This window comes from Panicum virgatum, chromosome 9K (genome assembly GCF_016808335.1).
Source record: "Panicum virgatum strain AP13 chromosome 9K, P.virgatum_v5, whole genome shotgun sequence".
In the NCBI taxonomy this organism is placed as follows: domain Eukaryota; kingdom Viridiplantae; phylum Streptophyta; class Magnoliopsida; order Poales; family Poaceae; genus Panicum; species Panicum virgatum.
Genome location: NC_053144.1, coordinates 67,766,466 through 68,029,790, shown reverse-complemented (window position 1 = coordinate 68,029,790; position 263,325 = coordinate 67,766,466). Strand labels below are relative to the sequence as shown.

The 263,325-nt window shown below is 49.1% G+C and overlaps 18 protein-coding genes, 5 long non-coding RNA genes and 1 pseudogene across 39 annotated transcripts; 15 read left to right on the top strand and 9 right to left on the bottom strand.

The window, feature by feature from the left end:
• The first annotated feature begins 21,169 nt into the window (after positions 1 to 21,169).
• Positions 21,170 to 23,783, top strand: LOC120648907. The gene is made up of 3 exons (XM_039925539.1): positions 21,170 to 21,691; positions 22,297 to 22,383; positions 22,486 to 23,783. The coding sequence occupies exons 1-3, from the start codon at positions 21,275 to 21,277 to the stop codon at positions 22,936 to 22,938; spliced, it is 957 nt and encodes a 318-aa protein (XP_039781473.1). The 5' UTR covers positions 21,170 to 21,274; the 3' UTR covers positions 22,939 to 23,783.
• Positions 23,784 to 25,330: 1,547 nt separating this feature from the next.
• Positions 25,331 to 27,014, top strand: LOC120647353 (60S ribosomal protein L21-2-like). The gene is made up of 2 exons (XM_039924117.1): positions 25,331 to 25,671; positions 26,587 to 27,014. Exons 1-2 carry the CDS (start codon positions 25,435 to 25,437, stop codon positions 26,842 to 26,844), a joined length of 495 nt encoding a protein of 164 aa, XP_039780051.1. The 5' UTR covers positions 25,331 to 25,434; the 3' UTR covers positions 26,845 to 27,014.
• Positions 27,015 to 29,347: 2,333 nt separating this feature from the next.
• On the top strand, positions 29,348 to 32,560 carry LOC120647352 (beta-amylase 2, chloroplastic-like). The gene is made up of 3 exons (XM_039924116.1): positions 29,348 to 30,186; positions 31,010 to 31,331; positions 31,437 to 32,560. Exons 1-3 carry the CDS (start codon positions 29,612 to 29,614, stop codon positions 32,229 to 32,231), a joined length of 1,692 nt encoding a protein of 563 aa, XP_039780050.1. The 5' UTR covers positions 29,348 to 29,611; the 3' UTR covers positions 32,232 to 32,560.
• Positions 32,561 to 54,827: 22,267 nt separating this feature from the next.
• On the top strand, positions 54,828 to 59,408 carry LOC120647351. Its single transcript, XM_039924115.1, has 2 exons — positions 54,828 to 56,229; positions 57,980 to 59,408. Exons 1-2 carry the CDS (start codon positions 54,952 to 54,954, stop codon positions 59,117 to 59,119), a joined length of 2,418 nt encoding a protein of 805 aa, XP_039780049.1. The 5' UTR covers positions 54,828 to 54,951; the 3' UTR covers positions 59,120 to 59,408.
• A 2,209-nt stretch (positions 59,409 to 61,617) lies between these two features.
• Positions 61,618 to 63,946, top strand: LOC120647350 (E3 ubiquitin-protein ligase WAV3-like). The gene is made up of 2 exons (XM_039924114.1): positions 61,618 to 61,702; positions 61,825 to 63,946. The coding sequence occupies exons 1-2, from the start codon at positions 61,685 to 61,687 to the stop codon at positions 63,859 to 63,861; spliced, it is 2,055 nt and encodes a 684-aa protein (XP_039780048.1). The 5' UTR covers positions 61,618 to 61,684; the 3' UTR covers positions 63,862 to 63,946.
• A 23,067-nt stretch (positions 63,947 to 87,013) lies between these two features.
• On the top strand, positions 87,014 to 89,556 carry LOC120647349 (E3 ubiquitin-protein ligase WAV3-like). The gene is made up of 2 exons (XM_039924113.1): positions 87,014 to 87,091; positions 87,319 to 89,556. Exons 1-2 carry the CDS (start codon positions 87,074 to 87,076, stop codon positions 89,341 to 89,343), a joined length of 2,043 nt encoding a protein of 680 aa, XP_039780047.1. The 5' UTR covers positions 87,014 to 87,073; the 3' UTR covers positions 89,344 to 89,556.
• A 5,331-nt stretch (positions 89,557 to 94,887) lies between these two features.
• Positions 94,888 to 99,451, top strand: LOC120647347 (E3 ubiquitin-protein ligase WAV3-like). 2 transcript variants are annotated; one of them, XM_039924110.1, is made up of 2 exons: positions 94,888 to 95,364; positions 97,219 to 99,451. In XM_039924110.1, the coding sequence occupies exons 1-2, from the start codon at positions 95,164 to 95,166 to the stop codon at positions 99,103 to 99,105; spliced, it is 2,088 nt and encodes a 695-aa protein (XP_039780044.1). In that variant the 5' UTR covers positions 94,888 to 95,163; the 3' UTR covers positions 99,106 to 99,451. The 2 variants fall into 2 exon arrangements, with proteins under 2 accessions (XP_039780044.1, XP_039780043.1); XM_039924109.1 differs by having other exon boundaries at positions 97,216 to 99,451.
• Positions 99,452 to 100,045: 594 nt separating this feature from the next.
• On the bottom strand, positions 100,046 to 101,650 carry LOC120647348 (transcription factor MYB106-like). Its single transcript, XM_039924112.1, has 3 exons — positions 101,392 to 101,650; positions 101,090 to 101,219; positions 100,046 to 100,777 (listed from the first exon to the last, which is right to left on the bottom strand). The coding sequence occupies exons 1-3, from the start codon at positions 101,525 to 101,527 to the stop codon at positions 100,309 to 100,311; spliced, it is 735 nt and encodes a 244-aa protein (XP_039780046.1). The 5' UTR covers positions 101,528 to 101,650; the 3' UTR covers positions 100,046 to 100,308.
• Positions 101,651 to 140,640: 38,990 nt separating this feature from the next.
• Positions 140,641 to 147,728, top strand: LOC120647344 (ABC transporter C family MRP4). Its single transcript, XM_039924107.1, has 11 exons — positions 140,641 to 143,300; positions 143,384 to 143,704; positions 143,783 to 143,869; positions 144,137 to 144,814; positions 144,894 to 145,058; positions 145,470 to 145,764; positions 145,900 to 146,114; positions 146,295 to 146,600; positions 146,678 to 146,741; positions 146,844 to 147,083; positions 147,231 to 147,728. Exons 1-11 carry the CDS (start codon positions 141,255 to 141,257, stop codon positions 147,332 to 147,334), a joined length of 4,521 nt encoding a protein of 1,506 aa, XP_039780041.1. The 5' UTR covers positions 140,641 to 141,254; the 3' UTR covers positions 147,335 to 147,728.
• A 797-nt stretch (positions 147,729 to 148,525) lies between these two features.
• On the bottom strand, positions 148,526 to 159,810 carry LOC120647346. Its single transcript, XM_039924108.1, has 2 exons — positions 159,360 to 159,810; positions 148,526 to 150,399 (listed from the first exon to the last, which is right to left on the bottom strand). Exons 1-2 carry the CDS (start codon positions 159,463 to 159,465, stop codon positions 148,853 to 148,855), a joined length of 1,653 nt encoding a protein of 550 aa, XP_039780042.1. The 5' UTR covers positions 159,466 to 159,810; the 3' UTR covers positions 148,526 to 148,852.
• Positions 159,811 to 161,859: 2,049 nt separating this feature from the next.
• On the bottom strand, positions 161,860 to 163,722 carry LOC120647342. Its single transcript, XR_005664758.1, has 3 exons — positions 163,173 to 163,722; positions 162,171 to 163,083; positions 161,860 to 162,036 (listed from the first exon to the last, which is right to left on the bottom strand). It is a non-coding gene; the product is annotated as an uncharacterized LOC120647342 (long non-coding RNA).
• Positions 163,723 to 164,212: 490 nt separating this feature from the next.
• On the bottom strand, positions 164,213 to 165,178 carry LOC120647343. Its single transcript, XR_005664759.1, has 2 exons — positions 165,120 to 165,178; positions 164,213 to 164,539 (listed from the first exon to the last, which is right to left on the bottom strand). It is a non-coding gene; the product is annotated as an uncharacterized LOC120647343 (long non-coding RNA).
• Positions 165,179 to 165,583: 405 nt separating this feature from the next.
• Positions 165,584 to 166,839, bottom strand: LOC120648906. Of its 2 annotated transcripts, none has more exons than XR_005665116.1 (3): positions 166,567 to 166,839; positions 166,268 to 166,453; positions 165,584 to 166,192 (listed from the first exon to the last, which is right to left on the bottom strand). It is a non-coding gene; the product is annotated as an uncharacterized LOC120648906 (long non-coding RNA). The 2 variants fall into 2 exon arrangements; XR_005665115.1 differs by having other exon boundaries at positions 165,584 to 166,158; positions 166,567 to 166,838.
• Positions 166,840 to 168,180: 1,341 nt separating this feature from the next.
• On the top strand, positions 168,181 to 181,238 carry LOC120647341. 7 transcript variants are annotated; one of them, XR_005664752.1, is made up of 12 exons: positions 168,181 to 168,307; positions 171,903 to 172,024; positions 172,163 to 172,482; positions 172,560 to 172,678; positions 172,885 to 172,992; positions 178,402 to 178,602; positions 178,680 to 178,733; positions 178,828 to 178,916; positions 179,006 to 179,261; positions 179,519 to 179,606; positions 179,708 to 180,697; positions 180,786 to 181,238. It is a non-coding gene; the product is annotated as an uncharacterized LOC120647341 (long non-coding RNA). The 7 variants fall into 7 exon arrangements; XR_005664753.1 differs by having other exon boundaries at positions 172,163 to 172,678; positions 179,708 to 179,788; positions 180,594 to 180,697; XR_005664757.1 differs by having other exon boundaries at positions 172,163 to 172,678; positions 179,519 to 179,621; positions 179,708 to 179,788; positions 180,594 to 180,697.
• LOC120647340 lies at positions 168,541 to 171,366 on the bottom strand. Of its 2 annotated transcripts, XR_005664750.1 has the most exons (3): positions 171,256 to 171,366; positions 169,472 to 171,044; positions 168,541 to 169,400 (listed from the first exon to the last, which is right to left on the bottom strand). XR_005664750.1 is itself a non-coding variant. In XM_039924106.1 (2 exons), the coding sequence occupies exons 1-2, from the start codon at positions 169,870 to 169,872 to the stop codon at positions 168,854 to 168,856; spliced, it is 948 nt and encodes a 315-aa protein (XP_039780040.1). In that variant the 5' UTR covers positions 169,873 to 171,018; the 3' UTR covers positions 168,563 to 168,853. The 2 variants fall into 2 exon arrangements, 1 of the variants encoding a protein (XP_039780040.1); XM_039924106.1 differs by lacking the exon at positions 171,256 to 171,366 and having other exon boundaries at positions 168,563 to 169,400; positions 169,472 to 171,018.
• A 2,381-nt stretch (positions 181,239 to 183,619) lies between the features above and the next one.
• On the top strand, positions 183,620 to 186,104 carry LOC120648269 (cell division cycle protein 48 homolog). The gene has a single exon (XM_039924994.1). It carries the CDS (start codon positions 183,620 to 183,622, stop codon positions 186,017 to 186,019), a length of 2,400 nt encoding a protein of 799 aa, XP_039780928.1. The 3' UTR covers positions 186,020 to 186,104.
• Positions 186,105 to 186,593: 489 nt separating this feature from the next.
• Positions 186,594 to 191,821, bottom strand: LOC120647339 (the record flags this gene model as incomplete). Its single annotated transcript, XM_039924105.1, has 12 exons — positions 186,594 to 187,443; positions 188,090 to 188,285; positions 188,839 to 188,963; positions 189,084 to 189,146; positions 189,696 to 189,746; positions 189,838 to 189,909; positions 190,031 to 190,138; positions 190,253 to 190,357; positions 190,656 to 190,688; positions 190,770 to 190,820; positions 191,466 to 191,527; positions 191,629 to 191,821. Coding segments are annotated over 12 exons (1,770 nt in total), but the record flags the coding sequence as incomplete, so codon positions are not given.
• A 1,657-nt stretch (positions 191,822 to 193,478) lies between these two features.
• Positions 193,479 to 196,173, top strand: LOC120647338 (subtilisin-like protease SBT1.2). The gene has a single exon (XM_039924103.1). The coding sequence runs from the start codon at positions 193,598 to 193,600 to the stop codon at positions 195,935 to 195,937; it is 2,340 nt and encodes a 779-aa protein (XP_039780037.1). The 5' UTR covers positions 193,479 to 193,597; the 3' UTR covers positions 195,938 to 196,173.
• A 1,089-nt stretch (positions 196,174 to 197,262) lies between these two features.
• LOC120647337 lies at positions 197,263 to 199,369 on the top strand. Its single transcript, XR_005664749.1, has 2 exons — positions 197,263 to 197,519; positions 199,044 to 199,369. It is a non-coding gene; the product is annotated as an uncharacterized LOC120647337 (long non-coding RNA).
• A 4,313-nt stretch (positions 199,370 to 203,682) lies between these two features.
• LOC120648268 lies at positions 203,683 to 217,602 on the bottom strand (annotated as a pseudogene).
• A 2,637-nt stretch (positions 217,603 to 220,239) lies between these two features.
• LOC120647334 (chaperonin CPN60-1, mitochondrial-like) lies at positions 220,240 to 225,692 on the bottom strand. 2 transcript variants are annotated; one of them, XM_039924097.1, is made up of 18 exons: positions 225,515 to 225,692; positions 225,360 to 225,387; positions 224,947 to 225,138; positions 224,420 to 224,579; positions 223,766 to 223,941; positions 223,576 to 223,671; positions 223,140 to 223,244; positions 222,971 to 223,057; positions 222,734 to 222,823; positions 222,584 to 222,664; positions 222,420 to 222,488; positions 222,115 to 222,192; positions 221,883 to 221,978; positions 221,491 to 221,590; positions 221,285 to 221,388; positions 221,108 to 221,213; positions 220,941 to 221,019; positions 220,240 to 220,634 (listed from the first exon to the last, which is right to left on the bottom strand). In XM_039924097.1, exons 3-18 carry the CDS (start codon positions 224,971 to 224,973, stop codon positions 220,550 to 220,552), a joined length of 1,539 nt encoding a protein of 512 aa, XP_039780031.1. In that variant the 5' UTR covers positions 224,974 to 225,138; positions 225,360 to 225,387; positions 225,515 to 225,692; the 3' UTR covers positions 220,240 to 220,549. The 2 variants fall into 2 exon arrangements, with proteins under 2 accessions (XP_039780031.1, XP_039780029.1); XM_039924095.1 differs by having other exon boundaries at positions 225,007 to 225,138.
• A 177-nt stretch (positions 225,693 to 225,869) lies between these two features.
• Positions 225,870 to 229,051, top strand: LOC120647336 (PHD finger protein ING1-like). Its single transcript, XM_039924102.1, has 7 exons — positions 225,870 to 226,039; positions 226,685 to 226,756; positions 227,249 to 227,436; positions 227,918 to 227,978; positions 228,121 to 228,268; positions 228,344 to 228,473; positions 228,585 to 229,051. The coding sequence occupies exons 1-7, from the start codon at positions 226,012 to 226,014 to the stop codon at positions 228,693 to 228,695; spliced, it is 738 nt and encodes a 245-aa protein (XP_039780036.1). The 5' UTR covers positions 225,870 to 226,011; the 3' UTR covers positions 228,696 to 229,051.
• Positions 229,052 to 231,522: 2,471 nt separating this feature from the next.
• Positions 231,523 to 240,033, top strand: LOC120647335. 4 transcript variants are annotated; one of them, XM_039924100.1, is made up of 16 exons: positions 231,523 to 232,111; positions 232,188 to 232,717; positions 232,852 to 232,902; positions 232,990 to 233,097; positions 233,733 to 233,828; positions 233,921 to 234,022; positions 234,110 to 234,169; positions 234,287 to 234,374; positions 235,008 to 236,446; positions 237,034 to 237,131; positions 237,696 to 237,767; positions 238,254 to 238,441; positions 238,929 to 238,989; positions 239,149 to 239,290; positions 239,363 to 239,492; positions 239,585 to 240,024. In XM_039924100.1, the coding sequence occupies exons 1-8, from the start codon at positions 231,592 to 231,594 to the stop codon at positions 234,350 to 234,352; spliced, it is 1,533 nt and encodes a 510-aa protein (XP_039780034.1). In that variant the 5' UTR covers positions 231,523 to 231,591; the 3' UTR covers positions 234,353 to 234,374; positions 235,008 to 236,446; positions 237,034 to 237,131; positions 237,696 to 237,767; positions 238,254 to 238,441; positions 238,929 to 238,989; positions 239,149 to 239,290; positions 239,363 to 239,492; positions 239,585 to 240,024. The 4 variants fall into 4 exon arrangements, with proteins under 4 accessions (XP_039780034.1, XP_039780032.1, XP_039780033.1 ...); XM_039924098.1 differs by having other exon boundaries at positions 237,034 to 238,989; positions 239,585 to 240,033; XM_039924099.1 differs by having other exon boundaries at positions 237,034 to 238,441; positions 238,929 to 239,290.
• Positions 240,034 to 254,417: 14,384 nt separating this feature from the next.
• Positions 254,418 to 259,561, top strand: LOC120647333. 4 transcript variants are annotated; one of them, XR_005664747.1, is made up of 9 exons: positions 254,421 to 254,574; positions 255,015 to 255,145; positions 255,281 to 255,336; positions 255,446 to 257,197; positions 257,290 to 257,440; positions 257,617 to 258,403; positions 258,520 to 258,636; positions 258,769 to 258,866; positions 259,055 to 259,561. XR_005664747.1 is itself a non-coding variant. In XM_039924094.1 (6 exons), exons 2-6 carry the CDS (start codon positions 255,088 to 255,090, stop codon positions 258,270 to 258,272), a joined length of 2,673 nt encoding a protein of 890 aa, XP_039780028.1. In that variant the 5' UTR covers positions 254,418 to 254,574; positions 255,015 to 255,087; the 3' UTR covers positions 258,273 to 258,485. The 4 variants fall into 4 exon arrangements, 1 of the variants encoding a protein (XP_039780028.1); XR_005664746.1 differs by having other exon boundaries at positions 258,520 to 258,866; XR_005664748.1 differs by having other exon boundaries at positions 254,448 to 254,574; positions 255,054 to 255,145; positions 258,520 to 258,866.
• Positions 259,562 to 263,325: the final 3,764 nt, after the last annotated feature.

The following is a 263,325-nucleotide window of genomic DNA, read 5'->3' as shown; positions in this document are numbered from 1 at the left end:
GAGCCCGTCGAGCCTGAACCCGGAGCCCCGTTCGTGGTCGAGTCGGAAGTTAACCCAGGCAAGCAGCTAAGCATGATTCCTTGCTCCTACTTAATCTGAGTTAGTTATCCCACCGGGTAATGTTGGGTTATTTATAGTATGTATGTATTGCATTCTTATACCTAATTTCCTGCATTATCTTCCTTGAATTGTTAACCATGTCCTTGTCACTAGTTAGTCAGTAATAACTTAATCTGACTAGATGCTTAGCCCGGCTTAGAGTACTTCTTTTGCTCGCTAGACAGGAATAGTCTGGAGGATCACACTTACTGGTTACCCTTGATCGCACTGGTTTGGTTTAGTGGTATGAGTTTGGTAGTATCGAGATTCGAGCGGAATAGTAGGGCCTAGAGAATGAAGTCACATGGGCATAGTCCGCTTGAATCGATTAAGGACCGAGTTGATGCCATCGGCCTTGAGCACCTTTCCGTGCTACCACATATCCAATATAATGGAACGGATGAGCCAAATACCTTCTTCGACTTGATCATTGGGGCCCGGTCCCAGATGCGTGGCCATCGGGCTATGCAGGGAGGCTTAGCAGGTCCCCGAGTGGAGCTATGTGTAGGAAAATTTAGAGATGTCCTCGGTGGAACTAAGTCTCCATGCGCAAGCTGGGCGTACCCTCAACGGTTGAGCCTGGTTGGGAACGGTTGACGTGAGTACCCCCTTGCCCGGCGTGATCGGTTGGGTGAGTCGCATGGTTCTCGCGTCGTGTGGGTAAAGTAGTACACCCTTGCAAGGTTATAACCAATTCGAATTGCCGCGCTCTCGGATATGAGCAAGCTCTTGGTTCGTCGAATTCTTCATAGAGAGTTTCGGTTTTGTTGGCTTTAGTTTCATGTCATGTTGAGGATCTGTTATGTATATTGTGTTACTCTCTTAATCAACTAAAATTCTGGGGGTTGGGCAAGATTAATTAAGTTTGCTAGGTGATAGTCTAGGCAGCTTATGCTTATGCAATAAATACTTAAACTTAAAGCTTTTCCTTGAGCCTTTGCATGATCCTTGTTTATTTAATCGCGTAAGTCTTGCGGAGTACCTTTTGTACTCAGGGTGCTTTCTAAACCTAGTTGCAGGTGAGCCAGAAGTGGTGTTCGGCCATTTCTACCCCGCTGATCCAAATGCGGGGGAAGAGTAGGCTGTGCTGCTGTGGTGATGTCCTTGAGCAAGGCATCATCATCTTAAGTAAGTTTTATCGTAGCTGAGCTTCGGGAGAGCATGTATTTTCAATAAGCTCTAAATCTCTGTTTAATATGACTCGCGTGAGCCCAAGGCTTGTAAAGTGAAGCTTGAAACCCACCTATATTGAACTTGTAATATTAAGTCTCGAACTCTGGTTTTATATAACTGCTCTTTGTGGATTGTTGGCTATGTATTCGATTGTATACGGTATGTGCATAAGCTGATCCTGGGCGTATGTTGGAGCACATACCGGGACTACCAGATTTGGTATTATTTTGAATGAATGAAGTGTCGGTTATTCGTGTCTCTAGATGTGGGATAACACGTGGCTTGCTCTACGGCAAGCACGTGTTAACTCTCATCTGGGTGATAATGACCGGCGGTTCGTTTAAAATAGTATCAAATTGGGCGGTTCTCACAATGGGTATCAGAGCTGAGTTTCCATGAAGTGAACCTAAAATTTGCTTAGTGGGTTGAGAGTAAAATAAAATTTGACTACTTGCACTAATGTTTACTTTTGCTAAAACTTTGAACTTAAGGCTGGTTGCTACCTTTCTTCCTTGGTCTTAGAACTAATTCCTTCTTATTGCTTCATCTGCTTAATTAAGATATGCTTAACCTCTCTTGTCTGAATGAGTAGCGGGAGCGTAGGAAACCCTTTTACCCTCTGGAAACCTTTTGAGCCTTTTACCGGAGTTGAGAGGGTGGGAATCACCCATTGTCCTAAATGCTATTAGGAGGGTTGTAGCGCTGTTGGACAATGCGGTTGTTGCGGATCGTAAGTGAGTGCTAGAACGTTAAGGCGTGCTCACGCTGTGAGGAGACGTCATGTTGCATTCATACCTCGCATGCATGCATATTCTCTTGTGGTTTTCAAACCTGCATCTAACTGATTTAGTGTGTCGTGGTCTAGTTTTCGCTGATCTCGTTCTTGCTAATCTTAGTGGACCAAATCTGCTCTATCTCTTAGAGTTGCTACTCTGGTGTTGATCATGTGTTAGATTTTTATCTACACATTGTCTTTCCACCTTTCCTTTGTGCATCCTCTATCTTTCATTCCTGACCGCTAACCGTTTTGTTTGTTAACAGGATGGTGTTGCGTTCAGGAAATGAAAGGGATGGTGCCAGTGGTTCGGGTGGCAATAACCACCGCAACAACGAGGATCCCCTTCCTAATCCTCCAGTTCACCCAAATCTCGCGGACGTCCTGGCCCGGCAAACTGAACTCATGGCGCACTTAGTCAATCAGTTGGGCAATGCCGGCAATAATGGTCCAAGAGCTGAGCCTCAAGTGAACAGGTTCGGGGATTTCTTCCGCACCAATCCTCCCATCTTCCGTGGTTCCAAGGATCCTCTGGATGCGGATTTCTGGCTCAATGTCATTGAAGAGAAGCTTGGTCTTATTGAATGTGAGCCACATGAGAAGGTACTCTTTGCTGCTCATCAACTGCATGATGCCCCTGGGGCTTGGTGGCGGAATTTCAAGGCATCTCACCCTGCCAACTACCGCTTCACATGGGAGGAGTTCCGCACAGCTTTTCGCTCCTTCCATATTCCCAAGGGTATCATGGACATCAAGAAAAAGGAATTTCTGAATCTTACTCAAGGAAGTCGTGATGTGATGGCATATGTGAATATCTTCAATACCCTTTCCCAGTATGCACCTGAAGAAGTGGCCACCGATGCCAAGAAGCAAGAACGCCTGTACGATGGGCTCTCTGCAGAGTTGCAAGACAAGCTCTCTACTACCAAGTTTGAAGACTTCAATGACTTGGTGAATATTGCCATTAGAGCCGAGCACAAGATGAAGAATCTGGAAGCAAAGAACAAGCGCCCCGCTCCTACCTCAGCAGGCGGTAGCTCCTCACGTCCACGTCTGGGGCCTTCTCCTTTTCCACCTCGGGCGCCGGGTGCTCAAGCTCCACGTCCTATGTGGATTGTGCGTCACCCTCAACCTCCTCAAGGACAAGCTTCTAGGCCGGTCAGTGCCTATTGGAACAACCCAGGTGTGACCGCAAAGGGTCCGTGCTTCAATTGTGGTGGCTTAGGCCACATCTCTAGGGATTGCCCCTCTCCGAGGCGTGGCGGTGCCTTCAATGCACCCAGGCCTAACACTCCTCTGCCTCAAGCACAGCGTCAAGAAGCTAAGCCACAACAAGCTCCTAAACGTGGCCGTCTCAACTACACCACCGCTGAAGAAATTCCGGAAAATGCCGAAGTTCTTATGGGTACGCTCCTAATCAAATCTCACCCTGCTATGGTTCTTTTTTATTCTGGAGCAACTTTTTCTTTCATCAGCAAGAAATTTGTGCTGCATATAAGCTTGAAATGCAAAATCTACCAATGCCATACCATATAGAATCACCGGGTGGAGAGATCATTTCTAGAAACTTTGTGGATAGGGTTCCAATTCTCATCGAGGGAGCTATTTTCCAAGCTAATCTTCTTGTCCTAGATCAGATGGGTTTAGATGTGATTCTTGGGATGAATTGGTTGGGTAAGCATGACGGAGTTATCAAATGTGGGCCCCGCACCATTGATCTTTTGCACCCTTCTGGGAGTAGAGTTCTACTCTCTCTTGCCAAGATGGAATCTTGTATATATGCCTTGGCGGGTACCAAAACCACGGCGTTGGAAGATATTCCCGTGATTTGTGAGTATCCGGATGTCTTCCCAGAAGAATTACCGGGTATGCCTCCTGATCGTGAGGTGGAGTTCGTCATAGAGCTCAAGCCCGGAACTGCTCCTATCTCTAGACAGCCTTACCGAATGCCTCCCAATGAGTTGAAAGAATTAAAGAAACAACTCAAGACTTTATTGGACAAGGGTTTCATTCGTCCGAGCTCCTCTCCATGGGGATGCCCGGCTCTTTTTGTCAAGAAGAAAGATGATAGTTTACGGTTGTGTGTTGATTACCGTCCGTTAAACGAAGTCACTGTCAAGAACAAATATCCTCTTCCACGGATTGATATCTTGTTTGATCAACTCTTTGGAGCTCGTTATTTCTCTAAGATTGATTTAAGGTTGGGTTATCATCAAATCAAGATTCGAACTGAAGACATTCCGAAAACGGCTTTCTCTACTAGATATGGTCTTTATGAATTCACTGTCATATCTTTCGGCCTCACCAATGCACCGGCCTATTTCATGTATCTGATGAATAGCATCTTCATGGAGGAACTTGATGTCTTTGTGATCATCTTCATTGATGATATCCTCATTTATTCCAAGACCAAAGAAGATCATGCTCGTCATATTCATATTGTCCTTCAAAAACTTAGGGAGCATCGTCTTTATGCTAAGTTTAGCAAATGTGAGTTTTGGCTTGAAGAAGTATCTTTTCTTGGTCATGTCCTCTCCAAGGATGGTATTGCTGTAGATCCTAGTAAGGTGCAAGATGTTCTGGATTGGAAGCAACCTCAGAATGTCCATGAGGTTCGGAGTTTTCTGGGACTTGCGGGATATTACCGCCGGTTCATAGAGAATTTCTCTAAAATTGCAAAGCCTATGACCGAGTTACTAAAGAATGGGGTCAAGTTTGAGTGGTCCCCAGCCTGTGAAGAAGCCTTTCAAACCTTCAAGGATCGTCTCACTACTGCTCCAGTTCTTGCTCAGCCAGATATTTCCAAGAGTTTCGATGTTTATTGCGATGCTTCTCGCATCGGTCTTGGCTGTGTTCTTATGCAAGAAGGCCGAGTGGTGGCCTATGCTTCTCGTCAACTCAAGCGTCATGAAGAAAATTATCCTACCCATGATTTAGAGCTTGCGGCGGTTGTCCATGCTCTAAAGATATGGCGTCATTATCTGCTCGGTAATCATTGCAACATCTATACTGATCACAAGAGCCTCAAGTATATTTTCACTCAATCTGATCTCAATATGAGGCAACGTCGATGGCTTGAGTTAATCAAGGATTATGACATCGAAGTACACTATCATCCTGGTAAGGCGAATGTCGTCGCCGATGCACTAAGCCGAAAGGCTCAATGCAACTGCTTGACCATAGCTCCTCCTGTGCACACTCTTTGTGATGATCTTCGGAAACTTGGAATTTCTATGGTCAAAGAAGGCTATCTTGCTACTCTTACAGTCAGATCTGATCTTTATGATCAAATTAAGGAAGTCCAAAAGAAGAATAAGGGTATGGCTCGAATTCGGGAGCTAATGAATGAGGGCAAAGCTCGGTGTTTCTCTACGGATGATCAAGGGGTTCTATTCTTTGGGAAGCGAATTGTGGTGCCAAAGGATCATAAGCTCAGGTGAATTATCCTTGATGAAGCCCACAATTCTCAATTTTCCATTCACCCAGGTAGTACAAAAATGTATCAAGATCTCAAGCTAAGATTTTGGTGGACTCGCATGAAGCGAGAAATTGCTCGGTACGTCTCTGAGTGCGATGTTTGCCAAAGGGTTAAAGCCGAGCATCTTAAACCAGCTGGTACTCTTCAGCCCTTGCCTATCCCATCATGGAAGTGGGAAGAAATTGGAATGGATTTTCATCACTGGGTTACCCAGGTCTTCTCAAGGATATGATTCTATATGGGTAATTGTGGATCGATTGACAAAGTCGGCTCATTTCTTTCCAGTGAAGACTACTTATCATGCCAAGCAGTATGCGGAGTTGTATCTCACTTGCATTGTCTGTCTTCATGGTGTTCCTAAGAAAATTGTCTCGGATCGCGGCCCTCAATTTGTTGCTGACTTTTGGAGAAGTCTGCATGAAGCCATGGGAACCGATCTCACCTACAGTACTGCTTATCATCCTCAAACCGACGGTCAAGCCGAGAGAGTCAATCAAGTCTTAGAAGACATGCTGCGAGCCTGTGCTCTTATATATGAGAAGAAATGGGTTACATGCTTGCCATTCGCAGAGTTTTCTTACAACAATAGTTATCAAGCAAGTATCAAGATGTCTCCTTTTGAAGCCCTTTATGGAAGACGGTGCAGAACTCCGATCAACTGGTCCGAATCGGGAGAAAGGCCTTTCTATGGTCCAGATTTAGTGAAAGATGCCGAGGATCAAGTCAGGATTATTCGTGAGAATCTTCGTATTGCTCAATCTCGTCAAAAGACTTATGCTGATCGTTGTCGCCGAGAACTCCATCTCAAGATTGGTGATTATGTCTATCTCAAGGTTTCTCCATTTAAGGGCACTCGCCGTTTTCAAGTCAGAGGAAAATTAGCGCCACGCTATGTCGGACCTTTCCGGATCATCAAGAAAGTTGGAGCAGTGGCTTATCAATTGGAACTTCCTCAATCACTCTCCGCAGTTCATAATGTCTTTCATATCTCTCAATTGAAGCAGTGCCATCGTGTTCCAGCTGACGCCGTCGACATTGAGTCACTTGATCTTCAACCGGGCCTTACCTACGAGGAACACCCAATTGCCATTCTTGATCGAGATGAAAGAAAGGTGAAGCGTAACATGGTGAAGTTTATAAAGGTCCAATGGAGCAATCATTCCGAAGATGAAGCCACGTGGGAGCGTGAGGATCGGTTACGTCAAGAATATCCGGAATTCTTTTCCGATGAGTAAGTTTTCTCCCTACCTCACTCCACTTTCTTGATGAAGTTCAGTTTCCTAGATACTGTTATATGTGGACACAGTCACCATCAAGAAAACCCTAGGAATGTCTCACACCACATCATCCCTGCCTTTGTGCATCATCTCTTAGATGTTTATCCTGTCTAGGTGAATATGGCCTCAACCTAGTCCGAGTTTTATCCTTCCCCTCTTGTCTACCTAAATCTCGGGACGAGATTTTCTTAAGGGGGGGAGATTGTCACAACCCAGAAAAAAAATGAAAATGAAAATGAAAATCGCGCCCGGGCCCACCTGTCAGCCTCCTCTCTCCCTCCTCTCTGTTTTCTCCCGCGCGCCGCGGCACGCGTCGCCGCCGCCGGCCATCCTCGTGAGCCGCGCCACGTGCCGTTCATCGTCGTGTGCCGTGCCGCCCTTCGCTCCTCCCTCGCCCCTCTCCCTATCCACGCCCGGCCCGTCCCCGTTCCCCGCCTCAAACCCTAGCCCCCCTCCATTGCCGCCGCCGCCCCCGAGCTCCCGTCGCCGCCCGCCGCCGCGATTCGTCGCCGCCGGTGAGGTTCTCCCCGATCTAGCACGCGCATCACGTAGCTCTCCTCCTCCTCCTCCGATTTTGGCCCTCACCCGGCCTTCTCTCCCTTCCTGCAGCGCCGGCGACGAGCGCCTCCGCCCGCCGCCGCCTCTGCTCGTCACGCCGCCGGTCCGCCGCTGCTCCTCGCCCGCACCACCTCCGGTGAGCCTCGCCGCCACCTCCGCCTCACCGTGCGCGCCTCCACTTTCCCTCTCTGGCCCCGCCCCGTTGCGCCGCTTCGCGCCGCCGCTCGCCGCCGCCGCGCACGCGCGTGCGCGCCGCGCGACGCGCGCGACGCCGTGGCCGCGCCCACGCCGTGGTCAAGGCCGGCCTCGCCTTGACCCGGCTGGGCGGCCCGCTGGCCCGTGGGCCCCGCCTGTCGGCTTCTGGGCTGGCCGGCTGGGGGTGCACCTAGCGTTTTAGCTAGGGTTTTATTAGGTTTAGTTTTTCTGCAAACTTGCAAAATCCATAGAAAATCATGTGTAGCTCCAAAAATTGTGAGACTTGTTTTGTTAGATTCCTCTAGCTTAGATCTACTTAGGAAAAATATTGTTTTGCATGTTACTTTGCTGTAGATTTATCTATTGTTTTATCTTGCAAAAGTGAGTTTATTGCTTGGTTATTTGTGTACTGCTAGAAAAATGCTAAACCAAATTTTGTTAGACTCCTTGTGAGGTGTAGTTTTCAGTGGTTCAGCTTGTTCGTGTGTTTCCTTGCTGTTGGTTAGGGTTTCATTTCGATTTCGTGCTTGCTGTCCAAAATATAGTTTATTGTGGAACTTTTTGCAGGAAAGTGATAAAATGGCAAAACCAGTTTTGTTAGCCTTGTGTTCCTGCCTAGTTCCTAGGATAATTTTTCTTGGATTTGTTTAGTTTAGGTTGCATGTCTTTCCTGATTTATCTTGTTTTGATTAGCTGAAAATTGTTCTATTTATGATTTCTTATAGGAAAATGCTTTTGCTGTGCAACCAATTTTCATGGGTTCTTTGCATAGTCCTCTGCATGCTCAAATTGTTTCATGATTTATCCTTGTTGTTTAGTTCATTTCTTAACTCTTGCATCGCATTCATGCATTTTAGTGACCGGACCGTCGGAGAACGAACCCGTGGAACCCGCCGAGCCCGTCGAGCCTGAACCCGGAGCCCCGTTCGTGGTCGAGTCGGAAGTTAACCCAGGCAAGCAGCTAAGCATGATTCCTTGCTCCTACTTAATCTGAGTTAGTTATCCCACCGGGTAATGTTGGGTTATTTATAGTATGTATGTATTGCATTCTTATACCTAATTTCCTGCATTATCTTCCTTGAATTGTTAACCATGTCCTTGTCACTAGTTAGTCAGTAATAACTTAATCTGACTAGATGCTTAGCCCGGCTTAGAGTACTTCTTTTGCTCGCTAGACAGGAATAGTCTGGAGGATCACACTTACTGGTTACCCTTGATCGCACTGGTTTGGTTTAGTGGTATGAGTTTGGTAGTATCGAGATTCGAGCGGAATAGTAGGGCCTAGAGAATGAAGTCACATGGGCATAGTCCGCTTGAATCGATTAAGGACCGAGTTGATGCCATCGGCCTTGAGCACCTTTCCGTGCTACCACATATCCAATATAATGGAACGGATGAGCCAAATACCTTCTTCGACTTGATCATTGGGGCCCGGTCCCAGATGCGTAGCCATCGGGCTATGCAGGGAGGCTTAGCAGGTCCCCGAGTGGAGCTATGTGTAGGAAAATTTAGAGATGTCCTCGGTGGAACTAAGTCTCCACGCGCAAGCTGGGCGTACCCTCAACGGTTGAGCCTGGTTGGGAACGGTTGACGTGAGTACCCCCTTGCCCGGCGTGATCGGTTGGGTGAGTCGCATGGTTCTCGCGTCGTGTGGGTAAAGTAGTACACCCTTGCAAGGTTATAACCAATTCGAATTGCCGCGCTCTCGGATATGAGCAAGCTCTTGGTTCGTCGAATTCTTCATAGAGAGTTTCGGTTTTGTTGGCTTTAGTTTCATGTCATGTTGAGGATCTGTTATGTATATTGTGTTACTCTCTTAATCAACTAAAATTCTGGGGGTTGGGCAAGATTAATTAAGTTTGCTAGGTGATAGTCTAGGCAGCTTATGCTTATGCAATAAATACTTAAACTTAAAGCTTTTCCTTGAGCCTTTGCATGATCCTTGTTTATTTAATCGCGTAAGTCTTGCGGAGTACCTTTTGTACTCAGGGTGCTTTCTAAACCTAGTTGCAGGTGAGCCAGAAGTGGTGTTCGGCCATTTCTACCCCGCTGATCCAAATGCGGGGGAAGAGTAGGCTGTGCTGCTGTGGTGATGTCCTTGAGCAAGGCATCATCATCTTAAGTAAGTTTTATCGTAGCTGAGCTTCGGGAGAGCATGTATTTTCAATAAGCTCTAAATCTCTGTTTAATATGACTCGCGTGAGCCCAAGGCTTGTAAAGTGAAGCTTGAAACCCACCTATATTGAACTTGTAATATTAAGTCTCGAACTCTGGTTTTATATAACTGCTCTTTGTGGATTGTTGGCTATGTATTCGATTGTATACGGTATGTGCATAAGCTGATCCTGGGCGTATGTTGGAGCACATACCGGGACTACCGGATTTGGTATTATTTTGAATGAATGAAGTGTCGGTTATTCGTGTCTCTAGATGTGGGATAACACGTGGCTTGCTCTACGGCAAGCACGTGTTAACTCTCATCTGGGTGATAATGACCGGCGGTTCGTTTAAAATAGTATCAAATTGGGCGGTTCTCACAACGGGTATCAGAGCTGAGTTTCCATGAAGTGAACCTAAAATTTGCTTAGTGGGTTGAGAGTAAAATAAAATTTGACTACTTGCACTAATGTTTACTTTTGCTAAAACTTTGAACTTAAGGCTGGTTGCTACCTTTCTTCCTTGGTCTTAGAACTAATTCCTTCTTATTGCTTCATCTGCTTAATTAAGATATGCTTAACCTCTCTTGTCTGAATGAGTAGCGGGAGCGTAGGAAACCCTTTTACCCTCTGGAAACCTTTTGAGCCTTTTACCGGAGTTGAGAGGGTGGGAATCACCCATTGTCCTAAATGCTATTAGGAGGGTTGTAGCGCTGTTGGACAATGCGGTTGTTGCGGATCGTAAGTGAGTGCTAGAACGTTAAGGCGTGCTCACGCTGTGAGGAGACGTCATGTTGCATTCATACCTCGCATGCATGCATATTCTCTTGTGGTTTTCAAACCTGCATCTAACTGATTTAGTGTGTCGTGGTCTAGTTTTCGCTGATCTCGTTCTTGCTAATCTTAGTGGACCAAATCTGCTCTATCTCTTAGAGTTGCTACTCTGGTGTTGATCATGTGTTAGATTTTTATCTACACATTGTCTTTCCACCTTTCCTTTGTGCATCCTCTATCTTTCATTCCTGACCGCTAACCGTTTTGTTTGTTAACAGGATGGTGTTGCGTTCAGGAAATGAAAGGGATGGTGCCAGTGGTTCGGGTGGCAATAACCACCGCAACAACGAGGATCCCCTTCCTAATCCTCCAGTTCACCCAAATCTCGCGGACGTCCTGGCCCGGCAAACTGAACTCATGGCGCACTTAGTCAATCAGTTGGGCAATGCCGGCAATAATGGTCCAAGAGCTGAGCCTCAAGTGAACAGGTTCGGGGATTTCTTCCGCACCAATCCTCCCATCTTCCGTGGTTCCAAGGATCCTCTGGATGCGGATTTCTGGCTCAATGTCATTGAAGAGAAGCTTGGTCTTATTGAATGTGAGCCACATGAGAAGGTACTCTTTGCTGCTCATCAACTGCATGATGCCCCTGGGGCTTGGTGGCGGAATTTCAAGGCATCTCACCTTGCCAACTACCGCTTCACATGGGAGGAGTTCCGCACAGCTTTTCGCTCCTTCCATATTCCCAAGGGTATCATGGACATCAAGAAAAAGGAATTTCTGAATCTTACTCAAGGAAGTCGTGATGTGATGGCATATGTGAATATCTTCAATACCCTTTCCCAGTATGCACCTGAAGAAGTGGCCACCGATGCCAAGAAGCAAGAACGCCTGTACGATGGGCTCTCTGCAGAGTTGCAAGACAAGCTCTCTACTACCAAGTTTGAAGACTTCAATGACTTGGTGAATATTGCCATTAGAGCCGAGCACAAGATGAAGAATCTGGAAGCAAAGAACAAGCGCCCCGCTCCTACCTCAGCAGGCGGTAGCTCCTCACGTCCACGTCTGGGGCCTTCTCCTTTTCCACCTCGGGCGCCGGGTGCTCAAGCTCCACGTCCTATGTGGATTGTGCGTCACCCTCAACCTCCTCAAGGACAAGCTTCTAGGCCGGTCAGTGCCTATTGGAACAACCCAGGTGTGACCGCAAAGGGTCCGTGCTTCAATTGTGGTGGCTTAGGCCACATCTCTAGGGATTGCCCCTCTCCGAGGCGTGGCGGTGCCTTCAATGCACCCAGGCCTAACACTCCTCTGCCTCAAGCACAGCGTCAAGAAGCTAAGCCACAACAAGCTCCTAAACGTGGCCGTCTCAACTACACCACCGCTGAAGAAATTCCGGAAAATGCCGAAGTTCTTATGGGTACGCTCCTAATCAAATCTCACCCTGCTATGGTTCTTTTTTATTCTGGAGCAACTTTTTCTTTCATCAGCAAGAAATTTGTGCTGCATAGTAAGCTTGAAATGCAAAATCTACCAATGCCATACCATATAGAATCACCGGGTGGAGAGATCATTTCTAGAAACTTTGTGGATAGGGTTCCAATTCTCATCGAGGGAGCTATTTTCCAAGCTAATCTTCTTGTCCTAGATCAGATGGGTTTAGATGTGATTCTTGGGATGAATTGGTTGGGTAAGCATGACGGAGTTATCAAATGTGGGCCCCGCACCATTGATCTTTTGCACCCTTCTGGGAGTAGAGTTCTACTCTCTCTTGCCAAGATGGAATCTTGTATATATGCCTTGGCGGGTACCAAAACCACGGCGTTGGAAGATATTCCCGTGGTTTGTGAGTATCCGGATGTCTTCCCAGAAGAATTACCGGGTATGCCTCCTGATCGTGAGGTGGAGTTCGTCATAGAGCTCAAGCCCGGAACTGCTCCTATCTCTAGACAGCCTTACCGAATGCCTCCCAATGAGTTGAAAGAATTAAAGAAACAACTCAAGACTTTATTGGACAAGCATATAAGAAACATACAAAATAGTACATCTAGATCATACTACACGTACTCAGCTTATTATCTAACAAAAACCACATCAATCCGCTATCAATAACCTTCTTATCCCAATTAAATCTGCTAGCAATGGGGCTACGACCCCTCTCAAACCGGGACGCGATCCAACCTTGAATGGGACACTGACCCTCTTTGACTCCGACCCTCGAATCGGAACGGCGTTCCCGGGTCGTAGGACGAGGCGTCGACCCCGAATTCTGTGACTATGGTCTAACTACTGCTCGAATATCATCTACATTCACTATTTGTGGAACTGAATATTATTTGACATTATCCGGATATTATTTGTACTATAAAAGATTGGGATGAATATTTGGACATCGTAGACGTGTCCTTATCATCTACGGCTTTTGCTTTACTAGACTATAAATATCATCATGAAAGATGGTTTGAACGCTATAAAGTGACGGATGACGTTGGTTAGTAAGATATCATGATGATATTTAGATCCAAATGCTAACATCTGAAAAGTGCTAAAGTGTAGCATTAATCTCTTTCTTACGATTCTTGCACCAAAAGATGGCTAACTAACGTGGCCACGTCGCCGCCCGATCTCAGCCGTCGGATCGAGCGCGTGGATGGCCCAGAGCAAGCGAAGCGTGGCTTTTTTGCAAAAAAGCTCAGATACTTAAGCGAAATCAATCCGCAGTTCTACTTCCTCTCTCGGTTTATTTAAAAAAATCCTTGACTTTTACCAAAATCAACCCGCAGTCCGTGCCTTCTTATGAGCTTATCTTTTGTCTTGCTGGGCCGGCCTGCCTGGAATGGGCAAAAAATGGCCCGTGAGACTCTTATCCTTTAATACGATTTTATTTTTCCTTTTTAAATTAGATATCTTTCAAAATTCATACAAAATCATAGAAAAATCATAAAAATACAAAAACAATTTTGATGAGTTTCTAATGACTAGATCTATGCATTAAACTTAAAATATCATATGATTTAGTGTACTTTATTTCGCATATGAACTAAAAAATATCTCTTCCATCTTAACAAAAAAAAAATTCTAAAATCAAATCCTATAAATCCATACCCTTTTTCTTACTCTTTGTTTCCTGACTCTTTTATTTAATGCTAACCTATAGTACAAATACTTGAACATAAATAATCACATATATACATATAAATAGCATAGTACTTCACTATATATATGGTACATGATATTCCGTACATTCGCACATACAAGTACATCATGTCACACATATAAATACTTGAAATGAAAATACACAAATAACATAACATACTTGCAATATATGCCTTAGATACAAATATACAAACACGCATAGATATATATAGCGACAGCTACATCGACGCATAGCTAACCTACATACTCATCCAATCACCCTAACCCTAAAACACACACTGGCCATACGCGGCAATGCCGCGATTATTTATAGTTCATCCGAATAGAAATGCTAATGGGATGGGCTAAATTTTAATCAAAATTTAAAAACTTTAGTAAGAGCATGAGTATTGATAGATGCTAATGGGATGGAATGCTGCGTGCGGCACAGGATATTAGCCGGCTACTAGACCATACCATGGCCCCGTTTGGTTGCGCGGTGTAAAAATTTTGAAAAGGTATCTTTCTACATTTGAAGTACTAAATATAGACTAATCATAAAAATAATTACAGAACTCGTTTGTAAATCGCGAGACGAATCTAATGAGTATAATTAATATGTCATTAGAGGTTGTTTACTGTAGCATCACTATAGCAATTTAGCGTCTGATTACAGCCTAGTTAGGTTCATTAGATTCGTCTCGCCATTTATAGACAGCAGTCGCAATGCGTTTTTTATTTCGTCTAGATTTAAGTCTCTATGCGGGTGCCGGAAAAAAATTTGGAATTTTGGTTTTTGGAACTGAACACGGGCATGTGTCACATTGAAAGAATCATACCTGCCCGTGCATGGGCGCACGGTGGATTTGGAGATCGATCGGTGCTGTGGACTCTGCAGGGGCGGATTCGTGTTCACACGCTACAGGTGAGTAGTAAATGAACGGTCTGACCAGACGTCCAGACTAGGGCCGTGTTTAGTTACCTCCTGTAAAATTTTTGAAAAAACATCTTTTTATATTTAAAGTACTAAATATAGACTAATTATAAAAATAATTATAGAACTCGTCTGTAAATCACGAGACGAATCTAATGAGCCTAATTAGGTTTATTAGATTCGTCTCGCTATTTACAGACAACAGTCGCAATGCGTTTTTTATTTCGTCTAGATTTAAGTCTCCATGTAGGTGCCGGAAAAATAATTTGGAATTTGGAATTTTGAAACCAAATGCGGCCCTGAGTGTATCTGTTCAGAGTGAACTGTAGAGGAATTCCCTCAAGTCGAGGAGGCGATGGAGGACGAGGCGTACCGTCATCCTTTCGGCAGCCTGTGCTGTTGGGTAGTGCTAGAGTTGTACGAGAGAAAAACACTGTTGTTTAGTTGATATTTGGAGGTTGGTACTGAAACAGTGTGAGAAGAAAATATTATTGGAATATTATTGGACTGGAGGCTGGTGCACAGCCAAACAGAGGGCATGTCTCGGCAATCTGACAATGTGAGCTGGCCTGGCCTAGTTCTTGGCCATGTTTGATTTCCACCTTTAAATTTTTTCGTAAAAAGACGAATGTATGTATGGAGTACTAAATAAAATTTATTTGCGAAATCTTTTCACGGATAGATGTAATTTTTCAAGACGAATCTAATGAGCTAAGTTCCACCATAATTGGTTATAGTGATGCTACAGTAACCACCTCTAATCATTTTTCTAATTATGCGGTCAAAGACCTTATTAGCTACATCACATACTACAGTATCATAATTATAAATATTATTTTGTAATTAAATTTTATTTAATACCTCTAAATAGTGGTCAAAAGTATCATCCCTAACCAAACAAGGCCCTAGCTGCGAAGTACTGGGACTACTACCACAAGGACTCAAGGAGCACTCTCCTGGATCGATCGGTCAAACTGCCGCGTCTCCTGCCTTCAATTCGCCTTTGCTCTTCTCTGGAGCCGGCCGGGAGCTAGCCTACTTGCTCCCTTTCGATGCCGCTGTGTGCCTGTGTCTGCCTTCAAGTCTTGAACGTTGCCACGCACGGAAAGGCCGGCCGGCCCTCCCGTCGCGACGGCTGGGTGCCACAGCCTCACGACGGGCGCACGCGGCTGGCCCCGGCGGCCCTCCGCTGTTCAGCCTTGCCGTGAAACTTCGCGCGCATCCAAGTTCGGACAGTCACGCGCCCCGCCCGTCGTCCCGCGGCGGAAGGAGAAGGTACGGTGCGCGTCGCGTACCGGCAGCTAGCTAGCGTATGGAGGGAGGAAACCTTCCCCTCGGGACACGTCGTTTTCCATGGTTTGCTGGCACTTGCAGAGAATCTCTCCTGTTCCAGCGGGCAACGATGCGCCCGCGCCGTGTCGTGCCCGTGTCAACGAGCAATCCTGCTAAATTTAGTCCTTTTCTTTATAGTTGCTAAGAGGGTGTTTTGGAATAAGAATTAAAAAAAAGTCCCAGAGATTTTTTTAGTATTTAGGCCCCGTTTAGTTGCGCGATGTAAAAATTTTGAAAAGGCATCTTTCTACATTTGAAGTACTAAATATAGACTAATTAAAAAAAATTACAGAATTCGTCTGTAAATCGCGAGACGAATCTAATGAGCCTAATTAATCCGTCATTAGAGGTTATTTACTGTAGCATTACTGTAGCAATTTAACATCTAATTACAGCCTAATTAGGTTCATTAGATTCGTCTCGCTATTTACAGACAGCAGTCGCAATGCGTTTTTTATTTCGTCTAGATTTAAGTCTCCATGCAGGTGTCGGAAATTTTTTTTGGAATTTTGGTTTTTGCATCTAAACACGGGCTTAGAAGTATTAAATAAATGTTAATTATAAAATTAATTGCAGAACCCTGGGGCTAAACTGCGAGACGAATCTAATGAGGTATCTTAATCCATAATTAGCGAATGGTTACGTTAGCATCACTGTAGCAAATTATGAATTAATTAGGCTCATTAGATTCGTCTCGCGAAAAAACACTCAGCTGTCAAAAAATATTTATAAACAGATTTTATTTAATATTATAAAATAGTAAGATTTCTTTTGATATGATAGGGACTTCTGAAAAAAAATTTGGAACCAAATAGTGCCTAAATTTAGTCCTGACGACTACCTCTTTGGTGGATATTCATAAGAGCAGATGTTCATCGGATGAATGTGCATTCTTATGATCATTTATAATGTGTGGATGTGGAATTGCGGATTGCAAGAAATTTAGTACGAAAATGTAACGGGAAATAGTACTATTGTTTCTGTATTTTATTTTTGTTTTTGCGAGATATATGAGTATATTTTTTGGATAAAAAGTAGGAGTATAGAAGAATAAAATGCTGCGAGGATGCAGTTTAATTGCAACACGATAGTACCCGCCTGTGCTGCTATGCAATGCAAATCTCCTTTTATCTTCTCCTAGAAGGAAAACATAAGCCAACGTATGTTATGCAAACCATCTTCATATGCAAAATTATGGAAACTTCAATCTGGACTACTGAATCAAGATCCAAGGAGCATGAGAAGGGGGTAATTTTATAATTAACCGCCCGGCCTTGAATTAGGTAATCTCACTTTTGCAAATCCCCCCTCCCACTCCTCCTGCGCCCCCTTGGATCTTGATCCGGTGGTCCAAATTGGAATTTCCATAGTTTGTATACGAAAGTGATTTACATGGCATACTTTGTCGAACATCAAAGATTGCCAACCGGTCAATAGGAGCGAGCATAAACAACCCCTCCCCACACACACACACAAAAAAATGACTAGGAGCAAGGAATGTACAGGTCCCTGACCAGTTACGGATACGACGACACGCGACTCCAGTAGGATTCTCAAATCCCAAACCCTATTCCACGTCTGCCGCGGCCACCGCCGGTCCGCCACCACGCCCTCCGCAGTAGGGTTGAAAACGGGACCGGAAAATCCCGTCCCGACCGCCACTGAATCCCATAAAAACCGACCGTATACTGTTTCGGTAAAAAAACAGGAACAAGAAAAAAACAGGAAAAAACCGGCAGGAACAGGAACGGAAACAGGAGGGGTTGTTTCTTGACCGTTTTCGCGGTTACCGTATTTTAGATAGGAATTCCCGTCAGTTGTTCCCGTTTTTGACCAATTGAGCCCACGGCCCAGGCGCCTCCCGCGGTCCCGCCCTCCCCGCGATTCCTTCTCTGCCCGGCCCAAAATCGGCAAACCCTAATCCCCCCAACCCACCTACCCCGTCTGTCCCCCCGAGTCCCAGCCTCCCAGCCGCCACTCGCAGTCTCATTCGCATCCGTCATCTCATCTCTCGGTTTCGAACTCCCTCAGTCCCTCGCCAGCCGCCACCGCCACTCGCCACCCGCCAGTGCCAGGCTCCCCGCCCCGCTCCCCTCCTACCAGGACCCAGGCTCCCAGCGCCGGCGCATCCTCTCCGGCTCTCCGCACGGGCGACGACCGACCTAGGCACCTGGCGACCTCTGCCTCTCACCTCTGCAGTCTGCACCAGCCGCCAGCCGCCAGCGCTGGTGGTGCCCCTGCGTGCTGCGAACCTGCGACGCCCCGAACTCCACAACGCCTCGGACGGCCGGACCACAGCAAGGCTGAACGAGTCTGCGACTGCGAGACTACGACGCCCCGACCCCGCCGGCATGGAATCCACGGGCGTCGGCGCACCAGGATCAAAGTCACCACCGACCGGAGGTGTTTCTGCTTCAGCTGCAGGTTCGTCGGCATCCCAGCGCCGGCGCATCCTAGAGCCGCCATTGCCATTGGTGGTGCATACCACCAAACTTGCTGCTCCTACTCCGACATCAGGTAATTGGTGATTAGAAAGTTTATGTTCTCTGTGAACTAGTTAATTAGTTATTGCTTGTAATAGAAAGCTTCTGGATGGATACTTTCTGTATTGTACTTTGCTCAGCCATCAATCTTAAATACTCTCTGCTCTGTTGGCGAAATGCAAATTATTGGCTTCATCATATAGTCTTTTGCACAGAACATGATAAGACCTAAAAGTGGGTCAAATGAGCCTGGAGATACTGATACAGCAGACCTATTAGTGGATAATAGAGATGAGGAACTAGAGAGCTCTTTGTATGATAATGATGGAGCTAATGGTGATGATATGAATGAGTTGGAAAAGTATATGGCAGATCCACCTCTGAGGCTCAGTGGTCTGTTTGATATCTTGGCATGGTGGAAAAACCAGACTGATGAATATCCTGTTCTTGCAAAAATAGCTCGTGATTTGCTGGCTGTACAAGTCTCAATTGTAGCTTCTGAATCTGCTTTTAGTGCTGGTGGACGTGTAGTTGATCCTTTTCGAAGTCGCCTTGACCCTGAAATGGTTGAAGCATTAATATGCATGAAAGATTGGGTTGCTGCAGAAAAAAGAGGTTAGAAAAGCTCCTTAATTTGCTCTTTGCTGTATACAATTATCATGAGTCTATGACCAATGTTTGCTGATTTATGTGTCTTGGTTTAACTTTGATTTTCAGATAAGAAGGTTGGTTCAATTATTGGTGATCTTGAAGTCATTGAGGCTCTTGCTTTAAAGCTTAATTTGCAGGTATTGTGCCCGCCAAGTTCCTTTAGAAATTTGCCTAAACTGATCTATTGTCCATCAAAGTTTGTGTTCTATACTTTTTCCCAATGATGCCTTCATGAGATATCATTTCATCTTCTGTACTTAATTTGCTAGCTCTGAACTTAAAATGTACTTGATTCATAGCTATCTGACATGTCTCTAATCTGCTATCTATATATTAGAAACTTTATATAGAAAAATAAGATGGTTGGCTGTGCTCCATGTGATATATAACTTTATATATAAACTTTATATTACAAAGGCTTGGTGCAAATATATGACTGCTCTCCTGTTCTAGGACGACAATGTCGCAGACAGTGATGGAGAGGTTGATGGGCCACTACCTAATGATGGGGAGTTCTACGATTACTAGGGAAGTAGTGAGGCTGCCAGTGCCAGCTACTTTTGCCCAATGTGGCATGTAATTTTTTTTTAATTTAGACCTTTGAAGATTGAACTATGTCTGTGGCGTGGCCGGGTGACTGTCTAATGGAGACAGTGACAGTATGTTGCATCTGCATGCATCATGCATGTGTCGTTTGGGTGCTGCCGTGCTGGAGACAATCCGCTACTTGATGCTTATTTATCAAATCGATTATCTCATCTATTCTATGTATTGTTTGCAAGTGAATGATGTATGGTTGTAATTATTGTGCCGAGCTAAATATTTTGAGTGCTACATGTGTTGTTCCCGATTTAAGTTACCGCTTCCCAATCGTAATCGACATGTTCCTGACCGATATGTTCCGTTCCCGATATCTCGTAATATCGCTTTCATTTTCTCGTCCGCCTATCCCGTTTCCGTTCCCGGTAAAAAAAACAGGAACATAAATGGTTTGGTTGTTTTCCCGACCGTTTCCGACTATTTTCATCCCTACTCTGCAGCCCCGCTGCGCCGCGCGCCTGCGCTGGGGCAAAAAAAAGAAAAGAAAAGGCAATGTTGACTAGGACTTCTGCAGGCCCCACCCCACGCACGGCTCGTAGGCTGCGTAGGCCGAGGAGAGAGGAGAGAGCAGCAGCGCACAGGCAGGGGGCGTGGGGACCCACAAAACCCTGATGAAGGCCGCGTTTGGTTAACACCATGAATTTTTTTCCAAAAAAAAAACGAATGTATACATGGGGTACTAAACGAAATTTATTTGCGAAATCTTTTTACGGATGGGTATAATTTTTCGAGACGACTCTAATAATGGTAATTAATTCATGATTTACTACAGTGATGCTATAGTAATCATCTTCTAATCGTGCGGTCAAAGATCTCATTAGATTGATCTCGCGAATTTACCAGAAGTCCTCCAGATGATTTTGTAATTAGACTTTATTTAATACTCTAAATTAATTATTAAAAATAAAAAAATTCAGCCCTAACCAAACACGGCCGAAAGCTAGCCCCGGGCGGTGCAGGGCAGTTGCTCCCCCCGCCTCCTCAAGTCCCATCATATTTCCTCCCTGCCTCCCTCCCTCCCACCAAACAACGGAGAAGCAAAGCAAAGCCATCATCTCGCCCCGGGCGTCGTCTCCTCCGCTCGCCTGCTGCTCGGCCTCGCCCGTCACGGACACGCCGGAGGAGCCCCCGAGGTAATAACGGCTCGCTCCTCACGCCCCCGCTCCGTCCTACTGTTTTTCTCTATCAATCTACTACTAGTACTAGTCATACTCGCACGTTTTCTGTTTCGTTTCTTGATCTAGAACTAGTAAGTATATATGTTGGTATTCTGTTCCGGCCAAGGTTTCCGGGTCATGGAAATCGTAGAGTCCGGCGAAATTTCCAATCTTGTGACTTTTATCCCCGCCTTTGGGTTTATCTTTACCCGCATTATTTGATTCTCCTCCCAGGCGCCGCCGCCGCTATCCCCCGGTCGCAGCAGAACCCTGGTGTTTTCTGTCTCGGATAGCGAGGTTCCGTCGGTCGGGGCTCTCGGCATCCTCCATGACGCATCCGTCTCCGTCTCCGCGCCCGGCGTCCAGGCTTCCCCGGTGATCGGCTGGTGCAGCGTCCGCCGTCCGGGTCCGTGCTCGTTGCGTTTCTTGGGGGCGGTTCTGCGGCTGCGGTTGTGGTTTTCCCCTGCTCGGACCGCGCTCTGCCGAGGGTTCTGTGCGTGATGGGGTCGGCGGCGGCGGCGGCGCCTATTGAGATCAGTTCCGACGAGGAGGACGAAGTGATGGTGCCCGCCGCCGCAGCCGGCAAGCGCAAGTCACCGGAAGGCGCCCTCGACTGGGCCGAGAAAATGCTGGCCGAAGAGGACTTCGGCGCACTTGGGGAGGGCTTGGTTGACTCGGCGGCCATGCAGGAGTTTCTGGATTCTCTGATAGACGCGACGGGCATTGTGGTGGGTGACAAGGAAGGTGTGGTGGAGGACAAGAACACCGTTCGTGATGCTTGTGTTGGTAGCGGTGACGATGACGATTGCGTCATCCTGGACGGCGACCCTGATAAGCCGGTTGCTGTTGCCAAGGAGGAGGGACCCCGGCGAGATGCCGCTGAGGATGAACTGCAGATAGTTGCGGAGAAAGGAGAGGTATTGCACGCCTGCTCACTTCCTTACTTTGTCGGCTTCCATTACGGTTTGCACATTGTCGTCATTCTGAGTCACTAGAGATTGAATCCAAAGTCATACGCATACGCCATCGTCATTTTAATGCTGAAACAGATTTGGACTGGGTTGGTGCATCTTTACACATTGTATTCTTGTTATGTAATTAATGTATATGAGATCTATATCTCACTAGCGATGGATTTGTTTTAGGAATGCAGCCGTTGAGCCAAAGTTTAATATTGTATCTCTTTTGTTCACATCACCTTATATTTTGGCAAAAATTTAACATTTGCATGGGCGCATATGCTGTTAATGATGGCTAGTGTTCCTTATCAGGAACTCTTTAAAAATTATCACCATTGCAAGACTCTGCCTAGTCTAATGTATCACCATTGCAAGACTCTTTAATAAGTTAACATTTGTATGTTTGAGTCTCATGTTGCCTCCTTGTTATGCTGCACATTATGGCTGTCCTTAGTGAGTTCCCTCCTATGATCTTCTAATGAATTGCTACGAAGCATTCAGGAGCTATCTCAGAGCTCCACCTTCAATAGAGTGGTCTAACCAGTTGCTTATTCTTTTTTCAGTTAGCATGCAGGGATTTCCCTCATCCACGCCATCTATGTGCTGCCTTGCCCTTCAGCACCAGTTCTCATGCAAGCCATTGCACTATGGTCAGTAGTTAACTCCCATTCCTCTGTTTGTATTACATAATCTATAGTCAATTCCTGCAACATGGACACATTTTCATACATGTGCTTATTTCTTAAATGCAGTGCCACTGTTATGTCTGTGATTCTCCTGCCCCCTGTACCTTCTGGGGCAAAGGCACAGCACATACTGATCATTGTCATGCCACGCATAAGGATGCTAAGTGGAAGAAACTTAGGCAATCATCCAAGAACAAAAGCCAGCCGCTGCCTAAACGAAGAAGTACTCAGAATTTATCTCACTCAACCGCAACAGGACTATCCTTACAGTCTTCTGTAAATGTGAACAGTTCTACTGGAAGATTGTCCGTTTCAACTATTCTGGCCCAAAATCAACGGGTGGATCCCTGCATTATGTCTCCACGGAAAATGATGAAGGATATTGCTCGAATAAAAAAACGGAATATGATGCAGGGTGTTAGCCTGCTGAGAGCATCATCTCCTATGCCAAGAGCTACAATCTCGAGCTGCAGGTCCAAAACTGCTCCCTCCTGCAGTTTTTGCACCCTCAAATGCTAACACTTCGCAGCCTTCTGTTCCTAGCTATGTCCCAATGCAACCAGCACAAGCATTTCAGAGAGCACAAGTTCCCTCAGGAGGTCGCGTTAGTGCTGAAACTTCTCAGAGTTACAACCCTCAACGTTCTGGTGCACCATTTGGATCTCAGGGACATCGATATCGACCACCATCATACACTCAGCTTGCTCCAAACTTGGTAGTTGGTACTGGAATGCCGCTCTCACGGTTTACCTCTGTGGCTACTCAGGGAACACGATACCAGCAAGTCCCATTGGCAGATGCAAGACTTAAGGAAAAGGAAGCAATTGCTAGTTTGGCACGTGAAATGGGAGTTCCTGATTATAATTCCGACCAACCACTAGGTCAGCAGTCAGTGAGCACACCTCAATCTCTGCATCCAAATCTGCTACTTGCTCAAGCTGCTCAAGGTAAGGCTAGCCAATGGGCTCAAGTTAATAAAAGATATGTTGGAGTAACTTCACAAATGAGGCCTTCCAGTGGGCATAATTTGTCCAATCATGCAACAGGGAGTACTGTTCTTCCATCTGGTTCAGTTCCGGTCCAGCAGCCTTTGTGTCAATTGAATTCTCAGAGCAGTGGTACTCCGAGTAATTTGCTTGATGGGAAGTGATCACCGCCTTGTTCTCATCATTAGATTATTATCCTTTTTAACTATGCTTGTAGTCTTTTATATTATAATAGATAGGTTATCAGACAAACTTCCTGGTAGGCTTAGGAGAGCACAAAGGTCGCTCCTGTAGTAGAGAGCTTGGACCTGACATTTCAATGTAATGGCTTGGTTAAAGCTGTGGGTTAATAGTCAAAACTTGCATTGCAATGATGGAAAGAAACAAAAGGGAAAAGAGAAGAAACAGAAAAAAAAACAACTTACCTTGTTTTCGCGTTTTACTAACGTCCCCTTTGCTGTATTGCTCTGTTCATCGCAGAACTGCAGTCTCAAAAGTTAAAATTTTGCATCTTTATGTCAGCTGGATATATATTTTCTGGCAAAGTGGCAAGACATCTTTGTTTGACGTAAAAATACTAAAATCTGGTGGTACTAAAAAGTAAAAAGTTGCTAGTTTCTGGAAGTCACGCTTTGCATAGAAGTTGGAGCACCACTTGTAAAATTGTAAAACAGTTGCTCGTTGAATCGAGATGACCCCTGTGTGGCCTCCCTACAGTTCATATGAACTTTATCAGTAATAATGCTTGCTCGGTTGATGCTTTTACATGCTTGTAACAGTACTATTGAATGATCCCCGCGGATCGGTTGGAATGAGATGTTTGCACATTTGCACCAGCGCTCAGTCTTCGTGCCTACCAGCACACAGAGAGGAAGAAACACATGGAGCCGTTGATGTTTCATACTTCACAAGCTTTATTTCATACAAGGAAAATCATAACATCGAAAAGAAATACACCGAGTTTCTTCGGAAAAAGAAAGAATGAAATACACCGAGATAACGAACAGGTTGAAACGGACGACACTGAAATCTACATCTGTGCTAATCGGATCAGTCTGAAAGATCATCATCTTCGTCTGGGTTTGGCCGTCGCAGCGGGTTCATCCTTGGGACTGCTTGGAGAAGTGGAACTCACAGCCCAGGTCTTGAAACTTTAGATTTCATCCTAGTACTAGTAGTTCCAAAATTGTACATGGTTAACCTCCTTAAGCTTGGTTGGTGACTCTATTTTACACTTCGATTTCACCACACCAAACAATAAAAAAGCAATCAAACTTGATTTGAATTCCGAACATCTTGTTCATATTGACTCGCAATCGAAGTCACAGATGTGGCGATACTTATAATCTGGAACACGAATCGTGAGGTGCGCCACGAAGCCGGCACGGCGCGCCAGGAGGCCCCCGGAGGGGGCCGCCGGCTCGTCGGTCTTAACCTTTTTCTCTTCGCGCTCCTCGCCCGGCATGGACACGCAGGCTTCGTCGTGTTGGCGTTTTCCGTTGAGCGGGACGTCGCCGCCGCCCGAGGTCGAGGTGGCCGGGTGGAGGTTAGGCTTGCCGTCGATGATCTCCTTCACGGCGGCGGTAGCAGGGCAGGACGCAGCTGCGTCGCCGGCCATCGCTCTCTTCGCCGAAACTCGGAAACAGGTGGGGGGGTTTGCTGCGATCGCCTTCGGCTTCCTCGCCGCTGCTGGTTTCGGCAGTTGAGTTCGTCGTGGTTTGGTGAGGAGAGTGGCGAACGAGTCGGACTCGCACGCTCGAGTCCGAGGAGGAAAGAAGGCAGGTTTGAGTCCGATTCGTTCGCTGCTACCGAAAGCCCAGCCCAATAACGCAGAAGGCCCAGTGTCGGCCCACGAAGGCCCATCTTAAAAAATACTAGCAGAGAGTAATTTCTACCAGGCTACGGCCCAAGGAGCACCTATAAATGGGTGTCGCCTCCAACCCTCGCGAACCCTAGCGCCGCACCCGCACACTCCCGCCGCCGCGCAGCCGCAGGAAGGAGGAGGAGGAGAAGGAGCAGGAGGAGGAAGATGCCGGCGGGGCACGGGCTGCGGTCGCGGACCCGCGACCTGTTCGCGCGGCCGTTCCGCAAGAAGGGGTACATCCCGCTCACGACCTACCTCCGCACCTTCAAGATCGGCGACTACGTCGACGTCAAGGTGAACGGCGCCGTGCACAAGGGCATGCCGCACAAGTTCTACCACGGCCGCACAGGGCGCGTCTGGAACGTCACAAAGCGCGCCATCGGCGTCGAGATCAACAAGCAGGTATGACGCCCGCAGCAGATGCGCTGTTATCATTTGTTCTGTATCCGCGGCCGGTTCGTTAGATCTGTGTTGGTGTCGTTGTAGTGTAAAGCTCGGTAGTCCGTTAGTCAATGTTTAGCCCAATGGTGTTTCCACATGCTGGAAATTTTACTCTTACAGAGTCCTTGGACTGTTCATTAACGCTGATTGAATAAGGAATTTTGAACTACATTTTAATAGGATCAAACGTCTTTTATCTCGTGATGTCTGTCAAGTGAAAAATGTTTTGAGCGTGCTATACTTGCTCTCATTGCCAGTCGTATTGATTAACACATCAGCTTACTGTAATTGCCCTTTGCATTTGTTACTAGTGGTTTCTTCAAAGCTATTGGAAGGTCAGAACATGTGCTTGGTCGAGTTTATTGTGGTGAAAATTTGTTCATCAATTGTTTTCTTACTTAACATCAAATGTTTGTCTAAGGACTGTCTTATTCTCCTTGATTTGTCTGCCCTAGGCCGAGCGCTTACCTCTTGAGCCATGGGGTGGCGTGGTATTCCACGAGAAAAGGTTGTTGTGGCGCACGTTATACGTGTGATGGGCATACATCAAACATACCATTCTGGCTTCCATTCTGTACTAGTATCTGCAGTTAGGGAAGCCTGTTTGGATGACACATACAAAAATACTTTTACGTAGTGCAAATTGGTTCGTTGTCTTGTATTGAACAAGTGCGCTTCACAAGTAAGACATCACACCTTTTAACTCGTGATTTGTAGCCTGATTCCTGTATGCTCACACACATGTATATGTACAATGCTATGGTTTATTGTTTTCAAATTTGTATAGAGGTATCATTGTTTTGACTAGACACAGACGCATCTAATTGGAGTGATCTGGCATGGTAGTACTTGATAACTTTTGTTGGTTGATGATAGGTTAATGGCCGCATCATCAGCAAGCGGATCCATGTCCGTGTGGAGCATGTGCAGCCATCACGTTGCACGGAAGAGTTCCGCCTGCGGAAAGCCAAGAACGACCAGCTCAAGGCTGATGCCAAGGCCCGTGGTGAGGTGATCAGCACCAAGAGGCAGCCCTTGGGTCCGAAGCCTGGCTTCATGGTCGAGGGTGCTACAATTGAGACAGTCACTCCTATTCCATATGATGTGGTCAATGACCTCAAGGGTGGTTACTAGAGAGAATGTTTGTATCTTGATCAGTTAAAGCGACCTAGCATCAATGCTTATCTGAATCTTTTTTAGTACTGGCTAGTTCTTTTTTTGTTTGCTGGTGTTAGGAACCTATGTGGTTATTACTGGTTAACATTAAAGATTTTGCTATGGTTGATTGCGTCCGGTTACCACAAGCTCCCCTGATTGCATCGTCTGTATTTTTTATATAGTCTACATATTTGTATGATCTCAAATGCTCGCCTCTGCATAGTGTTACAGAGTATGCTACTAGCCTCGTACAGAGGTACTGGTTAAATCAATGGTTTATCATGGCTGTTTTCTTAGTGTAATTGTGCGTCTTGATAGTCTTGTCTATATCTCTGTAGACTGTAGTATAGTTCTGGAAATGTCGTGCTGCATTTCCAGGCACCTTCATATTGTGACTATCCCTGAAGTATTTTGCTCCATGCATCTTGTTTTCTGTTTGGTTTGAACGTTATTTGGTTCAAAGATTATTTGTCCCTCTTAACTGTTTGAATTCCGTTTGGGTATTGAAGTTGAGCGCCGAAAAGTAGCACTTGGTGATGAACTTGGTTTTAGGCGTATATAAATCTGCACTTTGGCGCACTGTTAGAAGAGACGGCCATTCCGACATATCGCTGTCGCTCAGAGTAAGCGAAACTTGCAGGCTGCAGCTGCGCAACTGCGTAGGATTATCATTGTTGGGTCCATATCTAGCTTTGAAAGGTGAAAGTGTACGCCTTGCTTCCAATTCAAACGAAAGGAACAGCGGCTACGAAATACAACGACGTTTTGAATATCGTACGTACACCTGGAACCAGCGATTTGTTCTCACTCGACGCACTGAGCCTGTGAATGGAATTAAAAAACCTCAGTCTGGAACACAGACAAGTAGGCACATCCAGTTTGGGTTGGGGCCAAGCCCAAATGGCCAAATCCTTTGAGATTGAGGGCGCCGTTTGGTAAAACGTCACGTCAAGATTACACAACAAGACGAATGTCCACATGGAGTACTAAATGTAGTCTATTTATAAAACTTTTTCAGGGATGGGTGTAATTTTTCGCGATGAATCTAATGACGGTAATTAATTGATGATTTGCTACAGTGATGCTACAGTAATCATTCTCTAATCACACGGTCAAATGCCTCATTAGATTCGTCTCGCGATTTACACGGAGGATTGTGGAGGTGGTTTTGTAATTAGACTTTGTTTAATATTCTAAATTAGTAGTCAAAAGGCCAAAAAAATTTCGCGAATTTTTTTCCACCTCAACCAAACACGGCCGAGGACGCGATAGCACCAGGTGGGTGGATGGATGGCGAGGAGGCGACAGGGACGCCTGGGATATTTTTCCACCGGGGTTGCTCTCCCAGGCTCCCACGCTTAGTGGCAAGAGCCAGGCGAGGCCGCCCAATTTAGCCGTGCTCCGTTTTCTTTTCTACGCTTTTTCGGCTGCGTTTGCTTGCATCTCTTGCCTATTTTCAGGGTCGCCATTGCAGTTGCAGCAGGCGGTGGGTGTTGGTTCCAGAGCGTAGGGCGCACATCTCGCACGAGCCAAAGGGAAATTGACAGACAAAATTTCTGGTTATTTTTAGGGAGCCATGAAAATTCCAGTTCTAACGTCCGCCACAGACCGAGCCTTATCCTCTTTCCCGAGTCCTGACCCGAGGAAGATAACGTAGGAGAAAAACAAAGGACGAAAATCGACTGAAGTAGTTTTCCAAAAAAAAAAACGACTGAAGTGTGTGGAACTTTCATTTGAGCTCCGTGGCCCGTGGCTGCTTGCTACCACTACGATGAACCTGTCAAATGTCATGTGATCACTTTGCCAGTTCCGTCCATCTGCCACACATCCGTCGAGCTTGTGTCCATGCTTTTTTTTTTGTAAAGATTTACTCCGTGCAAGTAGTAATCCATCGCAGTCATGGTCCGGTGTTGCTCCTTATACCACGGGACGCAACAGGCCCCAGTTGCAAAAAGACCAGTGCTTCAGATTTCAGAGTGAATTGATCACCGTCCGCGTTCAGAATTGCAGGCATGTGACACCGCGTCGTGAGAGTTTCAGAAAGCTAATCGGCCCAGCCGACTAGCCATGGTCCATGGCGAGCCATCCGTGATCGAGGAGACCACATGAATGTACTACGGAGTAGCAAGTACTACAGGCGTTGGGCGGGGTCGCACGAGCACGGCCAGAAAAACCGTCCATGTCCTGTTTCGCTGGGCACGTGTCGCTCATCCGGGCGCCCTATCTCCACGCCGACCCGCAACGTGGCCCGGCGCGCCGCCCGCGCCAGAACACGTCGCCGTCCTCCCCACACCCGCCACACGGACGACGACGCTTCGAGCCTTCGAGGCCGGTTCACGCGTCCGCGGGAGCCCCACCGCCCATCGCCCATTTGCAGGCAGCGCCCTCTCTCGCCTCACGTTCCGCTCACCGGCGCACCGCGCGCCACGTCGCCCCGCTCCCCCGCGGCCGCCCCCGCCCTATTTAACCCCGCGGCGCCGGGGATCCCCTCCGCTCCCCGGAACAATAATAAGACTCGATCCCATTCCAGATCGTCGCGGCAGCGGAACCCCGGGGTCCCGGACCGACTCCATTTCCGGCCAAGAGGCCAAGATCCATTTCGTTCCGCCATTCTTTTTTTTTTCCTTCTTGGTGATCTGATCTAGTCGCGCCCGTTCGCGTCCATTAATCCTAGCAGCGGCGGACCTCAGCGAGCGAGCCTGTTGTCATCTCCTCGTACTACCGCCAGCCGTTACAGCGTGCAATGGCGCTCAACCTCGCGCACCAGCCCGGCGCGGCGGCGGCCGTGACGGCGGCACCGGCGGCGCCGCGCTCGGCGGTTGTCGCGGCGGCCTCCACCGTGGCGCCGTCCGCGACGGCGCCCTCGTCGGCGCCCGCGCTCCAGGCGCAGACGGTGACGGTGGACCCGGCGCCGGCGCAGGCGGCGGCGGACTCGGTGAAGCCGGACCTCGCCATGGTGTGCCAGGCGCTTGTGGACGGCGGCAAGCCGGAGGCGGAGCACGCGGACGTGGCCGCCGAGGTGAAGAGCAAGGAGGGCGTGCCGGTGTTCGTGATGATGCCGCTCGACACGGTGCGCAAGGACGGCAACAGCCTGAACCGGCGGAGGGCGGTGGAGGCCAGCCTGGCGGCGCTCAAGAGCGCCGGCGTCGAGGGCATCATGGTGGACGTGTGGTGGGGTATCGCCGAGGCCGAGGGCCCCGGCCAGTACAACTTCAACGGCTACATGGAGCTCATGGAGATGGCCAGGAAGAACGGGCTCAAGGTGCAGGCCGTCATGTCCTTCCACCAGTGCGGCGGCAACGTCGGCGACTCAGTCACGTACGTTTCCCCGTCCATCCATCTCTTTGCCTGCTTGCTTTACCAGCCAGTATATACTCCTACTGTTGCTCTTCTCTAGATTAAACGACATTAATTAATCTTCTAGACACGTTTAGGCAAATATATACTCCTCCTAGAGCTGATCAGATCACTGGCAATATCAGAAATCTGAAGCTCCGCTGTTGGGTGGCTCAACTGTTCAGTTCTTCACGTTTCACGCATTCACGGATCTCCTGGCTGCCGTTGGTGTTTTGACCGTCCATTAGGTTTGGATTTTAGGAAGCTAACAACGGACATCCCGTGTTTGGAGCTGTCCAAATCGCCAAGCCCTTTACTACGTCTGCACTTTTTTTAACTGAACTTTGCACTGAGAGCCTGAAAAATTGCATCGATTTTGAGACTTGAAAAAAAAAGTCACAAGTGTAGAACCGCAAGTTGACCTTTCATCATATCCCTAGATAACCTAAAAGAAATCGTCCTTTTTCTCTTTGGACGGTGGCGTTCCCCCCCATCTTCCTGCCGGCCCTGCATGTGACTTGCCGCGAGATCTGAGGTCAGAAGTTCAGGACCCAGAGCCCATAGCCTGAAGCAATGCTCTTTTTTTATTAGTTCCCTGCCATGTGATCCTGCCTTGTAGATAGTTGATACTGACAACGAAATTAGCATTATGCAGATCCTTGATGCCGTTTTAAGTAAGTTATTAGGTGCTTTAATTAGTTCGTGGCCGCCGACATTCAGGCAGGGATGTGTGAACTGAAGTTTTAGGCAGGCGATCTGTGAATAATGATGATACTGACGAGGTTGTACATACATGTTTCATCAGCATACCACTTCCGAAATGGGTTTTGGAGGAGATGGACAAGGACCAGGACCTGGCCTACACCGACCGGAGCGGGCGGCGGAACTACGAGTACGTCTCGCTGGGGTGCGACGCGCTGCCCGTGCTCAAGGGGCGCACCCCCATCCAGTGCTACGCCGACTTCATGCGCGCCTTCCGCGACCACTTCGCCACCTACATGGGCAACACCATCGTGGAGATCCAGGTCGGCATGGGCCCCGCCGGCGAGCTCCGCTACCCGTCCTACCCGGAGAGCAACGGCACCTGGTGCTTCCCGGGCATCGGCGAGTTCCAGTGCTACGACAGGGTACGCATCACTTGTGCATGCTCGTCCTTTCGGTCTCGTCTTCTTGGTTCAGCACACAACAGCTGCTTTGATGACGTTACTGACATGGTCGATCGATGTGTGCAGTACATGCTTAGCAGCTTGAAGGCGGCGGCTGAGGCCGTGGGCAAGCCGGAGTGGGGCAACGCCGGGCCGAGCGACTCCGGCAGCTACAAGAACTGGCCCGAGGACACCCCCTTCTTCCGGCGCGAGGGCGGGTGGAACACCGAGTACGGGCAGTTCTTCATGAGCTGGTACTCGCAGATGCTCCTGGAGCACGGCGAGCGCATCCTGTCGGCGGCCACCGGCGTGTTCACGGCCTCCCCGGGCGTCAAGATCTCCGTCAAGGTGGCCGGCATCCACTGGCACTACGGCACCCGCTCCCACGCGGCGGAGCTGACGGCGGGGTACTACAACACCCGGCACCACGACGGGTACCAGCCGATCGCGCGCATGCTGGGGCGCCACGGCGCCGTGCTCAACTTCACGTGCGTGGAGATGCGCGACCACGAGCAGCCGCAGGACGCGCAGTGCCGGCCCGAGGGGCTGGTGCAGCAGGTGGCCGCGGCGGCGCGGGAGGCCGGCATCGGGCTCGCCGGCGAGAACGCGCTGCCCCGCTACGACGAGACGGCGCACGACCAGGTGGTGGCCACGGCGGCCGAGAAGGCCGAGGAGGACCGGATGGTGGCCTTCACCTACCTCCGCATGGGCCCCGACCTGTTCCAGCCCGACAACTGGCGCCGCTTCGCCGCCTTCGTCAAGCGCATGTCCGGCGCCGGCAAGCGGGACATGTGCCGGGAGCAGGTGGAGCGGGAGGCCTCCGGAGTCGCGCACGCCACCCAGCCGCTCGTGCACGAGGCCGCCGTCGCGCTCACCAACTAGTGGATCCATCATCCATCCACTACTGGATACGCTACTACTACTATGTACGATCGAGTCGTAGGCTGCTGCGGCGCCGGCCGTGCCGTGTGCCCGTGCCGGCGCGTGTACCGCTCACAAGGGTGAAGAAGCTGCGAGGTTAGGGGTGGGGTGACTGGGTAATGCTTGTACGTAGTTGCCACGTTTCAAGCTTGGTGGCAGGGAGATGCGATCGAGTCTGAAGCTCTGCTGCTGCATGCTACAGTTGATATCCTACTAAAAAGTGTATGGATATACTACTCATGATTTGTACTGCTACGATTTCACGAAGAAAGAAACAATACTTTCTGCAAGTCTGCTGCTGCTCCGGTGCTGGGTGCTCTACTTCAGGATGCAAGTGGGTTGGCTCTAGGTCAACCGGTGCTCAATCCGCTCAACCCAATTTAAAAAATCTAAGTAATGGGTTGACCCAAAAACAAACTTAACATTACTCAAAAAAACTAATGGGTACCCAAAAAGCATGTTCCTAAACCCGCCGGACATGTTGAAGCAGAGCTTCTCCTCAAGCCGGAAGAAACAGCTTCCCAGACATATCATCTTAGACTAACTCCAATCGGCATCTTAGACTAACTCCAATCGGCGCGAGGCATATCGGCCATGCATTTCGCCATTTGCATGGCTGGGCCATTTTGCCGGCCCGCTTTGCACTGCCGGTCCTCCAATCGTGAGAGGCAAAAAACATTGTCTGGCCCACCGAAACCTGTTGGCGGCAAAGCAGGGACAGAAACCTGTTGGCGGCAAAGCAGGGACATTTCCCTCCGCCCCAAATTGACGCGCGCAGGTAGGGCAACGCGTTGGTGGCGGAGGTGGCGGAGCGCAGCGCCGCACGCTCCAGGCGCGCTCTCCATCACTCCGGGAACGAAGGTACTCCTTCCGTCGCTCCATTGCTGTAGCCGGTGTGATTGTATTACACTAGTTCACTCGCATTTCGGTTTGCATTGTCAGGTTCTTCCCCCAATTGACATCTTTAAAAATGAAGGGACATATGGTGTAACTTATCATGCATTTTCTGGTATTACAATTATTATTTAAGATAGTACAAAGTTTTGTGTGCAGCAGTTGTCACTACCTGAATTACCTAAAGAAATTGTATTTATATATGTCTTTGTTCTTTACAGTTGCCATAATTAAGATTGAAGAAATCTGCTGTTGTTGCAGTACTCTGCATATTAGCAGTTCACAGTAATTGTTCGGCTGGCCTTTTTCCTCCACATTCAGGTAAGCCTTCCTGTGGCTGTTTAACGAGCTTGCTCTTTCTTGTTTGTGCTTGCCGCATGTGAATCTGCAAGATTTGGTTGCTTTAATAGATTAATTTATATGACATCCTAAACCTCGGTTCAATGTGATAAAATTCTATGCTAATAAACATCCAAAATGTCTAGCTGAAATTTCTTTAGTGGATACAGTTTGGTCCCTTATGTTTGTAATACCTGAAGCTTCATGAAATGTTCATGACAATGGAACAACAAGGGACTCATAGGGAGGAAATACGTACATGCTTCAATTTGAGCTAAATAAAAGCAATTATTCCGCAGATACTCTGTTACTAAGAATACATAGTTGTTCATTGAAAATATTCAGCACAAGTCGGATTAGTTAATGTAACATTCCAAAAATTCACCAAATTAAATCACACTAAATTTTTCAAAAGTTTTTCGTCATTGAGCTCAAATCATTTTTTCCCGCCCGATCTCCCGATCTTCCGAAAAACCCGATCCCGACATCCGAATCCAAAGCCGTCCCGTCTCCCTGTTCGCTCTTGTCCCGCGCGTCACGCCCGACCGGCGCGCGTGCGCGTCCGGCCGCGGTCACCGCCGCGAATATCTCTCTCTTTCTCTCTCTCTTTTCTCTCTCTCTTTCTATTTTTCCTTTTCCATTTCTCTTTTCTTTTTCCTCCCTCTCTCTCCTCCCTCCCTCTCCTCTGCCACGCGCCCCCGAGTGCCGCTCGGCTCGCCGGCCGCCTGCCCACGCGCGCACGCCCCCCGACCGAGCGCTGGCCCACGCCACGCGTGTGTGCACGCGCCAGGCTGAGCCGCCGCGACGCCCGTCGCTGGCCGCGCCGAGCCGCCGCGCCGCGAGTGCACGCGCGCCCCGCGTCATGCCGCGACAAGCCACCGCGCGCATGCGTGTCGTGTTGACCGTCACTGCGCACGCACGCAGCGCTGCCCCGCCAAGCCGCACCGCACACCGCCCGCCTCGCCACGCCGCCCGCACGCGCGCCGCGCCACCCACGCGTGCCGCAAGCCCCGCTGCTGCCCGTGCACGAGCGACGCTGCGCTGCCGCGCGCGCACGCGCCCGCGTTCTGCCCCGCGACGCCCGCATCGCGCCAAGCAGCTCGACCCCGCCACCAGTCCCTCGCCACGCCACCGCCGCTGCCACTTCCCTGTGCTCGCCACTGCCACCGCCCGCGCCTTGTCCCCGAGCATCCCGCGCACAGCGTCGCCCAAGCTCGCCTCTGTGCTGCGGCCTCGCCGCTCGCGCCCTGATCGGCCGAGCCGTCCCGTCACCACCAACCGCCATTAATGGTGGAGCTCCCTGGCAGCCCATGACGCCGCCCCCTCCCCTCTGCTCCGGCCTATAAAAGGGGCCCTAGACGCCCTCCGCCTTGCCACAAGCCACTGCCGGCCATCCCCTCTCCACCCCGAGCTCCACTGCGCCGCCGCCCAGAGCTCCACCGCCGGCCTGCGCCTGCGCCCGTGGAGCCGCCATGTAACACCCCTGTGTTAATCGTCCTGCTAATCACGATTTATCTCGCTAATCGTGGACTCAATTTCGTCGTTAACGCTAATCGCGTTCGCTTAGTAAACATCTACTTAGCTGTGTTCGATCTCGTTTTTGTCCTTGATCTGAGCTCCAAATCAACTTCCGCCCAAAACGAAAGTTGTAGATCTTTTTTTTCTCTACAACTTTTATTTTGACCAAATTTCAAGTTCCTATATGAAAAATTGAGTTTCAACTTGTCAAACTCGGGCTAAAATCATTAAACGAACAAACAGTGCCCCTCCTGTGCTCGGCACTGTGCCCCGACGCCCATACCGCTGCCGTGGTCGCCGGCGAGCGCGTCCACGCGTCGGCAATCGCGCCCGACGCCGCTCTTCTCCTCTCACGGTCGCCTCGAAGCTTCCCGTGCCGTCCCAATCCTCCTTCCTCCTTCCTCTGAGCTAGGTCGAGCTCGAGCGAGTGGCGCGCGCGGCGCGCGTGAAACAGAGGAGGTGGGGGGCGGGCCTGGGTCCCTGGCAAGTGGGCCCGGCTGTCAGCCCCCCTTTTTATTGTTTTCCATTTCTTATTTTAGCTGAAACTTTAAAAATCCGTGTAAATTCACAGAAAAATGCGAAAAATGCCAAATAAATTTTGTTAGGTTTCTAAAATAATGATCTTCAGAGGAAAAATACTGGTTCATGTGAATTGTCACTTCTTCTCTGATGAAAAATTCAATTTGTGTTTAACCTAGTTTATTTTGTACCACTTGTTTTGTTGCTCTAAAAATTATGAAAAATTTGCAGTGGCCTTATCCTTGCATGTGTAATCCACTGTAAAATTTTTAGATGCTTAGTCTTTATGCTTGGTTGTGCATCTGTTAGTGTTTGCTTTCCTTTTCTAGGGCTAAAAGAAATGTGTTTCTATATCTTTAATTGCTGGAAAAATTCTTTGGCATGCTTTACTGTCTTCGCGTTACGCTGGTTAATTGTGTTGCTAGATAATGTTTGCAAGATAGGGTTTTGCTTATAGTTTGCCCTAGCCGTGCTCTTTTCGTTATTTAGGTGTTGTTAGTTGTTTTTGGAAGGAAACACTTCAGGCTAAAATATTTTAACTTTTGGAATCGCATCAGTAGCATTCATGTATTGCTGGGTTCTAATCTGTTGCATGGCATATTTTATTCGTGTAGACGCCGCGAACGAAGCTGTCCACGAGCTGATCGTTGAGCCGGTCCAGGAGCCACGAGCAGAGGAGCAGCAGCAGGTCACCGTTGAGCACGCTCCAGCAGACTTTATTAATCCCGCTGACCTGCAAGGCAAGCCCCGGAGCATAACCATAATTTAAATTATTCAATGTTTATTTAAGTATTGTGCATTTATGCTCTAGGAGTTGAATGGAACCATAGTATGCATGTTTTCCCTAGGTACCGTGGGCCTATACTAGTATGCGGGTGTCGATAGAAATGCTTTGCTAATTAGGATTTCGGTAGAAGTCAAGTGATTCTGTCACTCGCGAGTTTAGGGTCTTGATCCCTTAGTTTTGGCTTGGAATTAATTGTTGAGTAAAGAGAAATGGAGACCGGGCGGAAATGAGTTGGTTTTGGTATGGAATAGATGGAAAGTAAGTTCCGCCTGTGTCGATTGAGGACCGTTCCGTTGTTGGCAGTGCTGATCGAGGATTGAACAGTACTAACCACATACCGGAAGTAGGAGGTAGTCGAAACCGGTAAGCTGTGTACCACCTTACAGCGGTGATTTGAATTCCGCCATGCTACGCTGGGCGTGGGAGTTGGCGGGTGTTGGATAGGATGCCGCCTTCGGGTTCTCCGGGAGTTCACTGCGAGGGGCCCATCACCTGGGTTTTAGCAGGCGTAGTTCAGATGCCGTGGTAATGTGGAAACAGTTGACGCGCGAGGCCCGACGGGGCTTACATGTGTCGTGTGAGTTAGGTCCACCTTGCAAGGTTAAATCGGATCGATTCGCCGTGACTCGCGGTTATGAGAGCCTTGATCTCTTTGTCACATCGTAGTAAGAAGTGGAATAAGTATTGAAAAGTAATGATGGAATGCTATATCTGTTGTTCTGAAGATTAATCTGATCTACCATGTGTGCTCTAGATGATTAGGCGAACTTAGTTAATACTTGATGTACTAACCGGAGCTAAAACATTGAAAGTAAGGATTCACTTCTAGCGGCTTTTCAGCAAAAGAACTCCAGAACCAAAAAGCCTTGCATGTCTAGGTAATGGGCTAAGTATACCCAGAGTCGGGTAAGCCTTGCTGAGTATTAGTATACTCAGGGTTGTTGTTGTAACCCTTTTGAGCAGGTTGTGTCCCGGCGGACTTCGAGGAGATCTGTGCGTCCTGGATTGGACAGCCGCTTCCTCCAGGTTGGACCGTCGAGTGGGCCCCGTCTTCCCCGTGAAGATTGGGCAGGTTGGCATCACATCGGTGGGCAGGATGTGGAGCTCACCTTTTATCGTCGTCGTAGCTATCGTATTGTATTTCGAACTCAGTTTTAAACTTCCGCTGTGCGTTTGAACTCTGTTGTTTGTATTTAAACCTTTTATGTAAAACCTGTGTTGTAAATTAATTTGAAGATTTCTGTTGCTGGTAACACCTGTGCTCGTCTTCGTACGGGTCTAAGTGCAATTGTGATCCTGGAGTACAGTAGTTTAATCGGGATTTTACCCGACAGCCTGTCAGGTTACACCGTTTTAAGTGCACAGTAACTTGATTAAGTATTAAGATGATGGTTAGTGCATTTAAGCCGGTTTAATTTGGACGGTGCTGCTACAGCTGGCATCAGAGCTCTAAATTGCACTGGGGTGACTACCTTGCAACGATTTCGGGTTTTCGAAAAGTTGACGCTAGATGCGCTAAGGAATAGAATAGATAGTTCGTATGCCCTAATTATGTTTTATATAAGTTAGGTGGCAACTAAGTATCTATTTTATTCCAGCACTTCCAGCTTTTCCTTTTTGTTAAACCTTATTTCGGTAACGACGCACCTACGCTGAGGTAAGCAAGGTAAGCATTCTGGTAGTCCTTAGAATAGCCCACGTGTTTCATATGTGCGCGGGTCCCGTATGTTGAGCATACGAGGAGGTGATAAGGCTCAATTCAAACGAGTCTGTCGCTATCTGCCGCCTGATATGGAGTGCGGATTTCATGCCGTGTGATTGTGATCACGGCCATTTCGTAAGGCAATGTTACGAGATGTAAACCTGTCATGCGGTTGGCCATGACCGTGACCCTTGGGACACGTCTACCCTTGGATGTCCCGTAAGGCGAGTGTACGGGAAGTGAATACGTTGTTGTGACGTATGCAGCGCTGCCCATTCAGCGTCGAACGTCTGGGTGCCATCTCTATAGTGGATGGTAATGTATGTGTGAATATGTGGGAAACTGCATATGCGTTACCCGTGTGGCGTAGGACACATGGGGGCCGTTCGTGTGTGCTGGCACGAAGGGTCCAGAAATGGATATTTATATCTGTCTCTATGTTCTTCTGCAGGAAACTAACTCCGTAAGCGCGTTATAAAATCCTTGATCGTAGGAACGACTAGTCTATATATAGGGAGAGAACGTAATTGTGCCACCGATTGCTCTCGTATACCATATTTTGGTACTTGTTTGGGTGAGAAACGCTAGAACGTGGCATGCATCTTGTATTCCTGAGTTGTGTGTTTGTTTTGTTACCTTCGGTTGCGCTTCACAAAAATTTATTTGGATCACCATGTTTTTACTATGTGTTCTTAAAAATTTATTTGTGTTGCGTTGCCAAGTTTAAACCTGTTTCTTTTGAAAACTGTGACTTACGTTAGTGCTATGTGTTCTTACAGATGGCTAGCTTCACGCACGTGATCGTGGACGCTGAGGGTTGGGCGCACTCCAATGCCCTCCACACCGGCCACTTTCCTCGTCTGCTGTGGCAGATGCTCAGGGCGTTTGACTACACTGAGCCCCCACAGTACTCCGGACACGAGTCTAGCTTGCTGGGCACCGAGCGCTGTCAGATGATTGTGAAGATTCCTGCTTGCCCCGCTCGCTTGGATTGGGACTCGTGGCAGCTCATTGTTTATGGTAGGAAGCTGGCAGACTCCTGGGAGATTGCAGCTAGGAGGGCTATTGAGGAGTTCTCAGAGAAGCATAATGCAGAGGTGATAGATACTCCTTACAGTGTGTTTCCTCTGAGGGATGAGACCACTCAGGCCTATGCAGATCGGGTTAACCGCAACCTGAACATCATGATGCCCGACTACAGCGTCAGGACAGCACTCTCGTTCAGCTACTCCTCAGCCTTGAGCAACATGTATGAGCAGCTTCGCGAGGAAAATGCGATATGCAGGAGCAAGGCTCGAGAGGCTCACCTCCATGAGCAGCACATGATCGGTACTCAGGATAAGATCAAGACCCTGAAGGCCAAGTCCAGAGCGAGGAAGATCAGGATTCAGGAGTTGCAGGAGGAGCTGGAGAACAGGACTCAGATGGTGCAGCACCTTGAGGGGCAGCTTCAGCAGGCACAGGAGTGGATTGAGGACGCCCAGGCTCAGGTGCAGGCAGCAGCAGAGATGGAGGCTGATGCAGCAGAGGAGGAGCCAGAAGAAGAAGAAGAGGAAGAGGACCCTGAGGAGATCGAGGGAGTGTCTGGAGTCGAGTCGGGACCAGGGACTCCGTGAGGACGCAGCGGGATAGTGTTGATTCTCCCCTTGCAGTGTAGCCTTACTGTAGGATAGTTGGGTAGGATGACCAACATAGATCTTTAGGCTAACCTTGGGTTGAGAATTCTTTTGTGGCTCAGTAGTTCGAGTCATGTAGGATAACCCTCCTAGTGTGGTGTGTAGCTGGGTCGTGTAAGACCCCGTAGTGGTGTGTTGTAGGGTCGTTTGTGAACCCTTCTCCCATGTTAGTTTGTTGCCGTAGCACGGCTTGGTTTGTACTGAACCTTGTTCCAGCTGAAGCAGCGTGGCTGCTTATTGTAAATTTTACTTCGTGGTGATCTTTTCTGTCAGTGTGTGAATTTTCAGATTTGAGTTGTGTTTGATCGTCTTCGAATCTGAAACATTGTTGAGCGAGGTTCAGTTTTGCATACGTTAGAGCTGCTCTGGACGAAAACTTGTTGTGTTGATACATTTTCAACCAAAGCAAGTTAGTTTATCTTCCCTTGGTGAACCATATCGCGAGGGGAAGGATTCATGCTGTGTGTTCATATTATATATGCACATTCTTTATATTGCATGAATTAGTCCTGATAGCGAAATGGCTAACCAGGGGAATGATTATTTTTGCAGATGGGTGATAATCATGACAATGACAATCACGAGGCACTGCCCCAACAACCTCCCTCTTTGGCTCAAGCCGTTGCAGCTCTTATCGCTGACCGCAACGAGCAGACGGAGTTAATAAGGCAACTGGTGCAAGCCCAAGTCAATGCCGGCAGAGGTCGACATGCTCCCCCGCTAGCACCAGCAGAAACTGACTATGTCGGTTTTCTGGCCACCCAGCCACCCCTGTTCCACAAGGCCGATGATCCCCTTGAGGCTGATGCCTGGATTCGCACCATTGAGGATAAGTTCAGCATCCTCAATTGCACAGAGATGGACAAAGCCGCCTTTGCAGCGCAACAGCTGCGAGGACCTGCGAAAATATGGTGGGTCAATCATAAGGCTCTACTTCCCGCTGGTACACGTCTCACTTGGGATGAGTTTGTGGCAGCGTTTAAAGCTCACCACATCCCTACGAGCTTAATGAGGCGAAAGATGGCAGAGTTCCTAGCCCTGAAACAAGGGACTATCACCGTGCTGCAATATGCTCAAACCTTCAATCAGCTATCTCAGTACGGCAGTTTTCATGTGGATACTGATGAGAAGAAGCAGGATTGCTTCAGAAGGGGACTCAGCACAAAGCTTCAAGACAAGCTAGCTCTCACCACGTGCAATAACTTTACTGATCTGGTTAATAAGGCCATCACGCAGGAAGATGCCACGCTGGCACACAAAGCTGACAAGAAGACAAAGGCACCTGCTGGATCCTCCAGCAATGCACCCCAGAGATACAAGCTGGTTCAGACAGGGAATCAGCAGGCTTCAAACCGTCCTCCACAGCAGGGCCGTTGGGTCGCTAGGCCACCCCAGCAACAGCAGCAATGGGCACCTCGTTTTACGACACAGCAGCAGAGGCCCCTAATGCTACAAGATCCACGCCCCAACAACTACCCATGTTATAATTGTGGTAATCTGGGGCACTTTGCACGTGACTGCCGTCTGCCACCTCGGCAGAATAACTACAAGACTCCCGCGCTGAGTCAAGGTTCCAGCCAGAAGGATCAGAAAAAGAAGGTTGTACCTGCCAAGACTGGTCGTGTGAACTACACTACTCTGGAGGAAGTTCCGGAGGGCACTCAAGTGATGGCGGGTACGTTCTCCGTTAATCACTGCCCCGTTACTGTGTTATTTGATTCAGGAGCATCTCATAACTTTATCAGTGAAGCATGTGTGGCACGACTTCACTTACAAGTAACATGCTTAGAGAGACCATACATTATTCAGACACCTGGCACCCGATTAAATGCTGGCCAAGTAGTTCGAAATGTTCCCCTTAACTTGGGTAGGAAAATTTTTCCACTTACTCCCATTGTTCTTCCAAGTCAAGGGATAGATATCATACTTGGAATGAATTGGATGAAGAAGCATGGCGTTATCATCAAAACCTCTTCTCGTATCCTTCAGTTCAACTCTTCCATGTATGGTTCTATGGAAATTCATCTTTCCCAGCATGCAATTCCAGCCACTGTCATATACCATCTTGAGGGGAAAATCCTAGGGGTAATTCCAGTGGTTTGTGAATACCCCGATGTGTTTCCGGAGGACTTGCCAGGTATGCCTCCCGATCGGGATATTGAGTTTGTCATTGAGTTACAACCTGGCACAGCGCCTATATCTCGAAGGCCATATCGAATGACTCCGAATGAGTTAGCTGAATTAAAAATCCAGTTACAAGAGTTGCTGGATAAAGGCTATATCCGACCGAGCACCTCACCTTGGGGTTGCCCGGCTCTGTTCGTGAAGAAGAAAGATCACGGACTGAGGTTATGTGTGGATTATCGACCTCTAAATGCAGTCACCATCAAAAACAAATATCCACTTCCTCGTATTGATATTCTTTTTGATCAATTAGCTGGAGCTAAGGTATTCTCAAAAATAGATCTTCGATCTGGCTATCATCAGATAAAAATCAGACCGGTGGATATACCAAAAACAGCATTCTCTACTCGTTATGGGTTATACGAGTATTTGGTGATGTCCTTTGGATTAACAAATGCTCCAGCCTATTTCATGTACCTCATGAATTCGGTATTCATGCCAGAGTTAGACAAGTTCGTCGTGGTCTTCATTGATGACATCTTGATCTACTCCAAGAATGAGGAAGAACATGCCCAGCATCTTCATATAGTACTTCAGCGTCTGAGAGAGCACCAGCTTTATGCCAAATTCAGCAAGTGTGACTTCTGGCTGAAGGAAGTACCATTCCTCGGTCACGTCATATCTGCTGAGGGCATCTCTGTGGATCCCAGTAAAGTACAGGATGTACTCGATTGGGAAGCTCCCACTTCAGTTCCTGAAATCCGCAGTTTCTTGGGTTTAGCTGGGTATTATCGACGATTTATTCCAGAATTCTCCCGAATTGCGAAGCCGATGACTGAACTTCTGAAAAAGGGTGTCAAGTTCTATTGGAGTAATCAATGTGAGGAAGCTTTCCAGAAATTGAAAACACTTCTCACTTCTGCTCCAATTTTGGCCCAGCCTGATACTACAAAACCATTCGATGTCTACTGTGATGCCTCGGGCACAGGACTTGGCTGTGTTCTGATGCAGGAGAACCGAGTGATTGCTTATGCATCTCGATCACTCAAGCGTCATGAAGAAAACTATCCCACTCATGATCTTGAATTAGCAGCTGTGGTCCATTCACTGAAGATCTGGCGACACTATCTTTTAGGTTCATTGTGCAACATCTATACCGATCACAAGAGCCTCAAATATCTATTCACTCAAGCTGATTTGAACATGCGTCAAAGAAGATGGCTTGAGTTGATTAAAGATTATGAGCTCGAAGTGCATTATCATCCTGGCAAGGCAAATGTAGTTGCCGATGCGCTGAGTCGCAAAGCTCACTGTCATTGCATCTCAGCTATACCATTAAGCGAATCTCTTTGCTTTGAAATGGAAAAGCTGAATTTAAGTATTGTACCACATGGCACATTGGCTCATCTAGAGCTTACTCCTACTCTTTGCGATCTCATCATAGTGGCACAAAAGCAAGATAAGGGGGTTAAGGAAATTCAGAGAAGACTATCAGAAGGAGACCCTAAAGTGAATTGCTTCCACCAGGATAATGAGATTGTGTTGTGGTTCAAGGACCGGTTAGTGGTGCCTAAGAATATTGAGCTCAGAAAACAAATTCTTGGCGAAGCTCATACTTCACGACTATCAATTCATCCGGGTAGCAACAAGATGTACCAAGACCTGAAGCAACGATTTTGGTGGACTCGGATGAAAAGAGAAATAGCCAAGTATGTGTCAGAGTGTGATATCTGTCGAAGGGTTAAAGCCAGTCATCTCAGACCAGCTGGGACTCTTCAGCCCTTGAGTATTCCAGAATGGAAATGGGAAGATATAAGTATGGATTTCATCGTCGGCTTACCTCGAACTCAAAAGGGGTACGACTCTATTTGGGTTATAGTGGATAGATTGACCAAGTCGGCACATTTCCTCCCAGTTAAGACGACGTACTTGACTAAGCAATATGCGGAATTGTACATGGATCGCATACTATGTTTACATGGTGTGCCAAAGACTATCATTTCTGATCGTGGAACTTAGTTCGTTGCTCGTTTTTTGGAGCAATTACATGCTTGCTTGGGAACACATCTTATTCGCAGCTCTGCATATCACCCTCAAACAGACGGCCAAACCGAGAGGATAAATCAAATTTTGGAAGATATGCTCCGTGCTTGCGTCTTGACCTATCCACAGAAATGGGATCAATGTTTGCCGTTAGCTGAATTTTCTTATAACAATAGTTATCAAGAAAGCATCAAAATGGCTCCATTTGAAGCATTGTATGGTCGTCGCTGCCGTACACCTCTCAATTGGTCTGAAACCGGAGAAAGAACAATCTTTGGGCCCGACATGGTTCAAGAGGCCGAAGAACAAGTCCGCCTTATCCAAGCCAACTTAAAGATTGCACAGTCCCGACAGAAGAGCTATGCGGATAAAAGAAGAGATCCACTCGTCTTTAAAGTCGGTGACTATGTCTATTTAAAAGTATCACCTTGGAAAGGCGTGCAAAGGTTTGGAATAAAGGGAAAGCTAGCTCCCCGCTACATCGGTCCATATCCAATTGTGGAACGATGCGGTCCTGTGGCTTATCGGTTGGATCTTCCAGCGAATCTTTCTGCAGTTCATAACATCTTCCATGTATCGCAACTCAGAATGTGCCTTAGAGTTCCGACTGAAGCTGTAGCAAGTGACTCGATTCAATTAGAGTCTGATCTCACCTATCCTGAGCATCCTATCAAGATCATTGATCGCAAGGATCGAGTTACTCGTCGCACAACCAACCGATTCTACAAAGTTCAATGGAGTAATCACTCCGAAGATGAAGCGACTTGGGAGAAGGAGGAATTTCTGAAATCCAAGTATCCGGAATTTTTGAACACTCATCCAGGTACTACAACTTCGAACCCCTTCTGCCTGTCTTTATTCCTTTGTGCCTAAATCTCGGGACGAGATTCTTTTAAGGGGGGAAGGCTGTAACACCCCTGTGTTAATCGTCCTGCTAATCACGATTTATCTCGCTAATCGTGGACTCAAATTCGTCGTTAACGCTAATCGCGTTCGCTTAGTAAACATCTACTTAGCTGTGTTCGATCTCGTTTTTGTCCTTGATCTGAGCTCCAAATCAACTTCCGCCCAAAACGAAAGTTGTAGATCTTCTTTTTCTCTACAACTTTTATTTTGGCCAAATTTCAAGTTCCTATATGAAAAATTGAGTTTCAACTTGTCAAACTCGGGCTAAAATCATTAAACGAACAAACAGTGCCCCTCCTGTGCTCGGCACTGTGCCCCGACGCCCATACCGCCGCCGTGGTCGCCGGCGAGCGCGTCCACGCGTCGGCAATCGCGCCCGACGCCGCTCTTCTCCTCTCACGGTCGCCTCGAAGCTTCCCGTGCCGTCCCAATCCTCCTTCCTCCTTCCTCTGAGCTAGGTCGAGCTCGAGCGAGCGAGCAGAACCGAGCGACATCGCCGTCGTTCGTCGCTCCGGCCAACCCTCGCCGCCCCGCCTCGATTCGTCGCACTCCGAGCGGCGCAACCTCGCGCCGAAGCTCGTCCATCCCTCCACGAGCGCGGCCGTGCCCTACCCCGGCCGAATCGACCTAGCACCGAGCTCAGACCGCCGCTCGCCATCGTCGTTCCCGCCGAGCTCCGCCCCTCTTCGTCGAGCTCCCTCTCCGAGGTCTCCTCCGCCCAAAATCGACCCACGGTGAGCTCAATCGCGACCTCCCCTCGCTCACCGGCCTTTTCCCCCACCCGATTCCGCGGCCGCCGCTGTCGAATCCCCGCCGCGCCGCCGCGAACGCGCCGCCACCGCGCGCGCACGCCGCCAGCCGCCCCTGCGCCTCCCCGTGCGCCGCTGTCGCGCGCCGCACCGCCGCCAGCCGCCGCAGACCGCCACCCCCGCCGCCTAGCGCCGCCTCCGCCGCCGGCCGGGCCGGAACGGCCGCGCGCCGTCGCCGCCCAGCCCCTGCCCCGCCGCTAGCGCGCTGCGCGCGCCCCCCCCCCCCTGCGCCGCCGCGGGCGCCGGCTCCGCCGAGCTGCCTGGGCCGCGGGCGGGACGCGCCGCGCCGCCGGCGAGCAGCGGGCGGGCCGGGACGCCGCCGCCGCCGCGGTGCTGGCCGCCCCGCCGGCCACGGCCGTGGCGCGCGCGGCGCGCGTGAAACAGAGGAGGTGGGGGGCGGGCCTGGGTCCCTGGCAAGTGGGCCCGGCTGTCAGCCCCCCCCTTTTTATTGTTTTCCATTTCTTATTTTAGCTGAAACTTTAAAAATCTGTGTAAATTCACAGAAAAATGCGAAAAATGCCAAACAAATTTTGTTAGGTTTCTAAAATAATGATCTTCAGAGGAAAAATACTGGTTCATGTGAATTGTCACTTCTTCTCTGATGAAAAATTCAATTTGTGTTTAACCTAGTTTATTTTGTACCACTTGTTTTGTTGCTCTAAAAATTATGAAAAATTTGCAGTGGCCTTATCCTTGCATGTGTAATCCACTGTAAAATTTTTAGATGCTTAGTCTTTATGCTTGGTTGTGCATCTGTTAGTGTTTGCTTTCCTTTTCTAGGGCTAAAAGAAATGTGTTTCTATATCTTTAATTGCTGGAAAAATTCTTTGGCAAGCTTTACTGTCTTCGCGTTACGCTGGTTAATTGTGTTGCTAGATAATGTTTGCAAGATAGGGTTTTGCTTATAGTTTGCCCTAGCCGTGCTCTTTTCGTTATTTAGGTGTTGTTAGTTGTTTTTGGAAGGAAACACTTCAGGCTAAAATATTTTAACTTTTGGAATCGCATCAGTAGCATTCATGTATTGCTGGGTTCTAATCTGTTGCATGGCATATTTTATTCGTGTAGACGCCGCGAACGAAGCTGTCCACGAGCTGATCGTTGAGCCGGTCCAGGAGCCACGAGCAGAGGAGCAGCAGCAGGTCACCGTTGAGCACGCTCCAGCAGACTTTATTAACCCCGCTGACCTGCAAGGCAAGCCCCGGAGCATAACCATAATTTAAATTATTCAATGTTTATTTAAGTATTGTGCATTTATGCTCTAGGAGTTGAATGGAACCATAGTATGCATGTTTTCCCTAGGTACCGTGGGCCTATACTAGTATGCGGGTGTCGATAGAAATGCTTTGCTAATTAGGATTTCGGTAGAAGTCAAGTGATTCTGTCACTCGCGAGTTTAGGGTCTTGATCCCTTAGTTTTGGCTTGGAATTAATTGTTGAGTAAAGAGAAATGGAGACCGGGCGGAAATGAGTTGGTTTTGGTATGGAATAGATGGAAAGTAAGTTCCGCCTGTGTCGATTGAGGACCGTTCCGTTGTTGGCAGTGCTAATCGAGGATTGAACAGTACTAACCACATACCGGAAGTAGGAGGTAGTCGAAACCGGTAAGCTGTGTACCACCTTACAGCGGTGATTTGAATTCCGCCATGCTACGCTGGGCGTGGGAGTTGGCGGGTGTTGGATAGGATGCCGCCTCCGGGTTCTCCGGGAGTTCACTGCGAGGGGCCCATCACCTGGGTTTTAGCAGGCGTAGTTCAGATGCCGTGGTAATGTGGAAACAGTTGACGCGCGAGGCCCGACGGGGCTTACATGTGTCGTGTGAGTTAGGTCCACCTTGCAAGGTTAAATCGGATCGATTCGCCGTGACTCGCGGTTATGAGAGCCTTGATCTCTTTGTCACATCGTAGTAAGAAGTGGAATAAGTATTGAAAAGTAATGATGGAATGCTATATCTGTTGTTCTGAAGATTAATCTGATCTACCATGTGTGCTCTAGATGATTAGGCGAACTTAGTTAATACTTGATGTACTAACCGGAGCTAAAACATTGAAAGTAAGGATTCACTTCTAGCGGCTTTTCAGCAAAAGAACTCCAGAACCAAAAAGCCTTGCATGTCTAGGTAATGGGCTAAGTATACCCAGAGTCGGGTAAGCCTTGCTGAGTATTAGTATACTCAGGGTTGTTGTTGTAACCCTTTTGAGCAGGTTGTGTCCCGGCGGACTTCGAGGAGATCTGTGCGTCCTGGATTGGACAGCCGCTTCCTCCAGGTTGGACCGTCGAGTGGGCCCCGTCTTCCCCGTGAAGATTGGGCAGGTTGGCATCACATCGGTGGGCAGGATGTGGAGCTCACCTTTTATCGTCGTCGTAGCTATCGTATTGTATTTCGAACTCAGTTTTAAACTTCCGCTGTGCGTTTGAACTCTGTTGTTTATATTTAAACCTTTTATGTAAAACCTGTGTTGTAAATTAATTTGAAGATTTCTGTTGCTGGTAACACCTGTGCTCGTCTTCGTACGGGTCTAAGTGCAATTGTGATCCTGGAGTACAGTAGTTTAATCGGGATTTTACCCGACAGCCTGTCAGGTTACACCGTTTTAAGTGCACAGTAACTTGATTAAGTATTAAGATGATGGTTAGTGCATTTAAGCCGGTTTAATTTGGACGGTGCTGCTACACGCCACCACACGCCACCTCAACCCAAGGTGAGGACGGGATTGGAACCCCCTCGTCCCCCTCCCTCTTTTGCCCCCAACCCCGGCCGCCGCCGTGCCCCAGGGCGCCGGAATCGGCCGCCAGCGCCGAGCACCCCCCCTCTCCTCTGTTCTGCGCGAGGGAGAGGAAGGAGAAGGGCGTTTTGCCCAAGAACCCCCTGCCCTTCCCTCTATTTCCTAAAGAAGCCCCCCTTATATGTCACTTTTGTATAAAGGCCCTTCCACTCTTATTTATTTAGGGAACTAGCCTTCCATCATATAAGTTTAATTCTAAATAAACCCATGACCTTTTTTAGAATAGCCCGGATATTTTCTAAAACACCAATCAAGCCCTTTCCCCTCAAAAATATTTGCAAATAGATCCCTGAATCCTTATTTAATCCTAGTTTATCTCCTAAACCTTTATAAAACATATCATTTCATGCGCCAAACAACCTCCGATCGACCTGAAACTTTACCACGCCAATCCTGACATAGTTTTGGCCATGCCATTAGGAAACCGTCCAAAAATATTACTCCTATCTCCATATCTTAATTGTTTCCGATTCGAGCTCAACGATAAAACTTTTATTTCTTTTTCTTGATTGTGTGATTGTTTGTACGCGTCGTAGATCACGGTGTGAACGAGGGAGAACCCGTCGACGAGCAGTACTACGAGCAAGCGAACGAGAACCAGTTCCGCGACCCCGAACCCGAAGGACAGTGCCTCGATCAGAACCTCCCGGAAGGCTTCGAAGACGGCAAGTTCAATTCCACCCTTTGATGCATGTTTTGTCCTAGTTTTTATAAACACAACCTATTGGTCTTATTTATAAAATTGCATATGTTCTGCCTGCTGAAAACATGGTTGGATAGCCACCCCTTAATTTGTTATAACCATTCCTTGACCACCTAGATTAATGTCTAAATGTGTTTGGACGTTAATCGCTGCTAGAACGTTTAGGACCTTAAACTCGGTACAACTTGTTTTATAAAAAGAAAATGTGTGAGTGTGTGTGGGAAGGGTAAATGTGGAATTTTTGAAGGATAAGTCTAGACAGGATGGATGACATTTCTGTGTGAATTGCCGAATGGTGTGCTCGTGCCTGTGTGGCAGAGCAAGGAAGGGAGATATCCATCTTGTCACCACTAAGGACTGAGTTGGTGTGTCATCTCACCTAACTCCATTATCGTACAAACCACTCGACCGTTGAATGGGCAACGGCTTAGCATAAACCCCACTAGATAGTTTGATAGCCATCAGGAGAGCTGAGAGCAACGGGTGATCAAGGAGAAGGGATTAGCTCTGTGTGACTTATGCCCCGGTTAAAACCTCTGTGATAGGTTAATGACCCCTTGGTGGATCCCGTGATGGATAGTCAGGTCTATTCGAATAGCCGTGCCCACGGTACTGGGCGAGTTACGGTGTGGTCACATAACTAGTGTTTCTTCTGGGATTGGATGGGTTGGCGTGAGTTGTTTTGGAAAAGTGTCCGGCAGCTGTGCCGTGTGCTACGGTGGACGAGGAGTCCGGTAGCAACTTAAAACTGGGATCCTGTGTGGATCAACCCGACGTGTTACTCAGTGCAAGACAATTGCTTTTGAAAACCCCTTTCTTTCAAATAAACCCCTGCATAAAAATTAGCTTTCCGCAAACTAAATTCTAGCATTATCCTTGACTTACCCTGTGCATTATATTCTGTTTATACCCCCTCCGTGGGTGTGGTTGGACTTGGTGAGTACGTTTGTACTCACCCCATTCTTAATTTTTACAGAGGAAGATCCGGACTTCGTTCCCGAAGACGTTGAGTAGAGGTTCCGTCCTGCACCCAACCTTGCCTGTGGATAGGGTCACCCGCAGGAAGTTCCGTATGGCGCAAGACTCTGATGACCCCCTCTTCGTAGTTAATATCGTTGTGTGGGTGTTAGTTGTTATCCTCGCGATAGTGGCGCTTCACTGCCCACTTCCGCGTAGAGTTGTACGGTGATGTATCATCTGATGTAATAAAAGTGTTATCAGCCTCCTGGGACTGATATTGTATCACTTTTAAGTCCTCTCACGAGGGGACGCTTTAGGTAATGTCCTTGTTTGCTTTTGTTAGGTGTTTGCATCCGTTGGTACCGAGGAGAAGGCTTGATAATGGCTTCCATTTGTATTATATTTTAGTCACAACAATCATATTATTCACGACCAGCTGCTCCTGCAATTATTTGTTTTTGGTATTAATCGTAATTAGTAACAAATCTCAGCGATATTCAGACTATAAAACTTAAGCGTTTATTTGCTCCCTTTAGTTTTATGTCATTGATTCTTAGCGCTTCTCCCTAATTTATCCTACATATTTTAAGGAGCTGCTAACAATGGATGTTTTTTTACTATCCATGATTTCGTAAAAATTGTTTCACCCCTCATGTCTAGAGATATGACTTTGTAAATGATATTATGATTATAAAATAACTGCAAACGTCATACCCAACAAATGACATTCAGGAAGAAAATGGCCCATCTCCTACATATTTTCCTATAGAGGTTATTGGCCACCTTGATTTCACCAACAGCAAGATGGACTACCATACTTTGGTTGTCTGTACCAAGCCTATGAGGATTTTTTAGTTTAAGGGACCAAAAGTCCTTTATACTGCGCTTGCTAATACCCTATGCATTGTATTGTGCTTAGATGGTTTACAAGGCTTGGAATGCTGGCAAGAAAAGAAAATTTCAGCAGAGCAAAGTACACTTCTTACCATTCAGATCAAGGAGCAATGTGCTTCCACTATTTGTTGCACAAAACAGAAGCAGAATCATGTGACATCCTAGAATATTATTAGAATTAAATCTACCAAAGCTAAGCACTAAATTTATTCTAGTTCCTATTTCGTAAACATCAGCTGAACTGTATGCATTCATAGTTCATCTTCTATTTTCAAGGAAAAACAAAAGGTACTACAGATTTACCTGTTTAGTATAAATAAATATACCTCTTGAATTTGGTTATCTTTTTGGCAAAAGATGAGGGCGCGCACGCAAAGTACTTGTTTTTTTATTTTGAGCATACTGTCCTACAAAATTATGAAGAAAACCAACACTGTATCTGTACTGTTGTATTTGTCCTACAAAAGGGAACTTGTAGCACCTGTTGCACGCACTCGGCTGTACTAGAAGTCTAGTGCGTGCGTAAGTGCATTTCAACTGCTGGAAGGGGGCAGGAGGCGGCGTTGCACTCCAACAGGACGCCGATCGCTGGAGGAAGAGACGACCGCGTACGCGTTGTCGCCGCGGCTGCGTTTTGCCCCGCACTTAAAAAAAAAAGTGCGGAGCAAAACGCAGACCTTTCCTTCACCACCGCAAAGTAAGCCCAAATAAATGGCATGGCCCATTAACACCTAAGTGGGCTCTTTCTCTGAAATCTCGTCTCTCTGTCTCGCGCCGCATGGGCCGAGCTTATATTCAGAGTTTTTTTTCCTTGCGCAGTATTCGGAGTTTTGCTAGTCCCGTTTTTTTTTTGCCATTTGTACGGTGAATGAACTCCATCTGCCAAGCACAGGGTCGCACTGTTGCAGCCAAGCCCCAACGAATATGAATCAGCTTGTGTGAAACTGTGAATGCTCCATATGCTGTGAAACTAGTCCCTCGTGTTCGTGTAGGAGTAGTGACAGGTGCATATACATTCTGTTCAACTATGATTGGTGGCTGGTACTGATTTGATATAAGAGAAAAATATTATTGCTAGTTGCCACCAGAATAGAGTTGATAGACTGCTGCAAAATAATTAAACCCGGCAGCCTGCAGGTTAGTGGGTCCGGAGACTAGCAATTGACCAACCTGCAGTCATGAGTAATTACTATGAACAGAACGAATTTGTCGTGGATGCGGCAACGCATGACACGACCGTTGTTTTCGTTCGTCAGACAGTGTCATGTTAGTGGCGTCACTACACACGCCACAATGGCTGTCTCTACGCTCTATCGGGGGGTGCGTTCATAAATCATAACGTGTAGGACCTCGAGGACGACGAGTCTCATTGCGACAGCTCTTAGTCAAAGGAGTAGGGAGAGATCATAGATAGAACAATTCCGTGCTTCCAATCTCCTTTGCTAGTTGTAGCCAATAGGTCCTGTGATTTTCTAAAGGTGAAAGAAGAAATATGGCAAATCACATCATATTGAAAAAAAAGAAAACTTGCACTTTTCTTCTGCTAATTCTTGAGAAGCCGTTTTCTTGTCGCCGGCGGACGGCGAAATCATAAACACTCAGTTCTGCTGGTTCTGGCAGATGCTGATTTGCTGTGAGAGAAAAAGTACTGTTGGTTAACTGGTGGTTGATACTGATTTGATATGAGAGAAAAGTACTGTTACTGGCAACGAGCAGAACAGAGTGAAAACTTACTCTAACGTAAAGGACTCGAGGTCGATGAGACTCATTGCGTCAGCTCTTAGTCAAAGGAGTATGGAGAGATCGGAGAGAACAATTCCGTGCTTCCAATCTCTTTTCCTAGTTGTAGCCAATAGGTCCTGTGATTTTCTAAAGGTGAAGGAAGAAATATGACAGATCACATCAAATTGAATAAAGAAAACTTGCACTTCTGCTAATTCTTGAGAAGCTCAGAGAACTCGACAAAAAAGAAGTATGAAGACCTCTCAAAGTCTCTCGTAACATTCAGTACTTCGAAGCTTCCTTTACACCACAACCAAAATTAAGAAGGCAGTACCTGGCTTAGTCATATTCACACGATCGACTCGAGCGGGTCCGTAAACGACAGGCTCTTAGCATCTGAGGCAGTTTACAGGCTGAGCATTTTTTTATTTCCATTTATAAGAACGGAAATACTGTGGATCATACAACAGTCTTCAAATGGTAGAAGAGAGAACAGAAGAGGTAGATTGATCAGCAACAGGAAAGGAAACACCACCGCCGCCGACCTTTTCTTTCTCTCTAGAGTCCTCGGCCATTGGAAGTTCGGCAACCCTAACCCTGTCACCTCGACCACCACAACAGGCTACCTCGCCGGCGGCTGCTCCCCCACCTCCGATCCCCGGCGGCCACTCCACCCCCTCCTCTACCTCGGTGGTGCGGCGAGCGGCGACCCACGACGGTGGCGGTGGGCCGTTGATAAGCCTCGTGCGACCTGTCGACTGTCACATGTGTGCGGATGTGCCAAGCACAGATCACAGTGTTGCAGCCAAGCTCCAGTGAATATGGATCAGCTTGTGTGAATGCTTATGGATCAGCTCATATGGACAAGGCAAATTCTTGACTAGTCCCTCGTGTTTATGGATCAGTTGCTAGTCTCCGGACCCACTAACCTGCATTCACTAGTCCATACGGAAAACTACTCATGATTGCAGGTTGGTCAATTTCTAGTCTCCGGACCCACTAACCTGCAGCCTGCCGGGTTTATTTTCAAACAGTCTAAATGCACCTGTCATAGTTGTACACAACGTGCCACTGGCTCCAATGAATAAGGATCAGCTTGCACTTCAAAGATTCCATACAACACAACTAAAATTAAGAAGGCAATACCTGGCTTTGTCATATTCACACGACTCGAGCAGGTCTGTAAACGACAGGCTCTCAGCATCTGAGGGAGTTTACAGGCTGAGGCATTCTGAGCTGAAGCCTCATACAAACGCCTTGAGCTAGCATGACACCATCACAGGCTCACGGTTGGGCCGTCTCCGTCTAGCTGGTAGGTTCCAACCAACCTCCTTGCAGTTCCAATTTCCAAGCGAACGTTGGAACGAGGATCTGATGGTGCGAGTGCGAGTGATCCTACCCAGATTTGCTCATACAAGAAAAAAAAATCATAGTCAACGTGCATGTTTCTCACTGACAGCTTGGAGTCTGCAGTTTGTTCCTTCTCATTTGTTGCGCTCCAATCCTGAATGAATTGTCGAAGCTGCTGCAGCCTACAGTTGGGGCCTGTGTTTTTTTTTTTGAAAAGAAATGGGGCCTGTGTTTGGCGTGCCTCATTATGTTGTGTCGCCTGGCTCTGGCTCGAACTGTTTTTATTTTGCCCTCGTTTTAATCCTCCTACTATAATTCGGCTGCCCTCCTGTCAGTTCAAAAAAAAAAACAAAGGTGAAGATGCGATGTCAGAACATGTTGGAGCCAACAGCAATCGTGAATACATCTGTCTGATGAGATTACGTTGCAGACAACCCGTAATTTTTCCATCCGCCCCGAGATAACATGATGAGAAGCTCACAGGCTTCAGAGCTGAGAGAGAGAGAGAGAGAGAGAAAGTATGAAGACTTGAAGACCTCAGGTCTTCATAAACTATCCAGTGCTAGCTTAGCAGAACGTTGCCTGAAGCTTCTGTGCACTCAAGACCGAGCCGGTCGCATTCACACAAGTCGACCTGCCTGCAGCCGCGTGGTTAAAACACGAACAGGAAGGAGTTGGGCACAGTGCTCACCGTTGACTCGTGTTAAACGTTGGTGATAACTGAGGTTAACCTTTTGTTCGGAGAGCTCAGAGCTCCACTTTCACGAATCCTAAAGAGATTTGGATGGTGTATATATAGGCGCGCGCGCACACGGTCTGCTCGCGCCGCAATTGCTTCAATTCCTCACACTCAGCCGCTTAATTATCTGAGCTGAAGCCCCTCTCTCGATAGTCGTCGATACACACACAAACAGTCTCCTTGAGCTGATCGATCGGTCCCGACAAGGCGACAATGGCAGCAGCCATGGCGCCGCCGCCGCTCAAGTACCGGCCGTGCCACAACCCCGACGGGCTGGTCTCGGAGGAGGCGCTGCGCATCATCGTGGAGGCCAAGGCGTGCTTCGTGGCGCTGGCGCTGGCGCTGGCCTACTTCCTGACGGCGTCGCAGCACCGGCTGTGGAGCTCCAGCCACCTGGTCAAGGGCTTCCTCTTCGCCGTCACGCAGCCCGTCACGCGCTTCCTGGTCAGCATGTTCACCATGCTGCTCTCCATGCCCTTCCGCAACGACCTCTACCTCCTCTGGGGCATCCTCCTCCTCGCCGGCTACGAGGGCGTCTACACCATCTCCGGCTACTGCGTCTCCACGCGCCGCTCCGACCTCGCCGTCCACGAGTTCGCGCGCGCCTACAACATCGTCACCCTCGGCATCTACGTCCGCTACTACTCGCGCGCCTCCCAGTTCCGCTACCCGCTCTGGGCGCTCTGGGCGCTCATGGTCGCCAAGTTCCTGGAGCGCGTCGTCCGCTTCAAGATCGCCAACGCCACGCACGGCGACGCCAACACCAGCTTCGTCGCCGAGTACATGAAGCACGAGGACAAGGTCGCCGAGGCGACGACGACGACGACTGATGAGAAATCCACAGCCGGAGCCGGTTTCTCCATGGAAGATTGCAACTACCTCGTCGTCGGCGACTCCATGTCCAAGGCGAAACCAGAGAGGGTCGGCAAGGAGTACGACGCCAGGTACAAGCCGGCGGACGGCACCGTCACCGTCGCCAAGGTCTGGAGGTGCCACGGGAAGCTCCTGACTACACCGAATTCTTCGAATGCACCGGCCGGCGACGAGGACGAGCTCAAGGATGTGTGCCTCTCCTTCGCGCTGTGCAAGCTGCTGAGGCGCAAGTTCGCCGGCGTCGCGACGGCGGAGAGCGAGAGGCCAAAGGCGCAGAGGCTGGTCTTCGACAACCTCGTCCGCAGCGGCTGGCGACGGACGTTCCGGGTGGTCAGGACGGAGCTCGGCTTCGCGAGGGACCTGCTCTACACCAAGTACCCCATCCTGTTCAGCTCCGGCTTCCCAGTGGTGAGCACCGTGCTGTTCGCCGTGACCGTCGGCGTGTCCGTGTGGATCACCGTGTCGGCGGTCCGGCATTACCGGGTTCCCCACGGGAGCACGTCCAATGTCGTCCATGGCAGGAACGTGGACTTGCTCATCACCTTCGTCATCGTGGGCATGGTGACGGGGATGGAGATCTGCGAGTTCTTCATCCACCTCTTCTCCGACTGGACTAAGGTACGGACGCGTCAAACCAAATAAGCTTCTGCTTCTGCTAAGAAAACCACTCTTTCGTTTTTTTTAAAAAAAAATACACTCGTTTCGATTCCGTCTCCTCGGTCGTCAAGTCAACCAATAATTAGTCTACCACCAATAAGGCTGTGTTTAGTTTGCGAAAATATTTAGATTTTGATAATGTAGCATATTTCGTTGTTACTTGACAAATAATATCTAATTATGGACTAATTAGTCTCGTGCTAATCAGTTAGACTGTGTAATTAATTATTTTTTCAACTGCATTTAATACTCCATATATGTATCTAAAAATTCGATGTGATAAGTACTGTAGGAAATTTTTTTGAAACTAAACAGGGCCTAATTTGTTTGATCAGTGAATTCTGCAGCTCTCACTGTCAAAAAAATTCATATCTGTGGGTCCATGTTGTTACTAAATTCTGACACTACGGTTGACTGACCAAATATATGGTTCTCGTTTGTGTTGTTGGGTTTAACTACAATTATCACGTAGTACTACGTGGTCCGCCAAGTAGCAAGCCGGTGACGTATCTGCGTTCTGCGAGTATTGAATTGGCAATAAGGTCCTGTTTGGATCTCAACTTTTTTCAGAAATCCCTATCACATCAAAAGAAATCTTACTATTTTATATAATTAAATAAAATCTGTTTATAAATGTTTTTTGACAGTTGAGTGTTTTTTCGCGAGACGAATCTAATGAGCTTAATTAAATCTAATGTTTTTTCGCGAGACGAATCTAATGATGCTAATTAATCCATGATTAATCAATAATTAGCGGATAGTTACTGTAGCATTACTGTTGCAAATCATGGATTAAGTAGGCTCATTAGATTCGTCTCGCGATTTACAGACCATCTATGTAAAAAGTTTTGTAAATAGACTTCATTTAATACTCCATGCATGTGTCGAAATATTCGATGTGACGGATTTTTTTTGCGTTTACGGAGTTTACAGATAAAGATCTAAACAGGGCCTTCATATCCTTATATATGAACACCAATTGAACACTAGGCGAGTCCCTTCAAACGGGGACGGCGTTAGTTACAATATGATTGTTCACATATTCTAAGCCATTTTTTTGAACTTTGACTAAATAAAGATTGTCAACGTATATAATGCAACAAACTACAATGACATACAATTTTTTCTATTTAAAATAAATTAATTGTAGAGACATAGAATCGAAACATTTTTTTAAGAAAAAAGAACGTCTTCGGCCTCTCTGCAACCGCACGCAATTTAATTTTTACAAAATTCTCGGCACAAGCTGATAAAATAAAGTGTGCCTTGCCAATCAAGTGTCCCTTTGAAGTTAGGCCCCGTTTAGTTGCGCTCCGTAAAATTTTTGAAAAGTCATCTTTTTATATTTGAAATACTAAACATAAATTAATCACAAAATAAATTACAGAACTCGTCTGTAAATCGCGAGACGAATGTAATGAGCCTAATTAATCCGTCATTAGAGATTGTTTACTGTAGCATTATTATAGCAATTTAGCGTCTGATTACGGCCTAATTAGGTTCATTAGATTCGTCTCGCGATTTATAGGCAGCAGTCACAATACGTTTTTATTTCGTCAAGATTTAACTCTCCATGCAGGTGCCGGAATTTTTTTTTGGAATTTTGATTTTTGCAACTAAACGGGGCCTTAATATGCCATAAGTACCTGAAGATTTACTTGTATCTGTTGCATTTGAATGAATGGGTCTCCTTTCCTGGATCTGTTTTCAGGTTATGGTGATCTCTGAATATGTCCAGAAACCGTGGCTCGACCGCCGTTTCCTTAACTGCATACTGCGCTTCATCTGCTGCGGCAAGATCGCGGAGCCCATCGGCAGCTCTCTGGGGCAGTTCGATCTTCTCAAAGCGACCAAGCAGCACAGTTGCCTCCCGGAGATCACCATCAAGTGGTTCCACGCCGTGAGGTCGTTCGTCCTGCTGACCGGCGACGAGGGTTTCCGCACCTACAAGTGCAAGACTCTCCGGCCGGTCCCCGACGCCGTCATGGACATGATGTGCCGGACGCTCCGGGGCAACAGGGACCGTTTCACGGCGGGTCAGGAGAGGAGAACCGATCTGGAACAACCCTGCAGCTACGGAGCGATCCTGTCAGATTACTGCAAGGCGCCGATCGACATCCAGGCGATCATGGTGTGTCACGTCGCGACTAGCAAACTGGAGGAGGAGGACGACACGCGCATCGGCGGATCGGGCGGTGTGGCGAACGGCGATGTCCGGAACAGTGAAGGAAGCCGCGATCTTGAGGAGGGCCGGAGCGCTGACGGATCGAAATCGAGCGATTTGGACTACAAACTTGTGGCCACCACATTGTCCAAGTACTGCGCCTACCTGCTGTTCTACAAGCCGAAGCTGCTCCCCGTCGCCAGCAACTCCGTGCGGTTCATGTGCAAGATCCTCGTCGACGAGGCAAAAGCGATCGACGGAGAAGAGATCGTCGTAGCCAACGGCGGCGGCAGCGACAAGGAAGTCAACGGCAAGCAGGAGAGAAGTGGCAGCCACCAAGAGGCAGCAGACATAGTTTCGAGAGGCCAGGCGCTCGCGAGAGATCTTCTGCGGCGCGTGCCGGTGCAGGGCGACGAGCTCTGGAAGGCGCTGGCGGAGCTGTGGTGCGAGCTGATCATATCGGCGGCGCCGCACGGGAACATCGGCGCGCACCAGAAGGAGCTCGGCAAGGGCGGCGAGTTCATCACGCACCTGTGGGCGCTCCTCTACCACGCGGGCATTGACGACAAGTTCTCCGGTGCGTCAGCCGCCGCCGATGCCGCCGCGCCTAACGGAGAAGACAGCAACGGGCAAGGGGGCGGCGGCGGCATGTGTACCGCCGGGTCTGGTGGGATGACGGCGCAGTAAACGTTGGCGTTGTGGGCCCTGCGTGGGCCCTCTGTGCGTGGCGGTTTTTTCTTTTTTATATTTTTTTAAAAATAAAAATTTTAAAAATATATGTCCGTTTTGAAATATTTCAAAAATACCATCGGTCGCCCTCCCAAAAGGCGACAGGTCCTAAGTGTAATTTTTTTTAAATTTGCAACGAGGTCTCTGGAAAAAAAGGGGGGCCTGTCGCCCCCAACGGGAGACAGGGAGGCCCGTCGCCCCCCCTCGGGCGACCGCTGGGCCCAGCCCACGGGCGCGGCAGGGGGCCTGTCGCCCCCCTCCCCCCCTCCCGCGGGCGACAGGGGGGGCCTGTCGCCCCCCCTCGGGCGACCGGGGTACACCCCTTTACGATTGTGCTAGTTTACTTGTCATTTGTTTCTATACATACTATTGATGTGAACTTATTATGTTTGTGGGTTCCATAATGCTCGTGAAATAAGGAAAGTTCTTGCGATTTTTTCCCGTGATTTAATGAAGGACAAGTTAGGTGCGGTAGGAGTTAGCGGCCGAGATCCTGCCGACGATGATGACGACTACACGCTCGAATAGCTCAAAATAGGAACCATAGTGTATCTAACTGCGAGTACAAGATCACAGGTTGTCACTGCTCAGCACAGCGATCACGGGTTTCGCAAATGTGGCATTCTTTGCCCAGACATACGTGACCCAATAGCAGTGCCCTTCCACCATTTCAAAAAGTACGCAATTCGGCAGAGCTTCACCGTTTTTCTTCTTCTCACCCCTCTTTTTTTCCTGAATTTTTAGGCTCAAATGACAAAGGTAATGGCGGCATATGGCAGGCTCAAATGACAAAGGGAATGGCGGCTAGAGAATATATAGGCCCCTGTCGCCTCAGGGGTGGGCGACAGGCCCCTGTCGCCCGTTGGGAGGCGACAGGGCTTTTTTTTCCAGGGACCTCATTGCGAATTTGAAGAAAAAAAATACAGTTAAGGCCTGTCGCCCTATGGGAGGCGATCGGGGGTATTTTTAAAACATTTCAAAACAGACATATATTTTTGAAATTTTTATTTTTAAAAAATATAAAAAAGAAAAAAGCGCCTGTGCGTGTTGCTGTGGATTCTATGCGCGCGAAGAGAATGGTTGTGGGCTCTCTATTCTATATAAGGAGACTCTTACATCAACAGGATGATTCGGCCTGCAAGCACGTTAGTACCAGCAATCCTATACATTTTCCGGAAGATTTTTTCTTCCTCACTTTTCAGTGTTTGAGATTCGTACAGACTATTTCATCCGTTGGATTCTCTCAATCCTAATCTTCTTCCTCCTCCCGCCCCCCTTTCTCACCATGCGCGCCGCCGCCGCCCCCTAAGCCCTCGTCGCGAGCGCCCGCATGTCCGCCCTGCCTGCCGCGCGCTGCGCTGCTGCTGCTTGTTGTTGCTGCGCGCGGCTGCTACAAGCCGCTGCTTGCTGCTTGCTGCATGCTGCATGCTGCGACTACTGCGCGCCACCGCTGCTGCGCTGCTGTCTGAGCGCGCCGCGCCGCCGGCCGCCGGAGCCGGAGAAGATGAAGGAAAATGTTGTGTTCAATATTTTTAAAATATCGATTCAATATTTTCGAAACACTGGTTCAATATTTTTCAATTGTTAAATCAACATATATTAGTTCAACATTTTTCAATAAATAGGTCTTATTGTAACTTGCTTAACTATCTTCCACAAGATGTATAGGAGCCCCTCGTCAGGGCTTAAGCCGGTTCCCTTCCCTAAGTTCGACCAAAGAGTAGCAGTAGAATCTCGCAAATTTATAAGATCATCTATCAAAATTATCGCAAATCCACGTACTAATAACTTGTATTGAATTTGTTGTACCATAAAACTAGTATTTATTTATCGTGCCATCGTATCAAAACTCCACATATTTTTAAGAAGTGCCAGGGTCCATAACATCACGAAAATTACAGAGTTCGTGTGCACTGTGTCAGAAAACTACATGTTCCACTCATGTAGTTCTGTTATACATCAACTCTACAATTTTGTGAGATATGCAGTCCGGACCACTCTGGCGTGTTATACAGGTGGTTTTGTCATACGAGTTCTTAAATATGCAGTTTACGATGATTTTTGATGGTATTATTTTTTTAGCATTTCACGGAATACGTGTAGAAGTTTTTGTAATGCTAAAAGTGAATCAAACAAACTAATTGTTGCATTACATAATATAAGTTGTACTTGAGCTGTGCTGTGCTGTGCACAAATAATTGTACACAAAGCATTTCTATTTACAAAGATCCTTGTTTACTCCTCTGTCCAAAGACCGCAAAAAGGTACAAACAAAAACTTAATCCTCAAGCTGACTTGCACAAAAAGGAAATGGACCGTGCCGGGTCTGAACCCACCGTTTCTGTTCCAGGATTCATGTAGGTATCAGCATAGCTTAGGCAGCCTTTCCGGCCAAGCAACCGCGTAGACGTTGGATATATAGATATATATCCTCACAACATTCTTGCTACCATATCAGCATCCATAGCAGCTCGACAGATACTCTCTAGGTGAAGAAACTCTCTACAGCTATCACGCAAACCCATGGAAGGTTCCGACCAGGTGAAGAAATTCTCCTCTGAATTTGGCGCATATATTTCTCTATCAAAAATTCCATATGCAGTTTGTGTTCAGCACGGTTGTTGATCGACTAAATCTGACGTTGTTTGTTGCGTTGGGTGCAGAGCAATCCTTGCGCCATATGCCTCGGCGGCATGGGCGCCGGCGGTGGGCAGGCCATCTTCACGGCCGAGTGCTCCCACACGTTCCACTTCCACTGCATCTCCACCAGCGTCGCGCACGGCCACCTCGTCTGCCCGCTCTGCAACTCGCAGTGGCGCGAGCTCCCGTTCGTCCGGCCGGAACAGCCGGCGCCGGCGCCGCCGATGCCACTGCATGAGCCCATCCACCACGTGCAGCCGCCGCCGATCAGGCGTCGCCCGATGCACGGTGTGCAGCCACCGCTCCAGCCTGCGGAGCCAGAAGTGTTCGACGACGACGAGCAGGTGGAGGTGGAGCCGCCCCCTGGCGCCGACGGCCAGCGACAGGCATCGGCCGCATCCGGTGGACGTGGATCTATGGTCGTCGAGACGCACACCGAGTACTCCGCCGTCGCAAGGGGCTCGTCTCGCGACAATTTTGCCGTCCTCGTGCACATCAAGGCTCCGGGGATGATTGACGGGGAAGGGTCGGCCGGCGACGCGAGCGCGACACGCGCGCCTCTCGACCTCGTGACGGTGCTCGACGTCAGCGGCAGCATGAGCGGGGAAAAGCTTGCGCTCCTGAAGCAGGCCATGGGGTTCGTCATCGACAACCTCGGGCCCCACGACCGCCTCAGCGTCGTGTCCTTCTCCAACGGGGCGCACCGCGTGACCAGGCTCCTGCGGATGTCGGACGCCGGCAAGGGTCTCGCCATGAGCGCCGTGGCGTCCCTCGCCGCGCGCGGCGGCACGAACATCGCCGAGGGGCTCCGGAAGGCCGGCAAGGTGCTCGACGACCGCCGGCACAGGAACCCCGTCTCCAGCGTCATACTCCTCTCCGACGGCCAGGACAACTACACCATGACGCGACGGGGGCAGGGCAGCATCCCCAACTACGAGGACCTCGTGCCGCCGTCGTTCATGCGTGCTGGCACGGGCGACGGGTCCGCGCCCATCCACACCTTTGGCTTCGGCAACGACCACGACGCGGCGGCGATGCACGTCGTCGCCGAGGCCACCGGCGGGACGTTCTCGTTCATCGAGAACGAGGCCGTCATCCAGGACGCGTTCGCGCAGTGCATCGGCGGGCTGCTCACCGTCGTGGTCCAGGAGGCGCGCGTTGCCATCGCTTGCGGGCACCCTGGAGTGCGCATCAGTTCGATCAAGTCCGGCCGTTACGAGAGCCGCGTCGGCGAGGATGGCCGCTCCGCCTCGATCTCCGTCGGCGAGCTCTACGCGGACGAGGAGAGGCGCTTCTTGCTATTCCTAGTCGTTCCAGCAGCGGACGGCGACGCCGAGACTACTCTAATCAAGGTGAGTTGCAGCTACCGAGACGCGTCTGGTGGCGCCGGCGTCGACGTGACGGCGGAGGACACGGTGGTGGCGAGACCGGAGCAAGTGGAGGACGCGGCGGAACGCTCGATAGAGGTGGAGCGGGAGCGCGTCCGGGTTGAGGCGAGCGAGGACATCGCGGCGGCGAGGGCTGCCGCGGAGCGTGGAGCGCACCAGGAAGCGGTGGGGATACTCGAGAACAGGCAGCGAGCGGTAGAGCAGTCGGCGGCGGCGCGGGGCGGCGACCCCACGAGCGCGGCGCTCGGGGCCGAGCTGCGCGAGATGCGCATGCGCATGGCGAGCCGGGCGAGCTACAACCGGTCGGGGCGCGCGTACGTGCTCGCCGGCATCAGCTTCCACGCGCACCAGCGCGCAAACTTTAGGCCGGTGGAGCATCAGAATGCAGCAACGGACGGCATGCAGATGCTGTCCGCGGTGGTTGGTCGTGGCGCCGGTGGAGCGTCGGTGAACTCGATAGCAGGCGGGTCAAGGCTGTCTTCTTTTGCGGCGGCGGCGGAAGGGACGGCGAGCGATGCGAATGAGATGTCGTCGTTCGCGACGCCGGCCATGCGCGCCATGCTGCTGCGGTCGCGGATGGCGCGGGAGGCGTCGGCCGGGCAGCAGCAGCATCATCCCGAGGAAGGAGAAGGAACAGCAAGCTCTGCACCAATGGAAGAAGTAACCAAGTAGACTTGTTGCATTGTGCTAGTTATCTAGATCCACTGAATCATGTTATGGAACATAAGTTTGGTTTTATATGTTCAAATTTGTGAGAGGACTGAATGATTTCTGTCGTGGGGTGTTGCAAATCACAGCCGGGTGGCGGAATGCAGCCGCCTAAACCCAGAGGGTGTGTACTCGGGGGTTAGCTAGTCCTAGTTCGATCTCGCTCAAGAACACGATGAACACTAAGGATTTAGAGTGGTTCGGGCCGCCGAAACGTAATACCCTACGTCCATTATGTGTTGTATTGCCTTGCCTCGAGAGAGTCTGCGAGTGCTTGGGCGAGCCCCCTGTGTGTGTTCTCTTGTTCTGTACAACGAGCGCTTCCCTTTTATATTTCAAGGGAGACGCGTACATGGCTGCTGTGACCCCGACAGGTGGGCACAGCGTTATAGTATAAAATAACGTACTGTTCATACATTATGGCGTCGCAGGCAAAGGAGATCTTTCTCCGGATATCTTTGCCTGCTCCTGGAGTCCCCCGTTCAGCATGTCCAGGCGCTGTCTTGTCGGAACGGCGCCAGGTGTAGCCAGCGGCGTCGCCTGCCACGTAGCTGAACGGGTCGTGTAGCTTGCGGCGTAGGTGGCATGATGGAAAAGTGCCGTGCCGTCGTATCCAATTAATGCGGCAGACGGGCTCTGCGCGGGTGCGGCTGCACTGAGTACCTTGGGAATACGCGATGCACAGTGGGGCCTGACAAAGGCTGCCCCGCGTGCTGTGGTGGCAGAGCACGCCTCAACCACCAGCATTGAATGCGGTACGCGGGCGAGTCTTCTAGCAGAAGGCTCGCGCTCGAACCCGTGCCTCCGGGACACGTGGCGGCTCCGGACCCCCACGCAGTATGAGAGGTCCGGATGGACGCAGGAGGTCCCGGACCCCCACGGGGGTCCGAGGCCTCGGCTGTCAGCTCGGGGCTTCCCTTTCTTAGGGACACGTGGCGTCTCCGGACCCATCCCCGGACGGGGAACGGGTCCGGTGCCGTTGGTCTGGTGAGGAAAAGGCCTGACCCGTGGGGCCTGGCTGTTCCGTCCTTTGCGCGTAGTTACGGATAACTACATGGGTCCTGCCCTGCTGCAGTAGGAGTGGGTATCCCTACTACAGGGTGCCGACAGTGGCCCCCGGGCCCACCTCGGGGGAGGTACGGACCAGCAGGTGGGGCCACTACTGCGATTTGGCTCTGCATAGCTTGAAGCTTCCTACTGCAGGGGACTTGACTGGCTTTGACCATCCATCGGGTCGGTTACTGCCTCATCACATCTCAACGGCTTACTGACTCATGGTCCCCACGCACAGTGGTTCACCTAGTCACGCGCGCGACGCTCGGCATTGTTGCGGCCGGAGTAAATAGAATATTTACCACCGGCGCAGTTCCCGAAAAGCTCGGCCACGCCAGCGCTTAATACGCGCACGTCAGCTCAGCTTCCGCCTCGCTTCGCGCGCGGGCGACGGTTCAGATCCCGCCTTTTCACACCTTTGCTGGTTACCTGCTCTCCCTGACAGGTGGGCCTGGGCCCCCTTGTCATGGACTGCGCGGTTAACACCAAGTGCGAGCGCCGCTTGGGTTCCAGCGACGGTTCCGGGGCACGCCGGTTGAGTCAGGCTTTATAATGGGACGAACCGCATACCGTGGTTACTTTCCCGCATTCGCCTTCTTCCTTCCAAACTTTGCGCCCCTTTGCCTTCGAGGTTTCCTTGCCCCTTGTTCCCCCACGCAGATTGCTCCTCACCTCCACAGAGAGATGGCATCCCTTGTTCATCCCCGCCGCTTCCAGACCGAGGAAGAGTTGAACACGGTGCGCCGCCTGCTTGGGTGGAGTGCACAGGAGACCGGCTGGGGGGTCCGAGCAGGCTCAGTCCCCCTCAGCAACCTCTGCGCCGTGGAGTTTGTGCTATTCACCTCGCACATCTCCACCGGCGTGGGACTGCCGATCTCTTCGTTCCTGCTGCTGCTGCTTAAAGACTTCGGCCTCCAACTTCAGCACCTGACGCCCCACTCCCTCCTCCTGATGTCCATCTTCGTGCATTTGTGCGAGATGGTCGTGGGAGTGCGGCCCTGCGTCATGCTCTTCCGCTACTTCTTCATTCTGGTGAAGTCCGGGAGGGCGAAGGATGAGGTGGGGGCGTATTACTTCCAGACGAGGAGCGACCTGCCGACGCCTTATATTCCCGGCCTCTCTGGTGGAAAGTGGGACGATTGGTGCAGGGATTGGGTGATCGCCACCACCGAAGCCAACGAGCGCCTGGCCCTGCCGACCGGGGGACCCGCCACCGACCGAGCATCCTGGAGGGCCAAGCCATCCCTGCAGCCGGAATTCGACTCCGTGCTGGACAAGATCAGGTCACTGGCGGAGAGCGGCCTCACCTCGTGGCACGTGCTTGGAGATTTTGTGAAGCACCGGATCGCCCCCCTGAAGCTGCGGCCGCGCCCTGCTTGGAGCTTCACCGGCCTCAACGACTGCAGCAGAACCCACCGCGGAGAGGGGAGCGACCTGACCCAGGAAGCCCTGGAGGTCCTGGTGCGGGCGGTGACGGGGGACGCCTTCATCCCGGAGAACCTGATCCTTCCCAGGGCATTGTCCCCCTCTGCGAGGACTCTGCGAGGGTGGCAGTGCTGGCTACCCTGCCAACTCTTGACGACGGGGGGCTGGCCCCACGCCAAACCGGGGGCGATCCGAACCGTGTGCTCCGGATCCCTGGCGCGTCTGGGGATCAAGCTACGCTGAGCACCGCGGGGTCCGGCGCCACTACGAAGGGGAAGCAGACCGTGGCCAGTAGCGCTGCCACAGCCGGTTCCAGCCAGGTATTGGGCGGCTCCGGTGCGTCATCGGGGGATGCAAGCCGGCGCAGGCTGCTCAGGGGCGACGGGACCCCAGTCACGGAGCCCACCACGAAGCGTCAGAGGACCGCTGAGGGCGCGGGCCAGGGTAGCTCCCGAGCCACCGGGCCCCCCGGGTCCTCCGGAGCGACTGAGCCGCCACCATTGCCGCCGAGAGATACCTCCCGCCGGCAGCAACAGCAGCAGCAGCAACCGTGAGAGCAGCTGCAGCAGGCACGAGGGCGGCAACAACAGCAACAGGAGCAGCCCTGAGTTGCGCCCACGCCGCAGCCACGGGAGCAGCAGCAGCAGGAGCAGCCCCGGGTTGCGCCTGCATCGCAGCCGCGGGAGCAGCAGCAGCAGGTGCGGCCCCAGGTTGCGCCTGCATCGCAACCGCGGGAGTAGCAGCAGGAGGAGGAGCGGAGGTCGGGCTTCCGAGGACGCTGGGTACCCGGCACTTCTGGGTTAGTGTCACTCTGTTCTCTTCCCTTGTGCCAGGTGCTCTGCTTTTTGCTGAAGGCTTCTCCACTTTGTTGCCAGGGCTCCTCGCCCCAGCAGTTCTTCTACCATCGCCGGCTCGTCAGCTGGTGTCCAGGCGACCGCGGCCTTGGCGGCGACAGCGGCGGCGACGGCGGGTGCAGGATCCTCAGGTACAGCGACCTCTGCCAGCCCGGTGGTGCCCGATGCTGTGCTGACAGGCGCGTCATTACCAGACTCAGCAGCACCTAATGCAGCAGCGGCGGGGGCACCTGTGGCATGCGCGACAGACGCAGCGGCGGTGGAGGCACCGGTGCTGGGCGCAGCCGCACCCGACGCAGCGACGGCGGAGGCGCCGGTGTTGGGCGCCGCCGCATCCGACGCGGCGGCAGCGGAGGCGCCGACGCTGGACGCAGGTGCACCCGACGCGGCGGCGGTGGAGGCGCCGGCGCTGGGCGCAGCCGCACCCGACGCGGCGGCGGCGGAGGCGGAGGCGCCGGTGCTGGGCGCAGCCGCTCCCGACGTGGCGGCGGCGGAGGCGCCGGTGCTGGGCGCTCCCGACGCAGCGGAGGCAGAGACGCCGATGCCCGGAGCAGCCGTTCCCGACGCAGCGGCGGCGGAGGTGCCGGCGCTGGGTTGTAACGAACATGGCACCATTTATGCCATTTCGAGTGATTTTGGTGATCGAATGACAACACAACACTTGGACTAATATGATTGTTAAGATGATCATTCTCAGGCTTTTAGGTTCAAGTGATGACAAAGAGAAAGAGAAGATAGGCATAGCAAGGCCCGAAGGACCGCCCCTATGGGGGTTCCGCTACCCGGTTAGCGGACGGGGGTCGAGGGGGAGCCGCCCCTCGCGGGTCTCAGGGCAGCGCTGATGGGGACGTGGGTTCCCGATCTTCCGTCAGGTTCTGGATAACTCTCGTTGTAGGCGGAGCGAGACACACCGATCCGGCTTCAGATCCTAAGACCCGAATCCAGCAATCTTAGCACCACAACTCCTCTGGTTATCAACCGTGTCACAACCCGGTTGACCTCGCCAAGAAGGGTAATCCCTGCAAGCGCAACGAAGAACACAAGCAAGAACTCGAAAGAACGCAGCTCAATTGAAGTGACTCTGCAGATGAAAGATTAATCTCGAAGTTGGGGTCTCACAAACCGACACGGCGGCGAAACTGTTCTCGATAGAATAATCTAAGCAAAACCCAAGTAACCTAATGGCGGCTGCTGTGTATATAGAAGAGAGAGGCTAGGGGCGGCCAAGGGGGTGGCCGGGCAACCCTAGGGAGTACAAGGCCTTCGGGCCCAAAAACTGGCGTCGCTGCATCCAGGCAGATTCTGATCATCATGTTGTTTCGACGATTCCCATCGGCTCCGAGCGTATTTTGATATGGGATCAGTTGGGTTGGAAATCTTATCTCCTTAGCTTTCCAACGATATATGGAACGCCCAAAACAGAGCCCGTATGTGGCCTGGGCGTCTGTTTTCGTGAGGCCTGCTCCTGCAGTCCGAACCGGACTCGCGAATAAATCGGACTTCAATGTGGATTGGGCTTTGAACTCTATCTTCGCTTGGGCCTTGGTCATATGTGTATTGGTCATGTCCTCATCATACTCCCCTTCTTGGTTTTGAGTCGTCCTCGACTCAAAGTCGCTGATGCTTGCGGAAGTAGTTGTTCCCATTCTTAACATGATCCTGCGTTGCTCCCCTTCTTGAAATTGAACCTGTTGTGACAAAACAAATAAAGAAGAACAAGAGGAACTCTGCGTGATAGGATTAGTCTTAAAATAGCCCTCTTTTTCATCAAATTATTGCACAGCAAAAGGAGATTTCAGATTTGAACACATATAAACACGATGCACCATGTACTCTCCTTTACAATTATAATTGCCAATAAAGTGATATGTACATCGAGATAACCATGGCAATCCAACACATTTAAATTTCTCCTCCAAACTACTAAGTGCACACAAAGTATCAAACTCTATATAACCCAAAGTATTTAAAGAAGACAACAATTTCCTTTCATCATTTTCTGTAGCAATTGGAATCAAATGTTTATTTTTAGCATAAGTCTTTGGTTCCAAAACAAAAGGATCAGTTTCCTTCACAAGTTGTGGCACAGAGATAAACATAGAACTATCACACAACTCTTCTTTATCACAAAAATCAGTAGAATATTTATCATGTGACAAAGTCAATTCAGATTTGGTGTCCACTAAATGTTGCTCTATTATAGCATGAGTGGTGGACAATTTTAGCACATCAAGAGAGCTCTTACCTGAGACAATTACCTGTTCATTCTCTATCACCTTGTCTTCTGTTTTAGATACATGCTGCAAAATATTAGGTCCAACAGAAGACAAAGCGATATCTTTAATTTGTACAAAATCAGATTTAGAGGAAGGCACTGTAACATCTGAAATAATCCATTCTTTTCTAAAAGGCTCATTCTTTCTTCTCTCTGCTCTTTCAAGATCGGCTTCTAAAATTTCAGTTGCGGTCATAGATTTAAGTGTAATTTTTCTACCCATGGCGTTCAGTTGAAAGAATATCTATTTACAACCTTTTTATGTACCACATCATTTATATTAATCCATGGCGTTCCTAGCAATAAATGACATGCTTGCATGGGTACTATATCAAAATCAGCACTACTCTTGTAAAAACCAATGCTAAATTCAATATGTGCAAATTCAGTTACCTTAATCTTATCGTAAGAATTTACCCATTGCATGTAGTATGGATGTGGATGTGGCTTTGTGGTCAGACCAAGCTTCTCGACCAGCTCTAAACTTGCAAGGTTGGTGTAAGTCTCACCATCAATGATGACTCGGCAACATCGTTCCATCACGGCAAAGAAAGTCTGGAACAAATTGTTGAATTGATTTTGCTCCACTTTCTCCATTTGAGAACTCAACACTCGTTGAGCAATCTCAGTGTTTCCTGACATTGTTAGTAAGTAGACAAGAGAAAACACAAAAGGTTATCCCTATCAACTACTATATGTGTATGTGGATGGTGGAAACACAATCTCGCACGTCTTACCAAGCTCTTACAAGTGTTCTTAACAATGCAAAGCAGAGGATGGTACAACCGGTGGCTGGTTCGTGATACCTGTGAGGAAGTGGTACCAAGATTGCAAGATCCTCCGGGTGTACTGATCTGAAGTAATATGTGGAGCTTCGGGGGGCTTTATTTAGTAGCAAGGATTAGCACAATTGAAAATCAGATAGCAAAAATTGAATAAATATCCAAAGTACTTATCAATGTTGCTGGCCTAAACGTGTTCCTAGAACTAGTTCAAGCAAGCAAGCGACATATACCAAGCACAAAGGACACAAAAGGATGCAAGCACTTCTGATTTTTTTTTGTGCGGCTCTTTTTTATGCACTTGCCTTTTTCTTGCTTTCTTTTTCTATTCAACAGTGCCATAAGAGTAAGGGACAACTCCACACTATCACAAAATTGTTGTCTGTAAATTACAGATTTGCTACACAAACTTATACAGGCTGTTTGACAAATTTAGATACCTCAAACACAAAAACTTACAACACGAAAGTTGTAGATCCTCCTTTTCTCTTTCTTTGCAATATATGGAAAGTCTCTTTTGGATAAAGGAAGTAGAAGATATTGACCCCGAAATACAGACTACTCAGAAATTTCTGGGTCACCAACAGATTGACTTCCAATATAGATTAGGCACAGATAACTACGTTTTCTGGAATTCTCACAATTGATAAAGTTGTAGATAATTTCATAAGCTTTCCAGAAAGTACTAGAACACAAAAATCTGAGTTCGTATGCAAGAGATATCAACAAAATACCGAACTGGACAGAGACAAGTCCGAACTGGACGTGATGACGGGATGGAAAAGGACACGGTGACACGATGCAAAACTCAAACCAATCTAAGAACTCGATCTAAACTAGCAACAAGACCACGACTATGGACGCAAACTCAATGATGCGGACTCTAATATCAAAATATGCAATGGCTTAAAAGGGCTAATGGGATGGGAAAACAGCACGAACACAAAATTTTCTAGGGCTTTTTGGTGGACTGTGGGACAATGGCGAAATTGATGAAACTAAAGATAGATGTGAAACCTGACAGTAAACCTGAGTCTCTGAATACCAAATGATGGGGACGTGGGTTCCCGATCTTCCGTCAGGTTCTGGATAACTCTCGTTATAAGCGGAGCGAGACACACCGATCCGGCTTCAGATCCTATGACCCGAATCCAGCAATCTTAGCACCACAACTCCTCTGGTTATCAACCGTGTCACAACCCAGTTGACCTCGCCAAGAAGGCTAATCCCTGCAAGCGCAACGAAGAACACAAGCAAGAACTCGAAAGAACGCAGCTCAATTGAAGTGACTCTGCAGATGAAAGATTAATCTCGAAGTTGGGGTCTCACAAACCGACACGGCGGTGAAACTGTTCTCGACAGAATAATCTAAGCAAAACCCAAGTAACCTAATGGCGGCTGCTATGTATATAGAAGAGAGAGGCTAGGGGGCGGCCAAGGGGGTGGCCGGGCAACCCTAGGGAGTACAAGGCCTTCGGGCCCAAAAACTGGCGTCGCTGCATCCAGGCAGATTCTAGTCGTCATGTTGTTTTGACAATTCCCATCGACTCCGAGCGTATTTTGATATGGGATCACTTGGGTTGGAAAGCTTATCTCCTTAGCTTTCCAATGATATATAGAACGCCCAAAACAGAGCCCGTATGTGGCCTGGGCGTCCGTTTTCGTGAGGCCTGCTCCTGCAGTCCGAACCGGACTCGCGAATAAATTGGACTTCAATGTGGATTGGGCTTTGAAATCTATCTTCGCTTGGGCCTTGGACATATGCGTATTGGTCATGTCCTCATCAAGCGCCCTGAAAGCTCTTCGGATCAGGAGCACCGGAAGAACCGATGCCTAAGCATCGGTGCATCCGACGCTTGTCGGAAGAACCGACGCTATTTAGTTTGGTGCAGAAGGGAACTGAACCCAAGTCAGCCTATAGGCACCGGTTGAACCGACGGTCCAAGAAAAGGCAACGGTGCATTGGGCGTCCTATGTTCCAGAGACGATGCCAAGTGCCCAGGAGAAGTTTCTTCAGCACCGGTTGAACCGACGGTGCATCGGAGTATTGCGTCGGTGCAATGACGTCAGCGCCCAGGAGAAGATTCTTAAACACCGGATGAACCGGTGATGCATCAGTATAAAGCATCGGTTCAACCGGTGGTCACTGCGTTAGCTGTCAAGAGTTCAACGGCTACTTCGGTTTGTGAGTGACCGGAAGAACCGACGCTACCCCTGCCAGAGGCATCGGTTCTTCCGGTGGTACGCAGATTTTCAGCTGGCCGTTGGAGCAACGGCTACAAGACTTGGTGGCTTATATATACGCCTCACCCCGGCCATTTGAAGATTGCTGGAGTTGCTGGACATCCCACACACACCCAAGAACATCTCCAACCACCATAGAGCTTCATTGTATATCATATAGGCTTAAGCACACTTGTGAGAGTGTTTAGTGCTTATAATAAGGATTAGTTCTTACGAGAGCTCCCTTGAGAGAAGTCTTGCTGCGGCAAGCAATCCTTGTGATCCGTCGTGTGACCCTCCGGCTTGGTGTGGAGTGGCAACGACATTTTGTGCGGGGGAAGAGGAGGCCCCCTCCTTGGTGGAGAAGCTCCGTAGTGGATTTCGGCCGAGTGACCGAGAGAGACGGTGGTGGTGCACGAGACTCAGGGTCTTGTGGGCACTTGCCTTTGCTTGCCAGCATCGCCTTGGTGGCGTAGTGCAAGACGGTGATCGGAAGAGCCTCGGTGTCCCGTGGACGTAGGCGTTTGTGCCGAACCACGTTTCATGACCGTGTCTACTCGGGAGTTTGCATCCCTCTTGCACTTACCTCTTTACTTACCATATTACGTTTCCGCATTTACTCTACCTTGCATACCTTTACTTTCCTAGTTAGTTTGATTAGGATTGGCTATAGGTTGCAAGTCTTTTAGGGGTAAGTAGAGAGTAGCATAGATAAACCTTAGTCATAACTAGCATGTGTAGGACGTGTTAGGTTTATCTTATGCAAGTAGTTTGAGCCCTAGGTTAAAAAGCGTTTAGCGACCCTATTCACCCCCTCCCCCTCTAGGATCGGACACCCCGGTGATCCTTACATGGGCGCCGCCGCACCCGACACAGCGGCGGCGGAGACGCCGGAGACAAGTGCTGCAGCGGAAGCTGCCACCTCCAGCTCCGATCCTGTTGCAGAGGAGGAGTTGGAGGTGGTCTTTGGCAGGCAGCTCCTGCAGCTCCAACTCCCGGAGGAGGAAGCGACTCCCCTTCCCCAGGTGCTGACCCAGGTCCGGCGGTCGATAGTGGAAGCAACTTCCTCCGCCGAGGCGGCCTTCCGGCGGGAGTGGTCTGCCCTGGAGAGCGAACGCCAGCGCCTCTCCGACTGGCACACCCGCCTGGAGACGCACACGAAGGCGGAAGCTTCCCGTGCTGCGGAAACCCGGTCAAAGCTCAAAGCCGACCAGGAGGCCTATCGAGCCAACCTTCTGAAGGTGTTCAACCGGGAGCTTGCAGTATCGAGCCGGGAGAAGGCCCTGGTCCAGCGGGAGGAAACTTTTGCCTTGGAGGTGGTTAGCTTCGCGGCTCAGCGGTCCGACTTCGAGACTCGCCTCGCGGCCCAGCAGTCCGAGCTAGAGACTCGCAGCCAGGGTCTCGAGGTCCGGAGGCAGGAGCTCGACGTCCTCACTGCGACTCTGCAGGGATGGCGCGAGCAACTGCAGGAGAGAGCAGGCAAGCTGACTGTTGCCGAGGCGGAGCTGGAGGAGGACCGGAAATGCCTCACCAAGCGGGAGGCCCACGCCACCGGCATAGAGAAGGAACTTGGGCGCCAGCGAGACTCGCTCAAGAAGCTGAAGGAGTGGGCGGAGCAGAGGGAGGCCAAGCTCGAGGAGAGGTCCCGCGAGGTGGAGGTGGCCAAGGTGGCTCTAGATACTCGGGTGCAGGAGGCGGTCCAGGAGGCGGTCCGGAAGCACCAGGAGGACCAGCGCGTCGGGGCCCAGCAGATTGCTGACTGGGCGACCGAAGCGAGCCTAGCACTGGTGGCACTTGGAATGAGCCCAATCCAAGTGGCGGAGCCACCAGCTTCGATAGCTGACGCCCTCCCAGTGCTGAACTCTGCTTCGGATAGGCTCCGGCGTCCGGAGCCGGTCCTTGCTGGCCAGCTCGAAGTCGAGGGCCGTGAGCTGATCCGGATGGTGGCGGAGCACATCCTGACCTGCCTCCGGAGCCACGACCCGACCATCTCGCTGATGCCCGTGATCGATGGCCCGGTAGCGGAGACGGAGGCCGCCGCTCGGGACAGCGTGCGGGAGGTCGTCGACTTCGTTGCTGCCTACTTCAAACGGGAGCCTGCAGACCCTTGAGCTAGGCATTGTATCTTTTTCCTTTTGCGTTATGTAACAAACATTGTACTAGTTGAAAATATGAAATGGAAGAAAACTTCAACTTAGCTGTTTGTCAGTTGCAATTGCTGTTTTGCAATATACAGCACCCCGGCGCCCTGGCCCCCTGGCGAATAGGTTCAGTTGTTTGGACCTGTCTGCCACCTGAGCCATAGAGATACCTTGGGCATAGGTGCCGCATAGTTTGCAAGCTGAGCGAGCGTCTTATGCCCTTCCCTGCGTAGCAGAAAAAACTACAGAGAGAAGAAACAACTCGTTCGCATGGTAGTAATGATACCGCGACTTAGCTGTTTGATGTATATAGATGCCGTGGCTCAAAGCGAACGCCCCGGCCCCATGGGAGACAGTCTCAGATGTTTTTGAGTATGTCTACCACCGAGATTGGACCTCGATCTGCATGAAGCTTTAAAGCAGATGTCGGGACCCCCTGGTAGGTAGGCTCAATGGTTGAGGCAGGCTACCACCATTCAAGGTTTAGCCTGTGTACCACTTCAAAGTTACAGCTTAGTAGCAGGCCTGTGCGACCTATTCTAGACCGGCCCCAGACTAGTACAAGGTCCGGAGCTCTAGACATACAGGTCCGGGCAATTCAGTGTTTGTTACAGAGTGGTGGAGTGTGTAGGCTTAGGGTGCGAGACCAGGCTAAGGCGCTGCACAGGGCTCCGGACCACTCCAGGAAATAACACGAGTTCTCCGGACCTGGGTCTGATGCTCCAGACCCTTCCTAGCAGTGGGTGAGGTCACTCTATCGTATTCTCTTAGGAAGCCAACTCTTGAGCTAGAAGGAGGTCCGAGCCCCTAACTACCCGGCTCCAGGTACTAGAGCACTTGTTACAGGGCGGTGGAGTGTGTAGGCTTTTGGGTGCGGAACCGGCTAAGCGGCTACACAGGACCCCGTGCCACCCCAGGAAACGAGCACCCCCTCTCCAGAGCAGGTCCCTAGGGGTTCGGACCCCTCCCCAGTAGCAAGATGGTCCGGTACCTGTACGGCAGTCCAGCAACTCAATACAGGTCTTAGCTGTAGCGACAAGAGTGGAAGTCCGCACAGGGGTTAGAAAAGTAAAATTTCGAGAATCAGAATGCGAAATTAAATTTTGACACAAAGACAGAACTGGGAGAAAATCTTTCCTTTGCAATCTTGATGTACATGGCTTTGAGCGATGGATGCCAGAGGCCGGGTTCACGAGGTCGGACCTCTACCGCTCTGAGCCGCGCGTTAGCCGACGGTGCGTTGGATGCCAGAGGTCGGGTTTACGAGGGTGGCCCCCAACCACTCTGGGCCGCACGTTAACTCTATCTTATTACAAAGGAAAAGTTTATTTCCCTGCTCTGCCTAGGTGTAAAACTTACGCAGATGCTCTATGTTCCATGGGTTGGGCAGCGGCACTCCATCTTCTGTGGCGAGGTGAACGCATCCGGGCCGGCATACCTCTGTGACCTTGAAGGGCCCCTCCCAGCTGGGGGAGAGTTTATGGAGCCCTGCTCGATTCAGGATCCGTCTGAGGATGAGGTCGCCAGCCCGGAGCTCCCTACTGTGCACGAATCGTTGATGATAGCGCCGGAGCGCCTGGTTGTAGCATGCATTTCGGATTGCTGCTCGCCACCTTCGCTCGTCAACGAAGTCCACGTCGTCACGCCGCAGCTGCTCCTGCATGGGTTCGTCAAAAGCCTGGACCCTTGGCGAGCCCAGGTGAATTTCTGGGGGAAGACATGCTTCAGCCCCATAGACCAGGAAGAATGGAGTCTCCCCGGTGGCACGGCTGGGTGTGGTCCGGTTGCCCCATAGCACAATGGTTGCCCCATAGACCATGCTTCTTCAAGCAGTTGTAGGTGCGGGTCTTGAGTCCCCTGAGGATCTTTGCATTCGCTCTCTCAACTTGTCCATTGCTGCGGGGATGTGCAACGGACGCAAAGCATAGCTGGATGCCGATGTCCTCGCAGTACTCCTGGAAGAGTCTACTTTTGAATTGGGTCACGTTGTCTGCAATGATGCGGTTTGGGATGCCAAATCTGCACACAATGGACTTGAGGAATGCGACTGCTGACTTTTTAGTGATATTCACCACAGGGGTAACCTCCGGCCACTTTGTGAACTTGTCGATGGCGACGTAGAGGAACCGGTACCCGCCGACGGCCCGGGGGAACGGCCCCAGGATGTCCACACCCCACACGGCGAATGGCCATGAGGGTGGAATCATCTGTAGAGCTTGAGCCAGTGTGTGTATTTGCTTTGCATGGAACTAGCATGCTTTGCAGGATTTTACCAGCTCAGCCGCATCCTGGAGTGCTGTTGGCCAGTAGAAACCGTGCCGAAAGACCTTGCCAACAAGCGTGCGGGATGAGGAATGGCTTCCACACTCGCCTCCATGGATCTCCGCGAGCAGCTCGTGGCCCTCTTCTTGGGAAATGCACCGCATGAGGACACCATTGGCGCCACGGCGGTAGAGATCCCCTTCTACCACCGTGTAGCGTTTAGCCAATCGGATTATGCGCTCAGCGGACACATCGTCATCAGGAAGGATGTTATCTTTCAGGTAGCCCCGGATCTCGGAGATCCATGCATCAGGAGCTCCCCGAGTAGGTGGAGGTGGCTCTATGAGGTCTCCAGGATCCTCAACAGAGCACACACCCCAGGCTGGACACCATAGGTGGAATGCCGCCGGGACTGCTAGCTTCGAGGTGCTAGCTTGATCCCCTTCACCCAGTTCGGCAGGCTGGGCGGTAGGTCTCAGCAGCCGTCTTTCGAAGACGCCCTCGGGCAAGGGTGCCCAGGTAGATGCTCTCGCGGAGAGATCATCTGCTGCTGAGTTGAGTTCGTGGGGAACATGTTGCAGTTCCAAGGCGTCGAAGTCCTTCTCGAGCTTCCTCACGTGGATGAGGTATGCCGTGAGCTGGGGATTATTACAGCTGCAATCCCCCCAGACCTGCTTGATGATTAGCTGAGAATCGCCCTTCACCAGAAGCTGCCGGACCCCCAGGGTGAGGGCTTGCGTCAGGCCGAAGATCAGGGCCTCGTACTCCGCCATGTTGTTGGTGGCCTTGAACTCAAGGTGCACCATGTACTTCAGTTGATCTACGTTTGGGTCGATGAGGACCACACCAGCTTCGGCCCACTTCTCGCGGGCGGACCCGTCGAAGAAGAGTGTCCAGTGGGGCTCGGTGAAGACTGGTGTCCTAATTTCCGGCTCCGGGGGTCCGGCGTTGAAGTCCGGACCCCCAGAATTGCTTGGGGAAGGAGTCCACTCCGCTATGAAATCAGCCAGGATCTGGCTCTTGACCGCATGGCGAGGCTGAAAGTCCAGCTGGAACTCAGCCAGCTCTGCCGCCCACTTGGCGATGTTGCCCGTGGCATTGGAGTTGTGTAGTATCGCTCTTAGTGGGTAAGAGGTAACTAAGACAACTCGATGTGCCTGAAAGTAGTGGCATAGTTTCCTGGACGCAATAAGTATCGCATAGATAAGCTTATACGCCTCAAGATACCTAGTGTAACACCCTAAAAACTCACTAAATTAAATCGTGCGCTAAAACCGTTTCTCGTCGTTGAGCTCGACTCCTCCTTAAACCCCGAACCCTAATTCCCAGGGTTTCTCCTGAAAAACCCGACACCCGAATTCAATTCACGTCCCATCTTTTTCCCATCCAACGTGACGCGTCGCGTCCGGCCGCCGTGAATCTCGCCCCCTCTTTTTCCCTCTCTCTTTTTCCTCCCTCTCCTCCTGGCCGCGTGCCCCATCTCTCGTGGCCCGCACACGTGTGACAACGCCACGCGTGGCCGACGGCGGCCGCGGTCGCCGCTGGCGCGCACCGCCCCTCCTTTTCCTTTCCCTCTTTCCCTTTTCCCCATTTTCTTTTTCTTCATTTCTTTTTCTTATTTTTTCCTTTTTCCTTCACCCTTTTCTTTTTTCCTCTTTTCTTTCTTTTCTTTTCTTCCTTCTCCTCTCTTCATTTCTTCCCCGTCGCGCGCCTGAGTCGCTCCCCGCCCCGGCCTGCCTCTCCCTCCCCACCCCGACGCACGTGCCTGCCCCGAGCTGCTCCCGGTGCGCGCACCTCCCCTCCTCCTCCCTAAGCGCGCTCGGACCGCCCGCCACGGCCCTCCGCTCGGCCTGCCCCGCACGACCACGTCGCGACGCCACCCGCACACGCCGCACGCTCCGCCCACGACTTTTCCCCTGGCCAAAGCGTCGCGCCGCGCCGCGCCGGCCCGTGCGCACGCGTGCGTGAGCACGAGCTCGCCGCGCCACGGCGCACGGAGCCGCGTTCGCCTACGGCACTGACCGCCAGCGCGCAGCCGTGCCAAGCTCCGCGCGCACGCACCGCCGCCGCCTTCCCCGCTCGCGCGTGCACCACCAAGCACGCCGGGCCACGACCAACGCACAGCGAGCTCGCCTTGTGCCGCAGCCTCGCCGCCCGCGCCACACCACGATGCGCAAAGACCGGCCGGGCGCCATTAATGGCCGCCACGGACCTCGCAACGCCGGCCACCTACCCCCACCGCTCCACCGACCTAATCAGGCTATAAAAGGCCCCCCTCGGCGTCGCCATCGCTCCACAACCCCGGCCGCCACCACCAGCACCTTCCCCTGCTCCCCTAGCACCGCCGCCAGAGCCGCCTAGCGCCGCCGCCGCCTGCCCACGTGAACCCGCCGCCTCACTCCACCATAGCCCGAGCTAGGTAGGGGAATCGGAGCTCCTCCCTTTCCTCTCCCTTTCCCTTCTCTCCCTGGCCGCCACCGTGGTCCAGCGCGGCTGATTCGGCCGCCGCTGACGCACGGGGGCGCCTCCCCTGTTTCCCAGCGCGAGGGGGAGGAAGGGGATGGCAGTTTTGCCATTAGGCCCCCCTTCCTCTATTCTGTAAAGAGCCCCTCCACCTTGGTGTTTCTTTCTAATAAAACCCCCTCTTTTATTATTTTTCCAAACAACTCCTCCACCGTATACAAACACTTTTAAATAGAACCCTGCCCTTTTATAAAATAACCCAAATACTTCTAATATTTCCAAACAGGCCCTTTTTCCTATTTACCAACAAGTCCTTGGGCTCTCGTTTGGGCCCTGAACACCCATTAACCTATCATTTCATGCGCCAAAACAACTTCGATCAACTCCAAACTTTACCATACCATTTCTAATATAATTTTGGACCGTACCTTTAGCAAACCACTCAAAGATGCCACTTCTATCTCCATATTTTATGTGTCCCCGATTCGAGCTCAACGATAGACTTTTATTTCTGTGTCTTGATTGTGTGCTTGTTTGTTTGTTTGCGTCGTAGATCGCGGTGTGAATGAAGGAGAGCCCGCTAACGAGCAGTACTGCGAGCAAAAGAATGAGGACCAGTTCCGCGACCCCGAGCCCGAAGGACAGGACCTCCCCGAAGGCTACGAAGGCGGCAAGTTCAATCACATCCTTTGATGCATATTTCTGTCCTAGTTTTTATAAACACAACCCAATGGCCTGCTTTATAAAATTGCATATGTTTTGCTTGCATGAAAACACGGTTGGATAGCCACCCCTTGATTTGTGATGACCATTCCTTGACCACCTGGATTAATGTCTGATTTTGCTTGGACGTTAATCGATATTAGAACACTTAGGACTTTACTCATAATACGATTTATTTTATAAAGAAAATGTGTGCGTGTGGGATGGGATAAATGTGGTGTTTTTGTAAAGAAAGTGTAGACGGGATGGATGGCATTTCTACGGATTTGCCATTTGGTGTGCTCGTGCCAATGTGGTAGGGCAAAGAAGGGAGATATCCATCTTGTCGTGTCTAAGGACCGAGTTGGTGTGTCATCTCACCTAACTCCACTGTCGTGCAAACCACTCGACCGTGGAATGGGCAACGGCTTAGCATAAATCCCACTAGTTAAATTGATAGCCATCAGGAGAGCTGAGAGCAACGGGTGACTAAGGAGAAGGGATAAGCCCCGAGTGACTTATGCCCGGTTATACCTAAGTGAATGGTCGATGACCCCTTGGTGAATCCCGTGATGGCTAGTCAGGGTTAGCTAAGGTGGGTAATGGCTATGTTGGGATCTACACCGACACAACGGTGTTCGAGTTGTGGTATCCTACTTGTGGGTAAAGTTGCACACCTCTGCAGAGTTAAAAGCTATTTGAATAGCCGTGCCCATGGTATTGGGCGAGTTATGGTGTGGTCACATAACTAGTGTTTCATTGGGATGGGCTGGTGTGAGTTTTTTTGGAATTGTGTCCGGCAGTTGTGCCGTGTGCTACGACGGACGGGGAGTCCGGTAGCAGTTTAAAACTTGAACTCCGTGTTACTCAATATAAAAACTGATTTCTGAAATGTTTTAGCTAAACAAACCCCTGCATAAAACTTAGCTTTCCGCAAATTAAACCGTAACCTTACCCTTGATTTACCTGTGCATATTATTCTAATTTAACCCCTCCTCCGTGGGTGTGGTTGGACTTGCTGAGTACATTTGTACTCACCCCATTCTTACTTTTTACAGAGGAAGACCCAGACTTCGTACCTGACGACGCTGAGTAGGGTTATCGTTCTGCACCCAACCTTGCCTGTGGAACCGGCCCTGTCGAGATGCCTTCGCTGTCGCAATACTCTGAGCCCGCGCTAGACCCCATGTGGTTTGCGGTCTGGTGTTATGTCGTAGCTTGGTTACTTATTATTATTATCTGTATCGAGTGTCCTCCATGGTTTGTACGGTTATGAACCATCTGATGTAATAAATGTGGCATCAGCCTCCTGGGATTGGTGTTTTGTATCACATTTAAGTCTTCTCTTATGAGGGGACGCTTCACCTGGCCTTTGCCTCGTGAAGGACTTCGCTGACGTAGTAGACTGGCTTTTGGACGGTCCGAACCCTGGTGGCCGGGTCCGGCTCGCCCTTGTCCGCTTTGTCAGGTCCTTGGGCCCCTAGCAGTTCTGGGTTCCCACTGGCACAAGGCTCCTCCGGACCCCCTTGTGCGGGGTCTGGACCTTCAGGCTGGGGTGAGGCTGACGGGCCCCCGTGTCCGGGATCTGGCTCACCATCCTTGGTCGGGGAGACCCTGGTGTCCCCCTGGCGAGCTTGCTCCATCCTTTCGGCGACTAGCACCATGCTGACCGCTTCCGCAGACGCAGCTAGATACAGAAACAACGGCTCACCGGGCTCTGGAGCCACCAATACTGGCAGTGAGGTGAGGTGCTGCTTCAATTCCTGGAAGTCCTGTTCAGCCTCTTCAGTCCAAGAAAATGGACCGGACCTCCTCAATAGCTTGAAGAAGGGGAGGGCTCTCTCAGCCAGCCTCGATATGAAGCGGCTAAGAGCAGCGAGAGATCCAGTAAGCTTCTGGACGTCCTTGATGCGGCCAGGAGGCCTCATTGCTTCGATCGCCTTGATCTTGGCTGGGTTTGCCTCGATGTGAGACCAGGAAACCCAGTAGCTTCCCTGCGGAGACGCCGAAAATGCACTTCTCCGGGTTCAGCTTTGTGCGCGTGGCGCAGAGCCGGTCGAAGACGAGGGACAGGTCCTCCACTAGTGTTGACCCTACCTTAGTCTTGATCACAATGTCATCGACATAAACCTCAACAATATCTCTAATTAGATTACAGAAAGTTTTGTTCATAGCTCGTACAAACATGGGTAAGGCATTACGTAGACCATATGGCATGACAATATAGCAATAAAGCCCATCTACTATTACAAAAGCAGTATGCTTCCTATCCTCTCTAGACATCTGAATCTGGTGAAAACTAGAGTATGCATCTAGGAAAGACAAGAGGTCACACCCGGAGGTGGAGTCCACGATCTGATCGATACGTGGAAGAGGATAGGGATCTCTAGGACATGCCTTGTTGAGGCTGGTGTAGTCGATGCACATCCGAAGCTTCCCGTTGGCCTTTGGGACGACGACCGGGTTGGCCAACCACTCAGGGTGGTGGACCTCCTCGATGAAGCCAGCATGTAGGAGCTTGCGGACTTCTTCACGGATGAAGTTCTGCCGCTCCACAGACTGCTTCCAAGGCTTCTGACGCACCGGCGTGGCGTCAGGGTAGATCCTCAGATTGTGCTCGATCACTTCCCTAGGGATCCCGGGCATTTGTGACGGTCCCCAGGTGAACACGTCAACATTTGCCCGGAGGAAAGCGATGAGCGCGTCTTCCTATTTCTCCTCCAGGTTCCCCGTGATGCGGGTGGTCCTGGTGGAGTCCGCTCCAATCTGCACCGTCTTCACTGGAACATGGTCCGGATCAGACGGTTGGACCTTGGGAGCCTTTGCAGGCGCCCTGGGTTGCGAGGTGGATGGATCCTCCTCGGAACGTGCAGCCTCTGCCGCCAGAGCATACAGTCTCTCAACTGCAGCGACGGCAGCGGTGCGGTCTCCCTGCACGGTGAGGACACCGGCAGGGGAAGGCATCTTCAAGACCAAATACCCATAATGAGCAATGGCCATGAAGCGGTAGAGTGCCGGTCGGCCAATGATGGCGTTGAACGGGAGGTTCACCTCCGCAACATCGAACAGAACGCTCTCTGTGCGAAAGTTCTCCTCGGTCCCGAACGTGACCGGCAATGTGATGCTCCCCAGAGGGAACACCGGATGTGGGCCCACTCCGGAAAATGGGCGAGAGGGAGTCAGCTTGGACTCCGGGATCTGCAGCTGCTTGAACGCTGCATAGCTGATGACGTTGAGGCCGGCCCCACCGTCGATCAACACGTGATAGAGCCTCACGTTGGATATGACAGGAGCGGTGACTAGAGGTAGTACACCAGCTCCGGCCATATTCTCCGGGCAATCGGATGGCCGAAAGAGATGGTGGTGTTCATCCACCTCTGGTGCGGCGACGCCTTTCGGACCCCCGGCTTCACCGAAAGGACTTCTCGGCGAAGGGTCTTCACGTCCCGCCGGGAGACAAGCTCCCAGCTTCCGCTGTACATTACGTACAGCTTCTTGCGGCGGTCGCCGTTGTCGGAATCGGAGTCGTCATCGTGGTAGACGCCCTTCAGCTCCCGAGCGGGGGATTGGTACCCCAGCTCCTTCTCCCCGGCCGCGGCCCCACTGTCGGAGGCCTTCTCCTTGCCGGGCCGCTGGCGAGGAGGAGGTGAGCCGTCCTTGGAGGACTGCTCTCGCCGCCCACTGACCTGCTTCGTGAGCTTCTGGATCTCGCGGCAGTCAGCGGCGCTGTGGCGAGCGGTGGGATGCACCGGGCATGATCCTCCGCTGCCACCCTGCGGGCGTGGACGCTTGCCATGCGTGTTCTGGCCCCTAGCCGCTGCCGCTGCAGCTGGTGCCGCAGTAGCAGGTGCCGCTACGGCGACGACTGGTCCGCCAGGCTGCGACTCCCCGCGACTCCGGTTCTTGTTCTTTTTCTTCTTGCCACCGCCCTAAGCGGTAGCAGCGGAGCCACCAGCCTTGGCATCTCCGTCTTGGGGGGCTGAGTGCCATGCGCGGCCCTCAGCGGCCCTGGCACACTTGTCTGCCAGGGAGAAAAGCGTGGTAACGCTTTCCACCTCATGCGTCGCGAGCTTCTCGAGCATCTTCTCGTCACGTACCCCCTATCGGAAAGCAGTGATAATAGATGCATCAGAGATACGAGGAATGGTACCCCGTACCTTGGTGAAGCGCGAGATGAAGGCCCGGAGCGTCTCCCCGGGTTTCTGCCTCACAGCGTGGAGGTGAGCCTCCACACCATGCTGCTGGTACGCAGTGGCGAAGTTCGCAGTGAACCTCGCACAGAGCTCCTCCCAGGACTGAATAGTCCTAGGAGTAAGGTTCATGAGCCGAATCCGGGCTGGCCCAGTCAAGGCTACATGAAAGTAGCTGGCCATGACGGCGCCGTTACCACCAGCTGCTGTGATGGCGGTAACGTACACCTGCAGGAATTCCGACGGGTTAGTGGTACCGTCGTACTTCTCCGGTAGGTGTGGGCGGAACTTGGACGGCCATGCCACTGCGCGGAGGTGATCCGCGAGCGCAGCACAGCCTACCCCAGCCACCGGGGCGCCCGACTGTATCCGGGCATTCACCGGAGGCTTGGGTGCCACCGTGTCCAGGTCAGCGTTGAGGTTGAGACCCTCGATGTTGAGACAGCGCTCTCGCGCCCTCTCCACGGAGATGCGGGCATCCTCTCCCGCGCGCCGGCTGTTGAGCTCCGCCCGCAAGTCTTCTGTTCGTGCACCCCTCACGGTGGGGGAGCGCACGGACGCCGACGTACCGCCCTGACGCTGGCGGTAAGGTACCACCGCATTGCCGGGCGGAGGTCGTTGCCCAGTCCTTGCAGAACTGGGGGAGGCCTGAGCCAGGTGGAGGAGACGGTCAACATCGCCCCGCCACTGCCTTAGGGCGTCTGGCGAGGCTGCAGCAGCCGGAGGGTTGCGAAGCAACTCCCTAGCCGCCGCCAGCGCTCCGCCGCTCGCAGCTTGTGAGGGGGCCCTTGATGGGCGCCCTGACTCTTGCCGGCGAGCAGCGCGCGCCGCCACCGACGGTGGCTGCTCCACAGGCACAGTTGCCCCTGGAGCAGGAACGCGAGAGGCGTGTGGCGCGGAGGACGCCACACCCTCCGTCATCTCTACGTCATCCACACGAACCATGGAGACGAAGAAGAGATGAACTGCGACCAGCTACGGCCCACCCCTACCTGGCGCGCCAAATGTCGTGGTGTGGCAAACCACAGCCGGGTGGCGGAATGCACCCGCCTAAGCCCAGAGGGTGTGTACTCGGGGGTTAGCTAGTCCTAGTTCGATCTCGCTCAAGAACACGATGAACACCAAGGATTTAGAGTGGTTCGGGCCGCCGAAGCGTAATACCCTACGTCCACTATGTGTTGTATTGCCTTGCCTCGAGAGAGTCTGCGAGTGCTTGGGCGAGCCCCCTGTGTGTGTGTTCTCTTGTTCTGTACAACGAGCACTTCCCTTTTATATTTCAAGGGAGGCGCGTACATGGCTGCTGGGACCCCGACAGGTGGGCCCAGCGTTGTAGTATAAAATAACATACTGTTCATACATTATGGCGTCGCAGGCAAAGGAGATCTTTCTCCGGATATCTTTGCCTGCTCCTGGAGTCCCCCGTTCAGCATGTCCAGGCGCTGTTTTGTCGGAACGGCGCCAGGTGTAGCCAGCGGCGTCGCCTGCCACGTAGCTGAACAGGTCGTGTAGCTTGCGGCGTAGGTGGCATGATGGAAAAGTGACGTGCCGTCGTATCTAATTAATGCGGCAGACGGGCTCTGCGCGGGTGCGGCTGCACTGAGTACCTTGGTAATACGCGATGCACAGTGGGGCCTGACAAAGGCTGCCTCTCGTGCTGTGGTGGCAGAGCACGCCTCAACCACCAGCATTGAATGCGGTAGGCGGGCGAGGCTTCTAGCAGAAGGCTCGCGCTCGAACCCGTGGCTCCGGGACACGTGGCGGCTCCGGACCCCCACGCAGTATGGGAGGTCCGGATGGACGCAGGAGGTCCCGGACCCCCACGGGGGTCCGAGGGCTCGGCTATCAGCTCGGGGCTTCCCTTCCTTAGGGACACGTGGCGTCTCCGGACCCATCCCCAGATGGGGAACGGGTCCGGTGCCGTTGGTCTGGTGAGGAAAAGGCCTGACCCGTGGGGCCTGACTGCTCCGTCCTTTGCGCGTAGTTACGGATAACTACGTGGGTCCTGCCCTGCTGCAGTAGGAGTGGGTATTCCTGCTACAGAGTGCCGACAATTTCGTTTGTGGATCAAGATTTTGCTCGGCCTCTATGTATCTGAGGACTGAGTTCGTCGGTCACTCTGTCCCTTGTCTGCTTATCTTCGGAAGTGGTTCTCACCGGATGGGTCTTTGGGCAGCCTAAACGCATTATTTGTGGCTCTTTAGCGGACTTTATTCAGAATGGAAAAAAAATTGGTGTAATCGTGTCATCATTTTGTCCTTTATTTCTTTTTAAATTTTATTCTTATATAAAGGCGTGGACGCTAAGTACATCAGTATTTAGCTAAACATAAAAAATCCTTCATCTAAAACGTCCAAGTTCAAACGCGCAATACAGATCCGACCAACTTAACTTTAATAGCGAAATAATAATGCCAAAAAAAATCCATGCTAAAGTCTCAAGCGTGTGATGTCTGAGACATCCTGATTTGTCGAAGACAACCTTTTCGCTAAGCATTCTTGTTTGCTCCGCTCAATAGACGGTAGAACCAATAACTTAATCCTTAGGACACGCGCAAGAGGACGTGCTGACTAATGACGATTACGGACAAAACCAGTACAGATCAAAAGCTGAGGAATCCAAATTTTGTTTAGTTAAGATTTGAAGTCACTATCAGCATACCGTGGCAGCTACGCTACGATGGTATATCCAAATATCCAATATCCTCATCCTTCTCTTTCCTTTTAGACGAAGCATTCGGTTGGTTTTATACCCATTGCCATCTCACTAATTCTTTCCTATCAGTTCTAGCTCAGAACAGCTCGCCGAGATGGAACGTCCTCAACAGGTGAAGAGTTGTCTGCTATCAGTATTTGAATTTCTTCCGTATTGCTTCTTCAAAACTCCAAAAAAATCGGACGGTTTAGAGCAGACACTATTTTTTTTCTGGACTCTGGCTAATTTTTTATCAAGACGATCTTAGATTTTTTTTTTTTGGCATTCCACATAGCAGGTGCGCTAATGTCCATCGTGAACAGATCATTTTAGTTGTGCAAATTTTTGCTTTGGATGCAGAGCAACCCCTGCCCCATTTGCACCGGCGGCATGGCCGGCGGCGGCGGGCAGGCCATCTTCACGGCGGAGTGCTCCCACACGTTCCACTTCCACTGCATTTCCACCAGCGTCGCGCACGGCCGCCTCGTCTGCCCGCTCTGCAACGCGCAGTGGCGCGAGCTGCCGGTGTCACCGCCGTCGGCGGTGCCACCGACGCTACCGCGGCAGGCATTTCCCCGCATGGAGGCCATGCACGGATTTCAGCCGCCGCCGCCGCCGCTCCGCTCCGCGGACCCGGAGGTGTTCGACGACGACGACCAGGTGGACCCGCCTTGTGTCCACGACGGCCAGCGGCGCGAAGCAGCTGCCGTATCCAGCGGACTTTTGGCCGTCAAGACGCACGCTGAGTACTCGGCGGTCGCCAGGGATTCCTCTCACGACAACTTCGCCGTCCTCGTGCACGTCAAGGCTCCGGGGATCGTCGACGGCGCGGCGGCGGCCAGCGAGGCGGCGGCGGCGCCACGCGCGCCTCTCGACCTCGTGACGGTGCTCGACGTGAGCGGAAGCATGCACCGGGACAAGCTTGCCCTGGTGAAGCAGGCCATGGGGTTCGTCATCGACAGCCTCGGCCCCGACGACCGCCTCAGCGTCGTGTCCTTCTCCTCCGGGGCGCGCCGCGTGACCAGGCTCCTGCGCATGTCGGCCATCGGGAAGGGTGTCGCCGCGGAGGCCGTGGAGTCCCTCACAGCGGGCGGCAGCACAAACATCGCCGAGGGGCTCCGGACGGCCGCCAAGGTGCTCGGCGAGCGCCGGTACCGGAACGCCGTCTCCAGCGTCATACTCCTCTCTGACGGCCAGGACAACCACACCGTCCGGCGAACGCGGAGCAGTGTACCCAACTACGAGGCGCTGGTGCCGCCGTCCTTCGTGCCAGCCGGCACCGGCAACCGGTCGGCGCCCATCCACACGTTTGGCTTCGGCCACAAGCACGACGCGGCGGCGATGCACATCATCGCCGAGGCCACTGGCGGGACGTTCTCGTACATCGAGAACGAGGCCGTCATCCAGGACGCGTTCGCGCAGTGCATCGCCGGGCTGCTCACCGTCGTGGTCCAGGAGGCGCGCGTTGCCATCGCTTCCGAGCACCCTGGAGTCCGCATCAGTTCGATCAAGTCCGGGCGTTACGAGAGCCGCGTCGACGAGGATGGCCGCTCCGCCTCGGTCGCCGTCGGCGAGCTCTATGCGGACGAGGAGCGGCGCTTCTTGTTGTTCTTGTCCGTTCCAACCGCGGAAGCAACGGACGGTGAGAGTGAGACCCCCCTGATCAGTGTTCGTTGCAGTTACCGAGAAGCGGCTGGTGGCGCGCACGTCGACGTGACGGCCGAGGACGCGGTGGTGGCGAGACCGGAGCACGCGGCGGACGCGGAACGGTCAGCGGAGGTGGAGCGGGAGCGCGTCCGCGTGGAGGCGATCGAGGACATCGCGGCGGCCAGGGCGGCGGCGGAGCGGGGCGCGCACCAGGAGGCGGCGGCGATACTCGGGTACCGGCGGCGAGCCGTGGCGCGGTCGTCAGCGGCACGAGGCGGCGGCGACCCCACGAGCGCGGCGCTGGGGACCGAGCTGCGGCGCATGTGCAAGCGCGTGGCGACCCGGGAGAGCTACAGGGGGTCGGGGCGCGCGTACGTGCTCGCCGGCCTGAGCTCGCACGAGCAGCAGCGCGCAACCTCGAGGCAGCTGCGCCCCCTGCGGCAGACCTTGGCGGGTGGCGAAGGTGGCGCCGGGGAGGCGATGAACTCGGAGGTGACGGAGTTGATGGAGTATCTCGGTGGCGGTGGACCGGGCGGCGATGCAGGGGCGTCCAGCGCGGCGGCGGCCGAAGGGCCGTCGGAGAATGAGGCGGAGGGGACGGCGTCGTACCTGACGCCGGCCATGCGCGCCATGCTGTTGCGGTCGCGGAGGGCGCGGGAGGCGTCTGCTGAGCAGCAGCAGGAGCAGCAACCGAAAGCTGCAGAAGAAGCGGGCGGCTCTGAATCCAAGGAACTGTGAGACATGTACTAGTTGAGAAGAAGCGATCGTGAGTGTTTGGAGTTTGGACTGGGAGTTTGTTTCTGTTCTGAATAAACAAGAGGAATTTGGGAGATGAATAACTACTGTACCGAGCCCAATTCAGTGCCTCAAATCTGAGCCCAAGTTTGAGAAGAGAAAATACTAGGCTCTTAAAACATGGGCTTTACAGGCCAGTATCGATTCTTGGTGGCCCATCTTGAGCCCACGGGTTCCTAGTTGTTTGGTCCATCTCAGTCTGGGAAGACTATTTTCTGTTGTGCGGCTGACGAGCTGATTGCTGTTGCTCTGTGTCTGAACTCTTATTAAACCCGTCACCCTCGAGAGGAAAAACAGAGTCAAATGAAATCCCTCGGTTAATGCGGTGCGTTGAAAAAGCGTCATCCTCACAAGCGAATGTACGACACCCGTGCTGCAGACTTGCGCGACGACGGAGGCCGACCGTCGGCGAACCCCCCGCGCCGAGGTCAGCAGCTGGTTGGTGGTAGCCATTAGTACTAGCACATTGCCGTCGCGATGGAAGGAACATTCTCCGGACAAGGCGGAGCCAGCCACCCGGCGATCGAGAGTCCGCCGCCTGTCCATGCAGGCAGCAGGTACACCGTTCCCAACCCTCACCGATCGGGAGCTGGAAATCGGAGGAGATGATCAGCGGGCGAGTCTGAACGCCGCCCCGAACGCAACAAGCACCGAGTCGTCCGTCCAATCCGACCAACCCCGGGGGCAGAAAAACATGCTCTGGCCGAGCAGAGCCAGAGCGCTGCGGCTACGAGTCGTCGCCATGGGGGCGGGCGTAGTTCGGATCGGAGAGGTGGCTGCATTCTAGCTACTTCTGCTGGGCGACGATCTTTCTCCGGCCGGCTCCCAGTTGTTGTAATCAGAGCCGCCAGGTTTGAACGGGCTCTCCACCGATCCCACGTACGGCACATGGTCGCCATTGAATGATTCTCGTTGTGCTGCCGATGGAACGGGGACGAAATGGCCAGCTAGATAGCTTATTAGCGGCAAAAGGAAGTCGTCTTTGGATGAATTCCGATCCATTAACTAGCTTGTTCAGTCCGGCGCCCATCTGTGAAGACCAAGGAATGCCACTTCGATGCAAGTAGTCCGCTAGTAGTAGAGCAGGGCAGCTTGCTGAGGGCGTTGGCCATTTAGCCAGGAGGAGCATTGGCACCGCTGGGTGTGGGGCCATGGGAGCAAGGCTTCTCTGACCAAGCACGTCCAGGTCATGGAGAACGTCACCAGCACACTACTGTAGTAGTATGCTACGGACAAGTGAGAGGATCTGTACTAGTACTCTGTACCGACGCCACCACGCACGCCGCCGTTCCTGTCGTCGTTGCAGGTCCCTCTCGGCCTTGGTTTGCATCATGAGGAATATATAAGGAATGGATCAAAGTCGTCGACAACTCATCAGCTCCAACAGATAATCCATCGCCCTAAGGTTCATCAACACGAAACGCGAGCAGTTGATGATGACGATACAGATGCGTAGACGGTAGTTGGCAGTTTTTTCTTTTTGTGTGTGTGTGTGTGTGTGTGTGTGTGTGTGTGTGTGTGTGTGTGTGTGTGTGTGTGTGTGTGTGTGTGTGTGTGTGTGTGTGTGTGACACGGCTTTCGGTCATACGGTCGTCAGCAGCAGACGCACTGCGAATTGGACCCGATATTAACACAGAAATAGCAGGTCGAATCCGTAGTGCTGGCCTGGTTTACATTCAGATTCAGCGCAAGGTGTACTTACGTCGATCTGACACGCGATCCTCACCCATGATGCCCGACTTCGTTGATGCGCCCCAACTTTTGTGGCTACGAGCGGTGCAAACTAATGTGCGATGCTTTGGAATTCAGTGGCATCATCCGACTGTATTTTATTTCTCTTTCTTTCTTTTTTTTATTCCGTTTGGTGTAGCACCCAAACCTTGACCGGTACACGCACGGAAAATCCAAGGCCAGATCACAGAGTGAATAAGGATCACGTCCACTCTGATCGTAACAGGATTAGCATCTATTTTAATCGGATCCAATCCAATCAGCCGACAAGCAGGCACCAGCAACGTACGCGGTCAATTGTTAATAATGGAATTAGGTTCACCCATGGGCGCATCATACTTTTCCTTTCTCTGTACATGTATTTATATAAGAAAAGTACATGCATATACAGCAGAGGAAAGACGGAAGGGAATTGCATTGCCCCGTCCGGGACATTTCAAAGAGGCCAACAAGTTTTAGTTTGAGAAAATTCCTTATAAGGCCCTCAAATAAATGACACTCTCTTCTATGGCCCTAAAATTTCAAACACCCTTCCTTGGTCCTATTTTTATTTTGCATTCCTTCCATGGCCCTCCGGTGAGATCTGTTAAGCCCATTCCGTTAGAGTTCCGAGCGGCACGTGAGAACTAGAAATCTTAGACCAAAATACCCCTTGGAAACCCCTGTAATCGACCGTCACCCCCAAGCAGAGCCACCACGCCCCCCATCCCTCGCGAGCTCCTACGCTCCCCATCGTCCGCTCGGATCCTGCTCCCGGTGGCGGACGGCTGCTCGCCCTTGGAGCAGACACACGCGGACGGCTGCGGCGGCTCGCGTTCAGGCGCGCGGATGGCGGGCCCCGGGACGCGCCCCTAGTCGTTCAGCGCGCGGGCGGCGGCGGCGGCTCTGGGACGCGCCCAAGCGGTGGCGGAGCCCCCGCAGCGGGACGCGCGCGGCCAGCGGCAGCGGCTCTGGGACGCGCCCAAGCGGTGGCGGAGCCCCCGCAGCGGGACGCGCGCGGCCAGCGGCAGCACCCGCAACAGCCCTCGCTTCGGCAAGATCAGGTGAGCCCGCGCGGCCCTCACGGCTGTGGGCTCAGGGGCGTGGTTGCAGCGGCCCTCACGGCTGCGGGCTGAGGGGCGGAGGGAGAGCCTGGCGAGGTCGTTGTTCTTGGCGCCAGGTCGTTGTTCTTCTCTTTGGAGTTCGGAGTCGTTGCATCCGTGCCTGTGAATTTGTCGCGCACGCGCCACGCGGAGATTCTAATTTTTTGTGTAGAGGAGACATGCCTATGATTCGCAAACAATGGACTAGCTAGCACTAGCTGATGATCACGATATATCAGGTCAAGTGCAAGGTCAAATTTGATCCCTCACTTAAACTGATTAAACGTCTTTCAAGCCTCGCGACAGCAGCTCTGTTGATTCAAACAAGCAGCTAGTTTTCACACCCACTTAACTGGAGGTGCAGTGTAGTAGCGCCAGGGGTATTATTGCCGTTTCACAACCACTTACCTGGGATTTAACTAAAGATATAACGACAGGGCCATAGAAGGGATGCAAAATAAAAACAAAACCAAGGAAGGAAGTTTGCTCTTTCGAGGGTCATAGAAGGGAGTGTCATTTGTTCGAGGGCCTTACAAGAAATTTTCGTTTCCACCGTCGCGCGCACGTGTCTCCTGTCCGCACGTAGATAAACCTCCGCTCTAGTCCAATCGACCGCCACAACGTTTGCCGGTCAAATGAAGCGAATAAGCGACTCGACTAACCAGCCGAGATGGGTGTGCACGGATCGGATCGACGGCGTCCGCGGAAGCGGAACCATCAGAAAACCGGCGCACGCAACGCAATCCAGGTCCCTGCCCGGCATGCCAGGGTCGCCGACACAGCCAGCCAGCCAGCCAGCACCCCGGATGAGGCCGGCGGCCCGCGCGGGCCGAGGGCGTGCGTCGTCCGACGTGACGCTGGCCGACGGATGCCGCGGCGGCCGCTGGGTTTGTTTGCTGTGGGTGTAACCCAGACGCAGGCAAGACCCAGGCAGACCGCGTCTGCTTCGACAGGCAAGCACACCCTGTTCCATCCATCCGCTCTCTGCGTTGTGTTTAGTTGAAACTTCTTACCGCTCTTCGGAAACGTGCAGCACAGCTGGTAACGATGCCACCGCTCCACCACAGGGATGGATCATGGATGATACCGACCTTGCCTTGGCGAATGCGCAGCCTATCATCCTTCATTAACCGGTCAAACACCATCCAGTCTGCCAGGCTTAAAAGTCTCCTCTTCACATGCTATGCTACCAAAGGAAGAGTAGTAGTTTGCTACAATTCTACACGTGTCACGTGTGCCAATCGTGCCCTTCGTACGTCATGCCCTTGCAGAGTGAAAAGAATCGGGGGGCTATTCATCGTGCGCGTGGCTGCCAGCCGATGCGTCGCAGAAGAATAGCCCCGCCCTGTTCATCTTCCTCCCCGAACCAGGGGAGGGTGAAGTGGCAGGCGAGCCAGATGAGAGGGAGGGGTGGGGGAGGGGGTGGACGGCGAGGGGTGGGAGGTGGGCGGGGCGGCCGCCGGCGAGATCGCCGGCGGCCGGGGTGGCGGCGGGAGGCGGCGGAACTTATTATTTCGGGTTGCCGGAGGGCTCCATGGCCTCCGGATCTAGAGGAGGGCCCGGCGGCGGCGGCAGCCCGGTGGTGGAGGCGGCTCGGCCGGCGGAGGGCGCGGCGGCGCGGGAGCGCCGCCGGCTGGGCGGGGCCAGACCTCCGGTGGGCGGTGCCGGCGGCGGGGGCGAAGAGAAGATGACGCGGCGGTGGCTAGACGGCGCGGCGGCGGGCTCGATTAGCGTGGCGGCGATGGAGGCGGCGGCGGAGGCGGCGGAGGCCGCCGGAGCTGGCGGCGGCGACGGCGGCGCAGCTCGCTTCTGCGATTGGACGAATTTCAATTGCAAAAAGCGATAAATAGACGCCCCGGAAAAGAATGGTTTCTTTCCTGTGGGTACGGTTTGTTTATGAATGACCATCAGCTGACCAGCAAACCGATCCATTGCGTGCGTTTTCAGGCTGCATGTGCAGCAACTTTATGGATGTGGATACTCCAGCCTTGTTTAGTTCTTTACGTATAAAGTTTTTGAAAATACGAATACACATTTGAAGTATTAAATTTAGACTAACAACAAAACAATTTACAGACTTCGTCTGTAAACTGCGAGATAAATTTATTAAGACTAAATAATTTGTCATTACTCATTAGTAAATATTTACTATGGCACCACATTATTAAACTATGGCGCAATTAGGCTCAACAGATTTGTCTCGCAATTTATACGCGGACTGTGCAATTAATTTTTTATTTTATTCATATTTAATACTTCATGCATGATGTGACTTTTTTTTGCCAAAAAACTTTTAGATCTAAACAAGTCAATTTATGATGAAACACAGCAGTGGTTTACATTGTAAACTAGCACATTTTAATTTTAAAACACAAATACTTCCTTTGTTTTAATACACAACATTATGTATGTATTTAAAGACGGAGAGAAATTATGCAGTTAAAGTTTGGAATGGTTGATTAGGAATAAGCATCGTTTATCTATGACGGGAGGGAGTATGGGATAATAGTCGACGAAACAAAATCTCCAGTCACATGAATATATTATATGTGCAGATTTTTTTATAAGGATTTATGCTGAATTTGAAGCAGAGGGGTATTACGGGAAGTCAAACACAGCATTAATGGGGTGCTCTTCCATTTCCTCCTCCCTCCATCTCTCTCGCCTTCCTCTTCCGGTCTTTGCCCGCCTTTTATATTCCTCCACATCCACAGCTCTCCCCAACGACCAAAACCCCAAACCCAACCACCACCGCATGCGCCCGCCGCCACCGCAAAATCATCTCCCTTCCGGCTTCCACCGCGATGGCGAGAACCGTTCGCCCCCTAACCCCCCGCTTCTGATCTGATTCCGAAACCTAAGTCCTTCACCGAGCAGCACCAGCATTTCGTGCGCTCGAAAGGAGCCGCCTCTTACTCAGTTACTCTGAGGGTCGGAAGGGGACGGAGCAATGGGGGAGGCGTGGAGCCGCGCCAAGCGCGCGCTCGCCACCAGCCTCTGCATCAGCGTGCCCGCGCGCCAGATGGCCATCGAGGACTCGCCGCCGGAGGCGGGGGTGGCTGAGCCGTCGTCTTCTTTGGCCCAGGAGAAGGCGGAGTCCGCCTCCGTGTCTCTGCGGCGGCTGACAAGCTTTGGGAGCCGGAGCTCGCAGGTGGGGGAATCATTTTTCGTTTTTCTTTCATCTTCTTGTTTGATTATTCATCATTCATGAATGGTATCGAACGGGGTGTGGAGATGTGGGGGAAATGACGGTTTTGGCGTTGGATTACGTTCTTTTTTTGGGGGGGGGGGGGATTCGTCGTTTTCATTTCCAGGCAAAAAGATGCCGATTTTGCATCCATGTTGGTCAACGACCCCTGTTGACTAGTATTAACTTTGGAGTATGCACCATCTTGGTTGCAATTTGCAAACCAGGCCTGTTGAGTTGAGTCGCTGCTGTCGTTTCTAAGAGCAACTCCAACAGATTGATTATCCCCTTTTTCCTTTTCACTTTTTAGCTATAAAGGAGATTTAGGGGAAAAAATTTAGTTCCAACAGATTGATTTTCCCTTTTCCCATTTCCCCTATATTTCCCTCCCATCTCCCTTTTTTAAAGGGGAATTCCACCTTCTCTCTTTCCTTCTCCCTTTCTATCCATTCTTTCCTAGCCATAAGATCCACATGTATGAGAAGATCCTGTCCACCCATGAATTAAAGGGGAAATGGAAAAATCAATCTGCTGGAGCACATCTCCCCGATAAATTAAAATTGTGATGGGGGATTTCCATATAAGATGAGAAAGAGGAAAGGGAAAAATCAATATGTTGGAGCTGCTCTAAGGTTGATCAAATGGCATATGCTCCCTTTTTCATCTGGAATCGTTACTTCTAGGCATTTGCGCTATTTTTTCTAAAGAAAATTTAAGGGTACGAGAAAAAAAAACAAATTAAACAGGGCAAGCATTGTCAATTAATGTGAGGTATGACGATGCATCTAGAGAATTCTTCGAGCAGATACTGGATTGAATTTTAAAATTAGACATTGTGATTATATACATTGAACTACGGTTGCTCTACCATGTTACATTTGTTTTTCTGCAAGTTTGTCAGAGCTGAACTTTGAAGATAGTTGCACAAGTCCATACTAAAACTTTTGGCACAATTTCAAATAAATCATGGAAATACTTGTTTCTATTCATGTGACGTAAGAGCTTCCCCTCATGTTTTTCTCCTCATCTACTCAAAGGGAAAGAGTTTGAATATGACGTAGCTGCTTTTGTCTTTCCACGTGTTCTGCTTGGTTGGTAGCAGTACATCTTATTTGACCCCCAGCTGCTAGGGAAAGTGAAACTAAGAACTAGGGTATTCCGATATGTTCTTACTGTGCAGCTTGACAAATTTCATTGACTTGTAAAGAGTAGTTTCCTTCTGATCCTGATATATTTGAAACTGGGAAATAAATTTCCATATGTTAATTCAATCTTGTTTTCTTTATCTGCAAAGATGATAAACTAGTCACCTATTATTTCAATGGTTTCTAAGTAGGATGCATGTGACTATAAGTAGTGCCGGTGCATACTGTAATTTAAACTCAAATCCTCTTATCATAGCCTTTTGAGCAACCATGATAGCCAGCTGTACCTGAGCATGCTACACTTGTAGAGCAAGTTTTTACAAGCAGACATTCCTTTGATTGCATCAGGATGCGCAATTTGTGGTTTTCAAACATGTGTTTCACAACCTCTTATACTGAGATGTCATATCCATTTTCAGATCATCTTTCTGTTCCCACCATGTTTTATCATAACCGCATTGCTTGTGTGTGCATGTGTTTACAATTTTCCAACACTGATTAGGTGAGCTTAGTGTCTTGTAAATTCCTAAAACCACATGGCCGTTTTAAGTACCGTGATGTGTTAGATATGCAGGTATTATTCACAAGTCATAGCAGAGTATATGCTTTTTGTTAAGTTAGCAAGCTCTGATATTGACACCTTATATTTCTTTGACTTTGTTGGTTTCAGAAGATATGTTCAATTTGCCTTGGAGGCATGAGATCAGGGATCGGACAGGCCTTGTTCACAGCTGAATGCTCCCACAAATTCCATTTTCATTGCATATCTTCAAATGTCAAGCATGGCAACCTTATCTGCCCGATATGCCGTGCTGAGTGGAAAGAACTCCCAGGTGCTCAACCTGCAGATGCCAATTATGGAAGAGCTAGAGTAAGCCCACTAAATTGGCCCCAGGATGAAGGGCACATGGCTGTTGTCCGCAGGCTTTCCAATACATACAGTGGAAACCTGCAGGAGCACCTTCCTTTCTTCCGTACACCAGAGGCAGGCATCTTCAATGATGATGAGCTCATAGAGCTTCAGTCTGATACAGCAAATGAACATGATGCAGTCACTGGTTCAGTTGAAATCAAGACATATTCAGAATTTCCTGCTATACGACAGTCTGTGGCCCAGGAGGTCTTTGCTGTATTAATCCATCTCAAGGCTCCAAAATCCTCTCACTCAGCATGCTCCCGTGCACCTCTTGACCTTGTCACTGTTCTTGATGTCAGCGGTAGCATGGCAGGGACCAAGCTTGCACTTCTGAAGTGTGCCATGAGCTTTGTCATACAAACCCTTGGACCCAACGACCGCCTGTCTGTCATTGCCTTCTCATCCATAGCACGGAGACTCTTTCCTCTTCGCCGAATGACATTAACTGGTAAGCAGCGAGCCTTGCAAGATGTCAGTTCACTTGTTGCAAGTGGTGGCACAAACATTGCTGGCGGGCTAAAGAGAGGTGCTAAAGTGATCGAGGACCGTCAGTTGAAGAACCCAGTCTGTAGCATCATTCTTCTCTCTGATGGTCAAGACACACATACCCTCCTTTCTGACAGGGGTTTGCTAAATTACAGCGCCCTTGTCCCACCTTCAATTCTTCCCGGAACAGGTCATCATGTCCAGATCCACACCTTTGGTTTTGGATCAGATCATGATTCTGCTGCCATGCATGCTATTGCTGATATATCTAGTGGCACATTTTCATTTATTGATGCTGAAGGCTCGATCCAAGATGGGTTTGCTCAGTGTATTGGCGGGCTCCTGAGTGTAGTTATTAAGGAGATGCGTTTGAGCATTGAATGTGTTGATGACGGTGTGCTGCTGACGTCCATCAAGTCAGGCGGCTATACAAGTCAGGTTGCTGAAAATGGCCATAGTGGTTCAGTTGATATTGGAGACCTGTATGCAGATGAAGAGCGGGGGTTTCTGGTCACTCTACATGTCCCAGCTGCGACGGGGAAGACTCATCTGATCAAACCTACATGCACATACGACGACGCAATCACCACTGAGAATATCAAAGTACAGGGTGAAGAAGTGAGCGTTCAGCGCCCTGCACATTTTGTGGACTGCAAAATGTCTCCTGAAGTTGAACGTGAGTTGCACCGTGTTCAAGCCACAGAGGACATGTCTGCCGCACAGGCTGCAGCTGAGGGGGGTGCTTTTTCTCAGGCCGTTGCGATTCTCGAAGGCTGTAGGAGGATACTGGAATCACAAGCTGCACAATCTTTAGATAACCAATGCTTGTCATTGATAACAGAGCTGAGGGAGATGCAGGATAGGGTGGAGAGCCGGCAAAGGTACGAGGAATCAGGCAGGGCGTTCATGCTGTCTGGCCTGAGCTCACACACATGGCAGAGAGCAACCGCACGTGGTGACTCGACTGATCTCACTACCACTATTCACACATATCAGACGCCATCCATGGTTGACATGCTTCAGCGCTCTCAGACTCTTGCTGCCCCTGGTGTTGACACGCTGAACCGCTCCCCAACTATGGCTCCTTCACATAGGTCTCCACATAGGTTCAGGCTGCCAACCAGGTCAACGAAATCCTTCTCCAGTCAGCCCCTGTGATGCTGCCTGATCATGATGCAGTTCTAGAATTGACTATTGAAGTATTACACAAAGTAAATTATTCATTTTTTAGTTTGTTATACTGCAGCTCTTACTTCCATTTTGAATATTCTATAGTAGGCATGGGACTAGAAGTCTTGAGATATATGCTGGTTTGGTGTACATGGTTGAAATTTGGAAAGGATTTATAGATGGCATAACTGATAGAGGTGAAAAGGATGACAGTTGTCTGTTTATTCTGTACATAAACATCTCCCTTGAATGATTTCAGTGAGCAACACCTTTGGGAATGATAAATGGCATATCAACGGAATGAAAGGATTTAGGACTGATTCCCTTTTTTTTCTGCAGTTGTCTGTTACATAAACATCTCCCTTGAATGATGCCAGTGAGCATTAGCTTTGAGAATGATAAATGGCACATATCAATAGAAGTGAAAAAAAGATTTAGGTATTGTTCCTTGATATTTTTCACTGTCGTTTGTTTGTTCTGTACATAAATTTCATGTCAATGGGCTAGCATAAGCTTTGGGAATGGAACTTCTTTGAATAGGAAGTCTGAATTTGATAGCCTCCTGTGTTATGCCTGGTTCACCGGTTCAAAGACCCTACTGCAAATCATGGTCAGTCTATCCATATTCTGGAATGTTAAACCACGTGCTTGTCAAAATCCTAGAGGGAAACCTTGATGCTAAAAACTGCTGGAAAAGATGTAGAAGTAGAACAGCATCTGAACCTGCAAAAGATGCTGCTGCAAGTGATGTTAAGTTGCCAGTAGGCACACACACTGTCCTTAATGATACTCTGCTATGCAGATTTTGTTTAGCAACCGCACTGACGAGGTCACTAAAAAAACGCTAACTTCCCCATATGAGTTCGCCAAGTAGGAGGTCAACCTGTCAACAGTTTCTCCTCCACAAAATATAGACTGAAGAAGAAGCTCAAGCAGGTAAAATCCTTAGTAAACATGATTTGGGAACCATAATTACATGCTTGTAACGGGACTAGATAACCAGAGGATGCCTTCATACAATGCCACTTTCTCACGGCTCATGGGTAAAATAAAAACATGAAGCATGATCTCGACCATTCGCATTGGAAATCAGCACGGCTCTACTACTACAACTAGCGCTAGCAGTATCCTTACAGTGGGTGCAACTGAAAGCCTGAAACCTTCAGCAATATACCTCCTCCTCCCTCCCCTTTACACTGGCGTACGCGCCGTGTAGTACTCGCCGCCGCTGGAGCCGTCGGCGCAGCCGTCCCCGTCGACGAGCTTCCACAGGCTGTCCCACAGCAGCGCGTCGTCGTCGTCCGGGACCGGGAGCGTGCAGTGCTCGGCCGTCGACGCCGGGCTGCCCTGCTGGTCGTCGTTGCTGACCATCGCCATGACGGCGGCCTGGTGGTCGGGCTCCGGCGGGCTCTGCTGCTGGGTCATCATCAGCTGCTGGCTCTGCTGCTGGAGCAGCTGCAGCTGCTGCTGCTGGTGCTGGTGCAGGAGGTGCAGGCTCTGGAGGTACTGGCGGCGCTGCTCCTGCTGCTGGAGCTGGTACTGGTGGAGCAGCTGCGCCCGGGCGCGGCGCGACGGCCGGGCCTTCTTGAAGTGCGTCCGCCAGTAGTTCTTGATCTCGTTGTCCGTCCGCCCCGGCAGGCACCGCGCGATCGCCGACCACCTGCACCGATCGATCCCCAGCACGGTTAGGCGCCGCCCACCATCCGAACCCAACACGATGGAAAGAGAAGAGATCGCCAACAGTGTAGCTAGGGGAATCTAATCTAACCTACTACAGTGTAGCCCACACTCTAGGCTGCAAGTACATGCATCTGCTGATCACTACTGAGTGTGTCGTTGCGTACGTGTACATATTTTTCCGATAAGGGAAATTTTATTTAATTCAAAGCTTTTACGTCGAGTAGACACAATTTTTTTAAAACGTTCCTGTCCTCTGCAATGCATTACAAGTATATGGACAGATTGACAGTACCTGTTGCCGAGCATGGCGTGGAGCTGGAGGATGACGGTCTCCTCGTCGGGGGTGATCTTGCCCCGCTTCAGGTCCGGCCGGAGGTAGTTCACCCACCGCAGCCGGCAGCTCTTCCCGCTCCGCCGCAGCCCTGCAGTAGTACATCATCGCCAGCCATGCCACCGGTTAGTTCACTTCAATTCATCGTCAGCAACAATACCACAACACTGAATTACACTGCAGACAGCACGGTTAAACACAAATCAAATCTTAACACACAAACTTGGCATCATCTACATGCAACACAAATTAACTGCATACACCTGTGAGCTCGGCGACAGAGTTCCAGCTGCCCTCGCCGTGCTGCTGCACGTACTCGGTGAGCAGCCTGTCCTCCAGCGCCGTCCATGGCCCCTTCCTCCACCCCTCCTGCAGCATCAGGCTGCTGATCGCGTCCATCCCTCTCCCAATAGCTATCTACTAATTAACCAGCAGCTAGCCGACTATTTGATGGCTTCTGCAGCTAGCGCTGGTCGATAGATGTATCTCTCTAGCTATGCAGCTGGCGCTCCGGGGCTCTGGTTCCCGGCTTGTATGACGGCTAGAATCTGGGCGGCAGCTCCGGGGCTCTGGTTCCCGGCTTGTATGACGGCTAGAATCTGGGCGGCCATGCTCGCCATTTATACGAGCTCGCAAGTTGGGGGGTGGGGGGGTGAGCTCGCTGCGGTGGCGATGGACGTCACGTCATTTTCGCGGGCGGGGAGTAAACAATTCCACTCCCACTTGGCTAAGCTTCAAGGCGAGTATTTTATTGTTTCGCCCCCGGAAAAGGGCTCGCCCTACTAGAATGTTGTGTGGTGATGCAATGCAAAAATGCAGCAAAGCCAAGATATTCTCGCTCGCTGCAGCTAAAGGCATCTTTAGCGTGTTGCCTCATCAGCTATAGCTAGCTTATTTTATCCCGAAATTCCTCATCAATCATCCCTAGCTTGCGTGCGTGATGGTTATCTATCACAAGATGTTAGCCTTTCCTCGTGTACATGCTGGTGGTAGCAGTATATACTCCCTTCATAGACAGCGACACGGTCTTCGAAGTATAACTTTGACTGCTTATTTTTATAAAAATATTTATTGAAAAGTGATATATGTATATTTTTATGAAAATATTTTTTAAGACAAATCTATTCATATAATTTTTATTTTTTTCAAACTCAATAACTTAAAAGTTATTCATGATTTATATTCCCAATGTTTGACTCAAATCTTGTATTAAACGTCATCTATTTCCCATATGGAGGGAGTTTATAAACTAGGCGTAGACCGGCCGTATTTAGAAATGGCGTTGCTGGTGGCCTAAAATAGTAGTCAAGTCACTACAGAGTAAAGTAGTACTAGCCAGTATATGTTCTATGCGCAAGTCACTGGGAAGTGGGCCCCACAGAAGCTGGGCTGTTTTTTTTTTGTGTCTGTCAAATACTTCTTTTCTTTTCTTTCTTTGCGGGTTGTTTGTCAAAGACTGATGCTGCAGGGAGCATAGTAGTGTTAGTTTAATAGTGGTGAGATTGCCTGTTCTTCCCTGTTCCTGATGAATCAGTTAGCGCGCGATGACCATATGCAGGGTACAGTTTGTTTAATTGTGTTGAGATCGATTGCCTGTCGCTGTTCCTGATGAATCACTTGGCTGATTACCATGGCTGTGAACACTATCAACGTCGAGCTGCACGGATGCTGGATTGCCGGCATATTGTTTTCTACGCGTCGCGTGCGTGCCACTTTTGCAAGCAAACTCGATGCACAAACACACTGTAATAACGACGACTGATGACTGAACTAGCTTATACTGAAACTGGTCAGTGGTAGTCAAAGGAAAAGGTACTCATCGCTTAGCATCATAGCGAGTGGAGTGGACAATCTCTCTTTTCCACCAACGTAGGAGTTGAAGCGGTTAAAGCCATGCATGACCGGATGCTACTAGTACTAATACTTGCTACTCGTGGTTAATCAATGACCATTTAATTTAGAGTCAAATCAAATGGGTTATTACCAGTGACCGAAAGTGGACCTAACCGCGTCGTTAGACTTTCAGAGCTGAGCCTGTTTCAGAGTAGACTTGAGAACAGTGCTGTTAAAGTCAGCGAGGGACACTCTTGATGACAATAATGGAACACTCTACATAATATATGAAGTGAGAGGTCTATCAATCGAAAACGACCTGCTTGGCAGGGCTTGAGATTTTGACAATGAGTTGAATCTCTGTAGACCATTTTCAGCCCCTTTTGTTTTATTTGATTTTTCACTGTATATACAGCACTGAAATAGTAAATAATGTCAAGCTAATGGCCTCTAAGATTTCTCATATGGAACGACTAATATAAACTGATTCAAAGGCAGCTGGGCAAGTACATGATGCATGTCGCTCGCATGCATCCAGCAGAAGTGCCACGTAGCGCAGGTTACAGCTAAGGGTCTCTAGAGAATATCATGCGCACAAGATAGCAGCCATATCAGGCAATCAGCACCTCCACCAATCCTTGTGATCTGAACCAAATCTATCGTACATTCATGCACCCCCGTCTGCATGCGCAGGATCGATTGATCACCACGACTGCACTCAAGATAATCAGATAAACGTACAGCGAAAAAGGGAGCTCCCAGACAGGCGAATATGGCCTCGAAAAAGGGCCCGATTAAACAAGCTCGCGATTTCCTTTCTTCCTTCCCCGGCCGGCGGGCGGGATCAGGCTTTCGCTTCGCCTGACGGGGCGGGGGCGGGGGCGGGGCGGCCGGCGGCAGTGGTGGTTGCAGGAGCGCGGCTCCATTGTTAGGCCCGCTCTGGTGTCCAGCGCAACACGGCATCCGCTCGCTTTAGCGGATTAAAAATGGCGAGCTCGTACAGATGCGTGCGGACGTGCGCGTCCACATCCTCCGAAAGCCAAGCACGCAGCAGAGAGACGCGAACGCGAACGCCAAGAGGGAGAGGGAGAGACGACGACGGGGGGGATTGAATTGAACTGAACTGGAAAGCGTTCGATGCTAGTGTTGTTTGACCGCACACCTGGCCGCGGATCAGAGGCCGGAGCCGGGCCTAACTCCTCGTGATGGCCCGATATATCTGGCGATCCTTGATGTATTAGCTCCCAGCAGCTTTCTAACATGTTTGTGCTCGAGTCAGCACGACTGGCTCCATCGGCGTCAACCCTAGCTATCACCTCCAAGCTTTTATAAGGCACATTAGGAACTTTAATCAGTTTCAAGCTGAAGGACCGAAGCCGGCGACCAGAGGGGGGTGAATGGGAGCCGATTAAAATTTCTTCAAAATTTCAAAACCGTCGGCCGATGTCCCAAAGTCACCGCAAACCCTCAAACCGAGATAAGTGAGAATAGCTCTGGACAAGCTATCTCAACTCCGAAAACTCGGATCGCAACGTGGAAGCAAAAGCGTGAGAACCAACTCAAAACGAAGCAGCTCAGGCACAGACCGGTCTGACCGGTCAAGCAATTCAAAAACAGGCAGACCGGTCTGACCGGTATCTCCAACCGGTCTGACCGGTGGTGTCCAGAAAACCCCGAAAATTTAGTTCCAAACCGTGAATCGAGAGCAAATCGCGTCCAAATCGGATGAAATTTGGAGGATAGCTTCGTTCCTACCCCAAGAGTGTATCCCCAAGAAATCTCACCCTAAAGATATCCATAGCACGAAAATTTCGAGATGAGATCAAAGGGGGTGGGGTTTTCTCTAGTCTCCAAGAAATCGAATTTGGACGGGTTAGTGATTCCAGAGGGTTCAAGAACAAAATAGAGGCATGGGAATCACGGCAACGAACTCATGGACTCCTCGCAATCAAGTGCACCAAAAACGAAATCGAAATTTCATCAAACAAGGCACAAAACGAGGAGATGGATTGATTCAAACCGCTCAGAGGGCACGAGGAGGTTAGGGCCTCCTTTCTCAATCAAATCCACAAGAGTTCTCACACAAACAACATTCAAATCTATCCTAAAGAGATGAACAGAGGGAGAGGAACACAGAGGCAGCGGCCTGGGAGTAGAGACAATTCAAGGACAAGTTCTAAAAGCCGCACTTGACCTAACACAAGTGAAGGGGTATTTATACCCGCGGGACCGGTCAGACCGGTACGCTGGACCGGTCAGACTGGTTGGTTAGACCGGTCAGACCGGTGCCAGGGACCGGTCAGACCAGTTGGCCTGCAGCACCCCCTGTACACGATCTCATCCGATGGCCGAGGTTCTTTCTTCGAAACGAAGTCTTCTCTGCGATGCCGCCGTCTTGATGAAGATCCAGTCCGTGATTTTGGAGGGTCCGCGAAACCCGGGTAGATGGCCGGTTTTGAGAAAACCGCCAAAACCTCACGCGCGGGAAGATTCCCGCCTCCACGCCGTGGCCCTAGACGCCGTTCCCGCCTCGGCCTTCTGACGGCCCTAGACACCGCCCGACGCCCGTCACCTCCTCGCCTGCAGCGAGGCCCTAGACGCCGTCGACGCCCGTCGCCTCAGTCAGTCTTGAGACCGACGCCCGTGCCTCCACGACTTGGCGTCTTCAACCGCCGTCCGCCTCCTTGGTTTTGTGGCGCAAACCAAGAAACCCGCATTCCGTCGCCGCTTGCGCCCTCGATCCAGGAGTGGACGCCACAGCTGCCGCCCGGTCCGAGCTCCGGTCCCGGCTGCCCTTCACCGCCATCCACCGCACGGTCCATCGGCCACAGCACCTCCACGGCAGCTCCCCGTCGACACTCGACGCCCGTGTACCTGCAATCCAAAGACCAAGCGCACGATCACACCGCACGGTTGACAATTCACTCATCACAAGCAGGATAGAGTACTCAACATTCCTCAATCTCCCCCTTGCTGAGTGCATTGTCAACACACCACCTGAAAACAGAGAAGTGATAAAAGAAACAGAAGTGAAGAACTCAAGCAAGTGACAAAAAGCTCAGAAAGGCAGAAACAGTCACTTACTCAAGCAGAGATCGATCCCCTAAGACAAGGGCAACGGCTCAACGCAATCGTTCAAAAGCTAAAACCAGACTCCTCAAAGACAGAGGTAACGCTCGCCGCAGTCATGCAAGAACCAGAGGGAAAACAAGGAAAACCAGGAGCCAAGAGCAAATCAAAAACTCCCAAAGCAAAGCTTTTCCCTCTCACAAGGGCAACTCTTCCAAAATTATGCACTCTCAAAGCCCTGTGCACAAAAGTTTTTCAAAAATCAAACAAGTCTCCCCCTTGTTCGATCACTTCTCTCAAAATTCTCCCCCTTGTTGCACATGCACACATCAAGGCTAAAAAGACCTAAAACTCCCCCCTGAAGCTGAGACTCCCCCTGAACAGATGCTATGCAATGAATGCAATGCAGGAGGTGTAAGTAAAAGCATTCAGAGATACAAAGATATGAGCAACATCTAGTCTCAAACACGTGTGCATCCATAAACAAGACCTGCATCTAGCTCAACAGGGTATATCAAATCAGTCTAGAACTAGGCAAGTTCAGTTTAGGAGAAATAAAAGCATCACCCATGATCTAGCACTAACAAGTAGGGAATGGAAAGCAGTGCTACTCAAACTCATACAGGTGAGCCAAACCAGCCAAAACATGTTGCGAACATTCATTTTTCAATCAAATTTATATCAAGCAATTCTTAATGCCAGGGGTTGAAAGCTTGTCATGCTTCACTTAGCAACGAGACCAAGCCTATGCCAAAAGACAATCAGAAGCTTAAAGCACTCGTTTCAGTCATGCACAGCCTTGCCCGGGTTCTCACAAGTGCAAAGTGAGCCGTCCCGAAAGCTCGATCAGTGCGACAAGGAATCCCACCTGGATCTGTTCAATCCATTTTAAGAACAATTCAAACAATTTTATCAGATTTAGATCATTTCAAGTATGAATTGCTGAACGAAAAACTACACTAGTATGAATAAGATAGCAAAGCATATCAATACACCCTAACATGCTAGTAGCCATAACAGGGTGATCATGTTTTCAGATTTTCAAAACAAAATATCTTAACTCAGATGATATCATATACACAGTGGAGCAAGCTATACATGATCAAATTTATCAACTCACACTAGCAGGCACTAGAAGATCATAGCAATGTATACAAGAATGCTAGTGCAAGTGAGGCAATGCAAAATACAAACATGTACAATGCATATGCACAATGCAACTACCAAACCTAGAATACCAAGAGAAGCAAAACAAAGACCTACAAAGCTAACCAAAACAAAAGTCAGCGATCAAAAGGGGTAACAAACCCCAAGCTCCCCTCGCAAGCGAGCAAAGGTGTCCTGCTCTAGCAGTTTGGTGAGAATATCTGTGGTTTGCCTCTCTGAAGGGACATGGATCAGGTCTATGTGTCCTCTCTCATGGTTGTCTCGCAGGAAATGGAATCGGATGTCTATGTGCTTGGTTCTGGAGTGTATGACAGGGTTTATACTAATAGCGGACATGTTGTCTACAAAGATGGGAACCCTACCAAAACTCAATCCATAATCCTGCAAAGTTTGTTTCATCCAAAGTATTTGTGAGCAGCAACTAGCAGCGGCAACATACTCAGCTTCTATGGAAGAAAGCGCTACGCTAACCTGCTTGCGAGAGGACCAAGACACCAAAGATGTACCGAGAAATTGACAAGTGCAGGATGTCGACTTGCGATCCAACCGACACCCACCGAAACCGGCATCAGAAAAGCCCACCAAAACCAGAGAAGAATCCGCAGAATACCAGAGACCAAATTCAGGGGTGAATTTCAGATACCTGAAGATGCGTTTCACCACCTGCCTGTGGGAGGTGCGCGGCGAAGCCTGATACCGCGCGCAGAGGCAGACGCCGAACTGGATGTCCGGTCGCGTCGCCGTCAGGTACAGGAGAGAGCCGATCATGCTCCTGTACTCCTTCTGGTCCACCGCCTCGCCGTCCAAGTCCTCATCAAGCGCCGTCGATGTGCTGATCGGAGTCGGCTGAGGAGACATGTCGCTCATGTCGAACTTCCGCAGCAAGTCTCTAGTGTATTTGGCTTGATGGACAAAAGTGCCCTGAGGAGTTTGCTTGATCTGCAGTCCGAGGAAGAACTGCAACTCACCCATCATGCTCATCTCGAACTCCCTGGACATCTGCTCAAAAAACTTGGAGACAATAGCGTGAGAAGAGCCACCAAAGATAATATCATCCACGTAAATCTGAACTAAAAGAAAATCAGTGCCAGATCGCATGAGGAACAAAGTTTTATCAACACATCCCATTTTAAAGCCCTGAGCCAACAAAAAGGTTTTCAATCTATCATACCAAGCTCTAGGTGGCTGTTTCAAACCGTAAAAAGATTTCTGAAGTTTATAAACACGGTTTGGCAACTTGGGATTTTCGAAACCAGGGGGTTGCTTCACATAAACCTCTTCCTCGATAAAACCATTCAAGAAGGCAGATTTAATGTCCATTTGGAAAACTTTAAAACCCTTGGAAGCAGCAAATGCAAGAAAGATTCGAATAGCTTCCAAACGAGCAACAGGGGCAAAAGTCTCCTCAAAATCAATACCCTCTTTTTGGCAAAAACCCCTGGGCAACAAGACGAGCCTTGTTCCGAACAACCAAACCATCCTCACCCTGCTTGTTTTTGAAAACCCACTTCGTTCCGATGGGATTACAAGCAGGTGAAGGCTCGACTAAAACCCAAACTTGGTTTCTTTCAAAATTTTCAAGTTCCTCATGCATGGCATTGACCCAATTAGAATCAGAAAGAGCGTGTCCAATATCTTTGGGCTCAAAAGAGTTAACAAACGCTGAATGAGCAAAACCAGCGATACTTGTTATCTTGGACCTGGTGACTCGCTCGTTGAGATCAGCTAGCATCTGTTGAGGTGGATGGCGATGCTGAATGTGTCGCGGTGCTTCCCGTGTCGAAGTCGCCTCCTCCTCAACCAAAGCTGGTGTCTCCTCAGGATCAGCTGGTGTAGCCTGAGTCACCTCCTCGAACAGCCCCCGAGAAGTAGACGTAGTCGGGTCGGGGCCGTCGTCATCGTCCGAGCTCGTAGCAGAGATAGCTGGGTCCACAACACGCGTGGTAGCCTCAGCCTCGCCATCTGCAGCTTCTTCCTCCTCATCTTCAAAGATGGAGGTGCCGAGCTCATCATCTCCTGCAACTTCAAAGACAGAAGAATTGCACAGTGCAGTCTCGTCGAAAGTGACTTCACAAGTCTCTCTGACGATGTTAGTATCAATAATCAACACACGGTACGCTCTAGAGTGAGAAGCATAACCGAGAAAAATACCGTCAGACGAGCGAGACTCAAACTTATTAAGATTTCCATCTTTCAGCACAAAGCACCGGCAATCGAAAACTCTGAGATGGTCAACACGGGGCTGGCGTCCAAACCGCAACTAATAAAAAGTCCTGTGCATGAAAGCACGCAAGAAAATGCGGTTGGACATGTAACAAGCGGTGTTAACCGCCTCAGCCCAGTATTTGCGAGGAGTCCTATGCTCATCGAGCATCGTCCTCGCCATCTCAACCAGCGTCCGATTCTTCCGCTCTACAACTCCATTCTGCTGTGGAGTGTAGGGAGAAGAATACTGGTGTTCAAGCCCTTGATCACTGCAAAAGGCGTCAAAATGAGCGTTTTTGAATTCTGTGCCATTGTCACTGCGGATCGCTCTCATGGCCTGGGGTAACTCATTTTTCAACCTCAAGATCAAGTCTCGAACAAACTCGAAAGCCTCATCCTTTGTTCTCATGAAAAAGACCCAAGAATAGCGAGAAAAGTCGTCCACAATCACAAGCACGTACCACTTCCCACCAACAGACATCACCCTAGAAGGACCAACTGTGTCCATGTGTAGCAACTATCCAGGGTGAGCGGTCATCACCTGAATAATAGGTGGATGTGAAGTAGCAATCATCTTCCCGTGGCGATACAGATGGCAAACAAGGTCCTTTTCAAACTTCAATCTGGGCAATCCTCGGATCAGGCCAAGTGAGCTCAGTCTCGACAACAAATCGAAGCTCAAATGTCCAAGTCTCCTATGCCACTTCCACAAATCAGAAGAAGGACCAGCTATCAAGCAATGAGAAGGGCCAAAAGGAGTTCCAGAGAAGTCAACCAAGAAAACTCGACCGCGAGGTGTAATCCGGCAAACCAAATCTCCTCTGGAATCAAGAACATGCGAACAGCCCTCCTTAAAGCGAACCTCAAACCCCTCATCAAGAAGTTGCGACACAGAGAGCAAATTAAAGCCAAGATTCAAAACCAAAGCAACTTCTCTCAGGGTAAAGCGATCAGAAACTCGAATAGCGCCAAGTCCACGTACCTTTCCTCTTCCATTATCCCCGAACATAATGTACTCCTTTGAGCGCATCGGGTGAGGCTGGAGAACCATTTGTCATTTCCGATCATGTGGCGCGAACAACCGGAGTCCATGATCCACCTGTTCTCCAAGCCTCTGACCTGCACATCAGTAGTGAGACAAAGGGTGAGCAAATGTCTCAACACTGGGATTAGCAAAGTGAGAAGCAAACCAGTGTCGAGCCAATTGCTCTACAGAAGGGTTAGCAAAACCAGACAAAGCGTATCCCCCGTCCCGTCTACCGCGTGACTGACGAACACCACCGCTAGGAAAGCGTGGAGCCTCAAGACTTCCTCCAAAGCCTCGGTCCCGTGATCCATAGCCGTACTGAAAATGACCAGGAGCACGACCGGCAAAGCAACCACCCGCTGGAGTACGGTAACAACCACCGTCTCCCTGACCTCCACCTACACGGCGCGCCCTAGCATCTTGCCTATCAACACGCCGAGAAGGACCATGCACCAGAGCAGAGTACATGTCCGCGTTCCGTCTCTCCTGCTCTCTCCTCACAACCCGCTTCCTCCTGAAGCAAAACTCCTCCAGGTGACCTTCCCTGTCACAGAACTCACAGTGGTACCTCACCTCATGCTTGGGAGGTGGAGGCCTAGCCCGCGGACGGGGAGGAGCAGCCCTCTTCTTCTGGGCAACCTGGGCTGTGGCAGCAGGGAGCGTGTCGAGGGAATTCCTCAGCTCATTGGGCTTTGGAACCCAAATCTGCTTCTGCGGAGGTGCTTTCGGTGGTTCTTCAAGCACACCATCCGCGGGGTCAACAAGCGAAGGCTGCGTGCTCGTGCTAGCAGTGTTTCCAGCAGCCTTGCCAATCTTACCATACAACCTGTCAAAGTCTAACTTCGTGTATGTGTAACCGACCCCAAACCCATCACCACGCTTGAACTGCTTAATCATCATGCCCAACTACGGCTCACTGCTAGAAACCCAACTCAGAATCGCCCTAAAGTATGTGTTCTCATTCTCCAAGTTGGCTTTCTCTACCGCAAGACTATCTAAATCAGCAATCAAAATAAGGCAAACAGAGCAGTCAATAGGTGGGCTAGACTCTACGACCTTAGTCTTTCCAAAAGACTTGATCAAAGCGTTCTTCTCCTCTAGCTCCGACCTGAGCGTGGGACAAAACTTACAAGCGCCAAGCAAAGCAGGCCTAGATCTAAGCTCCTCTAGTTCACAAACAACAGTAGCAAACTTGGACTGCAAAGAAGCTAGATCAGACTTGAAGATAGGACACTCATCGCATTCAAGCACATCAGTAACAATGGGAGCGTCCTTCACAAGTTCAAGCTCATGCTTGGCCTTGGCTAACTCATGAGACACGTCAGAAAGCGAAGTCTTAGCAACATCTAAGTTCGCGACGTTCTCATCATGCTTGGCACGGAGAGCAACAAGATCATTCATGTGAGATATGCAGCCAGCGCACTCATCCTCACTAGATTTCTCCCTAGCACAAGCCAGCTTAGCCCTAAGCTTTCTACGCTCTCTAGCTGCTTTCTTAAGCAGTTTTTTCTGGTTGTCGAGAGCGGCATACAACTCCCTAACCTCTATATCAAGCAGGTCGATCGTGGAGTTTACCTCTGAATCGCTCTCGGATCCAGGAGAAGAGCCGGAGTGCGTCGGTGTAGCATGTCCACCTGAAGACGCACGAGCACCATCGGCTTCGCCCGCCATGGTGCAGAAGCTCTTGCGCCGACCGGCCGCCAAGCAAAGGCCGATGAAGGCGGTGGCTTCCTTGTCCCGCTTCTTCTTCTTCTTGTCGTCATCGTCGGAGGTCGGTGAAGATGAGTGGTCGGTGTCGGAGCTCTTGTCGAGGTCGCTGAGCTGTGCCAGGAAGGCCTTCTCCCGCTTCTTGGCCTTGTACTGGAAGCGCTTTTTGAGCGACTCCTTGTCGAAGCGTCCTCCCCGGTCACGACTGCGGTGCTTGTGGCGCCGACACTCCTTGTTGGAGCCTCCCTCATCACGGTCGCAGTGGCGGTAGTAGTCGAAGGAGTTGTTCTGGCCACCGCCGGACTTCTTGGGGCAATCGGCGATGAAGTGGTTCAGATCACCGCAGTTGTAGCACCCGGGGTTCTTCTTCCTCTGCCTGTTGTGGTAGACGCGCTGGAACTTGCTGACGAGAAGGCACAAGTCGTCGTCGCCCAGCGTCTCCAGCTGCTCATCTGAAACAGAAGGCAAAGAGGCAAGAGAAAAGCCAAGAGCAGAGTTAGCGTTAGAGCTCGATCCACCTGGGCCAGTCACAAGAGCGACGCTCTTGGAAGGAGGGGCACCATTGAGCTTGGCTCGTGTCTGGTTATCCACCTCCGTGGCCTTGAGCTTGCTGAAAAGCTCATTCACGGTCAGAGTCTCATAGCCTGCAGACTCAATGATCGTGTTCACCTTGAGATCCCACACAGAGCGGTCAAGTGCGTAGAGCAACTTGAGAGCCTTCTCGTGCTGTGTACTCAAGGGCACCAGCAGATCTGTTCGCATTGACCTTGTTCACAATCGACTGAAAATGACTGAACATCAGGTCAATGCTCTCACCTGGCTCCTGTGTGAAGTTCTCGTACTCACGCCGGTGAGCCTCGAACAGTCTAGCCTTCACCTGAGGTGTACCCTCGTGGTAGTTCTCAAGGCACGTCCAAATTTTGTGGGCTTCCTGAAAACCCTGGACGCGTGAAAACTCCACACGAGAAATGCCAGCGAACAAGGCATTGACGGCCTTGGCGTTAGCCTCGTGCCGGGTCACCTGAAGAGGCGTGGTCCCAACAGCCAGCACCTGGTAAAGCTGGTTCGTTGTAATCTCCCAGACATCGGCTCCCATCCTCTGCAGGAAGGCTCTCATGCGAACTTTCCAGTAGGCATAATCCTCGCCGGAAAACACCGGGATCTTACCAAGACTCGCCATGGTCGCTGAGTGGTTTTCAAACCGGTTAAGGTACTGAAAACCTCAACCAAAGCTCTGATACCAATTGAAGGAACGAAGCCGGCGACCAGAGGGGGGGTGAATGAGAGCCGATCAAAATTTCTTCGAAATTTCAAAACCGTCAGCTGTCACACCCTGAAATTTTTAAATTTCAGGATGTGATTAAAATTAAAAAAAATAAATAAACAATTTTCTCATAGTTTTTAAAAAAAATTTCCAACATTTATTTTTCTTTACAGGGAATTTAGTATAAAAAATATATGATTGTCTTTTAAATTAAATGAGTTTGTTTGGTTTGTTTTGCATTCATGTCTCAATGCATTATTTTATTGTTTGTGGTTCAATTTGAATTCAAATTCCTTGAGTTTGAAATTGAATTGAATTTGTTTGTTTGGATTTGAGAAAAGAAAAAAAATTCCGTTTTCAGCCCAAGATCTCAGCCCGGCCCTTTTTCCTTTTTCTTTCCCGCGGCCCAACCTCCCTCCCCCGGCCCAGTCTCGCGCGCGCGCCGGCCCATCCGCGCCTTCCCCTCCTGTGTCGCCGACAGGCGGGACCCGCCCGTCGGGCCCGTCCTCTTCCCCGCGACGAGTGGACTCTCGCAGAGTCCGGTCGCCGTGCGCCCCTCGTCGCTCCTTCCTTCTTGGCCCGCACGCCAAGGCTCGGTCCCCGCCCCTATATAAGCACCGCACCCCCTCCCCGAATCCCCTCGAGTCGGTGCCGCCGCCTCCGCGCGAAACCCTAGCTGCGCCGTCGCCTTTGGAGCCGCCGAGCTCGGGCTCGACGCTGACCCGCCGCCCCGCCGCCTCTCCTCGACGAGTTCAACTCCCAGAAGCTCCGCGAGGTAGAGGGGACTCTCGCCGACCCATCCTTTCTCCCTACACCTCTCTCTCTCATCCGCGCGGCCTCGCCGGAATCAGTGCGCCGCCGCTCGCCGTCGTAAGCTCGCTGTGGCCGCCTATGCCCCGCGCGAACCCCGCAGACGGGTTCGTCGTCTCCCCAGCTAGCTCCCAGGCCATAACCCAAGCCTAACCTAGCTCCGGACCGCCGTTTGGGTGAAGTCCGGCGAGCTCGCCGCCGCCCGCCGCCGCGAAAGTCGCCGCCGGTGTCACAGCGTCGCCGTCAACCCGCCCCATCGAACCCGAGCCGTCTAGATCAGATCCAACGGCCCCGATTAGATCTAGCTTGAGGTCAACAGATCCAATACCGGTCAACTCCCATCCGTTTTGCAGAAAGGCCCCTCGGTTTTATGAGAATAAACCCGCGATCCAGCGTAGTTGAAAAGTAATTAGGTTTTGGTCCAAATCTTTTCAGTAAAACCCCTGAGCTTTAGGAAAATCGGGCCCGCAGTCCAGTGCCGCCCGCAGCCCACATTTTTCCTTGCTACCCCCTGAAGTTTAGGTATAATTATGATCTAGCCCTGGTTTTTATAAAATTTTCGTAGAAAAGCCCCTATGACCTTGTTTTAGCCATATCTTTCACGTTTTAACTCCGTTTTCATCGATTCTCGCGCTCACGTGATCCTTGCAACGTGTGCAATAGCTTTATGACCTTATTATCCTCTGTGAGCATAGTTTTCTTTGTCTTGCAAATCTTTTCCGTTAGCTCTTAACTCTATAGTTAATCGCGACTAGATCCCTGAAGCACCGTTTAGTCTATAGAATCGCCGTTTTAGTTCCGTTTTTCGCATTTCTTGCGCTCTCGTAACTGTAGCAACGAGCTCTATCCGTTAGTACGCTCTCTTAAAGCCTTTCTTTTGTTTTGGTGTATTGTTCTTAGATGTATCTTTTTGTTTGCTTTGTATGTTTGCTCGGTGTTTGCTTCGAGTAGAAAGATCGTTGTTTGAAGCTTGAAGAATCAAGAATCCCAAGTGAGCAAGAGCTGAAGAGCAGTGAAGAGTAGTAAGAGTAGCTTTTCGTTGGAGAAAGGCAAGTGACCCTAACTATCTTTCTATCTATACTTTATTCACAAGATGATATGATTTAATTGGAACATGGAGAACCACCCAAGAAAACCGTACAACCACAATACTATATGGCTCTGGTCTTGGCTAAGTAATTAGATGAACTATATGTTGTGTTGGGGTTGTTCCGCTTGGTGGTTATGAGTTTGTGTTGTGGAGCGGGTGAAGGAAGCTGCGTCTTCTGAGGGACCGCACGGCAGGGACCAACACATACATATAGAGATTCTTTGTAAAGGCCTCGTAACGTCCCTATGCAATCACACCTCGGAAGTGTGGTATTGTGCCTGATCAGCACATATGTGTGGTTGGGTTCAAAGTTCTTCGGAACTTTTACGCGAATTGTGGTGAAAGTGTACAACCTCTGCAGAGTAAAAACTAACCGGTTAGCCGTGCTCACGGTCAGGAGCGGCTTGGACCCTCACATGATTAATAAACTTAAAGATGGATATAAATCATTTTCTGGTTATTTCTCGTGGCCTTGCTGAGTACCAACCATAAGTGTACTCACCCTTGCTTACTGCTGCTCAGAAAAAGAAGGTGTGAGAAGTATTTTGAAGATGATGCTGAGTTCTAGGCGTACGCAACCCCCAGTCGATTGCCTGTGAAGTATGAAGCCTTCGTTTCCAGTATAAGCTGTATAACTCTGATAGTCTTTTATTTGTTTTATTTCTCTTTTTCGTGATACTGTTGCTGATTATTCACTTATAATGTCTCTATATGTATGAAACTTGATCCTGGCATACATATAGCTATGCATTCGGTTTTGCCCTTAAAACCGGGTGTGACAGAAGTGGTATCAGAGCTGTATCGACTGTAGGACGTAAGCCTAGATAGCAATGGCCGCTTCCTAAGGCCTTTTATGTCACCAAAACAATTCCTACCTTATCCTTGACCTCTTTGGTGAATATTCTCACTCCTTAACTATTTTTCTTTCCTCAGTCAACCTTGACTCTCTCTTCATTTGCACTTCATTGTTTTGCAAATGTTAGATCCTCAACACTGTCTATTTATTTATTTTCCTGGATCACTCCTTGATTTTGATCATACCTCCCCTTTGATGTATGATTTTCCAATTTCATCCAACTCACCTCCTTTTGATATGCTGGTGAAATTGCTCCTTAAAATTATTTTAACTCATTTTTTTGGATCTATCTTTCCTTTGCTTTATTCACAATCTGCTTAGTGCCTCTCCGTTCTTTCTAAATAAATGCCGCTTTGGATTCATCCCTTGATTCTGGATTCCAAAGTATCTCTTCTGATTAAAAAAAAAAGATGATCCGCGCCATTTATCCTAATGTTTGTCTATCCAAATCATCTGAAGAATGTGACCACTAGTTCATCATGTGGAGCCAAGTCGAAGCAATTGGATACTATACCACCTGCTCATATTTCTGCTCATGTTGGATGAAGAATTCAGAGCACTACCATAGAATCAAGCCTGAGCAAAGTTATGACACTCTCACTGCCACTACAATCATGAAGGAGGCACTACAATCACTGCCACTATAGTCACTGCCACTACAGTCAACGCTGAACAAGTTGAAGGAGGCATGTGTCATCAACAACGAAGCTAGAAGATATAAACATGCTTAGGAGTACCCCTTGAAGCCCTATTAACAACGTTTAGCATCCTCTTTGATTGTGTTGACTGGTGGAATTCAGTGTTTGCATGATGATGTTTGTCTTTATGACCTTGTCTGATTCGCTTCTTTGTAATGATTGTTGGTGTATTGTGGGTCTTCTACCTACATTGACATCAGTTACCTAGATGGGTTCCTCTTATGTACATCCCAACTCCTTGTTATCCTTCGTTGTTCTACCCAATCCATTGGATGCTATCAGAAGGAAAACTGTAGGCAACACCAACATCAACAAGCAGAAGCTATCATCACCACCACAGTCTAGGTAGAAGCATGTCAAAGAAAGGAAGACTCTACTTTGGCTTTGCCACCTTGGAGCTTCCAATTCTCCAATGTACCTTACTCCGATGACGACCTCAACAACCAAGAAAGAAGTTGACATCAACAGTAGAAACCTACAAATATCTACAGTTGTCGACACCTGAAACAAGCTCAAGCCAAGAATTCTCTATTTTCCTTTTTGTTAGCCTATGTCATTCGTCTCTCTACCTTGATTTATCTAAGTGCTTCAAAAAAAAACATTATTTGCCATATCCTAACTTCCTTGATGTTTATTCTTATTCATTCTTCATTTACCAAATCCTTGATGTTGTTTTTCTCTAATCCCTTTATCTTCGCCTATTATTCCATTCTTTTGATTGCTTTTGCATCTCCCATTTTCCTTCTCCACTTGTCCTCTCGTGACCGAGTACCCTACATCTATCGATTCCAAAATCCACCTCCCCCTTTATTTCAAGTATGGTCACTTTGGAAATCCCTTTGTCTTCTATTCTAAAGTGTTTTTCTTCTCTTCTCTGGTTACAAACGTTAGACTGCCCAAACTTGTGCCCCACACGAAGAATAAGAGTAATGGTCTACTACAAGAAGTTAAGCTGGAGCAACTGAAGAGCATATCAGACTCAAAGATGTTACAACCAAGAAGTGGAGGTTGTGCCAGCATTACAGACAAGCTAAGAAATGCCTACATCAAGAATGCTGAAGCTTTAGGATATGACCCATATGTAGGAGGTTTCCCTTTTCAGTTGTAAAACGATAAACCCGCCTTGTTTGAGTGTTTGTTTTGGTGTGCTTGTAATGCTAGTTGTTTTGTCCTTGTTTGTTAGATGCTTTGTCTCTCTTGTTGGTGTGTTGCAGGATTTGTGCCTGCAATGACATCATTCATCCCTGGCTTTTCTCATCAACACCATCATCTCTTTCCAATGCAAAAGTTAGCGCAGAAGACCTAAATCAGAATTCTCTCTTTTTCTTGATACCCATCTTGTCTTTTTGCTCTACAACTTGCCAGAGGCTCCTTGCCTTATCCCTCCTTTCTATCATATGACTTGGTGAATCTCTCATCAATGCCATCGGCTCAATCCAATCGAAAGCAAGTGAAGAGGATCGAAATCCAAACTCTCTCCTTTCTCGGCACCTGCTTTGATATCATGTTTGTCTCCTTGATGAAGTCCCTTTGCCCTATGTCTTCTTTTTGTCACCAGCCCTTTTTGCGAATCTCGGGATGAGATTCTGTTTAAGGGGGGTAGTTCTGTCACACCCTGAAATTTTTAAATTTCAGGATGTGATTAAAATTAAAAAAAATAAATAAACAATTTTCTCATAGTTTTTTTTAAAAAAATTTCCAACATTTATTTTTCTTTACAGGGAATTTAGTATAAAAAATATATGATTGTCTTTTAAATTAAATGAGGTTGTTTGGTTTGTTTTGCATTCATGTCGCAATGCATTATTTTATTGTTTGTGGTTCAATTTGAATTCAAATTCCTTGAGTTTGAAATTGAATTGAATTTGTTTGTTTGGTTTTGAGAAAAGAAAAAAAATTCCGTTTTCAGCCCAAGATCTCAGCCCGGCCCTTTTTCCTTTTTCTTTCCCGCGGCCCAACCTCCCTCCCCCGGCCCAGTCTCGCGCGCGCGCCGGCCCATCCGCGCCTTCCCCTCCTGTGTCGCCGACAGGCGGGACCCGCCCGTCGGGCCCGTCCTCTTCCCCGCGACGAGTGGACTCTCGCAGAGTCCGGTCGCCGTGCGCCCCTCGTCGCTCCTTCCTTCTTGGCCCGCACGCCAAGGCTCGGTCCCCGCCCCTATATAAGCACCGCACCCCCTCCCCGAATCCCCTCGAGTCGGTGCCGCCGCCTCCGCGCGAAACCCTAGCTGCGCCGTCGCCTTTGGAGCCGCCGAGCTCGGGCTCGACGCTGACCCGCCGCCCCGCCGCCTCTCCTCGACGAGTTCAACTCCCAGAAGCTCCGCGAGGTAGAGGGGACTCTCGCCGACCCATCCTTTCTCCCTACACCTCTCTCTCTCATCCGCGCGGCCTCGCCGGAATCAGTGCGCCGCCGCTCGCCGTCGTAAGCTCGCTGTGGCCGCCTATGCCCCGCGCGAACCCCGCAGACGGGTTCGTCGTCTCCCCAGCTAGCTCCCAGGCCATAACCCAAGCCTAACCTAGCTCCGGACCGCCGTTTGGGTGAAGTCCGGCGAGCTCACCGCCGCCCGCCGCCGCGAAAGTCGCCGCCGGTGTCACAGCGTCGCCGTCAACCCGCCCCATCGAACCCGAGCCGTCTAGATCAGATCCAATGGCCCCGATTAGATCTAGCTTGAGGTCAACAGATCCAATACCGGTCAACTCCCATCCGTTTTGCAGAAAGGCCCCTCGGTTTTATGAGAATAAACCCGCGATCCAGCGTAGTTGAAAAGTAATTAGGTTTTGGTCCAAATCTTTTCAGTAAAACCCCTGAGCTTTAGGAAAATCGGGCCCGCAGCCATATCTTTCACGTTTTAACTCCGTTTTCATCGATTCTCGCGCTCACGTGATCCTTGCAACGTGTGCAATAGCTTTATGACCTTATTATCCTCTGTGAGCACAGTTTTCTATGTCTTGCAAATCTTTTCCGTTAGCTCTTAACTCTATAGTTAATCGCGACTAGATCCCAGAAGCACCGTTTAGTCTATAGAATCGCCGTTTTAGTTCCGTTTTTCGCATTTCTTGCGCTCTCGTAACCGTAGCAACGAGCTCTATTCGTTAGTACGCTCTCTTAAAGCCTTTCTTTTGTTTTGGTGTATTGTTCTTAGATGTATCTTTTTGTTTGCTTTGTATGTTTGCTCGGTGTTTGCTTAGAGTAGAAAGATCGTTGTTTGAAGCTTGAAGAATCAAGAATCCCAAGTGAGCAAGAGCTGAAGAGCAGTGAAGAGCAGTAAGAGTAGCTTTTCGTTGGAGAAAGGCAAGTGACCCTAACCATCTTTCTATCTATGCTTTATTCACAAGATGATATGATTTAATTGGAACATGGAGAACCACACAAGAAAACCGTACAACCACAATACTATATGGCTCTGGTCTTGGCTAAGTAATTAGATGAACTATATGTTGTGTTGGGGTTGTTCCGCTTGGTGGTTATGAGTTTGTGTTGTGGAGCGGGTGAAGGAAGCTGCGTCTTCTGAGGGACCGCACGGCAGGGACCAACACATACATATAGAGATTCTTTGTAAAGGCCTCGTAGCGTCCCTATGCAATCACACCTCGGAAGTGTGGTATTGTGCCTGATCAGCACATATGCGCGTGGTTGGGTTCAAAGTTCTTCGGAACTTTTACGTGAATTGTGGTGAAAGTGTACAACCTCTGCAGAGTTAAAACTAACCGGTTAGCCGTGCTCACGGTCAGGAGCGGCTTGGACCCTCACATGATTAATAAACTTAAAGATGGATATAAATCATTTTCTGGTTATTTCTCGTGGCCTTGCTGAGTACCAACCATAAGTGTACTCACCCTTGCTTACTGCTGCTCAGAAAAAAAAGGTGTGAGAAGTATTTTGAAGATGATGCTGAGTTCTAGGCGTACGCAATCCCCAGTCGATTGCCTGTGAAGTATGAAGCCTTCGTTTCCAGGATAAGCTGTATAACTCTGATAGTCTTTTATTTGTTTTATTTCTCTTTTTCGTGATACTGTTGCTGATTATTCACTTATAATGTCTCTATATGTATGAAACTTGATCCTGGCATACATATAGCTATGCATTCGGTTTTGTCCTTAAAACCGGGTGTGACATCAGCCGATTTCCCAATGTCACCGCAAACCCTCAAACCGAGATCAGTGAGAATAGATATGGACAAGCTATCTCAACTCCGAAAACTCGGATAGCAACGTGGAAGCAAAAGCGTGAGAACCAACTCAAAACGAAACAGCTCAGGCACAGACCGGTCTGACCAGTATAGAAGACCGGTCTGACCGGTCAAGCAATTCAAAAACAGGCAGACCGGTCTGACCGGTCTCTCCAACCGGTCTGACTGGTGGCGTCCAGAAAACCCCGAAAATTTAGTTCCAAACCGTGAATCGAGAGCAAATCGCGTCCAAATCGGATGAAATTTGGAGGATAGCTTCGTTCCTACCCCAAGACTGTATCCCCAAGAAATCTCACCCTAAAGATATCCATAGCACGAAAATTTCGGGATGAGATCAAAGGGGGTGGGGTTTTCTCTAGTCTCGAAGAAATCGAATTTGGAAGGGCTAGTGATTCCAGAGGGTTCAAGAACAAAATAGAGGTATGGGAATCACGGCAACGAACTCGTGGACTCCTTGCAATCAAGTGCACCAAAAATGAAATCGAAATTTCATCAAACAAGGCACAAAACGAGGAGATGGATTGATTCAAACCGCCCAGAGGGCACGAGGAGGTTAGGGCCTCCTTTCCCAATCAAATCCACAAAAGTTCTCACACAAACAACATTCAAATTTACCCTAAAGAGATGAACAGAGGGAGAGGAACACAGAGGCGGCGGCCTGGGAGTAGAGACAATTCACGGACAAGTTCTAAAAGCCGCACTTGACCTAACACAAGTGAAGGGGTATTTATACCCGCGGGACCGGTCAGACCGGTATGCTGGACCGGTCAGACCGGTGCCAGGGACCGGTTGGCCTGCAGCACCCCCTGTACACGATCTCATCCGACGGCCGAGGTTCTTTCTTCGAAACAAAGTCTTCTCTGCGATGCCGCCGTCTTGATGAAGATCCAGTCCGCGGTTTTGGAGGGTCCGCGAAACCCGGGTAGGTGGCCGGTTTTGAGAAAATCGCCAAAACCTCACGCGCGGGAAGATTCCCGCCTCCACGCCGTGGCCCTAGACGCCGTTCCCGCCTCGGCCTTCTGACGGCCCTAGACGCCGCCCGACGCCCGTCACCTCCTCGCCCGCAGCGAGGCCCTAGACGCCGTCGACGCCCGTCGCCTCCGTCAGTCCCGAGACCGACGCCCGTGCCTCCACGACTTGGCATCTTCAACCGCCGTCCGCCTCCTTGGTTTTGTGGCGCAAACCAAGAAACCCGCCTTCCGTCGCCGCTTGCGCCCTCGATCCAGGAGTGGACGCCACAGCTGCCGCCCGGTCCGAGCTCCGGTCCCGGCTGCCCTTCACCGTTATCCACCGCACGATCCATCGGCCACAACACCTCCACGGCAGCTCCCCGTCGACACTCGACGTCCGTGTACCTGCAATCCAAAGACCAAGCGCACGATCACACCGCACGGTTGACAATTCACTCATCACAAGCAGGATAGAGTACTCAACATTCCTCACAAGCAAAGAGCGACAGCTTAGATTAATTTTTGTTTATGCCTTACTTTTGTGTATACGAATGTGTATATGTGGTATGGTGTACTTGTGCATGGGCATGCATGTCTAGAAGAAGCCAGGCCTGAAAAAGGCTCTTTTCATCCATCTCCAAATGTAAGAAGCCAAGTGTGTTGCCCCTCCGACTTTTTTTTTTCCCTCGCTCTACGTTGCTATAATAATCTTCTGAATGAATAGTGTGGAGATTGTTAACATCCGAACAACGCTGTAACCGATTAGAGTGTTTTTGCTTGGAAGAGCTACTGCAGAAGGGTAATATAGTTTTTTTTTTGGAAATGAGAAGTTTTATCGATTTCAAAATCATTATATCAAGGTGATACAAAAAAAAAACTTAATTACGTTAGGGATATCAATGTGTCATATGGATGCATGCAGGTCCAGCAAAACTTATCTTCATTATGGGTAGACAATACAGTAACTTAAGTCATAGAAAAGAGGATATGCTGCGTGCATGAATATCATACAACCAATAATGCAATTACCACATTTGCACGCTCAAAAGAAGATAATCTTCATCTCATGCTATGCATATTGTCTTGATGGATCTCTGGCATAAGCATGTTAATTAATTAATCTGGCCCTTCGCGATAGTTAAACACCGAACCTTGATTAGTAAATTCAGATAGATCCTCGCAAAAGTGCAGCTTTTGGTGCTCCCCTTTATTCCCAATGAGGAAGAGATTGGGAGCAAGAACCCAAGCATAAAACAAACTGAAGATCGATCTGTGAACAAGTCCGTCAAAAAAAAATCTTGAGACGATCACACCGTTTCATCACCAGGCTCCAGATGGCACTTGGCTGCAGCCGCACAGGAGTTTAAAATACGTAGATGGAGAATCATCAGGAGATATTGTCCAAGCTAATTGCGAAGTCCGGCTAAGTGGTGGCTTAGCTTGACAACGGCCACATGGCCTATGATCTCTCACCACATACAACTCGATTGGTCCCTGTCTGTGTTTGGTTCTGCATTAGTTTAAGCGGGTGCTGATGCCATTGCTAATTAACAATGTCATTGATGCTTGATTTTCTTAATGATATGTGTAGAAAATAATTAGTGCCTGTTGGGAATACTCCATGCACAACATATGCGAAAAGCTGCCCTTGGCACACGTATGCAATCCTAGTACTCTCGCAAAATGAAAGGGAATGTCGACAGATGGCAAGCAACCAGCTAAAGCAGCTATCAAAACTGGCATTATTACACTCTTAAATATAGATACTGTTGTGATATAATGTGTTATTTTGGTAGTACTATATTAAAACAAAAGTTGCAAATGGAATATTGACTATTGAGCAGCTCATGGATTAGCAATTCTTTTGTTTTCCAAAGCGATCTTTTTCTTTGTGCTAGAGCTTAAAACATGGTTAAGTAAAATGAAAGCTTGAATCTCTTGCATTCAGATCCTCTTTATATTTTTACACTGAAAATATATGGTGACTAAGCACCTTCAAATATTATCGATACCTAATAATGTTTTAGGGTTTGAAATCTAGCTACTTATTACTCAAATATAGCTAGAGTAATATATCACGAGCAACCAATATTTTAGGGTTTGACATTGAATAGCTGTTAACAACAGTAGCATAATCCTTGACATGAGTATATAGCTTGTTTGCATTATTGAGTAATGAAATCGTTGAATTTTGAAGCCGTTTATCTAGACTTGAAGATCTTCAGGGGACCCAAAAAAAAAATCTTTCTAGTTTGATGGTAGCTAGTAGTAGATATGTACCATTTTTATACACGAATCTAGTGTAGGTACTCTGATGGAATAAAAAGGCAGCATTTTCTGCCAAAATAACTTTTTCACTGTAGTGAAAGAAGAGCTTTCCTCCTAACCAAAAACTGGTGACATAAATGGCAGATGAGCAGAACCCATATTCGGCCCTTTCTCTGTCTCTACTACCATCCAAACTAGCTTTTGGACTCGAGAAAGCAGTTCCAAAAGAGTTCCACCTCTTTCACTTTAATGGAACTGGAGGCTCACAGGAACCGCAAGCTCCATCGAGGACTCCATCCCTCCCTACCTGCTGCTGTAATCAGAGAGGTGTGTGCTGACCCCACCACCATGCTCGTATATGCATAGATAACTCTCCCACTGCATTGTTGGACAGTTGCAGCGCCAGAACTTTCCTGATCCATCGATCCCACAGCAGCAAAAAATCTGGATCCACCATTGTTTAAATAGGCCCGAATGCTAATTGTGGCAACACGGCCTGGTAATCATGCATGCTTTGCTTTGGGTTGGTACAATCAGTTGTGCCTGAAATCTGAATAAACAAATGGCGATAGGCTGACGGAGGATGGAAGTATCTGGCTCAGCTAGGACGGCTCTGAGAAAGACCAAAGTCTGAAGACGTGTAATGCATGCAGCATTCATTTGAGCAAGGATTGGTGAGCCTTGAATTGTTTTCTGTGTTTGGGAAGTGTACCGTCCTCTCTTTGATTTCCAGAAGGGAACTTGGGGTAGGACTACTGAGCTTCTTGAAAGAAGCTGCCCGGACCGCCCATTGGAATTGGAAGGTGGTCATGAAAGATGAACCGAAATGCCGTGTTGGCCTCACTTCATCATGCCAAATATGAAACACTAGGTGTCTTATTCACTTAGGTCCGGTCGAAAACCATCTGCCACTGCTTATTATTTACTCGTGCTGTCGTGCAGTATATGTTAATTATTTGTTAACTTAGTCGATCGATTTGATTATTTTAGGTAAAAGGTTATCCAAGATTTATGATCAATATCAATGTGGATAACATCACAGAAAGGAAAAAGGGAAAAATATAAAAGTGCATGGATGCAGGTACGGCTTTGTAGGTCTGTAGTTTACAGGCTTCAGATCAAGATTTTGATGATTAATAGCAGCTTCGGCCTTCAGGCTGCAGTTTGTAAGGAGTCTACGGTTGGCAGATGGATTGGGTTGCCCTTTTTTCTTTTTTATATTTTTTAAAAATTAAAATTTCAAAAATATATGTCCGTTTTCAAATATTTCAAAAATATACCCCGGTCGCCCTCCCATAGGGCGACAGGCCCAATGTGTAATTTTTTTTTTCAAATTTGCAACGAAGTCCCTGGAGAAAAAAAAACAAGCCCTGTCGCCCGGCCCACGGGCGACCGCCGCTGGACCCGGCCCACAGTCGCGGCAGGGGGCCTGTCGCCCCCCCCCCCCCCCCCCCCCCCCCCCCCCCGCGGACGACAGGGGGGGCCTGTCGCCCTCCCCCCCTGCGGGCGACCGGGGTCTCCCCCCTTATAAAAGCCCCAGCCCTCCCCTCCTCATTTGAGCCCGAAAATTCCACCAAAAATCTAGAAAAAAAAAGATAGGAGTGAGGAGAAGGAAAGCGGCGAAGCCCTGCCGGATTCAGCACTTGTGATCTGCAGGTTAGTACATTTAGTTTAAATATTATTATATTTAAGTACTACGTATTTAAATATGAGTAATTTAATTTAATTAGTGCTATAGTAGATCCATTTAAGTAGGAGTTCAATGATACTTTAGTTTGTAGTTACGTAGTAGTAAATTAGTTTAGAAAATTAGTTCTACGCATTTATTATTACAATTGCAGTGCTATTAGAGACATGTTTATAAATTAATTATGATTTAGAATAGAATTTGACATATGCAGTATAGAATTCGAGAGTCATCACGTAGTTATGAATACTTATACGTTGTAGTTGAATTCCATACATAGTTTTTACGGATTATTGAATAAGGTAGTGAAGTAAAGAGTATAACTCGATAAGTATTATGTGATATACAGATATGTCGAGCAAAATGCAGTTTCAAGTATTTTATGGTGAATACAATGTTATGTATGGGCCAAATGGAGTAGATCTTTCTGCCTTTAAGCGCACATCTAGCGGCATAGATAAACCTCTGGAAAGGAGTTTTGGTTCCATATGTAAGTGGCTGCAGCGTGGGTTCCATGTTGATCCGTTGACACATGTGATCACTGTCCAGTCTCTTGTTAATTGGGAGGTAGAAAGTGAATTATGGGAATTAATGATGATACACAACACTGATGACTGGCGGAAGTACATGCAAGCAGCTCTAGAGCGTGGGTGGCCTCTGGCCATTCTTGTTCAAATCCGGGAGAAGACACAAAATGAAATCCAACATTGTGCAGATCAAGGAACTCCGAGTATTCGAAGAGAGACCAATTATGTTGAGCAAGATGAGTCAGAAGAGACAGAGAACCAAAACATGGGACCACAGGGCCTTGCTGATGAGGGAGAGAGGATACATAGCATTGTGGACGAGATGGAGGCAGAAGACCAAACCGTAATAGAGATGGAAGAATATGAGGACTCATCTGATGACGAGCAGTACTCATTGCCAAAAGAGTGGAAAGAGCATGGTTTTGGCAGTCATATCGCAGAAGATGTACAAAATCAGGAGTGGGAGTACAGAGGGAATGAGGTAGTGCAAGGTGCAACATATCCAAACATTGAAGCCGTAAAAGATGCTGTGAGACTATGGACAATCTCATTGAAACGAGAATTCAGAGTCGTGAAGTCTGGCAGTAAAGAATATGAGGTGAAGTGTGTGAATGCTGGATGTCCATGGCGAGTACATGCATTCAAGGGAAAATGGAAGTCAAACTGGAAATGTTCCATTGTCACAGAGCACACTTGTTTGCTGTCAGAAGTTCTTCCCTCGCATCGCAATATATCATGCGACTTTGTTGCAAAGCAAATGTATGGGTTTATTATGGACAACCTAAATTATGAGCCAAAAATGATTATTCGACACATTGAGCAGACTTACCAGTACACCATCAGTTATTTGAAGGCATGGCGGGCTAAACAAAGGGTGTTCGAGATGCGGTTCGGCACATACGAGGCATCATATGATAACCTACCTCGTATGTTATCCCAGGTTGCTGCTAGAAATCCTGGAAGCTTTTATGACACATACCTTTTACCAGCCGTGACTAGGGGACAAAGAATTATGCAACGAGCCTTCTTTTGCATAGGTGCTTCTGTTAGAGCATTTCAGTTTTGTCTTCCGGTGATATGCATTGATGGCACATTTTTGACTGGAAGGTATAAAGGTCAGATACTCACCGCAATCGGTGTAGATTGCAACAACCAAATTGTTCCGCTCGCATTTGCATTTGTTGAGAATGAGAACATAGACAGTTGGTATTGGTTCCTTGAACGAGTGAAGAATCATGTTGTTGCTCCACGTCCAGATGTGTGCCTTATTAGTGATAGGCATGCAGGTATCCTGCAATCAATACTGAAATTGCAACGTGGAACTGCGACAACGCCTCCATTATGGCCTGATGTCCAAAACAGGTGGTGCATTAGGCATATGGGTGCAAACTTCTATGAACACTTCAAGAACAAGGATCTTAAGAACCTGTTTAAGAGGTTGTGCACCCAAAATCAACAGAGAAAATTCAATGCATTATGGCAGATGCTTGATCAGTTGACTGCAGAGCTAGTGAAGGTAAGGGCATCAGGAGCAGGCACGAGTCAGGCTGCAGAGGCTAGGGATTCAATTGAGAAGCCATTTTCACACTGGATTCGAGGTGCACCTAAGGAGAAATGGTCATTCCTTTATGATACCAACGGAATACGGTATGGTATTCAGACAACGAACCATGCAGAGTGTTTCAATATGGTTATGCGTTCTTGTCGTGCCTTTCCACTTGTGGGAATTGTTGAGTTCATCATGTATGGGTGCATGAAGTATTTCAGAGAGCGTTACACGGCTGCAAGCATAAACATCAGCAACCCCCAAATTCAGTTTTGCAAAAGAGTGACACAATATATGCAAGAGAAGATTGAAAAGGCAAAACTGCACCGCGCCATATCCACAGATACAATGGAGCATAGATTTGAGGTTCTATGTAAGGATAGAAGTGGTCGTGGTATCCGTAGAGATAGAGTGGTACAGGAGAGTTTGATTACAGTTGATGGCAAAGCATTCTGCTCCTGCATGAAGCCTAAGTTATTGCATATGCCATGCTCCCATCTCATTGCGGCATGTGCAGAGTCTGCGTTACAGCCAGGACTATTTGTTTCACCGTACTTCAGCAAGGAAGCAGCTGTATCCACATGGGGACATGAGGTATACGGGATTGGAATTGTGGGGCCTTTCACTCAGGATAATGAGAATAAGATGTTTATTCCTGATCCAGCCACTAAGAAAGGCAAAGGGCGCCGTCAGACACGTCGTATTCGGAATGGTATGGACGAGTCGGAAGCAAGCAAGGCACAAAAACGTTGCAGCCAATGTGGATCATTGAGTCACAACTACAAGAAGTGTCCTCAGAATGCACTTCACGATGCTGCTGACGTCGGTCCTTCCGGAAATCCCAGAGATGGAGCACCTCCTACGTTCAGACGAGCATCGGCGAGAATTGCTCGTGGAAGGCATTCGGTGTCATGATCCACAATTGTATTTCATTATTTGTAATATGTAGTAATGAAATATGGCAGGTATGTAATGAAGTATTATTGTATTTATGTGTCTAGTTTGTATGAAATATATATTTACCTATGTGTTCTCATATATTTTTGAATGCAGGTATGGAGATGGACTCCTTGCTAGACCCAGTGATCGACTCGAGCCACAGGTCTTACTTTGCAGCTGTTGAGCACCGAGCCCTAGAGGTGCTACGTCCTCGTCCACCTGGCGAGGCGATCTCTATACACCACGATTGGTGTGACCGGTATGTAATGAAATATTATTGTTTATGACTTATGTATTCGCCGGTATTCCTTTGTTTCGACATTTTTTGTTTTTTTGCAGGTTACGTGAGGCCGGCCTACTGACTCTGAGCCGTCTTGTCGAGGTTGGGCCTATTCAGCTCGACCGATCCCTCCTGACGGCGCTCGTTGACAGATGGAGGCCGGAGACATACACGTTCCACCTCCCGTGTGGGGAGATGACTCCTACGCTGCAGGACGTGGCCTACCTCCTCGGCCTCCCTATCGTCGGGGAGGCTGTAGGTCCACGTGTGGTGGCGGCCTCATGGAAAGATGAGCTGGAGGCCCGTTTTGCCCTGGTTGACCGCGTGGATGAAGCAGGTCCGATCAACCCGCACCCGCGAGCAGCAGGTCCTTCGAAGATCTGGTTCCTACAGTTTACAGTACGTATTCATTCCAAATATAAATTTAATTGTTACAATTCACATGTTCCATTGATAGTTGAAACTATTTATCTTAATTGTTTATGCAGCCTGCCCTTTTGGCTGCGGATGCCGACGAGTACAGTGTGACCAGATTGCTGGAGGCGTACCTACTTTGGTTGTTTGGTTATATCATGTTCAACAACACTCATGGCAACTCGGTCGATAGGATTCTTCTTCCGTATGCACGGGAGATTGCGGATGGGGACGAGGACGTACCGCCCTACAGCTGGGGTGAGGCGGTACTTGCAGCCACTTACCGTGGACTCTGTGACGGCTGCATGAAGACACATGGGAACGCTATCCTGTCAGGGTGCCCACTACTGCTACAGCTTTGGTCGTACGAGAGGCTAGCCGTTGGTCGGCCCTTTGTCAGCCACGAGCCTTACCACGGAGGCATGTACGGCGACGAGGAGGACGAGAGGCCCACTATGGGAACTATCTGGATCTGGCATCAGGTACGTTCGTATCAAATCTAATTTTGTTATTCATTGTTACATGATGTATTAGCGCAATTTTAATTTTACTTATTCGGAATGCAGAGGTCCTGGGCACATGCGCGGGTTAGACGCGCATATCCTGAGTTTGTTTCGGAGCTCGACATGCTGACGCCCGAGGACGTTATCTAGGAGCCTTACAGCCCAGAGGCTGTGGCTAGACGTGCACCAGCAGGCCTGTCTTCGCACTGCTCCGTGAATGTGAGCCTGTGGCTTACTTCCGCCGTCCTGGTTTATGACATCGCGGTTGAGGCATATTGCCCCTGGAGAGTCAGGAGACAGTTTGGGCAGCGCCAGGAGTTTCCGGTGCCCACCGCGTTGGAGCGTGTCAGTCGCCAGGACCACAGGTAATTATGAATTAACTTGGCTCATACATTCGTGTCGAATCTAACGATTCTTCGTAATCCACTTTGTAGGTTGTCAAGGAGTGGCTTGCCGTGCTCTGATGATTGGCTCACCAAGATCCAGCCGTGGGTGGACTAATGGGAACAGGCAGACGAGCTCTTGGTCCAACCAACAGGACCACACACAGACAGTTCCTTTAGGGCTTACCTCACCTGGTACTTACCCCGGACTCGGGCTCGTCTGGTTTTTGTTGACACTCACCCGCAGCCACACCAGGCGAGGCCTCAGGATGGTTATGGCCGGCACCACGTGGAGGCACTAGCTGGCGCGGTGAGTCTCTTGATCATATTTGCATATATATATAATCATATTCATAAGATAATTCATGTGTTTGTAACTTTACTGAATTGATGCAGTTTCGCCTTTGCAACATGATGGAGACGGACTGCTCGACTTACCTGACGAGGGTACGTGCCGGATCCCCAATGACCCAGTTTGAGCAGATAGAGGCATGGTCGAGGCAGCGTGATCAGTTGCATCAGGTAACGCACAACTTCGGAAGCCGTGTGCAGTACGAAGACAGCCACGGGTCGTCTCAGGCGTCGTCGTCGTTCCCGTGTCCGTCGACCATACACGGGACGACGTCGCAGTTCTTCCCAAGTGCAGGTAACGTACATATCTCTTTAAAATTACATCAAGTGTTCCTACATATTTACTAATATCACATACAGGATACGATCCAGCTACTGCGTTCGGCCACAGATACCGGCGTACACAGGTTAATTTATGTTTCGTATTTCGGTTTCTACATGTCATTACGAAATATACGAGCGTACGCTAACATCCACATTTTTTGCGTAGGATTCTACCCCGATGCGGGCGCCGGACCTTCTTCTTCCTCCTTTCGACCAGATAACGAGACATTCACCTTAGACGACTTCGACAGCTTGAGTCCAGAAGAGCCTGCCGCGCAAGGTGACCCCGATGTCTTGGGGTATTCACAGTTAGGAGGAGCACCACTTGGGATCTCTCAGCAGCAGACACCGCAGCCCCTTGCGCGTCCTGAGCGACAGGTGAGGTCTCCGGATGTTCTCACCTACTCCGAGGGACATGTCCGTGCCCAGCAGAGGGCTAAGAGGGTCCGACGCCCTAGGGGTGGTTAGATGTATATGATGTTTATTTGTAATGAGATAGCTGTGGACCGCTTATTTGTATCCGATTTTTATGATTGTGGTAGGTTACTTGTCATTTGTTTTTATAGATATTATTTATGTGAACTTATTATGTTTGTGGGTTCCATAATGCTCGTGAAATAAGGGAAGTTCTTGCGATTTTTTTCCGTGATTTAATGAAGGACAAGTTACGTGCGGTAGGAGTTAGCGGCCGAGATCTTGCCGACGATGATGACGAATACACGCTCGAATAGTTCAAAATAGGTCCCTGCAAAAATAAAAGTCCGAGAAAAAAAAAGGGGGGCCTGTCGCCCCCCCCCCCAACGGGCGACAGGGCCCTATCGCCCGAGTTGTGGGCGACAGGCCCCTGTCGCCCGTTGGGGGGGGCGACAGGTCCCCCCTTTTTTTTTCTCCAGGGACTTCGTTGCAAATTTGAAAAAAAAAATTACACATTGGGTCTGTCGCCCTATGGGAGGGCGACCGGGGTATATTTTTGAAATATTTGAAAACGGACATATATTTTTGAAATTTTAATTTTTAAAAAATATAAAAATGAAAAAAGTTCGATTGGGTTATAGGAAATTATTTGGGCTGCGCCCAGCCCAGCATTCATTATCCGGTAAAGGCCCAACACTTTATCAGCGCCAACCCAGTAAAGGCCTGCTTCTGTTTTCCAGGCCTGAAGAGAATCTGTGGCCCATACATGCATATTCCCTCTGCTGAGTTATTATTGCCCTGGGTTCTCACTTCTCACTCTCAGGTTCAGACGTTGAGCAGTCCACTGATCAGACTCAGCTGGGAAGTGGGGACCAGGCAGACAATGAAACAGACAACTGGAACCACACATGGGACGTGAGCGTGACGCTCGCCGTGGCAGCTCGGCCGCAGCTTGGCCGTTGCCGAGCATCCTCGTACAAGTGACAAAACTGGCTAGGCCTGGTAGGGACTAGGGAGTCGTTACCATTACTAAGAAGGGGGGCCTGCAGACAGAAGCCGCCGCCGGGCACAGAATGCCACGCTTTCCCGGAACACGGGCGTCCACCGTTTCCCCCCGTTGCCTGGGCATCTCCAGGCAAAGGCCCCCTTTGTATCTTTCCCTTGTCTGAATGAGCTCTGAAGAATCCGCCAAATTAAACGCCCTAGCTCTTCCTGTGGTGCTGAAGAGTACCCCCGCTGGGCCACCCGCTTTTTTTTTTGGGTGGGGGATTTGGGGAGAATCAGGAATGCAATGATGATGCTTCAGAAAGGGGGAAACGCAGAAGCTCCATCCACATGGTGGTGCTTGCAGATGGAGCCGCCGATCAGCTTGTTCAGTATCATGGCATCTTCTTCATTTTGTTCTCTTCTAGAAGTAATAGATCAGGATGAGCACGGAGAGAATAAGGCCAGCTACTCTGCATTCCAGAGCTCGCATGCATCCGGATTCCAGATGCTGCGTGTGTATCTGCTGTACTTCCACTGAACCTGATTTTCGCTGCGAGGCTGGACACCTGGTGATCACGATGATCCGTTTCAGGCTTTTAGCACCGGCATTAGAGCAAGTCTTATAATTTCGCCCGCTAGTTGGCGAGAGCGACGTCCAGCTCAGCGTGCTGTTTTTTTTTTATTCACCACCACTTGCATCATTTAATACTACTGTGCTTTTCACATGGTCGGCAGCCAATCGGAGTGTAAGATTTGTGTTGGTGGACCCCAAAACATCATAGACGTCCGCCTTTCGTCGGCGGTTTGCCGGGCGCCAGCTTTCATCTCTCTCTTCCTTCCTCTCTCTTCCAGCTCGGACGTCGCCAGCTCCTCGTCGACCATAATGCATGCTCTTAGATGCTTCAGTTCGGTTCAGTTGAATGAAGTGCACACCAATTACCTCATGATCGCGCCACATGGGCGCCATTATGTTCAGATAAGCAAATAAACGCCCTCCATTCCTGACGGACATCTTCGTACATGCATGTAAGCGTACCTGTGTGTGTCTACATATATATATATATATATATATATATATATATATATATATATATATATATATATATATATATATATATATATATATATATATATATATAATAATGCTCTCTGACGAAGACCATCATCTCCTGTGCCTTTTGGCCGCAGGTAGCCGGAGAATCTAGAATGGCACGGCGTGCGCCTCCCATGCCGGAATCGACGGACTCCTGCTGGCAGCCTGCGCTGCGCGGTCGATCCTCCAGATGCAACAAAAAACAACGCGGACGACACGGGTCCAACAACTTGCAAACAGACACATGCGTGCATGCTTCAACGGACCGAATCAAGACATCGGCCTCCTCTCTTTTTTTTAAAAAAAAATAATTAAATAAAAACTATAAGTAAAAGACGGGCCAGATGAAAGCAGCGGCATTGTATTCATATAGTGAAATCGATTCGAAACAGCTGATGCAAACTGAAGGACATGACAACGATTTGAAAGGTTTCGCTAGAAAAATGTTACGTTTGGAGTCTCGTTTTTGGCTGGTAGCCGGGCGTCACGATGGGTACGTGGGGCGTTGAAACTTGAAACCGGACAACGCTGGCGTCCAAAGCTGGTGACGCTCTTTTGGCATACGGTCAGGATCAAAGCCGAACTTGCACACGAACTCTCTTGCTCGAGAGGAAGTCCATCTAGAGGTCCTAGGATGGAGATGGCGGAGGAAAATTCTATTAGTCGCTCCGTTTTTTGTACGTCATATTATATTCGTCCTGAATTAAATTTATAAAAAATGATAATAATATCTACGATACCAAATTTATTCATTGGATCTATTATGAAATATATTACTAGATACAATAAAATAACTTATTTTTGGGACAAATTTTGAATCTAGAATGACTTATTTTTGGGACGGAGGGAGTATTTGATAATATAGATATTGTTATATTTTTCTATAAATTTTGTTAAAGGCAGACAAATCTAATGCGATATGTAAAAAAAGCGGAGGGAGTACCTTTGAGATGTGCTGATTCATACCTCTTCGCCATAAAAATGAACTTCCTTGGTTATTCATTTCTCTTATATCTTATAATAATTGTTTCAAGAACAATGCCATATTATAGCTGACTACATGCTAGTAAAAAATTGTAAAATATGGATTTTTCAAATTCTAAATTTCTAATACAACATATTATGTACGTATTAGACGATCATGAACGATTTGATGTTGCTGACTGCACATTGCAAATAAAACAGTGGCCCTGACTGCTGACCGGTCGGATCGGATAGCGTATAGGATTTGGTTTAGCTCAGCCAAAAACAGAGCGAGTGCTGGGTTCCACTTCCATTGCGTATTTCCGGTAGCACATGTCACGTGACTGACGAAATATTAGCGTATTCTAGTTACGGGACCATCAGGAAGGGAGCGACTGATTTGATCCCCGTCAGTCCGGTCGCTCTTTAACCACGTGTCCACGTCAGACACACGTCGGACGACCGAGCGGGCGGTGGCGACCCTGCTTGTCTGGTTCGTGCAGTGCAGCGCCGCCCTTTGGCCCGTTCCCTGGCGACGCCGTCCGCGTGGGCCGCGCCCGAGACCACGATCGGCCGGGGCAGGCACGGCCACCCACCGCTGCTCCGCGTAGCTAGCTAGGGCCCAGGCGGCCGGGCTCGGGAGCCAGGCGGGAGCGCTGCTGGTACACGCTCGCCACCATGCAGCCGCACACGTGTGAGTCCAGAGAGACCCGCTGGCTCGGCTCGTGGTGCACCCAGGAGGCACGGTTCCGTTACGGGTCTTGTGACCTTGTCCCGTGCTGCAGCTCGCACGAGCTAGGTGATGTTGCCCATCCTTCCAAGTAGCACTAGCACTAGCACTAGCACTAGCACTAGCACTAGCAGTACGCCAGTCCCCCACCGTGGATTTGAGTAAGGGAGAGCAAAATCTAGAAGAAAAAATATTCTCCTATCGAGAACTAAACGTCTTATTCAAATAACATCTTCATAGATTGCTCATCCAGGCTTGCCCTGAGAGGGATAATTGGATTAATTGAAGTGAGTATTAATAATGTTAACAATTAATTTTATGATGTCCCATTTATCATCATCATATAGGAGTAGTACTTGTAATGCTAGGAGTAGAAGAATGCAAAGTCATTTTCTGGGCAAGGGTAGTAGCTGTCGGCTTCTTTTGAAAGCAGGCCAGGTCGACACACTACGCGAGGGCGGACCGGAGCTTCCTCTTCCGGCTCCGTTCGTGCCAGGCAGTCATCAGTAAGCTGGCCCGTAGCTAGAGAAAACGCAGCACGAGCGTCCTCGCCGCCTCACCCGTGTCGGTGCTCTTCCGTCCACGCCGCCACCGCCACCGCCACCGCCACCGCCATCCGCGACGGGACAACGCATTGCCTTTGCGAATAAGTAACTGGCCGGTAATTAAAGGCGCCACCAGCTAGCTTAGCTTTTGACGTGTCATGCACTCTTTATATCCCTCGACCTTTATTTCTGTGTCGTCCCAGGGTCTTAATAATCAAGTTGCATTGTGCCAGTCTCAGTGAGAGTTTTATGGGCACATATACCTAGATTGAAAACTAGATAACCGTGTCAGATGAGTTTTATAGTGATGAAACTCTCCTCACATCTCATGAAACTCTAACTTTCTCTCTTCTTGTCACGTCAGTAAAATTGATGATATTTAATGTCATGAAATTCTCCATGAAATTTTCACTTGAGACCGGACTTCGGCCTAAAACAATGAAGAAAAAGGGTATCATTCTCGATCATCTGGAACACCACCGGTCAGCTGCTGCGTGCATGACAGTGAGCACTCCGCACTCGCATCGTCGCGTGACGTCCAGTAAATGCAAAAGCAGTCCGTCTGATGATACTTACTTGTATGGAACGCCGGCTTTTCTGGAGCTCCGTCCGTCCGTAAGTTCCTGCATGTTGCGGCTGCGCATGAGGCCACGATCGACATCGACACGCACTTGTTTGTTTCCACTTTCCAGCATGGTGTGGTGTACTACATGACACACACGGCATATATAGCCTCTAGAGAAGACATTTATTTTCATCGACCCCTAACTACCACATGCCACCCATCACCCATGCACGATTAGGGGTGGTAATAGACCGTGATTCTAGTGGCCTCTTCACACTCCAACAATGTCGTTAATTTTTTTAGCTCAAAATTTTATAAGATTAGAGTTTAATTTTTTTAGAGTCCGACCTTTAGATTTTTTAGGCCAAAATCTAGAGTCCTTTACCACCCCTATGCAGTGAATTTGGGTGCACCGCCGGTGGATCAGCGGCACAGAGCGGTGCGCGCGCGCGGCTGGATTGGTCCGAGTGGGCGGCCGGGATCGGAGACTCGGAGTGGCGACGAACCGGTCGATCAAGCGGCCGATCGACGACGCTGCCAGCGGCAGTGGCAGCCGCCGCGGCGGCGGTTGCATTGGACGCCACACTCCCACGCGTCGACTCGACTCGCTCGACGGTGCGTCCTGTGCTGGTGGCCGCACTCGGAGTCTTGATGAGGGGCCGGCACGGAGTTCTGGCGAGTGCTCCCGGCCGGCCCATTCGTCGTCAGGAGGTGCCCGGCTCGCTGTCGCTCGCCTAATGCATTGATGCCGACACATCTTCGTGTGCTTGCCTTGTCGTGACGCTACCACCAACTAATCTACATGCTCAGCTAGCAATCTACATGCTCAACTAGCCTCCATGCACCACTGTACTCGAGAGATGGTACAACCGCAAAATCTGTGCTCACGGCTCTTGCACTCCCTGTACCGCTGCAGGTCCTTATCCGTTTGTTATGTGTGATTTTTTTTGTTTCTTTTCAAGAGTTATTGATGCATTAGGCTTGCTAGATGCGGAACTTGATTGAACTAATCATGGCTTTGCCAAATGGCCCCCTTTGGTTTAACGTCACGCTCCGCCACTGCTCCAGTTCTTTCTTGTTACGGCAGTGGACGAGGTGATCGCTCGCGCGGGTTACGTAACCGACCACTTCGGGGAGATTAAAAGCGATAACCTTATCTCAGCAGCTGCCACGGACACGGAATAACTAAACCTTAGGCTATCTCCAACAATGGAATGCATATTTGAGTATCCATTTGTACGAATGCCTTCTCTGTGTCCGTGGATTGCGGCATGCAAATATTATGCACTCCAACAGAAGACGCAAACGGAGAGACAAACGAGGGAGACGGTTGGTTGGCGGGCTTTTACCAGGGGCAAGTGTATTTTCCCGAGCTCGGACGCATTTACCGCGGCGCGGTCGTTGCTCTGGAGGCCGATGCGTCGAGGAGAGAGGGTACTCATTTTTGCGTCATCTCTCTCTCCTCCAACGCAAAATGGATCCCTCATATGCATCCTCTGTTGGAGGCTGATGCATACTGCTACAGTACGTTTCGAGAGGCATTTTTGCCTTTGCGTTCCCGTATGCGTCCGCTGTTGGAGATAGCCTATTAAAAGCGCTAGTTCCGTGGTGTGATAAATGCTGCGTTGTTGATCGATCGATGGATCTATCCGCCCCCAGGCGACGCCCGGCGCGGGCGGCGGTGCCCGCTCCGTCACACCCCAACACTACTGTAAATGCAACGAATAAGCGCTCTTAGGGCTCGGCCACTGCGTCGACGATGTCGTGCATCCTCGCCGGCAGCGGCAGCAGCAGGCCTCACGTACCACTTGTCCCCCTCTCGCAGTTTCGCTTTAGAGCAAGTATTATGGGTCACGGGGCGTCGGCTGAGTCTGAGCTGGATGAGAAATAAAACAAGAGAGAAGGAATCAGGCGTTTCGCGAGACGCCGGCGGAAGCGGGCGGATGCAGAAGCGGGAGGCTCCCATTCGCCGTTGCGCTGCGCCGCTGGCTGCCCATTGGCCACTGCGCTGCACCGCACGTGGCAGCTGCTACAGGAGCATTAAATAGACGCCAAGCTGGCTTGCTTTTCGCCCAGGTGCCGGCGCAACCATAGCTCTTGCTCTTAGCAAACACGACATAGGAGGATGGGATTTTTAAAGACGGAAAAGGTCGATGAAAATCCCCCTAACATTACATGCTTTAATTACCCGCAAAAAAGTACTAAACCTCCGTTCACGAATGCTTGTCAACTTTGACTTTTTCTATTGTTACTTTGACCGCTAATTATTTTAAAAGTATTCAGTTAACGAGAACACTTAGAGTATCATTGTATTTTATGTCAAGAATACTTTAAGTATGACATATGTTTAAAATGGTATAACAATGAATTTTAAAAAAAATTGAAGGTCAAACTTTGAATAGTAAAATCAAAGTTGTCAATTATTTGTGAATAGAGATTAGTACATGCTTTAATCCTCTTTGCACGGTCAAAGCGGCCAGGGTGCTGTTCGTCCAACGTAAGAAAAACTGTGTCGGATCCACGTCGGAGATCACACATGCTGCCCATACCGTGCCCCACTGCTACGACAAGGCTGGCGGGCTCACGGCTGGTCGCCATCATCAGAGCGGGCACCCCTGCTGCCCTAAGTTTTAGAGGTGTTTAGTCGGTGAAAAAGTTTACGTTTGGTTATTATAGTATATTTTGTTATTATTTGATAATTAATATATAATTATAGATTAATTAGCACAACTAGATTCAGCTAGTAGGAATCAGTTAGACTATATAATTAGTTATTTTTTCAACTGTATTTAATACTTCATGTATGTGTCCGAAAATTCGATGTGACGGATAGTGCGTAAATATTGTTGGAACTAAACGCAGCCTTAATTGAGAGAACCCGGGCGCAGATCGAGATCTGTGCCGCATTAATTGAGCCCGCCCGGGAATGGCAATGCCACGGAACCTTTTCGTGGTGCGAGAATACGCGCCAGCTCAAGACATTCCCCGCGCTCACATGCGCCGCCGCCGACCCCTGCCGGCGCGGTGCCCGCCGGCGCGTGCGCGTCCGCGGCCGGGTCCCCTCCCCTCCCCCCTCGTGTCACCGCCGCCGCCGCGCTGCCGCTGCGTGCGCCCACCTGGGCACATCTACGCTCGCAGCTGGTGCACATGCATGTGCCACGTACTGGTATTCCGCTCGCACTCTGCTGCTACGGCCTGCCGCTCCTGCGCCGCCGGCGTTTGTTGTGTCCGCATCACCATCACCGAAAGGGAAATGAAACCCACCAGCCTTTTTGGCGTCCGTCTGTTTCCACAACGCGGTCGAACGTTTGCACGCGCACGCGGTGATGCGAGGACGCCGTCACTGCTCGGTGCTCAGTTGCCGGCACCCCGAACGCATGGCAAGGTGATGATCTCCTTCGGCGTGTTGCCGCCAATCATTGCCACACACGAGCGAGCTGCCAGCCGGCAGAGGTCACGCTCTTTCGTCCTCTGAATCGAGACCAAAATGCCATAATTCTTAGGCAAAACGCAAAGCATCACACGATATAGGAGTACTACTAATAAGCAGCAGTAATGCGAACCGGGTTACAGAGCAGCACCCACTATCGCGCTCCCTCCCGCGTACGAACGCACGAAGCAGTCCCTTTCTCCCCGCTCCGCACGTTATTCCGGATGCCCGGAATGCTTTTCTTTCTCTGGAAATCTGTCATGTGAATCGCAGCAAGGTTTTCATAAATGGCCAAAGGAGCTTTGCAAAAGCCGAAAATTCCGTTTTTCTGGCAGGCCCCGGCGAGCCCTGCAAATTTTACGCGCACAACAGTCTCGTAGGCTTTGCTAAAAAAACAGTATCGTAGGCTAACAGTAAATGCACTCTACGAGTAGTGTTTTCCTTTTTCAAAAAGAAAAGAGGATAGCAGCCAAAATTAAATGAGCCATGCATCGCACGGTGATACACAAAAGGGTGGTGGTGTGGTAGCAGCAGCTAGTGGGGAAGGCGAAGCCCACTGCGAACTCTCCTCCCCTTATAAACCATCATCGCCGTGCCCCGGTTGCAAGCCAAAACCAGACGGTGTGGAGTAGAAAAGAAAAAGGAAAAAGAAAATCACTACGACTAGTACGCCCCCTTAACGCTCTCCTGCCTCTCTACGACAAGTCGACAAGTACTCGCGCATCGTCCCGCGTCCGCCTCGTCTCCCACCACCGCCCGCGCCGATCCGTCCCCCCCAATCCTCCCTTCTCGGCTCCGCACTCCACCTACTGCCGCCACCACCACCACCTCCCACTCCCACGCCACCGGCCGGCCGGCCGTCCCCACGGGCGAGCGCGGAGAGGTGACTCTAAACACGAGAGGGAGTTGGTGGTGAGGGGAGATCAGAGGAGCCGGACGTAACCCGGAGCGGCGAGCATTAGCGCATCTCATTAGCCGGAATCCCCAGCGACAGCGAGCCTTTGTCCCTCTCTCTCTCTCTCTCTCTCTCTCTCTCTCTCTCTCTCTCTCTCTCTCTCTCTCTCTCTCTCTCTCTGCGTGCCCTCCTCGAACCAGGCGCAGGCGCGGGGGAGCCTGGTGCTACCGCCAGGGGAGAGGGGGAGCTAGCGACCAAGGGCCTCGTTTGTTGCCATCCGCCGATGCCGTAATCCGCCGCCCAAAGCTCTCCCCGCTAGCGCCGCCCCCCGCTGCCCTGCCGTGGCGAGAGGCCGCTGCGCCCCAACCCAATGCCTTTTAAACCCCTCCCCGCTCCGCTCCTGATCCCCACCGCCTCCCAATGCCGCCCTCCTTCCCCTCCCTCCCGCTCCCGGAGGCCGCCGCCGCCGCCGCGCACGCCGCGCTGCTCGCGCTCGCCGCCCTGCTACTACTACTCCGCGCCACGCGCGCGCTCGCGTCCCGCTGCGCCTCATGCCTCAAGGCGGCGCCCAGACGGGGCCGCGCCGCCGCCGCCGCCGGTGGCGGGGCCCTCGCCGCGACCGCGGGCGCGTGGCACAGGGCCGTGCTGGCGTCCTGCGCGTACGCCCTGCTCCTGCAGGTCGCCGCGCTGAGCTACGAGGTGGCCGTGGCCGGCTCGCGTGTCGCGGCGGGGGCGCTGCTGCTGCCGGCGGTGCAGGCGGTGGCCTGGGCGGCGCTGCTGGCGCTCGCGCTGCAGGCCCGCCCCCTCGGCTGGGCCAGCTTCCCGGCGCTGGTGCGGGTCTGGTGGGTGGTCTCCTTCGCGCTCTGCGTTGGCATTGCGTACGACGACTCCAGGCGCCTGATAGGCGACGAGCCGCGCACTGTGGATTATGCGCACATGGTTGTCAACTTCGCGTCAGTGCCGGCCCTCGGCTTCCTGTGCCTGGTTGGTTTCATGGGATCCACCGGTTTGGAATTCGAGTTTACGGATGAGAACGGTGTGCATGAGCCACTGTTGCTCGGTAGGCAGCGAAGAGAGGCAGAGGAGGAGCCCGGGTGCCTGAGGGTCACTCCCTACGGTGATGCTGGGATCCTCAGCCTCGCAACGTTGTCATGGCTTAGCCCCTTGCTCTCAATTGGTGCGCAGCGGCCACTGGAGTTGGCTGACATACCCCTGCTGGCTCACAAGGACCGAGCAAAATCATGCTACAAGGCCATGAGCGCTCACTACGAGCGCCAGCGGCTAGAACATCCTGACAGGGAGCCGTCGCTGACATGGGCAATACTCAAGTCATTCTGGCGTGAGGCTGCCATCAACGGTGCATTTGCTGCTGTCAACACAATTGTGTCATATGTTGGCCCTTACCTGATCAGCTACTTTGTGGACTACCTCAGTGGCAACATTGCTTTCCCCCATGAAGGTTACATCCTTGCCTCCATATTTTTCATAGCAAAATTGCTTGAGACACTTACTGCTCGACAGTGGTACCTGGGTGTGGACATCATGGGAATCCATGTCAAGTCTGGGCTCACTGCCATGGTGTATAGGAAGGGTCTCCGACTGTCGAACGCCTCACGCCAGAGCCACACCAGTGGTGAGATTGTGAATTACATGGCCGTCGATGTGCAGCGTGTGGGGGACTATGCATGGTACTTTCATGACATCTGGATGCTTCCACTGCAGATCGTTCTTGCGCTCGCCATCCTGTACAAGAACGTCGGGATTGCCATGGTTTCAACATTGATAGCGACTGTGCTATCGATCGCAGCCTCTGTTCCTGTGGCAAAGCTGCAGGAGCACTACCAAGATAAATTGATGGCATCAAAAGATGAGCGCATGCGCAAGACTTCAGAGTGCTTGAAGAATATGAGAATTCTGAAGCTGCAGGCATGGGAGGATCGTTACCGGCTGCAGTTGGAAGAGATGAGGAATGTGGAATGCAGGTGGCTTCGATGGGCTCTGTACTCACAGGCTGCAGTTACATTTGTTTTCTGGAGTTCGCCCATCTTTGTCGCAGTCATAACTTTTGGGACTTGCATATTGCTCGGTGGCCAGCTCACTGCAGGAGGGGTTCTTTCTGCTTTAGCAACATTTCGGATCCTTCAAGAACCTCTGAGGAACTTCCCGGATCTCATCTCTATGATGGCGCAGACAAGGGTGTCTCTGGATCGTTTGGCTCATTTTCTGCAGCAAGAAGAACTGCCAGATGATGCAACTATAAATGTTCCGCAAAGTAGTACAGACAAGGCGATTGATATTAAGGATGGTACATTCTCTTGGAACCCATACTCTCCAACCCCTACACTTTCTGGTATCCACCTTAGTGTAGTGAGAGGTATGAGAGTGGCAGTCTGTGGAGTCATTGGTTCTGGAAAATCAAGTCTACTATCGTCTATACTTGGGGAGATACCCAAATTGTGTGGTCATGTAAGTATAAATACAAAAAAAAATGATGTTAACTCGTATTCCAGTTCTGTTACATTTATGTTCCCCCCCCTCTCCTTTTTCAGGTCAGGATAAGTGGCACAGCAGCGTATGTTCCTCAGACTGCCTGGATACAATCTGGAAACATTGAGGACAATATTCTGTTTGGCAGTCCAATGGATAGACAACGTTACAAGAGAGTCATTGCGGCTTGCTCTCTGAAGAAAGATCTTGAGTTGCTCCAATATGGAGACCAGACCATTATTGGTGATAGAGGTATTAATTTGAGTGGAGGCCAGAAACAAAGAGTCCAGCTTGCTAGAGCACTGTACCAAGATGCTGATATTTATTTGCTTGATGATCCCTTCAGTGCTGTTGATGCTCATACTGGGAGCGAACTATTTAAGGTTGCTACTGCTGTTACCTTATTCTAATTATTTGTGAAGCTGTTTCTATTGCATAACACCTCTGCTTCTGCGTTGCAGGAGTATATATTGAGTGCACTAGCAGCCAAAACAGTAATTTATGTAACCCATCAGGTTGAGTTTCTACCAGCTGCTGACCTGATACTGGTAAGTGGTAGCCGTATTTTCATATAATTATGTATATTATGATGACTAATGCACATGGGCGTGCCGTTTCAATTTCCATCATCATATCAAATTGTTCTCTAATAATCATATTGCCTATTGGCCTATCTTTGTCTTTTGGAAGCTAACAATGTATGCGATCTCTACATGAGGGCTAGTTATCTTCATAACTAGTTCTCATGGACATGGTCTAATACTCTAATGAACCTATATTAATATCGTCTCTTTTATGCTTCTGTCATGGTACAGGTTCTTAAAGATGGCCATATCACCCAAGCTGGAAAGTACGATGATCTTCTGCAAGCTGGAACTGACTTCAATGCTTTGGTTTCTGCTCATAAGGAAGCTATTGAAACCATGGACATTTTTGAAGATTCTGATGGAGATACAGTTTCGTCTTCGATTCCTAACAAAAGATTGACACCAAGTATTAGTAATATCGATAACCTGAAAAACAAGGTGCGTGAAAATGGTCAACCATCTAATACACGCGGAATAAAGGAAAAAAAGAAGAATGAAGAGCGTAAGAAGAAGCGTACTGTCCAAGAGGAGGAAAGGGTACGAGGAAGAGTTAGCTTAAATGTTTATTTGTCGTACATGGGGGAAGCCTACAAAGGTACACTGATACCACTAATTATCCTGGCTCAAACCATGTTCCAAGTGCTTCAGATCGCGAGCAACTGGTGGATGGCATGGGCAAACCCACAAACAGAAGGAGATGCACCCAAAACAGATAGTGTGGTCCTCCTTGTTGTTTATATGTCCCTTGCTTTTGGGAGTTCATTGTTTGTGTTTGTGAGAAGCCTTCTTGTGGCTACGTTTGGTTTAGCAGCTGCGCAGAAGCTTTTCGTGAAAATGCTTAGGTGTGTCTTTCGAGCTCCGATGTCATTCTTTGACACCACACCATCTGGGAGGATTTTGAACCGAGTAAGTCTTGCTCTTGCCCATGCTAGTAGAAGTCTATAATATGTACTTCCTGAGTTCCCTTATTCATACTTTATATCAGGTTTCTGTAGATCAAAGTGTTGTGGACCTTGATATAGCGTTCAGGCTTGGTGGATTTGCATCAACAACAATTCAACTCCTCGGAATTGTTGCTGTCATGAGCAAAGTCACATGGCAAGTTCTGATTCTTATAGTTCCCATGGCTATTGCATGCATGTGGATGCAGGTAAATATTTTGATCACTAGATATTAAGTTTTATCTATATATTGGAGATTTAATATCACCAGCTTGTTTTTCATGACATTAGAAAATTGCTATAGGACAGCCTATAGATTTTGAGAACTCCAATCACCTTTGGCATGATGGGTAGTATAAACAGAGTTTACTTTTGCCTAACTGATCCTTATCACAAGGGTATTGATCACTGGACATAGGCACAGTATGTTTCCCACTGTATGTTCAAAGTCATTGGTTGGTTTGCATGCTAATGTTTATTAAATGATATATTTCTAGCTTTATTCTCTTAAATTATTGTTCAACTATCTCAGTGATAAGTAATTACCTATTTAGAAGATCTATTTCTGGTAAATTGGAGTGAAGTTTTACTAACACCTGCAACTACTGTCACCTTTGCAGAGGTATTATATTGCTTCATCAAGGGAACTGACTAGGATTTTGAGTGTCCAGAAGTCTCCAGTGATCCATTTGTTTAGTGAATCAATTGCTGGTGCTGCTACAATAAGGGGTTTTGGTCAAGAGAAAAGGTTCATGAAAAGGAATCTTTACCTTCTTGACTGTTTTGCTCGGCCTTTATTTTCTAGCCTTGCTGCGATTGAGTGGCTCTGCCTGCGAATGGAATTGCTCTCGACTTTCGTCTTTGCTTTTTGCATGGCAATACTTGTGAGCTTTCCTCCTGGCACAATTGAACCAAGTATGTTTTATGTTTCACATGCTTCTACTGTGAGCTTGCTTTATACTACAGTATCTTGTTCTGTGCAGTAGAAAACTTGCATCCTCTTGTCAGCCAAAATTTATCCAGCATCTAAATGGACTTCCAAATTGACAGGCATGGCTGGGCTCGCTGTGACATATGGACTTAATTTAAATGCTCGCATGTCAAGGTGGATATTGAGCTTCTGTAAACTAGAGAACAGGATAATCTCTGTTGAGCGCATTTATCAATACTGTAAGATTCCTAGTGAAGCACCACTGGTTATTGAGAATTGCCGTCCACCATCATCATGGCCTGAGAATGGAAACATTGAACTGATTGATCTCAAGGTGTGCTTTTACTAGTGATGGCCGTTTATGACAAGGCTTTCCTTAGCATTGCTATGAAGCTGCTTGGTGTTTCCAGCGTGCAAATTTTTGTATATTTTAATATTCATTTTTGTGCATATGCATGTACTTTATGATCCATTTAGTTTTGGCATCTAACTTTGCTTTTTGTGAATATGAAAGGTACGCTACAAGGATGATCTACCATTAGTTCTTCATGGTGTAAGCTGTATGTTTCCTGGTGGGAAAAAGATTGGGATTGTAGGGCGGACTGGAAGTGGTAAATCTACTCTTATTCAGGCCCTTTTCCGCCTGATTGAACCCACCGGAGGGAAGATTATAATTGACAACATTGACATTTCTGCCATTGGTCTTCATGATTTGCGGTCACGGTTGAGCATCATCCCCCAAGACCCTACATTGTTTGAGGGCACTATCAGAATGAACCTTGATCCTCTTGAAGAGCGTCCTGATCAAGAAATTTGGGAGGTAAATCCTGGTCACTTTGATGCTATACTCATGTTAAACATGTGTCATTCTTATCAAAGAAACATCTTTTATTTCAGGCGCTAGAAAAGTGTCAGCTAGGAGAGGTCATTCGTTCCAAGGAAGAAAAACTTGACAGTCCAGGTTGGTTTGATATTTTCAGTTACCAAGCAATTCTTTGAAGAGTGGGAATGTGAGTGTTTCATGCAAAATTTGTTCTTCCTGGACTGACTTTTGCTTTTGCAGTGCTAGAAAATGGGGATAACTGGAGTGTGGGACAGCGCCAACTCATCGCACTGGGTAGGGCATTGCTCAAGCAGGCAAAAATTCTGGTGCTTGATGAGGCAACGGCATCTGTTGACACAGCAACAGATAATCTTATCCAAAAGATTATTCGCAGTGAATTCAAGGACTGCACAGTCTGTACTATTGCTCATCGTATTCCCACTGTTATTGACAGTGACCTTGTACTGGTCCTTAGTGATGGTACGAGCTCTTTAACGAATTGACCATGCTTCCTTTCTTGTCCATAGCTAGATTTTCTGAGCTAACTTCTTTCCCACTTGCTCATCAAATTCTAGAATTCGAAATAGAACTCTTTACAAATAACTAACCTCATCGTCTTGATTTCAGGTAAAGTTGCAGAGTTCGACACGCCCCAGAAGCTTTTAGAGGACAAGTCATCTATGTTCATGCAGCTTGTATCTGAATACTCTACTCGATCGAGCTGTATATAAGAGAGGCTTAGCTTAAACCCACTCCCAAACCAAAAAAATAGAGTCTGGGAGGTAAAATACCCGTATCTGCCAGTGTACTTACACCATAGAGGTTCGCACCGACAGCATAGGTGAGATAGAAAACGAGGTGTATATGAGTGGGCGGAACACACTGGTTGTTCCCTGACCTGAACAACCATGGAATCTATGAGGGAACACAGTTGGTAGAGGCTGGTAGGCACCGGAGGAGTTGGCGACACTAGTACATTACCCAAAGCTGATGCGTATGTATGTATGTATGTATGTATGTATGTATGTATGTATGTATGTATGTATAACAACTATGCATACTGCTTTCTCCCTTGCAAAGTGGAGAATGAAGGGAATAACGTGCGTAATAAGAGTGGGGAAATTTTCATTTTTTGGCGTCAGATTCGGGTGCCTGTTCTCTGTGTCCATTACTGTATTTCACTGCCAAATTCTATTGTGATCGATGCACTATCCTGGCACCAGAGGTTCGCACTCAGAAGGTCAAAGGCTCAGGAATCAGCAGTTGACTCAGAGGTTAGTAGCTCATCCAGTGTAAAATGGAGTCATCACCAATGTCAGGTTCACTGTCATGACCTCAAAACAGTACTTCCTGTGCAGCTGACGGGTAGACTCCGTTGCTAATCACCTCTCCTCTTGTAAACCAAATCATCTGGTGAAGTTAGAAGCGATACTGGTGCTCGAGTTGTAGGAATCCACGAATGTTCTTTTCAGACACTTTTGCTTGATTGGGATCGCGCAAGAACAGATTACAGGCTTAGCCTGCAAAATATGCTAGCAAGGACAGCATCAAGTGCACAGATCAGGATGCACTGGGATGACAAGACATGTATTCGAAGCAAGCACCTCTGCCCTTGTCAGATGCGAAAAGAAATTTCCTTCAAAAAAGATTCAGTAGAGCACACACGCCCTTTTCGGAGTCAGGAAATCACAGAAGAGTACCGACGCAGGAGGCCGCTTTGGCGCTTTGCTCGTCGAACCTGCTGGCAGTTTTTTTGCTGGCCTGGCAGACGAGGCAATCCACGGAGAACGCATCATCGTTTTTCCCCGCTCTATTACGTGCTTTGAAATGTCAAATTAGAGGCCAAAGTCTATACATTGTTTATTTACCTGTCCTGTAAGAAAATGATGCATCGGAAAAAGGCTCTGCAAATGTTTTACTCATAATTGAAGGAACTCACAAGATCATTCATTTTGATTTTTGAACTACATTTGTAGCTCTAGCCAAATAGAAGTACATCTGGTACAATACAAGGCCCAATTTTGCAGTCACGCAGGACAAGTAGGCAGGCACCACAGCATCGAGCTAGTAAACAATGCAATGTCTCTTAAAGGTGACAAGTGCACCGAATGTTCAAGCTTTCACCACCATTTATCTAAAATATCTCAAACTAAAATGTTCTATCATGGCATAGCATAGCAATCTTTAACTAAATACAGCTTTATGGTACAGATAAAAGTAGCTGGGATAAATAATGACGGCGATGAAGCCTAGGATCTCTCATCACCTTCCCAGTTGTTCTTCTCCTTGGGTCCTGTAGGACCTTCCTCCTCGTACAATTCGTCCGGAAGGCTGTTGAATATTGCTTCCACTGTGAACCGGAGAAAGAACGGCAAGAAGCTAAGCACCGTGTCTATCTCGGAACGTGAGTTGTATGTTACGGCCGGGCCCCACTCCCTCATGTACTGCAGCCAGCGTGGTTCCACAACAACATCTCCCAGGTGTCCTGCAGAGATGATTTTATACTGCATGCTTGAATCAACTGAAAAATTACTTCGAGCTACATCATTTCTTACTCCGACACCAAGCTTCTCAGACCCCATCAGATAGCAGCCTGGGTGAGGGTAGCTTGCATGTCCATTCCTAGACGAGTACACGATTGCTTTGTTGCCTGAGATGAACTCCAAATTGCAAGCATCTACCCATTCACCCCCACTGTGCTGCGAGAAATAGATAGATGACAACACACCCGAGAAGTTACTCACTCGGAGGGTGAAATGCTCCCAGTCTCCAACATGTCTACCAACTTTCTGAAGAGCGAAGCTTGCAAACGAAACCTTGATCGTTGCAGGCCCGTTGAATGGGCAGAATACCCACATGGCAATGTCAGTGAAGGTCCCTCCATGAGCTGGCTTCACATGAGCATATAGCTCAGCACTCTTCAGATTGCCAACTTTGACATGTTCTTTCCTATCATCATCAGGGAGATCAATCCAATACTCACCATCATTTGTTCCACCAGCAGGCAGGTTCGAGCCACCAGGGAGTATGGCATCTCCCATTTTTTTGTCTTTCTTGTAAACTGTAGCTCCATTCTCAAAGAACCAAGAAACTGATGATGGTAAGTAGGTCTCTTGTGGGTGGAAGAAAACAGTTGGGCCATAGTGCTTGATCAGAGCATTGATTTGCTCCAAATTAGGCATGGCTCTCAAATTCGAGTCGAAATTTTTCAAGCAGGGAACTCTCGATTTCTTACTGTCTGTTGAATCAATTTCACAGGAGAATGTACCAACCGGTACACCATGTCCTCTCACCCCTCGGTGGCAAGGCCTTGTCTGCCAAATTTGGCATGCATTTTCGATATTTACAATTGAACGAACATGTTCACATGTGTCTGTTAGGTCATCTCGCACACATCGAACTGCCTCCAGCGAGGGCTTCTTTGGTCCTTTAGTAACCACATAGCCAAGGGCTTTATACCCATTTGGTGGAGATGGCAGCCAGAAGCAACCACATTCGCTGTTCTCATCTTCGTTTAAGTTGGCATTGGTCCAAACAAGGGAGTAATCTAATGGTTTCTCAAGGGCGGGCTTGCTATTAATCTGCTGGTGACTAGCCACTTCCCTTGCCACAATAAGAAAACCCTGTAAGGGGCGATTATTCTGTTGGGCATAGTGCCCAAGACAGTAGAAACCATCAGGAACTCCTTCTGGCTCATAAAATGAAGCTCCTGAGCAGCTCCATATACTCCGGAACTTGGTAATATTCACAACATCAAGCTCTCCTATGCATATTGTGCCCTTTGCAAAACTCCCTCCTGTTAAGGAGTTGCTGAAGAAAGTCAGTAAAAGATTACAGTATTCAGGAAAGGCACCCATTTGGCAAAACAAAGCCAGGTAAACATTGCAATACATGCGCCTATTTTTTACTTGTTGCTCAACCAGGAACAGGATTCCATTTTTAAATCCATGAAAAAAATAACTAATTTTATTTGCTTGTGCAAAGTAAATTAATTACAGATTCCCCCCTGCAAATAAGTAAACAGGCAGATATCTATTATCTTAATACAATAGTGTTAAAAAAAGCCACCACGTTCACCGAGAGGGTCTAGAAATTCCCACATTAATCTAAAAAAGAGAAGGATTTGCACCGTTAGATTTTATGAAGATCTAACTGTCTGTATTATTCTAAAAAATCTATATCACATAAAAAAACTATACTGAATTAAAATTTTGTATTTCCGATTTCCTATTAGACTCGGGCTCCATTGTTTTATTAGACTCGGACTCCATTGTTTCCGTTCTAAAAAAAGACTCCATTATTTCTGTGGCGTAGAATTCGTAAGGCAGCGTGCTATTTTAGATGGCAACATGTGTAGTAGTATTCGCGCACTGCCTCTGACCTTTGCAGTTTATCAATCTCAAATTAGATTAGTAGGTTTTGCAGCCCTAAATCTGACCATAGCATAGGATTATCATGGCATGCTCTCGCTCAACAAAACGACCTGAATAATAGAGTTGTACTCCATCCTAGCTATCTAGCTATAGGAATATGTAGATGTGTAGTTTAGTTTGCGGCAAATACGGCGGAACAGAATTAACTATAATTTGATAGATTGAAGACCCACCATTTACACAATAGGATAAGGGTCTTATATATGAAGCTGAGGGCATCGATGGTGTGCTGCTGTGATCAGCGGCCACTAGGAAAGCAATTGACATCTATCTATTATATTAACAAGGGAGTGTTAAAAAAAGTCACAATGATTGTCGAGAGGGTTTAGAAATTCTCACGTTAATTAAAGAGGATAAGGATATACTCTCTACGTACAGGAAAAAATATCGTTTTGGATAAGGTTTGGGTCAAACATTGGGAATATAAATTATGAGTAACTTTTAAGTTATTGAGTTTGAAAAGTGAAAGCCATGTGAATAGATTTTTCTTAAAAAACACTTTCATAAAAATATACATATATCATTTTCAACAAATATTTTTATAAAAATAAGCAATCAAAATATGTTTTGGAGATCCTGCTGCTATCCTAAAAGTCTTCTATTTCCTATACGGAGGGAGTACACCATTAGATTTTATGAAGATCTAATGGGCTACACTAACTCGAAGAGAAATTCCCACGTTAATCTAAAAGAGCGAAGGATTTACACAATTAAATGTTACGAAGATCTAACGGTCTAGACTAACTCGAAGAGAAATTCCCACGTTAACCTAATAAAGAGAAGGATTTAAACGGTGAGCTTTATAAAGATCTAGCAGTTCATATTAATTTAAAGAATCCAAATTGAATATTAGTAAATAGCTAAATTAAAAATTAAAAAATAGGATAGACCAAGCTTATAACATCAAAGACTTTTTACAAAAGATATGGAAATCCATCTTTCATCCCTGTGGTATTCAAGTCAAAATGTATTGCATTAGCATTAGGAAATAGTACTATTGATTTTTCTCAGCACCATAAAAACGGATCCCCTTAGCCCTAGACGGATCGGGGGTAGATAGACCCAAAGGCCATTCCAGCCTACCATCAGGTAATGGGTTGGAATGAAACACCCACGTGGGGCCCCTTCGTAAGGGCCCAGCACTGGGAGGTCACGTGCCCCTTAGAGGCAGGGTGATCCCTTCGTGGAGAAGGGTTGGCCTCGCGGCACATTTAATGCATCGCCCCGCTACATCATGATAGGGCTCGAGGATGGCGCGCTTTCTGTAAAACAACATGATTACAGGGGAGGCGTGCCCATAGATAGCGTTGTGACCATGTTGGGGATGGGTCTCTCCCGGGTCACGTCACATCAACTGGCGATGGACAGTGGGGTGGCCCCCAGCATTCGTCGCTTCCCATTGTATTAAGCAGATATGGGGAAGAGCGACCGCGACCCCGGGCAAAGACTCCAAGCAAAACAAGGATCCCAGGTAAGCCCAGAACATCACGGGGATCCCTCGGGGTACAATCTCGGACAGAAATAGGTCTTCCCCGTAGAATTGGGCCATGCCAAACGGGCAGGCACCACTTGCCGGCCGGCGCCCACCTTAGGGCACCATGTTCACACCTAGCCCCCCCCCCCAAGAGTAACGTGTAAGCGGGAGGGAGGGGGGGTGATCGGATCCTAATTTAAGACTCACTCAATTGACAATATCAGACTGAATAAAACAACTAGCATCACACAAGACATAGGTTGTTACACTTTCAAGCATCCCGAACCTATCTAAACTCATTTGTCCACCGTTCGTCTCACAGATGGGATCTCTACCGCGTGTTACACCCTTGGCCACATCTCAAAACAGGGGTTCCCACGAATCTCTGCTTGCGGTACTCATCCACCATTAGTTTTTCTTATAAGCAATAGTAATCGGTGTATATTAGTATTAGGAAACAATTTGATTTGCAATTTTTTGGACAAAAGACATGAGCAAAAGGGAAAAAATTATCAATCATACCGCAGGGCATGCAAATATATATATCGTGGCCCAAAAAGACAGGCTGACTTGGCCAACAAACAACATCAATCAATCATGCAAAAGGTTTTGAAGGGAAGAACATATGTACATGAGTGGTGATATATGATCTAAAGAAACCAACTCGGGATCAATATTTGACATGGATATACCTAATTATGAGCCGTCCAACCCAATGAACCTGACCCGACACGACCGAAAAACACCAGTCCAACCAATATGTTGACCCAATTTGGACAGAAATTTTCGACCCGCAATAAACAATAAGTTGGATAGAGATCGACTTTTCTTACCCAAAATCCCCCCCAAAAAAACCGGCCCGACCTAAAAATTGTACATGAAAATTAGGTTTAACCGAACTAACCACATATCGGGCTGGGCTTGGATAAAAAAAATCCGACCTGGTGGCCAGGTCGGGTCGAGTTCGGGCTGAAGAGGATACCGAGCTTTTCTTTGACCCGACCCCTGATCAGGTATGTACATTAAGTTGTGGACCATCTGAGATGTATCGTCATTGACTAAAGTGTAGTGGGCAGAGCTTCTTGGGTGTAAATGTAGCAAATGGAACCAAAACAAGGGACTATACTTTGCTTGCATAACAACAAATTTATTGATGCAGCAGCCGTAAAACAAGGGGAGCATGTTTAGATCTGTTGTAGTAATTGGAGAGATTGGATATGAAAAACAATGCATCCACTACTCATTAAGTTTTTGACTAATATTCAAAAACAAAATTATAATGATCTCAAGGTAGTAATTAAGCCAGTCATCTAAATCTTCTTCTTAAAAAAATAAGAGTAATTTTTAACCGTAACTAAAACTTCCGGACAAAAATATTCAGTACCAGTCAAACAAACAAATATATTTCTATTGAAAGCTTAATTTTTATATTACTTTCAATAAATACCAAAATTATGTTTCTACGTGAGGTATTCTAAAAATTTATATACCACAAAATATTTATCGGTACCCTAGGACTGGGGTACCCCCTCTTGCTGTGTCTAGACAAGAGTCTTGTAGTTATTTGTTATCCTTAACTACGCCCTGACGGCCGAGCTGCCGGACCCATGTGGTCCGGAGTCCTACTCTCCCGGACCCGGTCCCCGCTTGGGGAGGGTCCGGTGACGCCACGTGTCCCGGAGGAGGTAGCCCTCAGCCAAAACGGCTGGGGGCCCCGGACCACCCAAGGAGTTCCGGACCCCCGCCGGGTCCCGGACCCCATATACTATCCGGACCCCTCAGCAGGGAGGAGCCGACACCCCGCCTGGGGCTGGTCCGGAGCCGCCACGTGTCTGTGGGTGCGGGCGCACGCACGCGGGACCGCGTGGCTTCCCCTGAAAGACTCGCCTACCTACCGCATTCAATACGGTAGGCGGAAGAACGCTCTGCCACAACAGAGCCCGAGGCGGCTTTTGCCAGGTTGCACTGTTGGTCGCGTGATACCAAGGCGCGCAGTGCAGTCGCTGGTGCCGCCCACGCCGCGTATGTCAGTCTACTATGCCAGTTGGACATGACGGCTCGGTTTCGCCCATTATGACGCATGCACGGTAGCCTCGACAAACTACGCCGCAAGCTACATTGCCCCAACGAGCACCTCGCCGATGGGACAAATAAAGACCCCCCTCGGTCAGAGAGTCAACAGGGCAATGAAGCGTATCCGAGAAGAGATTCTCAACCGCTGTAGCTCCATTGAAGCCTTCTGCGCAGTATATTATACATCCACGTTAGACCCACCTGTCGGGGTCTGAACGCCTGTGTATGCGTCCCCTCGGTCTATAAAAGGGAGATGCTCGCTAGAGGAAATAAATTCAAGCCCGGCTGGGCAGAGGATAGACTCATTCATACTAAGTACACCACACAGTGGATGTAGGGTATTACGCTCCGGCGGCCCGAACCACTCTAAATCCGTGTGTTCTTGCGTTCTTGCCCCTGAGCTAGATCGGCCTAATAGCTTGGCACTTCCCCGAGTACTCCCCCTCGGGGAATAGGCGGGTGCGTTCTGCCACCCGGCTGTGGGTACCCCCAAAAGCCCACGACATTTGGGCGCCGTCCGTGGGGAAGTGCAAGTGTTGGCTAGATCTCCAGGCTTCTGAGGCTAAGCTCATCCTCTGCAACGGCGACGAGAAGATGAAGAGAGGCATGACGGCACGTCACTTTTTCATCATGCCGCCTGTGCCGCATGCTACAACGCCGAGGCAGTGGTGCCCTCGGTGCGGCGGCGCACGGCAGCGGCGCCTGCTGTGCGTCGCCCTACAACATCTCCGCGTCGGCTCAAGGTTTTCTCTCAAGCAACCACCAGGACTCCCCTGCGGCGACATGGCGTCGGCTCAAGGCTTTCTCTCAATGTGAAGCCTGGAGCCGACCGCTGTGGCCCGGGGGAAGTCTACCGTCGTCTCCTCCCTTGCCAGGACCGAGTCTCTCTTGGTGCTGCTGCAGACAGGATTCCGCCACCAGGCGCGGGGGCCTAACGTCAGCACCAAGGTCGAGCCGGCGAACAACCGCCCTTCTCCACGCTCCGTGCTCATCCAAATGAGCACCCAGCTCGTGATGAGCAATCATCGGGCTGGTTTCCGGCGGCAGACGGCGGCGGCTGGGCCAATTCCATTCAAAGCCAAAGAATTCGTCTCCATGCTACCTAGGCATATGACAATTCTTAGGTAGGGAAGGGCCCCCCGAGCTCCCGAGGTGATGCTGGATGATGCAGTTCAGGCACGTCCAGGATGCCTTCGCCTCCGACGACTATGGAGAACTCAAGGGTGGCGATTCCACTCTGGTTGGGAATGTGCATGCCTTACAAAAGGCGGCCGTAGATTACCCCTAGATAGGACTAAGAGAGTACATCCTTTTAATAACATGGCGCCTACGTGTGGTCTGGAGCGGTAAAGGTCCGCCCTTGTAAACCCGATCTCTGGCTCCATCGCACAAACAGGCAACGCCAGCAAGTGGTCCATAGCGGTAGAGGTCCAGCCTCGTAATCCCGACTTCTGATGTATACCACGATAACCACAATAAAGGAGAATTGCTTTCTCAAGTCTTATCTGAACTTTACCTTGGTCAAACTTATCCGTTTTGGTTTAACTGTGTCTTTCTCCCAAACGGAGTCTTTTCTTTAGTTACTAACGATCCAAGTTGAGTTGCTGGCTTGTGGTCAGGTGGGGACACCCCTTCTAGTTGGAAGGCAGTTCGGACCCCCAGGGACTTGCTCAGGAGAAGTGGTGCCCGTATCCTGGGGTAGAGAAGCTCCGCGTAGCTTAGCCAGGTAATGTACCCTAAGACTACGTACTTCACTGCCCTGTTACGAGTCCCCTAGTATCCGAGACTGCTGTCCCTAGAGGTCCCGGGCTCCTTTCTGGTATAAGGCCTGGTTCCTACACCTTGCTACAAGGACCGGTGGCATAATTCATGGGATCGTCAGCAACGACTCAAGTCCACTCCGGCGGAGACCGCTCGCCACGGTCGACTCAAGTCCACTCCGGTGGCCCGCTCCGGCGGAGACCGCTCGCCACGGTCGACTCAAGTCCACTCCGGTGGCCCGCTCCGGCGGAGACCGCTCGCCACGGTCGACTCAAGTCCACTCCGGTGGCCCGCTCCGGCGGAGACCGCTCGCCACGGTCAACTCAAGTCCACTCCGGTGGCCCGCTCCGGCGGAGACCGCTCGCTACGGTCGACTAAAGTCCACTCCGGTGGCCCGCTCCGGCGGAGACCGCTCGCTACGGTCGACTCAAGTCCACTCCGGTGGCCCGCTCCGGCGGAGACCGCTCGCTACGGTCGACTCAAGTCCACTCCGGTGGCCCGCTCCGGCGGAGACCGCTCGCTACGGTCGACTCAAGTCGACTTCGGTGGCCCGCTCCGGCTGAGACCGCTCCCTACGGTCGCCAGGAGCCAGGTCCGGGGAAGTGATTCTCGCTCCCTGAGCGGCCCGAGGTCTGTGTAGCCGCTTGGCATTGGTTCCATAACCCAAGCCTACACCTTCGCCGCCCTATGGAAAGTGCTCTAGTACCTGGACCTGGCAACAGGTGTTCCGGCCTCCAAGGGGTCCGGAGCACCTGCTCTCGACATGAGCACACCAACACAACCAAGTTGCGTGGAAATACATCACGATAGTGGCCCCACCCGCGGATTCGTACCTCTCCCGAGGTGGGCCCGGGGGCCACTGTCGGTACCCCAGGACTGGGGTACCCCTCTTGCTGTGTCTAGGCAAGAGTCTTGTAGTTATCCTTATCTACGCCCTGACGGCCGAGTAGCCGGACCCCTGTGGTCCGGAGTCCTACTCTCCCGGCAAACGGTCCCGGACCCGTTCCCCGCTTGGGGAGGGTCCGGTGACGCCACGTGTCCCGGAGGAGGTAGCCCTCAGCCAAAACGGCTGGGGGCCCCGGACCACCCAGGGAGTTTCGGACCCCCGCCGGGTCCCGGACCCCTCAGCAGGGAGGAGCCGACACCCCGCCTGGGGCTGGTCCGGAGCCGCCACGTGTCTGTGGGTGCGGGCGCACGCGCGCGGGACCGCGTGGCTTCCCCTGAAAGACTCGCCTACCTACCGCATTCAATACGGTAGGCGGAAGAACGCTTTGCCACAACAGAGCCCGAGGCGGCTTTTGCCAGGTTGCACTGTTGGTCGCGTGATACCAAGCCGCGCAGTGCAGTCGCTGGTGCCGCCCACGCCGCGTATGTCAGTCTACTATGCCAGTTGGACATGACGGCTCGGTTTCGCCCATTATGACGCCTGCACGGTAGCCTCGACAGACTACGCCGCAAACTACATTGCCCCAACGTGCACCTCGCCGATGGGACAAATAAAGACCCCCCTCGGTCAGAGAGTCAACAGGGCAATGAAGTGTATCCGAGAAGAGATTCCCAACCGCTGTAGCTCCATTGAAGCCTTCTGCGCAGTATATTATACATCCACGTTAGACCCACCTGTCGGGGTCTGAACGCCTGTGTATGCGTCCCCTTGGTCTATAAAAGGGAGACGCTCGCTAGAGGAAAGGAATTCAAGCCCGGCTGGGCAGAGGATAGACTCATTCATACTAAGTACACACAGTGGATATAGGGTATTACGCTCCGGCGGCCCGAACCACTCTAAATCTGTGTGTTCTTGTGTTCTTGCGTTCTTGCCCCTGAGCTAGATCGGCCTAATAGCTTGGCACTTCCCCGAGTACTCCCCCTCGAGGAATAGGCGGGTGCGTTCCGCCACCCGGCTGTGGGTACCCCCAAAAGCCCACGACAATATTATTGTGAAAAAACATTGATGCTACCTTCATCTTGGATATTGGGACAAAACAATTACAAAGACATCACAAACAATACTATTGGCACAAAATTCTTTTAGAGTAGAATACAAATGTGATTACATCCATTCCAAATTATTTACAACTTTAGTTTTGTCGTAAGTGGAACATTTCTATTCACTGGAACATTTCTATTCACTGACTAGGATAGTAAAATATATTAATTTTCATAATACCAAATAAATACACTATAAATATATATTTTATGATAGATTTAATGTAACTAATTTGACGTTATAGATGTTGGTACTATCTTCTATAAATTTAATTTGAATTAGATTAATTTCAATTAGAACAAAGATAATATGCACATAATAAAGTATCAAATATCTAGCTACCCGCGCTATTTGCGCGGGCCACCTTGCTAGTTTCTTATATAACAATGCTATATATATGACCGACCACCTCGAGAAGACAGAAACCTTTGAACCTAAAGGTATACCACCTTGTAAATTAGTTCTCAAGACATTCAGTTAGTCAATTTCTTCACAGCTAGCCGACACGGAATAACAGAGAAGCAAGGCAGTACCATGGGAGAGCAAAAGGCACAGGACAGTCAAATTGCAAGCAAATTCATGTGCTAAAAGCTCGTGCATCGAAGTAATTGACGGCGCAAGCAGGAAGTATACCACACTCAAATCGCCACGACTTCATTTTTTCCGTGGGATTTTATTTTATTTTTCTAGGTTCAACTATAGGTAAGTCAAACACTCTTAACTTCGAAGAACTTGTGGATAATTGGATGTCATGCAACTGCAGTAAGGTCCGAAGAATTTGAGGCAACTATCAATCCTACCGGTTATCACGGAAAAAGCTCCCGGTGAGCAACAGGGAAAACGAACAAGCAAAATCGGGTGATCATCAACGGCCGCAACAAATCTAGCAGCAATTTCATACGGATCACCTACAGCTCAAGCACGAAACACCACCCAACCCAACGCGCAGCAGCAATGCAACTGGTTCCACAACCAATTAGCGGACAAAGGGGAGGCGCAGGGAGAGGGAGAGGGAGGAGGCCCCAAACCTTGCGGCCACTCGGGCATGGGCGCCGGGAGGTGGAACGGCTCGGGGAGGTTGACCGCGGCGCATCTGGCGTTGGATCGGCCGCAGCAGAGCCAGCTCCACTCCATCGCAGACTCCTTCCTTCCTTCCTTCCTCTCTCCAAGTCAACTACTCCACACCCCTGCGGCTGCGGCCCTGCTCCCCCTTCTTATTTTTGGACCCGAAGCTCTCCCTCTCCTCTCCTCTCGTCGCTGTATTTTCACAGGTCAAACCGGCGGCTGCTGGCTGGGCGCCCCCGAGCTCCGGTCCAGCGAGAGGGGCTGCTCCATTGGTTGGGAGCCCGCAGCTTCCGCGCGGTCGACGGCGACGCCGACGGGGGGTCGCTGTCGCGGCGGGTCAGGCTCGGCTGCGGCCTGCGGGGCTCCGCGAAAAGGACGCCGCCGATTAGTTCAGCCTTCGGCTCCGGCATGCGGTTGGGCGGGGGGAATATGGGGGTTAATTAGATCTGCGCCATTATAGTTTCTCTGTTTTTGAAACACACCATTACTATTCAAAAAACTATGTTACAACCATTATAACTCTCCACATGTTTGAGATACGCCATTGTATACGTCTGGAAATGATTTGGGCCCAGTGTCAGACGTACGGTGGGTACCGTATATTCATATGGACAAGATTACCCCTTCCTCTTCTCTCTCACTCACCGACATAAGGGCCCAGTGCTCAGCCTTCTCCACAACATCTCTTCCTCATCTCTGTCTTCTCCGTCTCCAGCGAGCCGCGCCGCGCCTCCCCCTCGCGCGGAGCTCGGCCGCCGAGGGCAGGGGCGGGATGGCCAGAGGCGCGCCGCCATGGAGCTCCCAATGCCGCCACCGATTGGAGCTCCCAGCGCCGCCCCCTTGGCGACGCTACTGGAGGGGGCGGTGAAGCTCGAGCAGGGGGCGGCGGAGCTCGAGGGGGAGGCAGGACCCGCGCGCCGGCTGCCTTGTGGCGGCGGCCCTCCGCTCGCACGCCCACGCAGCGCTCCGCCCGCAGCCCCGCCACACTGCTCCACGTCCGTCCCATGCACAGCGGAGGTAGAAGGGGAGGGGCGGCGCCTCCGCCATGGCCCCGTGCGGGTTGCGCCTCGGCCATGGCCCCGCGCAGGCCTAGCGCGGGCGAGGGGGTGGGAGGGACGGCGCTGGAGCGGGAGAGCTGGCGAGCGGCGCTGGCCCCTGCCCCTGCTCCCGCCGGCCGATACATGCCCCTGCTGCCGCTGGCCGAGCGCCTGGGCGGGCAATCGCGTCGAACGAGCCCCGCCGCCGCCGGCCGAGCTCGTGGGCGGGCGGGCCGCGTCGAGCGAGCCCCGCCGCCGCCGGCCGAGCGTGCGGGCCGCCACGCCAACGCTAGCACACGCGCATGGGCTAGCTTCTCGTCGCCGACGAGCCTACACCGGCTGAATCGACGAAGGTGCGCGTGCTGCGTTCCAACAGGGAAAGGGAGAGGACAGAGGAAGGTGATGACACATTGGGTCCACCTGTAAGTGAGATAGAGTGGGAGGGGCTTTTAGGAACATACGACAATAAAATGTTGCATATACACCTGCACATGGGCCCAAAGACGTTAGAGGCGTATATAATGGCATATTTCAGCTTAGTCAAGAATTACAATGGCAGTGACATAGTTTCTTAAATAGTAATGGTGTATTTCAGAAACGAAAAAATTATAATGACACAGATCCAATTAACCCATATGGATATGCCCCCCGTGCCGGGCAAGGGAGACTCTCAGCCTGGGCCCGCCGGCAGTAGTGTGACGCCGACGCCACCGGAGATTTTTATTTTTCGCTAGTCGGCGTCAGCTCGTGCATGTCTGCTTGATTCCGATCTTGGGAGTTTGGAACGATCCCGTGGCGCACGACACCTTCGTGTTTCACGCTGTCGCCGACTGGGCACCATTTGGGCGCGCACGTGCCCATACCAAATCGTGCGTGTATATCTATACTATAAATAATTTAAACAATTGAAACACTTTTTATCAAATAAAGTATATCTATCCATCTCACAAACCACTACTTTTAGACCCACATGTAAGCACAAAGTGATTGACAAAATGTCTGGTGAAACGAAAACGATGCCTCCGCCAGTGCAATCCTGCCGCGGCCTCGCATTTTTTTTTCACGTCGCCTTCTCGCACCCGCCTCCTGTACCCGCCTCCTCATTGGTCGACTAGCAAATCAGCGTGAATCACGCGCCGCGGACGCCCCGTCATTCACGCGCCGCGGGATGCCCTTCCCCTCCCCTCTCTCTCTCCTTCACCGACTAGAACACCAGGCGCGCGTTGCGCGCCCTACCAATGACCATCATAGTAGAGATATGCATAATCCTTTATAAGTTCTGTTATACAACAACATAGACCAACTGCAACAGGAAAGAGAAGCCAATTCCTGGAATCAACGTTACAATTGGACTTCAAACTGAACATGTTAATTTGCTCGTAGAACAAAAGAATACATTGTTCTAGAATTCCTAATCAGTGACGTCTCAAGAGTAAAATGCTCTAATTTTGATTACACTGTGCATGCTAGTCATCAAATATATCACTGTCAGATAAAAACCACTTCCCTAATTCCTGTCTGTGCATGCCAATCTGGAATTTTATACCAGCAAATTGCTTCAGGTTTGTACTGTACTTTAGGGTAGTAGAAATCCATGAGATTGCTGCATAATGAAGATGCCACAGAAAAAGCAAACCATGTAACCCATTGAGAAGTTACAACTGAAACACAATTTCAAGTAGTGCTACATGTCTATACAAATGTATCGTCATCCAAATAAAAAGGTCTTATTCTTACCTTGTCTTGGCAGCCGACATCCCAAACAGTGAAGCTAATGCTCTTGAATTGTTGAGGAAAAGAAGCCCGTGAAGCTTCCAAGTCACCGAGATCAGATTATCTAACAGTCAAACTTGGGATCATTAAATCATCATTATCTGTGACATGTGACAGCATGTGACAATATATTTCCTAGTAAACAATCTAACATCCAGTCTTAAGACAAGAATAAATTGACAAACAAGTTCTTGCTATTGTCTGAAATGTGATCAAATGGGATAACTAAGGTACAGACACACATTACCAAAAAATACTAATATTTGAATGAGGATCTTATGTTGACACCAAAATTATAGTGATCAGAAGCATCCTCTAGGGCCCTTGTGGCTACCTCAGACACATGCACCCATATTTGGATGAGGCATACAGAAAATAGCAAAAAGCATCTCTAAAAAATTATGAGGACAAGCTCATTGAACATAGGTGCCCATTGTAGAGGCGCTTGAAACTTCAAGAAATACTGCAAGTCTTGAAGATCAGGTTTATCTGGGAGAACAAACCGTAGAATAACCTAATCAGCTAAATAGCTTCCAAACCAAGATGTTTCAATTAAAAGACAGTTAACAAAGTAAACAGCGTGTAACATAGTTCTATGAAAAAGATTTATTTTCGGACTTACAGCGAAGATATAAATTAATGGCATGGCTGAGGTAACCACTACCAGGAATACCAGTAAGAAGAGAAGTGATAGGGGCAAATTTGAACATAATAGCATCAGATTTCCTTGGCACTTATGTCTCGATCTCGATATCATGAGGCAGCAAATTGACACTAAGTTATAAGAAATACTTACATCCTTGGTTGATGTTTCAGAGTAGGTAGAAAGGTGCAGGTTATTAGGTTGCTGCACTATCCTGACAGAAACATCACGCACCTGTATTGAAATGAATCAGATTAGCTTTTCTTTCTTTTCCAGTACACAAGAACACATCAAACATGCACTCGAGGTAGAAGCATTTGTACCTTGCTCTTTGTTTTGTGATATATTGGGAAATGGCTCTTCCCATCAGGAAAAAAAATCACTAAGATCCGCCACATGCAGATTTAAATCAGCAGTTGAATAAAGAATGATATCGTTTAACACATATAACATCCTGAGCTCGGATTGCCATTTCAACAATTATATGTGTCCCATAAGTTTTGATAAACCTGATGTTCACTTATAGCAGCTATGATAAAATTGTCGCATTTGAAAAGAGTACAATAACCATGAGCTGACCAAGAATATTACACTGTTTTGAAGCTTTTCTCAAGTCAGGCCTATAATAGTTTCTTCCCACTGTAGGCATATGTAAATGAGCTTCTAAAACAAAATGGGCAGACCATGATCACCTTTATCCTATATAACCCCGATACTTCAACATGACCCCGTATCACGTATCCGATACGTATCCGTGTATCCGTATCCGATACACCTTTATGCCTTTAACTTTTGCAGAAATTTGACATATCCACGTATCCGTATCCTTCCGATACCGATACGCGTATCCGTATCCATGCTACATAGCCTTTATTTGATGCATACAAATGAACAGAATAAAACAAATCCATCATCTATATGTGAGAGGTACAAAGAACTGTCAATTTTTAGACTGCAAAGAAATGGGAGCCCCCTATATATTAACAATGTTCATTCTGTAGTACTTTTTTCTAGTGTACTTTTTATTGACAAATAAACATTAAAATTATCATGTTAGTTAGGCTAGACACTTTCTTGTGTACTTTTTTTTTGCATCTTGAGAATTGCAAAAAGTAAATAAATCACCAACTGAAGATATAGAATATACACTATGATTCTTAAAGAACGAACATATACAATCTATGATTCTTAAGAACAGAGAATCCTCATAATATATCCATGTAGCACAAGTGAGTATTTTTTTAATTTAAATGTTCCATTAGGATAACATGAGTGCGGCATTCTGAAATTGGTTTGCAGTTACCTGAAGAAATATCCTCTGCACCTCAATGTTTGAAAAATGCAAGGCAATTAAAACAAGAAGTAAACATAACCGAAATTGTTTGTATTTCTATAATTCTTTCTGTTGCACTAATCTGTCCACATCCCTATAATCTATTACTGATGTACACCACTGGAACAAACAGATTGCTTACTTCTGCATCCCCAGATTGTACATCTTCTTTGCGGCATTGAGGTAAGAGCTTTGCTTACTTCTGCGTCCCCAGATTGTACATCTTCTTTGCGGCATTGAACCTCTTGTGCTTGTCATAATATAGTGCATAAACCATATAAATGAAGCTCTCTTAAGGCCTATTCCATTCCTCTCCATCTTCTTGAGCAATGGCTTCGCATCGACCACATAGTCCATCTACATAATGAAGAAACCCAATAAGATAATTTCTCACAACAAGGCCTCCGAAGCCAAAAGGAGCTCAGGATATGATGGGCCGCTCAAACTCACCTAGTCATTTTCCATCCTAGTTAGAAACAATTTTTTTTACCCAATAGACGACCATATATCATTTACACATCAATGCAATTGAAAAAGCTTGATAATACTTTCAGCATAACATCTCTTGAAGCTTGAACCAATTGGCACTTGGCCTTCTACCATAACTTCAAGTGTTAATCATGACAGGTCATGTATGCAAACAATATATGACAATTCAACATATATGTAGGTCCTGATCTCAATCCTAGTTACAACTTAAACTTTACTCTTACTTTAATATAACATTATTCTATGTTTTGCTTACATGTATTCCTGTGATACCCAATCTACAGACTTCAGTGCTGATTAGACACCAAGTCTGAACTTTCATTTACTAATTATTATCTCTCGATGACAAGCAGAGAAATGTACAACCATAATGCAATCAAAAGAAAAAAAACAGGTGAAGAGGAAGGGGATCGAGATGGGTGGTTACAGCACTCGGAGGGTGGCTCACCAGCAGGAACCATATGCGGAGGTAGCTGCTCTCGCCTGCTTGCAACCGGCCGAGCTCGCCGAAGCCTTCCTACGCGGAGCTCGCCACCCGTGGTGCTGGAGCCTGCCCCACGGGTACTTAATTTAGTGAAAGCGGTGGGTTCTGATTTCCGCTTTAACTGTTTAACTATTTTAGTTGTGGTGCCAAATCTTGAATAATTTTCTATCTGTTCAACTAAAACCAAATGTTTATGTTATGATAGGGCGCGCAACGCGCGCCAAATGTTCTTAATCATTCAAGATTTAGTGAAAGCGGAAATCAGAACCCACAGCTAAAACAGTTAAACATGTACCGCCCAATCGGAACTCGTAGCTTTGAAGCAAGAGGAAGAAATAGAAATACAAAAGAAAACATTATTTACCTCTGTAGTATGTGTTTTATTCATTCTGCAAAGTACAGAAATCTTGGCTTAGCTCATGACAACATGAGATCAATTTTATACTTTTATTACTCTGATTGTACAAAGAAACATTTGATAATTTGAATTCTATGTCCTAGTTGTTCCCTTCATTTTAAATCCATGTAGCAAGAACACAGTTTGAGGTTTGGAACAAAAGGCTGCTAGTATGGTTTTGAGCCTGACAAAAAAAACAGTTACGCTTTCGGTTTACAATATGTGACTTGAGCGTAATGGAAGTAAAGGTCACATGTAGAAGTTCTACAAACTAAACCTATAGGATTATCCCTACAAAGGTAGCTAACATGGAACCCTATTCAAGCATTGCAAAAATCTGGCATTAAATCGCTTAACCAAAATCATGAACTTTGAAGTATGAACTGTAAGATTGAAAATTAAATCATCAAGCAATCAGATCAGGTCATAGAGGAGGAAATCGAAACAAGCAGCCTCGGTTATCAATATTCCTCTCACAGGACGCAATTGATGGGTGAAATCAAGACCCGTGAGAGAAATTTGTGTTCTCTCCCCTTGTTCTTCTTGGAGCAGCAACTTGTATTATGCTCTTTGTCATTTGATCCCATGTCTTATTTGAATGGTTCGCTACATCCAAAAAAGAAACATGGACGAATCTAATCTAAACAAAATGGAAGGATGAAAAGAATTGAAAAGGAATAAGAGAGAGTGACAGAGTGCAGGACGAATATCTCACCAAGTCTGAGGTGGGAGGGAAGGAAACTGCCGCTCGCAGCAGAGTTGTCATGGGGAAGCACCTGGGCCTGCTCGAGCGTGGGCTTGTCGTGGTTCCTCGCCGCCTTAACAGATCTGAGGAGAGAGCTGAGAGGGGCCGCGCCACCATCATCTTCCCTTGTCATCTTGCTCACCCCGCAGCTTGGATCTGAGGAAGAGAGAGAGAAAGAAAAAGGAGATTGGAGAAGCAATGAGATCAGGACGAGAGAAAAACAAAGGGGTAAACTGAGAGATCACATGGCCACAATCACGTGGATGTACAAGTTTGAGTTCTTGTGCCCTTTGCGCCGCCGCTACTGAGCTGATCCCGCCCCGTGCTGCTCGGCCACCTTGCGCCGCCCCTGCCCCAGGCTGACATCCGGGTTAGCGGGCCTGAGGAGGAAGCCTGCGAGCGCAAGGAGGAAGAGGGCGGCGAGGTAGCGGCCCCCGTGGCACAGGCGGCGGCGGCGGCGGATGGGGACGAGGAGCACGGTGGGGGAGTCGGTCGGGTGGTGTTCTATGTAGAGAGAGGGCGACGGCAGGGAGCAGGAAAGGGATGAAGGCGGCGGCGAGGAGGTGAGTAGGCGAGGGGAGGCGGTGCCGAGGAGCCGGGGAGGAGAGGGGAGGCGGCGTCAGGGAGCAGGAGAGGGAGGGAGAGTGTGCGTGGCGGCGGGCGGGTGGGAGAGGGGGGTAGGGTTCGGGTGCGGCGGGAGGGTGCAAATGGAAAAGTGCCATGCGGGGGGTTTCCGCAAAAACGACAGGATTGTCGAATTTCTTCTTCTTTGTATTGAAATAAACATTAGTTAGAGGACCTGAGTGAAAAATTAACGAACGCGGTTACTGTGCTGACCGGACGAGATGGGTTCGTATGCGATTTTCAAAAAATATAAGGGCTTTTTTGCAAAACATCCAGAGCTCGCCGAGATGCGCCACGCGTCCCATTTTTCCCATGGGACGCGGAGAGCAGCTCAAACAGGGGTAGGTTTTAATCAAGGGTTTTTTGATCCATGCCATTACAATTTGCTAACTTCTGAGATATGACATTACAATTCACATATTTTAAAACCTGCCATTACAATTTTTTGTTTCTTTGAATCGTGCCATTTTATACATCTTTGATGCCCTTGGACCCACTTGCAGACCCCCGTATTTTTGTATGGCCCAAAATACCCCTGTTGCTTCTCTCCCAACACTCACTGACGTGTGGGGCCCACACGTCAGCTTCTTCTTCAACCTTCGGTGCTTCTTCTTCCTGCATCCCCTCCGCTGGCTCCCCTCCGCCGGCGCCCCCCTCCCCTGGCTCCCCTCCTCCGGCGTGCCTCCTCCCCAGCATCCCCCGCCGCCCACACCCCTGCATCCCCCGCCGCCTCACTACCCCGCATCCCGCACCGGACGGGTGAGCTCCGTGGGCGGGCGAGCAGGCCGAGCGGGCGCGGCCCTCCCCTGCTTCAGCCGTGGGCGGAGCGTGTGGCAGCCTGCACGGCGGAGCGCGCGGCGGAGCTCGCGGCGGGCCAAGCGGCAGAGCTCGCGGCGGCGGCCATGCGTGCGGCGGGCCGGGCACCCCCCTCCCCTGCTCCGGATGGCCCCGCAGCAACGCGGAGGTGCACTAGCGGCGGTGCTCGGAGCGGCGTGGAGGAGCGCTCGGGACAGCCGCGCGGCGTGGCGCAGGGCAGGCGGTAGCAGCGGCGCGGCGTGGCGCACTGCAGGGGAGAGCAGCGGTGACCGTGCGGGGCCATGGCTGGCGTGCAGGGCAGCGGCGAGCCGAAGCGCAGGGGAACCGCCTCCCCACTCCATGCCCTCCTCTGCTTCCCTAGTTCCTCAGTCGGAGCGGCGGCGGCGAGAGCGGCATGCGGGTGGAGCAGGGGATGCGAGCTCGCCTGGGGGCGCGGCGGCGGTGTACAGCACGACCTACCTCATCGGGACCTTGTGCCTCAGTGCAGAATGGAGAAGGTTTGCCAATTAGCACAAGCTGGTCGATGGCGATTGCCTGGTCTTCCAGTTGATCAAGACCACAAAGTTAAAGGTGAGAGTGATATCCATCTTGCATTATAGAATGCCTGAGTCATCCATTGAACTTGCGAGCTATGTAGCATGGATACAGATACGCGTATCGGTATCGGAAGGATACGGATACGACAATTTTCTAGAAAACCCGATACGCGGATACATTTTACTATTTTTTTAAATAAATAAATAATAGCACATATGTAAATTACCTTGCAATAGCAATTACCAGCCAAAGTCAAAGCACACAAGAACAACCGAACAGAACATCAAATTCACAAATCACAAGTGCAGAGTAACATAGCAGCAGCCAGCAGGTCTCAAATTGTCAACAATAAAAGTGCCAATCTACTTAACTACTTAAGTTCTATTACAGCATAGCAGCAGGCCTCAAATTCTCAAACACAACAGTCTCAAATTTATTCTAGAAAATCAATAAAAGCAAAAGGCAATAAGGCATTCAGGCTTGCAAGTTGCAATTCAGGATCCCATCAAGTTCCTGTTCCTCATTTGTTTCATTGTCATCAACCTGCTGAGCATCAGCATCCAAACCAAAAGTCACATATTACAATTCAGGTTCATCAAGGGACAGGTCAGCCACTTCAAGAATGCCAATACCACCAAGTGAATCAAAAGAATCCCCTCCTACACCCCACATTCTTGTCTCTCCTGACTTGTATGCATCAGTTCTTCTTGACAGATGCCTCAGATTTGAGTGCACAAAGACCAAATCTTCTGCACGCTCTGGAGTTAAGGCATTTCTCTTGACACTATGGACAAAGCTATAGGTGCTCCAGTTTCTTTCACAGCAAGAAGATGAGGCTGGTTGGTTAAGCAATTTCATGGCCAAACTCATCAATAAGGGAGCAGATTGTCCATGATTTGTCCACCAAGTCATAGGGGAAACAACCCATCTATCATGGATTGAGTCAGGATCATTAAATTCTTCTGAACAACTAGAGAATCTTGAGTACCCTTCTTTTACTTTAGCCAACTCTTCTAGCATGGGAAATAACTTCTTAAAGCAAACCATCCTCATTTTCGATACCTCTTTATCCTTGTGGGGTGGTTCACGGCCAACACCTTCTTCAAGCCACTTTTTGCTATAGTATCTACAATATGGCATTATGATTTTAGTGAATGAAATCAATAATATCTGCAATGGCAGTTTGTAGTTTTGTACCTTGGATTAAGTGAATAAGCTAAACAGTGTAGTGGATTATTTCCTTTTGTCCACCTAGCAATCAGTATGTCATAAATAACTGAGTACAAGTCTGATTCCTCATCTTCTTGCTTGCCCTCATATCGATATATGACTTTCTTCACTTTCTCTATCATTGAATCCCACATCTCATAAACTAAGTGAAGGCATGGTGTGTCGGTGTCTGTCATACGAATCATTTCATATATAGGAGTGGTAATCCTAAGAATGTAGTCCACCTTGTCCCACCATACATCATTAAGTATCAAGTCCTTGACAATTTGGGCCGTTGGAGTTGGAGAATCATCTCTGGCTTCTTTGTAGATGCTCCATTTGTCACTAATCACCATTTGTTGGAGGGCTGATTTTACCTCAACAAACATACAACAGAGGCAAATCTTGTTTCAGCAATAGAAAGTAACTTCAAACGGCTGAACTCATTGAACATTGAAAGCCGCATGCCATGATTCATGATAAAATTCTTTATCAAAGCAGCCTCAGTTTTGACATCATATATAAATTCAAGTTGCTGCCAAATAAATATCTCATCATCAGAAGGATTGTTTCCTATTTTTGGTTCACATATACTTTTCATAGCAAGGTTGAGGGTATGCACAACACATGGTGTCCAAAATATGTTTTCATACTCAGCCTCAATAATGAGACCAGCACCTTTGCAATTTGAAGCATTGTCTGTAATGATTTGCACTACATTATCTCGACCTACTTCATCAATTATACCTCTCAACTTGTCAGCAATGTAGTCCATGTTTTTGATCTCAGCTTGACAATTATCAGCCCTCAAGAACATAGGTGACTTGTCACAAACAACAACAAAATTGATTATTGGTCGCCTTTGAGGATCTGACCAACCATCAGTGCAGATTGTTACTCCCTTCTCTGACCATGTGCTCTTTGTGCTCTCCAACAATTGCTCTATGTGCCTCCTTTCTTGCTTCAGCAGTCCCTCTCTAACTCTGTTGTAACCAGGAATCACATAACCTTGCATGTTGCGGCTGCAAGCAAAGGAAAAGGCTTCTCGAAGGTATGGATTTCTCAAAAAATTGAAAGATATCCCTCCAGAATAAATTGCTCTACTGATTAAAGCATCCAAGTGGTTATGGTCTTCCAGTCTCCAAGCCTTTTCCAATTGAGAAAGGGCCCCCCTCTTGGTCCTCTTGTTGGTGTCATCAGTATTGCTCGAGGAAGGAGCAGTAGGCAGAGAAACAGTTCTTGACTTGGATCTTTCCACCAGATTCTTGCACCTTTCAACTTCCTTCCTCATTGCACTAAGCATCTCATATGTAACATTAGGACATTTACCTATTCCCTTTCCCCCCTTCTGCAGCAAATGAGCTTCAACTCTACTGTAACTACTCAGTTTTTGCATTGGACAGTACTTGCATTTCCACATAGTATTTCCTCCACCAGATCTTGGCTTCTCTAAAATGGTGACATGATCCCAAAGTGGAGCCTTGATGTTTGTTGCCTCTGTGGCTGCAGATCCTATGCTACCAGTTGCACTAGCACCGCTCAAATTGGGAGATGCCATCTACTGCATACAAGCAATCAAGCAACAAAACTCACTAACTCCACTGCTGAAACAGAAGAGATCGAGATTGGGGAGAGCCGGAGAGGGAACAGATCGAGATTGGGGAGAGGAAAACGAAGTGGGTAGCAAGGAAATCAAGCAGCAACTGGCTACGAACTCAAGAAGAAGAGGAGATCGAGATTGGGGAAGGCCGGAAGGGGATAGGATAACTCACCGGAGCTGGATCCACGTCGCAGGGGCAGTACTCGTCGCCGGCGAGTAGGGACGGAGCACGTCGCCGGCGAGCAGGGACGGAGCTCGTTGCCGGCGAGCAGGGACGGGTGCTCGTCGCCGGCGGGCGGGCCGGCGGGCGGCGAGCAGGGACGGCGTGATGCAGGAGTGCGGCGCGCTGCTGGCTAGGGCGACGGGGATATGCGACATGTTATTGGGCTGGGCCGTATCCACGAAACGGTGATACGCCGTATCCATGAACTTGATACGTATCAGGACGCGTATCTGTTTTTTTAATTTAATAAAAATCGGATACTTATTGGATACGTATCGGACGCATATCAGATACGTATCCGTATCCGATACGTATCCGTATCCGATACGTATCCGATACGTATCCGTATCCGATACGTATCCGATACGCGATACACGTGTTCAGCCAAGTATCCGTGCAACGTAGCTTGCGAGGTGGCTGATTGGTAACCCTTTTCATGTATGTTCCGAGGAACTTTTGCCTAATAGGCTAATAGTTGTTCAACCCATGTGGCCATGTATCTAAGTACAATTAGTGATGTGGAAGTTGCTACAATGGTTGGAATTGTGTTACATCAATTCGTTCTGCAGTTTGCTTATATCTTAATTTTTGGACAGAACCACCTGACATATTTATGGTTGGAGTGCGCTGCCGGGCGTGCCCCCAACATATACCTCATTGAATTCAGATCGACGCGTGCTCATGGATGAATTGTTGGTGATTCCCCTGCCAACTCAAGGTACTCTTCAATTTCCTCATCTTCTTCTGTTCCTACAATTTCTGTCCGTGGTCAATTAGGATTTTTGTTGTTAATTTCTGTCCAATAGAAAATTTCTACGGTTACCGACGAGCGCCCGTAACCTTGATATATATACAGTATGAAGATCATGCAAGTAAGGTTTGATCCCACGCACTACTCGAGCTCCGCCTGGCTCCAATCGAATGGTGCAGCGACGACTGGGGCTAGCACCACCCCCGCTCGTGGCCAGCTCCGGCACGACTCGCTGCCGGCTCGAGTGCGCCCTCGACCGGCGGCAAGGAAGCGGGTGGGGTCAAGCTGGCACAGAAGAGGCCGCCCGGCAGCCGCCGTACTCAAGGCGCGTGCAGCCGAGCGGGGCGTCGACGGAGGAGCCGCAGAGGGGTGAGGAGGCAGGTGCCATGGCGGGGGTCGCGGGGTGGAATTACATTGGACCTGAGGTTTGTTTATTCTTTATTTTCTATCTTGTGACGCAAACTATATTTTTAATATCAAGAAGGATTTTGTCTTTCTGCAGAGAAGTCCTTCACATGCAGTGATCATACGGGCAATTGAGCATGACAGAAGTACAAAGTGATTGACAAGTTAAATAATCGATTACTTGAGGAAATTGAGGAAAGTAAGGCCTTTTTTCAGGTACATGTAACTGTTCCTTGACCATGAGAATCTGCTACACATGTAGGACTCTTTAAATATTTTTCTGCTGCTGGCAAAACTGACACCATTCGAATTACCATAAAAGGTTTTAGATGACTAACACAACTTAAGTTTGTTTTTATGGAATCATATGTATGCACTGTAGGTTAGCTTACATTGTAAAGCTTCACTATCTTCAATTTCAGGTTTATGAAGGTGTTGTCTACATACATCAGGTGTCAATTACCGTGTTGAGGACTTTGACTAGTCAATTATCATCAAGGACAGCCTAGGCCAGTGCCCATGCGAGCCAGGTGCATCCATATCCTCAGCCTGCTAGCCGACGACCACTACAACAAGATCAAGATACTAATTCTTTCAACATATTTAGTAATGGTTTGACAATATAGTACATAAATTAAGTAGTTACTTTTTACTATTTCATCACTGAGACAAGCAAAGCTTATTCTTGGACGTGGTGATTTTGTGGCCATGCTGCATTGTCTGAAGAAGCGCATGTTTCATCTTTTTGCACCTTGAAAAAGAAATACTTCTGAAACAAGAATCCCAAGTAAACTTTATGCTGTTTATGAATCCATACCGTGTCGATGTCAAGTACCAGCATGTAGTTCCTAGCAATGTCTTTGTGTGGTACTATGACTTCAGTTGCATATATAGTCTGCATATAGTTACTTACTGAATTGTGTTCCTTTCAGTGTTTTTTGTTTCAGAGATAGTACAGTTACTTTCTTATTTCAGTGAGTTCACTGTATTGATGTTGAGAGTTATACTAAATTCGCATTCTGGCACCTCCTCTTGATGCATGTACAGCATTAAAATAAGTATAAACTTATAAATTCCTAGATATTTTATATATTTTATACTATAAAGAACCTAAACAATTGAAACACTTTTTACCAAGCAAAATCTACCCACCCACCTTACAATACATCACTTTTAGGCCCACATGTAAGCGCAAAGTGTTTGACGAAACGCCCGGTGAAGCGAAAACGACACCCATGCCTGTTCAATGTGGCGCCGCGCAAGATTCTTTTTGCACCACGGGTATTGTTTACCCTCACTCCATACCCGCCCTCCCATTGGTCTTCCAGCCCAAATCAGTGTGGTTACCTTCCATGACGCGGTGCCCCACCCTCGTCGCCCCTGATCCTTGCCGTGCACGTTGGCCCCTGCTCCGGACGGCCAAACGCGATGCCTGGCCCTCGTTGCCCACCCTCGTCCCCAGCGCCAAGCCGCCGCTCCGTCCCGGCCACCATTCACGCCGTCCTAGCCGTGCCGCCGCTCCGTTCGTGGCGGATCCGCGCCGGCCCCGTCGCCGATCCGCGTCCCCGGCTCCGCGCCGCTCGCGCCGTCTCGGCAGATCCGCGACGCCCGGCCGCCGGTCCACGCCCAGCCGCCGCTCCGTCCTCGCCCCCCCGGATGCCGCCTCCCCATCCCAACACAGTACCCGTCTTGCACCTCCTCGCCTCATGCGCTGCCTCCCCATGCTCCGCCTCCGGGTCCGCCGTAGCCGCGCCGGTGGCGCCCTCCGCCCTGATGCGCGCCGGTTGCCCCCTCCGCCGGACGCCGTGCCCCGTGGATGGAGCAACCTCCGGGTCTCCAAATGGGAAGACGGAGAGGTGGAGGCGGAGCTCAATTTGGAGGTTACGGAGCTCGATTCGTCGGCGGCGGAGGTCGATTTGGTGGCGGCTGAGGTTGATCCGGCAGCCGGCCGAGGCAAGGCCCTTCGCTGGCGGCGAAGGTGGGGGCGCCGCCACCTTCAACCGCGCCGGGTGCGGCCGCCGTGACGCGCGGAGGTTGCGGCCACCTGACGCCCCACATGCGAGTGTGGGCGCCTCCAAGCTCGTCGCCACGAGCAGCTACCGGGATTCCATCTCCCCCTCCGGGCCTCCGAGCGCACCGGGCCCCTCCGGCCTCCCCAGCGCTCCGTGGCTCACCCGTGCCTGGCCGCTTGCTGCTGCGCACAGGTGAGGATTTCTTCAATCTTTGGGTTAGGTTTTGGGGATTTTCATTATGCAATCTCTTTTTGGCCCTGAGATTTGGGCCACTGCTCCGTTTCTTCCTGCTCAGATCTGTGTCGCAAGGTGTGACATCCCGAAAAAAAATCAACCAAATTAAAACATGCGATAAAAATATTTAATCGCAAAGTTTTTCGTCGTTGAGCTCAGGATCCTCCTAAAGCCCCAAACCCCTAAATTCCGAAAACTTTTCCCGCCTGATCTCCCGATCTTCGGAAAGACCCGACCCCAACATCTGAATCCACCACCCTGTTCGCCCTCGACCCGCGCGACGCGCCCGACCGCGCACGCGTGCCCGACGCCGCGCGTGGCCGACCGGGCGCCGCGATCGCGGCGCGAATCTCTCCCTCTCTCTCCTTTCTCTCTCTCTCCCCTCCTTTTCTTTTCTTTTTCCATTTTCCATTTTCTTTTCTTTTCTTCTTTTCCTTTCCTCTCTCCTTCCTTTTCTCCTTCCTTCCCTCTCTCCTTCCTTTTCTCCTTCCTTCCCTATGCCGCGCGCTTGGCCTGGCCCCCCACTCGCTTTCTGCCCGCACCGCCGCTCCAGCGCCGGCCCTCTCTCCTCCCCGCGCGCGCTGCTGGGCAGCTCGCCACCGCGCACGCCGGCCACGCCCCGGGCTACCCCTGCTCCGCACGCCCCCTGGCCCACGCACCCCTGCCCCGCTCGCACACCGCTGCGCGAACCGCCGCGACGTCGCGCGCGCACGCTCGAGCTCGCCACGACACCGGCACCGACACGCCGCGCGCCCCGCTGTGCCCTTCACACCACCGATTCCCCGCTCGCCCACGCGCTCCACACGCGCGCCACACGACGCGCGCCGCCCGCCGCGCAGCTCGCCACTCCGCGAGCGGAGCCACGCGCGCCGCCCGCCGCCCGCCGCTGGCGCCCTGCTCCGTTACTGCTCCACGTGCGGCGCCCCGCCACAATCGCTGCCACCTCCCTATGCGTGCACAGCGCCGCCTGGGTCGCTCACCGCCTGCCCGAGGCGTCGTGTCACCAGTGCGTGCCTCGCCGCTCGTGCCGCTCCGCTCCGCCGAACCCCATTAACGCCGCCCCGCGCCGCTCGCCGGCCTCCCCACCGACCACCACCGCTCCACTGCCATACTCCCGCTATAAAAGGGGCTCGGCGTTGCCCCTGAACCCCGCATCCCCGGCCGCCACCGCCCATTGCCTCCTAGCACCACCGCCCGCCATTGTCGCCGCCGCCCTCTCCCGTCGCCCCGCCTCTGCGCGTCACCCCTGCCCAAGGTGAGTGGGGTAATCGACTCCCCGGAGCTCCCCGGTGCTCTCCCCCACCTCCATGACCGCCACCACGCCTCTGAGCCGCCGACCCAGCGCCACCGCCGCCCGCTGCCGCCGGCCGTCGTGGCTAGGCCACTTCGGGCCGCCTCTGGCTGAGCCGCGGTCGGGAATCGAACCCTCCCTCCTCCCTCTCTCTTTTCCCTCACCCCAGAGCCGCCGCCATCGCCCGGGCCGCCGGAATCGACCGCCGTCGGCGGGCACCGCCCCTCCCCTGTTTCCCAGCGCGAGGGGAGGGAGAGGACAGGGCAGTTATGCACAAAACCCCCTAGCCTTCCCTGTTTTTGTGAAGGAAACCCCCACCCTTTTAACCTTTTTCCTAAGAAGCCCTTCCTGTTTTCTTATTTTGCAAATAAGCCCTCCAACTTATAAACCCAATAATAAATAGACCCTGACCTTTTCCATATTAACCCAGATAAATTCTAAAATACAAACTAAGCCCCTGCCTCCTCAAATATAATTACAAACAAGTCCTTGGACCCTTATTTAACCACTGAACATGTGTATAACCTATCATTTCATGCGCCAAACGACCTCGGATCGACCTAAAACTTTACCACGCCTCTCGTGTCATAGTTTTGGCCATGCCTTTAGGGAATTGCTCAACAATATTACTCCAAACTCTATATCTTGATTATTTCCGATTCGAGCTCAACGATAACACTCCTATTTCTTTTTCTTGATTGTGTGTTTGTTTGTACGTGTCGTAGACCACGGTGTGAACGAAGGAGAGCCCGTTGACGAGCAGTACTGCGAGCCCGTGAACGAGGACCAGTTCCGCGACCCCGAGCCCGAAGGACAGTGCTTCGACTAGGACCTCCCTGAAGGCTTCGAAGACGGCAAGTTCAATCCCGCCCCCTTTGATGCATGTTTTGTCCTAGTTTTTATAAACACAACCTATCGGCCTGTTTTACAAATTTGCATATGTTTTGCTTGCATGAAAACACGGTTGGATAGCCACCCCTTGATTTGTGATAACCACTCCTTGACCACCTAGATTAATGTCTGATTTTGCTTGGACGTTAATCGATACTAGAACGCTTAGGACCTGCTACTTTATACAACTTGTTTTATAAAGAAAAGGTGTGTGTGTGGGAAGGGATAAAAGTGGATTTTCGAAAGATGAGTCTAGATGGGATGGATGGCATTTCAGTGTGAATTGCCGTTTGGTGTGCTCGTGCCGATGTGGCAGGGCAAGGAAGGTAGATATCCATCTTGTCACCCCTAAGGACCGAGTTGGTGTTACATCTCACCTAACTCCACTATCGTGCAAACCACTCGACCGTTGTATGGCCAACGGCTTAGCATAAATCCCACTAGTTAGTCTGATAGCCATCGGGAGAGGTGAGAGCAACGGGTGACTAAGGAGAAGGGATAAGCCCCGAGTGACTTATGCCCCGGTTAAACCTAGGTGAAAGGTCGATGACCCCTTGGTGCATCCCGTGATGACTAGTCAGGTCTAGCTAAGGTGGGTAATGGCTTTGCTGGGATCTGCACCGACACTAAGGTGATCGTGTTGTGGTACCCCACTTGTGGGTAAAGTTGCACACCTCTGCAGAGTTAAAAACCTATTCGAATAGTCCGTGCCCACGGTACTGGGCGAGTTACGGTGTGGTCTCACAACTAGTGTTTACTTTGGGATGGTTTGGCGTGAATTGTTTTGGAGATGTGTCCGGCAGTTGTGCCGTGTGCTACGGCGGATGAGGAGTCCGGTAGCAGTCTTAAAACTTGGATCCTGTGCGGATCAACCCTTTGGTGTTACTCAATATAAGAAAAACTGGTTTTAGAAATATTTGTTTTCAAACAAACCCCTGCATAAAATGTTGTTTTCCGCAAATCAAACCCTAGCCTTATCCTTGATTTACCATGTCCATTATATTCTGTTATACCCCCCTCTGTGGGTGTGGTTGGACTTGCTGAGTACGTTTGTACTCACCCCATTCTTTATTTTTACAGAAGAAGATCCAGACTTTGTACCCGACGACGTTGAGTAGGGGTACCGTCCTGCACCCAGCCTTGCCTGTGGATTAGGGTCATCCGCAAGAGATACCACATGGCGCAAGACTCTGATGACTTTCTTTTTGTATTTAATATCGTTGGTGTGTGTGGATTGTAATCCTCGCGATAGTGGCGTTTCTCTGCTCACTACCGCATAGAGTTGTACGGTAATGAACCATCTGATGTAATAAATGTGTCATCAGCCTCCTAGGACTGATGTTTATATCACATTTAAGTCTTCTCTTATGAGGGGACGCTTCACAAGGTTCTCTCCTACCCGCGCTATGTCTGGTATGTAGGGGAAGAAAGGGTCTAAACTTGTATCGGTTTTTTTTTGTAAATGCCACTATGCCAAGATCTAAACTTGCCAGACAAATGTCTCATCACAGGTTTTTGAAAGCCAAGAAGTTCGGTGCGGAGATGCTGAAATGGAGGATGGACTTTAGAGCCGACACCATCCTTGAGGTGATAGTATTATCATTAATGGTATTGAATTGATAGTGTTATCATGAATGCTGGCAGTGGGTTCAAGTTGATCTGGAACAGTGTGAAGGGCTTCATTGACCCAAAAACGTCATCCAAAGATTCATGTAAATGCCATGACTTATGTTCCATTCTTAGATGTCATTTGTTTGCTATAACATACATATATATCTTCTGTCTGTAGGTTCTTGGTTCGAACTAACTACCAGAGCAAGCTTCTTGAAGTAATAGACTCAAGGTAGGTGGAGATGACATTCATCTGAACTCATTCTTTAGATATTTTTAACTTTAAGTTCTTGACATTTGTTCATGCTTATACATTGTGTTGCCAGAATTCCTGGGTGGTTCATCCACATGTAGTGACAAGGGTGGTTATCTTGGATCAAACAAAGGGCCATGAAATGATCCTTATATATTGAAGGTGCCATTTATGCATTGCGTTTACCTGGATAACTTTCATCTATGTGCTATACTTGTTTTATTATGTACTGATAAATGTATTATTTGTAGCTGATACATAATCTGGAGGATGGATGTGTGAGGGAAATCAAACCTGTTTATGAGGGGGAGGAAAGAAGCTGCCAATCCTGCTGGCGCCAGGGGCGATCGGGGCAACGCGTCCCAGAGCGGGGGGCGCCAGCAGTGCCCCCTCTGGCCGAGGCGAGGCCGCACCAGGGTGCGCAGCGGGCTGGACGCCACCACCTGCCGAGATGCCAAACCGAGCTGCTCCACAACTTGTTGTGTAGACTGCAGGTCTGAATCTTAGGTATGTGGTGTACTCTGTAGATTTGCATAATTGCCTAGCTTTGCCACAAATTTAGGTTACGGACTTAGGATAGATGGGAATTTGGGGATCAGGCGGCTGATGTGGTTATGAAAGTAGATTAATAACTAGAGGATTGGAATGAGACTGTCTACTCTCAAACAGTTCATATATAGTTCCTGTCCTGCCAACCACCTCTCTAGATATCTACCAAACCAAACAAACACTAACCAACCGATGTACGCCTAATATCTCTGCAGGAATGGACATATTTTCTCTGCAAGGGAGCTCAAACTAAAGCAGCTTACTGCATCAAGTCTGAACTGGAGTGCATGATCACTGCACAAGGTAAGTTAGCTTCAGGTATAAACAAAAGACAATCCTGGTCCATAAACAGGGAAGATAGTTAAGGGGCTGACATTTACTCTTTTGTATTTTTCTTTCTATAGAATTACCCATTTTATGTCACATTTCAAATGAAGCTCAATTACAGTTGCTGGGATAGAACTGGGCGTAGGAGAGCTACCCAGGTTAATCTCTAACTGTTTCTGGATTGTTTCTTCTACGTTTAAGTTTTCGGACTTAGGAGTTTAGACCTAATATACGATTAACCTCTAGCCTACTAAATTGACCATGTATATCACCCTGGATTAACACACATGGTAAGAACTTAAATAATGCAACACATGTAGCAGCTTCTGTCAAGGAACCCTCTCTGTTGATTCTAGAAAACATGATGTACTGATGTACCCTATAGATCACATGTTCTGAATTAATGGCAACAAATAATAAAAGTGTAGATTGATTAGGCTTTGCTTTGGTTTGCTTTGCAAGTAGGAAATAAAGGGAGATGCTTAAATTCAACAGCATCTGCCATCCAACTTAACTAAGCTCATTATAGTATATGATTTGACTAAATTTAAATCACACAATAGTACTTCTGCTTTTATATGATGCTATGTGGTAAATGCAACAGCACCTGCAATTCAACTACAACATCAACATTGCAAAGGCCAATATGATTGGAAACTGTGACATGATTACAAATTGGTTAATGCAAGGTTTTAGAATTAGACTACTGAAAGAACGATTAGGAAAAATAGACGTGTTCCATTCTTTAATGCGGTGTTTACCTGATTTTTTTATGTGGTCTTTCTTACTAATTGTATGCAGATACCTACTGTTTGTGTGCACTTCTATTCCAACAGTGCAGAGTATATATTCAAGCATTGGTTTACATACTTAAGACAATTGTTCATGTGCAGATATCTTTTGTGAATTTTGTTCCATCTCAGAGAATCTGACAATGTGTGCTGTATAATTTTGGCCGTTTAGGTGATCCATGTCCGTGAGTGGCTACAGACAAGGAACAATATTTGGCAGCTCCAACTGTGCAAGCTTCGCTCTCTCTTTTTTTAAAAAAAATTGTCATGCTACAGGTTAATATGGTTTAAACTACTCTTTTCTTATCATAATTACTTTTGCAATGACAAAGGGCAATTTAACATCTATGAGTGCTTCTGTCAGGTCACTGTTGTTCGATTGAAAAAAGACTATTACAAAATTCTTGGTGTTCCTAAGGATGCATCGCAGGATGAAATCAATGAGGCTTTTCATTCTGTAAATATCATTACAGTTCAGAATATCTTGAGATATTTGTGATTTTCTTATGATTTATTAACATCGTTGATTTTCCATCCCATGGAATGTTACTTTTCTAATTTTGTCCTGGTGATCAAAGTTGATCCACCTTCAACTGCTACTGGCCATACTATTGCAATTCTTAGTGAAGTGAAAGCTGCTAGGAATCAGATGAGTTCTATTTTAGTCACAGTATAATCTATTGCCTCTTTCTTTCATGTGCTTTGTAACTTATTATTCAACTGCACAAGCAGTAGCACAGCTGCATTATTCTCTGCACAATTTTGCACTGAAGTAACCTGGACACAGTTTCACATGCATTGACTGTGTACATGGTTCATATATATATATATATATATATATATATATATATATATATATATATATATATATATATATATATATATATATATATATATGCATATAAATTACCTCACAATTAATGGCTTTCGTATTTTTGGTTTGTGAATATTATATACCTTCTTACTTGTTATTTATCAGTGCCAGAACAATACAGAGTCTGGCACTTCCGTATTGCATCTCCGTCTCCATGCCTTTTGCTTGGTTCTGCTGATTGGCTGCCCAGGTAATAACACTAATTAATTCACGCATGATTATACCTTACAAACCATTCTTACAGTTAAATAAAATAAGAACAGGAGGGTGCCGCTGTGTTGGCGCTCCTTAAGTACCCATTTTATTATACAATTAGGAGAGGTTTTGGTAAATTCTTCGGGATGATTCATGTAATAACCCGCCACTTGGCACCCGAACTTGACCGTTTTCGATTTTGTCTTGGATTTTGGAGCATGTTGCAATTTGACAGGAAATTGGACATTTTCGGAGATGTTTTGACGCATGGTTACAACTGGGCTAAAATGAGGAATAAGAGCAAGAGGCCACACGAAAAAGATGGGACTGAAAGGGGCCAGAAAGGGCTCAGGCCGGCCGGCCTGGAGTCCTTGGGCCGGCCGGCCTAGCCCATTTCGGGGCCCAATCGGTCTCAGTTTTCTTCAGCGCGAAGTATGCGTCAACCCTAATCTGTGTTTTACCAAAACCGCCGACTATATCTGCCTATAAATACCCTGAAGCCGCCGTCAAAGAGGGGGCATCTGGAGGATCGCAGAGATCGCAGAGAAAGAGCATCCAAAGATACATTCGAGTTAGACACAAGAGAAAGGCGACACCGGAGGCCTCATCGTCCCTCGACGCCGCTGCAAGTTGGAGGACAGCAAGGGATCTATCCCTTGCCGGAGATTTCACCACCATGATCGACTACGCTTCGCTTAGCTTCATGGGGTAAAGTCCTCGTTTGTTCATGGGGTTGTAAGGAGATCTTAAGTTGTAATTGCCGAATTCTTTATGAGATTGATCTATCACGATTCTTGTTGATGATGTTTTGATGCCTAATAGTTCGCGACTTGGCTTTGGGTTTGCTTTGCTCTTGCATGGTTTACTTAGATTACATCAACTATCGTGTTTTTGTTGATTCGTTACCGATTATTCTCGTGTAGTGACAGTATGCGGGAGGGAAAGGTTTTGATCTTGGAACACACCTTTGGTAGATTAGATCCGTTCTTCGTTGCTTGGCGATTACATCTCTAGTGATCCTAAACCCTATGGACAAATGCTCTTCATATCTTGTGCACACACCTACCATTGCTCAATAGTCTAGATTAGATTAGATTGGTCAGATTAGATCTATTTCACACTCATACACTCAATATAGATCTTTTACCAACGTCATTAGTGCTTAGTTAAGCATAGTAATATACTTGTTCCGTGGATTGATAAACCTTGGGGGAATACTCTAAGGGAAAAGCTACACGATCCGTGCGCTTGCGGTACGTAAATTGGCGCTGTAAGGAGCGTCAACACGCTGCTCAGACGGTGACAGAGTAGGACGGTGCCGGCGCCTGGCCGACCAGCGCCTGCGCGCGTGGTGGAATGCCTTGGCCACCGCGCCCGCACCACAGGGGGGTGTGAAGGTTGCGGCTGCATGGTGGAGCGGCTTGGCCGCCAAGCCCGCGCTGCAACGGGAAGCGCCGCCTTCGCCGGGAGGGATCTTGCCTACGGTGGCCTTGACTGCGAAGGCAATGGAGGGGTCATAGAGCGGGACGTGGCCGAACTGCCAGAGAGGTCGCGAGGGGCTCGGGCAGGCGTTCGGCCAGGTCAGGTTGCGTCATATGTTATGACATATTTTGTATTCTATAAATTATTATTTATTATTGTATTTTAAAAACATGTGCGTGTCGCACATGCACTCTGCTAGTATCATCAAGGATGGCTAATAGATAGTACTACACTTACGTTAAATGTTCTTTTTTTTTGGCGAGGGATCTCTTTCTCCATGATGTCAATTGGGCCGATTTCTTAGTAGGCTTTCTTCTCCCTTGGGTCCTGATAGATACTAGCCTGGAGACGATGGGTGAGTTGGACTTGGACTGCACATCTCCACGGGCCGGAATTCGCCGGCCAGTTGAAGAATCGGACACAGACCGCGGCGCAACGAACGTCTCTCCGACTCGATTCTCCCTCGGACTCGGCGGGCCGCAGCCAGGCAATAAAAAGTGGTCGAGCCCCCCTGCTTCTCCCCACCAAAAAACGCAAGCGAATAGCCAGAATCTAGAGGCGAATAGCCAGAATCGAGAGGCGCGCGCATCAGTCCTGTCCATCACCACCTGATTCCAGAAGAAACAGCGCCTGTTGCTAACGCCGCCATGGCCGACGACGCAGCCGCCGCGTCGTGCTCAACAGCTACCGGCACGAGTAAGAGAGCGGAGAACCGGCTGGTGGTCGAGGAGGCGAAGGTGACCACGGACGAGTACAACTCCATCTGCACCCTGCACCCGGCCACCATGGAGAAGCTCTCCATCTACCACGGCGACGTCGTCCTGCTCAAGGGCAAGCGCCGCCGCGACACGGTATGCGTGGCCCTGCCCGATGACGAGTGCGGCGAGGGCAAGATCCTGATCGGCGAGGTGGCCCGCTCCAACCTCCGGGTGCGCCTCGCCGACGTGGTGTCCGTGCACCCGTGCCACGACGCCCGGTACGGGGCGCGCGTCCACGTCCTGCCCCTCGACGACACCGTCGAGGGCCTCTCGGGGGACCTCTTCGAGGCCTACCTCAAGCCCTACTTCGTCGACGCGTACCGCCCCGTCCGCAAGGGCGACCTCTTCCTCGTGCGCGGCGGCATGATGAGGAGCGTCGAGTTCAAGGTCGTCGACATCGACCCCGCCGTCGACTACTGCATCGTCGCTAACGACACGGAGATCTTCTGCGACGGCGACCCCGTCAGGCGCGAGGACGAGGAGAGCCTCGACGGCGTCGGCTACGACGACGTCGGCGGGATGCGCAAGCAGCTGGCGCATATCAGGGAGCTGGTCGAGCTGCCGCTCAGGCACCCGCAGCTGTTCAAGTCCATCGGCGTCAAGCCGCCCAAGGGCATCCTCCTCTACGGGCCGCCGGGCTCCGGCAAGACCCTGATCGCCCGCGCCGTGGCCAACGAGACCGGGGCATTCTTCTTCTGCATCAACGGCCCCGAGATCATGTCCAAGATGGCCGGGGAGAGCGAGAGCAACCTCAGGAAGGCGTTCGAGGAGGCCGAGAAGAACGCGCCCTCCATCATCTTCATCGACGAGATCGACTCCATCGCGCCCAACAGGGACAAGACCCACGGCGAGGTCGAGAGGCGCATCGTCTCCCAGCTGCTCACGCTCATGGACGGGCTCAAGGCGCGCGCGCACGTCATCGTCATGGGCGCCACCAACCGCCCCAACAGCATCGACCCCGCCCTGCGGCGGTTCGGGAGGTTCGACCGCGAGATCGACATCGGCGTGCCGGACGAGGTCGGCCGCCTCGAGGTGCTGCGCGTCCACACCAAAAACATGAAGCTCGCCGACGACGTCGACCTCGACGTCGTCGCCAAGGACACGTACGGCTACGTCGGCGCCGACCTGGCCGCCCTCTGCACCGAGGCTGCCCTGCAGTGCATCAGGGAGAAGATGGACGTGATCGACCTCGAGGACGAGACGATTGACGCGGAGGTTCTCAGCTCCATGGCCATCACCAACGACCACCTCAAGACTGCCCTCGCCGGCACCAACCCGTCGGCTCTGCGCGAGACCATGGTCGAGGTGCCTAATGTCAGCTGGGCGGACATTGGCGGCCTCGAGGGCGTCAAGCGGGAGCTCCAGGAAACCGTGCAGTACCCCGTCGAGCACCCGGAGAAGTTCGAGAAGTTCGGCATGTCCCCTTCCATGGGAGTGCTCTTCTACGGGCCCCCTGGCTGCGGCAAGACGCTGCTCGCCAAGGCGATCGCGAACGAGTGCCAGGCCAACTTCATCAGCGTCAAGGGCCCCGAGCTGCTGACCAAGTGGTTCGGCGAGAGCGAGGCCAACGTCCGCGAGATCTTCGACAAGGCGCGCCAGTCCGCGCCGTGCGTCCTCTTCTTCGACGAGCTCGACTCGATCGCGACGCAGCGGGGCGGCCGCGCGGGGGACGCCGGCGGCGCCGGGGACAGGGTCCTCAACCAGCTGCTCACCGAGATGGACGGCATGACCGCCAAGAAGACGGTGTTCATCATCGGCGCCACCAACCGGCCGGACATCATCGACTCGGCGCTGCTCCGCCCCGGCCGCCTGGACCAGCTCATCTACATCCCGGTGCCGGACGAGGCCTCGCGGCTCCAGATCTTCAAGGCGTGCCTGAGGAGGTCCCCCGTCGCCGGCGACGTCGACCTCGGCGCGCTGGCCAGGTTCACGGCGGGCTTCAGCGGCGCCGACATCACCGAGATTTGCCAGAGGGCGTGCAAGCACGCCATCCGCGAGGACATCGAGAAGGACATGGAGCGGGAAAGGCAGGCCAAGGAGATGCCGGAGGACATGGCGGTGGACTGCGCCCAGGAGCCGGCGCAGATCAAGGCCGTCCACTTTGAGGAGTCGATGAGGTTCGCGAGGAGGAGCGTCAGCGACGCGGACATCCGCAAGTACCAGGCGTTCGCGCAGACATTGCAGCAGTCGAGGGGCTTCGGCAACGAGTTCCGCTTCCCCAAGCAGCCCCAGGCGCCGGAGCCTGCTGCCACGGCCAACGCCGACGACGAGGATGATCTCTACAACTGATCGGCTCGCAACTAGCATGGATTATGCTATTTTCCCCCTTTTTTCTGTAATAACGTATTGATAGTGTGTGTGTGTGTGTGTGTGTGTGTGTGTGTGTGTGTGTTTTCCTATAGCCGTTGTTGCTATCGTATTTCATTACCTCCATGTATTCCTTTTCGCTGCAATAATTCGCATTCTATGAAAAAAAATCATGAAGTAGTATGAAACACCAACGTCTCCGTGTATTTTTGGCGCTGGAGCTTCAAGTGCTCTTTTTCTAGCCTTTCTGGACCCGTAGACGTTACAAGTTTTTCTGAACTCCACTGACTGACTGACCTGTAGTATAAAACCTTAACAAAGGATTCAGGAGTCCCTAGGCTTTTTCTGGATGCTGACGCTGAATATATCATTAGAAACACAGATTCAGCATATGTATATGGTCTTCTAATATAGTGCTACCTTGAGTCCTTGACAGTATGCTACCTGAACGGTATTGAAAAACAATTTAGTAAAATCAAACTACATAGATATTATCGTACAAGCACGGCAATTACAAATGGTACATAAATCCAGGTAACCTTAACACAAACAGAGAAAAGAATAACAGATTAACAGTAAGAGTCCAGTTGGTTGAATAGTTCGCAAAACATTTCCCCACTTTGCTTAGTACAGTTGGTACAAAATATTCTTCAGTTTACACAGGAACCATGAAATCCTGGTAGATACCATTTTTCTCACAATTCAAAATACAATATTGAAAGTGTTGTGTTTCGGTAAGCGCTGCAAACATCATTACCAGAGAACCAAGAGCTAATAATACCATTACTGTCATGAACTCCATTTATCCATTTGTCCACAAGCCTGAAACCCTGAGCCATTGCATTAGAAAGGATAGAATTCTCATCAACACGGCGCTGAATGTAGCTAAGAATAAAAGCTGCCCTTGCATCCTCATTAGCTTTGTCAGAAATGAGTTCTCTGGCAGTCTTGAAGAGAGGAAGTACAGCATCTGGATTGTAGGTCACGTCGGTGCCTATTATGCAGTCAAAACCTGTGTCATTGCCAGAAAGCTTTCTGACCTCCCTCAAATCATCTTTGTTACCCCAAAATAACTTCCTAATCATAATTCTGTTGAGCAAATTAGGCTCCAAATTTGAAGAGATATTCTGTCTAAGGAGGTCCAGTGATTCTGCATCCCCATCTGTAGCTACAACAAACTGAGCGGAACTTGCTGCAACCATTGAGCAGATGCCAGCCGAACCACAGCCCAGCTCCAGGACCCTTTTGCCTGCAACAATGGAAGGATTCTCTGCTAACAGACTGCACATGAGTTGAGCTGATTCCCAAAGCATCAAGCCAGTTAATTTGCATGTGTGCTGGTATTCCTTCGTGAGCATTTTTATTTTGAAGTCGTGACCTTTTGCTTTGATTGCAATGATTTGTACCTGCAAACTAACAGGCCATGTGAAATAACTTCAAAAGGCTAACAATGGTTTTTTTTTTGCGAAAGAAAAGACTAACAATGTTAAACAACAGTCAGAATTTTATGGCAAAAAAGGATATTTAAATTTAATGTTTATGGAGCTGAACTTTCATCAGAAACAACTGAACATTCTTTTTTTTTCTGACTGAAGGCAAAAGAAGAATCTAGGAAGACCGCAGACTGCAGTTCAGTAAAATCGGCAGCTCACTGCATTCCTTGGCTGCCTTAGGCTGCAAATCAATGCAATATACTGATAAAGAGGGTGCCAGGGAGGTGTAATTTTGTATATAGTGAATCATCATCCCCCAAACCCATAAATGTAATAGCAAAAATACTGTTCATTGCCATGTTTTGGATAGACAAGGAAGGAGATTAGGAAGTTTCTTTCCTCTTATTATGCTTCTTTACTTCCGGAATTATCTTTTTTTTTTCAGGCAAAGTATTCCTAGTAAGCTCTTTGTTTTGACTTTAAATATTAGTCTAAACAAGACCAATATAATGCTAACTAAATGGCCCTCTATTAGTTGCTTTGTGCAATTTAATCATTTCACAGCAGTACAAGGATGAATTTGACGACAACAAAGCATAGGATGCATAGGCACTGTTACCTCATTAAGGTTGTGTGATGTCCCAAACATGTTGCAGAAATCCTCAGAAAGATCAATTTCTTCATTACTACTTTTATTCTTAGAAGAGTCAGCAACTAGCTTATTCTCTTTTCCTTCACACACGTGGAGGTCATGTTGACCATTCAGACTTTGAGAATCAGATGAATCGAGGGTAAAGGTAGCTTGGATCCAATTCCTAGGTAGGATAAACAATATGGAAAATTTCAGGCACTCGTGACAAAAGAGTTAATACAACTATCTACGAATATAAATATAAGAAAATAACCAGTGGCTCATGAAAAAGACTGGCAAATGCAGGACAACAAAGGAACCAGGCACATGCTATCTACATCAATTTGAAGGGTACTTGTCTTATTTAAGTCATCAAATGTATGCAATCTAGGGTCCAACATAATACATTATACTAGACAGTTTATTTCATCAATTCGTTATGCTATGTACAACTTAATATAATGCACATTTGACGATAGAAGAAAGCAAAGAGCTAAACAAAAGAAAATAATAGAACAACGCATTTTTAGAACATACACAGTGCTCAGAAATTTCAAATTTATCGTATTGAAATGCATATACTATCAGCAACTCTGGCCCCTCATTGAACTTTCTATTTTGAAAATGTTACAAAGATATCAATGTTTGGAGTAAAGAATATTGCTAACTCATTTCTTTACAAGTTGCAAGTGAAGATATATAGTATAATCATTAGCAACGCTGACCAAGAAAACCACCTGTTCATCACCAAGTCAAGTGAACGGTTCTCAACTTGCTTGTTGTGCACACATATTTCCTCAAGAGTAAATCCACATTTTGAGAATAAGTCGACTAGATATTCATTTGAAAAGTAATATGCACGCTGCATAGAACACGTGTTGCAATGATTCAGGTAATCATTTGTAAATTAGTATACATGATGGATTAAATTTATTGATGTGACTGAATTTCCTTGCATAATGTTCATAGGCGAGCCACTCACCGTACCATCACCTCTGACATAGAAGTTCCCACTTATTTGCTGGCCTTTTGACATAAGCCTTTCCTACATTTTGGTTTACAAGATGACAATAGATATTATAAATGCATAATAAGTTTAAATTTGACATACAACAACAAAGCATTTTAGTCCCAAAAGCAAGTTGGGGTAAACTAACTACATAAAAAAATGGCCTTTCAAATTATGGTTCAAAACAAGTGGATTGCATCAAGATTTTTTTTAATGAATATATGATTACCTGAGGGAAGGCATAGGTTACAGGAAGGGGGAGAAAGAAAACATAATAAAAGAGGCAAGCTGCATATAATGGCAGTAAATGGGGACATCAAATGAGAATTCAAATATAAGAGCATGGTTGTAAATAAAAAAATTAAGGTAGCTCCTGTGTTTTAAGCATGTTGCTAACAAGTCCATCTGAAAATAACTAAGCGATAAGTAGGCTTATACTTTTGATTATTTCCAAACATTCTCCTTGAATATGTGATTCTGGATGCTATACAAATGTACACAGCCAAGAGCAGGAGAAGAACAGGATTTTTTTGAAGTCATAAAATTCTAATATCAAAACCTCAAAAAACACATAAGAGCTTAAACCTGTGCAAGGTCCCCAAAGGCATAGTCCCGAAAGAGAACACGGCCACCATGCTGATACAGAAGACAGCAGGTCAGTTCCCTAAATCGACGACAACTTCTGAGAAATGAAAGGTTAGGACCTAAAAGTAAAAGTAGTACTTACCTTTAGGACACTTCTAACGTTCTGCAGAACTAAAGGCATTTTATCTGGTGCAACTGCAGAGAGCACAAATATCTGCTTAATATGTTAGTTGTTTGTACTCCCAATTGTGAATAGTGAAATAATGCAAAAAGAGTGACAGAAATGTCAAATAGATTATTCAAAATAGACACATTATCAGAGCATAGCATATTACCATTGTTACAATATCAGCAGAAGAAGGTTCCATGTTCTCAGTTAGTTGTTCTGATGTAATATCACAAACAAATGCATTTAACCGGTCAGGTCTGAAGTCCTTGTGCTTCTGCAGATACCATTCAGCAAATGGTAACACAACATCAAATAGGCAAAACAGCACTAAGCACATGACCCAATTGTTCAGCGCTTCAGCTCTTATTGTGTATTAGTAAACATTTACCTTGACCAAGTCAACAGCTCGTGGAGAAAAATCACAGGCATGAACAAATATATCAGGAAATGTGGACAGCAATGGAAAGATTGTGTTTCCAGCTCCACAACCAACCTGCACTGAATTTCACACAAGGCATGCTAACATTCAATGCAAGCAAGAAATAGCAATAAAGAATTTGGTACTTGCGTTATGAAATAAGAAGTCATAGGTACTATGCTGCTTTGAATGCGGAATGCCTTCAGACACTCAGATTACAAACTGTTTATACTAAGGAGTGTTCATATTCAAATGTATTCGTTTCTTTATGATGATACTTAAATTTCTACACAGTTTGATATCAGATAATTACAGAAAACAATATTGCAGGATCACTGGTATTACCAACAGTTCAACAAGAGTGCGACCATACCTCTAACAGCACCATCTTCTCTCCATCTTGTCCCTGTTTACAGCTTCATGTATATTACTATATTATATGCTTTACGGCAAGATTGAGGAGCAAACTGTTGTTTCTTATGTTTACCTCAAAATATTTCCCCCATTCTTTATCCAGGTAGTGTCGATCTTTGAAGAACTGAACAAATACAAGGACACAAATAAATACATGACGTAACAGATGTGAAGAAGGACAAGTCCATGAGAAATTATTTGAAGTAGAAAATGAAAATATAAACATATAGCTACAGAACTTGCACCAAGGTCGCAAGATTCACATGATTTTTCTAGATAACATTTCATTAAACAAAATTCAGCATTGGAACATATATCCTGAACATAGAGGGGAGAGTTTGTTCAGTCACTAGAATCCATATGCAAGCAGGACTAGATCAATTTCATCAAGGACGGCATTTTGTATACAAAAAAAAAACAGCCAACAGACACAATTAACTTAGTTACAGGTAAATAAGTATCCATGGATGGTGTTACTGCCCGGACGCAATTAATTTAGTTACAGCATAAATAAGGACCAAAAGTATCGGTGGACGGTGGTACTGCCCGCTTGCTTCTAACTCTGCTGGTCAGAGTTCAGACCATTACTCAAGCACCATCTGCTAGCTCAAACCATGCTGATAAACAAAAAATTGAACTCAAGTACATCCTTCCTAACACCTCGACTGACCCAATCCAATAAGACTCTTGATTCCCAATCTCCATCACAAGCTAAAGCTTTAGCTACTTTAAGGTACTGCGAAGCATGGGACTATGGGAGGAGCGTAACCTTGTCCTCGTGGCGCTTGTAGAAGATGTCCCAGTACCTCCTCGCATCCCTCTCGTACTTCTCTGCGTCGGGGGGAAAAACAGCATGTAAACACCGCGGCGCAGCACTGCAGCAGTTCTCACATCAGAAGGGGTGGTTCACTGGTTCGAGTTTCGCCGCGAACCTTTCCAGAAGGGAGTGACGAGCCTCCCCGAGCCGGTGGAGGACGACGAGGAGACCCGCGTGGCGCCGAGTTGCGGCTGCTGCTCTCCCGCGGCCATGGCGCTCGCTTCAAATCGGCCGGAACGAGGAGAGGCGGCGGCGGCGGCGGCGGTCTGCCGGGTCGACTCGTCGCGGGGGCTTTGGCGACAGTGACTTCAGACGACGAGCCCGCTGGTGCTGGACCGGGAAATTTGATCAGTGAGACAGAAATGCGGCCCATCTAAGCCTATCGTGGATATAATTTAGCCCATCTGCTTATGGTTAGCTTGGGCCAATGTTTTCTAACAAAAAAAAATCCATTCGTTTCTCCGGGGAAATAAGATTTCCTTATTTTCCTGGGAATAGTTTTGCAAGTCTCTCCTTTTCCGAAAATTCCCCTGAAAAAATCTTCTTTCCGAAATAGAAATAACATTGGCTGGCGCCAGGTTGGAAAGAACATGTACACTCGTGCCCACGCCATAGTGAACTCGAGGACAGCCTCACGAGCCATCACAGTTGCCATGGCGTACAGACGCCGAGCTCTACAGTCCCACGAGCCTTGAGGAGCGGAAGCAGAGACCCATGGCCGGGGGACGAGGCGCGCGCGTGCAGCCGGAGCCGCAACAACGCGACACACGGTCGGCGTCGGCGAGGTGCGCGCGCCGCAGGTGTTGACTTGAATGCATGAGCAAGGCCGCGGCCCGCCCATGCGCTCGGCGCTCGCGCTCCCCACCCGTGCCGGCCGCCGTGCCGCGCGCGCGCGCCTGTGGCCTCGGGCGTAAATAGTTCTTGTGACCGTGGCCGACCACCGCCCGGGCACCATTCAATGAGCCACGAGCGCTGCGCACGCACACCGCCGGCCTGCTCGTGCATCCCCGGCTCCCAGCTCCCGTCCGCTGCGATCCCCTTTTGCATTGGCCGGTGCAGCGAGGCGTGCGACGTCGTGAGAGACGGCAGATCGACGAGACGGGGAGCAAGCCGGAGGTCACCCTGGCTTCTCCGGACGCCGCCACCACCGTCCACCGTCCTCCTGCCAATGTGCACCCACCGCAGATGAGTACTACAGTGTCTGTCCGTTTTGTGCAGTTGATCCATTACTGCGGATACGCTCCCTATCTGTCCGAGGTCCGGCTAAACCGCCGAGGTCCGGTACCGGTATACCAGTCCGGTTTGGCCGGAAACCGGTTGGTACCGGTCAAATTCAAATTTGAATTCAAAAAACTCAGTTCATCCGGTTCGTACCGGTATACCGGCCGGTTTGATCGGTTTGAATTCAAATTCAAATTTAAAATCGCATGTGTAACCGGTTTGGAACGGTATACCAGCCGGTTTGGCCGATTTACCAAGTGGGCCTTAATGAGCCGTCTCATTTTTTTTCTTTTCTTTTTTGGTTTAACTTTAAATGCCCGAAAAGTATGTTAAACGAACGAATTTTTGAGAAAATTTGACACCATTAGATTCATCGCACCTCGAAGTATTTTTAGGAATTTTTTGAAGATTTTTCATTTTTTCTAATTTAAATTTGAATTTTGAATTTGGGCCGATTTGGTACCGGCCCAACCTGGAACCGGACCGGACCGGTTTGACCAATAACCAGTCAAACCGGAGCGGTTCCCACTGGTTTTGTAGTCTGTCTCCACCCGTGCCTCTGTGGACTGTAATTATGGAACTCAGTCAGGAGTAGCCGAGCCGATGGAGGACTGGAGGTCTGTAGCGCAGTGGCCGAGGCGGGGAAGCCAATTTACTCCCTCCACTTCATCCCGTGTGACCGGCGAGCCTGCTCTTCACGAGACCTCCCTCCCGGTCTCAAATTCTCACGCCTCCTCCCGCGCTCTCCCACCCCCCGCTTCAAATACCACACCAAATTCCACTGCTTCGTTCGTCTCCCAAGTCCCAACCATCGCAAACCAAAGCCAATTATTTGGCCATCAAGATTCGATCGAGCGGCGGCAATGGAGGTCGTCAGGCTGTTGATGATCCGCCACTCGTTCCTGCTGCTGCTGCTTCCGGTCCTCGGCGCCGCGGGGACGCCCCTCCAGACCTACATCGTGCAGCTGCACCCGCACGAGGGCGGTGGCGAGGCCGTCTCCGCCGCCGGGTCCAGGCTCGGCTGGCACCGCTCCTTCCTCGAGAGGTCCGTGGCGTGGGAGCAGGAGAAGCGGCCCTCCTCGCGCCTCCTCTACTCCTACCACACCGTCTTCGACGGCTTCGCGGCGCAGCTCGCGGACGCCGAGGCCGCGGCGCTGCGGGCGCTGCCGGGCGTCGCCTCGGTGCGCGCCGACCGCCGTGTGGAGCTACACACCACCTACTCGTACAGGTTCCTGGGGCTCAACTTCTGCGCCGCCGGCGCCTGGGCGCGGTCCGGGTACGGCCGCGGTACCATCATCGGGGTGCTCGACACCGGCGTGTGGCCGGAGAGCCCCAGCTTCGACGACCGCGGGATGCCGCCGGTGCCCGTGCGGTGGACCGGGGTGTGCCAGGGCGGGGAGCGCTTCAACGTCTCCAACTGCAACCGGAAGCTCATCGGCGCGCGGTTCTACTCCAAGGGCCACCGCGCCAACTACCCGACCAACCCGTCCGAGGCGGCGTCGCTGCTGGAGTACGTGTCGCCGCGGGACGCGCACGGCCACGGCACGCACACGGCGTCCACGGCGGCGGGCGCGGCGGTGCCCGGTGCCAGCGTCCTGGGCGCCGGGGCCGGGGAGGCGCGAGGCGTCGCGCCCGGCGCGCACGTCGCGGCCTACAAGGTGTGCTGGTTCAACGGGTGCTACAGCTCCGACATCCTCGCCGGGATGGACGACGCCGTGCGCGACAGTGTCGACGTGCTGTCCCTCTCCCTCGGCGGCTTCCCCATCCCGCTCTTCGAGGACAGCATCGCCATCGGCAGCTTCCGTGCCACGGCGCGTGGCGTCTCCGTCGTGTGCGCCGCCGGGAACAACGGGCCGGCGCGGAGCTCCGTGGCCAACGAGGCGCCATGGGTGCTCACCGTCGGCGCCGCCACCCTGGACCGCCGCTTCCCGGCATACGTCCGGCTCGGCAACGGCCGGGTCTTGTACGGCGAGTCCATGTACCCCGGGGAAATCGGTTTGAAAAAAGGCGGGAAGGAGCTCGAGCTGGTGTACGCCGCCGGTGGGACCCGGGAATCGGCGTACTGCCTCAAGGGGGCCCTGGATAAAACTGCCATCGCCGGGAAGATGGTGGTATGCGACCGCGGCATCACGGGCCGCGCCGACAAAGGCGAGGCAGTAAAAGAAGCCGGGGGCACCGCCATGATTCTTGCCAACACCGAGGTAAACCGGGAGGAGGACTCCATCGACGTGCACGTCCTGCCCGCGACACTCGTCGGCTATAGAGAGGCCGTCGAGCTCAAGAAGTACATCAGCTCGGCGCCGCGGCCGGTGGCGAGGATAGTGTTCGGCGGCACGCGGATCGGGCGAGCGCGCGCGCCAGCGGTGGCGCTGTTCTCGGCGCGCGGACCGAGCCTGACGAACCCGTCGGTGCTCAAGCCCGACGTGGTCGCCCCCGGGGTGAACATCATCGCCGCCTGGCCGGGTAACCTCGGCCCGTCGGGGCTCGAGGGCGACGCCCGCCGGTCTAACTTCTCCGTGCTCTCGGGGACATCCATGGCGGCCCCTCACGTGAGCGGCATCGCGGCGCTCATCCGGTCCGCGCACCCGTCCTGGAGCCCAGCGATGGTCCGGTCCGCGATCATGACATCGGCCGACATAACGGACCGGCAGGGCAAGGCGATCATGGACGGCGATGGCGGCCGGGCCGACGTGTTCGCCATGGGCGCCGGGCACGTGAACCCGGCGCGCGCCGTGGACCCCGGCCTCGTCTACGACATCCAGCCCGGCGACTACGTGACGCACCTGTGCACGCTCGGGTACACCCACATGGAGATCTTCAAGATCACCCACGCCGGCGTCAATTGCAGCGCCGTGCTCCAGAAGAACAGGGGCTTCAGCCTCAACTACCCCTCGATCGCCGTGGCGTTCAAGAACGGCGCCAAGTCGGCGGTGCTCCAGCGGACGGTGACCAACGTCGGCACGCCGAACTCGGCGTACACCGTGCAGGTGGCGGCGCCACCGGGTGTCAAGGTCAGCGTGGCGCCCACGACGCTGTCGTTCGCGGAGTTCGGCGAGCAGAGGAGCTTCCGGGTGACCGTGGAGGCGCCGTCGCCGCCGGCAGCCAAGGACATTGCGGAGGGGTACCTGGTGTGGAAGCAGAGCGGCGGGCAAGGGAAGCACGTCGTGAGGAGCCCCATCGCGGTGACCTGGGTGGTGGAGTAGCACAAGAGCCGCCGTCTTGCCGGCATCTGACGACTCTGTCTGTATCAAGAAAGGTTGGTTGCCATTGATGGGTAGTAGTATGAAGAGCAGGGAGATCTTGCCCCCTGCGCCTGCAGCAACCAGCAAGCCGCAGGCCTGATTGTTTTACCGCATCAGAATCTGCTTGTCGGGTGTAAAACACAAAGATTCCTTCCTTTTTCAGGTGAATCTTTTTCTGCCCTCGTCATTCACAGTCACTCAGTTCGTACACTCCCTCTATCCCTCTATTCTCGCTGACTACCAAAAGGAGAGGCGAGGGAGATGATTGACGCTTCACAATTGCAGTTTTTTTAAGAACACAGTACAACGTAGATGCTCACACCACACACGCATACTCACCCCTATGAACATACATATGCAAACCCTATCTCTACGAGCACCTCTGAAGGATTGGGCCGGCAGATATGGAGATTTCCGAAGTCACCATTGGTGCCTCGTTATCGACGGAAACATCGCTTACCATTTAAATCATAACGCCGGAAAATCCTGAAATAAATTTAAGAAAATGCGAGCACCCGTGCCAAGTCGAGGATTTGAACCCGGGTGAGTAGGTTCCACCACAGGAGACCTAACCAACCGATCTATGAGAAAAATGAGAGAGAAATTGAATTGTGGCGCACGGGCCTTACCACTGGCCCGGCCCAGCCCGGCCCAGCAACACATAAGACGATAATAGCCCAGCCCAGGAATACCGGGCCACAATGGCGGAGAAATGGGCAAGGCTACAGATAGATCATTTCAACCAAGGCCATGCAGGGCATGGTCGATTGGTCGTCGGTTTCTATATAACGCGATCGAGGTCCAAGCTAGTTTCATGTTTTCATTTTAAATCGTCCTCGCACGTCGGATAAACGCCATCCGGGTAAGGATCATGCGATGCCAGTGGCAAACAAGCGGGCGCCGACGGTCTCACTGATCTGGGAAGCGTCCAAGCGCGCCGGGCGCCTTCATCTCAGCCCTCAGCCAGTGTATAGTATAGCACAGCGGAAACGGGAAACCCTGGCGTTCCTCTGTCCCTGACGACACGGATCGGCGTGAAAAAAAAGAGGACGGGGAATGATAGGTTGCCGACCCGTCAGTCGTCATGGAGGATCCCCGGCCTTTATTTGGATTTCTAAAGCGATGACTAGTCGCTGATGGAGCTGCAGCTGCCCACAATCTGCTTTCACTACGGAGGAGGAGTTAGCTGAAACCAGGTTCAGGCATTCAGGTTCAGGCTGTAACACCAAATAAAAAAAAGAGAGAGAAAGCTTTAGAGGGGGGTAAAAATAAATGGGCCAGGCCCACCCCACCCTCACCCACGCCCCCCTCCCTCGTGTCGATCCCGAGCCTCCTCTCTCTCGTTTCTTCCTCCCGTTCCCTTCTTCTTCCTCCTCCTCCCCATGGCTGCCTACTCTAGATCTCCCAACTCAGCGCCTAATCTTTGAGGGGAAGTAGCAAAACGGATCGAGGAGGGCGAGAGCAGCACGGGGAGGTGTATTTTCATGGTGGATTTGCCCTTCTCCCTCTCCACCTACTCCCCTAGGGATTGGGGAAAACAAAGGTGAGCTCGATTTAAACCTTCCCTATACTAATTAGGCATCTATGATGGAGTTTGGGGTCTAAGATTTAGTGGATTAGTGGGGGAAACACGGTTTGAAGGCCGATCTGAGGTCTGCTGTTCTGTAGCTCGGGCAGTGCTGCTGTCCTTGCAGTTTTGGCAATCTAAACAATTTTCCCTCCAAAGGTGGATTATACAAAATTTGTAGAGGTTTATGAGAATCTAGCTGCTGTAAAAATTTCACATTTTTTGGTGGAGTATATCATCACTTATTGACTGTTGTTTGGGCGATGTCCCTGATTGTCCAGATTTGGACATTAGTTGTTCAGAGGTGTGTTAGCCGACCTTAACCATGGAATTCGTGGAAACCCATAATAACAAAGTTGTAGATTGCCCAAAGATGTACATGCTGTAAAAATTTGAGAATTTTCGGACAACAGGTTTGGGAGATATGGATTTTTGTGTGCTGCTGCCCAGAATTTCAGACAGATTCTGTTCTTCACTTTTAGCTGCAGTTTGACCCCTATTGATGTCATATTAAAATTTTAGCACCTGTACAGAGCTGTAGGTCCCTCCCTTGGCTTTCTAAAATGCGCTCGTTTTCAATCATACCATTTGTAAATTAAAAGATACAAAAATGTGAAGCAGCAGTGCTGCATTTGCCTTGTGACCTTTTCGATGTTTGGGTTGGACGATGGTTTGGGAAGGGGGGCGTAGGAGCGCTTTGTTTATTTGAATGCTTGTTGGTATGAGTTGTTATCTAATCTTGCTTTGTCAAACAGGTGGTAGTGCCTCGGATCGCGCCTAAAGCGGTCAACTCTCCGTTGGAGGCAAGTACATGTAGCGGTGGTTTGCTACGAGCTTTAACTTGTTATTTATTCTACCTCCACCTTAAAAATTCAGATCTACAACTAATACAATATGATCTAATCGAATGTGTTCTAGTTAGTTTGTTATATTCTCTATGGATGGATGTGAATATCTATGTCCTTTATCTATGGCTTGATGATGCTTGGGTGGTGGAATGGAATGATGTTTACTCTCTGCCAAGGAGGTTGCTTAAGGAATTATATATGGCTTACCTTTTTCTTTATATGGCATTTGCATTGCATCTCATTCATTGCATTGGCATATGGAGTTATGTCGCGAACCTATGGTTCCGACCGTACCGGTACATCATCGTTTATTGGGCATAACGATGCAGCTTCATACCTTGTTGGGTATGAAGGCAGGAGACATGACATTGCATTGCATTGCATTTATATTATGATTTGGGATATGAGATGTGTGTTTTGAAGTATGGCTTTGGGAGTTATTGGATGGAGGTGATCCGTATCTAAGGATTGGTGGTGGTTAATCTTATTCTTTATACGGTTGTATTATTTGATTTGATATGTCCTTGTTCCTCTATGGTTCACCTGTATTGGAAATTTAAATCGATGCATAATGAACTTGTAGATTAAATAGCTTGTTAAAGCAGTTTACTTGCTGAGATCTCGCATCTCACACCCTCTTTTATCTTACCAGGCACTCGAATGGCTTTTGCATGAAGGGTGGGAAAATTAGCAGCACGTGTCGCACACTCATGCATTTCTCTAGTGTTAATCTCGTGCTGTAATGTAAATAATACTAGAATTTGGTCAACTTAAACTTAGGATTTGTGGACCATGTTGGCTCAATCTCTAGACCTCTGGTGGTGCTTATCTGATCTTTAGATTGGTATATCTTGTTATGTGTGGATGCTTCCGCTTAAACTCTAAAAACAGGGGAGATGCTGCCAATTTTTTCCTTTGCCGGTCTGTGATAGTTTGCTCGGTGGCATCTTGATTTATGTTTTGTTTGCGGGGGTGTTACACAGGCTGTGCATATGGAGTTTCAGAGACAGAGCAATCTTTGCCATTTTCATTTCCTAGCTATGCCTAATTCTGACGTGATCGAAGGAGCTTGGAAAATGTGTTGCAAACATGTATCACCCTGATTTCTAAATTTTCTGACAGGTACAATATAATCACCCATTCTGCGAACCAGGGTTCAGAAGAAGCCGGCTCTCGGTGCAGCCAAAGGCAAAAGGAGAGCAGTAGGATGAACAGCATAAAATGCGCGGCACTTTGCCTCGATGACCCTCACTTGCCTGCACTAGTGATCCAAAGTCGCCATGCTTTAGACATCATTGTTTTCCGCACTTAAAAAAGGATGAAAAAGTAATACACGCTGACACACAGAATCAGCAAGAGATCAGAAACGGACCCTACATCGGCAGAGATTTGCCGGGAAAGAAAGAAAAATGTTTAGGCTATGCGCGCGATTACAAATCGGGATTGTTCACTTTGTCATTTCCTGGTATAGTAATCCAGCAGCTTTAGCACCTGGTTTCTTCACCGGTTAGTTCGGCTTTATTTCTGAAGTGGGAATGAAATGATAACCTGCTCATGCCCAAGGGTATCAAGTTCTCTGTTTTTTCTAGGTGATGAGAATTCAATCCCACATTCTAGGTTCCCTCTGTGAGTACGGAATCCTTGACATTCCATCCATTCTTTTTGTGGACGCTTATGCCTTTTTCCCCCAAAGGTTACAAAAATTCCTTTGCAGTAACGCTCGGCCCTAGTACACTAATCCACCTTTTCTATTAAATCTACATTTTGCAGAAAACCCTATAAGTTGTGCATTGTGATGATGGTTCTATGCTAAAAGACCGTGGCAAATGCCCTAAAAAAACATGCTAAAAGCAGCAAGTGCCTTTACACCGTCTTTCTGCAATGTCCATTGATAACAATGCTAGTTGAACCAGAGGCCATCCTTTGCCTAGAATCTTCCTAATAGTGTCGGTCTGTTCTTTGCTAAGCGAGTTGAACCAGAGGTCATCCTTTGAAAGGAGCTGATGGCAGTATAAACCTTTTTTCATCTTCAGCTCCAGAACTTTTGTTAAGCATGTAGTGAAGCTCATATTCACGGATCACATGAGAAAATCTAGTCATATTCCAAGTCATTGGCACATACACCTATTCAGCCAAATGCCCAGCTACTACTCTGAGTAACCGGTACCGGTGCATTTAACTTTTGAGGACTAAGGCTATCCGCACTCATGGTACTCCAAATACACACTCTAAAAGAAAAATTCTTGTCTGGTCATTAAGATTCTCTTCTCTATATTCAATTTCGCTGCACCCGTTCGTTCTCTATATCTCCACTCTATACTAACTACCAGCCACGGGACCCACACATCAGATTCTTTTATCCCCTCCTCTCAGTCTCTCTCTCCTCCTCCCCCGCCGCCCTTGACATGTCCTTCCGCGCTCGGGCTTGCGCCGCCGCCCCTGCATCTCGCCGCGGTGGAGCAGGAGCGAGTAGGGGCTCGCGCTTGACGGCCGCGGCGGAGCAGGCTCCTGGTGCGCGGCGTCCCTCCCCTCCTGGCGTCCCTCCTTCCCCATCTCTCTGTGGCACATCCCTCCCTTCCGCGCGGGGCCATGGCGGGCACCTCGCCGCGCCTCCTACTCGCGCTCCCCGGAGCTCCCTCCTCCCTCATCGGCGCCGCTCGGCCGGCCTCGAGCTCGCAGGCCTGGAACTTCGCCGAGCCACGGCGGGACGACGAGCGCGCGGCCACGGCGAGGCAGGGCCGCCGGTGCGCGCCCACGGCGGGGCGGCCGGCGCGCGGCATGACGGTGCGCGCCCACTGCAGGGCCGGCGCGGGGCCACGGCGGGGTGGCCATGGCGGCGGCAGGTGGCCCCGGCGGACGGCACGCGGGGCGGGAGCCGCGGCGGCGCGTGGCAGCCGGGCCCCATCGAGCTCTTTCGCCGCGGCGAGGCGGCCGGGCCTCGAGCTCGGCCCGCGCCACCCCCTCCCCTGCTCCATCAGCGTGCGGCCGAGGTGGCCATGGCGGTGCATCCTCCTCCTCACGGCGCCCTCTCTCCCCATCTCCCCCATCTCCCCTACTCCGGGCGGCGAAGGGACGCCCCTCCCCTCAAGCTCGCATCTCCTTCCCTTTTCTCCACGGCTGATCGAGCGGAGCAGGGGCCATGGCGGCGGTGGCCTCTAGGGCGCCTGGACGGGTCCCTCTGCCGGTCTTCCTCCTCGCCGGCGGTCTCCTTTCGCCGATGCGCCGGTCCGCCCTCCCTCCCCTCCCTCCCAGATCCGGCTCTCCCGTCGTGGGTGGAGGCTCGGCCGTCGTGGGCCTCGCGCAGAGCGGCGAGCCGCGCCGCCCCTCACCGGCTCGCTGCCCCTCCCCACCTCGAGCTGGCCCGCGCGCTGGCACCGGCGGCGCGGAGGAGGTGCGGAGGACGACAGCGTCAAGGAGGCGGCGGCGGGCCTCTCTCTGCTCGCGGCGGCCGCGGCCCCTGCTCGGCCGGGCGTGCGCGAGGCGAAGGTGGAGGCAGAGGTGGAGGCGCGACTGGGCCGCGGCAAGGCGAAGGTGGAGGGAGCGCGCCTCCTAGGGCTGCAGCTGCTGGTGGTTGGGGCTGCGCGCGTCGGGAGTCCGGGCCCCGTGCCACGTCGGCGATAGTGCGCCGTCCGCAACGCGCTGGAAGTGGCGGACCGGAGGAGCCGCGCTAAGATACCGTGCCTTTTACAGATCGGGGTTTTTTTCTCTAAAATCCTACTGCAAACGGAATACTGCGTGGGATAGAGCTCCCACTGCGGAGAGCCTAAACAAGGACAAGACATGACCTACGTTTTAGGTCAAGCCAGCATGTTTTTTTTTAAATATTTGTACTTCATATTATTTCTCACGCGCTTGACTGTACGGAACACATAGCACAGAGGAGAGAACCCAGACATGAGACATCATTCAAGATCGTCATTTGGCAAACGAAAGAATCTTCATCGAGTGCCTTGAGCAGTTGAGCTGAAGAACAGCAGCTTTGACAATTCCAAAAGCAGGAGCTAGTGGAGAAGTTTGGTGACCTCTCTATCCTTTAGATCATCCCCAACCCTCCTCGTAGGATGTTGTCCATAGCATTAATGAGGGTGCTACATAAGCAATTTGATGACATGACAAGAGAGTTAATGAGAAAAATGATAGACATGGTTTCTCATACAAGACACCATGTCTACACAAGAACCAAGAAAGAAAGAAGAGTGATAGGGTGAGACAAAAGAAAGAAGAGAGAGGATTGGATAAAATTTATTTTCTTCATTTGTCATAAACACTATGTAGAGTAGTTTCTTACTCTCTTTTTTTTAGACATCACCTTTAGAAATTATGGGTTGGGGATGGCTTAAGGCTCTTTAAACAATAAACAACATCACTGCATGCATGTTGACATAAATGTCAGTGCTGAATATCTGATTCGTGTCGCCCTTAAATTGTAGTCGTGATGTGTAGCCCTCACTTGCTCCTCTCTCTTTCCCTCTCTTTCATCTCCATTCCCCTTGCTTCTGAACCAATGCCAAGTGGATGTGGCCGTCACTTCTGGCATGAGAGCACGCCGCGGCACTTGAGGAAAACGAGAAAGAGGCCACCTCCCTGCTCTCTATCCCGAGTTCTCCGAAGACTCCCTCTGTGTCTGTTCGCTGATCCTGGTCAATGGCATCGGCGGTTTCAGCTCGGGCGTCGTTGGGTAGGTGCCAAGATCATCGCTGCTGCCGGGAATCGTCTTGCATGGAGGCCGTCGCTGCAGAATCAGAAGGTGGTGCAGTGAGTTATTATAAGAGACGCAAGAGCTAGCCGATGTATTGTTGGCTTGTTGCAGCAACTATAGGCAAGTCTAATTCTTGGCTAATTCGATTATCTTCAGATTTCTCTTTTCCTGGAAAAGAAACATATCCTCTTGTATTGCTTGCGAACAGAAGTCTCTCTGTGATTGGTGCCAGAGAGATCTCTGACTGTACGTGTGTGCACAGGTATTATTATCGAGTGTGATTTAATTTGGTTTTGTGATCGGTGAGGCCGCAGACTAGACGAGGGCGCCACGAAGCGGTGCTCATGGAGTCCTCTGGGCCGACGCTGGCGAGCAAGAGATCCGACGTGCCGGAGTTGTTTACCGAGGACGAGAAGGCGATGTGCGTCCCACGTAGAAACTTTTTTTTCTCTCTCAGGACCAGAAGGCCATTCGCGCCGAGGATTCCTCGATCCTCGTCCCGTGGTCGGACGGGAAGGCCATGAGCATCGGAACACTAACACCCAACTAAAATTAGAACATGGTACCAAATAATGCTGCTATTCATTCAGAATGGTTCCACCAAATCCTTGCACAGCCAGAAACACAGCTTTAACTGGTCAGTGAACCCCTACAGAATACCGCATCCAAAAGTGACACTCTGGGTTGATGTACATCAAGGCAGCACCTGAGCTTCGGCTAATGTTTCAGCTACACTATCATTTGCAATAGACCCTGAATCTTCAGGCCGGGCCTGACAGCTTCCACTAGCATCATCATTGGTCACTGATCCCGATTCTTCAGGCCACTCTGGTTCGCACGGTCTCCATATTGTACCGGTGGGCTCATCCATCAGGGAAATGCCTAGAGAAGCAAGATGCATCCTGATCCCGTCAGACACCTCAAACTGCTTGTTCTTCCTTGCGGCAGTTCTCTGCTCAATCAGCTCTTGCAACTGCTCTTCAGTCAAACACGCTCGCTTTAATGCCTTGCCCTTCAGTTGCTTCAGTACCTGTTGAATCAGAATTTTGATCATTAAAATGTAGAAACCATAATTGGACGACAACTCTAGACAGTTGGCTTTTACTTATTTATTAAGAAGCGCAGCGGCTCTCGTACCTCTGCCAAAGATGAAGGTGGCATCAGACCAAGTACTGATAGTTTATCTTTAATTTCTATCTCCATAGCGTTAAGATCTTGGATGTAATCTACCGGTTGTTTCTGTGGTTGCTGCTGCTTCTTCTGCTGCTGTTTCAATTTTTGTTGCAGCTTCTGAAAGTAGAGAAGGCGTCAAATCAACCACAAAGTCAAAAGAAAAAGATAGTGCGAAGATATGATTCCGAAACAATCAAAACTTGGAAATTGGAAGCACAACTGCACAAGAAACAGTACCAACATATCTTCAAATCATCCAAATCGCTGTTTATGGTTCTCAGCAGTTTCATGAAGCTTTTATCCAGAACTTTCGTGGTTTTAAGATCATCTGACATATATTTCAAGAATTTTGAATGGTGCTTTTCGACCAGATTGTGCTTCTTATCTGGGACTGGGATAGAGATGCCCTCTTGGTGATATTTAGACAACACTTCTTCGCAGTCATACAACGTCTACATGGAATACAAATTAAGCGAATTTAGACAAAAAGATAATAAATTACCAAATCCATTAAATTGGTTAGATGTTATCATGTTAACTCAAACCAATATTTGAACTGAAGCACCTCATAAATGTAGCACACACGCTGTGATGCATTCTCAATTCCTTTATCAGAATGATTCACATCGGATCTATAATGTGTGTGAATGAGGAAAAACCGTAAGGCCGTTGGATGGTATAGAGAAATAATCTGAAAGAAAATAATTGTTAGAGGTCTCGAGATCAACTAAAACTGTAAAGTTGAACTAGACAAAATGTTAAAACAGCCACGTGCTCACTCCATACATCTCTGATTGTGAAGAAGTTATTCTCTGATTTTGACATTTACTGGTCATCCTTGTTCACAAAGCCATTATGCATCCAGCATTTTACCTCACTCTCTGGATAAGCCGCTTGGCTTTGTGCTACTTCATTTTCGTGGTGAGGAAAAATCAAATCTTTCCCTCCACCGTGAATATCAAACACATGTCCTAAATAGTGAGCACTCATTGCACTGCATTCAATATGCCATCCTGGTCTTCCACGGCCCCAAGGGCTTTCCCAGAAGGGCTCACCCTCTTTAGCAGACTGCATACAATGATTCACAAAGGATGAAAAGAAAGTGGAAACATACATGAGTAAGCTAGAGGGTCATTCATCCATTTCATCTATACCAACAGGCTACGCCAATTGCCAATGATATGTGGGCTCTAGTCCTATAAATAACTGACAGACAAGAGACAGGTGGTATAGATGAAAGATAAACCTTGGTTTGTATGAAATTATTCCTAAGCTAGAAATATCAATGCACTGAAATTACCTTCCACAAGGCAAAGTCTGCAGGATTACGCTTTCTTGTATCGACAGCGACACGTTCACCCGCACGATTTTGACCAAACATCCTTCCAGATAATTGGAGATATTCAGGGAAACTATCAACTGAAAAGTAAACATCCCCTTCTATAGCATAGGCATGCCCATTCTCAATTCTCTGTCCAGAAACAGACACAAAGTGTAAATATCGTGATTGCTGAGTAAATAATTTCTTGTGATATAAAAGATAAAAGGGTCACAGTGCAATTTTGTAGGGCCAGTATGATATACAGTAAGTTAAGCATAATTGCAATGCTTAACTTGATATGACACGCAAGAATCTGGCCTTGTTCTGCATTAATTTTTAAGGTGAGTTAATGTAATCATCCAATTGCTTTTGTTTGCAACAGATGCAGTGTTATGAAAAGAATAGTAAGCCTACTGAGTTGGTATTATTTGCCACAATACTTGAACATACCTTGGTTATCAACTCTATAATGTGCTTAATGTGCTCTGTAACACGTGGCTCGTGAGTAGGAGGCAAGCACTGGAGCTCATCCATATCAAGACTGAATTCATTGATAAACCGGCTACTCAAGCTTTCAACTGTTTCGCCAGCTTCATTAGCTTGCCTAATAATCTGTACAATCAAAGCGAGCTTGTAACACCCTGCCCGGATACTCCGGCCATTGGCCTGGATACTCCGGGCGTGAAGTTTCTATTTCCCCTAATTTGGTCATCTGGGTCCCACAAATATAATAAACACTCTATTTCTCTCTCTCTCACCAGCTCACTTTCACTCCCTCCCCGTTTCCTCGCTTCCTCTCACTCCCTCACCTTGCCCTACCTCTCCCCCAAGCCCTAACCTCCAGATCCCCCATCCCAACTCGACCCCAAAGCCATAGAAGCTTCCAACCGGCGTGGGCAACCTTCCTCTCCATGTGTTCCTCCCTGGGGAGACTTCGTTTTCAAGTTCTTCGTGCAAGCAAGGCTTGATTAAGGTACTCTAGCTTGTACTAGTTCAATCCGTCTTTTGGGATGTTTAGAAGGGTTTCCCCTGGTCAATAATCTCTTTTTGCATCACTTAAGCGGATCCCATCATCGTTTGGGCGATGCCCTAGCTCGGGCTGGGCAGAAAGTTGTGACCGGTATGGTCTGACCGGTTGGGGTCCGGATACTCCGGGTATAAGCCCGGATACTCCGGGTTTGGAACACTCTGGGCGAAACTCCGGGTATAAGTCCGGATACTCCGGGTTTGGGACACTCCGGGCGAAACTCCGGGTATAAGTCCGGATACTCCGGGTTTGGGACACTTCGGGAGAAACTTCGGGTATAGGCCCGGAAACTCCGGACTTGGGGGGCCCGGACACTCCGGATAGTGGTCCGGATATTCCGGATCTCTGGAAATGTTGTCAACTAGTATGAGTGTATTTTTATGTAGATTATTAGTACTTATACTCGTTCAATGACTAATTTATCATTACAAGTCATAATTGCATTTCTCATATCATATGCATACGTGTAGCAGCCGCCGTAGAGGAGGTTGTGTACGAGGTGATTGCGGAGCCCGAGGAGCAGCCGGAGCAAGCCAAGCAGGAGGTTCACAAGGACTCGGCCCAAGGCCTAGTTGATCCTAGCTCTGAGCAGCAGCCCAAAGGCAAGCCCCGGTGCATGATCTACTATTTCAAATTATGAAACACTATATATCTATTATTTGTGCATTACATTTCAGGAATTGATTGAAACCCTAATTGCATGATCCCTAGGTTCCCTGGGCCTTATACTAGTATGTGTAGGTCGGTAGCACTGCTATGCTTAATAGGTCTCGGTAGAAGTCGAGTAATTTCCTATTACTCGCGAGATATAGGATGTCCTTATGTCTTATTATATGAGTTATTATGTTCAAGATGAGATGGATGGAAAATTGGAGACCGGGCAGGGAATGTTTAGCCCTGTCTGTGTCGGTTAAGGACCATTCGTTGTCTGGCCCTGTTGATCGAGTTTGAACAATACTAACCACATGCCGGGAGTAGGAGGTAGTCGAAACCGGTAAGCCTAGTACTGCCCTGCTTCGAAAATACAGAACTTCATCACCACCCCTTAGGGCGAGTCGAGTAGTCGCGGAGAATTGGGGATGCATGTATTTACTTTTGGTGGTCTCTCGTTGAGCTCGGCTGACTATATGTAGGTGGGGCGGTTCTGTAGTTCGAGGCGGGGAGGGGAAGGGTTGGCTCGTAGGGTCCGACGGGGCTTTTGCGTGCCGTGTTGGTTAGGTCTACCTTGCAAGGTTAAATCGAATCAATTCGCCGTCAGTTGCTCTCGGATATGAGCACCTTGATCGCAGCACCGCATCGTAGTAATGCTTTATGGAATATAAGTGATGGTTGGAATTGTTTATCCTGAATTAATATTCAATGTTTGCTATGGTTGCTTAGAAGATGCAATTACTAGTTGATGGTTTAAACATATAGAATATGGAGTTAAAAGTTGAAATTAAGGAATTACTTTAGTTGCTTTTTCTGCAAAATAAACCACCAGCCAAATGCCTTGCATGTCTAGGTATGTGGGTTAAGTACACCCACTGGTCGGGTAAGTCTTGCGGAGTATTAGTTGCTCAGGGTTTGTTGCCACCCAAAAATGTATTTCAGGACACCCCGACGTCGACTTCTGCCCCTACTGTGCCAAGTTCATCCGCCGAAATGCAGAGGGGTGGGAAGTGGTGGATCGAGACCAGTAGAATAGGAAGGCGGCGGGTTGCACACTTGAGGACAGAGTGTGCAGCCCCTCTGTTTTGCTTGAACCGGTCTGACCGGTAGGAGGTACCGGTCTAACCAGTGGTCTTGGGCAGGTCATAGGTAACTGGTCTGACCGGTTGAGAGAACCGGTCTGACCGGTTGAACATAATCTGAACTACAGTAGTTAGTAAAGTGTAGGTCCTTTCTTATCGAACTTTGGTTACATCTATTGTAAAACTTGTAAAGTATGTAAGCTAGTGTATATTTGAACTCGGTTTGGAAAACTATTGTATTTGAACTAAGTTTGTAAAAGTTATGTACTATCTTATGTTGTGTTGTGTATTTTCAAGTATTCGTCATGTTTGTACCATCTGCGCCCGCCTTCGCGTGGGACTACCGGTGTTGTTTCGATCGGGCCGTGGGTTGAGAAAGGATCGCCAAATTAAACCATTAAGCTAATGCGTCCGATGTGTTCAAATAACGGTCATTACGCTTAATTTAGAATTTTAATTTGGCGGTTCCGTCACAGAGCTCAGGGGTCAATATAGAATTAAAGGTTAGGAAAATACACTGCAAATATAAAGACACTAGAGAGCATCTGAATAGAAAGAGTAATTTTACAGCACCATGCAATTCCTATATACTCCCTCTGTTTCTTTTTATTGGACGTATTAAGATTTGGGAAAGTCTGTAGAAGCATATTTTGACCACAAATTTCTCTACAATATATTATGATTTGCTAAAAATTCAATATCGCCATACAAGATCAATCAAATATGAGTCCATCGATACAACCTTTGTACACTAAGCATGCGTATTATTTCACAAATTGTTAGTTTAACAGGTTTACCTTTTCAATTCCTAATATGCCCTATAAAACAATGGAGGGAGTACTCTTAACTTGAAAGCAAAGATCCACATAAAAAAATTTCTAAGATTTCCTCTTCAAACCATGCAAACATTCAGCAAAACAAAGTGATGATGTTGCAGGTGAGGGAAACTTTGGCACTGGTGAAAATAATGGATTTTTTATCTTTTATATTGCAAAAAAGGGAATGCACTCCTTCGTTAAAAGGAAGTCATACATAATTTGTTGAACCCACACAGTCAGTAAAAATAAGAAAATTCACCTTTCATTTATCAATTATTAGTGGACTTTCAGAATGATCTGTGCGTTTATTACCTTATCATCGATGTCTGTAAAATTACGCACATATTCGACTTCATTTCCCAAGAATTTAAGATACCTGCATGGAGTATGAGAACGATTACCGGACAATGTGATATGAAAGCCAAAAGAGCAAACGTAGAAGTACTGAAAGCTTTACAGTACATTTTAACTCAACCTTAGCATATGAAAATTTGGCTGTTGCATTGTGAAAGTGATCGGATGCTCTAGTCTAAGAGGGGGAGGGGGTGAATTAGGCACTTTAAAATCTTAACCTATAACTCCAACTAGTTTGCACAAAAACTTAATCTAAAACATGCTATCTAGATGTGCAACTATGGTTCTTCTAGTGTGAAACTCTCATCCCAAAAGAGTTTAACAACCTATAGCCAATCCTATCAAGATACTACTCTAGGAAAGGAGGGATGAGAGGAAGCAAACTCTCGACACGAGGATTTATCCCGTAGTTCGGATTGCCACAAAGGCGCCCCTACATCACGTTGTTGAAGCACTCACGAAGAGTATCGCTTCCCGGCAATCAAGTCTCTTCCATGAACACAATCACGGTCACCTTGATCCCGCTTTCCACTAAGGGAGCTTGCCCACGAAGGAGGGGTCTCCGTCTCCCGCACAATATTGTCGACGCCGCTCCACACCAAGCCGAAGGGTCGTTGACGTGCCGGCGAGCCACCAATGCTCCAAGAGGCCGGCACACCGAGATACAAGTGTGGTTCACTCTAGAACCAATGCACAAGGCTGCAACACCTTGCTCTCTCACTCACTTAGGAGCTAACCTAGCACTAACACTCGCAAAGCTTGTGCTAAGGACTAAGGATTTGATCTCTAAGCTCTTGGATAGCTTGGAGGTGTTCTTGGGTGTGTGTGTGATGTCTTTGGAACTCCAGCAAGCTTCAAATGGCCGGGGGTGCCCATATATATAGCCTTCCAACTTGAACTAGCCGTTTAGAGCCATTGGGCATTTTTCTGCGTAAGCGTCGGAACTTCCGGTGCTAGGGCATCGGTTCTTCCGGTCACACTGAGCTCAGAAGTAGCCGTTGGCTTCTCTGACACAGTTGCAGCAAATCCTGGGACCATCAGTTAAACCGATGCTAGGACGTCGGTTAAATCGGTTAAACCGATGTCACTTGATCTTCTCGTAGCCGTTGCACTTGATCCTTCTTTACCGACGTCATTGCACCGATGTATTGCTCCGGTGGCCATCGGTTCTTCCGGTGCTGAAGGATTGGCTGCTGTGCGCTTGACATCGTCTCTGGACAATAGTACGTCGATTGCACCGATGCCTATTCCTGACCCGTCGGTTAAACCGGTGCCACTGAGTTTTCCTCACTTGGCTCAGCATGCACGACCAAATGCACTGATGTGGGGGCATCGGTGTATCTGGCAACCATCGGATGCACCGATGGTAGGGCATCAGTTTAACCGGTGCAGCTGAATCTGTATTTTTTCGTCCAATTTGTCGTGGCGATCTTTTGGCACCTCTACGCCAGATTGGACTTGACATCTTGATGGTGGATTGGACATGGCGTCTCGACAATAGATTGAACATTGCGTCTTGACGGTAGTTTAGACATTTTGAATTATATCCATGGGACCTAAAAACTCCTACAAATGTGATCTCACAAACTTATTAGTCTTATTAATTATATTGTCACTCAATCACCAAAATCACAAACAATGGCCTAGAAGAGGCCATGTTCCTTACACATTGAAATGGTTTGATTTGAACTATGATAAAACTACTATATCACTGTTATGCCCATTAGCTGATCTCAACATGTTCCAAGTTAGGCAGAACATGTTGAATATATGGGAGTAATTTATGCTGCTGACTGAACGAAAAATTCAAGGCTGGATGCAAACGGTTTACTCCTCGCATACACCAGCAGGGCAACACCAATCTATGTATTGTATCAGAGGCGACTAGGAACTAATGCAATCAAACATCACCCGATCCAGGTACTCAGCTCCCAACCAGAGCGCCGCAGACAAAACATAAACCCACAACACCACAGTCCACAATGGAGCCGCCATGAATCACACCACTGGACAATTCCCCAATTGCGTGAACATATCGAACAATTCCACATACAAGCAGCGAGACAATAGGAGTCCACTCAATTACCAAACTCGAGGTGCTCACAACTTAAAGCCCCGGAAGCAAAACGCATCGCTTTACAGAAACCGACCCCAGAAATTTCTCATCTAGGAAGACCCGCAAGATCCGAGATTGATACCTGTACAGCACGTCGAAGGCAACGTAGGCCCGGGCGTGGCCGACGTGGCTGAAATCGTAGGGCGTGATGCCGCAGACGTACATGCTGACCTTGCCCTCCACCCGCGGCTTGAAGGGCTCCTCCTCTTATTCTTCTTCTGTAGGAGGGAATTATGAGATGTATTCCTCCAAATTCTAAATAGGTGGATATATATAGACATATACATGAGTTTCTGGATGGGCATCTATATATGGGCTTAATATACTCCAACACCCCCCGCAAACTACCGGCGCAGCGGTGTTCAAGACTGGACAACAAGAAAACCAACACAACACCCCCCGCAGTCTGAACAACCGTCGCGGCGGTGTTTAAGACTGGACAGGAAGCAAGTACAAAGGGCAAATACCCCCCCCCCCCCCCCCCCGCAGCCACAACTAGCCACCCGTCACGTTGAGACTGGAGCGAAACTCCGAGAAGATCGAGGAGGGTAGTCCCTTGGTGAATATGTCGGCAAACTGAGAGGTGGTCGGGACATTAAGTACCCGAACATCGCCGATGGCGACCCTGTCGCGCACGAAGTGTAGGTCGATCTTCACATGCTTCATCCGCTGGTACTGGGCGGGGTTGGTGGAGAGATACACGGCGCTGACGTTGTCGCAGTAGACGAGCGTGCTCCTGGCGAGCGGGCTGTGGAGCTCCGCCAAGAGCTGTCGTAGCCAGAACGCCTCCGCCACGTCGTTAGCGACAGCACGGTACTCCGCCTCGGCACTGGAGCGGGAGACAACCGGCTGCCGCTTGGACGACCAGGAGACCAGGTTGCCGCCCAGAAAGACGGCGTAGTCGGAAGTGGAGCGGCGAGTGTCCGGGCAGCCAGCCCAGTCGGCGTCGGTGTAGACAACCAGCTCAGTTGAGGATGAGCGGTGAAGCACCAGGCCGAGGACCATAGTGCCACGGACGTAGCGGAGGAGACGCTTCAGTGCAGCAAGGTGTGACTCCCGGGGATCATGCATATGGAGACAGACCTGCTGAACAGCGTAGGTGAGGTCCGGCCTGGTGAAGGTGAGGTACTGCAACGCGCCGGCCAGACTCCGGTAGGCAGTAGGATTAGCCACCGGATCACCTAGATCAGCAGACAGCTTCACCTGAGTGTCGACAGGAGTGGAGCAGGGCTTGCAATCAGTCATCCCAGCCCGCTCAAGAATATCCAGTGCGTACTGCCGCTGGTGAAGGAGAAGGCCAGACGGGCGAGGCTCAACAGTGACGCCCAAGAAGTGGTGGAGCTGACCCAGATCCTTCATAGCAAACTCCTGCTGCAGAGAGGAGATGACACTCTGAAGCAACTGCTGACTGGAGGCTGTGAGCACAATGTCATCGACATAGAGCAGCAGATATGCAGTCTCGTCCCCACATCGGTATATGAAGAGAGATGTGTCAGACTTGGCCTCGGTGAATCCCAATGTCAGCAAGAACGTGGCGAACCGAGAGTACCAAGCCCGAGGAGTCTGCTTCAGACCATAGAGAGACTTGTTGAGCCGGCAGACCATATCCGGACGACTCGAGTCCACAAATCCCGCCGGCTGAGAGCAGTAGACAGTCTCTGACAGAGTGCCGTGAAGAAACACATTCTTCACGTCCAGCTGGTGCACAGGCCAATAGCGCAAGAGCACAAGCGAGAGGACCGTGCGTACCGTAGAAGGCTTCACCACTAGATTGAAGGTCTCATCATAGTCCACACCGGGCCGCTGAGTGAACCCCCAGAGACCCAGCGAGCCTTGTAGCGCTCCAGTGTGCCATCATCCCGACGCTTATGCGTCCAGATCCATTTGCCAGTCACCACATTGCAACCAGACGGACGCGGCATGAGGTCCCACGTCTGGTTGGCAAGAAGAGCCGCGTACTCCTCTTCCATCACGCGACGCCAGTGAGGATCCGCCAAGGCGTCGCGGACAGAGGAGGGCACCGGAAAGACTCGCGGCTCTCCCTCGGTGGCGGAGAGAGTCGCAGCCTGAGACGCCATCCGCCGAGTCACCATGGGATGGATATGCTGAGGATCCCGATGAATGATTGGTGGGTTGTACACCTCCGGCTCGTCTCTAGAGCGAGTCGGTGGAGGCGGCAGCGGCGACGGCGCCGGTGGAGGCGCCGCAGGAGCCTCCGGAGCAGGAGGCGGCTCCAGTGTCGGCACCGAACGATGCCGGTACACCTGCACTGGCTCAGCGTACTGCGGCGACGCCGATACACCTGCACCGGCTGAGCGTACCGCGCAGGTGCAGGGGAAGGCACCGGGGCCGTGCGTGGCGCAGTAGGAGACACCGGGTCCGCGCGCGGCCCAACAGGGATCACCGGAAGTGGTGCCGGTGCGCCGGAAAAACCTGCAAGGAAAGGACAGACAGGTAACGGTGGCTGAACCACCGGGTCAGTCGGAAACAACGACTCCAGCTCGGGGTCAGGAAAAGGTGTGGAGGAGGTGGAGTAGGGGAAATCCGACTCGTCAAAGACGACGTGTCAGGAGATCAGAACGCGGCGAGAGGTGAGGTCAAAGCATCGGTACCCCTTGTGGTCAGTGGAGTACCCAAGGAACACACAATGAGTCGAGCGGGGCGCCAGCTTGTGAGAAGTAATGGCGGAGGTGTTAGGGTAACACGCACACCCGAAGACCCGAAGATGGTCGTAGCGAGGAGGGGTACCGGAAAGAGCGTGGTGTGGAGTAGGAGCAGGAGAAGCAGTGGACGGAAGACGGTTGAGCAAGTAGGTGGCGGTGTGGAGGCTCTCAGCCCAGAAACGCGGGGGCAGAGAGGCCTGGATCAGAAGGGTGCGCACGACATCGTTCGTCGTGCGAATCATCCACTCAGCCTTGACGTTCTGAGGAGAGGTATACGGACAAGACATACGCAGCTGAACACCCCGAGAGAGAAAGAAGGAACGGGAGGTGGAGTTATCGAACTCACGTCCGTTGTCGCACTGGACGGCCTTAACGGTGAGACTGAACTGAGTGGACACCCAGGCAAAGAAGTGGAGGAGGGTGGGGAAGGTCTCAGACTTGGCGCGCAAAGGGAAAGTCCAAGAGTAAAGAGAAAAATCATCAACAATGACCAGATAATATTTATAGCCAGACATGCTAAGTACAGGAGATGTACACAGGTCACAGTGAATAAGATCAAAAGCATGCGCAGCATGTGAAGAAGAAGAAGAAAAAGAAAGTCTAACATGACGACCTAACTGGCACGCATGACAGAGGTTCTTAGCAGGAGCCCTAGTACATGGAACATCGGTACTACAACTGAGCTAACCCAAAACGTCGCGGCCAGGGTGTCCAAGCCGGCGGTGCCAGGTGGTGGAAGAAGGCGTCACGGCAAAAGCAGCATACGAAGAAGAAGTCGAAGGCGGAGTAGCGGAAGCAGGAAGCCGAAGAGTGTAAAGGGGCCCTGGGCTATCACATCTGAGGAGCGGATACTGGGAAGCCGAATCCTTCACAGTAAGGCCAGAAGAGTCAAATTCGATAAAACAGGAGTTGTCAGCAGTAAACTGGCGAATGGAAAGAAGGTTGTAAATCATCTGAGGAGCAACAAGAATATTAGAAAGATGAGGAGTTGAATCCACGGCAGTGACAGGAAGGCAAGACCCATCACCAACCATGATGGAAGAAGGACAAGAGGGGTGTGGGGGTCGGACGGAAGAGAGGATACCGGCATCAGGAGTGGTGTGGAAGGAGACACCCAAGTCGGCAATCCACTCGGTGCTGACCGGCGGCGTCAGTCCCATGGTGCTGAAGGACTGCGCCAGAGTGGCCTGGTCCCACCCCCAGGCCAGGTCGGCTGCTGGCTGGGCTGAGCGGGCGGGGTCCAGGACGGCGCGAAGAAGGGAGTAGCACCGGTGAACATGGCCGCCGGCTGAGAATGAGGCCCCCCTCCCGGACCCTGGAACGGCCACATCGAGATGCGCCCTGACCATGGGTTGCTGAAGGATGGCCAGGGCGTACCTCCAGGGGCAGGGGCAGAAGCGGGAGCCGGAGCCGGAGTCAGTGCGCCCCGACAGCCTCCACCGGCACCGGTACCCCCAGGAGCAGGGCCACCAGTACTACCACCACCCCCACCCCCCGCCGACGACGTCCACGGCCCCCCACCTCCGGTCTGCCCGCCGGGAGCAGCACCAAGGAGCGAGGTGGCAGGAGCGGCGGAGGAGCAGCGATGAGCACGGTAGGGGTGGGCGAGGACGACCCGGGCGCGAGACCCCTGGTGATCTCCTCGAGGGCGAGGTTGTCCCGGACCTACAAGAAGGCGAGGAAGGGTATCTGGCGGGTGATCCAGGTCTTCAGGTGGTCGTAGGTGCTGCTGAGGCCCTGCAGGACATTGAGCACCAAGACCCGATCGGACACCGGACACCCAAGGTCGTGAAGAGCATCGGCCATGCCATTCATCCTCCGGCAGAAATAACCAACGGAGAGGTCCCCCTGCTCGATGGTGCGGAAGATGGCGTCGAGCTGGAGGGCGCGGAACTCGGCGTTGCCGAGGAACTGCCCCTCGAGCGCCACCCAGGCCTGTCGAGCGGTGCCGCCGTGGGTCCTGACGAGGTCCTGAAGATCCAGGGAGATGGTCTCGAAGATCCAGGACAGGGTGACGCTGTCGAGGCGCAGCCACACCACGTCCCACGCCTCGATCGGCAAGTCGACGAGGACGTGGTCATCGAGGGCGTAGCGGCAGAGGGCGAGCAGAACCTGGTCCCGCCAGCATCCGTAGAAGGATGACGTGGGGTCGAGGAGGACGGTGACCAGGGCCCGGATGTTCTGGACGCCAGCGGCCTGGAGGTGGTGCTGGGCGACCATGGGATCGGCCGGGTCGTACCGCGCTCCAGATCCAGTGGGCGGGGCCTGGTGTGAGGAAGAGGCGCCGGGCTCGGGGACGACGGGCGGCTGGCCAGAGGAGACACGAAGGAAGTGCTCCGCCTCGGCAACCCAGAGAGTGAGGGCGTCGGCCGTGGCGCGCTCACGCTCCCAAGCGAGGGCAGCCACGCGGACCCGCTCCTGGGCCGCCGAAGTCTCCGACTTTCCGGCGAGGAGGGCCGCGGCGAGAGCGGCGTCGGCCTGCTGCCCTCGAAGAGCGGCGGCGAGCGGCGCATCTGCGGGCGCCATCCCGAAGCCGGACCATGCAGCGACGACGGCGTGGTGGGCGGCGGCGGCTGGATCGGGCGCTGGGGCGTGCAGCAGGGTCGGATCGGCTCCTGCGCCCACGGCCCCTGCATCCCCTCCAGTAGCGGCGGCTGGTTCGGGCGCTGGGGCGTGCAGCAAGCCCGAATCCGCAGCGGGAGCCCGCTGCAGGGCGGCGCTGGCAGCGGCCGGCAGGGGCCCCGGCACCAGCTGCGGGCCCTGCCCGGGCGGCTGCAGCACCAGGCCGAGCTCGCCCGCGGCGGCAGCATTTGCAGCGGCCCTCGGCGCCGACGCGACGACGACCAGAGTGGCAGCCGGGGCGCACCAGGGCGCAGCGGCGGCGCCAGGACCCGCGCCCGCGCCTGCGCCGGCGGCGGCGGTAGGGTGCCAGGCGGCGGCGCCAGGACCGGCAGCGGCCGCCCAGGCTCCGGCGGCTGCAAAGGGTCCGGCGGCCGGCCTGTCAGCGGCAGCAGAGGAGGGTAGGGGAGGTAAGGAGGAGGAGGAGGGGGGCACCGGCGGCGGGCGGCCGACCATGGCTGCCGGCGGCGGCGGCTGGGAGGGGAGGGAGGAGAGAGAAAGAAACCTAACTCTTGGCTAATGATACCATGTAGGAGGAAATTATGAGATGTATTCCACCAAACCTTAGATGGGTGGGTATATATAGACCTATACATGGGCCTCTAGATGGGCCTCTATACATGGGCTCAATATACTCCAACATCTTCATCATTGAGTTGAAGAGCTGCAGCGGCGGCGGCTCCGACATGGTGGAGGATGAATGGGAGAGGGTTGATGGCGCTAAAAGCCTAAAACCCAACAAGTCGCGGCGGTTGTGCAGGAGGGGGAGAACCGGAGAACATAGGATCTTGCGATCGGATACCTGCCCGGGTGGGCTACGTTGGGAATCTTGCAAATACGACCCCCTTTATTTATAATTCTTAAGTTCCTTTTCTAACCTTTAGAGTCCTTGTTAAACGTAGTAATCATTTAAGGAGAAAATTAAGTCTGGTCCCAAATGTTAAGGAGTACTCCATCCGTCCCAAATTACGAGTCATCCTAAAAAGTTTAGAATAAATTAATAAAAATGTAAAATGATTATATTTGCTCCTATTTATTAGCCATATTTAGCAATAATTGATTCTTACATGTAAATGCACTTTCTAAATAAGGTAGAGTGACTTGATTTTTAGGACAAATTTTGAGTTCTAGAATGACTAGTTTTTTTGGACGGAGGGAGCAACTTTTATTCGTAATTACAATGTGGCTAACAATGGTGGCTTCGTGTGCAACTTTTAGTGGTGTGGTTTTAGATTGAAAGTGCTAATTACTTCCCAGAAATCTTGTGTTGCATAGGATTAAGTTACAGATTTAAATTAAACTCCAGCTAAAATGTACTTAGGGTCAAAATGAACATTTCCTGTATTTCGCTCTGTCCTCTATAGTTCGGCAAGCCCATCAATAATCCATTACCAATCGAAGTGCACAGCAGTACACTTGCCCGGTGCAGCTGATAGTCACTCGAAGCACCCAATCGACCAAGAGGAGAGCCGAGCGCTACCTGTAGAGAACGTCGAAGGCAACGTAGACGCGGGCGTTGCCGATGTGGCACAAGTCGTAGGTCGTGACGTTGCAGACGTACATCCTGACCCTGCCTTCGGCGACTGGCTGGAAGAGCTCCTTCTTCGTCACCAAATCGAAGAGCACATCCGCGGTGGTGTCGTCTTCTCCACCATGGTTGGGCTCGAGGGGGGAGAAGACGGGACGCGGTGAAGTTGCTGATCTTTTTTTATTTTTGATGTTTCTAAGCGAGTAAAGTTCATTTTTGACCATACAACTATCATCTGACTTCGATTTCGTCATCCAACTCTAAAATCATACATTCTTAACCATCAAATTATCAAAATAGATCATATTTGGCCATGAAACGGTTTTGATGGATGGTTTGGATGACGTGAAAGCCACGTGGTGGTGGTTCGGCTAGTGTGGACGTGACATGGCAGTGGGGCCACCCGTTAGCCCTCCTCTCTCTCTTCACTTCTCTCCTCTCCTCTCCGTCTGCGCTAGCCCACGGCAGAGCTTGAGCTCGCCCGGCCGATTGCCCCGCCCCGCGGCAGAGCTGCAGCTCGCCCTTGACCTATCCACGTGCGCTGCACTTGCCCTGCATCACTGCCTTCACTACCTTTGGTGGCGGCAGTGACTCCGCCCCATTACCCTCGCCGCCGCCGCCTCCACCCCCAAGATGGCGGCTAGGATGCCGATGGCGCACTCCTGCCCGCGGTTTGCCATCCCCTCCTCCGGTAGCACGACGAGGAGCATCTTCACGCCCATCCTTATAGCCGCCAGCTCCCGCACCGCGCTACCATCCCGGCCCCGACCCCTGCCGGAACCGGCCTCATCGCCGCTTCCATCTCCCTCTCGACCATTCGCAGCGCCGCCACGACCTCTCCCGCCGCGCATCCCCGGTGCCCGCCCCGCTCTCCGACGATGATGCCTGCGGCGGCTGGTGCGCCGTCACCTCCACTGCGTGAAGCTCTGCGATGCCGACGATGAGGACGATGAGTTGGATGACGACGAAACGACGTTCCTTTCCGCCCGCTGATGCTGAAGATTCCGTAGGACAAGAGCGCCTACAGCAGATCTCGAGTTCGCCGGGCGGCGGTGCTGGCCCATGGCGAAACTCCAGCTCGCATGGCCGGCGGTGCAGCGAGAGAGAGAGGTGGGCTTACACGTGGGTCCATTGCCACATGCATCCATGTCACCCAAATCAACTAGCAAAATCATCCGATGGTCCCATATGACCAGTTTTGATAGTTTAACGGCCAAGAATACCCGATTTTGAAGTTGGACGACCAAAATCAAACTCAAGAGCATCTCCAAGAGCTTTTCTATCTTGAGTGCGTTTTCTAAAAAAAAGAAGATAAAAAATTTCCATCCAACAGAAATTCTATCTACCTCGTCTTCTATCCTCGTTTTCTATCCAGGAGTACCGCTGAGCATCTTTGCCTAGCACTGAGTACTAACCATCCCTTTTTGGATTTTAGAGAAGCTGTTGAATTTCATCCCTTTTTCGCTAGCATTTCGTTTTATATAATAACTATATCAGAATTTTACCTATTCATAGACACAAGAGCTCTTAAAATGCTCTTAGATGATAGTAGGACGGCCAAAAAAAATACTGGTCAGCAGCCAGCAGCCGTAGAGGCCGGATATAATTTCGCACCGGAGTCCCTGCATTCAATCTGCGGAGTTCGGGAAATTCACAAAAATTGCTAAGAGAACCCTCAGATTTTGTAGACATTTTCTCCCAGCACATCGATCGAGAACATACAGTTTTCCATGAGTAACTAACATGGAAAACAAATCGGAAAGCATAACCAACCATCACCAAGAGGAAAGCCAGATCGCACTACATCAAGTCAACATCTAACATTCACATTCATCTTAAACCAGTACCACACCTGATCCAGTAACCAAGTTATAACTTCTACGGAGAAGTTACAGAACCGTCCGGTTAAGAGCAGCAACCATTCGCTCCAAAAAATTTTAACTCTCTGACGTGCAGAAGAGGGTTCTGTTCATCCCAATTTCCAACACCACCTAAAGTTATATACCCTCTTCGGCAGGAGGATCAAAATCTAGACAACTTCCTCGTCAGCCAGAGTGATGAATCTACTACTAATAAATATTTCACTTAATCACATTTCTTTGGCATGTCAGTATTCCATTGCTGGTGCATCGCTCTGTTCCTTCGGGGTCTCAACAATGATAGATTCTGTGGTAGTCATCAGAGATGACACACTGCAACAGAAGACAGAAGGCAAAAATGTGTCATGATCCTGCGGACTAAAAGCGGGAGAAATATATCACGACAGACAGGTTTGGCTACCAAGATTCAGGAACTGCTTGAATGTGCATGGAACAATCTAAAAATGGAGCTAATTAATGACAATTCAGTCAAAGCCACGAGAGCTTCAACAGGATATTAATCCGGTTCAGCTAACGCAGCTTCACTAACTTTCATATGTACTATACGCATAAATGGTTAAATCCCAGCCCCACATGTATTAGACAAAAGAAAAATGAGTCTGAAATTAGAGAGAGGACCTTGCAGCATCCATCAGGGCTGTCCTGATCACTTTAAGCGGGTCAATGATACCAGCCTTCACCATGTCCACGTATTCACCTATGTTGGAAGACAGTTTGCATAACCAGAAGTTAGAAACATAATCTAACCTGAGACCCCAAGGGTCAAGGTCAACTATGCACCCTACCTTTAGCTGCATCATAGCCAAGGTCAGTGTTTTCCTGTTCCAACAGCTTGCCAGCGATAACAGCTCCTTCTACACCTGCATTTGAAGCAATAGTCTGCACTGGGGCCTGCAAAATCCTCCAATCGTCAGATAAGGCAAACAAGAGAGGATCATCTAAAAAAGGAATCAACTTCCAACCTTCAAAGCATTTTTGATTATTTGAACACCAATCTTTTGGTCAAAGTTTACAGTCTGCAATTTATCCAGGTCTTTTGACGCGTAGAGAAGGGCAACGCCACCACCTATGTATGTGTATCATGAACAGATAAAATTTTCTGCCATGCTACTGATACATGCTTACACCAGAGAACTCAACAGTGAACCTACAGGCTACAGCACCGTACCTGGCACAATGCCCTCCTCAACTGCAGCTTTGGTTGCATTTAGTGCATCAGTCACCCTATCTTTCTTCTCACCAACTTCTGTTTCACTTGCTCCACCAATCTAAAAGAAAGATAAAAATAAATAATGTTCTCACTAACTCAAGGCATTCATCAATAAAAAATGTCATGCCAATTCACTTATGAGTACTATACCAGCTAAGTACCTACTAAATATTCCATACATGTATGCTAATCGGCTCCTGCGTATTCTCGAAAAAATGTATGCTAATCGACAGACTACCTAATCTGTCAGTTGAGTACTGTTCCAGTAATCTAGATTTGATCAGTTTAATAGTGCTATCAAAATTTGGGAGTTACATCATTTGAGGCACCACTGGGTAATAATTTTTCACCTTTAGAACAGCAACACCACCAGAAAGCTTTGCCAACCGCTCTTTTAGCTTTTCCTTATCAACGTCAGAAGTGCTTTGCTCAATCACTGATCTCAGCTGTTGAAAACAGTATTTTATTGATAAGCACATAAGATTTTTTTCTCGAACGCGCAGGAGAACTGCGCATCATTATATTAAGGCAATAAGCACATAAGATTCCAGACTGTCTATGGAAACTAAACTGACAAAGAACCTGCTCAGCTCTCTCTTCAATTGCCTTCTTATCTCCAGCTCCATCCAGGATGACAGTGTCATTCTTCGATATTGTAACCTGCAGTTCAATCACTACATTTAATAAAAAAAGTGCCCTCCGAAGCAGGAATAGAATGTGTAAAATAATCTTCTGAAGCTATTCAAAGCTCACAATTATTGTTCAATCACATAATCTAAAACATAACTACTTCACAAACAAGGTGATTATTTTATACTGTATAACAGTTCAGTTTGATAGGATTTTAAACAAAGTGTACAATCATCAACAGGCACACAATCTTTTACCTTCTTGCAAGTGCCAAACATCTGAGGCTCAAAGTTCTCAAGGTCCATCCCAAGTTCTTCAGTTATGACCTAGTTCAACAAAGGTGTAAAAACAAATTAAAGTAAATGAGACCTGAATATCCGAAAACTATGACATAGGCAAAGTAATAGAGCTATATACTTACTTCTGCCCCGGTAAGAATAGCAAGGTCCAGTAAGTTAGCTTTCTTGGTCTCCCCGAAACCAGGAGCTTTGACCGCACAGACCTACATTTCATGTCAATTAGAAAAATCTGAAGAAAAACCTAGTAACAAAAGGATAGAGACAGAGCCAACCTTAACACCTGCACGAAACTTGTTAAGAATCAGGGTAGCCAATGCTTCACTTTCTAAATCTTCCGTAACAATGAGCAGAGGTTTTTTCTTCTGTTGAAAGAAAAATAATAACAGAATGTAATTGAAGTCATCGCAAACAAACATCAGCCATGAGTCAAAAAGAATAAACAGAATGCAATTAAGGTCAATACATCCCAACATCAGCCAACCTATTATAATAAACAATTAAAGAAATACCTGTAGAGCTAACTCCATCACTTTGACCATTGCTTGCACGTTTGATATTTTCTTGTTGTGTATCAAGATCAGGGGTTCATTTAGTTCCTATAACAAACAAAATAAATTATGGAATAACAAAACACACGTTACTGGGGTAGAATAACAAGAAAGCAAAGGAAATACTTACACATTTCTGGTTCTTTTGGTTGGTAATAAAATATGGAGAGATGTAACCTCTGTCAAGCTTCATGCCTTCCACAACTTCAAGTTCATTATAGAGAGTGTTGCCATCCTATCAAGATTTCATGGCTAAAAAATCAAAATATAGCACAATAGAAACAAACCCCTAGAGGAGAAAAGTTGACATAGAAATCTTCTCCCACCACAGCTACTAGAGAGAGAGAGAGAGAGAGAGAGAGAGAGAGAGAGAGAGAGAGAAAATCTATGAGTCCCTTGTGGTATACAGAAAAAGGAAAATATGTTCCAAACTGGGCATATAAACAACTTAAGTGTACTGCAAGTAATGGAAGTGTGTAAATTATTTGGAATCCTTGGAACCGCCAAAAATAATTCAAAATATATTGGCAGAAGTGACATAAGTTCTTCAGAGTGTTTTCACTTACCGCAATGGTGATAACTCCCTCTTTACCGACCTTCTCCATAGCCTTTGCAATTAGCTCACCAATTTCCCTTTCCCCATTGGCTGATATAGTAGCCACCTTGAGTAATACATACATTAGAACATAAACCTTTGGGAGAAAAAAAAATAAAAATGCTCTCTAGTTTCTTGCCTTTTTGCAGTTCAACAGTTACCTGTGCTATTTCCTCCGATGTGCTGATCATTCTCGCCATGCCTTTTAGGTTTGCGACCACAGCATCAACAGCCATTGAGATACCACGTCTCAGATCCATGGCATTCATTCCAGCAGCTACAGACTTGCAACCCTCGGTGAATATAGCCTTTGTAAGAACAGTAGCACATGTGGTACCTGAAAGCATTTGAGCACAAGAACAGGGAACATAAATGAAAGCACAAGAACAGGGAACTTAAATGAAATCATTCACCAATTATCAGAAAATAACAATACTTGCAGGGAGTACTTAAAGGAAACCATATAATATGAGACTTCGCCTTAACAATGTAGTAACCCTAGGATCAAGACCCGTGCATTGTGCAAAATACACCAATCATACAGTCAAATGAAGCCAAAATGGATACTGACAACATGCGTTACAAGTTGGTTCTTAGAAATGAAAGATATGAATAGCACTGTAAACCTGTCAAAAATATATGTCCAATGATAAAGTTGAAATACACACCACAAGCGGAGCTTTGAGTGAAAGAATTTTTACATATTAGTACAGAATATTGCTGGTCTTAAGTTTGAGCATTGCCTACGATACATTCAGAGGACAAGCCGATATAAAATCTTAAGTAGTCATAAGATTGACAGGCATATGGCATACCATCCCCAGCTGTATCATTAGTAGCATTAGCAACCTGCTTTACAAGGCTTGCACCAACATTCTTTACTCTGTCACTGAATTCAATGCTCTTGGCCACGGTCACTCCATCCTTTGTAACTTTAGGAGCGCCAAAGCTTTGCTCAATAATAACAGTACGACCCTGTAGCATAAAAAAATTGAACCTGATAATGTCAACATGATACTAAGAAAAATACAGTGAATCCTACCATGGGAACATGGCGTGTACAAGAGCTAATAAAGATAAAATCATCCAAGTAAGCTATCTGCAGAGAACTGCATACACTATCATCTTCAATGTCACTTACATCTCGATAATCCTCACATGTAAAGTTTTTGTGCATGAAAAAAAATATGTACTGCCATATTGGCTATAAAAACAGGTATAGCAAACAGTCCAATAAATGTGGTTGTTATGATTTGTGCCAGCATAAGCGGTAACATTTTTTTGAATAATTTAAGCAGTAATATAAAACAGAACTATATGAACTAAGACAAACAGCATTTACAAGGTACACTCGAAATTCGAAGACCATGAACTCTACACATGCTTATGCACAATGGTGTAACTTGGGGCCCATTGTAACTTTGACCGCATCAGCCAATTCCTCAACACCCCTCAGCATCAAGGCCCGGGCTTGGGCGCCAAACTTGATGTCCTTGGCAGCATAGTTTCTGCTCCAGGCCAACCTGCTCCCCACCTGATCAGCATCGCATCACATGCAAAGCAATCGTGCGCACAAGTCAGTTATAAAACCAAATCTGAATCGAACGGAAAAGCCCCGAAAAGAAGAACTTTTCAGCAAGTTAACGTTTCCGATCGCTGAACTGAACAGGACTAGGACGCTCTAAACCACAAGGCCTGAGGCCTGAGGCAAACTAAAATCGCACTAACAAATCACTGCCAGAGAAATCTTCTCACCTGGCGAGCGCTGCTCCCGTAGGCTTGCCTGCACCAAGAGGCAAACCGCACATTTCAGCGACACGATTGATTACTCCAAAAACCCCAAAGCGGAACAATAGAGATTAGAGAGCGTGCACAGAACAAGGAAGAAACGAATCGGCCAGTTCACTCACCGGGCCTTGGAGGCAAGGATGGCGGCCGCGCGGTACATGGCGACCGGAGAAGGCTTTGCTTCTAGCCCTCGGGCTGGTTCTGCGGAAGAGAGGGAGACGGCGAGGCGGAGGAGGGGGGGCGGAGTGGAGCTGCTTGGAGAAGAGGAAAGAATTGGGGAAGACGAAGGCAGAGGCATATGTTTTGCAGGGGTTTTAGGGTTTTAATAATAATAATGCCGTGGCTCGTGGTCTCTGGGCTGCCATAAGGTCAACATGGGCCGCACGTCATGGGCCACTTGGTGTCGACCCATGGGCTCGCCTGAGAAAAATGCCACCACGCGGAGACTGAAATTAGTTTTTCACGTCGAGGGCTTATCTGGAAAAAGGAATCTCCGAATCGCGGCCGGCGAGCCTCTTCCTCTTCCTCCGGTCTTTCCCCTTCACATCGCATCGATTTTCTGGTTGTGTTTGGGAGGGCCTTCGGGAGATCTGGGCCGCGGCAACCCATCTCCGGCGCCATGGGGTTCCTCGAGGACTTCCAAGCCAGTGAGTGTTCTTCTCCCCTCTCTAGGGCACGCACGCACGCCTGCCTAGGTCGCGAGCTTCCTCAGCCGCACTTATTTTTTCCCCTTTTTTGAGAAAAACCCAACCGGTATTTAGCGTAGAAATTCCGGATTTTGCTGATTGGCATGCACGGGTGTTTTAGGGTTTCATAACTAGATGACACTGCCATAGTGCCATGTCAGTACTTAAGGGCGTACTAAATGCTAAATGAGCCCTAAGACTAGCCTACCTGCATCATAGTTGTTACAATTACTCTTTTGTTCGAATTTCAAGTCGTTTCTATTTTTAGTTGGCAACTTGCACATCAATTAGCTTTCCTTGATGGGAATCGCTGTATGTGCCCTGACAAACAGTTATCATTAGCTTCCTCGCAAAAAAGGAAAAAAAAAAAGAAAACAGTTATCATTAACTGTTAAATATGAACTTGCTAGATTTGATTAATTATTGCAACATGGCATAAGCAGCCCTGGTTTATGTTCCACGTCACCATTCACCAGTATTCTATTATGTTTCTACATGCATTGTCCATGTTTCCTTGCGCCTATTGATGATTTGAAATGCGGAAGTTATAGCTGGACTGTCCATGTTTCTACATGATTTGAAATTACCTTGTTTGACTACTCTCAGGTGTTGAATCATTACCATCTATGCTGCACCGGAACTATTCATTAATGCGAGAGTTAGATAAAAGTTTGCAAGGTATGCATTGAACGATATACTGTTTTACCAATTCTTTCTTCATGTCTTAAAATATACACAGCAAACTAAATCCAAGCACAGTGAAGTTTTCATTTGCTAGAAGAATGCTCAGCATACTGTTTTCTTTGTGATTACATGTTTACTTTTTCCTTTCAAATGGTGTAGGATTTCAGTTTACTTGAGCCGCTTGTCATTTGCATATCATGTTAAATGACTGTTATTTTTTTATTGATTTCTCAATATTTGATGAATGTAGTGTTTATATGGGCTGTGGCAAAGGGATGCCAACCTACAACTCGTGGCAAATAAACTTTCTATGAGATACTTTGAGAAATTAATACACATAGCATTGTCCAGACTAAGGCACTAGCTTCACAGTTATATATGTTGTCGTGAGACATTGTTCTCTGAATAGAAACTGCATTGTTTTATAACTTAAGCTCTTCAGCTTTTTGCCCTGAAAATAGGCACCCCTTTTGTGCTTCTTGTTAGGTGTGCAACTAGAAAATGAACAGCGCTGTCAGCAAGAAATAGAGGACATTAAGCATGGACTTGAGTCTGGAAGTATCACATATGACCCAGCAAAACTGAAATTTTCTGAAGAAGCAATCGAGGAGCAGAAACATTGTGTTAGAATTGCTGACGAGAAGGTGGCTTTGGCCACTCAGACTTATGACCTGGTAAGTGTCTCTTTTGCTTGCAGAAAAATCCACTGCACCAGGACAAATAGTATTTGCTCTATATTTTGGAGGAGGAATTGGAGAGAACACAGATAAATTCTCTCCTCTTTTAGTTGTGTAGAAGAAATGGAAACTGGTACAGCTAATCAATCACTTGCTTTCCCGAACTGGAGAGCTTGTTATAATTGTTTTTCCTCACTTCTTTCTCCTTTCGCCATTCCTAAGAGATACCTATCAAAATGGAAAATATAGGCTGCCAAGTTTTGTTCGTTTTCTTTATCTCATCCAGATAAAACATATTTTCATTTGTCCTGTAGTAGCACTTCAGGTTCCATGTATAGACCATTTCAATAGATTTATCAATAATTTTACATTACTAGTTTATGCTTTGCTAGGTTCTGCTGCATAAACATGTCTCATGACACCTGTGCGATGTTCCTAAATTGTGAATGTGCGGGATTTTGATTGTGCTGATCTATAGGTTGATGCTCATATCCAACAGCTAGATCAATTTTTGAGGAAGCTTGAAGAAATTCGACAGGGTATGAATTACCTGTTGCATAACACTGGTTATTTTCAAATTTTGTGTTCTTTACGTTTGCCCTTTTGAGTTACATGACTTATTAATTACCTTTTTAGAAAGAAATTACTGATTACCGCTATACCATGTGGTCTGAGTAATAGAAAAGGAGGCAGCAGCAGCTGTTGCTGCAGGCACTGCTGTTGCTGTTACTGCTGCTGCTGCTACTCCAGCTGCAAGTGCCGGAGCGTCAACTGCTGATGCTACTCCAAAAACTGGAAGATCTGGCAGAGGCAGAGGGGGTCGTAAGAAGTATGTTCTACTGCATCTAGAGTAAGTTCAATCTGGCAATGGTTTCTCGGTGTAACAGACTAACTCTCATTTCAGGGCTAAGGTACCCACTGAGCCACCAGCACCGGCTATTGATTTAGAATTGCCCGTGGATCCTAATGAACCGACATACTGCTTCTGCAACCAAGTCAGTTATGGTGAGATGGTCGCATGCGACAATCCTAATGTATGTAACACCTCCTTTGTTTCACTGATGTACTCCTGTGTTTGTTTGTGATTCATTTTCATGCTCAGACTTGGTTTCTATCACATATTCACATTCATATTCATTTGGCAGTGCAAGATCGAATGGTATCACATTGGCTGTGTGGGGGTGAAGGAGCTACCCAAGGGAAAGTGGTATTGTCCAAGTTGCGTTGGATTCCAGAAGAAGCGAAAAGGCAAATGATACTCTATCCTCGTGCTTCTCTGCTAGTTTGTAGGCCTTGGTTGTGGAACTTTGTTGATGTTGGGTAACAAATGTTGTTGCTCTTAGTTGTAGATCCAGCGATCTGTACATGTTACTCCTATGGTGTCGAGGAGTGCCCTAAGACCTGCTAGAGTTATGCAATGTAGGCGGTGTGTAACTTCATTGCCTTTTTGGCGATTGGGTAGTCTGGGACTCGGTTTTCACTCTTGCCCCTTGCAGTGTATGGGTTTCAACTTTCAATCATTGTACAGATCTCTTTACTGGTCAGCGGAAAGGGTGAATTCTGGTGTACTGCGGACTAATGGTTTTACTTGAGAAGTTGCTTAGTTTGCATAGATTTTTAAGGTGTGGCATACGATAAGCTGTAGGGATTGATTGTTCCCATTTACCCATTTCTCGTGGTGGGGCACTGGGGCACTCTGCAAAAAGATGGCTCTGGCCTTCGGATCTGTGGTCTGCGGCCGGGGCGACGTCGTGGTGTTTCTGCAGCGTTGCTGTCTCTGTCTCGCTGCAACGAGGACGGCGCGGAGCAAACACAGAAGAGCCCAGCGGTAGACGACGCAGGCTGAAGCCATTGATGCGCAGAGAGAGAGAGGGAGGGAGGGAGGGAGAGAGAGGCCATTGATGCAGAGCAGCTTGAAGCTGAAGCGCCGAGAAGCACCTTTCGCCATGGCGGCGGCGGCAGGTGACCTCGAGGTCTGACTGGGTGAGTAACAGGATTGTGGAGTTCTGCAGTTGATTTTGTAATTAGATTTTATTTAATACTCTAAATTAATGATTAAAGTTGCAAAAAAAATTCCCCCAAACCAAACATGGCCGTCCGCTAGCTCTCGGCCAGGCAGGAGACCACGATGTCGTCCAGGCCGAGTTTCCAGGCGGGCGCGGCCTCGCACTCTGCCGCGGGCGGGACGGTGCAGCAGCGCACGCGCCAGGCCTCCTCGTAGTAGCCCCGGTCCTTGAACAGCAGCAGCCACTCGCCGGCGTTCTGAGTCCTAGAATCTGACATAACCTATTTTAGAATCTGGTAATAGGTTCCTGATTTTGATATAGTCACCTGCACAATATCTATGACTCTGGATACAGTTTTCCTCCCATAATTCTTGTGAAGCACTTTTCTTTTTTTTAAATCTTGTGAAGCACTATTTGACAATCTCTCGGTCCTTTCAAATCATGTAGATTTTCAGAGGAATCTCTCATTTTGGCAATTCAGATGAACATCTGGTAGTGTGCTACTGCTAGAGGTTATGCGGCTTGTTTTTATATGGTGCCTCTTCCTGCCACATTTTCATTGAATTTGAGTCATGTTTTGCTCTTCTCTCAACTAGTAAGTTCCTTGAAAATCAAATTAGTTCTGTGAACTCCATAGCAACTGATGCATCTGCATTTCAGTTTGAGAAAAATGAGACAACGTTATATTTGAGAGCACACTCGTTTTTTCATTACATCCATACATTATACAATGCGGCAGCTCCACTCAATTGCTATTAGGCTGGCCATACAAACTGCATTTTGCACATTTGTATTTCAGCTTTCAAAAAAAGAGTCAGCATTATATTTGAGAGCAATATCTGTTTTTTTTTCCATTACATTTTGCACATCTGTATTTCAGTTTGCATTACATCAGGCTCCACTATACAGACTTGCGTTCCCGCAGCACAGAGCCAGCCTCTTCTCCAGTTCTCCACATTCTAGTTCCAGCTTTCCAAGGCCTCTCCTCCTGAAACTATAACCGATGCGTCAATCTTTTCCAGAACTGTAATTGATGGGTGAATGCAATCTTGACCTGAAGCATGTTTAACTGATGTTCATCTTGATGAACTGTAACTGAAATACTTCAAACTGAACAAACTTTGTATAAAGCAAGATTCCGCATGCTGAAACATAAATTATTTCCTTTATAAACTAATTACAGAGGAAATGGCTGACATGAAAATACGAGCAACCATTCACCAAACCACTAAAAATTTGTTTCCAGTGCTCACGGATCAACCCTGCACATCACAAATAATTTTGTTAGGCAACAGCTGATTCAGCTAAATTACCAAAGTATATTGGGCATTCTTGCATCAGGAATAGTATTGGAAGCACATTCAATTTGAAATCTTGGACGAAGTGCTTCACCAATGGATAAAGCATCAGGAGCAACTACTGAAATCACCTAAGAAAATTTAGGGTCTGCTGCCTCCCGCATGACATCGTCAGAAACTGGTGCGCAGGGCAGCTACTGAAATCGCCAATGGATAAAGCATCAGGAGCGCCAGCGCGTTGTACGAGATGACATCCGGCGCGCAGGGCATTTCCTTGAACACCCTGCGCGTGGTGTCCGGGACCGCGCGACGGGCGTAGAGCGCGACGAGCGCGTTGGCGACGTGCGGGAACGCGACGAGGTTTCGGGCGAGCGCGACGGCGTGGAGGGACAGTGCTAGCGGGAGGTGGCGGTGGCCCGCGAAGGAGGCGGCGGAGAGCGCGAGCGGGAGGGTGTGGCGGGTGGGAGCGACGGAGAGGCCGATGGAGGCGCGGAAGAGGAGGAGGAGGGTCGCGCGAGGCGGGAGTAGGCGGCGAGGAGGACGCTGTGGGGGCGCGGGTACGGGAGGGAGAGGTGGCCTGCGACGGCGGCGAGCGCGTGCGTGGCGAGGAGGCAGCGGAGGTGGAAGCGGAGCCGAGCAGAACCGTCCACGCGCCGGAAAACTGAGCCGAGCCGTCCGCGCGTTGGAAAACTGAGCTGGAAAGGAGCCACCGTCGGATGTCAGGGTGGTACACGCGGCATACATCCATCAGGGAGGGGGTTGCACCAGAGGCGCCCTGGACCCGGTCGTCCTCACCCTTGAGTCCTCTTGCTCAGTTGATCGTCTCTCTCCCCTCCGCCGCCGCCGCCATGGCAGCCGCCGCCGCCGCCCGTTCCCGCACCGCCGCGGCGTGGGCCCGCCTTCTCTCCCTGCGGCCGCACCACATCGCGGGCTCCACCACTCTTCCCCGCCACAATCACCTAGGCTCGCGGATCACGCCCCCGCGCCGCCACCTGGCCTTCTCCGCCTCCGCGGGGGGCGCCAGGCCCCAGATCCAGAGCGAGCGGGCCGTGCACGAGCTGCTCGCGGAGGTCGAGCGCGAGCGCCAGCGGGAGCGCCAGGACCGCCGCGCTAGCGAAGGCGCCCAGGACGAAGAGGCAGCGGAGGAGGAGGAGGAGGACTACCTGGGCGTCAAGCCGCTCATCGAGAAGCTCGAGCGCCGCAAGGCCAAGGAGGCGGCCGCCGACGAAGGCTACTGGGAGCCCACCGACTCCGACAGCGACGAGGAAGACGAGCGCTACACGCCCGACGCCATCAAGCGACGCGTCGACGAGTTGGAACGCAAGTGCAAGCGACACGGGGAGCTCCTGCGCTCATTCGCGGAGGCCGGTAATCATCCAATCCCGCCCGTTTCCACCGCACCACCTTCTATACCTTACGTCCTTACCATGATGGAATGTGGCAGAGACCCTCGACGAGGCTCACAAATGGATGACCAAAATCGACAAGTTCGAGGAGCGCCACCTCAAGCTGCCACTCGAGTACAGGGTCATCGGCGACATGATGAACCGCCTCAAAGACTCCACGGGCAAAGACCGCTTTGTTCTCCTCCAGAAGCTCAACCGAGCCGTTAGGATCATGGAATGCAAGGAAGCATTCGACCCCAGTAACCCCGCAAACTTTGGCCTCATTCAGCACCAGCAGGTTGGTTCGCCAGAGGATCTGGTGCTCAATGCGGGCTTTGATAAGGAGAAGCAGATGATCCAGGGGGAACAAATCGACGACGACGACGACGAGGAATTCAATGAAGCAAAGGAGAGGGATGATTTGCTCATTGAGAAACTCAATGCTATCGAAAAGAAGATCGAGGACAGGCTGGCAGAGTTGGATCACACCTTTGGCAAGAAAGGCAGAGTTTTGGAGGAGGAAATTAAGGATTTGGTGGAGGAGCGCAATTCCCTGTCCGAGAAAAAGAGGAGACCTATGTACAGAAAAGTAAGTGAAATCATCGATTGGAAATGGTCCTATCAGCCTAGCAATCTTTTGCCCCTGGGTGTCTTCCGCCCTTTAGTCTTTCATATTGCCTTGTGTATACTAACATACAGATATGGCTGTGATACACTTCTCAGGGTTTTGACGTCAAAGTTATTGACGTTAACAGGACATGCAAAGTCACAAAGGTCCGCTTGCTTTGTTTCAGTGATTTCAAATGCTGCTTATAGCCTTTTCACCTACTCTGCTGCCTAATTCTACATTGTGCATCTCAGGGAGGCCAAATAGCAAAATTCACAGCATTATTGGCCACTGGAAACTACCATGGTGTTGTAGGCTTCGCAAAAGCTAAAGGGCCAACAGCCAAGATAGCAATACAGAGGGTATGGATGATTTTCCTTCCCAAGCAAACTGCTGCATTTATTTATGGCATTTTGCATGATGCATCTTCAGTTTGTCTGGTAGTGATTTCACCTATGATTGCTTTGAGCTTGCTATCTTTGCCCTCTGCTAGAGTGAAACTATGAGAGTCATTAGCATCTATTTATCCATTTGATTGCGCGGCACGGCATCTCGATGCGGTGCCTCAGTTTTGTGGTGTACGGTTTATACACATATGCATGCTCGCATGCATGCAGTGGTGATTATAAATTGTATAACTCATGGCAAGGCATGCGCTGCTTCATTTCAGGATCTTTAATGCTCAGTTCGCACTTATGTAGTCTGTTTTATTTCTTCTTGTACTCTGTTTGATGCATGATGAGGTTATGATTGATACTGCATTTTGTTACCGCTAAGATAAATTTGGTTACGCACCAGGCTACTATGGACTTGTAAAATATGATTATAAAGAGTCATTGGCCTCATCTTATAATTAGATCTTCTATCATATGCTTGATAGTTCACCACCTGCATTCATGTTTCATATGACCACCTGCATTCATGCTTCATATGGAGTTAGATGAGTCAACCGAGACATGCAGCTCTTACAGGAAGTGTCCTCTTTTGTTTTCATCAGGCTTATGAGAAATGCTTCCAGAACCTCCATTACATGGAGCGATATGAGGATCACACAATTGCTCATGCTATCCAGGCCAAATATGAAAAAACAAAGGTGAGCACATGGAAATACTAAACCACTCTTGTATCCATCAATCTTTGTTGTGGTAACTCTTGTGAACCTGATGACTGCTTGTATATCTTAAGATATACCTCTGGCCTGGACCCATGAGAAGTGGAATGTCTGCTGCTGGTAGGACTGTTGAAACTGTGCTGTACTTGGCTGGTTTCAGCAACGTCAAGTCAAAGGTGTGTTTCTTCTAAAGTCATATATCAGAACTATATCTGTTCTTATGCATTTGGAAAATGCTGACGTTTATTGTTTTTAACTTGCAGATTATTGGATCAAGGAACCCACTTAATGTGATTAAAGCTCTCTTCATAGCTTTGAATGCTGTATGTGCCCATTTGTTTCTCATAATTTATCAGCCCATTCCAATCTTTCCGTTCTCGACACTTTGTGTTATTGATTGATAATGATATATGTGTTGTCTAATTTTACTTGTCTTGCAGATTGAGACTCCAAAGGATGTCCAGCAGAAGTTTGGGCGTACTGTGGTCGAGTCTTACTTATTGTAACCATCTGATTTGTTTGGAGGAGGTGAGGCCAGCAGAGTCTTGTATTGTAACCATCTTCATAGCTTTGAATGCTGTATGTGCCCATTTGTTTCTCATTATTTTTTGTTTTACAACCTGATTTCATAGAGCCATGTGTCTAGTTATCAGTTTTATGCATGTATCTGAACATGATTAAACATCAGCCTGTGTGTAGTTATCAGTTTTATGCATGTCTGAAATTGATAAGCTTGTTGCTCTCAAATATATGGCAAGTTAGTTTCATACATGTGATTTTTTTAATCTGTAGTGGTAAGTTAGTTATATTGATAAGCCTATTTGTAATCTGTAGTTGCAAGTGTGATTTTTTAAATGTCATATCTTAGTACCCTAAACTACTGATACTATGTTTTTCTATGAACTTTCTCATTTGAACATGTTTTTGGACATCATTAAGGTTCTATATTGATATGGTAATTCAGTTGAATATCATCTTGTAATCTAGATAATCTGCAACGAAACTTAAGCCCTTGCATAATCCCTCCTGATCATCAGATTCATATTTGGCTTCCCCTGGAATGCTCTTCGAAGTCGGCATGTTTGTAGTATGTATTACCTAGAGGTTTGGTTATGATCCATCACTGAATAACATCAACATCTTATCTTTTTTTTTTCCCAGATTGGGCACAACTGCTGGAACATCTTAGGAAGATAAATGCTATGTTTCGAGGCCTTGGGGAATCATTGATTTTGGCTGTTCATTGTTACAATCACTGCACCTCTGTACTGTGATATGTGTTAGCCTTGGGGAATCATTGATTTTGGCTGTTCATTGTTACAATCACTCTGCACCTCTGTACTGTGAAAGATTGCTTGTAGCAGAAGATCCGAGAGTTTTCCCTTGCTATCATCTGATCTTCAAAAACTTTCAATATTGTTGTGCTTTTTAGCTATTTCATACAAGTAATTATGCTGGTCTATACGAATCTATTCACCTGTGAATGTGAAAAGGGTCGATAGAGATGCCCTTGTTTTCCTTTAGAGGCCAGGTTGGAAGAACAAGCAGCTGAGAGCATGCAAGGCTTCGTTACCCCTACTTTATTCTTTGGTTCTTTTTTTGTGTGTACCTCCTGCATTCCTTGTTTCATTTCTAATCGTACTCATGTTTAATATGCTCAATATAGGCATACTGCACTGTTGTTGAAATATGAAAGCATGCTATTATTTTTTGTCCTTACTGAAATTCTACTTATTTGCAGATTGAAATTTTAGAGTGGTTAGTCAGAACAAACAGATCCAGTTTGCAAACTGAAGGATATATCAGTCCTTTTTGGATTCAATTACCAGAAACTAGAATAGCCTGTATTGAACTTGTAGAAAGTTTTGCAGATCAGAAATGTGGTTTAATTTATTTAGGATGCGAAAATTCATCCTTTCTTAAGTGAATTAGAAGTGTTTAGTTTTGTTTCCTCATGGTTCAGCAGATTCAAGCTTGTTTACATTCTTCGGAATATTAGAATCCTGCCTTGACCCTGGAACATGAAAAGAGAATTGTGCATGATTTAATCGCAAAGCTTTCTTTACATGCTCACCCAAAGTTAACATCTGGCACAGTTTCATTAAAGCCTGCAGATATATGCATGACACAGCTAACTCCGTTCCTCAAAAAATGAAGAGGAACCAAAAGAGTTCTCTTAAAAAAAAAAGATAGGAACTACTGTGCTAAATCATTCTGGATTACTTATTTGTTGCAATCTTCTGATATGTGTTATGAATGCATTCTTAGCACTCTGAAGAAACAAGAACTTGAATGACATGTTCGTTTTGAAAACCCTATGCCTACAGTTTGTACTTTTGATCCTAGAAATACAGCTGCTGGTAAAGTTTTTAATTTTTTATTAGTTCAGTATTTGAAGGGTGAAAGTTGTTCTTTGGTTCACTGGTTCAGTTGTGGGTGCAATTTTTCATGTCTATGAATTGAATGGCTAGATACCTATTTGTTGCAATCTGATTCATGTCAATCTTTAGGAAACATAGAGCTTCTTATCTGGAAGTACCTTTGTTAAGCCATATAAGCTGGCGAAGTAAGAAACTTTTGTTGGCCAAGGATGTATCAAGGTACGTATGTTACACAAACATGCAATTGAATTTGACATTCAACACACATTCAAAAACGCCTCTGCTTTCCTGACAGGAAACTGAAAGATGCACATACCTCTTTATTCACAATAGTTATTCAGTGATGAATTAACTGACAGTGATGCTAATTGCCTAATTTTCTGTTGGGCTAGCATGTCATGCACCCAGAGATTCTGACAATGAAATATCAGAACCTGTGGTTAAAATTCATCTTCTCAACCAGATCCTTGCACCGTTATATTGATATTTCATTTCACCATATAGAGACAAGCTCATTTAGTTCAGCCTTACTGTAATGTACTTCCATGCAATTCTACAAAATTGCCTTGCTTTCTTGATTGCCATTTTAGTTCTTTGTAAGCTGGCTTGTTATTAATATTTCTGTAAATCTAGTTTCATGTATTGATGGTCCATTAGGGGTTCCCTTTTAGGTAAAGACAGTCACCAGTCAGTTTATAGGTGCATCTATTTATACTGCGCCCATGCACGAATCAGTATATTAGTTGCTCCCTCATCAGAGACTACAACCCTGTTCCTAACTGCATACTCTTTCTGCTTTGAAGCAGCTGGCTAGCGTTTGTGCTCTTCAGGTGCAAGCGACTTGTGCATGCTTTGACCCTTTGGTTGGGCCAGACGCTGAGCTCCCACTCCCTAGTCCCTACAGGTAGGCATGCACCTGGATTTTGTTTGCGTGTTCTGGTTCTACTCCATGTTGGCAGAAGCAAGTGAAAACCAGACGGGAGGCAGGTCGATGCCACGACCTGGACGTTATATCTGACCTTTTGGGTCATGGGAAGCAATCATCATGGCCTTATTATTGTTCCATTATGGTTGTGCTAGCCACGCACAATGCAAAACTATTTTTAGTTGCTTCTACATCAATTAGCTTTCCTTGATGGGAAATCACCGTATGTGCCTGACAAACAGTTATCATTAGCTGTTAAATATGAACGTGGTAGATTTGATTAATTATTGCAACATGGCATAAGCAGCCCTGGTTTATGTTCCACGTCACCATTCACCAGTATTCTATTATGTTTCTACATGTATAATTTGAAATGAGGAAGTTATAGCTGGACTGTTGGTAGTAGGGACTATTGTTTTGCATATCTTGTAATTATTATTTCGTTTTCTTGATTCGACTTAACCCTTCAAATTGTGACATTATCACTTTGGTTCACTTTTATTCGTTAATGCCATGTATACAAAAATTACCTTGTTTGACTAGGTGTTGAATCATTGCCATCTATGCTGCACTGGAACTATTCATTAATGCGAGAGTTAGATAAAAGTTTGCAAGGTATGCATTGAACGATATACTATTTTACCAATTCTTTCTTCATGTCTTAAAATATACACAGCAAACTAAATCCAAGCACAATAAAGTTTTCATTTGCTAGAAGAATGCTCAGTATACTGTTTTCTTTGTGATTACATGTGTACTTTTTTCCTTTCAAATGGTGTAGGATTTCGGATTACTTGAGCCGCTTGTCATTTGCATACCATGTTAAATGACTGTTAGTTATGATCGATTTCTCAATATTTGATGAATATAGTGTTTATATGGGCTGTGGCAAAGGGATGCCAACCTACAACTCGTGGCAAATAAACTTTCTATGAGATACTTTGGGAAGTTAATACACATAGCATTGTCCATACTAAGGAGCTTCACAGTTATATATGTTCTTGTGAGACAGTTCTCTGAATGGAAGCTGCATTGTTTTATAACTTAAGTACTTCAGCTTTTTGCCCTGAAAATAGGCCCCCCTTTTGTGCTTCTCGTTAGTTGTGCAACTAGAAAATGAACAGCGCTGTCAGCAAGAAATAGAGGACATTAAGCATGTACTTGAATCTGGAAGTATCACATATGACCCAGCAAAACTGAAATTTTCTGAAGAAGCAATCGAGGAGCAGAAACATTGTGTTAGAATTGCTGACGAGAAGGTGGCTTTGGCTACTCAGACTTATGACTTGGTAAGTGTCTTTCGCTTTCAAAAAAATCCACTGCACCAGGAGCACTAGTTCTTGCTCTATATTTTGGAGGAGGAATCGAAGAGAACACATATAAACTTAATTCTCTCCTCTTTTATAGTTGTGTAGAAGAAATGGAAACTGGTACAACTAATCAGTCACTTGCTTTCCCGAACTGGAGAGCTCGTTATAATTGTTTTTCCTCACTTTTTTGTCCTTTCGCCATTTCTGAGAGATAACTATCAATATGGAAAATATAGGTTGCCAAGTTTTGTTCATTTTCTTTATCTCATCCAGATAAAACATATTTGTCATTTGTCCTGTAGTAGCACTTCAGGTTCCATGTATACACCATTTTAATAGATATGTCGATAATTTTACGTTACTAGTTTATGCTTTGCTAAGTTCTGCTGCATAAACATATCTCATGACACCTGTGCGATGTTCCTAAATTGTGAATGTGCGGGATTTTGATTGTGCTGATCTATAGGTTGATGCTCATATCCAACAGCTAGATCAATTTTTGAGGAAGCTTGAAGAAATTCGACAGGGTATGGATTACCTGTTGCATAACCATGCATGTGCATACCACTGGTTATTTTCGAATTTTGTGTTCTTTACATTTGCCCTTTTGAGTTACATGACTTATCAATTACCTTTTGAGAAAGACATTACTGATTTACCGCTATACCATGTGGTCTGAATAATAGAAAAGGAGGCAGCAGCAGCTGTTGCTGCAGGCACTGCTGCTGCTGCTGCTGCTGCTCCAGCTGCAAGTGCCGGAGCGTCAACTGCTGATGCTACTCCAAAAACTGAAAGATCTGACGAAAGAGGCAGAGGGGGTTGTAAGAAGTATGTTCTTCATCTAGAGTAAGTTCAATCCGGCAGTGGTTTCTCGGTGTAACAGACCAACTCTCATTTCAGGGCTAAGGTACCCACTGAACCACCAGCACCGGCTATTGATTTAGAATTGCATGTGGATCCTAATGAACCGACATACTGCTTCTGCAACCAAGTCAGCTATGGTGAGATGGTCGCATGCGACAATCCTAATGTATGTAACACCTTTGTTTCACCGATGTACTCCTGTTTGTTTGTATCAGACTTGGTTTATATCACATATTCACATTCATATCCATTTGGCAGTGCAAGATCGAGTGGTATCACATTGGCTGTGTGGGGGTGAAGGAGCTACCCAAGGGAAAGTGGTATTGTCCAAGCTGCGTTGGATTCCAGAAGAAGCGAAAAAGCAAATGATACTCCATCCTCATGCTGCTCTGCTAGTGTGTAGGCCTTGGTTGTGGAACGTTGTTGATGTTGGGTAACAAATGTTGTTGCTCTTAGTTGTGACAGTGCATGCCGTTGTAGATCCAGCGATCTGTACATGTTACACTTATGGTGTCGAGGAGTGCCCTAAGACCTGCTAGAGTTAGGACCATGCAGTGTAGGCGGTGTGTAACTTCATTCCCATTTTGGCGATTTGTAGTCTGGGACTCGGTTTTCACTCTTGCCCCTTGCAGTGTTTGGGTTTCAACTTTCAATCATTGTACAGATCTCTTTACTGGTGTCTGCGGAAAGGTTGGATTCTGGTGTAATGTACTTCGGACTAATGGTTTTACTTGCGAAGTTGCTTACTAGTTTGCATAGTTTTTTAAGGTGTGGCATAACACGATAAGCTGTACGTTGCGAAGTTGCTTACTAATTTGCATAGATTTTGGAAAAAGTCTTATCAAACCCCCCCCCTATGGGGTGGACTACATAATCCCTCAACTTATGAAACGGTCTATATTATTCTTTGAATTTTTCAAAATCACATAAATTAACTCCATAAAGCAGTTTCGAAAAATTATAGTAAATCACAAAAAAATTATAAAATAGAAAATTCAATTGTGTTAAACTCCAAATGAGTAGATCTACACAGTGAACATATAATATATTATGCTTTAGTATTTTTTTGTTGTAGCTTTAGATCTATATTTTTCTTCATAGTTGTAAAAAATGTACTAAAGCATTTTGCAAAAAGATGGCATAATACGATAAGCTATATGGATTGATTGTTGCCATTTGCCAATCTCTCGTGGTGGGGCACTAGGGCATTCTGCAAAAAGATGGCTCTGGCCTTCGGATCTGCGGCCGGGGCGAGGTCGTGGTTTTTCTGCAGCATTGCTGTCTCTGTCTCGCTGCAACGACGACGGCACGGAGCAAATACAGAAGAGTCCAGCGGTAGACGACGCAGGCGAAAAGGCAAGGCACCCACCCGTCTCTGTAGCGGCGGGCAGGCAGCAAGGCCAGCACCCAACAGCGACCCATGAAAATTGCAGCGGGCAGCCAATTCGAACGCATCGGCTCGTCGGCTCGTGTGCAGCAGCAGCAGCGCTGCGACAGCAACAGCAAGCCCGCAGCAAAACGACGCGCTGTTCTAGCGTTGCAGAATGAGCATCGCCGCCCCTGGTCTCTGTTGGATCTTGGCTTTAGACGTCCAAATAGGAAGTATGAATAATATGAAAATGGCAATGAACGAAGGCGCTTAATTCTCCAGTAATAACTAGAAAATTCAACCCTTTACACTGTGGAGAGGGGGGCTATTTATACCCCTAGCTCTCGGCCAAGTTTTCCTAAATTGCCCCCTTCCAACTCATTTATAGCTCACTTACAACCGGTTTCGTGGTAAAATTACAAGGTGAGAGGTGTACAAATCCGACATTCTCACGTATTCACGTTTCCCACGCACGCCTACTCCTGACGAAGGTCTCTGTGTCCTTCGGGGTCCTTCGGAGGTCACGGTCCTGAAGGTTCCGTCTTCGAGCGATCAGCCGTCACCTTCGTTCCCGAAGGCGATCCTCTTGGCCCCAAAGGTCCAGATCTCCAAGCCTGTGCTTCTGAGTGACCAACTGTCACCTTCGGCCTCCCGAAGGTGATTTCCTCGACGCTTCGCAAGTTTCTGGAAGGCGCCAATCATCCTTCGGGCGTAATTATCACCCAGCCATCGGGCCCTGCAGACAGATTAGGAGATGTTTTGGAGGCCGGGATTAACCTTTGGGTGCTTTCCCGAAGGCCCAATCCCCAACAGTAGCCCCTCGAGGGCGAGGTCCGAAGTCGACGGTCCGAACCCGTGTTAATGAAGAAGATTGAGCGTAACCTTCGGGAAGCTTCCGAGGAAAAACGTCTCCCGAACCGTCGGCTGCAACGGTCGGTTTTGGTTGTGTACGTATCAGGCTCTGATTGCGTCGCTTGGGCGGCCGACTCCTCGATTTTACCGTTGGTACTGTTGCTTTCCCCCGCCTATATAAGCGGAGTGGGGGGTAAAACCTGTGCCCTCTTGAGCTTTGCTTACCTTCGACGCTTTTTGCTATAAAGCGCTTCTTCCGAAGGTTCCGCTTCGTGCGAGATCAAGCTCCTCGTTTTTCTTGGTGTAATTAGATTAGCGGTTCATGGCTCGCACTAAGCAAACAACGAGGCTAATCGAAGGTTCGTTTGAACCCCCTTTTTTTCTAATTTTCCTTTCTTCGCTTTTATGTAGATATGGCATTCATTAAGAGGGCGGTTCTTCGCGCAGACTCTAATCCCGCTGAACACCCCGAAGGATCCTAGGCTTCGCGTCAGCCAGCCCAACAAGAACAGGCCAGCGGCAGTCTGTCGGGGGTCTCAGCGAGTGTTTCTGACCTGATGGCTCCTGAGAAGCGTAAGACCTTGCTCTTCGAGCCATCTGTCGTCTCTCAGAGTACGATCGATTTCTACATTTCGAAAGGATATTTTCCCGAGGGTGTGTGTCGCCTTCCTGGCCCAGAGGTTTTCCGGTGCCTCAGATAGGAGAGGTGGTGGTTTTTAAGAATTTTTTTACCGCTGGGTTGTGCATTCCGATGGATCCAGTAGTTCCGAAGCTACTGGAGCCATTCAATGTGAAGCTTCACCATTTCACCCCGAACGGGATAGTAGCGTTGTCCAAATGTTTATGGATTGCAAGGACGTTTGGAGGTGGAGTATCCGTTGATGCCTTTTGCAGGCTCTTTCAGTTGCATTGTCAGCCTCCGAAGGTTTTTATGGATGATGATGAGGAGGAAGAGAGCGAGGTGCAGAATGGGTGTTGCACCTTTGTTCCTCGCAAGTCCAACAAGAAGACTGGCTTGTCGAAGGTTGTTCTTGCCGCCGCCCAGAAAAACAAATGGGAGGAGAACTGGTTGGAGTACTGGTTTTATGCTAAGATCGGTTTTCCGGATTCCGAGGGTTCGGATGAGGAGAAATATCTGTTAGCTTCGGAAATCGAGCCGTTTGATCACACTTTTCAGCCTGCATACAACAAGCGTGCGCCAGGCTTTAAGCCGTGTGTGGAAGCCTTCATGACAGCTTGCCAGGTTTGCGGCGGTAGAGATGTGGTGGAAGAGTTTTTGGCCGCGGGGATTTGGCCTTTGTCCGCTGGTTGGGCTCCTCGAGGGTTCGAGCGGAAGCGTTTTGCTGGGATGGCGTATGACTTGACCTCTCCAGTTTTTGGGCTTCGTAGACCCGAAGATTCTAGCGATGAGGTGATTGATGCCGAGTTGGAGCGGGAGGCCTCGGACATCTTGGGGCCATGGAATAGGAAGGAATATCTTTCCTTGGTCGAGGTTTGCAAGAGGAACCTTCGTTTGAACAGATGCTTGGCGGAGATGGGCGTGGAGTATGGCCTTCGGCCAGTGCCTGCGGGTGCAGTTCCGAGGATGACGCCTCCGGGTAACGTTGGCTCCGAGGTGGCGTCGAAGAAGTCCGAGGGCAAGGCTAGAAAAGAGGAGGTGGGGACTTCGGGCGAAGGTGGCGGAGGGGGTGGTCGGGGTCGCGGAAGGGGGAGGAAACCTTTGAGCTCGAAGGCTTCGGTTGCGAGGGCCGAGAGCGCTAAGAGGAAGGCGCGGGACGAGGAGGTTTCTTCGGGAGATAGTGGTACGCCCTCATTTATGGAAGAGCTCATGGGGACGGTGGGCGGGGAGATTGTAGTTCCCGAAGAGAGGCTTTTTAGATCCCGTTATGATCTTAGCGATGAGTACGGGACCATGCTTTTTGGTTCTGGCCATTGGGTTGAAGTGGCGAAGGCACTGATTAATCTTTATTGTTCCCCTGAAGGTATAACGAAATGCCGGAGGATTCAGAGTCTTGTTAAGACTGGCGCCAAGCCTTCGGACCTTCCGAAGCCGCCTGAGCCAAGACCCACCGGTCCTGTGGCCGGTGCTCCGAAGGCTCCGGCGCCGTTGTCGGCGGTCGCCATACCTACCCCTGCAGCGGGTGTCGAGGAGGGGGAGGTTTTGGTTGGTGAGACGCTGCTCTCTCTTAGGGGTGGGGATATCCCGGGTGGGTCCTCGGCTCCACCTTCGGACAAAGAGCTGGAGATGCTGGAGGGGTTGAACTTCGACGAACCCGGTAAGCTTCGTTACCTTGTTTTTTGTGGGCTTTTGGTTTGTTTCTGACCTAAGGGAGGGTCCCTTTTTATCATCTTTGCAGCTGTGTCTGCGTCGATGCAGCAGCTTTTGGCCGTGATGCACGGGCCTGGCACGACCGGGATTTTTCCCCCTGAAAAAGGTGAGGCGGCGCCCGATTCCGTTTAGCTTTTGCTCATTTTTTGGTGTGCCCAAAGGTGATTTCAGGCTTGGTGCAGAATTTAATGCAGCAGTGACCGAGGCATCCACTGACATTACCGCCTTCGTAGTTGCTGACTTGAGCAAGAAGCTTGCCCAGGACAGTCGTATTTTGATGCAAAAGACTAAAGCTGATGCGGACCTTCGGGTTAAGAGCGCCACCGAGAAGCTGAGCCTGGCAGAGAGACTACGGCGGGCTGAGGCGGAGGTTCTCGCTCTGAGGGATGAGAATGCGCAATTGAAGGGGAAGTGCACCAGGCTGGAGGCGACAGCGAGGGACAACGAGAAGGTTCTTGAAAACCTTCGGAAAACGGTGGAGGACGACGCAAATGAGAAGCAAGCTCTCAAGGGTAAGGTTAAGGAGTTGGAGGCAGTTCAGACTAGGGTGACGGAGCTCGAGGGGGTGTTCTCGGAAGTTGCCGCTCAGGCCGACGCGGTGTACCAAGAGTACAAGAAGGCTCTTGCTGCCCTTGGAGCGGAGCCTCTGCCCTTGCCTGAGACGGCCGAAGGTCCCCAAGTTTTCTTTCAGCTTTTGGACTGGTTGCTATCGGAGTTCAAAGGGCTTGGAGAAGTGATGGGCGTTGCGAATGATAACGCGGCGTCCGTCTCCTTCGAGGGACTCGTGGGTAACCTGCTCCGAGCCGGCGCCATCGACCTGTCCAAACTTGGGGGGGGGGGACTTTCAGTACGTCCCCTACGAGGGTTTGTCTGAGGAGGTTGCCAGGATCCAGGAGGTCAAGGTTGCATATTTCGAGTGTTTCTGGGACCCTTCGGGAAAGGTCGCCGTTCGGACTCTGGCGACCGCTGCTGCCGCTGAGGTAGGGTTGATTCCATCGTCCCATCCTTCATTTTTCTTGTGCTTGCTTTTGGCTAAGCTTTTTCTTGCGCAGGAGTTGATTCCTGATCAACCTTCGGAGGACAATCAGATGTCCGAGGTTCGCAGGTCTCCTTCGGGGGCGTGACGCCGGTGGTTCGTCGAGGGCTCAGGTCTAGAGATTAGTCTGTAGGAGTTTGTTTTGGAAGCTTTTGATGCTTGGTCTGTAAATGTTCCCATGATGCAGGATGTGAACAGTGTTGTGACATTGATGAGCTAGGAGGCTTTCAGCCTTGCTCGTCCCGGATGCAGCGTGGCAGAATACTTATGTTGGTCCGATCGTGATTCATTGTAATCGTGTATGTTTAGGTGACTTAATTTGACCTTCGCGATGTTCTGCAAAGTGCATCCTTCGAGGTGCTTCTGTTCGCATCCTTCGAGATATTTTGTTGTGTGCATCCTTCGAGGTGCTCTGTTCGCATCCTTCGAGATGTTTTATTGTGTGCATCATTCGAGGTGCTCTGTTATGTGCACGTAGGAAAAACGTCTCCCGTATCCTTCGGGTTCGTGAGTAGAGTTAGGACCCGATGAGGGATGTGCGAGAGGAAGGTCAGGAAAAATGTCTCCCCCCTTTCTCGCACATAGCTCGTTGGTATTCCTTGTCCGAAGTATGTAGAGAGATGCTGGTTGTGCGTTAGAAGAACTGCGCTTTATGTTGGCTGGTGGTTGTGTCCTTCGGGGAGCAAGTTGTTGCCACGGAAGTTACGAGCACTAGGGTTATGTTTTTTGGAGAAAAACGTCTCCCCCCCTTTCTAACGGGTTGTTGCTTGGGGGTGGCCTTCGAAAGGTAATTTTTTTCATTGTCGAGGCAACGCGCGCAAATTTTGTTTTTTTGGAAAAATGTCTCCCCCCTTTCTTGCGCGCTGTTGTCTCGGGGGGTTGTCGAATGATGGATGCCGAGGGTTCGGATAGAAAAACTTCTCCCCCCTTTCTGGCATCCGTCTTTCGATTCTTTCGAGGTTTATTGGTTTTGCTTTCCTTGGCACTTGGTGCACTTGGCCGAAGGTTTTTTGTTTTGCACTTATTGTGCGTTAGTGCCGAAGGTTTTTGGTTCGGACCTTTTAGGAGTTCGAAGCCCCTTGGCATTTGTTTTGCACTTGTTGTGCCTTTAAGTGCCGAGGGTTCTTTTTTCATTCTTCACTTATTGTGCGTTTAGTGCCAAAGGTTTTTGGTTCGGACCTTTTGGAAGGTCGAAGCCCCTTGGCATTTTTGCACTTGTTGTGCGTTTGTGCCGAAGGTTTTTTGTTTCGGACCTTTTGAAAGGTCGAAGCCCCTTGGCATTCATTTTGCACTTATTGTGCCTTTTGTGCCGAAGGTTTTTGGTTCAGACCTTTTGAAAGGTCGAAGCCCCTTAGCGTTCGTTTTGCACTTATTGTGCCTTTTGTGCCAAAGATTTTTTTGGTTCGGACCCTTTGAAAGGTCGAAGCCCCTTGGCATTCGTTTTGCACTTATTGTGACTTTTGTGCCAAAGGTTTTTTGGTTCGGAACTTTTGAAAGGTCGAAGCCCCTTGGCGTTCGTTTTGCACTTATTATGCCTTTTGTGCCGAAGGTTTTTTGGTTCGGACCTTTTGAAAGGTCGAAGCCTCTTAGCATTCATTTTGCACATATTGTGTCTTTTGTGTCGAAGGTTTTTTGGTTCGGAACTTTTGAAAGGTCGAAGCCCCTTGGCGTTCGTTTTGCACTTATTGTGCCTTTTGTGCCGAAGGTTTTTTGGTTCCGACCTTTTGAAAGATCGAAGCCCCTTGGCGTTCGTTTTTGCATTTATTGTGCCTTTTGTGCCGAAGGTTTTTTGGTTCGGACCTTTTGAAAGGTCCGAGCCCCTTGGCGTTCGTTTTGATAAGTATGCAAAGTTTGCGGATTCTGCATACTTTGCTAACTTACGGTTTTGTGCAGCATGTAGATGCTGGCCGAAGCTTGCCATTTGGACTGCTTAGGCGAAGGTGACATTTTGTTTTGGGGAAGTTCATTGCATAGAGATAGTTTCCAATGGGTCCGCCTCGTCAAAAACCTCACCTCCGGTGTGGAGTTTCCCCCTGTAAGAAAAAGAGTACGGCCCTTTTACAATGTAAAAAGAACTGAAAATATATGCGAAGGTTCGCAATCGCTTATAGTTTCGCGATGCGGCCTTTTTACATGCTTATATGTAGTACTTTTTAAGGCTGTCCGCATTCCAAGGATGATGCAGCTCATTGCCTTCGGCGTCGGACAGGTGATATGACCCTGGCATGTTGCTCTTGATTACTAGGAATGGCCCTTCCCACTTGGATTGAAGTGTGCCGTAGGTTTCGGCATTTGGCTTTCTTTTTAGGACCCAGTCTCCGATTGTGATGCTCTTTTTCACTATCATCTTGCCCTCCACTTCGTGGTTTCTTGTTAATACTTTTCTAGATTTTCCGAAGCTTGTAGGATGTCTAGTTCCATGAGGTCTTTGTCATCCGAGGGGATGGCCTCAACTTGGTGGGTCACCCTTAGGCTTCAGTTTTTAAGCTCCTCCGGCGTCATTGCTTCGGCACCGTAGAGTAGTCTGAATGGGGTGAACTTGGTTGTTCTTGATTCTGAGGTATTGTGGGACCAAATGACATTCGGGAGTTCACCGGCCCATTTGCCCTTTTTCAGATCAAACAGGCACTTTTTGATGCTGCCGAAGATGATGCCGTTGGCTTTTTCGACGGCCCCGTTGGATTGCGGGTGGTACACCGAGGCAAAGATTACCTTCGTGCCCACACTGTAACAGAATTCTCTGAAGAGCTGTGAATCAAACTGTTTGCCGTTGTCGATGGTGATCTCCTTTGGAACCCCGAACCTGCAGATAATGTTCTGCTAGAAGAATTTTTTAATTGTTTCTGATGTGATATTGATGAGGGGCTTTGCTTCGATCCACTTTGTGAAGTACTCAACAGCAACTGCTGCGTACTTGTAATTGCCTTGGGCTGTGGGCAGCGGTCCAACTAGGTCTACTCCCCATCTTTGTAGGGGCCATGTCGGGGGTATCAGCTGAGTTGGCTCCGAAGGTTTGGAGGACTTCGGACCATCATTTGGCAAGCTTGGCATGTCTTTACAATATGCTGGGCGTCCTTCAGCGCCGTTGGCCAAAAGAATCCTTATCTAAAGGATTTAGAGACAAGTTGTTTGAAGCCTATGTGGGATCCGCAGAACCCGGAGTGGATTTCCTTGAGAAGCTCGATGCCTTCGGCTGTGGAGATGCATTTTTGCCATGGGCTGGTGACGCCTGATTTGAACAGCTCACCCTCGGAAATTACATAGCCTCTTGCTCTCTAGAACATTTTCTTCTCCTCTTTCTCGTTTGGTAGTTCAATGTTTCCCCGAAGGTATTCCATTGTGGGAGTTCTCCAATCTTCAGTTGAGATGACTGAAACTTGCTTTTCTTTCTTCGGCTTGACCGAAGGTTCTGTGATTTCTTCGAAAAATACATCCGAGGGTAATTGTTCCTTTCTGGATGCTGCTTTTGCCAGCTTGTCAGCTTCGTCGTTCATATGCCTCGGGATATGGACGATGTCGAAGCCCTTGAAATGCTTCTCCATGGCTCTGACGGCATCGAGGTACTCGATGAGTTCTGATTTTCTTGCCTCTGAGTCTTTTTCAATGTGGTCTCTGACAACCTACGAATCTGTTCTGACTATGAAGTTTTGATGGCCGAGGGCTTTCATTTTGCGGAGGCCCAGGAGCAAAGCTTCATACTCAGTGGTGTTGTTGGTTGATGATTCGAGGTTGCCAAAGCTTAGGCGCGCCGTGTACCTTGTTTTTGCTCCTGAGGGAGATTCTATGATTGCAGCGACGCCTGCACCATCGTTGCACCAAGCTCTGTCACAGTGCACGATCCAGGTTTTAGTCGAAGGTTCCTCCTTGAAGGTTGGGGATGTCCAATCGGCAATGAAATCTGCCAATACTTGTGACTTGATGGATGTTCTTCTCTCGAAGTCTATGTAGAACTCAGAGAGTTCCGAAGCCCATTTGGTAATTCTGGCTGAGGCCTCTCTGTTACTGAACAAGTCATGCAGAGGTTGATCTGTGACTACGATTGTCTTGTGAGCTTCGAAATAGTGTCGAAGCTTCCGAGCAGACATGACTATTGCATATGTAATTTTCTCTAGCTCTGAGTATAGGAGCTTCGAGCCTGCAAGAGCTTCGGATACGAAGTAGATAGGTAGCTGCTTCTTCTTTCCCTCAATTTCTTTCTCGAGCACGAGCGCTGCACTGACAGCAGAGTAGGATGCTACGATGTACAGGAGCAACACGTCCTTCGGGTCAAGTGCGGTCATTTTGATCATATTCTGGAGATGATTTTTGAGTGCCTGAAGGGCTTTGCTTTGCTCAAGGCCCCACTCGAATTTGTTTGCGTTGCGAAGGACCTTGAAGAATGGTAGGCTTCGGTCAGCAGAGCGAGGGATAAATCTGTTTAGGGCTGCTATCCGCCCTGTGAGTTTCTGTACGTCCCTGATGGACTTGGGATTCTCCATGTTCCAGAGAGCTTTTACTTTGTCAGGATTTGCTTCGATGCCTTTGGTGGACACGAGGCATTCTAGCACATTTCATTTGTGAACTCCAAAGATGCACTTGTTGGGGTTCAAGGACAATCCTGCTTTTCTTAGGCTTGTGAAGGTTTCGGCTAGGTCTGCCACATGATTACCTCTTATTGATCTGGTTACTACAATATCATCAACATAAGCCAGGAGATTTCTTCTGAGTTGGTGCTCCAGGACCACCGAAGACATTTTTGAAATAGACTGTCCTGTATTTTTCAATCCTTCGGGCATCCTAACGAAGCAGTAGGTGCCGAAGGGGGTTATGAAGCTTGTTTTTTCTTCATCTTCTTTCCTCATCCAAATATGATGGTATCCGCAGAAACAGTCCAACAGAGACATCAGTTGACTGTTTGCCGCATCATCAACGACTCTGTCGATTCTTGGCAGTGGGAAGTCATCCTTCCGACAGGCTTTATTGAGGTCAGTGAAATCGATGCTCATGCGCCACTTGCCATTCTTCTTTTTGACCGGCACGGTGTTTGCCAGCCAAGTTGGGTACTTGACTTCTCGAATAATATTTGCATCTAGCAGTCTCTGGACTTCGGCCTTGACTGCTGCGACTTTTTCATCTGCCATTTTGCGAAGCTTCTGCTTCTTCGGCTTGATGTTTGGGTTGATATCCAAGCGATGCTCAATGATATCTCTGCTGACACCCCGTAGGTCACTGGCGGATCATGCAAAAACATCTTGATTCTTGCAGAGGAACTCAAGAAGCTCTTTTTTTCCTCGGCCTCGAGGGTTGCATTGATGGTTACCATTTTGTCGGGTAGATGCACGTCAAGGGGGGACCTTCTTGACTTCGCAGTCTTCTTCGAAGGTTGCTTTCTCGTTGTCTCTGTGCTGCTCTTTGAAGGTAACAGACTTGGATTCAGTCCGAAGGTTGTGAACATTTTTCTGGCCTGGGGTGTATCCCCGCTCTATGTCCCGCGCAAGCTGCTGGTCCCCGCGGACGGTGATGACCTCCGCGGGAGCTGGAATCTTCATGCACAAGTACAGTTGGTGAATGATAGCTTCGAATTTGTTGATTGTCCCCCTTCCTGGGATTGCGCGGTATGGGTTGGGCATCTCTATCACATCGAAGGTGATGTGCTCTGTTCTTGCGTTGGCTGTGTCTCCGAAGGACACAGGGAGTGATAGTTTGCCGATTGCGTTCACTCTCTTTCCTCCGAATCCCATCAAAGGGATATCCGAAGGCTGAAGCAGGCTTCGATCGATGCCCATCTTGTCGAAGGTTTCAGAAAAGATGATGTCTGCAGAACTGCCAGTGTCAACTAGTATCTTGCCAATCCTCCAGCCCTGAATGTTTGCCTCGATGACAAGAGCATCTATGTGTGGATAGCTGATGAGGTTGACATCTTCTTCGGAGAAGGTGATCGGAGAGTGTGACCACTGGGTTCTCTTGGTTGGACCTTCGGAGACGATGCAATGGACTTGCCTGAAGTAGTCTCTGTGCTGTCTCTTATTTTCGAAGTCCAGGGTGGAACCTCCGGAGATGGGCATGATCATCCCGAAGGTTGGTAGTGTCGCAGGTTAGCTATTTGTGGTTTGGTTCTCTTGTTTTTGTGGGTGGTGGTAGCTGCTCTTGTGTTGGCTGAGCTTGGGTGGCGGGTTGACTGGGTTGTGTTTGGGGATTTGACTGCGGCTGCCAGTTGTGGTTGTAGTTGTAGTTGAACATGGGTGGACGATATACTTGGGTAAATGGGGGGAGGTGGAACGAACGAAGGTTGTGTGTACTGTATTTGTTGAGGTTGAGTTTGTGGAGTCTGAGGCCATGTAGTGTGCCCAACTAGCTTGGCTTTTTTCTCGGACTCCATTCTCTCAAGGATCTTTTTTTTCTCCGGGCACTGGTTTGTTCTATGGTCGGAGTCAGACCCGTGGAAGTGACAGAAGAATTTTTTGGGCTCACACGAAGGTCCGCGACCTCGGTCCCTTCCTCTGCCGCGACCTCTGTCCCGTGCTCCGGACGAAGGTTGCTTGTCATTTGAGTGTTGAGGTTCCGACTCTGGTGGTATTATGAAGGGATCAAAGGTTAACTGTTCCTCATCATCTTGTGAGGGTTCCACAGGTAAAATGAGTTGCTGAGCTGGCTGCTTCTCTTGTTGCCATATTTGCTGATTATATTTTTTTGCTTGACGCATAATTCTTCTTTGCTCTACCCTTCTGCGATGGTCAGCATCTGACTTCGCATACTTCTCTGCTTCTGTATAGAGCTCCTCCAGGGTCCTCGGGGGCTCTCTTGTGAGATGAGAAGCAAGCTGGCCAGACAGGAGACCTTCGATGCATTTCTCGATCGCATCTTTCTCTGAGAAGTTTGGTATTTGAGCCTTCTTCTGGACGAACCTCCAGAAATAGTCATAGAGGCTCGCGGTCGTGCTGTGGGTACTTGAAGTCTTTCACAGTGTTGGTATTTAACCTTCTGAATCCCTGGAAGTCCTGGAGGAGCCTTCCTTTTAGCTGGTACCAGTTGTTGATTGATTGTTGGGGAAGGTATGAGTACCAGTTGGCCACAGAATCTTCACAAGCCATGACGAAGGACTTGGCCATGGTTGAGTCGTCACCTCCGGACGAAGCAATGGTTGCTTCGTAGGCCATGAGGAACTAGGTTGGATCAGTTGTAGCATTGTACTTGGAGAGCTGTGTGGGTTTGTAGCCGAGCGGCCATGAAGTTCGCTGCAGAGCGACTGAGAGTGGTGAGGTCGGGTCAAATGGGAGGTTGACCGGTGGTGGCCTTCGGTCTTCATTGTGAGCGAAGGTTGTCTGGTGGAGACGCGGTTTTTTTGTTGGGCAGAACCTTCGGGCATTTCTTGGTATGCCCTCTGCAAATTCTCAACTTCTGCCTCCATTTCTGCTAGCTTGCGCCTGACCTCGGCTAGCTTGTTTGCCTGGTCCAGTGCCCTCTTTTTGGTGGCGAGCTGAACTTCGATGTTCCTTTTCTTCATTTCAAGGGTCTTGAGTTTGAGTGCTGCTTCTGTGAGTTCCGCGGATTGGATTTGATGAGCTTCGGTGTTTTCGGTGTCTTCAACCGGATCTCCATGAAGAACAGCTTCGGTGGTGATATCTTCAATTCGTGGGTTGGCCTCTTCGTGCTGCAGTGGAGAGCCATCAGGCTGAGTGGAGTTGCTGGTGGTGCCGGCGGGGGCTTTTCTCTTCGCTGGGGCCATCGAAGGTTGTTTTTCGAGCTGGAACGGTGGGCGCCGCTGTTGGGATCTTGGCTTCTTAGATGTCCAAACAGGAAGTATGAACAGTATAAAAATAGCAATAAACGAAGGCGCTTAATTATCCAGTAATAACCAGAAAATTCAACCCTTTACACTGTGGAGAGGGGGGCTATTTATACCCCTAGCCCTCGGCCAGATTTTCCTAAATTGTCCATTTCCAACTCATTTACAGCTCACTTACAACTCATTTCCTAAATTACAAGGTGAGAGGTGTACAAATCCGACCTTCTCATGTATTCACATTTCACACGCACGCCTACTCCCGACGAAGGTCTCCGTGTCCTTCGGGGTCCTTCGGAGGTCACGGTCCTGAAGGTTCCGTCTTCGAGCGATCAGTCGTCACCTTCGTTCTCGAAGGCGATCCCCTTGGTCCCGAAGGTCCTGATCTCCAAGTCTGTGCTTCTGAGTGACCAACTGTCACCTTTGGCCTCCCGAAGGTGATTTCCTCGACGCTTCGCAAGTTTCTGGAAGGTGCCAATCATCCTTCGGGCGCAATTATCACCCAGCCATCGGGGCCTGCAGATAGGTTAGGAGATGTTTTGGAGGCCGGAATTAACCTTCGGGTGCTTTCCCGAAGGCCCAATCCCCAACAGTCTCTCCTCCATGGAGGCATGGAGCTATTCGCCGTGCAGTGTTCTTGATTTGATTTGGTTTTTATCAATCGCTGCGAGCAGCGTTCGGTCACCGTCAAGATATTCCCGATTTGCGATGCTCGCTCCATGCAGCGCTCATGCGCTGCGCGCCTGTGTATATATGCACAAAAAAATTGGAATTGCCCCTCACACTCTCACGTAAGGCCAAAGGAAGGCGCTTTGTTTAGCGAGAGTGGCATGCGGGGTAGATGCAGGCGGGGAGCCGGTGAGCGATTAACCAACCAATAAACAACCCTGGGCCTTGCTAACAAACGGACAACACGCCAATTGCGTTTTGCTTATGATGGAGACGGGTGATCCTTTCCACATCGCTAACTAGCCTGCCACGCCACGCAACGCGACTCCTCACGGCAGACGCCACTTACGGTCGTGCCAGCAGCTGATACGATGAGATTTCACTGATCATCACAAACTCTCTCGTGATATTTGGATGGATTTTCATTTTACTTCCCACGAAATTCCTCCTTCCAAGTTTGAGGCCTTAGCGTTTGCTGCGTGTTTCTTTTTTTTTTGTGGCGCATGGAAATTCAGTTCGTTGTGGTTTTCCAAGTACATTTTGGTGGTACCGATCGGGTGAGCTGCGTCCCTCACCAGTCACCACTTCACCAGTCACCGTCAGACGTGCTCGAAATCCACACGTCGCTTGCTGGGGCTGCCTAGCTAAGCTACAGCGACGTCATCGTCGTTCAATACGAATGCGCTTGGAAATTTAACGTTACCCCCGTGTTCTGCCGTTCAATTCAAACAGCCACCTGCACATCGTTCGTATTGTATCCCTGATGAACGGTGACTATCCTGTATTAAAAAGAAATATTTTTAGAAAATATTTTAAACATAGGAGTAGTTAAATATGTTCTTGATTTAAAGACCTTATCGTAAGGAAATTATGGTAAAATCGAAATCTAATTTAGATACTCAATTTGAGATTAATATTTTTTTAGTTTTTTAAGTAACATCTCTTGTCAGCTGATTTTATTATATTTCTTGATAACATGAAATTTTCATTGTACCGTGCATGGGCTGATCATTTTGCATGTGTGCGGGGCTTGATTCAGGTGATATGATAATAAGAAAATTTGTCGCTTAAGTCACACCTATAACCGCACCCCGCGCGCACCCCACCCACCCCACGTCTCGCTCTCCCCACCCCACCTCCCGCTACAACGCCGGTGGGGGGGCCTGCGGCTGCCGGCGACCGGGCGCCGCCGCCGCCGTTATCATCTCGCCGCCCCCGCATTCTCGGACTGGTGCGTGCCGTGCCTCTTAGTCTTTTCGGTTTTGCTTTTTCTTGGCCTCTTTCCGTTCGCTTTTCCTAGGGACGCTTGATCCGATTTGGCTGCGCGTTGTTCGCTGAGTTGTGTTGCTTCCGCATGGGATTGTGGTTCGGGGCTCCTCCGTGCGGAATCTGGGCGAATTGGCGCGAAAGGGGATGAGATCTTTCCATCCTGGCACCCGTTTGGACACTTTCCGCGATAAAATTACTGCCTCTTTTTCGCTTTTTTTGCTTGGGCCGCTTCACGGGCGTCGATGCCTTTCAAATTCTCTTCTGCGTCCACTCTGCTCAGCTCGTTCGTGTTCACTCCCACCCTCTCTGTTTTGGTGGCCAGTTCAATTCCCCCTTCCGTTTTCAAGCCGCTCTGTTCTTTGGTTTGAGTGTTAACTTGTTTACACGTTTTTTTTTCCTCAGGCATTTGCCATAATTTAGTGGAGGCAATTTTCGTTGCAGCTGTTTCCGGGGTGGTGGATTGAGGGAATAAAGAATGATCAACCTCTTTGATTTGAGCGTTGGAGCCAGCGCCAAGGTCGCCTCAAGAGATGGTATTATTAGGCACCTGCCGAACTGAGTCACAATGATATTGCTTCCAGCAGTTGCCCATATGATTAGCCCCGTGATAATTCTTCAGTTAGGGAGATATGAACGTCCTAATTATGGATCTTATCTTCTTCTGACAGGCTCTCCGGTGAGAGGAACTCGATCAGAACGGATGGAGTACGCTGGATCAAAGACAGTAAGTGCAATTTGTTTTGCTGCTGCTAGTTTTTATCGACCATGCGCCCGTCAGTGCTGTCTGTCAAATGTTGTCCACCTGCTGATCACAACATGATCCATGTCGGCAGGTGACTGGCTACACAAGGAGGAGCTCGTCGGATAGATCAGGTGGTATGCCAATGAAAATGCTGATAGCTCAGGAAATGGCTAAGGAGGGTGACACAAGTCAGAAGACAGCTAATGTTGTGGCAAAGCTGATGGGGCTTGATGATAATATGGATCTTCCTAAGCATCCACCTTCTAACAGGAGTTTTCCCGATGGCCATTTATCTGCTACATTGGCAAGAGTTAACAACCAAATGTCATATGAGAAGCGTGCAAGTTCAATTGAAGATGTGGAGTACAAGGATGTCTATGAAGTTGGCTACCAGCCGCCAAGAGGTGAATGTCTGAGCAGTGAATCTCCAAGGAGGCCATATGAAGATCATGACAAGCAAAGGATGGATCTTGTCCGGCAGAAATTTATTGAAGCAAAGCAGCTAGCATCACATGATAATATCCTCCAGTCAAAGGAATTTCATGATGCTCTTGAAGTCCTGAATTCAAACAAAGATTTGTTTCTCAAATTTCTTGAAGAACCTAACTCGCTCTTTGCAAAGCAATCTGGAGAACTTCATTCTGCACCAACATCACCTCAGAGAAAACGCATTACTGTGTTGAAGCCTTCGAAATCAGTGGACAGAAAGGGTGACAAAGCAATTAAAAGGCAAAAAAAACATGCAGTTGACGGGAATAGAGCAGAAAGGAGCAAAAATCACAAGTCTGATGCTGCTCATTTGAAAGTTGAAAGGCTTCCGAAACACACCCGGATAGTGGTGTTGAAACCTACCTCAACGATTGCTTCTATGGAGCAATTTGAGCAATATTATCATGCCGATCTGGATGATTCTGAAGCACCTGCTGTATCAAGGCGTTTGAGTGATGAGATAGATTGGTCGATACACGGAATGCATCGACGCCACTATGAATCTTTGCAGGGTTGCATACAGTCTGATACTATTAGCACAGGTAGACCATATGATCACCATGCTGAAGAAGGGGGCACTAGCTTATGTGACTCAAATATTGGAACTCCAACATCACATCATACTTGGGATTACATCTACCGGTTTAGCAATCCTTACTTTGGCTCGTCTTTGAGCCATGCTTCTTGTTCCCCTGAGCCACATGCGACTAGGGAGGCTAAGAAATATACTTCTGACAGATGGGAAATTGTTCCATCCAGTGAGATAACCCAGGAAAAGGTGGCAGTGCGAAGAAGTTTGAGCACACTTGGTGAAATGCTTGCTATGCCTGATATGAAGAAAGAAGAGGTTGCTGATCAAGCATCTCCGGATGCTACGAAACAGTTGTGCAGCAATGAGCCAACAGTTGGTGTATCATCTAATTGTGTTGTTGATGTTGGTGAGGGAGGAAGATCCCTAAGGAAGATCTCAAGGTCAAGATCTGTTCCAGTCTCTTCATTAGCTTTTGACAGCCTAAGGTTAGATGGTGGATGTTCAGTTTCTCAACATAAAGAATCTACAGTGACAAAGGAGGTCAAACCTAAGAATGGGAAGTCATCTCTGAAGGGAAAGATATCGAGTTTCTTCTCAAAACGTAAGAAAGCAGAAAAAGAGAAGGTTAGCCCATCTCCTGTAGGAACCCCGAATAATCAAGTTTTGTCGGCCAGTACTGCAGAAATTGGTAAATCAGATGTTCCAGAACATGTTTGTACTAGCTTACAAGATGGGGTTGCTTTGGGCTATTTGGAAGAGCGGTTCGAGAATGAACTAACTGTAGTTCCGGTTCATGAACTTAAAGCACCCTCTACTTCTAAGGTACATTTCCTTACCCACTTTAAGTTTACCTTTCTTCAATCTGGAATGTGATTAATATTTGTTAACTTGGATGCTTGTGTTTGCCTTTGCAGTCTCCAGTTTCCCTTGAAAAGGCACTGTCATTTGAGATTCACAATTCCCACTTCGACCAGCCTAGCCCTACATCAGTTCTTGATGCTCAATTTGAGGATGTCAATGAGAAATCCCCCATTTCATCAGAGAGCGCAATTACTGTTAAACAAGGTAAAACATCACGTTAGCTCTTCTAGCATTCTAACTGTTGAACGCCATGATTAACTCTATTGGTGTGACCATGAGTTGTTTTATTTTGGGTATGAAGTTAGGGCTGTATGTAGTACCAATAATGTGTGCTTAATTATTGTTGGCTAAGTCAATAAGTGCAATTATCTTGCTTGCAGAACCTCTATCCAGGTCGCTTCCAATTGGATCAATTGCAAGGACCTTATCATGGGATGATGCTTCTCAAGAAGCTCCGTTGTGCTGTGCCCAAGATGATAGCCATGAGCAAGAACAATATGAATTTGTCGAGAAGATTCTAACGTCTGCTGGGTTCTGTAATGAGAAGGCCAAAGACATCTTTGTTCGGTGGCATTCACTTGACTGCCCTTTGGACCCAGTTGTGTTTGACCAACTGTTGGAACGCAAAGTAGAAGATGCCAAGTGCAGAGAGAGACGGTCAAACCAGAGGCTCCTCATTGATTCTGTCAATGTTGCCCTACTAGACATTGGTCAAAGTAAACTTTGGGGTGCATACCCTTGCACTGCACGGTATTCCAATGCACCTAGAGTTGCTACATGTGATGTGCTAGTAATCGATGAAGCGTGGAGGTTAATAAGAAGTTGGCTCCTCGATGATGAGAACGATATTGCCGGTTTGGGAGACCATGCAGGCCTTGCAGCGGATTGGGTTGTCTGTAAGGAGATTCATGGCAAAGGGTGGTCCGAAATGCTGAGGTTGGAGGTGGATGAAATCAGCAAGGAGATATGCGGGGATGTCCTGAACAAGTTGGTTGAGGAGGCATTTTCAGAGCTTGCTGATGCTGGGTGCCATTGAAGCTGCTTTATTTTCCGTGCTAGTGGTGTCCACCTGTTGCTTTTATTTCCAATATGGTGAAGACCGTCCCCTGAGGCTGATCTGCACTACCCAAAGCTGTCTCGTGTGTATATTGCCCTCATAACTGTTATGTATGTTGCTCAAATATTCCTCACCATCATTGATACGTTCAAAGTAATAACTTTTATGAATACAAGTGCTGCATTCAAATTATTTTTGGCCACATGTTTTGTTCTCTCTCTGCTAGGTGACAAAAGATAGACATCTGTAAAGCTGGAGGCCTCAAGTGTTGTGCTGTGCAGCATTTTAGTGCTAATTGCAGGCTCCTAGGGGATAATTACCTCAGTCTATCACTTCCAAGCAAGTATGATTAGAGGTCATGTGCCTCCTTTGAAAGCCTACAGCGGTCCAACCAATGCACCACCTTTCAGTGCATTTCTTTACTGACCCTCCTGTCCTCTTCTGCCTTTGATCACTTTGTTAATCCAACTTGCAGCAAGGTTACAAGCTGCAAGTTCTTGAGGAGGAGAATTAAAAAGGGCATGCTGGCAGCAAAATCCATTGACATTCTGGGGAATAACATCCTTTTTGCTGGTGAGAGGGGAATCCTTGCATTGTTTTGTGGATCCAATGGCTACCTTCTCAGATGTGCTTTTCAATTTTTTTTTGTTGCCTTGATCTAGTAGTAGCATCTTTTAGGCTAGTGTTTTGTTTGAGTAGCATCTTTTAGGCTAGTGAGTTCTTTGTTTGCCTTCTTCTAAGTGCTGTTACTTGCGGGCCAGCTCGGCGCTATTGCTTGTCGTGGTCCGGCGATGCGCAAGTGTTGTGATCTGTCAGGCGCTGGTCGCTGGGCCTCGCGGTCCATGAAAGATGCAGGACTTCTCCCAGTTCTCTGTTGTACATGTTGTGTTGTTGGTCAACTTTCTGAATCTTTTTAGTTGCTGCAACTAACCATGCCGTGCTATAACAATTATTTACCTATGCGCTGGATAAGTTCTCTGTCCCTTCCAGGCAGAATAGTTGTAGAGACTACGGTGGTTACCTTGCGTGGTGGCTTGATCACTTGATGACGGCGGTTAACAGGCTCACGGTTAGCTTCAACTTTCACCTGCTCATTTTGAGGCTTACCTGAATGTTGTTTTCGATAAGACAATAGCAACGTTCCTTGTCTGTCCAGACAGTGTTGTTTGGTTCTTGGTGATTAAACTACTAGGGACCCTGTCATAGTTTTTACTCTGCAGTTGTAACTGGATTGGCTAGTTCTATATAACTCCTCAGGTTATGGGCTCGTTCACTACCTATATGACTATTGACTAGCAAATAATGATCTACTGTATTCTGTTCAGAAGTTTGATGTCGCCGCAAGTACAGAACTGTGGATAGTGGGCTGTTGTAACATCCCAGGTTTTGAAAAATTAGTAATTCCGGAAGTTCCGGGTTCAAAAACCGGAACATCCGGTTTTACTCTGCTCAGTGGGCAGAGCACGAATCGCGGCGCGCCCCACGTCACCACCGCCGCCGGCCAACCTCGCGCCACGCGCCGGCCATCCTTGTTCCGTGCGTGCGTACTTATCCATCCGCTCGCCCTCTCCTCGTCTTTCTAGACTCGCCCCTGGTTCTTTTCGACCTCCATCGCCGTCGCCGTCCCGAGCTCCGCCGTCGCCGTTGATTCGTCGTCTCTAGTCGGCCTCTTCTCAATTCCTCGCGTGGGAAGCTTCTCCTCCCTCTCCTCGACCCGTTCCCCTCCTCATCCGGCCCTCTCTAGCCGTGCAGGCCCGCCGGCGAGCGCCTTCGCCCGCCGCCGCCGTTTGTCGTCGCGCCACCCCTTCGTTGCTCCTCTCCGCTTGTGCCCTTGCCGGTGAGCTTCGCCTCGCCCTAGAACGCGCCGTGCGCGCCTTCTCTTGCTCATTCCGGCCTCACCTCACCATTCCGCCACTCGCCGTCACCGCTGTGTCGCGCCGGCCGCGCCGCGCACGTTTGGGCAATGTACGGCTGAAAACCGGAACCTCCGGGTTCAGAAACCGGAACTTCCGGTTTTGGCCTGACTAGTACCTAAAACCGGAACTTCCGGGTTGTAATTCCGGAACTTCCGGGTTTGTCAGGATTGCATATCCAAAATGTTACCTCGTGCATATCTTTTTGCGCATATCATCTCGTGTATTTTATTTTATGCATAAGCATAGCATCGCACTAATGCATGCATCTCATTCATGCATTTTAGTGACCGAATCGTCGGAAAACGAACCCGTGGAGCCCACTGAGTCCGTGGAGCCTGAACTCGGAATCTTGTTCGTGGTCGAACCCGAAGTTAACCCAGGCAAGCAGCTAAGCATAATTTCTTGCACCTATCTAATTTGACTAGCTTAGTTATCTCACTTGGGTAATGTTGAGTTATATACAATATGTATGTATTGCATTTTTGTACCTATTTTGATGCACTATCCTTCCTTGAATTGTTTAACCATGTCCTTGCCACATGTTAGTCAGTTAATAACTTAATTTGACTAGATGCTTAGTTCTGCTTAGAATACTCAACTGGCTTACTAGAAAGAACAGCTGGAGTATCACATTTACCGGTTACCCTTGATCGCACTGGTTTAGTTTGGTGGCTAGTGAAGTGGTAGTACCGAGATTCGAGCGGAATGATAGGGCCTAGAGAATGAAGTCACATGGGCATAGTCCGCTTGGATCGATTAAGGACCGAGTGGATGTCATCGACCTTGAGCACCTTTCCGTGCTACCACATATCCAATATAATGGTGCGGATAAGCCAATTACCTTCTTTGACTTGATCATTGATGTGCAGTCCTAGATACGTGGCTACGGGCTATGCAGAGAGGCTTAGTGTGTCCCCAGGTGGACCTATGTGTAGGAAAGTTTAGAGTTGTCCCTGGTGGAACTAAGTCTCTACTCGTAAGCTAGGTGTGAGGTTCAATGATCGAGCCTTGTTGGGAACGGTTGACGTGAATACCCCCTTGCCCGGCGTGATCGGTTGGGTGAGTCGCATGGTTCTCGCGTCGTGTGGGTAAAGTAGTACACCCTTGCAAGGTTTTAATCAATTCGAATTGCCGCGCTCTCGGATATGAGTAAGCTTTTGGTTTGCCGAATTCCTCTTAGAGAGTTCCAGTTTTGTTGGTTTTGGATTCATGTCTGGTCAATAATCTATTGAATATTTTGTTACTCTTGTAATCAACTAAAATTATTTGGGGGTTTCGGGCAACACTAATTAATTTTGCTAGGAGATAGTCTAGGAAGCTCATGCTTATGTAATAATTACTTACCCTTAAAAGCTTTTAATTGAGCCTTGCATGATCCTTGTTTATTTAATCGTGTAAATCTTGCGGAGTACCTTTGTACTCAAGGTGTTTTCTAAACCTAGTTGCAGGTGAGCCGGAAGTGGTGTTCGGCCACTTCTACCCCGCTGATCCAAACGCGGGGGAAGAGTAGGTCGTGGTGACTGTAATGATGTCGTTGAGCAAGGCATCATTACTTTAGTAAGTCTTTATCGTAATCGAGCTTCGTGAGAGTATGTAAATGCAATAAACTTTATGTTTCTGTTTAATATGACTTTCGTGAGCCCATGGCTTGTAAGTGAAGTTTGAAACCCATCTTTATTGAACTTGTAATATTAAGTTTCGAACTCTGTTTTTGTAAAACTGCTCATTGTGGAACATCAGCAATGTACGCGCTTGTATAACAGTACGTGTGCTTAATCCTGGGCATGTGGCAAACACGTACCGGGACTACCGGGTTTGCTCTCGTTCTGGGTGAATTGTATTGATTAAGTTCCTCTAAGGTGTTGATTAGCACGTGGCGTGTCGAGAGACGGACACGTGCTAGCCCTCATCTTAAAAAATTAATCAATAATTTCACCTAAACCGAGTGCAAATTGGGCGGTTCTCACAGCTGTGGTTCCGTTCGACCCATGCCGCTCGCGTGAAGCAATTTATGAACCACTTAATGCATGTTTCGTGGAAGCATCCAGCAAAGGAAAATGACACCAACTGCAGGTGCTTTGCTTTGTATTTCTTACAACATTACTCCAAACGAATTTCCAGCTCGTTAATCTTGGTCTCAGTTGATGTCGATCCAGGCGTGACTACGTGAGAATACTGCGAGAGGTTTTTATTTGAAGCAAGAATCTGTAGTTACCTACTGAACTGTATCTTTCGATGATAAACATCTGTAGTCCCCTCTCTGGGACTGCTGCTTTGATTACAACGGCTCATTCCGCTTTGTCTTATCCTTGGGCCGTGTTTGGATGCGTATGGTAAAATTTTTGAAAAGACATCTTTTTATATTTGAAGTACTAAATATAGACTAATCACAAAAATAATTACAGAACTCGTTTGTAAATCACGAGACGAATCTAATGAGCCTAAGTAATCCGTCATTATAGGTTGTTTACTGTAATATTACTGTAGCAATTTAGCATCTAATTACAGTCTAATTAGGTTCATTAGATTCGTTTCGCCATTTACAGACAGTAGTCGCAATGCGTTTTTTATTTCGTCTAGATTTAAGTCTCCATGCAGGTGCCGGAAAAAAAATTTGGAATTTGGAATTTTGCATCCAAACACGGCCTTGGTTGGCATGCCGTTGAAGATTCCACACCCTGTCTGCCGACATGAAGATTCCACCCTTGCTGTTGCGGTGCTGCCACTGTACATGTTACCCAGAAATGAAGCATAGTACATGCTCCCCCCCCCCCCCCCCCCCGGGACAGTGACCTGGACGCTGGACGGGACTTATCGTTCGATTAAAAAAAAAAGACATCGCCTTCATCTTCCATGTTCCATCTGGGGCTGCTCTTTGCCTCTGCCTCTTCTGATTCGTGGGCATGCCGTTGAAGATTCCAGCTGCCGCTTGTTCGTCGTCAGGACGCGCTCGCTGTACAGTTGCGGCAATCCAGCAGGTGGGTGTCCGGTGTCTCTCCACGAGCCCATCCAGCAGCCGCTGTGCCCTTCTGAGCTGCGAAACCGAGTGCGTGAAGTCTTTTCATCAGGCATCAGTAGCTCCTAGACAGGGTCACCGCTGGAAAGAACTTGTCTAT

Coding starts and splice junctions, on each gene's coding strand:
- LOC120648907 (XM_039925539.1), top strand. CDS start 21,275: ATGGGGTCGGCGGCGGCGGCGGCGCCTATTGAGATCAGTTCCGACGAG. Junction 21,692..22,296: donor TAGTTGCGGAGAAAGGAGAG/GTATTGCACGCC, acceptor TTCTTTTTTCAG/TTAGCATGCAGGGATTTCCC. Junction 22,384..22,485: donor ATGCAAGCCATTGCACTATG/GTCAGTAGTTAA, acceptor TCTTAAATGCAG/TGCCACTGTTATGTCTGTGA.
- LOC120647353 (XM_039924117.1), top strand. CDS start 25,435: ATGCCGGCGGGGCACGGGCTGCGGTCGCGGACCCGCGACCTGTTCGCG. Junction 25,672..26,586: donor GCGTCGAGATCAACAAGCAG/GTATGACGCCCG, acceptor GGTTGATGATAG/GTTAATGGCCGCATCATCAG.
- LOC120647352 (XM_039924116.1), top strand. CDS start 29,612: ATGGCGCTCAACCTCGCGCACCAGCCCGGCGCGGCGGCGGCCGTGACG. Junction 30,187..31,009: donor AACGTCGGCGACTCAGTCAC/GTACGTTTCCCC, acceptor ATGTTTCATCAG/CATACCACTTCCGAAATGGG. Junction 31,332..31,436: donor AGTTCCAGTGCTACGACAGG/GTACGCATCACT, acceptor CGATGTGTGCAG/TACATGCTTAGCAGCTTGAA.
- LOC120647351 (XM_039924115.1), top strand. CDS start 54,952: ATGGCAGCAGCCATGGCGCCGCCGCCGCTCAAGTACCGGCCGTGCCAC. Junction 56,230..57,979: donor TCTTCTCCGACTGGACTAAG/GTACGGACGCGT, acceptor ATCTGTTTTCAG/GTTATGGTGATCTCTGAATA.
- LOC120647347 (XM_039924109.1), top strand. CDS start 95,164: ATGGGGGAGGCGTGGAGCCGCGCCAAGCGCGCGCTCGCCACCAGCCTC. Junction 95,365..97,215: donor TTGGGAGCCGGAGCTCGCAG/GTGGGGGAATCA, acceptor TGTTGGTTTCAG/AAGATATGTTCAATTTGCCT.
- LOC120647348 (XM_039924112.1), bottom strand. CDS start 101,527: ATGGACGCGATCAGCAGCCTGATGCTGCAGGAGGGGTGGAGGAAGGGG. Junction 101,220..101,391: donor CTCTGTCGCCGAGCTCACAG/GTGTATGCAGTT, acceptor GTACTACTGCAG/GGCTGCGGCGGAGCGGGAAG. Junction 100,778..101,089: donor CACGCCATGCTCGGCAACAG/GTACTGTCAATC, acceptor CGATCGGTGCAG/GTGGTCGGCGATCGCGCGGT.
- LOC120647344 (XM_039924107.1), top strand. CDS start 141,255: ATGCCGCCCTCCTTCCCCTCCCTCCCGCTCCCGGAGGCCGCCGCCGCC. Junction 143,705..143,782: donor CTGGGAGCGAACTATTTAAG/GTTGCTACTGCT, acceptor TCTGCGTTGCAG/GAGTATATATTGAGTGCACT. Junction 146,601..146,677: donor CTGATCAAGAAATTTGGGAG/GTAAATCCTGGT, acceptor CTTTTATTTCAG/GCGCTAGAAAAGTGTCAGCT.
- LOC120647346 (XM_039924108.1), bottom strand. CDS start 159,465: ATGGAGTGGAGCTGGCTCTGCTGCGGCCGATCCAACGCCAGATGCGCC. Junction 150,400..159,359: donor CATGCCCGAGTGGCCGCAAG/GTTTGGGGCCTC, acceptor ACTCCTTAACAG/GAGGGAGTTTTGCAAAGGGC.
- LOC120647340 (XM_039924106.1), bottom strand. CDS start 169,872: ATGTTTGTTGAGGTAAAATCAGCCCTCCAACAAATGGTGATTAGTGAC. Junction 169,401..169,471: donor GCTTATTCACTTAATCCAAG/GTACAAAACTAC, acceptor GCCATATTGTAG/ATACTATAGCAAAAAGTGGC.
- LOC120648269 (XM_039924994.1), top strand. CDS start 183,620: ATGGCCGACGACGCAGCCGCCGCGTCGTGCTCAACAGCTACCGGCACG.
- LOC120647338 (XM_039924103.1), top strand. CDS start 193,598: ATGGAGGTCGTCAGGCTGTTGATGATCCGCCACTCGTTCCTGCTGCTG.
- LOC120647334 (XM_039924095.1), bottom strand. CDS start 225,690: ATGCCTCTGCCTTCGTCTTCCCCAATTCTTTCCTCTTCTCCAAGCAGC. Junction 222,489..222,583: donor CTATTCTTACCGGGGCAGAA/GTAAGTATATAG, acceptor TTGTTGAACTAG/GTCATAACTGAAGAACTTGG. Junction 221,591..221,882: donor GTGGTGTTGCTGTTCTAAAG/GTGAAAAATTAT, acceptor TCTTTCTTTTAG/ATTGGTGGAGCAAGTGAAAC.
- LOC120647336 (XM_039924102.1), top strand. CDS start 226,012: ATGGGGTTCCTCGAGGACTTCCAAGCCA. Junction 226,040..226,684: donor CCTCGAGGACTTCCAAGCCA/GTGAGTGTTCTT, acceptor GACTACTCTCAG/GTGTTGAATCATTACCATCT. Junction 227,437..227,917: donor CCACTCAGACTTATGACCTG/GTAAGTGTCTCT, acceptor GCTGATCTATAG/GTTGATGCTCATATCCAACA.
- LOC120647335 (XM_039924098.1), top strand. CDS start 231,592: ATGGCAGCCGCCGCCGCCGCCCGTTCCCGCACCGCCGCGGCGTGGGCC. Junction 232,903..232,989: donor GGACATGCAAAGTCACAAAG/GTCCGCTTGCTT, acceptor TGTGCATCTCAG/GGAGGCCAAATAGCAAAATT. Junction 234,023..234,109: donor TCAGCAACGTCAAGTCAAAG/GTGTGTTTCTTC, acceptor TTTAACTTGCAG/ATTATTGGATCAAGGAACCC.
- LOC120647333 (XM_039924094.1), top strand. CDS start 255,088: ATGATCAACCTCTTTGATTTGAGCGTTGGAGCCAGCGCCAAGGTCGCC. Junction 255,146..255,280: donor CAAGGTCGCCTCAAGAGATG/GTATTATTAGGC, acceptor TTCTTCTGACAG/GCTCTCCGGTGAGAGGAACT. Junction 257,441..257,616: donor CGCAATTACTGTTAAACAAG/GTAAAACATCAC, acceptor TCTTGCTTGCAG/AACCTCTATCCAGGTCGCTT.